This window comes from Pleurodeles waltl, chromosome 4_2, assembly GCF_031143425.1.
Source record: "Pleurodeles waltl isolate 20211129_DDA chromosome 4_2, aPleWal1.hap1.20221129, whole genome shotgun sequence".
NCBI lineage: Eukaryota > Metazoa > Chordata > Amphibia > Caudata > Salamandridae > Pleurodeles > Pleurodeles waltl.
In genome coordinates this window covers 53,475,879-53,724,081 of record NC_090443.1, presented here as the reverse complement: position 1 = coordinate 53,724,081, position 248,203 = coordinate 53,475,879, and the positions used below count along the sequence as shown (strand labels likewise).

General features: G+C 44.2%; 1 protein-coding gene across 1 annotated transcript; it reads left to right on the top strand.

Annotated features, from left to right (window-relative positions):
- The first annotated feature begins 31,088 nt into the window (after positions 1 to 31,088).
- On the top strand, positions 31,089 to 189,857 carry LOC138292186 (uncharacterized). The gene is made up of 9 exons (XM_069230624.1): positions 31,089 to 31,857; positions 46,041 to 46,101; positions 55,911 to 56,006; positions 69,533 to 69,697; positions 107,607 to 107,723; positions 129,168 to 129,388; positions 130,270 to 130,319; positions 149,311 to 149,384; positions 186,638 to 189,857. The coding sequence occupies exons 1-9, from the start codon at positions 31,250 to 31,252 to the stop codon at positions 188,102 to 188,104; spliced, it is 2,859 nt and encodes a 952-aa protein (XP_069086725.1). The 5' UTR covers positions 31,089 to 31,249; the 3' UTR covers positions 188,105 to 189,857.
- The last annotated feature ends 58,346 nt before the right edge of the window (positions 189,858 to 248,203 follow it).

Below are 248,203 nucleotides of genomic sequence, written 5' to 3'. Positions count from 1 at the left end.
AGCCCCCACCAGAACCAGTGGAGAAAGGCATCCACTACCTCAGTCTTTGGCAGGATCAAGCACTCTGGGCACAAAGCCCCCTCCAGAACCAGTGGAGTATCACATCCACTACCTCAGTCCTTGGCAGGATGAAGCACTCTGGGAACAAACCCCCTCCTGAACCAGTGGAGAAAGGCATCCACTTGAGAGACTGTAGTTTGGCACTCCCCAGGATAGAGCAGTGGGCAAACCACCCACTGTAAAGACTTGTGAGACTGTGGCTTTGCACACCCCAGGATAGAGCAGTAGGCAAACCACCCACTGTAAAGACTTTTGAGACTGTGGCTTTGCACTCCCCAGGATACAGCAGTGGGCATGGAGCCCCCTCATGGAGCGGGCATCGTGCACTCATCTGGCTGAGGTTCCCCCCCCTTCCCTTCCCCCTGAGGTGCCTGTTTCATTTCCATCTGATGCTCCTGCAGTGTTCACTCCGTTTGATGTCTGGTATTGAGTGTGGGCCTCGCCGATGCTTTTTGGGGCCAGTGGTCCACGGACTATGAATGGTGCACTATCCGGACTTGTGTAGTTGGTGTACATAATTGTATATGCTGTATTTAAAGTTTTGACTAATGGATTTTTATTTTTTACACTCATTCAACTCATTACCTTTTGTCCTTGCGTTCTTTCAGGGGGTGTGGGGGGTGTAAATGTACTGTTGGAGAATGTACTTGTGTGTATGTTGTTGTGGGTGAGGGTGGGGGTGGGGGTTTTGTGTGTTGCGTATGTGTGTCACTGTCTTTTCCCTCCCCCCTCCCCTGTGTTGTAGGTGCAGTACTTACCGTGGTCGTCGCCACCGTCTTTCGGGAACCTGGTAGAGGAGCAGGAATACCATCGCAGGGAGTATTTGGAGTTCTGGCTCCATGGCATCCTGGTTCCTCGTGGGGTATGGAGAGGTGAGTGTTTTCCCTTCCAAGTTCTGTTTCCGCCGTGTTTTTGTTCGCGTTGGTTCCGCACCGGAAAAGGTGCTGGATTGGCCTCTCATAATAGTGTGGGTGGTACATTGTCTTCCGCCTGTCTGTTGGCAGTGACCGCTGCAGTGTTTGTTTCTATCGCTGTGGCGGTTGGAGTGTTAAAGTGGCTGTCTATGTTGGTGGTTTCCGCCATGGTTGTGATTCCATTTTTTTTACCGCCGGCCTGTTGGCAGTCTTACCGCCGCTTTAACACCGACCCCCAGGGTTGTAATGAGGGCCACAGTGTTTTAATGGATTCAAGTATCATCTCATAGAGAAAGCCAACTATCTAAATGTCTTTGAATGTGATAAGACAAGCAAAACAAATAATCAATACTGAGAAATCTAGGAATGTCTGTCATTGTTTTCATACTCCTCATATCCCAAGACCTCTTTTGCCTTCGACGTTTGCTTACTCACTACTACACTCTACGCTACGGACACCATGCATGAGAATGTATGAGAATAAGTCTGTGAAAATAAAATGGCCATATAGGAAATTTTAAATCATCAATATCTCACAAAACATTTATGTGTTTCATGTTACACTAATTAATTGATCACAAAACAAACGTTCATCTGGAAAATTATCTGATTAAACAACAGACAAGCAAAGGCATATTGGGAACGAACAAATAACTAAACTGACATTCTAAAGGACAATTCAAATGTTCCCCTTTGTATGATCTCTCAGTGGTCAAGCGCTCATTAATTCACTTGAAACAAGTCAATGTTTTGACCCTAGTGGCTGCACATTCAGGGGTCATAGTCAGGGCAAACCATATTTGAATGAGCACAACTGCTGCAGTGGCACTAGAATTTCCCTGCAGTAAAATGCCTCACTCCGGTTCAATCATGCTGTTTCAGTAGAGCACTTTATGTGAAAATTCCCCACCAGAGCAGTGACAAACTCTAATTTTGACAGTGGGCCACCGCAGGGCTGGTGGGTGGAGGCGCAGCTTCTGTCCGCCCTAGATGAATGGCAATCTGGCCATCTAATTCTGGTTAAAGTAGTAGCCGTGCAGTAGATACACCTAAAAATACAATCTCCCTTGTATTCAGTTACACTTGCACTAAGAGTTGCAATTTCAGAAATACAGCTCAGATTGCGGATCCTTTAGTGAGTAGAGTAAGATTCATCATCCTGTTTACCAGGGAAGCTCAATTGTTTTATGCTTAGCAAGTATTATAGGAAGTAAAGGAACACTTAGATCAACAGTGTGGGCAAAACCAGACTTGGGAAGAAGAAGAATGGCAGAGTTGTTGTGTTCGTGATAATAATATAATGTCCCAAATGTAATGAAATACACATGCCAATAAAAGGGAAAGGAGTTAGGAGCTGATTTGTAGAGTTAAAGGAACAACACAAGATCTAACTTCTGCTAACCGGCAGAATACTTGTCATAGCTTACCCAACACCTCTAATCTATTGCTTAGAAACATTACACCATACTGACTTGACAAAGCAAACAAGAATGTGAGTTACAGGGGTGAAAGAAAGACAGAACGAGTAGGATTACGTGAATGAGAGGGAGCTAAAGGGCTAAGGCAATTCCTGGACCTGGGGCTCACCTTCTGCTTCAGGTCTGCACTGTTTTGGGTTTCTATCCGAATGCGAACTTCGTCCTCAAGTCTAAGAAACAAAAGAGAGTGACGGCAGAGTAAGGTCACATCAATACACTTTTTAGCCACACTTCACCTCTCATTTATCAGCTACATAAAAGTCAAGCCTACTAGTTATTCTGCTAATCATGTTCTTCCTTTAACAACACCATACAAAGTCTCAGTACATCCCATAAACCTAGGGCCATTGAGGAGGTTTGGGGGAGGGCATCCTACTGCTTGAAACAAAGGTCACAGCATCTGTCAAAAGCACATAAGGCCCTTCTGTGCAAAGGCAGAGCCTGACTTTGTGGATCTTGTTTGATTTACACTGTATTGTATTGTACCATTTACATAGTGCTTACAACCCCATGTGAGGTGCTTAATGGCATGCAGCGCTGTAACATGAAGGTTATGTGGTTGGAACAGTGTTGTCTTAGTTTAGATCCTATGTGGGAAGTGTTTCCATGTCATGTGTGATGACCACTGGGATGCGGTTATCGTTTCATGGGACACAATGCTTACCACTGTGAGGGATGAAGAAGTGTGGGAGAAGCACCCAGTTTATGGATTTGAGTCAGCTGGCAACTTTCAGCATGGTATTTTATATGATCATAGTTCTTTTGGCTGATTAATCCACTGTATTGTCCATTCCAAAATACTTTGTTTAAAGCATTTGATGCTGAGCAGACATAAATTGGAGTGAATAATGGTGGACAGTTTTGCTGGGACTGACTTTGTTATTATCGTCCCGTAACTGACTGTCATTGTCAGAGGTCAAGAAGTGGTACCACTATGTAGTTAATTTGGTTCAGCGAGTTTACAATGTAGGCTTAAACGTTCCCCATTTAGTCAAAGACAGAAAGTATTAAAGTGGATGCTCATGCCCTTTTGTATTTTGGGTACGCAAGTAGCATGTATTTTGTCATTATTCCGTAATATTGAACCATTTTCTTTACAAAGACAGGTGTGTGCATGTACACCACTGGGTGAATGTGTGTGAGTATATTCGTGAGGGGAGTGCACAGTATGTGTTTGTGGAGAGAGCCTAACTGTCACGACTTGAGTGCTTCTTACCACTATAATCAGCCAGTCGCTGGGCACCACTTGGTTTCTTGCTTGTTCTGGATTGACCAAGGTAGGGGCGACTCTTTCCAGTAGCCACGGTTCTGCCGGGAATAAAACACCAAGCAGGCCGTAACTTCCAGAAGGAGTCCCAGGGGAAAAATAAAGGACTCCTGAAAAAAGAAAAACAAAAGCACAAAAAAGAACTGGAGCAAGCTGCAGGCGGAAAAAGAACAGGAGAAATCCAAAATCACAGGACATGGGAGCAAGGAGCACAACCATGAAGGAAGTGTTTGCAACACAAGGAACAGAAGACCAACTGTGCTTATTTACTGACAAACAGGAAGTGACATGCAGGAAGTGACATGCAGGGAGTATTGAAGAACCATCTTGGTTTGGGAAAGACCACATTCAGGTGTCATGATCACACAAACTTGCCAAGTCAAATCAAAGAAGTGCATGAGAAAAGCAAAGAGATATCCTCAGTGGAGACAGCAAAGCCCAAACTGGAAGAAGGTTTGCAGAGTAATCTTGCGCTTATTTCAAAGGAAGAATCAAGAAGAGAAGATCCAAGATGGCCGCTGTGAGTCCTGAAGGTTAGTTACAGTTCTAGTCTTGCAATCGGTTGGTTGCTAGGTTACGAGCTCTCCAGCTGGAAGCCTTTCACTTCAACTGAGGTCTGGCAGGAATCAGCTGTGTGGAGAGAGAGCGCGCTTCAGAACAGAAACTCCTGTGAGGTAAAATTACATTTGAAGATTATATTACAGAAAACGGATAAATATTGTCAAGGTTTATTCGAAGAAGTCGGCAAGGCTACAGAGTTAATGTATGAATTAACCTTATGTTTACAAGGTTCTTGTTTAAGATATTAAAGTCAAAGAAAAAACGAACTTTAAAAGAGCAAGTATCTACAAATGTCAAGGTTATAAACAAAGGCCAAGTTTAAAGGAGAAACGAACTGTTAACAAATAAGCATTTACAAATTCAATGGTAATAAACCAAAATAGAGTTTAAAAGAGAATCGAACTTAAATAAACAAGCATTTACAACTACAAGTTATCGACAGATGTCGAAGTAAGGAAGGAGAAACTAACTGTAATAAACAAGCATTTACAAATACAAGTTATTAACAAATGTCGAAGTAAGAAAGGAGAAACGAACTTTAATAAACAAGCATTTACAAATACAAGTATTGACAGAAGTCACAATAAGACAGGAGAAATTAAATAACATCAGCTGATTTGAAGAACGCATTATCACCAACTATATATATATATATATATAGCAACATAAAACCAATCTCTAACAAAGGTTGAGAAGTTCTTCCAAAATCAGTAATAAGCATTTTTTTAAGAAGAGCTATCATTGATAGAGAGAAGCAAGGCTACAGAGAACTCAGGGTGAGTGAAGAAATAATAGAATTAAAGAGAATTAAGTGTTGAGAGTAGAAAGTGAAAAACTGATGTTGTATGTCCCTAGTAATTGCGACTGTGACTCTTGCAGGTGCTGTATCCAATCTTAGATGTGAAGAGGCAGACTGAGTACTGGCGTTCATCATCTCTGTGGCAGTCTCTCTACCATCCCATTCCTCTTTCCCCCTCCGGGGTACTCAGCACGAAGGATTAATATTCGTTGTGAGTAGCTCGGGTCGGGACTGAGGAGTTATCTTCTGAGGAAATCGAAGTGAAGTATCCTGACAGAGTGAAGTGCCGTCACCCTAATTGTAGGGAAAAAACAGATTTCCTCATGAGCAGAATGGCAGAAGGAATTGATATAAAAAGCATTAGCCACCGTTTTGGAAGGGTTACAGAAACAATTAAATAACACTATAGAAGAAACAGTCCAAATAAAACAGCGAATAAATGAGTTAGGGAACACCGCTAAATCAAATGAATCTGTGTTTTCACAAATCCCTAGCCCTTCACAGTCTGCAGGTATATCCACTCAAGTAATTCATGCGGTTTCCCCTATTATTCCTTTGGCTCAACCCGAGCGCTTCGGTGGGGATCCAAATAAGGTGCAGATTTTTCTGACCAATGCTCATTGCATTTTTTATGTAGACCAGTCATTTTTTCCGAAGACCAGTCCAAAGTGGCATTTATATTGTCTTATCTGACAGGAGATGCGGCCGCATGGTCCATGCCAATAATTTCCAGAAATGATCCTGTTTTATATAATTTCCAAAATTTCAAGGAAGAGTTCTTAAGAATATTTGATCGGCGAACTGCAGCTCAAGCCACTGACAATGAACTACTGGAAATCAGGCAAGGTAATAAAGATCTAGTAGCCTATCTGGCTCATTTCAATAAACTCATTGTAGAGACTGCCTGGCCGGAGTTAAAAAGAGCCGCCATATTTTATTGTGGACTGAGAGATGAATTGAAAGATGCCTTAGCACAAGTTCCAAATAGACCCACCGAAATTTCAGAGTTAATTGATCTTGTGTTACAGATTGACCACTGGTTAACTGAACGAAGAGCAGAAAAGAGAAGAGAGTATCGACCATTTCCCCTGAGAATTGATCGTGTAAGAAATGATCATACGAGAGCCGGAGAAGGGATAACGATAGAAGAACCAATGCAAATTGGTTCCATCCGAGGTCCTTTATCTAAGGAAGAAAAAGAGAAAAGAAGAGTGAATCAACTATGTTTATATTGTGGTGCATCTGGGCATTTTGTTAAAAACTGTCCCAAGAAACCCAAAGCTCTTCAGTCGGGAAAAGGCCAGCTTCATCAGTAGAGGGAGTTGCCCTGATGAAAGCAGAACCCAAGACAACACCTTTAGATCAACGAGTGGCGAATACCTTACAAACCGCAGCGCCACATTTGGTACAAACAGTATCAGTTAAGACCCTTGAGAAGGAAAATCAAGGGATCTCAGTTATGATAGACTCTGGAGCTACGGGCAACTTCTGTGATATCAAATACGCTCGTAAAATGGGTATTCGATTTATCAAGAAATCTACTTTGGAAGTAGTAAGAGCTGTGGATGGAACCAATCTTTCTTCAGGACCCATTTCCCATGAGACCGAACCAATTCAGATGCAAGGTTTTGGTGGACATCAGGAGCAGATAATCTTTAATTTGATAGATGCTCCACAATTTCAACTCATTTTGGGTCTGCCCTGGCTTACAGAATATAATCCACAAATTGATTGGAGCAAAAGAATGATCAAGATGAATTCCTCTTACTGCAAAGAGAATTGCTTTCATGATGGACTGGAAGTGTCCACCAAGTCCCAAGGGGCCTGTTTATCATCACACTCTTCAATGATCTGTGCACTAAAGACAGCAGAAATCCCAAAAGAATATGAGGATTTAGTCGCCGTTTTTGATGAAAAGGAGGCTGAGAAATTGCCACCACATCGACCCTATGACTGCAAAATTGAACTGGAGCCAGGTGCGATATTGCCATGTAGCAGAATATACGCATTGACCGAAGCAGAGAATCAACATTTAAAGGAGTATTTGGATCAATATCTTGCTAATGGTTTTATTCGTCCTTCTGAATCTCCAGTGTCATCCCCACTATTTTTCATACCAAAAAAGGATGGGAGTCTTCGAACTTGCATTGATTATCGAGCCCTCAATCAGGTTACCATCAAAAATCGATACCCACTGCCTTTAGTGTCAGTTTTATTAGATCAAGTAAAGAATGCTAGAATCTACACCAAATTGGACCTGCGAGGAGCATATCATTTGATTCGAGTGGCTTCAGGGGATGAATGGAAAACCACTTTTCGGGACTCGATACGGATTATTTGAATATCAAGTGATGCCTTATGGGTTATGCAATGCTCCCGCTGCCTTCCAGCATTTCGTTAATGATATATTACGAGAATTCCTCGACCGGATTGCCGTGGTTTATATAGATGACATTTTAATCTTTTCCGACAATCTACAGGAGCACATTTCCCATGTTCGATCCATCCTCACAAGGTTGCAAGAAAACCATCTCTATGTAAAATTGGAGAAGTGTGCATTTCATGTGGAATGAGTTGAGTTCTTAGGATTCATTTTGTCACCAGAAGGAGTTAGTATGGATCCTGCCAAGATAAAGACAGTGCAACATTGGCCGCCTCCTTGCAATGTCAAAGAGATCCAGAGTTTCTTGGGGTTCGCTAATTTTTATCGAACAGTTACACCCATTACTCGATTGTTGAAGAAAGGAGTGAAGTTTGAGTGGACAAAAGAAGCTGAAAATGCTTTTAATTTTTTGAAGAATTCCTTCGTCTCAGCTCCAATCTTGCTCCACCCCAATCCAGATGAGCCATATTATGTGGAGGCAGATGCTTCAGATGTTGCCATTAGAGGTATCCTTTCCCAGCGTCATAAAGATACAGGGCAATTACATCCAGTTGCCTAATTCTCTCGAAAATTAACACCACAAGAGATAAATTATTCAATTGCGGATAAGGAGCTATTGGCAGTCAAAGAAACTTTTCGTGAGTGGAGGCATTACATTTTGGGAGCTAAGCATAAAGTGACCGTTTACACGGACCACCGAAATTTACAGTTTTTAAAATCAGCTCGAACTCTAACAGCTAGACAACTGCGTTGGTCCCAGTGGCGTAGCGTGGGGGGTGCAGGGGGGGCCGGCCGCTCCGGGCGCAACATCTTGGAAGAGACTCGAGTGCTAAAATCCACGGATTAGGGGGCGCAAATTACTTACTTTGCCCCCGGTGCTGACAACCCACGCTACGCCACTGGTTGGTCCCTATATTTTGCAGACTTTGATTTTGTTATCACTTTCAGACCAGGAAAAGTAAATGGGAAGGCAGATGCTCTATCTCGAATTGATACCGGTGCAGTTAAAGAGCCTCCAGAAAAAGAATTGATTATTCCACAAGAGAAGTTCATATCTGCCATATTGTATGAAAATTTAACCAAAGAAATTCAAGAAAACTTAACATTCGAAGGAATGCTGAAGTGGTCCAAAGAGGGCCAAGGAAGAGAAATCAAAAAAGGTTTGCCATACTTTAAAGGTGCACTGTATGTTCCGACTGTGGAGCTGCAAGAAAAAATTCTTCAGGCTTATCATGACGATCAATTGGCTGGACACAAAGGAATTCAAAAGACTCAAAATCTAATACAACGAGAATTTTGGTGGCCAAAAATGAAAACTCAGATAAGACAATATGTGTCAACTTGTGACAAATGTCAAAGAGGGAAATCAAATAGAACAGCTTCACAAGGTCTGTTAAGACCTTTGCCCACTGCACCCCATGCCTGGCATACTGTTACTATGGATCTTATAGTGGACCTCCCTAGTAGCCAAGGTTTTAAAACTATCCTAGTTTTTGTAGACACTTTCACTAAAATGGCGCATTTCATTCCTTTGAAAGAAATCCCTCGAGCCCCACAGGTTGCACAGTTGTTTACACAACACATAGTACGCGCCCATGGTATCCCAAAAATTCTAGTTTCAGACAGGTGGTCCCAATTTGTTTCTCGCTTTTGGAAGGCCTTTAGTAAAAGATTAGGAATTGATTCTCGTTACTCTACCAGTTACCATCCTGAAACCGATGGGCAAACAGAGAGAGTGAATCAAGAGTTAGAACAGTATTTGAGACTCAATTTATTCAATAAAGAGAAGGAATGGCCCGAGTTGATGTGGGCAGCTGAATTTGCTTACAATAATGCTGTTCATTCCACCACTGGGTTCACCCCCTTTTATCTGAACCATGGTAGACATCCTAATGTAATGTTGGGTAAAGAAGATGATTCAGTGCCTGCAGTAGAAGAGATGGTGAGGGATTTGCAGACGACGTTAGTTAGGGCTAGAAAAAACATCATTCAAGCAAAAGACTCATATAAGACTCAGGCTGATAGAAAAAGAAGAGAGAGCCCCATTTACTCGAAAGGAGACAACGTTTGGTTATCCACTCGTCATTTACGTCTCAAAGGAAATCGCAAATTTCAGCCACGATTTATAGGCCCATTCAAAGTTGACAAGATGATCAATCCAGTGGCAGTTAAATTGAAGTTGCCAGCTCATCTAAAGATACATCCTGTTTTCCATGTCTCCTTGTTAAAGAACAGTCCTCCAAATTTACATCAAAACTCCCCTCCAATTCCTATCCAGATTAGCTCTGCAGAAGAGTATGAGGTCAATCAAATCTTAGATTCCAAAATCCGTAATGGCCAGCTTTATTATCTAATTGATTGGAAAGGTTATGGTCCAGAGGAACGATCCTGGGAGCCGCACGAGTATGTACATGCTTCAAGATTAGTGAGAAACTTTCATAGAACCTACCCAAGCAAACCTAAATTGGAGAACTGTTCCTTGAGGGGGAGTACTGTCATGATCACACAAACTTGCCAAGTCAAATCAAAGAAGTGCATGAGAAAAGCAAAGAGATATCCTCAGTGGAGACAGCAAAGCCCAAACTGGAAGAAGGTTTGCAGAGTAATCTTGCGCTTATTTCAAAGGAAGAATCAAGAAGAGAAGATCCAAGATGGCCGCTGTGAGTCCTGAAGGTTAGTTACAGTTCTAGTCTTGCAATCGGTTGGTTGCTAGGTTACGAGCTCTCCAGCTGGAAGCCTTGCACTTCAACTGAGGTCTGACAGGAATCAGCTGTGTGGAGAGAGAGCGCGCTTCAGAACAGAAACTCCTGTGAGGTCAAATTACATTTGAAGATTATATTACAGAAAACGGATAAATATTGTCAAGGTTTATTCGAAGAGTTTGATAGTAGACCGTTCCCGTGGAAGTCGGCAAGGCTACAGAGTTAATGTATGAATTAACCTTATGTTTACAAGGTTCTTGTTTAAGATATTAAAGTCAAAGAAAAAACTAACTTTAAAAGAGCTAGTATCTACAAATGTCAAGGTTATAAACAAAGGCCAAGTTTAAAGGAGAAACGAACTGTTAACAAATAAGCATTTACAAATTCAATGGTATTAAACCAAAATAGAATTTAAAAGAGAATCGAACTTAAATAAACAAGCATTTACAACTACAAGTTATCGACAGATGTCGAAGTAAGGAAGGAGAAACTAACTGTAATAAAAAAGCATTTACAAATACAAGTTATTAACAAATGTCGAAGTAAGAAAGGAGAAACGAACTTTAATAAACAAGCATTTACAAATACAAGTATTGACAGAAGTCACAATAAGACAGGAGAAATTAAATAACATCAGCTGATTTGAAGAACGCATTATCACCAACTATATATATATATATATATATATATAGAAACATAAAACCAATCTCTAACAAAGGTTGAGAAGTTCTTCCAGAATCAGTAATAAGCATTTTTTTAAGAAGAGCTATCATTTATAGAGAGAAGCAAGGCTACAGAGAACTCAGGGTGAGTGAAGAAATAATAGAATTAAAGAGAATTAAGTGTTGAGAGTAGAAAGTGAAAAACTGATGTTGTATGTCCCTAGTAATTGCGACTGTGACTCTTGCAGGTGCTGTATCCAATCTTAGATGTGAAGAGGCAGACTGAGTACTAGCGTTCATCATCTCTGTGGCAGTCTCTCTACCATCCCATTCCCCTTTCCCCCTCCGGGGTACTCAGCACGAAGGATTAATATTCGTTGTGAGTAACTCAGGTCGGGACTGAGGAGTTATCTTCTGCTTCTGAGGAAATCGAATTGAAGTATCCTGACATCAGGTGAATGGAAAAAAAGCCATATTACAGAAAGGTAGTGAGCAAAGCATGGAGGGAAAGGATCACAGACTCTTGGGAAGAAGAAACATGGCTAAGGCAAGGAAAGAAAAAAGGAAGAAAAAAGAAGAAAAGAGGAAAAATCAGCAAGAACAGGTAAGCAACTAAAGAGGGTAAAGAGCGAGGACAGCGTAAACAGTGCCCAAAGGGAAGGTTTAGCCAAAAAGCGGACTGCGTAAGAAACGGCCATCAGAGACGCAGACCACCGATGTGACCGCGGCCCGTAAGTGATGCGCTGGCAATCTTCGTGGCGTCACAGTAGGTCCGCTCTCCAAAGCCCCTGGTTTGTCCGGAAAATGTTGAAAAAATGAGGGGACCAAACGAGGAGCATGGACTGAAGAGGCATCTTCCCATGATCAGTCACTGATGGGATATCCTTTCCAGCAAATCAAGAACTGGAGACGATTCCGTAAAATGCGAGAATCGCATATCTCTTGTACCTCATATTCGGGATGACAATCAACTATAAGAGGAGGAGGGCAATGAGCATTTCTCTTGTAAGGATCAGGAACAAAAGGTTTAAGTTGGGAAACATGAAAAACAGGATGAACTTTCGAAGTCACTGGTATAGGAAGTCGGACAGAGACTTGATTGAGACATGCTGAACTCTAAAAGGACCATAGAAATGAATTATGAACTTATTTTGGGAGAGGCGAAAAGGCAAAAACCTAGAAGAGAGCCAGACCTTGTTTCTAGGCTGGTAAGATGGTGCAGAAATACGTCGAGTATCAGCTACCTTCTTCATGTAACGTTTGGTAACGAAGAGATTGGTACGCAGCAGGTCTTGAACCTGACGGACATTTCGGACAAATGAGTTAACTGCTGGAACAGGGGTGTCTTTATGAGTGACGGTAGGAAAAACAGTAGGTTGAAAACCGTAAGTACAAGAAAAGGGTGTAGACTTTGTTGCACTATGGACTGCATTGTCATAGGAAAATTCAGCTAATGGTAGATATGATGACCAAATATTTTGAGTTGCATTACAGAAACAACGTAGAAATTGTTGCAGTCCTTGATTTAAATGTTCTGTTTGACCATTGGTCTGGGGATGAAAACCGTATGATAGGGCCACCTCTATATGTAAAAACTTACAAAAGATTCTCCAAAAATGAGACATATATTGAGGTCCTCAATCAGAAATGATTACTTGCGGGAGGCCATGTAATCGGAAAATATCTTGTAGAAAGACTTGACTCATTTCCTTAGCGGTGGGTAACTTCTTTAGGGCTAAAAAATGAGCCATCTTAGTGAAAGAGTCTACTGTAACCATTATGAGGTGGTATCCTGCAGATGATGGTAATGAGCATATAAAATCTGTGGTCACCGTTTGTCATGGAACGGAAGGCACAGGCACGGGCATCAATAAATATAACTACAGTGTTCAACTCAGCACCACGGTTCACATTTCCATTTCCAACATGACCTCTACCTTTTGCCTGGGTCTGAAACCACGTTTCCCTGCTGCTGCTGTGGAAATCTCCCTTGCATTCCTGATTGTGCCACTTTAATCTGCATCACCATTGCTTTCTCTTTCAAAGTTGTCTGCTTCAATTCAATCTCATCACTACAGTACCTGGCATATTGCAATACTTCATCAATCGGCTTTGCTTGGCAACAAATCAAATTACTCTTAATCATCTGGCTAATTTCAGGTTTCAGTCCTTCAACAAATCTGAACACAAAGTGAATCATGTCTTTCGGTTCAATTGTTTCTGTAGCACTGTAATGTTTGAATGTTTGTAACAATCTCTCATAATACGCATGCATGGACTCCTTTCCTTCTTGAGCTGTCCTGTCTATTTTCTGCCAATTTAAATTCTTGGGGGAAATTCTCGTTTTCAAAAGTTCAATCACCTTGTAATAGTATTTCATTACATCCGGAGATGGTGCACCTGTAGCTGGATCTCATGGGGGCTCTATCGTCGGCCAATCTACACTTCTTCTGCATTCAACCCGTAAGTCTGCTGAAACCGCTGTTTCTAATAGGGTATTCAACTTTTCCCACAGGCATTTTGCAAGCTTCATGACCCTGTCTGTTTGTTGGTACCATTCCACTGGCTTCTCTCTCAGTCTCGGGTTGTCATTCGTAAATGACAAAATGTCACTTCTGCTCCAAGGGACATGTAAAAAATTCCCTCCTGGAATTTCTCTCATCTGTAATATTTGTACTGGATTGTCAGACTGCTGCACAGTAGCAATTAAGTTTGTAGACTCCTTTTAATTCTTGTCTCATTTCTTTACCCATCTTCCTTCCCATTTATCTAAGGCTCCCCATGTCTGAATGCTCTGGATCAGTTCCTTAATGTGAATTTTAATTCCCAGTATTCTCATGTTCCCAATATCCTTTGAGTCAAATTCTAACCTGTAATTTCTCCTCAAATGCTTCATTTTCTCAATCTCTATGTCATATTTCTCCGTCAAGTCTTCTAATTTCTAATGTGTATCAATCCTGCTTTGTTGGTAATTAGCTTCTACAAGAAGTGCAATTCCTCTTCACCGTATGAGTCAATTCTGTTTAATCCAATTGTTCTCTCAATTAATTCCTCTACTTCTAATGTAAGCCTGGTCAAATTTAATGGACTTCTCCATTTGAATCTCCTGGGGTGCTGTCAAACCTTGTAACAAAATATTATTATTACTTACATTGAGCACTTGTTGTAATTTTAGACATGGAGTCTCTGGAGTTTCCATAAATGGGTTAAGGCCTATGTCTGGTCTCCCGGGATTATTCGGTGGAGTCCTAAAATAACTCAAGTCAATTAATGGACCTGTCATGCCGAACGTCTGCTTTATCAGAGTTATGACTCCTGTATTTACATTGAATCTCTCCAGTTCTACACTTGAATTAAAAAGTTCCTGTTCTTTGCTTTTATTATTTCCCTGGGAAAACAATGGTATAACAGGACCAATAGTAACGGGTACTGACACAGCATCTGGGCTTGGTTGGACATTTTGATCTCCATGGTGCATTACTCCTGTATTCGGACTTGGCAATGCAGATGTAGTTCTCTGTGACACTGTCATGGGGGTGTATCTTGGGATTGTCTGGGCTTGCATTGAGGATATGAAATTGGGAGTAGACTCTATTTGGATCAGTGTCGGCTTCTGATAAACCTGTCTCATTTGGAAAACTTGTCCTGTTGGCACTATTAGGTTTGGCATTGAATTTACAATCGGGACATCTGGATAAATTCTGGGTGTGTCAAACTGCAGCATAGGTGTCTGAATTGCGGAGGTGTTCGGGACAATATGGCTAACCTGTCCCTGTCTTTGTTTCACTGGGTACCGGACCTGTAGGATCTGCACTAGTACTTAGACCTGTTGCATGTGCTGCTTAAGGTGGGGGACGATTTCTCAATAGATACCACATAAACTCATCATCATCTAAGTAGTCGTCATAGGTCAAAGACTTTCTAGACTGTTGATTTCTGCTCCTTGTCCTCAGAAGGGTACAAACACTTTTTCTTGGTATTCTGTTTGACATTGCTCTCATTTTCTTGTGTAATTGCAGGAAACATCTTAATTCCCTGTAAAGTCTCAGTTCTCCAAAATATCTGCTCACTATCCCATCTCGCCTCAGCTAAAGTTTTCTCAGCCGTTCTCATTCTTCTCTCAAATGTCTGTTGCTGTCTGGCCGTAGGAGGCTGGTCTGGTTTGTAGTGGGTACCAAAGGTACTTACACCTTATACCAGGTCCAGTTATCCCTTATTAGTGAAATTAAGTCACTGTCTAGCAGCTAGGCAGTCTAGAAGTAGCTTGTAGCAGAGCAGCCACGGCTAAACTAGAAGACATGCAAAGCTCTTGCAATATCACTGTAGCCACACAGTACTCACACACATGAAAGAAAATACTCAGTGTTACAAAAATAAAGGTACTTTATTTTGGTGACACAAATGCCGAAAATACCTTAGAGACTATACTCCCTTAGGAGGTAAGTAATGTACACAATATACACACTAGTAACCAAAAACAGGTAAGTAAACTGTCAGAAAACAGTGCAAATAGTGAAAATCACATAGGTTGCAATGGGCCCACCTAGGCAAGTGTGGTGTATACAGGGGCACTGGGAGTATAAGAAAACACCAAAGGTAAGTAATAGAACTCATCCCAGAGCCCAGGAAAGCAGGAGTAAATCACGGTAAGTTTCCTGAAACACACAAGAAGTCCTGATGGAAGATTATGCTAGAACCAGAAGAGACTGCAAGACACCAACGATGGATTCCTGGACCTGAAGATCTGTGGAAGAAGGAGATCAAGTCCAAGAAGCACTGAAGAGTCCAGGGAGAACAGGAGCCCCTGCTATCCCGGATGAAGCTGCAAAAGAAGAACCACTGGTGAGAAGACAAATTCAGTTATGCACCCAAGAAGACAGATACAGGTTCCTGGTTGGTGCAGAAGATGTCCCACGCCGGATGGATGATTGCAGTGTGGGTTGCATCGCTGGATTCTACCAACAAGCCTTGGCACATGCAAAGCTTGCGGTTGGAGGAAAATGGCGCTGCCCTTCACCAGTAGGGACCTGCTGGCTTCTACCAAGGAGGGGAAGACAGAGGGGGCTCTCAGCAACTCAGAGAGCCCTCAGAAGAACAGGCAGCATGAACAGGAGTCCCAAAGCCCCGGGACAAAGAAGGTGCTAATGGGGTCCTACACAGCACGACACAAAGGGATCCCATGCCGCCGGAGAACCACTCAGGAAGCTGTGCGTCACAGGATGGAGTGCTGGGGGCCTAAGCTGTGCTTTACATGAAGAACTTCTTGGAAGGTCACACACAAGCCTTGGCAACTGCAAGTGTGGTGCATGGGGGTACTGTCTTGCATGGGGAGGCAAGCTCTTCCCTCCACCACCACCCATGTTTCTGGATTCACGCTCATCGTCTGGAGAGGGGACCCACGCCACTGGTTGTCGCTGCAGATAGGTGCCTGCTGAAGCAGGGAAGTGACTCCGTCACTCTACGGGAGATTCCCTTGGTTCTTCTGGTGCAGGCTGAAGACAGGCAGTACTTGGAGGATGCACGACCTGGAAACTGTTGCAGTTGCTGGCAGGAGCTGAAGTTACTACGTTGCAGAAGTCGTCTTTGCTTCTTTGTTGCAGTTTGTAGAGTGCCTGGAGGGTTCAGCTGTGGTTCCGTCGGTAGGAGATGAAGTAAAGGATACAGAGGATTCCTGCTGGATTCTTGCAATCCAAATCTGAAGAAACACCCAGAGGAGAGACCCTAAATAGCCCTGAAAGGGGGATTGGTCACCTAAACAGGTAAGCACCTATCAGGAGATGTCTTTGATGTCACCTGCTGGCACTGGCCACTCAGATGCTCCCAGAGTGCCCCACCACCTTGGAATCCAAGATGGCAAAACCCAGGGACACTCTGGAGGAGCTCTGGGCACCACCACCCTTTCCTTTGTCCAGTTTCGTGCCAGAGCAGGGACTGGGGGACCCTGAACTGGTGCAGACTGGATTATGCAAGAAGGGCGCCATCTATGCCCTTCAAAGCATTTCCAGAGGCCCTGTGAGGCTACCCCGCCCATGCCTGTAACACCTATTTTCAAAGGGAGAGGGTGTAACTCCCCTCTCCCAAAGGAAATCCTTTGTTCTGCCTTCCTGGACTTGAGCTGCTGAAGCAACAGGAGAGCAGAAACCTGTCTGTGAGGTGGCAGCAGCTAGGGCTGACTGGAAAACCTCAGAAGGCTGGTATGGCAGTACTGGGAGTCCACTGTGGAGCCCCCAGAGTGCATGGGATTGTGCAACCAATACTGGAATCAGTATTGGGGTACAATTCCCAGTTGGTAGACACCTTACATATTCGGGGTTACCATTGTGAAGCTGGACATAGGTACTGACCTATGTCCAGTGCGCACGTAAAATGGCGTCCCTGCACTCACAAAGTCCTGGAAAATGGGCCTGGATGATGTGGAGGCACCTCTGCTAGTGCAGGGGTGCCCTCACACACAGGTACTTTGCACCCAGCCTTCAGGGTTGGAAGACCTGACATATAGGTGACTTATAAGTGACCTGGGACCAGATGTACGAAGCATTTTTCAAGTCGCAAACGGCGAATCTGGCTGTTTGCGACGTGAAAAATGCTATTTGGGATGTACAAAGCCCAAACTGCGATTTGGTAATTTGTTACTGAATCGCCGTTTGGGTTATGCGGTTCAGTATTAGGAAGGGGCATGATAAGGGCGTCCCTTCCTAATACTGAATCCAAATGGTATGATTGTTTTGTGACAGCGAATGCGGTCGCAAAACAATCGCAGTTTGCACCAGTTTCAAACTGGTGCTAACCCATTCGCAAACAGGAAAGGGTCCCCATGGGACCCCTTCCCCTTTGAGAATGGCAGTGAAAATATTTTTTCAGAGCAGGTAGTGGTCCCACGGACCACTGCCTGCTCTGAAAAAATGAAAAGAAAACTTTTTATTTTTGTTTTTGAAATGCATCTCGTTTTCCTTTAAGGAAAATGGGCTGCATTTTTTTAAAAATGCTTTATTTAAAAGCAGTCACAGACATGGTGGTCTGCTGTTCACAGCAGGCCACCATCCCTGTGAGGGCGGTTATTCCCAATGGGTTCACAAATTGCGACCTACCTCATGAATATTCATGAGGTAGGTCATTTGCAACCCCATTGGGAATCGCAAACAGTGTAAATGACACTGTTGTACATCAGGATTTGCAACTCGCAAATTGTGAGTCGCAAAACCTGAGTTTCGTACATGTGGCCCCTGGTATAGTGAAAATGGTTGTGAAATAGTGCATTACTATTTCATACGGGCTGCAATAGCAGTCCTGTAGAAGTATTTGCATGGGCTCCCTATGGGTGGCAAAAGTAATGCTGAAGCCCATAGGGATCCCCTGGAACCACAATGCCCTAGGTACCTAGGTACCATATACTAGGGACTTATAAGGGAGGACCAGTATGCCAATTTGGAGTGAAATACTGAGTTACCAGGATGTAAGGACAAATTTGGAAACAGAGAGAGCATGAGCCCTGGGGTCCTGATTAGCACGTCTCCAGTGACACCTTTAGAAAACAGTGAAACATACTGACAAGCAGGCCATAAACCATAAGCACTGGGGTTCTGACTAGCAGGATCCCAGTGACACAGTCAAAAACACACTGACATCAGGCAGAAATTGGGGCTAACATGCCAAAAGGAGGATACTTTCGTACACCGGCCCCAAAATCTAGCTAATGCTTTGAATTGTGCAGGTCTCTGAGGAGGTTTTGAATCGTACAATACTCTTCAAATTCTCTAAAATTCTCAAATTAAAGGTTCAGTGGGCAGGAAACGCTAAGCTCCCTTCCTTTTCTGTATCTTTACACCATTGTTTTACCCGAAGACATGGTGCAGCACCTTGTTCAGGTGTGCCTTCTGGTGGAGTAATTTCTCCTGTTCTAACTGGAATGAACGTATCTCCCTTTAGGGCACTTTTTAATGCTTTGAAATCTTCCTTTCTGTACTTTAAAAGATGCTTCAATCAAATCAGGAAGTGAATTTCAATCCCAAAATCCCTTTCGCTTGCCTTCTCAACCAATTACGCTTCACGGTTGTCCACCAATCCGTTCGTAGCTTTTCTCACCAACTAACCTATCCCAGCGCAGCTCTAGTGACGTCACACTCACAAGTAAAGCGGCCTACAAAGCCTTCCGGCTTGTCTTCCTCAACTCAGATACGTGCTAGAATTAATGCAAATATTGCGAGCACTAAGTAAAAACAATACACAAACTTGTCTGTTTACTACAGGTAGGAAACACAATACATTCGGAAACCTTACTGAATTTTCAACTGCAGCTTTTAGCTCTAACAGATACTCCTTCGATTTCAGTTTCCCTGACTCACAAGCAAAATTCGACCAGCAAATTTTACCCTCAACTGATCATCAGATCCTCCTGGTGCACTTAGGATTCATCAAATCTCTGTCTAAACTAACACCCACTTTAACACACACTCTGAGTTTGTCAGCCACACCCGATTGACCTATTAAACAGATAAATTATGACATAAACCAAGTGTGTAGAAGACACTTGTACAATAACCAATACTGCGGAGTCTTAGACAGTGCAGGGTCCATATACCAACAACCACGAGGGCAATTTTTGAGCACAAAGCCCCACACACATGTGAAGTCCAACGACTTCCCTACATACACTCTTTGGAGTACGCAAACTCCATAAACAACTTAATTGGAGTACGCAAACTCCATATTTACTCACAAACATCACAATTCACCTGCGATTTGCTTAAGCCGTGCAAGCACAAAACCTATTCCATTCACAATCTCACTAGGTACGCTGAGAACATCTTCAAACAAGTATTGACAAAATCCAAGGTTTTGGGAAAGTCATGATAGGGTCTTAGGGAGACATGACTCTTCTGTTTCTTATCTATAACTGGGAAATCATGGTGGCCTCCTAAGGAGACATAACCATCCGTTTCTGCTACCAATTTCTGTGAGCTCGTCTGACCTTATTTGGTCTTTGATAATTTATTTATAAGGGGGCGCGTTAGAGGTTCAATGGACCTTTTGACTCATGCAAAGAGTGATCTGCCATGGACACAAATTTTACTCATGATCTATCCAGCAACAATATGACATGTTTAACAATTCAACCATCAGAAACTTTGAGTCAGTAGTCTTTATCCACCATGATCCATGTGGCCATGAATACCCACACCTTTTAGTAAAGTTAGAAAGTGTATTTCCCTATACGTACAATGCTAATATCACATAGATTAATTTCAATACCAAATGATATGCACATACAAACAACACAGGCTGAACAAAGCAGTGGAAGAATCTCAATTTAACCAAAGCATTTATCATTAAGCATTCAAGAGTTACCGCACAAATTAATAGCAACAATACCTGAACAATAGAGATGGCATACACCTAGATGGGACAGATGAATAAAATCAATTATTTGTTAATAACATTTGTTAACATATGACACACTAACTAACCCTCAAATTTGAATGGCATGTTTGCGCTTCATGCAAAAGTAATTTAGTCAAAAGTTAATTTGGAAAACATCTAACTAGGGCTCTAACAAAAATAGAGGTTGATACTTAAAAGAAAAACAAAAATCTATAACAGAAACAATAGCATCTTGTTATACCTCAGTGAATGGATCAGCAAGCTGTGATTTCTTCATCAGTTAGACATCTGTCTGGTCAGGATTGGCAAGGGACAGTGAAAGGGATTGGTTCAGCCACAGTTAGGCTCTAAGTTAACTGAACCAACTTAGAAAGGGCATCAAGTTAAGAAACAGTATCAATAGCATTAAACACAATTAAGCAAAAAGACTAAAGCTAGGAAGAAAAAATATCAGGAGCTGCTCTGCTCCTCGAACGGGACTAGAACAAGAATCAATGCTCCGTCCAAATGCAGTCAGCTAACCTAAAAATCCGTAAAGTATGTTCTCAAGTCGCCATTGGTTAGAATATCTGGTCTTCACTGTAGAACCTATAAACATTAATTACCAAATCTACAATATAACTAGACAGTCTTTCACACAACGATTGGCTCCTCTTCTCCCGTTTCCATCATCAGTTTCTTCAAGTAACTTTTTAGTTGCAATCATAACTCCAGTCAGTGAAGCCATTGTTAAGTTCTGGGCACAGTTGCTTCTCACGCATTAAGGATACAATTGTGTCTATAGGTAGTACACTGCCTTACAGGCAGTTCTCACAAGAAAGTTTAAGACATCAACTTGATTAACATTGGAAGGTTACACATCTATTTGGTCAGTACTGTGAAAAATAAATAAGTGTTAATTCTCTACTTTCACAAACCATTTATGAACATTTATTTATGCCATAAAGCTTAACATGAGGCCTTGTCGGCTAGGCCCAAAATTTCACAGTTGCTCTATGCTTAGTATACTTAAGCATATACATTTTGTTAATACATTAGTATGATCCACTAATACATTTTATTCTGCATGTGCACATTATTTAAACTATAAATGTCAATTCTTTATTGAATGTCGTACATGTCATGATGGCCACTTCAGTGAGCACATTTTCCAAGACACTTGAGTTCTCAATGTTAGCATAATTCATGTAAATTCTTAGCTATTAATCAACACAAATTTATTAGTAATGAATTCCGCTTTCACAATAGTTAGAGGTATTTCAAGTAACTATAACTTGTGCCCTAGAGTAATTATAACTCAGGTGGTTGCCATGCACTGCTAATTACCCGAGATATTACATCACTCATGACATCTTTTTTTTCATCATTGATAATATCCACTGTAACATCTGAAGTACAATTATTGGTGATAAAACTGTGCATGGTGAGAGTTATAGTTACCTTAGGGAACGAGTTATATTTACTTGAAGTTAACCTAACTATAACAGCGGAATCTCTATGGTTTTGTGCGTGTAAAATCTAAACCTAACTATAGCATCCCTGCAACCTTTGTTTTTTTTTGTTTCTATACATATATCTAGGGACATGGTTCCTGGATGCTGAGGTATGATTAGCTGCCAGCACTTCATCCAGGAAGTGCTGGCAACCATCTTTGAACTTGGACTCAGCCAAGTCCCAAGTGAAAAGGAAAAACAAAAACAGAAGGGGGCAAGCTATGAATACCCTGACCCCCCAGATCTGGTGGTGGAAGTTGCAACGGATCCATGAATCTGATGGAATTTTTTTTTTAAAAATGACCAGCTCTTCTGTGCTGCTGCATCGCTCTTGCTCCTGTTTTTTCCTTGCTTTTCCCCTTGTTATTTGTGTGCTGTTTACTTGCTTTTCCCTCATTCTCACTGCTTTCTCCTTAATTTTGCACCCATTTTTGTGTACCCGCTTTTTGTTTTGCTGTCATTTTCACTGCTCTCTCCTTGCATTTCCCTCCTATTTTGTATACTTTTTCCTCATTTTCATTGCTTTTGCTTTGCTTTTTCCCCTTGTTTTTTGTGTCTGCTTCTTGCTTTTTCCTCGTTTTCACTGTCTTTCTCCTTGCTTTTTCCCCTGTATTTTCTGTGTCTTCTGCTTGCTTTTTCCTCATTGTCACTGCTTTCTCCTGGCTTTGTCCCCATTTTTTGAGTGACTTCTACTTGCTTTTCCCTCATTCTCATTGCTTTCTCCTAGCTTTTCCCCCTGTATTTTGAGTGCCTTCTCCTTGCTGTTCCCTTGTTCTCACTGCATTCACCTTGCTTTTTCCCACTTTTTGTGTGCCTTTTCCTTGTTTTCCCCTCATTTTCACTGCTTTCTCCTTGCTTTTCCCCCGTTTTTTGAGTGATTTCCCCTTGCTTTTGCCTCATTTTCACTGCTTTCTCCAAGCTCCCCCATTTTTGTATGCTTTATACTTGCTTTTCCCTCGTTTTTACTGCTTTTTCGTTTCTTTTTCCCTCATTCTTTATGTGCCTTCTCCTTGCTTTTCCCTCATTCTCACTACTTTCTCCTTGGTTTTTCCCAATTTTTAGTGTGGCTTCTCCTTGCTTTTGCCTAGTTTTCACTGTTTTCTCTTTACTTTCTCTCCCGTTTTATGTGTGTCTTCTCTTTGCTTTTCTCTTTCTGTGCGCGGCGTGGGGGTGGATGCACTCTTGGTGTTGGCGATCCCACCACTGTGTTAAAAAAAATAAAGAAATTCACAAAAAAATGCAAAGTTCACAGAAACAACATAGTTAGGAATTAGCATTTAAAAAACATTAGAAATGAATTTAAAAAATCAAAGGTTACGGGGACGTTATAGTTAGGATCAGAATTTAGAGGCACAAACCTCTACCTTCAACCTCTAACCAATTATCCTTTGAAAAAACAATATTCTCCTTCAGAAAACATAGGAGCATCAGAGATTGATTGGTTCACACGAGGCCCAGGAAACAGCTTACGCAGAGACCAAGCACTCTTAGGAATCTCCCTCTGCTCATGCTGCACTATCCATGTTGGCAGTGCACCATATGTCCCCTGATAAAACCATGTAGACACTTGGACTTGGGCCTACCCACCTTGTGAGAACAGCGTACACACACAAACTGTAATTCAGAAAATATGGTTTATCTAATAGAGTGCCAATGTAAGTTAAAGTACATAGTCAATGGCAACACGGAGGATCAAAATAAGGATTAGTGAGCACAGGAGCACTATTTGCTGTAAGAAAGCTTCCAGAAATCTGATGACTCATTTTCTTGACAAAGGACTCAGTGAAGATGATATGTTTTGGACTATAATTGAAAATTCATCCACACAATCAGGGTGTTCCAATCCCTCTTAGAAAGAGAGCAACAGTGGGTATACAGATTAAAGACACATATGACAGGCCTTAACAAGGAGATTCCTTGCAACCTTCTCAGCTCCACCCAATGAGGTTCTCCTTTAGTTTTCCTAAACATCCACCTGTATATCCTTCAGTTTTGAAGTCACAGTAAAGTAGGAAGATCCCTTTAAAATCATCCTTATGGATATGAGATCCTTTTGTGAAAATGAGATTATGGCATCTCACATGGACTCCAGAACCTTCCCACAGAGAGACTTCTTGGTTTTGAAGTCCCAGTAACTTTGAAAGTCCTCTTTTAAAAAAAATATATATTTGTGCCTATGATTAGGACATTCTATCCTGAACATGGTATAATAGCCTATTGCATGGACTTTTGAGCTTGGTATACCACCAGGCAACTGTCTGTGCGTGCGTCTGTGAGGCCGATTGATTGTATTTTTAGTTTTGTAAGGGAATATCTTCCAGTTTTTTGAGTTTTTTACACTCTGACTGGGACTAGTTTGAATGTTTCCGGACAAAACCTTCCCTGTCCCTTTTGCTTTCAATATTTTAATTATTATCATGCTTTGTCTTATTTTGAGACACATACTGCTTCAATCACGTCATGGCCTGCTTCTAATTTTCATTACTTTTTTGACCAAAGCTCACAATGTACATTACCAATGCCGTAAACATTGTTTCATGATTTTGTATCTCTTTTCCTCCTTTTTGAGGCCGAAGTCCGTCTCCCGTCTCCCTTCTTCCATTTTGATTGAAGTGACGGTATTGTATCGGACTGAAGCTACTGCGTCATGCCCGAACATGCCCCTTATGAGCCACCCCCTGGCCCTAAGCATGTCGGGGGTGCTGCGCTCATAGCCCGCTTTCACCCTATGGCTGACAGGACAAGCCGGGTGAGAGCAGGCGCACTAGTAGGTGAAACAGCGGTGTCTATCCCTTGCCGACGTGAGTAGTGAGTCTCCCTGAGCCCGTAGTTCTGAAACCTGCCTGCTGCCTTTTCTATTTTCATTTTGATGAAGCAGCACTTTGAAACACAGGCTATGCACAACCGCTGCATCACCTCACTTTTAAAGTGACTGCCTTGATCTGATTCAAGATAAACCACATGCCAAACTTCTGGATCAATTCCCTCAAGAGTAGTTTGGCCACAGCAGGACTGTCATATCACCTAGTCGGGTATACCTCTACTCACCTTGACACCAAACACATGATGACCAGGATAGACTGCAGTTGATTACAGTGGGGCTTCTCCAAGAATTTGATCTGGAGCCAATTGAGAGGCCCATCTGATTCTCTACATGGCTCATGGCCATATCGGTCTTCCTTCCTGCATTTATTCTCTGACACACTGTACATCATTGACATAAACTTTCAGCCATTACACAGAAGTGGGAATTACACCAACAGCGATTGAGGGTCTGCACTGTCCCATTTTGACTGATATGAGTCACACCATGTAAAGGTTGGGCAATAGAAGGCAACATGGAATCAAGCAGAACTAGTTTCCCATTGTTTGACACCCAAATGTCACTGGAATTTTTCACACATCTTACTTTCTCCCTTTGCTCTTTCTCCGTTTGTGGAGGCTCATAGTGCAGTCTCCATGCTCACTGAAAACCTGCACAATATTCAATAGCATGTTCGAGATAGTCCCACTTTCCTCACTGCATGGTTCGTCCAAGTAAAATGTGCTCGTCTCAAGAGTGTAGTAGTAGTGCAGTATGTAGAAATTTAGGGCCTGATTCTAACTTCGGCGGGCGGCGGAGGCCGCCCGCCGAAGTTCCCCCACCAAAATACCGCTCCGCGGTCTAAAGACCGCTGAGGGTATTTTGGGATTTGCCCTGGGCTGGCGGGCGGCCTCCAAAAGGCCGCCCGCCAGCCCAGGGCAAATCACCCTTCCCACGAGGACGCTGGCTCAGAATTGAGCCGGCGTAGTGGGAAGGTGCGACGGGTGCAGTGGCACCCGTCGCGTATTTCAGTGTCTGCATAGCAGACACTGAAATACTTTGTGGGGCCCTCTTACGGGGGCCCCTGCAGTGCCCATGCTATGGGCATGGGCACTGCAGGGGCCCCCAGGGGTGCCGCGGCACCCCCTACCGCCATCCTGTTCCTGGCGGGAGACCCGCCAGGAACAGGATGGCGGTAGGGGGTGTCAGAATCCCCATGGCTGCGGAGCGCGCTCCGCAGCCATGGAGGATTCTGTAGGGCAGCGGAAAACCGGCGGGAGACCGCCGGTTTTCCTTGTCTGACCGCGGCCGAACCGCCGCGGTCAGAATGCCCTGCGGGGCACCGCCGGTCTGTCAGCGGTGCTTCCGCCGACCCTGGCCCCGGCGGTCTGAGACCGCCGCGGTCAGAATGACCCCCTTAATCTGCATATCTGTTTTATGTGGTGACACAATCATTGCCACTTTTATGAGCAGCACACTTCACAGCTACTATTTCCTCAGGCAACTGAAGGGGCAATTAGCTGGTTCATTACATACTGGCTACTGTGTACTGGGGAACCAGAGGAGAAGGTCAGGACATCTCTTTGTGATCACAACTTCCCCTGTGATCAAATTCAAAATCATCAGTGTCATCCTCAGGAGTGGGCAGAAGGGTTGCAAGGTTTAATGTATTGCAGCTCTGCAATGAGATATCTTCTTTGGCCAAAATCACCTGCTCACCTCGAGTGAGGTAGCTATTGGTCATGTGTTGTGCTCAAGTGTGGGTCTTGAGGATTTTGATTAAACGCGCAACCATGATGATGAGGAGATATCCCATTATGATACCTTCTCTCTGCTGTATGATCAGACTGACAGCAGCAACCACTCTAAGGCACCCAGGAAGTGTGGCAGCCACTGGCTCAAGGTAGCAAATAAAATAAGCCACTGGCTGCATTTGTATCCTGTACATTTGTGTCAACACAGACCACACACATCCACCACATTTGTGACAATACGAGGCAAATTCCATTTTTATTCTGGCATTCCTAGCTGGTTTACTACAAAGTAAATTCTGTTTTTCTGGATGGCTTCCATGCTTTCTTCATCAAATGATACTGAGTCCTTGATGTGGGTAGGGGCTTAGCCACAAGAAAAAGCTGTAAATCCAATGACAATAGCCCACCGTGCCTAAAACCATTCTCACCTCTCTCCTTGTGTAAGGGCATTTTATTTTCAGGTCTGTGGACATGCGCTGATGAGACACTCTCCTGGCTCCTTTTTCATTTAGACTACCTAGGTATTGGACTTCCTTTTGACAATACTGCTGTTTATTGAGGGAGACCTGGAGCCTGTTTTTAGGAAAACGCTTGAGCATGACAATCGTATGCTGTTTACATGCTTCTTTGGTCACAGGAGCCACAAAGCAGATCATCAATGTACAGGACTAATGATGAACTGCAAGGCAACTGTAGGGTATCTAGGTTTTTCTTTAAAAAGTGATTGAAGTACGGAGGCTTGCTCTGTAACCCTGCGGAGCTCGAGGACACAAAAGTTATATTTTGAAATCTGAACCTGAAAAGATATTGGCTCTCCTCATGTAGAGAATTGGAAAAGAATTCCTGAAACCGATCAATGACTATAAACCACTCAGCCTCAGGAAATTTGGGAGAGAATTACTCCAGGGTTCAGTACCACTGGATAGCATGGGAACAACAATTTTGGCAATTTTTCTCAGGCCCGCACTATCCTCCATTTTGTGTTCTATTTCCGAAGAGCCATGATCGAAGAGTTACATAGATCTCCATTAACGTCTTTCAGAATGCCCTGTCCTAACATGCTTTTGATTATATACATTATGCCAGCTATTGCTTCTGGTGAGAGCTTGTACTGGGGTATATGTGGAAAGACTGTGCCCTAGATTTAAGAGGACCTAGCACCTCCTTGCGCAGAATTAGCATTTTTTTTTTACGCTAATGTGGCCCCAGGCCAAAATTGCTGCGCCAAAAAACCACAAAGTGGTGCAATGCATGCATCAATAGCATCAAAAATGTTGACGCTATTGCCCCCTACTCTGCGCCATGGTGCACTGTATTTTAGATACAGCACACACATGGTGGCAGTAGAGGGGCACAAGAAAAATGGTGCTGCACTGGGTGCAGTGACACTTTTCTTAAATCTGCCCCTGAGTCTTACCTCAAAGTAATCTTTAAGGGTATTGTATTTTTGATCAGCTCAATTTCCTTTCCAGTGAAATCCGACACCTCTCCCTTTACTGTTTCCCATAGGAAACAGGAACTTACGTCTGATGGGACTCTCAAACATCATGGGGACCTGGGACCCATGGTCACTGATTGCAAATGGGTTTCTGCTGGATTCTGGGACAGAGCTTGACGTTTGGACCTCAACTCTCCATTTTTGGTTGGATCATAGCGGCCTAAGATACGTTTGGTCTCATATATCTCTGATTCTGCATATAATGCATCAGAGCCTTTGCATTTATGGTTCTCACCTGCATCACCCCCTCTTGTGACATTAGATTCTGCAATTGAGCATCAAATTGCACTCTGTCAGGATTGCATCCAAATTCCCTCTTTCAGTGGCCAACCTATTTATGGACGTGATAAGGTGTCACTTTGTTCAAAGCACTAATATTCATACCAACAATAGTTCCTCTTCCTCTCCCTTGAGGAACCACATTTCCTTGTGCATACTCAAAGGCAACTTTCTGTTTGTTTACGCTCACACTAAAAGGAGAGTCCAAAATTTAGGCTAACTCAACCGAACCTTTAGGACCACAATTCTGTGCCAACTTTGTCTGTCCAATCATTTGTCTCTCCTCCAATCTCCTCTGCTTATTACCTTGAGTTGTACTCCAATATTTCCAACTGTAGGATCTCATCAAGGGACTTTGTCAACAAGTCAAGTTCTACTATATCTGCTAGCTAATCTCCAGCGTAAACCAAGAACAATTGTCAAAACAAATCCAGTTACATTCTCAGCAATTGGATCATTTATTCCATGGCTCTCTATGTAAACCTGCATTAACCTTTTGAACATAGGGTATTGCACAAATTTCAAGAAGTAAAACGTAATGAACTTATTTAAACAGCCAATGTCTGCCTCCTCTAAATGGAAAGAAAATCACAGTTGAAAGATACAGAATGTGCCTGTATATTTACTCCTGTGCACCAAAGGATAAATGAATACCAATCTAGTTTAAAACATTCACATACAGTTGATATTGCATCCCTATTTTGATGTGACTAATAGCACTTCACAGTACACACCTCAACCTTAGCAGATAATATGTCAAAACAACTAGATCCTGAGATCACGGACTTCGACGAGTCTACCAACTCAAACCATAGCTTTGTATCACAATTACATCAAGCATAAACAAACACACATAGATCAAACCATGAAACCTCAAAGAAAAACATCAAGATAACAATAATCACAATCCCTATGACTCTGCAACTTAAAGTCACATAGTACATAGATTCAAAATCTGACACATTCATGCCACCACACTCTCTCTCAAACTATATGTCCCAACATGCACAACTCAGTTAACTTCTCTCAAACATGAACATAATGGCTTTCCCTACAGATAGTTACAAAACCAATTTAGGAACCCCTGAGTATCGACACATCTCCATACAGCCTTCGGGAACTGGGAATGTGGATTGGATTGGGGTGAATTTGAATCTTGGGGCAAGGCCAGCTGAAACATGAAGGAACCAGTCTCAGGGGCTGATTCTAATTCTGGCGGGGGGCGGAGGCCGCCTGCCAGAATTCCGCCCCCATAATACCGCTCCGCGGTCAGAAGACCGCGGAGGGTATTATGAGTTTTTCCCTGGGCTGGCGGGCGGTCTCCAAAAGACCGCCCGCCAGCCCAGGGAAAAACTCCCTTCCCACGAGGATGCCGGCTCGTAATCGAGCCGGCGGAGTGGGAAGGTGCGACGGGTGCAGTAGCACCCGTCGCGAATTTCAGTGTCTGCAAGGCAGACACTGAAATACCTTGCGGGGCCCTCTTACGGGGGCCCCTGCCGTGCCCATGCTATTGGCATGGGCACGGCAGGGGCCCCCAGGGGCCCCGCGACCCCCCCCTACCGCCATCCTGTTCATGGCGGCTTTCCCGCCATGAACAGGATGGCGGTAGGGGGGGTCAGAATCCTCATGGCTGCGGAGCGCGCTCCGCAGCCATGGAGGATTCAAACGAGCAGCGGAAAGTCGGCGGGAGACCGCTGACTTTCCGCTTCTAACCGCGGCTGAACCGCCGCGGTCAGAATGCTCGTTGGAGCACCGCCAGCCTGTTGGCGGTGCTCCCGTGGTCGGTGGCCCTGGCGGCCACTGGCCGCCAGGGTCAGAATGACCCCCACAGTCTCTAAAACCAATTTACCTAGTTAGGCCCAACCTGTACCGGACAGGTCCAGTTGCAACCTCTTCTGCTACCAGGTTTTGACATTGCGCTACAGCTCTTACCTTCTGTGCGACTGGTGGACCAAAAGCAGTGTAATCCATATATGGGTTTTGGTGTGCCGTGCTACACCTGTTTCTCTATAGGAATATTTAAAATGACAATTTTAAATCAGTATGTAGAACATATTTGGTTTGCCCAAAATAACAGAGGAAGCCCGAAACTGTAAAGGTTTTATCTGCTGAATTTAGCTGGACAGAAATTGATGGAATAGTCAGAATCAGGTAACCAATAAAACAGAATGCAAAGAACAGAACTCAGTCAAAGAACTCAATAAAGTTCAGGTCAGCAAAATAAAGTGTACAAAATGGGAGAGCAATCCAGCATGGATTCGCCTCCTGGGTCAGTGAAGAGGGAGCTCTTCATACATACATCCAAGAAGGGCATACTTTATTAGGCTTCTCAGCAAAGGATTTCAAACATTTACTACAGTGGACATGGTTAATGTGGGCTAAACAACTTTGTAGAAAGAGAAACAGAAACAGTTGCAGAAAAACTCTGATAATTATACAATATGAAGCTTCTCACAGACACCACCTGTGCTGGAATAAATATTGTTACCTTGTGTGTGATTCTGCAAGTACAACCTTGAATTAGTATAAATGTCATTCAAAACAGTGTGTGAAGGTCACTGACCTTGTTCATGAAGCGCGGTCAAGCTTTATTGCAATGAGACATGAAAACTGCGAGGTTATTCATGTGGTGCAGAGTCTGAGGCCTAACATTTCTAGGTTAGTCAGAGTTTGTGTTGTCATTTATGCAAAGCATTACATTTCAGAAAAGGAGCTACATCAGCTACAAGGCTTAATGTGTTTAGTCTACAATTGTGAGTTAGGAATGTGTTTTCCCCATCAGGTTTGTGCTGAGATGTACGTGAAATTTTGATGAATACCATGTTTACTGCCTGCAGCTAGGGCTGGTTTGGTCTACTTCATGCAGAAGAACGAGGATGCTGATAGGAAGGAATAGGATACATTGCCATAGGCGCTGGGTGGAGTAGCTCTGCTGTTGTATGAAAGAACAAGGTAGTCCTGTGAACAAATAAATTATGGTTTTGCAATGGTGCCTGAAGCCGGGCGTCACTGCATAAAAGATCTCACTTTCTCCAGAAGAGCAAACATTTGTGGTTCTTCGGCAGTGTATAGCATTACCCCTCTCCAAAAAACAAACTAAGTCAATCACCTGGCATCTCTGTGTGAGCTTCACCTCCATACAACTGAGCTGCTCCTGGGTGGTACACTTAAGGTTACTTGACTATAAAGGAGACCTGTCAGATTGACCATCAAGTACCATGTCTATTCTTCAGACTGTCCGTTCATTCCTGCATCACAGTTCAGTGCCCTCTGAGCAAGAGGTTACTACCTCCGTTCGCGGGAGCAGCATGAGCTCTACGGAGGTTACTACTTCCGTTTGCGAGAGCAACATGAGTTCTACGGAGGCCCACATGGGCAAGTCTAGCTTCTCTCGCTCAGAATTTGAGGAGTCCTCTGAGATGCTGAACAAGCCTTTGCAGGTCGAGTCATCCAGAATATCCGCCAACTGGTCTGCCGGCAGCTCAGAGCTGTTGCTGCCGTCCTACCATGAAATTAGGTTTTCCAGCCCTCAGGAGGAAAACTGGAAGTTCTGGAACCGCTGCTCCAGCGAGAAGGCCGAGCTGCAAGGGCTCAACCAGCGCTTTGCCACCTTCATTGACAAGGTGCGCAGCCTGGAGCAGCAGAAGGCGCAGCTCACGGTGGAGCTGAACATTCTGAAGTCCAGGGAGTCCCAGGGAGGTGGCGGCGTGTACCAGCAGCGGTTCAAAAAGACGCGGGACCAGCTGGACCAGCTGACCAGTGATTACAACCGCCTCAAGCTGGAGAGGGACAGGCTGAAGGAGCAACAGGACTTTCTGGAGCAGAGGTAAGCTCATTGGGCAACATATGGGGTGGATGGAAGATGGGGGTCAAGAGGGGTGGTGGAATCCTGGGGTGAGGGTTAAACCTCTCGGCTTTCTCAGTTTTATGTAGGGTTCGAGGCGGATTCGGACTGGCCTATCAGGCTATAACCAGGCAGTGCCAACGTCCAATATCTAATAGCTAATAGGTTCGAGAGGTCCGTGTGGGCTTTTTGTGGCTGTTTGTGGGCCTCATTTATGGGCAGTTTGGCCGGTTTTTAAAGTTGCTTTTCCTGATATTAAGACAAACATTGCCTTCAGAATGCACAAACGTCTTCCATACTTTGCAAAACGCCTATCCAGTGTGTCTTTACAAGTTCAGAACTGCCCAATTTGCAAACATGGTTCGCGTTTTTTAAGCTATCTAATTCACTTATGAGGGCTACGTTTATTTTGGTGCCCAGCCTATTTTCTGCCCTAGTCTGACACTGGTTCAAGGGAGATGAAGGACAAAGCATTTTGCAGAATCTAAAAAAGTACCATTCCAGATGTCTTTCTGCTTTCGTTTCAAGAAACCTTAATCCTCTGCCGGTTTGTTTTAAGTATGCCAACACAACGAAGAGTAAATCGCAGTAGAACGCGAAAAGGTTGTATGTATGGAAAGCCCAGAGGTTCTAAATGTATGTAATTATGAACCGTTCATATTTTATTTTGAAGACATATTCTGGAGAGCAGACAGGCTCATTGTCTTCTTCAGTACACACCACACATATACATAGAGCTTTCGGCATTTGAATCACCCCTCCAAGATTTATAATGCCACGTGAAGTGGCGAAGTCCACTGCTTCTGGGTAGGTTACACTTTTCAGTTCTGTGAGGATAATGTTGCTTATCATTTACTCAGTTTTCAGAAATACATTTATTACGTCAAGGTATTTTCCTGACTGAACATTTTGCTTGAAGAAATCTAATCCTCTTATTCAGAAAAATGCATCAAAAACATGGATTACCAAAAAAGTATGCTTTGCTACATCTCAAAATTCTGCTACTTTGCCAGCTTTCCAACCTTTTAAATGTCACTGCATTACCAAGTTCAGTCATCTACTAGTGGCACGAAATGTGTACTACTTGAGCTGCACATGGGGGTATTGTACCTGCCCGGGTCTGTGCCTTGCAGTGTCCTGCATTAGCTGCACGTGGGGATATTGAACCTGGCCAGGTCTGGCATTACCCAACTCAGTCATCTACGAGTGGCATGACATGTGTCTTAAATTACCTGCACGTGGGGATATTGAACCTGCCAGGGTCTGTCCCCTGCAATGTCCTGCATGAGCTGCACATGGGGATATTGAATCTCTCTGGGTCTGAGCCCTAAAATATCCTACATGATCTGCACATGGGGATATTGAACCTGCCCAAGTCTGTGGCCTACAATGTCCTGAATGACCTGCGTGTTAGTACCACGAGTCACCTGCTAAACAAAGGCAAAGACAACCTAAAACTCCCAGATTGGTGGGTTAAGTGCTTCTGGTATCTTTTGGAGATTGGGGTGTAATGACTGTGATAGGTCTTGAAGGTCAATTTTCAGACCGTATAAGACATCCAGTGTAGATTAGTATGTTAGACAACCACAGTATTTCTTGAAAATGGCTACTTTAGACATCAATCTTTTGGAGATTGGTGTGATAGGTGGTTATTGACATATCTTGAATATGTGTGTGTTTTAAACGATTTTGAGCATCTCTCAGAGAATTTTTTTTTATATATCATTGGTCATCTCTTTTGATGGCTAAGACTGCCTGCAATATCTCTTGGAATTAATTTGATAGACAGCCAATGGATAATATTGGGTGATGAAATGTATCTTGGGATGGTTGTGTTGGGTGATCTTGGACATCTCTTGAAGAACGGTGTGATAGGTGATCAAGTCATTTGGAGATGGATGTGTTACACAGATGTGTAAGGCTGTTACTGACATCTTGAGATGGGGGTGTTAGATGACTGAGAGAATCGCCAATAAAATAGCATTAGCAGATATTATACTCCTGGGGGAGTTCTTCAAGAGGATTTAACAGTGTTTCTGTTGCCTTCTGCTTTTCAGTAAGTCTTACCACATTACATATTGGACAAGAAACTAGCTGTGAAAGCCCCAGAAGTAGCCACAGTGAAAGGAGGTTTTCACAATTGTGTTGCATAAAAGTAAAAAATTCCTATTTTATAATTCCTAACTTAAAATCGCTGGATTAATGTAATGTCTTAAACGCAGATTTGCCTGTTACATTGCTTAACCATCCAATGGTGGCACAAAGTGTGGTAGTAATATTAAGGGAATTTTATATGATAAATAAGCAAAAGTTTACTCTTTTCAGTATTCACAAAACTGGAAATTATTAGTTACTTTATGCCTGCAGAATCTCTGCAGTTAGGGGTGGAGAACTCCATACATAAAAAGATGGGACTGTCCTATATTTTTATGTGGGGGGTTTTCCCCCCGCCCACCACCCGCCACCACTGCAGGCTCTCTATGGTTTTAAGGTACTATTAATTTGCAGTTTTAGGAATGCCAAAAAAGAGTGGACTTACACAAACGTGTAAGTTTACCTTTGTGAATCAGGCCCAGTGTCTTTATTTTGAAAGAGCATTAGAGCCTTAGATTAGATTCCTATCTGTGCCTGGGCCCTTTTTTAACATTGTATTTTTTAAATGATTAAGTCTCATATACTAGCTATCTCATGAAGTTATGAATTCTGAAAAACCTCCTTTGGTTTTGGAGTCCTGGGTGTTTCGAAAGACCAAAAATGTGTCTACATGGGAAGGTGACACTTTGACGGACAATACGATATGGAACGTGGATCCAGATGTACGACGTTTTCTTACATTCGCAAATAGCCCAATTTACAGAATGGTGCCTTTTGCGAATGAAAAAAGGCATTTTTACTCGAAGTTGGTGGTAGCCCAATCGTAAATGAGTAGGGGTCCCATGCCTCTGTGGGCATCCTGATTCACTCAAGTGCATCATCGACTGACTCTGATGGTTTCGTTTATCTCCTCTTATCTTCTATGCTGAGAGATGTAGCCTCTAGCCAGGTCACATAGCTACAACTGAGGAAGACCCTTTGAAATTCTTACTTATAGGGTTGAAGCGTTGACTTTATATGAACCACATGTACATTTATTAGAAGTACCATTAGTATTGTGTGACTACGTGATGTTACATTTTTGTAGACACAATTTATGTCCCGCTGGTTGATTGTTCTCTGCTCTTTTATTTCTGTGTTTCTGTGTGTTGTGTACTATATATGTATATATATATATCGGAGAGCAAAGTGGTTCAATGAAAGGCGCCGCACTCGAAGAATACCGGTGCAACCGCTCTGGGTGAACCAACCCAAAAGTAACTATTTCATCAAAGATTTAGCAGTGCACTCCACCAAGGTAAAATGATTCTTGAGTTTATTTGAAACAAAAAAGCAGAACAACGCGTTTCGACCGAATGGTCTTTGTCAAGTTCAAACATCCAGTTTAACTTACAAGTTCTTTTTATAGTGGAAAATATTATACCCACATGATGCATGCTGGGAATTGTAGTTTAAACATACATTTAAATTTAAATACAAAATTTCAGAATTTCACAATCAATCTTTCTCAGGGAAAGTACAATCATAATAAGATTTCAACATTCTGTAAAGAGGTAATCAAATAGAAAATTCACTTCATTTGTTATTTACAACTCAAATTCCGTTATTCTCACCATTAATTTAGTTAACTTTAATCTAGTATTTTTAGCTTACTTTTCCCTAGTAATACTGTAATAATAACTTAAATTTTAAATTTTATAGTTACAAATTTTTTCTTATTTGTTACAAATTTTAATTTCGTGTGAATCCGGACTTGCTTAGAAAAAAGGAAGAAAAATAAAAATCAAAATTGTAATTTTTATCAAACTTTTCTATCCAATGCTCACAATATTTAATTGAAGCAATTGTTAATTGAAGATCTCAACCGATCAAAAGTTTTTTTCTCTTAACTATTCAAAGTTATGTGCTGTTTGAGTTATGCACTCATAAATGAACATAAAGTTCTTCATCATTGTTCATCCCAAAAGGGGCCTTCGTTTTCATTCGAATTATAAATTTCAATTCTAATTGCCTCAACTTTCTCACTCGATCCCCTCCTCTTTCATGATCTGGGATATGATCTATACCATAATATCTCAGTGTCTTCCAATCATTTGATGTATGTGTTTGTAGATGTCTGGCTGTCGCATATGGATAATCTCTGTGAATGATGGCTCTAATGTGTTCAAGGATTCTTTTCTTAAGTGCACAAATTGTACTCCCAATATACTTTAGGCCACAATGACATTCTATAATATAGATTACATATTTTGTATCACATGTAATTTTATGTTTAATGAGCCATTCCTGTCCATTTGGTAAATTAATTTTTTTCATTGATTGCCCTATTTTACATGCTTTGCAGGAATTACATTTGACGAAACCCTTGTTCTCCACCTCTAGCCAATTGCTGTCTTTTTCTAACACAAGGTGACTTTTAACGAATATATCCTTAATGCTGGGTGCCTTTTTTTATGAGAACAAAGGTTTCGAACCTATTATGGGTCCCAAATCTGGATCTCTGCTTATTATTCTCCAGTGTTTGCACAACATGTTTTTAATTAGTGTGCTTTCTTTGGTATATTGCATAATCATTTGCACTCTATCTTCAGATTCTCTTTCTCTTTTGTTAAACAAAAACTCCTCATGTTTTTTGGACTGAATAATATTCAAATTACTCTTAAGGATCTTTTCATTATATCCTCGAATTTTAAATCTCTCATATGTTTCATCCAGTTTTAGTAATAAGTCCTTTTCATGAGAACAATTTCTCCTCATTCTAATAAATTCCCCCAAGGGGATGCTATTTACCAAATGTTTGGGATGGAAACTTTTCCCGTGTAGTACACTGTTACAAGCAGTATCCTTACGGTACACTGTAGTTTCAATTTTATTGTTCTCAATGTAGATGGTAATATCTAAAAATTTTATTGATGTATTGATCTTTCTCCAGGCAACAAAATAGACTTATATTCGGAACTAGTTTTAGAAGATTTGGAACGTCTACAAAATAAAAGACTAATTAGTAAAACAGAAAATTTAACTAAAAAAGAGCGGCTGGCATTGAACAGTCTGAAGGCTAATAATAAAATTATAATAAAGCCAGCAGATAAAGGAGGTAATGTTGTCATCTTAAATATGTCTGATTATATGATGGAAGCCCACAGACAATTGAGGAATCCAGCTGAATATAAGAAATTGACAAAAAATCCTATAAAGAATATGACCTATATGTTACATACAAAATTAGGTATTTGGCATCAACAACTGCTACTTGATCGTGAAGAATACATGTATTTGAAAAAGGAGAATCCAACAATACCTACGATTTATTTCTTGCCAAAAATTCATAAATCATTGACATCGCCACCGGGAAGACCAATAGTATCGGCATGTGATTCTTTGTTTGAAAGAGTTTCTAATTATGTAGATGTTTACTTAGCCCCAATTGTTAAGACACTCAGTTCATATATCAAGGATTCTGGAGATCTTTTAAAGATATTATTAGATTTGGATTGGCATGAAAATTATCTACTAGTGACAATTGATGTGATCTCACTTTATACTTCTATTAATCATACAATTGGTTTAAATGCCTGTGAATATTTGTTCAAACAGCGTAATATTTCAGAATTAGAACATTCAAAAATGTTACTTGATATGATTGATATGTGTTTGAAAAATAACGTCTTCATATTTAACCATGAGATATATCATCAACTATGTGGTACAGCCATGGGCATCTCCTTTTCTCCAAATTATGCCAACCTAGTGATGGGCTGGCGGGAAAGAGAGATAGCATGGAATAAAAGAAATGAGGGATATGCTGAAAAAGCATTATTGTGGGTTCGTTTCATAGATGACCTTTTTATAATCTGGAATGGATCAAAGGACGAATTTTTGAAATATTTTAATATTTTAAATGATAATGAGGTTGGTCTGAAATTCACCTGTGAAACCAGTAAAACATCAATAAATTTTTTAGATATTACCATCTACATTGAGAACAATAAAATTGAAACTACAGTGTACCGTAAGGATACTGCTTGTAACAGTGTACTACACGGGAAAGGTTTCCATCCCAAACATTTGGTAAATAGCATCCCCTTGGGGGAATTTATTAGAATGAGGAGAAATTGTTCTCATGAAAAGGACTTATTACTAAAACTGGATGAAACATATGAGAGATTTAAAATTCGAGGATATAATGAAAAGATCCTTAAGAGTAATTTGAATATTATTCAGTCCAAAAAACTTGAGGAGTTTTTGTTTAACAAAAGAGAAAGAGAATATGAAGATAGAGTGCAAATGATTATGCAATATACCAAAGAAAGCACACTAATTAAAAACATTTTGTGCAAACACTGGAGAATAATAAGCAGAGATCCAGATTTGGGACCCATAATAGGTTCAAAACCTTTGTTCTCATACAAAAAGGCACCCAGCATTAAGGATATATTGGTTAAAAGTCACCTTGTGTTAGAAAAAGACAGCAATTGGCTAGAGGTGGAGAACAAGGGTTTCGTCAAATGTAATTCCTGCAAAGCATGTAAAATAGGGCAATCAATGAAAAAAATTAATTTACCAAATGGACAGGAATGGCTCATTAAACATAAAATTACATGTGATACAAAATATGTAATCTATATTATAGAATGTCATTGTGGCCTAAAGTATATTGGGAGTACAATTTGTGCACTTAAGAAAAGAATCCTTGAACACATTAGAGCCATCATTCACAGAGATTATACATATGCGACAGCCAGACATCTACAAACACCTACATCAAATGATTGGAAGACACTGAGATATTATGGTATAGATCATATCCCAGATCATGAAAGAGGAGGGGATCGAGTGAGAAAGTTGAGGCAATTAGAATTGAAATTTATAATTTGAATGAAAACGAAGGCCCCTTTTGGGATGAACAATGATGAAGAACTTTATGTTCATTTATGAGTGCATAATTCAAACAGCACATAACTTTGAATAGTTAAGAGTAAAAAACTTTTGATCGGTTGAGATCTTCAATTAACAATTGTTTCAATTAAATATTGTGAGCATTGGCTAGAAAATGTTGATAAAAATTAAAAAATTTATTTTCATTTTTCTTCCTTTTTTTCTAAGCAAGTCCGGATTCACACGAAGTTAAAATTTGTGACAAATAACAAAAAATTTGTAACTATAAAATTTAAAATTTAAGTTATTATTACAGTATTACTAGGGAAAAGTAAGCTAAAACTACTAGATTAAAGTTAACTAAATTAATGGTGAGAATAACGGAATTTGAGTTGTAAATAACAAATGAAGTGAATTTGCTATTTAATTACCTCTTTACAGAATGTTGAAATCTTATTATGATTGTACTTTCCCTGAGAAAGATTGATTGTGAAATTCTGAAATTTTGTATTTAAATTTAAATTTATGTTTAAACTACAATTCCCAGCATGCATCATGTGGGTATAATATTTTCCACTATAAAAGGAACTTGTAAGTTAAACTTGATGTTTGAACTTGACAAAGACCATTCGGTCGAAACACGTTGTTTTGCTTTTTGTTTCAAATAAACTTGGTGGAGTGCACTGCTAAATCTTTGATGAAATATATATATATATATATATATATATATATATATATATATATATATATATATATATATAAATATATACACACACACACTCACACACATACATACATACATTTTTTATTCATTCATGTGATCTCACTTGATCACCTGTGCATTGTTTCATCACATGTAGCACCTTGATATTTTTTGTAATTGTCATTTGAGGAGCTTTGACTATGATTAATATAATCACTAAATCTGGAATTTGTTTGCATTTCTTTCTTGTCTTTTTTTGTGAGTAGGAATTAGCTTTTGTACTGATCCAATATTTTTTTCTTAATGATTGCCTTTGGGACAGTTTATATTATACTGATTGTCCAGTCGGGGGCAGGTAGCGGAAGTGCGAGGTGCAACCCCAAAGCCTAGCTTCACCCCTCCGGACACAGGTGGTCTGCAGGGGTGGTTGAATTGAAGAGCGAGGAGAGATGGCAGATAATGCATGATACACCCCACTTCAAGAAGGGATGCAGCACAAGAAAGGTATTCGAGGGACTCAGAGGATTGCATTTGGACAGTGAGGGCACCAACATGGAGGTGGAGCGCAGTACTGCTCACAGATTGATGGTTGTGGTGGTACACAGCACAGGCCACGGGCCTGGGGAAGGGACATGGGGTCCAGCAGTAGAGGAACAGCGATTGGGAGAAGGAAAGGTTGTCTGTCAAGGAAGGAAGATGAAGATGGAGAGAAAGTAGAAGAGAATTTAAATGACAAGGGAATGATTGACAGGGAGTTTGAGAGGTAAAATAGTGAGAGGGGACCCAAAGGGAGAGCAACGACAGCAATAGACATAGCAGGAGAGGTGCAGCAGTGGTTATCCTCAGATCTGATGAGGAGCAGGAACTTGCATGGCCAAGGAGGATCACAACTGCAAGCCCAAAGAGGAGCCGAGCAGGACCAGACTGGGACAAGAGACAATTGTCTAGAGGGAGAGCAGAGGTGTGTAGAGCAACCAGGGACAAGAGGGCTTGGAGATTGGAAAGTGAGAGGAGGAGAGGTGTGGGGCTGACTGAGTATAAAAGAGGTTGGTGGAATTCTTGGGACAAACAAAGGAGACAGTGTAAATGGATGAGAGGGAATATGATGCAAGGAATATGGAGGGGTAGAAGGCAATGGAAGAGATTGGGGTTTGAGAGGTTCAAGAGAGCATGGTGGGATATATGGGAGAAGGTCCTTTAAATGAGACTTAGGGAACAGACAAGGCCATGATAAAGAGGACAGGGTTGACAAGGAGACTAACAAGATGGAACTCGAAGGGCTTGAGACAGTAGGGGATGGAGTGAGTCTCATAGTTAGATGTAAAAACTTTTGGAATTGGGAGTAATAAAACAAGGGAAGAGTGTGGAGGAGAAAAGGGTTGGGATGGATTCAGAGAAATGTGTAAAAAGCTGTCGTACTTGTGGGTGGCATACCTATTGGGGGGGGGGGCATTTACTAAAGAGCACAAAAAACAAAATCTGGGCAAATGAATACATGACTATAGTTTGAACTATTGCATTGCAAGACAAAGTGTAAAGGGTGGGACCAAGGAGGAAAGGGCACTATCTTGACCTTCTAGAGAACAAATTAAGAGTGATAGTTGGACATTGTGCAGCACACTTAGAAAGAGGAGACACCTCTAAGGATTGTTTTAGCGCAGGAAGGTGTCCCTTCCTGCATTACAAAGGACCCTGCCTAAAATGCAGACTCCCTTGTGCAGGGGTGCTTGCATTGGTACTAGACAGCAGATTGTGTACCAGCAGAGAGAGCAGGAATGCACCATATATCAATACATATGGCGCAATCCTGCCTTCTCCCTTCCACACAGCGCAGTGCAGAGGTTGTCTTGCTGCATTGTGTTAAATATTGATAAATCGGGCACTTGCACTTCCAAATGCAGACAGCCCTAACATACCCCTTGCAGGTGATTTTCCTCTTCCAGAAACTCATGCTGAGCTGACCAATCAGCCTTAGTAGTTGGTGAAAAATATACCTCTGCAATTTGAACAGTGCAAATATATTTATAAAAGTATTAACAAAAAAACAATCTTCTCAATCTGTTCTACCATTTATCATATAACCTACTAGGGAGACGCCTCAATCCATTCCAGATTTCTCTAGTGAAGCAACTAGGAAATGTAGACCAGCATCTACTGATCTATCTTTTTTTTACTTCATATACCGTCCAGGAAAGTGTTGGAGTTTAAGCCTCAACCGTGACAGAATACATTCTGAATAACTCCTGTGCTGGAATGGAATCTTCTAGACTTGCATGTGGAAAAGTGTTTGCTTCTGAGGTCTAGTGCTCAGGGGCCCAGATTTATCATTGCATTGCATTTCCCTTGCATCACACCTGGTGTTGCAGGGCAACACAATACTTAAGTCAGATTTACCAAGCCAGGCAAGGCCATCGTGCTTAGCCCTGCGTGGCTTGATAAATCTAGAGTAATGCAAGGCAGCGCAAGTTGCTGCATTGTGTTCATCTATGTCGGGAATGCGTGATATGTGTTGAGAGTGGATGTTTCTTCTCATCCACCCATGTATTTTGGCACATTCCCAGATTTACAAAGACAAGTAAATCTGGGTATGCGTCAAAATGGTACACCTTCCTGATAGAGTCACAACGAGGAGCAATATGTTTATTTGTACTAGTTTTTTCCTCTTTCTAAGTGTGCTGCACTCAGCAGTGAAGGTAGGAAGAGGAAAATGCTTCTAAGGATTGTTTTTGTGCAAAAAGGTGTCCCTTTCTACACTAAAACAATCCTGCCTGCAATGCAGGCACCCTTGCACAGTGGCACAAGAGTGACTGCATTGGTGCTAGGCAGCATACAGTGAGAGCAGAAATGTGCCATATACTAGTGAATATGGTGCATTCCTGCCCTCGTTTTTTTGATGCAGTGCAGCAAGTTGTCTTGCTGCGTTTTACTGCTTCAAATATCAATAAATCTGAGCCAGGGTTTGCAGCGGCACATGCTTTATGTCTAGGTATTCCTATTCCTCCCAGGGATGAAAGCAATAGTAGTGCCCAGTCTCTCAGATAAGATATGTAACCCTTTTTAGGTCTGGCGTTAGCAAAGACCTTTTGATTGATTTTTTCCTAAATGTATCTGTATAATGTACTTAAAGTGGCCACCCCGCCTCTTCTGCAGCTCTGCCATTGTGTCCTTTATCTTCTGCTTATTGCATTTACTGCAATGGAATAGTCACTTCAGTCATTGGCCTTCTTCACTCTGAGTAATGCCATTCTGCCCATTCACAAGGAGCACATCCTCACATAAAGGAATTTGCTGGGTCTAACTGAGCGGAATTCCGCAGAGGTACAAAAAAGCTCCACAAGTTTCCATGGAATTCCGTGAATGGGCGGAAATAGGCACCTTGCACTGCTCATGCTGTGATTTAGCATCAGGAACTCATTCCGCGCTGAAAAATCAGAGCGAATGACGCCATGCAGCATCCCAACCAAAGAGTGCAACTTTTTTAGATGATTTTGCTGCCACTCGAGTAGATTTTCTACTCAAGTGGCAGGTTTCTGACCACGAATGGCTGCAACTGAAATCTCACAGGGTGCCCTCCTAGCGACTGGAAATTGTGCTAGGTGACACCAAATCTCACGTTTGCTTGCCAACTTACCATTCGCAAGTGGTGCACAAGAAAAAACGTGACAGTTGGTGAAACTTGTCTGGGTCTCTGCTTTACAATTTTGACATGGAGTGGCCAAAACTCTGGCAGCAGAGCGGAATCTATCGTCCGCCTCTAACATAAAGTAGTTCACTTACATGCGAGGGACTACTGTGGCAATGTGTGCTTTTTGACACCAAAAAAATGTTTTCTTTTAGTCAGTGTTTTTTTTTTAGATTGATGTAGGCCCTGCAGCATCCCGAATAACTAATAATAAAAAATAAAAAAAACATTGGTAAAGTCAAATGCCTGGTAGAAAATACTAATATTATCTTTGCTAATGCTTGCTTTGGCTATGAAGATTTTCTTAGACTCTATCGTAGAAGGTGCACATTGGTGGGGATTTTCAATTGTACTGAACAGGCATGTATAGATGAGGCTTCCCTAAAGGTGTTTAGGGCAATTATGGGTATGTCTTTCAATGGTATGGGTTGTTTTTAGAGAAGTGTGTTTGCTCTTTGAAAACGTTTAAATGGATCACGACTACTACTCGTGGTCTGGTTTTATCTTTTAAGAAAGACAAAATTCTATCAAAGTGCAGGAAGTCCCGTATATTCCACCAACAGTTCGTGAGGCTGGCACAACAAAAGCAGCTTACTCTGCCCCTGTTTTTCCCCTGTTTTTCATCCTTGCAGAGGCATGGGTGCAGGCATAGGGAGACTATAACCTCTTTTTCCTCTGCTCCTAGACATCTTCAAAATCTCACAGCAGAAAACTCGCAACTATCCGGTCAGATTCCGAGTAGCATAATGTTTTTTCTCAAATTGAAGAAAATTACTTTTGACCACTTCCTCCTACAAAATGTTAAAATGGGCACCCCCCTTCCCTTTTCGACAACACTGTTAGGCTCTCTCCACAAACACATACTGTGCCCTCCCCATTCGAATACACTCACACACATTCACCCAATGGTGTACTCCCACACACGTGTCTTTGTAAAGAAAATGGTTCAATATTACAGAATGATGGCAAAATACATGCTACTTGCGTCCCCAAAATACAAAAGGGCATGAGCATCCACTTTAATACCTTCTGACTTCGACTAGATGGGGAACGTTTAAGCCTACATTGTAAACTCACTGAACCCAACTAACTATATAGTGTTACCACTTCTTGACCGCTGCCAATGACAGTCAGATAGGGGACGATAATAACAAAGTCAGTCCCAGCAAAACTGTCCACCATTTCTCACTCCAACTTATGTCTGCTCAGCATCTGAAACTTTAAACAAAGGGGCATATTTATACTCTGTTTCCGCCGAATGTGCTTCAAAAACTTGGACGCACATTCGGCGCAAACCGTGCACCATATTTAAACTTTGACGCCCGAGCCCGCGGACGTCAAAATTACTCAGTGTGCGTCATTTTTGGGATGCGGGAAACTGCCTTGCGTTAATGACATGCAAGGTAGGCGTTCCCGCCCAAAAAATGACTTTAAGGCCTGTGCGCCTTATTTATACTTCAGCGTCATTTTGACGCACAGGAAGGGGTGGCCTTAAAAAACGGCGCACAGCTGATGTGCGCCGTTTTTTAATGCCTGGGTGAGGGCAGGCGTTAAGGGGCCTGTGGGCTCACTTCCATGGTCTCTGACCATGGAAGGAGCCCAGGGGTGCCCTTCCCTGCCCCCAGGGACACCCCCTGCCACCCTCACCCACCCCTGGAGGACACCCATGGATGGGGGGACCCATCCCAGGTAAGTACAGGTAAGTTGAGGTAAGCATTTTTTAAAGTGGCATAGGGGGGCCTAATTTGGGCCCCCCTACATGCCACTGTGCCCAATGACCATGCCCAGGGGATAGAAGTCCCCTGGGCATGGCCATTGGGCATGGCCATTAGGCATGGGGGCATGACTCCTGTCTTTTCTAAGACAGGAGTCATTTCAATTGGGGTTGTGCATCAAAAAATGGCGCAAGTCCGGTTTAAGGCATGATTTTTGCCTCAAACCTGACTTGCGCCATTTTTTGACGCACAATCCCCATTTTCCCCTACGCTGGCGCTGTCTGGTTTGAGTCATTTTTTTTCCCTCTGACCAGTCCGCAGTGCCGGCTAATGTCATTCCTTAAATAAGGCGCCCGCATGGCGCGTAGGAATGGCGCAAGCCGGCGGTAAAATTTTTGACGCAATCCAGCGCCGGTGCTGGTTTGCATCAAAAAGTATAAATATGGGCCAAAGTATTTCAGAATGGACAATACATAGGAGTAATCAGCCAAAAGAACTATGATCATATAAAATACCATAGAGACCTGCTGAAAGTTGCCCGCTGACTGAAATCCATAAACTGTGTGCTTCTCCCACACTTCTTCATCCCTCACACTGGTAAGCATTGTGTCCCATGAAACGATAACCGCATCCCAGTGGTCTTCACACATGACATGGAAACATTTCCCACATAGGATCTAAACTAAGACAACACTCTTCCAACCACATAACCTTCATGTTACAGCGCGGCATGCCATTAAGCACCTCACATGGGGGTAGTAACCACTATATAAGTGGTACAATACAATACAGTGTAAATCAAACAAGCTCCACAAAGCCAGGCTCTGCCTTTGCACAGAAGGGCCTTATTTGCTTTTGACAGATGCTGTGACCTTTGTTTCATAGCAGTAGGATGCCCTCCCCCAAACTTCCTCAAGGGCCCTAGGTTTATGGGATGTACTGAGACTTTGTATGGTGTTGTTAAAGGAAGAAAATGATTAGCAGAATAACTAGTAGGCTTAACTTTTATGTAGCTGATAAATGAGAGGCTAAGCGTGGCTAAAAAGTGTATTGATGTGACCTTACTCTGCCGTCACTCTCTTTTCTTTCTTAGACTTGAGGACGAAGTTCGCATTCGGATAGAAACCCAAAACAGTTCAGACCTGAAGCAGAAGGTGAGCCCCAGGTCCAGGAATTGCCTTTGCCCTTTAGCTCCCTCTCATTCACGTAATCCTACTCTTTCTGTCTTTCTCTATACCCCTGTAACTCACATTCTTGTTTGCTTTGTCAACTCAGTATGTTGTCATGTTTCTAAGCAATAGATTATGGGTGTTGGGAAAGCTATGACAAGTATTCTGCCGGTTAGCAGAAGTTAGATCTTGTGTTATTCCTTTAACTCCACAAATCAGCTCCTAACTCCCTTCCCCTTTATTGGCACGTGTGTGTTTCATTACATTTGGGACATTATATTATTATCACGAACACAACAACTCTGCCATTCTTCTTCTTCCCAAGTCTGGTTTTGCCCACAATGTTGATCTAAGTGTTCCTTTACTTCCTATAATACTTGCTAAGCATAAAACAATTGAGCTTCCCTGGTAAACATGATGAGGAATCTTACTCTACTCACTAAAGGATCCGCAATCTGAGCTGTATTTCTAAAATTACAACTCTTAGTGCAAGTGTAACAGAATACAAGGGAGATTGTATTTGTAGGTGTATCTACCGCACGGCTACTACTTTAACCAGAATTAGATGGCCAGATTGCCATTCATCTAGGGCGGACAGAAGCTGCGCCTCCACCCACCAGCCCTGCGGTGGCCCACTGTCAAAATTAGAGTTTGTCACTGCTCTGGTGGGGAATTTTCACATAAAGTGCTCTACTGAAACAGCATGATTGAACCGGAGTGAAACATTTTACGGCAGGGAAATTCTAGTGGCACTGCAGCAGTTGTGCTCATTCAAATATGGTTTGCCCTGACTATGACCCCTGAATGTACAGCCACTAGGGTCAAAACATTGACTTGTTTCAAGTGAATTAATGAGCGCTTGACCACTGAGCGATCATACAAAGGGGAACATTTGAATTGTCCTTTAGAATGTCAGTTTAGTTATTTGTTCGTTTCCAATATGCCTTTGCTTGTCTGTTGTTTAGTCAGATAATTTTCCAGATGAACGTTTGTTTTGTGATCAATTAATTAGTGTAACATGAAACACATAAATGGTTTGTGAGATATTGATGATTTAAAATTTCCTATATGGCCATTTTATTTTCACAGACTTATTCTCATACAAAATCATACATGGTGTCCGTAGCGTAGAGTGTAGTAGTGAGTAAGCGAACGTCAAAGGTAAAAGAGGTCTTGGGATATCAGGAGTATGAAAACAATTACAGCCATTCCTAGATTTCTTAGTATTGAATATTTGTTCTGCTTGTCTTATCGCATTCAAAGACATTTAGATATTTGGCTTTCCCTATGAGATGACACTTGAATCCATTAAAGCACTGTGAGGGTCATGGGTCGACGACCACGGAAGCACCGCCAACAGGCTGGCGGTGCTTCCCAGCCCATTTGGGAATCCGGCGGTTTCCTGCCGGATTTCCCCTGCATGGGCTGAATCTCCATGGCGGCGCTGCAAGCAGCGCCGCCATGGAGATTCTGACCCCCTTCCCGCCACCCTGTTTCTGGCGGTTTTTACCACCAGGAACAGGATGGCGGGAACGGGTGTCGTGGGGCCCCTGGGGGCCCCTGCACTGTCCATGCCACTGGCATGGGCAGTGCAGGGGCCCCCTAACAGGGCCCCATAAAGATTTTCACTGTCTGCATTGCAGACAGTGAAAATCGCGACGGGTGCAACTGCACCCGTCGCAACCCTGCAACTCCGCCGGCTCCATTCGGAGCCGGCTTCATTGTTGCAGGGCCTTTCCCGCTGGGCCGGCAGGTGCTCCCTTGGCGGGCGCCCGCCGGCCCAGCGGGAAAGTCAGAATGGCCCTGCGGTCTTCTGACCACGGAGCGGCCATTTGGCGGTTCCCACCAGGCGGGTGGCGTCCGCCGCCCGCCAGGGTCAGAATGACCCTCTGTGTCTAGTTCATAAAACACTGCATGGGGATGCTCCCACTTACTTTAAGCAAAATATCATCTTGTAATCCCCAGCAGAGCTTCTACTCTAAAACAATCACGGTCTGTAACATCAGAAGATCTAGGTGGGGGAGGAGATTTATGTATCTAGCAGCCCATTTGTGGAATAATTTGCCAGATCACCTGAAAGGCCAACTCAATGTTATGTGTTTTAGGAAACAGCTTAAAACCTGGTTGTTCTCTGGTCCAGTTGGGGAAATATATAATCTATGTCTGGTGGATGCACTTAGTATGTGTTGCAATTATATGAGTTAGTGGTAGTTTTTAGCACCAAGACGCCTCTGGCATTCGAGCGCTCTATAAACATGATCAATATCAGTATTAAATATTGATTAACATTGCTTTATGAATTCAAGTTTTGAAAACATTTATAGTTCCGTTGGTTGAGACACTTGTGGCCTTGATCAAAAAAAGATTCAGACTTCAACAAGAATAAATACGAATCTGAATGTGAAAATGTTATAAGACAACCTGGGTGGTAATTTAGAGATTGGTGGGTTGGGAGTACTGCCATAAGTTGGCAGTGCTTCCTCCTCACCAAACTTGCAGCTCCCCACCTCCAATTGGAGGTGAGGGAAACAGCAGAGGCTGCCGCAGATATCAAGGGGGCAAGGTGATGGGGGGAATAAATTAAATTAAAAACAAAAAAAGTATTGTTTGTCGTCACCGTCCTCTCCTGCCGCCTTGCTCGTTCTCCGTTGACACCAGAAGAGGCTCCACAGCAATCATGGTGCTGCTTACATGCTAAAAATAGCATGTAAGCAGCGACAGGATTGGTCTGCCAGACTGCCACTCAGACACAACCCTGAGGCCTGTACACACAGCCGGGCTGGAGAAGTGCACATGTGTGTTTGGATGGACGTCTTAGGCCATCCAAACACTCATGTGCACTTAGTGCACAAAATCCGTCCTCCCTGCCACTTTCGGTGGCCCAGTCCCACGCCTCCCTGCCCTGCACCTGCTGGTTCTTAGCCAGTGGGGCGACACTCCTTTGCCATTGCGGAGGAGCCACCCTCAGAGGGAACTCAACCACATGGCCCCTCTGCCAGGCCACAGGAAATGTTTCCTTTTTACTCTCATTCATTCTTCCCACCCAAGTCCCCAGGCTTTTGCAGCTTTTTGGGGTGAGAAGCAGGCAGCCGTTCAGTTTGCAAGTGATTATCCAGATAAATAATCTTGAGTCTTTGTTCATTGTTTTTTGAAGATGAGATTAATGGAAGATTATGTTTCCTCTATATTTCCTTTTTGAAATCCCAGGCAATTTGTTCCAAAAAGGAATCAGACAGAAGTTTAGCCACACATGTCTGTGAGTTAACAACCTTCTCCCTCTCCAGAATTCCAAACCACTTTAAGTTCAGGAGGGCGATCTTCTGAACATGCTCGTCTTCGGATGAAACCTTTTCAGTAGGCCCTTCACTGCCAGTAGATCTATTTTTGAGGCTGACTGCATGACCTGCTTCCCTTAAACACTCAGTTGTTAAATTTCCTCCCTCTAAATCTTAAAACAAAGCGTTGAAGAGGAGCGCTCAATTATAGAGAAATGCATTCCCAAGGGGGAGTGGTAGTCCAAAACGAGAAACAAAATCCACTTATATAAGGAAAATTCCTTCTTATCCAGTTCATCAAATTCATCAGCCAAGTATCAGCAAGGAGCCGTGTTGTAATGCTACATTCATATTTTGTTAGATTCTCTTTGTAACATACAGCAGCCCAGTCAATGCAGGTTACACATCTTCAGGCAAAGTAGGTCCAGATCTTAGCAGACAATAGCAGTACGGTTCAAGATCTGATCAATCAGGAAGGAGTATGGTCGCTTCTCGTGAGTAAGGAAGCCGTAGGCTGTGTGCATTGGGCTGGGCCTCAAGCCGGAATTGATCTATCAGCAACTTATCCGGTGAGAAAGGACAGCCTGACACCTGATTATCCTGGCAGACTCTTCTGCAACTCACAAAGAGGAGGTTCTGCTTGAGGACATACACTGCATCTTCCTGCAAGGTGCTTTCTGGAAATAGGTCTGCTTGTAAAAACATCCACCAAAACATTCCCATTGTACATCTTTAGACAGCATCCTCTACTGGATTATTTGTGCAATGCTTTCTTGATTCCTTGACTCTTTCCCCTGCATTATGCTGTTCCCCATGTACCCTTTCTGCAGAGGGCCATTGAAAAGATCTGATTTAATTGTGCTATTGTGATCGTAATTGCACCTGCTTAGGCAAAGAAAATCTACATTTGAGTCTTTTTCCCCTTTGTAGCCTTCTGCTCCAAGAGGATCTTCTTTCTTCCAGTCTGGAGACTTTGAATTTGTCTTCTAGGAACTAGCTCTAGCCTCCTTGGTCTTAAACATCCCCCTTTCAGCCAGACAGTTTTCCACTAAGGCAGTGTACACTAATAAATGAGTGATATTTGCTTCCTGCAGTCACAATAGATCTTTGGATCCGTTCTGTGTGGTGGGACCACGTTCTACAGTTTGCTATTTTTCTAGCTAATAGAGTTTGAATTTTTGGCACAATGAAGGATTGTCTCTTAGCCTGCTTGTCTCCCTTAATTAGGGCTCTCTTTTCAAACTACTTGTCTTCAGTTTCTTTCTCAATGGGCTTCAGAATAAGTTTTGCTTGAGGCTTTTTCTGTGTTGCTCTATGGGGCTTGAATTTGATGCTTACATTGCTGATCGAGCTGCCATTCAAGCAATTTCATTGCTGCCCTCTAAAATATCTTAGCCCACAAATTTCTTTCCTTCTTGTACACTCTTCAGCTTTCAGTGTAGTGGGCAAACTTCAAGATTTCATCATCTGCACCCTTCACCCCATTTTTGAAAGATAAAGAGCCTTCTGATGAGGTCCCCAATTTGGCTTATCAAATTGACCACCCCTCCATTGGCCATTCTCAAACTTAGTGTACGAGTAACCCCGCAGGTGGGGTTAAAAGAGATTACAGGTGAAACCATGAGATTCCTCTGAGAAATAAGAATTTACTTGCAATTGGGATTTCTTGGTATTATTACTCTGGTAATTTCTCACTTTCCCTGTAATTTCAACCAAAGATGTACCAGGTCCCTGGTAAATCCTTGAAGCCAGTAAACTATTTGAGGAGCGATCCTTTCCAAGCCATTTGTAAGTCAGCCGTTTTGTCCTCTGGCAACTCCTTCGCAAACTATATTTGTCTTGTTTTGACAGAGAAAGAAAAATCTCTTTTCAGTAGAGAGGTGTTGCAGTCTTTCTTACTATACTTTTCTCTGAGTATCATGAACTTTCCTCCTTCAAGAATACAAATGGAGTAACTCACTTAAGAATTCTCCAGGATCGCTTATTCATTAGAAGAACAAGTTACTTATCATCAGCAGCATTCTATCTGATGGGTAGAATAGCTCCTCGGATTGCTTAAGACCCTCCCACCTCCCCTCTTGAGGAAGTTTTGTATTGTGATTATTATTGGTTTCTATTGGTTGTGCACTCTATGGGGGTCATTCCGACCCCGGCAGGTGGCGGTCGCCGCCCGCCTGGCGGGAACCGCCATATGGCCGCTCCGCGGTCGGAAGACCGCTGTGGCCATTCTGACTTTCCCGCTGGGCCGGCGGGCGCTAGCCAATATAGCGCCGTCGGCCCAGCGGGAAAGAGGCCTGCAACACTGAAGCCGGCTCCGAATGGTGCTGGCGGTGTTGCAGGTGTGCGACCCGCAGTTGCACCCGTCGCGCTTTTCACTGTCTGCTAAGCAGACAGTGAAAAGCTTCATGGGTCCCTGTTAGGGGGCCCCTGCACTGCCCATGCCAGTGGCATGGGCAGTGCAGGGGCCGCAGGACACCCATTCCCGCCATCCTGTTCCTGGCGGTGAAAACCGCCAGAAACAGGCTGGCGGGAAGGGGCTCAGAATCTCCATGGCGGCGCTGCTTGCAGCGCCACCATGGAGGATTCTCCCAGCCGGGGTTAATCCGGCGGGAAACCGCCGGACCCGGCTGGGCGACCGCGGCTGTACCGCCGCGGTCGGAATGACGATTGAAGCACCGCCAGCCTGTTGGCGGTGCTTACGTCATCAGCCACCGTCTCTTATCCTTAATAGGGATGAAATGGAAGAAGAAGGGAACTGACATCACCAATGGCAGAGCGCCTTTCTATACTGTACATGATTCCGAGTTGTGAGGCTCTGTTGCTAGTGTCGACAAGGGCCATCTGATGTCAGTGATGGAGTATTGCCACTGAAAATTTTCTGGATTTGGTCTGTTTCCTATGAAGGGATCATTTAAGGAATCTACCAGAGCTATCCTATCCATTAAATAGAATGCATGGAAGGTTAGTAATTAATTCATTCTTTTAGACTTAAGAGGGGCCTTAGTGGTATGTGTGTACCTCGTAGAGCACTAAGCACATGGTATGCTTTATGTAGGAAATCCATCTTTTTTGCGTGGTGACCTCAGTTTGCCTTTTGCTTGACCCTGTATTTTGACTGGCTTTAGAACTTGTTTACTTTAACCCTGCTAACCAGTAGTAAAGTGCCCGTGCCGCCCCTCCTCTTTTAACAATGTTACTTTGGCATGTTCCTAATTGATATATTTACCCTACCTATAAGTCCCTAGTATATGGTACAAAATGTATCCAGGGCCTGGAAGTGAAAAGCCACTAATGGGTTGCAACATCTATTGTGCCATCCACTAAAGTGGCAGCACAGACGTGGCTTTAGGATTATCAATGTGGCCTGACTGCAACAGTGCAAAACATGCAATGCGACCTGTCAAAGTAAACCCCTTAGTCAGGTATAAACCTTCCTTTTCATTAATATTAAGTCACCCCTATGGAGACCATGTAGCCCACAATCGAGGGTGCATGGTATTTGAAAGTAAGAAATTAGAAGTTAACATGTCCTTACAGTGACTAGTCCCCAAAAGCTATTTTCACTGTAGGAAGGCTGGATTGCTCATAAAGAAACACTGGGAAGCAATATTAGATATACTGTATCTTGGTAAAGGGACCAACTAGAAAAATAATGAAGCCACAATTATTAATAGTTGTTAAAAATCCAATTCAATAGTGAAGGTGGGCTTTTAATAAATATTAAGGAAAAGTAGCCTTTAGAAAGTTGTCCTTTTTCTACTTGAAGTGTCAGAAGGCTAACTAGCATAATCCTCTGCCAGCTCTCAGCCTGTGCTCAAGCCCTGGACAGGTGTGAAAAAGGTGTGAGATGCTTCCCAGGAAGCACCTCACACCTTTTTCCTGAATGGGCATAGGGGACTCTTCTAATTATGCACAGTGGGGACTTTTTCTGATTTACTTCAGACCGAGGGAACGAAGTGAAAGGAATGCAAAGAATGCAGCACTCTTAGTCTCAGTGATTAATTTGTTAAGGCACTTCCCAAGTTTCATAAATGAAAAAAATAAGGTGAGCTTTTATTTCAAATGCAGTAACACACGTTCAATTCTCAAAATAATCACAGCAGCAGGTTAATAATGATCAAAGAAACAAAGAAAATGCAATACTTCAACAATGAATATAATATATATATATAGTGACTATGTATTCATGCATACACACCACAAAGCTAAAAATAAGAATTAAAAATGCATCACCATCCTCCCTTGTCTGCCAACTTCAGGTTGTGGAACTGTGGACAACTGAAACAAGAGGGAGACCAACCTCAAAGGGATTATTTTCTGGGCAATGCGTCCATTCCCAGATGAGTTCCTTCTTATCCCAGTTGTCAAGCTTCCCCACCTTATATCCTTTAAACAAATATAAGAGGAAGGTTCTAGAAACCCACCTCCCGTCAAGTAAGTTGGTGTTCAAACGCTGGCTTTACCAGGTTAGTGTTAAAAGAACATGCTAGAGACTGGCCAGATCCCAAGGTGTATCTCCAAGACCGAGCAGTTACCTGCTCTAGCATAAACATTCTCAGCCTGGTACATCCTTATTTCTACTACCTCCCCATGTTATGTTCCCATCCTTGGTGAGAAAAAGCAAAAACAAGTTAATAAGCTGTGCGCAGAATAATACCTGCACCACCAATGTGACGGCATTTGAAGCTGAGCTAAGCTAAGCACAAAATAAAGTCAGTGATTGATCAAGATGAAGCCGGTTTAAATACAGATAGCATTACAGGTTTCTGTGTCTCCTTTGGGCAGCACAGTGTCAAATCCTGTGTGGCAGGTCTGCTGAGCACATGTAACACTTAGGGAAAACTTGGAAGGGGAGAGAACAGAATGCCAAGGCAACTATTGTGGATCTCCTGTCTGGTAGCTGGAGGACCCTGGTTTCGTCCTACCACACGTCTGGCTCTAAGTTTGTTGAGGGTACAGTGTCTGATTTACATTGGATTTTTTTGTTGGTTGTGGGAGGATGCTAGGATTACCATAGTACACTCCCCACTCCTCGCCCCAGATCTAAGAGCCCAAGTTTAGTTTGGCTCATGACTTTCACCATTTGAAAATGCCATGACACATAGCATTTCTGGCCGGCCTGTTTGCAGTGAGGCAAACAGGAACTACTGAAAAAGTGGGTCAAATTAGCCCAGAAACTCTTAAAACCATTGGTTAGGTCTTGCCCAGGAGTCTCCGCAAATCCCTAGCTGGTTCCAAGCATAAATGTGACACCGCCAGACACCCAATTCAGAACACTTTTTGGACCTGTGGAAGATCGGAAAATGACTGGATCTGCTGTCTGTAACACGAGAGGAGCTGTGAAGGGCTGAACCTGTTCCCTCTTGTACTTACGACAAAGAAGTGGACTCAAAGGGTCCGTTGGCTGAACTCCTGTGTGGCTACAGGGAGGCAACAAGCTGCAAAAGGCTTTTTCCTGGAAATACCCAGCTGACGAGTGGCAACTGGACTTTAACTGGACCCTGCTGTTGGCCTCTGTCTGACACACAGACACTGTGAGTCTCTGCGTGCCTTTAAGTGCCTCCCATGAGGCCCTGGATGGCTTTAGTACTTCAGTGGTGGAGCGGGATTTAAGGCTAACAGGCTGATTTAGAGTTTGGTGAATGGTGCTTTACTCCGTTAGGTTGACAGACTAAAGTGCCCTGACGGAGATCCCGTGTCAAAATTTTGAACTGTCTGTTGAAACGCAAAGTAGGAAATTGTTTTGGAAAAATAAAAAAACAATGCCCCCCTCACCATGGTAGTTTTCTCCCATAACGAGTGTGGCATTTTGCAGTTTTCAATGTCACTTACTACCAGGTTTTACCTGGCTGTGATGAACAATGAAAACTGGCCATGTGTTTGCCCTCTCTAAATTAGGTGGGTGGACACATGGCCAAACCTCAGAGAGCCCATACTCCATCTGGCCACCAAAGGTTTATTTTGGCTGCAGGGACAGATTACTCTCAGCCTATCGACAGCCTTTAACATAATGACAGCCCCTTCATTATGCAACTACTGGCAATCGTGTCCTAATTGCTGCTCCCAGCTTGAACAAATGAAACCAAAGTCATTTAGATATATAAACATAATTCACCTGTTTCTCTAGCCTCTCAAACATATCCGTTACATATTAGAGGTAGAAATGCCCCACCTAAACTGGATGTGATCCTCTGTGGGGGAGAATACGAACCTCTCGTTGACATCATTTAACACCATTTTTCTGCTGGTAGCCAATGGTGACATGAAGGCTGCTTACATACTGGGCCACTTCAGTTTGCCCACAAACTCACAACGCCCTGCTTCCTTCCTCTCTCCATATATCTCCATTTCCCTACATCTCTCCCCCTCTGTCTTCTTCTCTTATTCTCTCTTCCCTCTTTGCTCTTCGTTTCCCTTTCTCATTTCCTCCTCCACCCTTCTACCCTTGGTTGTCTCAAACTCTGCACTTATGTGTTATTAACCTCTCACTTTTCTTCTTTTGACCCTACATCAATGCAGGAACTGGATAATGCCAAGCTGTATAACTCGGAGTTGGAGCGAAAGGTTGAGTCTCTGAAGGAAGAGATGGAGTATTTGAAGAATGGCCACGACAAGGTACGGTGACACTGAGAGCTTGTAACATTTTCTAGCACAGAGGAGCAGGCTCAGATATGTAAAACTGAATGATTGTCATGTGAGATAGACACACACCAACGCATTCATATATTTATTTACGAGGACCAGCTATTGACTGTAAAGGAATGAATTTACTATTCTAATTTTCTAATTCCACACACATCTTGATACTGGGCTAGATTGTTATACAGGAACCCAAAGCACATATAATTGCACTCGCTTGACAGTACCTGAACACACTAAATGGAAAAGTCCCCTTAGGTTAATGATCCTCACGGAAATTGCGTTTATGTGGTCTCGTCAGGAACTACCAACACTGTGAGTAGCAGTCCAGTAATCACAGTATGGGTTAAACACAGTGCTTAATTTGAGCCAGTGGTTGCCTGTGGGAACTACCACCATTCATTTTTCCTCATCAGACATTTTCCAAGAGCATGAGAGGAAAAACACACAAAAACGCACAAGAAGAAGGCAGAGAAACACAGAAAAAAGTTACCAAGGGAGAGGCAGGGAGTGCCTGGCAGTAAAGAGGCCTTCGGTATATTCAGGACTATGCAGCCTTGGTAGTCAAAGTGGTGACTTTTTAAATATACTTTTTTAATTACGTCAGCCGAGGACCTCTGAGCAGCACTTTAGTCTCTGGCACTCATTCAGTTGCAAACTAAACAGTAGTTAACACACGCACGCACATACACCTTTCTTCTCTTATTAGTCTTCCCATTCAGTCTATTTAACCAGAGACAATTTGTCTTATTTTCATACACAGTAAAATATCACTACACTTACCTGATACTGGAATATATTTTAATTTGGAAAATGTTTCTACCTTAAAGCATTTTTGTATATTTCACATGCTTATAAGTGACAGCATTCTTGGGGCCTCATTTACAAGAAACTGACGCATGGGCCCTGATGCGCCAGCTTTTTTGTGCTGCCTAACATTTCCCTAACGAGGCGATGGGTGCTCTTGTACTTACAATACAGAGGTCCATGGCACACGTTTTCACAGATGCGCCCGAAATTCTGACGTATCTGTTGACGCTAAACTGACGTATTGCTGGACTAGCATAAAAAATGATACTACTCCAGCAATGCGTGGAAGGGACCCATAGGAAAAAGCCCTTGCCTGTCATTGACGGGAGCTGGCGCCCAGCGGTGAAAAGTGACGCTAGAGGCCTCCAGTGTCACTTTGTAGATTTGGAGTTGTTTTTGCGCTGCTGCAGCATAAAGAAATGTCATTGTGGTGGCACAAGGGCCATGTAAATAAGCTCCTTAGTATTTTTAACATATTCATTCCGAATCTGTAAATCAAACAATAAATTAGAATTGGCTGAGGTCCCCCATCCACTTTTCCCATCTTCTTTTCCAAGAAAGACAAAGTGGAAAAGGTGCTATAGTTATTACTTTTAATAAGGACAGGAAACGTTTCCCCGTTCCTTTAAAGGTTTTCAGATATTGCACTGTCCCACCATGCCTTACAGCGCCTGTCAGACAGTTCAAATTACAGCATCATAGAGAAAGGATCTTGGAACATACTGTAGCTATGTTTTCTCTATTGTTTGACTAAAATTCCATTTTAGGTACAAACATATGCCTTTAATCTACGGTTTTGTTATAGTTTAGTAACTCTTTCTTTATTGCTGCTATAGAATGGGTTTTCTCTTTTATTTTCATTTTAAATGGGTTTAGTCTCACCTACACCTCGCCATCTGTTTTGCCAAATGCCTTACCTGTGTTGAAAATAAGTCCTAGCAGATTGTGTGATTTGTCCTCCGTATTGCAATTTTTGGGGGATTTGTAGTGTTAAACTGCAGATGCCTTGTAGGTCGCTGCAGGATAGAAGCAAGGTTGTCTAGCTAAGCTTTGTAATAAAATGGTCTCATCCTTTTACCATAATGCCCCAGGCAGCTCGAGCGCCAGGGGAAGAGTTTTTCCAATACCTTCAGAGGTCCGTCAGTGGTCCCTCACTGCCATTCTACACTATTTGCACTTCCCTGCTAGGAAGATACTATCAAGCCTTGTTTGAGTCCTTGATTAAGTTTCCAGACCTTCTGCTCAAGATTGGAAAGAGGATTTTCTACAAATATAAAAGAAGAGTTTATTACTCAGATCAGATCGTCAGTACTTCAAGGGACATGTAGGCCTTGGTATACATTTACTGGAATGACCTGATTTTGTGAAATGACCTACTTCTGAAGCTATGGCTGAGGTTGACGTCTCTCATAATATAGTTCCATAGACCCCTTGGCTGTTGGATTTTAGCTATTAGTTTTTCTTTATTTTGGACCAGGACCAGATTTAAATAAAGGGTTGGATACGAATGTCTACTTCTGGATGGCACAATGGATGGCCCAGATTTAGGAATTACTTATCTACTTACTTCTCTAGGTTTAATTCCTTCACCGTTAGCCGACTAGCACATGTTGTAAATGAGCACCAGCCACTAATCAAGGTGTCATGAGGAAAAGAAGAAACAATTACTCATTCCATCATTTTCCTTCTGTTGAAGGTGAAGTCCCTGTCAAGTGCTTCCTTCTCCCATAAATTCTAAATCAAAGTTACAAGTGAGTGACCCCACCACTTTCCAATCACTTTCAAGAAGCTACTGTTATTTCCCTGGGCAGTGACAAATAAGGATTCAGTGCCTTTCCACTAGAGAGCCAACATGATGCACATGTGTGATGTTCGTCTGGGTGTTTGTTTAAACTCCCTTTATATCTCTGTCCATTTATGCTCTTTTGCCAATTGCTCTTCTTCCAACTTTCTTCACTCTGTGTAGCCTTCCTTGGATTACCTCTGGATTATCACCGCCACCTCTTCATAGTTTAGTAACAATACAGTCAATTTGGATTGGTGCCTTTTTTTGCCTATGGACTATCTGCTATGAACCTTGATCTTCCTTTTGTCTTAGGTTCTCCATACACCAAAGGAAGCTGTTGGAAAGAGCCCTTCTTAGAGGACTTCCCTGACATTTTTTGCTTTTTCCTCCCATTTTTGTTTTGCTGACACTCTCTGTGTGGCGTTAGGACTCTGGGCACTTTTCCACTATACTGCAGTGGGAAAGTGTATGCGCCCTTCCTACACATGCCAGGAAGGGGTGCTTACATGATTGGTTGAGGTGCTGTACTCAGGAGTGCCCTATAAAAAGGTACACCACATACCCGGGCGGGTACGGCCCTGGCTACTGGTGAGATGTTGCACTGATTATGCCACCCATCAGAATAGCCTGTCGCACATGTGTTAGGCCTGGCAGTGCAGGCCTGTGGGGGTGCAGTTGCACTCAGGGTGGTATTTTTTACTCCGTGGCCAACTCCGAACAGGACTTATGCTATCCCTAGAATACCCCTTGAAGGGTGGAGCAGGTGAAAGGCAGAGGGCAGGGAAGCTGCACAAGGGTGTTTCATGCCCTGGTAAGGAAGAATCCCCACATGGGTTTTCTCTACCTAGGAGGTCAGTTCTCCCCGTAGGTTTTGCTCGTCCTCTCTTAATGGTCTTAGGGCCCTGGGCTCTTTCTCACTGTAAGTACAGTGGGAAAACATGCATGCCCTTCGTACATATGTTAGGAACTGGTGATAACCAGCGTGGGCGCACTTGCACAATGGTGTTTTAACATGTACTGAGCCTGCCACCATAGCCCAGTGTGTGCTCACCTGCCAATGGTGTTAACACGTACCGAGTCTGCCACTTCAGGCCAGTGTGTGCGCCCATGCACAATGATGTTGTAAAAGGTACTGATCCTGTCACTGTAGGCCAGTGTGTGCACACTTGCACAATGAGATTTTAATATGTCCTGAACCTGTCACAGCAGGCCTGTGTGGGCACACATGAACCCTAGTTCTTAAGCTTGTGTCCAGCCTGCCCCTGCAGGCTTGTGCGTGCTCCAGGGTGCATGTGCCCATGGAGTGAAGAATACCCATGTGTGTTTTCACTTCCAATGAGGATTGCTCTGCCCAGAGGTTAATATGGGGAACGTTTACCATTACTCATGTAATAGTGGATAGCAGTGGATCAGCCTCATAATGTTTCCTATCATTGAAATCGTCCTGACAAACTCCTTCTTATGGTAAAGGTGGTTTTGGCAATAATCACTAAATGCTACTTCTAAAAAGGGGACACTTTCTTGCTCTAGATCCCTTTGTGTGCCTTTTTAAATTCAACTCTATTCCACACTGGTGTCTGGGGTGCACACCTGTGAATTCCCCAGCAACAGTTATAAACTTTGGGTGCACACCTGGAATAACAGACCTCCACCATTTGAGTGCCTGGCTGGATAGACTGGAGGGAGAGGTTTTGACACTTGGGGCCATATGTAGCAAAGGTTTTTACCCATTCTGTGTCTATGGAAAAAAAGTGTTCGTACATATGGCCCTTGCCCTCTTAGGGCCAGATCATGGCCCCACTAAAGATTAAGATCTAGAGTCCACGGCCCCATGGGAGACAAGACTACAATTTAGGGGAGACATCTGTGGTTCAAAGGGGAACCCTCTGAACCACCCCCAACTTCAAAGGCACACTACAGTATAACTACTACTGGTGCCCCACTGCAGCTAACTAGAGATACATTTGCAGGGACATGGGACCGGAGACCCTGGACCATGTGGTGCACACTGCCATATGAATCTGTTGTGCACAGAAGTATTACTGTCCTTGGAAGGGACCACACACCCTTCCTTCATCAGGCTGGCCTGGGCAAACTTCCAGTTGCTGTGTGGCACACTTAAGAGTGCTCTCCAAGGGCTTGTTGGCTTGCCCCCCTGTTCTCAGAGCAGGTCTTATGGACATCAAAGACCTCCTGCGAGGGACCTACACCTTTTACTTGTGTCATCTGGAGAGCGGTACCATCCTAAGCGCATACATCTACTGCTGGATTCCACCTGGTAGCAGCAGTGTGAGTGTGGAACTAAGTAATGTGCCTGGAGAACGGATTGCCTGGTGTGGAGCCTTCAAATTACTGCCTGGATTCAAGGAGTGTGGCCCTTCATCGTGGGGCTACGACACGCATAACCATCCTGTTGGTTGTGAGCAAATTTACCGTGTGCGGGTTCCCACATGGCACACTTTCTCTATTGTACCACATTTCTATTGTGCAATACGCTGACTGCATGCTCATTGCTTGCGGTGTCTGATTCACAAGTTTCGACCCTTGGCGGTGGGGGCGTACCTGGACCAGTGCCCCATTCTACCTCGTGTGACACTGCTGAACTTGTGTCTTTTGTGTGTGGCCGGAATTGTCTGGTGCGACTCACGCCATCGCCCACCAGACATTGTGCCTTATTTAAGGGAGATACGGAAGTTGGTAACTCTTCATGTGTGTTTGAAATTGTCTGGTGCAACGCAAGTCATTGCACACCAGATGTTGTGCCTCATTCCGGGGAGTTACAGACATTGGTAACTTTCCGTGGATGATCAGAATTGTCTGGTGCGACTCAGGTCAACATGCCCCAGATGTTGTGCCTCATTCCAGGGAGGTACGGCATTGATCACTTTTCGTGGGCAATCTGAATTGTCTGGTGTGACGTAAGTCATCATGCACCAGATGTTGTGCCTCATTCCACGGAGGTACAGCATTGGTAACTGTCCGTGTGCAAGCAGAATTTTCTGGTGTGACCCAAGTCATCACGCACCAAATGTTGTGCCTCATTCCAGGGAGGTACCACATTGGTCACTTTATGTGTGCAATCCGACTTGTCCGGTGCAGCCCAAGTCATTGCGCACCAGTTGTTGTGCCTCATTCTAGGAGGGTACGACTTTTGATAACTTTTCATGGGTAATTAGAACTGTCTGGTGTGACTCAAGGCATTGCGCACCAGACATTGTGCCTCATTCCAGGGAGGCACAGAACTAGTGACACTTAGGCCCTCATTATGAATTTGGCGGTTCAGACCGCCATGCCGGCGGCGGCGGAAAAGACCGCCACCGGCATGGTGGTCTGAACCGCCATATTATTAACACAGGGAGGGCCGCCTGTGGAGGCCCTGTGCCACCGCCAGACTACCACCAACAGGCAGCCTGACGATGGCGGACTACATTATCTGACCGGGCTACGGATAATGTACCCTGTTTCCCCCAGCCTTACTCTGGCGGGTTCCCCCACCAGGGAAAGGCTGGCGGAAGGGGTTATCCGGGGCCCCCCTGGGAACCTCTGCCCTGCCCATGCATTTGGCATCGGCAGTGCAGGGGCCCCTGTGCAGTGCCCCGTCACGCAGGTCACTGCCCGATTTACGGGCAGTGATCTGCGTGACGGGTGCTGCTGCACCCGCCGCACAGCGGCATTGATGGCGGCTCCATGTGGAGCCGTCGGCAGGGTACCGGCTCTGCATGTTGCTGGGCCGGAGGGCAGAAACAATGTTTCCGCCCGCCGGCCCAGAAGAATGTTCTTTATGCGGCCGGCAGGGTCTCAGGGGGGCTGGCGGTCTATGGAAAGACCGCCAGCATGAACACGGCGGTATTTACCGCCGTGTTCATAATGACCCCCTTATTGTGCAACTCAATTGTCTGGTGTGACTCAAGTCATCAGCACCAAATATTGTGTCTCATTCCAGGGAGGTGCGGGATTGGTAACTATTTTTGTACTGGAGTGCCTACCCTGCGTAGGCACTATTGTGATCAGTGTGTGTCCTACAGTGGCCCTACCCCGTGCTTTGCAGACCTGGGCCTGCACCGGAAGGCATGATTTGGAGACCTTTGAGTGAACTTCATGATGGGTGGCCAAACCTATAATTGTCGACTGTTGCCTGATCAGTCTGACATCTAATCTTTCCCCCCACCTTCCCCTCAGGACCCTGAATAAGTGTGACTCCTACCGCAATCGGCCTAGTATCTGGGGAAAGGTTGCTTTCATCTCCAGCTTGTGGGGGGCAGTAGTAGGCATTGGTTCAAGGGTGGAGGGAGGTTTGGACCCACTGGGTCTGCAAGTACAGTGACAACTGTCCTGCTGGATATCAGTGGGGCGCATTAGGTTGCTGAGAATGAGTGTGTGCGAGTGCATGCAATTCAAGTCTGCCTGATATCTGTGTCACCCGAAGGGGTGTGGAATGAGCGTGTGGGAGTGACTGCCTGTGATTGACTACACCACGTGGTAGTTTTGAAATACACATTGTTTCCTAGCCAACAGACCATCACTGTTGATATTTGTTCTTACCATTGCAGCCTAATCCGCTGAGGTATTTAAAAGTGCTGCAATTATCTGTGTGTACACTTTGCTGCTAATGTTATGAACCGGGGTACACCCTAGAGCTGTGCGATACTCAATTGGGATACTTGCTTGGCTGGGTCTTGTGCAGACAATGTTTTGAACCACATGAGAGTGCTGGGAGGGACCATAGGATTCTTCCCAAGTGTACATATTGATAATATTGTTTTTAACTTGTTTGGGCCTATTACAGCTAGTGATATTTCTGAATGTGATTTTTGTCCATATTTACATGACGTTCGTGCTATGTTAACTAATGTGTGTGTTGAATACAAACTTTCTTTACATGCAACTCATGTGATGCTCAGTGTATTTATTGTGCAAGAGTGCTTTGCCAATGCTTTATACATTGCCCCTGTGATAAGCCTGACTGCTCAATGCCAAGCTACCCATGGATGAGTGCAGGTTATATAGTGAGTGTAATCACCCACCCCTGATGGGAGTGGTAGGCTCTGCCTGGCTAGGACCTTGCCTTAGCCAACCAGAACGTGCCACCTCCAACAGAAGTCATACCTAACTCCGATTTAGAGGCTGGTCTTCAGTGTGGCTGTCCTGGATGCAACCTGCATGGGAGACTTGCCTTTGTCTCAGGTAATCTTGAACATTTGGGTATGACCCCGATGTTTCACACTCCAGGGCTCATTCCCGTCATGACAGTCCTCCCGTATGGCTCTTGATGGCCTTCTGCATCCTCCTGGTGTAGCATGTCTAGTGAGAGATGAGGTCCCTCCACTGGTGCCTTATTTGGCAATGGGTTCTACATCAGGAAATCCTCCCTGCTGGTGCGGAGATCTGCCGATCAGTCCTTTTGAATCTCCCTTAGTGGACGTGCCCCTCCAAACCCTACCTCACCGTGGGTCACTTCCTATGCCCTCCACAAGTACAGGCTACTGTTGTAACTGATGCCTCTTCGGAGGGGCATGGACCTCACCTGGAGGAAATTACAGTGTTAGACTATTTGTTTCTGGAAAAACCATGTTTACACCTCAACTTACTGGATCTCCAGGCCATCTACCTAGCTCTAAAGGTGTTTATTCTTTCCATGTCTTGCTCTGCTGTCATTGTGAACAATAGTACTGCAGTCCCCCACCTGAACACAAAGGGGACAGAGTTCTGTTATCCTGTGCTAGGAGGCCCTGTGCTTGTGGCAAATGTTTCTGAAATAATTTTTCCAGTGGCAGTTTGTGTAGCAGGTATATGAATGTGAAGGTAGATGACTCAGTCACCTGACCCTCAAAGATCATGAATGAGAATTCCACCCTGATGTGACAAGAGAGAAACCTTTCTAAACGTGGACTTCCCTGCATCAACCTCTTAGCCAAGGTACTGTAAGCTGCTCTGCATTTTGGACATTTCAACATATTCTCCATAGGGCAGCTTCTACTTGAATTGATCTCAGGAAATATGTTAGGCAATTCCATCCAATTGCATTACCTCAACGGTTCTGCTTAAAGTGTGTAAGGATGGTATATAACTGAACCTTGTTGCCTCAGATCGGGTGATGAAGAATTGGTACTCCAATTAATTGGTCATCAGTATTCAGCCTCCTCTTTCAGGCAGGACTAATCTACTGTCACAGCAGAGTTGTTGGGTTCTCCACCCCAATTCTCCATGGTTATGCTGGCATGCATGGAAATAGAGCTGTGTTAGTTAAAGGTTTCCATCTCCTCCCAATAGTGGCAGTTGTCATTCTGGGTGCTAGGACATATTTGTCATTGGTCACATGCTTGAACTCCTTTGAGGCTTTCCTGTGAGATGTTCTGAGCTTTTCATTTTCACTAACTTGGAGGTCAGTACTGTGAAAGGGTACATGGTTGAATTTGTTTCCATCTTGTGTCTTCCTGACAAGTCTTACTTTTTCAGGTTGCCCCTGGTGGCATGCTTTATGAAAGGTTTATTGTATATTTTTCCTCCCACACCTTTTTTTGTTCCGCAGTAGGATTTAAACCTTGGTTTGAATTTCCTTATGGTATCACCAATTTTACCAATGTGCAGCTAATCTCGTCTTCTTTCAACACTGTAAACTGTCTGTCTGGTGTCAATTGCTGCTTCCAGCAGGGCAGAAGAGTTGCAGACCCTGTAGATCTGGCCACCATTTACAGAATTGTACCTAGACGAGTTGGTCCTACATACCTATGTCTCTTTTCTGCCTGCGGTGCTGTCCCACGTCTATATTGGCCAGTCCATAACTCCTCCATTTTTCTTTTTACCTCCTTCAGCTTCCAAAGAAGAGGAGCACTAGACAGATTGGGAATTAGGCACGCTGACTTCTATACATCAGTCATATAAGATAAGATTTGATAGTTAACTGATTCTTTTACTGGCAAAATGAAGAGAAAAGAAGTGACCAAGCACACTATATCTCATTGATCACACTTTGAATTAAGATCTGTTACTCCTGAGCCAAGAAAGAACCTTGTTTAACATTTGTGCCCAAGCTAAAGGGAAAAGGGATAATAGCATTTTTACTGTCCTTGCCTCAGGCGTCGTGGTGGCTGATATTTGTGGTGCGACCACTTGATTTTGTTGAATACCTTTGCCAGTCATTATTATCCAGTGGCTTAAACATGGAGTGACGGCTACTTTGTGAGGATTTGGATGTATTATTTTGTATGCATCTGAGGCCTTACCGTGGAATACGATAAAAAAGCTGTCTTGGGTCCAGTCAGGCTCATTTGAACAACCTTAAGCTCAACCCTGGGTAGCTATGTCTCCAAGCAGCAAGGCTTGCACAAAGGAAATAGTGTAAAGCATTTAACAGTACCAAACAACGAAATACGAAAGCCACACAACACGAAAGAAACACTTCACCAATTTATAAAAATAGATCATATTTTTATTAATTTTTAGAATCCATGATGAGCAAAATCCACAGGAGGGATCAGGAGATATGAATTTGCAAAGGAAGGTTCTATCAATTTTTAATTGAACTGCAAACAAGCATTGCTCAATCAAAAGTTTGTAAACTTTTTAAAAGTTTGTAAAAGTTAGTTTGGCTACTCAGGCCCGGCTTGGGTGATGAAATCTTGCAGGATAGAGGTCTAGGGGTGAGGGGATAGATGTGGACAGTTACCTGGCCCCTAGAGTGTTTTCCAGTCCAGTTTCAAACTTTACAGCATGACCGCCATAGACTTTAATGGAGTGGTCCTGATGCTGGGGATACATGATGAAAAGATGGTCTGGTTGTGGTGTGGTCAAGGGGTGTGCCTTTGTGGTGATTTCTCGGTCCACATGTGGTGTGGGTCAACTTTGGCCAAAGAGGTGGAGGTCCCACAAAGTCCTCTTCCAGACAGTAGATGGCCAGCTGTTGCTAACCTACTTTACTCTGAGCACAGCAGTTACAGTGAAATGTTTTGGTGGAGGCTAGTGTCCCTTTTTGGTGACCAATCTGTGATGACACTCTTGGATCCGGGTGATTTGGATGAAACTTTTGGCAATTGAGGATTGGTATCTTGGAGTGCCCAGCGTCAGTCAGCGGCGAGTTCTATGAATTGGCTACCAATTTGCTATTTTGGGATTCTTCAGCTCTTTTGTCCCCAGAGCTGGTTCCAGGGGATCAGCCAACTGATCCTTGCTGTCACTGCTTTGGGCTGGAGCTGTGGAATTACTTTTCTCCAAGCCAGGAGCCACCAGCACAGCCACAACTTTGCTAGCCCAAGGTGCAGCAGGTGCAGACCAGCAGATGGTGCAGCCTCTCTTTGTGTAGTCCAGGGGTCAGCAGGGCAGCACTTCTTCGGTCCTTGTTCTAGTTCTGACATGATATGAGATTCAGGGTGCCAGGGGTGCCATATTTATCCCTAAAAAGAGGCCTGAGGGGACCAAGTGGTTACTAGTCAATAGGTTACCAGGTCCCCTCCCTCTTGGTGACAACTTTCCGGCAATGTGTGGCACCTAACAATCTCAGAGTGCATTACTCTGCCACTTCCAAGATGTTGGCACCGTTCCTTGGCTGCTAGGAGCTTGGTAGCCCACCCTAGAGGTGTGACTACCCATGGGCTCCATGCCCAGAATAAAACTGGTTTGGGCACTGATCATCCCTCTGTGTCTCTATCACCATCCCTTCTACCTGAACAAAGGCAGCCCCTCAGGAGTGTAATCACCATTTGCCTACCAATGACAGCTTCCTCTTTGAAGCTTGCTTTTTGGGCTAACACCCTAAGTGGCTACCTGTGAAGGGGAGGTAACACATCACCCTGCAGCAGTCTGCTGTTGTTCCTAAGCATGGGAGTCATTCACAAGACTCCCCAGGTGAGCAGAAAGCTGTCTGTTGGCCAGTGTCTGTGTGAGGCCATTGGACCGGTTGGCTCACAGAGTGGCAACTTTCTAAAATTTGCATTACTTTAATTATGACAATAAATTCGACCTGGGCATCAGGTCAGGCTTAATGCCATGATTAATTTGATATCGTACAGTACCCAGGCGGGTAGCCTCATTCAGGAGTCAGCTAGGCTAGGGTGAAAGCAGGTAACCTTGAATTAGCCAATGTGGCTACTCACTTTTGCACAGCAAAACGACAATTTTGAGGTGTTGCTACTAAGACATTTATAAAAAGGTATGTCTTACTCAATAATACACAGCCCCTGCCATAGGCCTTCCTTAGGGGAGATTTACATATATTGTTAAGGAAAGTGGTTGCTTTACCGTTAGTTTGAATAGCAAAGATGAACCAGCAGCGTGACCACTTCTCTTCCAGTCTGCAGTGGCAAGCTGAGAGCCATTTTCTATGTTCTCACAACAGGGTGGCACAATCAGTGCTGCAGCCCTGTGTAATCACTCTATCTTACTTGCCCATGGCGCCCTGTGCCCCATATGCAAGAGACTTACAGGTAAGTCAGTATTTGCCAACTGGGGCTAGCCAATTCAACATACATTTTGTAAGGGGCTAGTACACTGACATTGAGGTCTGGTTATCAGGTTTCAGTGCATCAACCTATGGATATATATTATGTTATCTGTTTTTCTATATGATCATAAATCTTTAGAATGGCACTGAAGCACTTTCTTTACTTGAATGCCCTCTCATACATTCTGTTTGTGTGTTTTACAAAAGAAAGAAGAAAAGAGCGAACAATGGCATTAGTGTGTTTGTGCTTAGGTGTAATAAAGTCGTATTCTTAAAAGTTAAGAACTGGGCAGTGACCTGTTATTTGAAATGCCACAGATTGATTGTCTAATCTCCCACCTTTCTTTAAATGAGCCTTGCCTGCTTGGCTTTGCTAAACGGTGAGAGCCAAGTGCTAAAGGGGAGTACTTGGCCATTCAGTTGGAGAGCAACCATATTTGTGTCCAGAACACCAGTGGCAAAATACATCAATTGTTACAAACGATTCACAGTAATTTCAGACATGTGTGGGGCCCTAAGAAAAGTCAGCGCACAGAGTCCACACCAGACAGTGTCACTTTTAATGCTGACATTGTCTGCCCGTGCTCTGGCCAGCATGGCAGCTTTTCAAACTAGATTGTCCACTGGTCCTCTCTTGTCGTATTACAGGGTATGAAGGTCAGTCTTGTCATCATACAAGGTGTGAAGGTCAGCTGGGCATGCACATTAGCTACCAGTCCGCAGATGAGCTAGTTTCAGCTAATAGGTTCAACCTTCAGGGAGATATCCAAACTTGTTCAAGCCTCAAGAGAAAGAGCAACAGAGTGCTGAAATGCGCATCTGTCTGCAGCTGATCACAAGGGTCCACATCTCGAACTCACAAGGTGAATCACACCACTGGGCTAATATTTTTGCCTTGGTCCAGGGAGTTCTACAGGTTCCAGTTTCCAATCAGAAGTAGACCAATACTTGAAAAGATCAGCCTTGCTGGGGAGTTTCATCACATGGGTTAGGGTCCGACTTAAACATTTAGAGCAAAACTAGGAGGGATGCGAGGTGATGGTTAAACATAAAATAGCCAAGTGAATGCAAATACAATTATATCACATACTCAAATGCATAATAATGAAGATGCATCTTTTAAGGCCCATGATCCTTTCAAAGACACCATCAGCTTTCAACTCTCCCTTTCCTTCTCACATATTACTTGTTCTACGTGTGAAAGAGAGGCCTAAAATGCTGATGCATGTATGGTGTATTCCTTACTTGAAGCTTGAGAAAACCTTTTAACTTTAGAGAGCCAAGAAGATTTGCTTTGCTTGTTTTTATCGTCACTCGATCTCTTTGGGTAATGTTGACCAGTGACGGACATCCCGTATGTAGGGGTGAAGAGGTGACAGATAAAAACCAGCAGATACCCACATCCTACATATATTAATCAAAGCTGATTCAAAGAGTAACCTGTGCTGTATTTTTCCTATTGGTTCGCAGGAGTTGAATGACATACGGATGACCATCCAGACCAATGTTCTTGGACAGAAAGCCAGTGTTAAAACACAGCCGGATTTGACTAGTGTCCTCCAGGACGTCCACAGCCAGTACGATACTATCAGGATGAAGATCCAGAATGAGTATTCAAAGTGGTTCAAGACACAGGTAAGCCAACCACCAAGGCCACTGCAAGTGTTTCAGGGTGAATGTTGCTTGCAGGATGCTGAGCAGGCTAAATGTAAAGAGATGAAGATATTTTGGGGGTCATTATGAACACGTCGGGAAACCCCGCCGTGTTCATGCTGGTGGTCTTATCACAGACCGCCAACCCCCTTGAGACCCCGCCGGCCGAATAATATCCATTTTGCTGGGCCGGCCCAGCAGAATGCAGGGCCGGGACATTGCCGACGGCTCCACATGGAGCTGTTGTCAATGCCGATGTGCGGCGGGTGCAGCAGCACCCGTCGCGCCGGGCAGTGACCTGCGAGGCAGGGCACTGCACAGGGGCCCCTGCACTACCTATGCCAAGTGCATGGGCAGTGCAGGGGCCCCAAGGGAAGCCCCAGAGAACCCCTTCCGCCAGCCTAAGTGGCTGGCGGGGGAACCCGCTAGGGAAAGGCTGGAGGAACAAGGGTTGTTTATCCAGAGGGCAGCACTGCTTGCAGCGCTGCCCTGTCGGATTAAGTAATCTGCCATTGTCAGGCTGCCTGTCGGTGGTAGCCTGGCAGTGGCGGAGGGCCGCCTGTGGCGCCCTCCCTTGTTCATAATATGGCTGTTCAGACCGCCATGCCAGTGGCGGTATTTTCTGCCACCACCGGCATGGCAGTCTGAACTGCCATGTTCGTAATGAGGGCCTTTGTCTTTGTGTCTTGATGTGGCAGGTAATAATGCTTAAAGTAGTGCTACCAATACAGGAAGAGAGGGGCATTTCTGTGGTACAAACGAGCATGTCTCTGCAACAGTATGGAATCTTTGGCACGTGTGTGTGTGTGTGTGTATGTGTCATGCCCAGACAAACACTATCCTTGTGAGGACCTGTTCATTATGAGGACTAGTCCCTGTACTGTGTTGTGTGTTTAGGTAGTTTTGAGCAAGTGTATAAAAAAAACTAAAGTGCAGGTATATTTGCATCGGTCCGCTCTATAACCTTTCCTACTATCAAAGTGCTTGTGGAGTTAGAATAGTAAATACACACTTTATTACAGTCAATGGCCAGTCCTCATAATGATAGGTATGTTATGTTATGTGTGTTTGTGTGTGTGTGTGTGTGTGGGTGTGTGTGCGTGCGTGGGTGTGTGTGTGTGTAAATATGTTAAAATAATGCCAATTAAGCCACGCTGGTCAGCTTAAGTGAATTTCAATGAAATCACAACGTTGTCAAAATACTGAAAAGGTGAATAAAAATGAAGACTCAAATGTGCTCCCTACGTAGGATAATATTTGAAGAAGATTACCTTTCTCCTTCAAGAATTGCAAAAGCCCTACCTGTCCAGTCATCCACAGCAGGTCTGTGGAGAGGTTTTTTCAACTCAAACAGCCTTTTCAACTCACCAAGGAAGGAATCCATTAATTCTGCTGACTTTTAATTGTGTTTTGCCTGCAATCCAATTTTTGTACTTATTTGTTGGTCTCTCTTAAGCCATTTTGTTTTTTTTCAAACATGTTTTACAGTTAGAAAAATGTTCTTGATTTTTTCTTCGAGAAGTTCTTAACATTTCTTGTTTTTCCAGTCAGGATGCAATTTTTTTCAACAAGTGTCCACCTGGTGGTGGGAAAATGTTCATTTGTCAGAACACGTCCTACAGAAGCCTGAAGGAAAGAGAGGATTTTGCTTTCTATGAGGAGGTTGGATAGTGCAGACCTCCTGCTCCATCGGTGTCTGTTTCCTCTGACAGGTGATAGGGCTCTTTTTGCCTCCTCCAATGCCCTTAAAAGAGCTCAGTGTCACACCCCATCATTGTTTTGACCTCTTTGCTGCTCTGCTTACAGACAAAATCAAGACACTCAATGTGGCATTGTTCTAGACACTTGACAGCAAGGACTTTGGTACACTCTTGTTCGACTTTGAATTATCCTTTGACATCAAAGATGTTTTCTATAAATTATGGGGTTTCTTTTTTTCTTTGAGACAACAAACATTTACAAGATGGGGTGACAGACCGAAGGAACATGCTTATCTCCCCTACATTTGGAGACACCAGCCTAAAGAGTCTCTATGGATTTTGGCTTCATTGAATGGGATTTATGTGCTTAGTCCTCCAAAGATCCCTCCAAAGTCCCAGCTTGAGGTGCATGTTACTCTGCTTGCTCAGCCTTAACATCATCTTCCTTGCCCCCGCTAAAGATAAGCAAGAAACTATAGCATAAAAGATTAGGGATATAAGGCTCCTCCTATTGACATGTTAAGAGATACGTGGATGAGGCTTAGGAAAGGCTATCACAAAAATGATTGTCCAGCAGAAGGAAAACCTAGAAATGTGATTTAGAGAACCCACGTTCTCAGGATGAAGGGGATCCAGAGGAAAAGTGATGCCTAGGGACAACTATACAGGAGAACATGTAAGTAATGTCACCACTTCTACAAAGTCAAAAAAGATGTGATATCCCTCAGCTCCCGGCTGGATTTGATGGTTCTCTCTTCTCAGCTACCAGATTTCATCAGTTCTAGGACTCACCCGTGAACAATCTCGTACCATTTCATTATTTTGTCAACAGGGCAGCAAAGATGTTGAACATCTATACATTCACTCCAATTGTTCAGAACTCTAGCATTTTCTAAGGCCTTCAACATAAACAGTCCACCAGGCTAATAAGTCCTTTGTCCCCGGCCATATCTAAATAATTATGTCAGAAAGGTCCTGCGTTGAAATCCCATAAGAGCCCCTATCCTGACGTTTGTGCTAGATTTATATCCTTTTTTAGCTCTCCTATTTCAAAGTCCAGGGTTTCATCCCTGACAGTTTTTAAATAAGACTTTGGAAACCATATCTACAATGTGTAAAGATAGGGTCTGTATGTATTAGGTGGCCAGATACACAGAGGAACCTTAATGCTACTCCCTCTTCCTCCAATTAAGACACATGAAGAGGTTAGTTTCTTCTAATTTATTAGTAACACCACAAAGCAGTGCAGGGTAGCTTATTTCTCTAACTGTCGCTCAGTGCAATTTTACACTAAGACTTCCAAGTGACATCCATAACCTTCTAGCATTGAGATGACATTCTGAACATTCCATGAAGCACTAACCTTAACAAGTAGTTTGAAGTAACCTACTTCTACTGTCTATATCTGAAGCATTGAAACAAAGTATTTGGAGGAGGGGCAGGCTTTAATTTATTCATATACTATTTAATCAGTCAGGGTTCAAATCATTTACAGCTTTGCGATTAAAGCCAGAGACTAAAACAGGACTTTTATAAATATCTGTAGAGCAGATATTTTCTAGCATTCAATTTCTCATATATTTCCCAAGTGATTTTAAATAACAGTACACAGTTGTTAGAGCGGTCAGCTCTTGCCTTGGTTTACCCTGTCTTTTCGCTTCTGACCTCCTGTTTTTGATCCAATGCTGAATTTCGTTTTTGCTGGCTTTAGGACTCTGGCCCCTTTACCACTACTGACCAGTGCTAAAGTGCTCACTGTCTAAATTGTATTGGTGATTGGTTTATCCATGATTCGCAAATTTGATTTACTAGTAAGACCCTAGTATGGTGCACGATGTATGCCCAGCACCCGTGAATCAAGTGCTACTAGTGGGCCTGCAGCACTGACCCACATGAGTAGCTCTGTAAACATGTATCAGACCTGCCACTGCACTATCTGTGTGAGCAGTTTTAAACTACCATGTAAATCTGGCATGTGCACCCACTTGCCAGGCCCAAAACTTCCCTTTTACTACATATTCGTCACCCCTTAGCTAGGTACAAGACTGTCCCATGGGCAGGGTGTGGTGTATTTAAATAATTGGACATGTACTGGTGTGTTTTACATGTACTGGTGTGTTTTACATGTCCTGATAGTGAAACACTGCTAAATTCATTTTTCACTGTCGTTTTTCACTATTACAGGGTCTGTCTCTCCCATTGAGTAACATCAGGATTACCTGGAAATATCTTTTAAGTGTAGTTTCCCATTGGGAGCAAATGGAGATTTGGAGTTTGGGGTCTCTGAACTCACAATTTAAAAATACATATTTTGGTGAAGCTGGTTTTTGAATTGTAGGTTTGAAAATTCTACTTTTAGAAAGTGGGTATTTTCTTGCTTAACCATTCTGTGTCTCTGCCTGTCAGTGAAATACACGTCTGGGTCAGGATGACAGTTGGTCTGTTGTGCATTCACTCTAGACAGTCATACAAATGGAGCCGAGGTGTGCCCTGCATATCCTGCTGGCCCATCACCAGGCTGATGAGACTTTCTGAGCTAGCGTGGAGAGAAGAGCTGTCACCTGCGCCTGAATCGGGCTGTGCCTGTCCACACTCATAGCAGTCTTCAGCCCCATAGGGTGTGTCTGGGGCCAATGCACCAAAAGGCAGGGTCTTGTACACCATAAAGACTTTTCTTTGAAGTTTGCCTACTTCAAAGACAGAAATGGGCTAGAACACTTCTGGACTGAGGACATTCTGCCAGGAAGAAGAGCTGAATGCTGTAGGAGGGACTGTCACTCTGCCTGTTGCTTTGTTGTGCTGGCCTGCTGCTTGCTGCTTCGGTTCTGGGAGTGAAAGGACTGGACTTTGCTTTCTACATCCTGCTTTCTAAGATTCTCCAAGGGCTTGAAATGAGCTGGCTGTCTGTTAATAAATCTCAGGGACATAAAAGACTTAGGGGGTCATTATGAACACGGCGGAAACAACCGCTGTGTTCATGCTGGCGGTCAAAACACTGACCGTCAGCGACCCCGGATCCCCGCCGGCCAGATTATGAACCTTTCTGAGAGCCGGCGGGCGGAAACATTGTTTCTGCCCGCTGGCTCACAGAAAGGCTCGGCCGGGACATTGACAGCGGCTCCACATTGAGCTGCCGTCAATGCCTCTGTGCGGCAGGTGCAGTTGCACCCGTCGCGCATATCACTGCCTGAACATCGGGCAGTGACCTGCGCGACGGGGCTCTGCACCGGGGCCCCTGCACTGTCCATGCAGAGTGCATGGGCAGTGCAGAGGCACCCCCTCCGCCAGCCTTTTCCTGGCGTGATATCCCACCAGGAAAAGGCTGTTGGGAAATAAAACATTATCCGAAGGGTTGCAGGAGCCTGGTGGTGGGTGACGGCTGCAGCCGGCGGCCGTCACCATGTTCATTATATGGTGGTTCAGCCCGCCATGCCGGCTGCCGGCTTGAGCCGCCACTGCCGGCATGGCGGGCTGAACCGCCATGTTCAAAATGAGGGCCTTAATCTGACAGTGCCTGGGCTCTTCTGCTGAGAGTCCTGACTTGCCAAGTGGTGCCAACCCTAGTACCTGGGCCCTTGGAAGTGTAAGCTGGTGACCTGAAGGAGAACATCCATGCACTGACATGCTGTGGCTGAAATATCGATGGAGCACCTGCAGAATCGATGCAGCCACTGTTTCGTGGTTGAGAAACCAATGCAACGCCAGCAGAAATAACGCAGCACCTGTTTCACTGAGGTTCCAACATCTCAGCGCATCTGGATTTTCCATGCATCATCCCTGGCCATCAATATCTCATAGACCCAGCCCCGCAGTAAAAGACCGAGGCTGCACGTCTGGAAATCAATTTATTGCCTTTCCTGCGAGGAAAGAATTGATGCATCACCTCCCCTGTGCAGTAAGGAACTGACACCTCACTTTGCTGTTTTGGCACCTCACCTTCCCTGCAGCCGCTGTCATCGTCTTTGTTTTTGACGCATCCCATGTACTTTGTACTAAAAAGATACAACTATTGATTCCTATGGACTAAGACTCATTTAAACCTTTAAAAAGTGATGTATTTACTTGTGTATGTTTGACTTTTATCATTTGGTCTTATTTCACTCAGATAAATATTAGCTATTTCTCTTAACTGGTGCGGAGTACATTTGTGGTGTTTTCACTGCGTTACTGTGTGTGTACAAATACTTTACACATTTCCTCTGAGATAAGCCAAGCTACTAAGGGGATGAGCAGGGGTCATCTTAGCTGTATGGCTCCCTTACCCTGGCTAGAGTGAGGGTCTCTACATGGGCAGAGTGCAAATCACTGCTAACTAGAGACTCAATTTCTAACATTGGTGATCAGCGGTGAGGATAGGACTTACATACAGTGATTGGTGTACACTACTTCCATATTGCAGACCATTACACAACCACATACTGTTGTTTCCTTTTTGGCGTTCTCTTTTTTGCCTTTTGTAATTCTTGGGCAACTTCTGAGTTTCATCCACAATCATGTCCCAGTTTGGTGAGCCATCGGCAATTATTGCAGATTTGGTGTTTGAGCAGGAGAGGTTGGAGACCTATACGGTGCCTCAGCTCAAAATGTTCTGCAAGGAATTTAGGTGTCCTTTTAAAGGCATCACTAGAAAGGAGGAGCTGGTAAAGGCACTGAGGGTCTGGTTGGAAGCCAGGGAGGCTGGGGAACATGCAGAGCTGGACAGTGTGGAACTGGAGGAGTAGAGCACACATGGTGATTTTTGTGGCACAACAGGTTCTGTCTGGGGGTAAGGCACTCTCCAGGGCAGGCAGTAGTGTTTCTTCAAAGGGTCTGACCCATTAGGAGCTAAAGGACCGGTGGGAAGCTGGATAGCACACTTTGTAACTTGAAAGGCTCGAGCTGGAAATGGAGGCAAAGAAACTGGCCATAGAAGAAAATAAATTATTTTGGTTCATGAGCTGAGCTTAAAGGAGCTGGACTTGAAATGCAAGGCCAGCATAGATGGTGACAGCATTTCATCAGTGCAGTCTGAGAGAAGGGTGCACCTAGTCAAGAGTCTAGGGAAAGAGTACACTAAGGAAGATGATATACACAGGTGGCTTCAGGGCTATGAATCAGCTCTCTATATGCACCAGATCCCTGAGAAAGATTGGGGGCATATCTGTGGAACTACTTCACAGTGGAAGGAAGGTACACCACTAGGGGCAGCAAGCAAACTCACCTACACTGCCATGAAGGGTGCCCTTATCGCTAGGTATGGCCGGACACCAGAGATAAACAGAAGGAAGTTTAGGGAGAGTAGGAATCTTGATTCCCAGACCTGGCTTGAGTGTGTGGTTCTTTTTGCAGAGTTTTTCTAAACTGGTTTGGAGTACTTGTGTGGCATTTTTACTGTGTTACTATTGAGCCAAGCTACCAAGGGGTGAACAGGGGTTATCTTAGCTATGTGGCTTTCTTACCCTGACTAGCGTGAGGGTCCCTACTTGGACAGAGTGCAAACCACAGTCACCTAGAGACCCCATTTCCAATGACAGTGTTAAAATGGCAATAGGCCTCAACAACAGTGTTTGTTTAGCATGACATCCACTTCATTGGAAGCATTCCAGACTTCAGCCAATGAGGTGGATAAACTCTTCTGCTCTCCCCAAAGGCCACCATAGCTCAGATTTCTACTGCACGTCATATGTGAGTAAGGGCCACATGTATCAAGCTCCCGGTTTGCATTTCCTAAATAGCGAATTTTAAGAAATCACTATTTAAGAAATGCAAAATGGGATGTATGAAGTTTGTGATTCGGTAATAGCGATTTCTTAAAATTCGCAATCACCATTACCGAATCGCAATTAGGGAATGGGACTCCATTGATCCCTATAGGCCTGTAAGCCCATAGGTGCAAATCTTTTTGCATTTCCCAATTTGCGAATTCCCGTTAGGAATTCGCAAATTAGGTAATGCAAACCCCAGGGTGCTGGGGGCCTAAGGCCCCCGCTGATGCAACCCAAAAAAAGATTTGCGGACATGTGAAGCACATGTAATTTTTAAAAATGCATTTATAAAATTTGCACATGCTTACCACCAAATTGGATTTGGTGGTAATTGCATTTCCTAAATGTGCTTTGGAAATTGCAAATAGGAATTCCCTATTTCTGATTTCCTATTTAGAGAATCACAATGTGCAATTCTCTAAATGGGGTCACACTTTAAAGGAATCACTATTTTTACGATTCCTTAAAATTGCACAGCGAATGCCTTTCATACATCTTGAAAGGCATTTTTGCATTTGCAAACGGCTGAATTTTGCGATTTGCGCCGTTTGCGAATGCAAAATTGCTTGATACATCTGGCCCTAAGTTCCCAGGAGAAGTTCTGTTCTACCCTTTCAGTGACCTTATACTATTGCTTTTCAGGTCTCCCCTGGGACAGACTTTACTTATTTAGTATATGGTACCTGGTGTCCTACCAGGGATCTTACATTTATTGTGCTACCATGGATATGAGAAAGTGAAAACATGCCACTCAACCTGTCACTGCAGACTGGTAGAGCAGTTTTAAATTGTTAACTTACCTTTGCCATTTAAACTGGTGACACAGTCCATACCTCCCTTTTTTAATATATATGTCGCCCCTATAGCAGACCTATCAAGTCCTAAAGCAGGGTACTGTATATTATTAATTAAAAAAGGACATATATTTTCACATGTCCTAACAGTAAAAAATAAAAACTTGTTTTTTTTACTGTGGATAGGCTAGTAGCCCATTGTCAGATACAGGGCTACAAGCTGACAGCTCACCTGTGCTAATTCCATAATGAGACTACTAAAGATGGTACTTCAAAGTATCAAATTAATCGTCATGTTAAACTTGACTTGATGCCTAAGTCGAATTTAATGTAACTTTTCATTGAAAGGCAACTTTAGGAAGATGAAACACACAGAAGGTGATAGGAGGCTGCTTGCAAAAAGTGTAACCACTAGCAATATCTTGGGTAGCAGTCCAACCCATCGTTCTTTTGGCCGCCATGTCACCTCAGTTTGGACCCCGCTATGTGCAAATCAGTCTTGACCCTGCTCCTCATGGGAACAGTGTAGCTTGAACTGCTGAGCCAGGTCCTTCCTGAACTGGAACACAAGCAACCCAACACCGGGTTTGGCCTAGTTATGGGCTCATCAGCCAGATACAACTTGGTTCCAGTGACACAGTGAACACAGGACCCAAGTTACTTATTGCAAGCAGCCTCCCATCACATTTTGTGTGTTTCAGCTTTAGAAAGTCGCCACTCTGATCCCAAGTTATCAGTGGCCATTCACAAACACTGGCACAAGACAGCCTTCTGCCCTCCTGGGGAGAAATGTGAATGACTCGCAGGAGAGGAAAAAATAGAGGAATTACATTCCTGGGAGGAAGCCACAAATGATGTGAGCCCAAAAGGCAACCTTTAAAGGAAAAGACACTTCTAAAGGGCAAATGGTGAGCACACTTAAACAGTGGTTGCTCTTTTGTCCTGGTAGATAGGTTGGCATCAGGGACAGAGAAGGGAAAGCAGTTGTCAAACTGGTTGTCTTGTGGGCGTGTAACCCTAAGGTAGCCCTACCTCTAGGAGGGGCTACCAAGCTCAACAGACTGAGAGCGGTGTACTCCCATTCTGGGAGTGGGCAGAATATTGCTTTCTGGGATAGCTAGATGCCCCACATTGCCGAAATTCATCATCAGGCGGGAAGGGACCTGGTAACCCATTGCCCACTGCATCCCAGGGGGTACTTTCTGGGCATAAATATGGCACCACTGCCACCCAGTCCTCAGATCACATCTGGACTGGAGAGAAGACCAAAGAAGTTCCCTGGGCCTGGCGACAGAGGCTGCACTAACCGCTGGACTGCTGATCCTTGGAATAGAAAAGAGTAGATTGTGCCTGTGGCGCCTGGCTCATGGAAAAATCCACTCCCGAGCCCCACATAGAACAGGTGAATTCAAAGAGTCAGTTCTGGTTACAGCACTGGGGCAACTGAAGCTGAAGAAGCCCGTTTGGGCAAGAGAGTAGCCAAAATCACTTGATCGCTATTGTCTGCCAACATGTAGCCTTGGAGACCGAGTCCCGATGATCAAAACTTGCAACCAAGATTGCTGGACTTGGGGAAGTCATCAGAGTGCAGTTTGGTCACCCAAGAGGGACACTGGCCCACTGCTGGTTTTGGAGTGCCCGGAAATCAGCAGTCCAGTGGCAACTGGATTTTGTTGGACCAAACAGGTCTTCAAGGGACATTGACTTCTGTGGCTAAAGGTGCCCCATGAAGCCCATGGGCCAAGGACTAATCCTAGGGAACCCCCCCATTAAACGCAAAGCATTCCCAACATATTCAGCATCCTGTATCCCTTGCATCAGGACCACACCATTAAAGTCTATTGTGGTTCACCCATGGGGCCTGGAACTGGACTTGAGACTGCGCTGGTTGCAAAGTAACTCTTCTACTACTCCTTATTGGCCCCTCCGGCCTTCCACTTGTCACAGTTGGTCGCCCAACGCGGTCTGGAGTAGCCAAACACAAGTTTCCAAACTTTGCAGTTGCCAATGATTGTTAGAAGCTTGCAGTAATTTACAATTTACTCAACAATCTATATCTCTGGAATCCTCTGGTGAATTTTGTTTTGGTTTCCAAAAATTCATAAAAATAAGATTTATTTTTATAAATTGGTGTCAGATTGCTTTCATTTTATGTGACTTACTTATTCCACTGTTTTAGTGCTTCTAAGTGTTTTACACTTGTTTCTTTGTTTACACTTGTCTTTGCTTGAAGCCACATCTACCCAAGCTTGAGCTAAAGGTTTTACAAATGGGGCTGACTGGATCCAAGGCATGTTGTGAGTTTATTACACAGTGAGGTTGCAAAACCACACCATATAATAAACCACGTTTCTTCACAGTCCTGCACTACCATTGGCCAGCAAAAGATGTATTGTGATGTCCCTCTTGATAAATGTCTTTATTGCCTTCATCCTAAACACAAGCCTTCATTCTGTGACATTTATAATACTTTTCCGCCAGTAACTCTGAAAGACAGAGAGAGGAAATTGGCCCTTTATTTGTTGGGAAAGAAGAAATACCATTCTTCTAAAAAGGGGGATGCCCCTTTGTCAGGGGATGATTCAGTGAAAATCACTCCTCCAGGTACTTCCACGAAGGCTGGGCAAAAAAGGAAATGTGGATGTTCCTCAGCTGGATCTGCAACTAAAAGTGCCAGCTACCTTCTCCTCACATAAATGCAATTGTGTTTCCTTAGAGAAATGCCTAAAACATCATAAACAAAGTCTGCACAAACTTCTGAACAAACAATGACCTCTCTAAGCCTTCATGCTGATTTTCTGTCTCCACCAGTGACCTCAACGTCATCAGCGATGGGGAAAGTTTCACCGTCAATGATGTTTCCATTGTCACCTATGACACTGTTGACAATGACGAGGCCATCAAAGACACCAGTGTTGACATCATCAAAGTCAACACCATTGATGACACCATCATAGAACAGATCATCTTTGACAGCACCAGCTTTGACGTTGAGGACACCGGCGAAGGGCGAACCATTGTTGAGGATGACAGACCCATCAACATTGAGGGCATCGTTGACAAAGACACTGTCCGCAACAACATCCAGGACGACCCAGTTGTTGACCTATCACCAGTGCAAGTGACACCTAGGCCCTCATTACGAATTTGGAGGTATCCATGCAAGACCACTGTGCAGAATACCGCCACCATACTGTCAGTGCTGGTGGTACAGTGACCGCCGTATTACGAGTCACAAAGTGAAAACCGCCCCAAAACAGCCATAAATGCAATACTGCCAGGCCGACCGACAGCAAAAGAATGACTGTCTGACCACCAGCCCGCCACACCAATATTATTCAGTTTGCCCTATCACATGTCAGATCCGTGTCCAGTGGACCATGCACGGCCACCATACCATCAGTGCCGGTGGTACAGTGACCGCCGTATTACGAGTCACAAAGTGAAAACCACCCTAAAACAGCCATAAATGCAACACCACCAGGCCGACCAATAGCAAAAGAATGACTGTCTGACCACCAGCCCCACCACGCCAACATTATTTTGTTTGCCCTATTACGTGTCAGATCCCTTCCCAGTGGACCATGCACGGCAGAACATGATCGGTGGCGCACACCGCCACAGTTAAAAGAAGGTACCCCCAATAGTAGGCAACACCACATTGGACAGTTTGACCACCCTACACCTGAGACACAAACACAAACCACACACCTGCTCACGGCACTAAAAATCAGTCCCTCACACACCCACCATCCCTTGTGAACCCACCAAACAGCACACATAGCGATAACCCAGTTACAAAGAACCCATACACCACAGGCATATTCACACTGAACACTCGGCACACACCACACAACTGCACATTTTGCATTAGGCACACATCACACACACATACCAATACCACAACCCACCTGCATCCACAACCAAACACCCCCACCCCACCAAAATGGCACCTCAAAAGCAGCCACGTTTCACTGACAATGAGTTGAGGGTCATTGTAGATGAAATCGTAAGGGTAGAGCCACAACTTTTCGGAGCCCAGTTCCAGCAAACACAGATGGCAAGGAAAACTGAATTATGGCAGAGGATCGTTGAAAGGGGCAACTCAGTGGGCACACATCCACGCACAAGGGAGGACAACAGGAAGAGGTGGAATGACTTATAGGAGAGGGTGCGTTCGATGGCATCCAGGCACCAGATCACCCTGAACAAGACTAGCAATAGGCCCCATCTCCACCCCTTGAGCTGACATCCTGGAAGAAAAAGGTCATGGACATCATGCATCCTGAGGGCCTGACTGGAATCATAGGAGGGATCGACTCTGGTAAGTCAACAACCTCCCCCAGCCATCAGCCACTCCTGCCTAGAATGCGTCCCCACCGCCATCACTCCCCAATCAATCCCATACCTCTGTACCCCCCAGGCACCCACACCCCTCCCCTGCATGCCACACCACCACACTGCCACCATCCCCACACAGTCACCCCCAAATGCATGGATACCAAGCAAAATGTCAAGCACCACAATTCCCACAATGCAACCGTCCCTACACATCAGAGGAAGACAGTCACACTTCACAGTGGAACACCTGCATGGAAAACCAATGCACATGCCACACCAACTCGCAGCCTTGACTGCGTTCCAACACATGGCAATGACAGCAATCTCATCCACTATCCTTAACCCTCATTGGCATATGGAAACAATGGCACAATCCGCATCCCCCAAACAATATCTGCATCACTGCAGCTGTCATTGCTATCACTGGGAAGCACGTCAGGCTACACCAAGCATCACACGATATGGTCAACAAAGACATCTACAAAATTGAACTCACTCCCTTCCCATCCACAGGTCCCGCTGCCACACGTCAGCAGATGCCAGGGCCAGACAGCTGTCCCCAGGATGAAGGCCCAGTGGATGTCCGGACAGTGATGACTTGCCTGGCCCATCAGGGACGACTGGTCAGTCCATACCCAGCAGCCCCACCCTGGAAACACCGGACTCCCCCTCCCATGTGGTAGCCACACCTCAGCCAGGCTTACCTCCCCAAACCAGTGCCCCACAGATGGGTCAATCAGAAGTGTGCACCACAGTACAGGGGCCAGAGTCAAGGGCACACACTCAAAACAATGAAGGTCCAGTTGCTGATGGGAGTGGGCACACTGTGCCAGGGGCATAGGGTCAGGGGGCCAGGGGTAGTGGGAGGGGACTTGTGGTCCAAGGGACAGGGCAGGCACAACAAAAGACTGCTCAGGTGGCCCTTTCTCAAGTCCTAGGTGCATACCACCAAACCCAGGACACACAATGGGCCAGATACTCACCACCGTTCAGGAGAACCAGAAGCTGCAGGGGGAACATCATCAGCAGGCCATGCAGCAGTGGCAGGCACTTAAAGCCACCATGGCCACCATTGCAGGGGTGCTCAAAGAACTAATCACCATCCTGCCTGAGTCCTCCCTGACCAGCAAACCCCTTCCGGTAGCCACAACCCAACAGAGCCCTCCACTACAGCGTCAGCTAGTGGAATGGAGGTCATGGCTGAGGACCCGCAGATCACAAGCACACCTACCCCTGTAGCTGAGTGTCCCCCACTCAAGCGAGGATGTCCAACCAAGAATCCTGCAGGAACTGATGCCAAGACCAACACCACCACCAGGAAGTGACCCTCTCCTGAACATTCTCCCTTGTGTGCGACAGAGACACCTGCTGACTGTCCACTGTCATCCCTCCGTTCTCCCATGGCCCCCTATACTTGACCCAGACTACACACAGCTGGCCAGACTACTCTGATGAGTCCACCTACCATGACCCTACAAATCCCCCTTGCACCTGTCAGTCACAAATAAACACTATTGAGCACAGCTACTGTCTACGTGCTTTATTGCAAGAGTACAATTTATTGTGGCATTGCATGTTTAACTGCCAACCCACTGTCCTGCCAAAGTATGTGTAAGTGACAAAAGAGGGGACCAATATGCAGCATGAATGATAGTGGAGGAGGCAGGGACTGGACACGTGTCAAGGGAGGTAACAGGTGATGCAGGAACCAGAGTGCACCACACAAATGCCCTGCAAGTAGAACAAGACCGGAACAACGTTTACATAGGAGTTAAAAATGTCCACACAACACACATGCACCACAATAACAAAGTCCCAAGGGTGATTTGGCAAGTGCCAGCTCTGGCCATGTGTCCATTTGAGACCCACATTTCCTCGGCAACCATCCCCAATGCTCCCTCCATCACAGCAGACAAAGCTAAACTCAAGGCATGTCCCACAGTCAATACAGTCATGTTGCACTGCCTCCCAGTGTGTACTCCTATGAGGGCCAGCAATACTGTTGACTCCACAATGTGTAGCACACATATTTCAGTTGAAGTGGCAGTACAGGGAACGATGGTAAAGCACAAACATGTAACATGTGAAGCAACACAACAGCAGGGAGATGACTGAAATGTGTACAGTAACAACACTTCTGATGGAGAAATGTGCCCCCCAACCTACCCAGAGGCAGGGCTGAAGCCAATTACACCAGTGCTAACAGACTCCAGGAGGATCAATGTCACAAGGCAGCCAGAAGTACTTGTCACATAACATACCTCTAACACATACCTGTAGCTCAGTGGAAGTATTTTTGTATCAACTCAGCTCTGGAGTCAGCTGCATCCTCTTCCCTCCCCATGTCCCCTTCATCAGCCACTTGTCCAGCTGCCACCTCCTCTGCATGCAGCAATGGGATGTGACGTATCAGGGCCAGATTCTGTAGCATGCAGCAGGCAACCACGATCTGTCACACTTTCTGTGGTTTATAGAGTAGGGCACCTCCGGAGATGTGTAGACACCGGAATCTGGCCTTCAGTAGCCCGAAGGTTCTTTCTATGCCTTGTCCTACCGTGGGCCTCATTAAAATGTTTTTCAGCATCTGTAGGCGGATGTCTCACAGGTGTCAGTAGCCAGGGGAGGTTGGGATAGCCAGAGTCACCTGTGTGCACAGAGGTAGGAACCATGTCACGACTGGAAGAGAGATAGGCCAGGTTGTGAAGAGAGTTGAGTGTAGGGGTACGCATACAATTAGATACATACCGATGATCCAGGCCCGGTCCCTCTATAGTGGTGCCATCATGTGTGGGACGTTGCTGTTCCACAGAATGGAGTCATGCAAAGAACCAGGGAACTTGGCAGTCACTTGTGAGATACTTTGGTCAGAAAGACACACCACCCGCACATTTATAGAATAGAACTTTTTACGGGCCTGGACACTTGTTCATTTCCCCTGGGTGGCACCAAGGCAATGTATGTGCCATCTATGGCCCCTATCACATGAGGGACATGTGCAAAATCATAGAAGGCAGTTTTTACAGTGGCTAAATCAGCACGTTGGGGGAACCTGACGTACATCCCTCAAAATGTTACTCAACATCAGCTGTGACATCCTTGCTGCCAAGCCCACTGTCATCTGGAACGACTCTGTGGCAAGAAAGTGGAGGACTGACATCACCTATACTGTGGAAGGGATGGCATTGGGATGACGGGTGACAGGCAACAGATCAGGCTCTGACTGGGTCACCAACTCCATGATGGTCTGGCGATTCAGGCTATACGTCTGAATGACGTGTCGCTCTTCCAGGGTGGCAAGTCGACTAGGGCCTGGTAAACAGGAGCATGTCTCATCCTGAACATTACACTGTATCTGGGAATAGGAGGGGGAGAAGTCAGAAAAAGCTGAATTGACTGTGTGGACACAGTGAAGCTGTGTAAAAATTACGATTTTCACCCATGACCCATCTAACATTCAGGCCCTAATCACAATATACACGTAAATTGGCAGTCCCCTGTCCTGCAGGCACAGGACGGATGGAAGTGACCTAATCCCACCCGCATTAGACACCATAGTGGTAGGCAGTCCCAACCGCCATGCAACTCATCATTGGATAACATGGTTGTCTATGGGAGACTGGAGCCAATGTGATCGCCACCGGCGGTGATGTCCGCGGCAGACATGAGTGCCATTTCATGTGTCAATGCTCACTGTACTCCTTACACTCCTGTAAACACGACCTCCACTCTGTGTGCTGCTGTGTTCTGACTCTGGTAGCCAAGATACAACGTCCTGCAGGTGATAGGGCCCCAGCACTCTCCCAGGAGGAACTAGAGAAGCTTGTGGATGGGGTCTTACCCCTGTATGGACAGTTGTATGGAGCACCAGATCAGCAGGTGAGTCTATTGTCACCTTCCTGTCTGATAGCGATATGTAGGTGGATGTAAGGCATTGGGACTTGGCAGATGGGTGAGAAGTCTGACCGTCAGTGGCGTGCAGACATGTGTGTTTCCATGAGATGTGTGAGATGTGTGCTGTCCACTACTGTCCCTGTGACGCCACTCTACATGACTTTGTCCTTCTGTCTCTGTCACCCATGCATGTCAGCGCCCATCAGAAGAAGGGGATTTGACGGGCCATCGCCAAGCAAGATTGGATCCTGGGGGTCCATGCATGGTGGAGCACCCACTGCAGAAAGAGGTGGGAGGACCTGTGACACTGGGCCCGGAAGACCACGGAGACTCAGCTGGGGGCTTCTTCCCAAGGAGGGGGGGTGCCCGTCCGACCCTGATCCCCCCTAATTGCACACATTTTGGCGGTGGCCAACCCTAAGGTGGATGGGCGCTTGAGGGCAGCACAGCAGCCACAATGGGGTAAGTACACACTCTCACCTTGTGTTTCTTAGGTGCTTTTGGGTTGTGGACTAGTGGGAAGCTGTAGCATAGGTACTAGGTAGATGCCTGTCCACTGTGGGTCTCAGTCACCCTGCCAGAATTTGTATCACAGTTGTGTGCCCCTTCCATTCAGTTAGTGATTTATGAGGCCAAGTACTTCCAACGTCTAATGAGTGTCGTCACCCTCAACCAAGTTTTGGTAGCCAGCTCCTGCCAACGTCATCAGTTCACCTGAGGTGTCAGGGCATTGTTATCCGTGTTTTCCCAACACTGTGCCAGGGGAGATGAGTGAGTCCTCATTCTGCTGCCTTGTACTGTATGTGTAGTCAGGCAGAGTTGGGCAAGATGTCACTGTTGTAGATGTCACTGGCTTAGTGGGAATGCAACCTACTCACACAGTATTCAGTTGATACAGTTGTACAGGTTTTGTTTCCCTAAACGGCAATGTGGAGTTGGCAAGTACTGGGCATGTGTGACTAGTGTGACTCATATCAAGTACATGTGTACAATTGTAGCACCATCAGCAGTACAGATCAGCATAGCTTTAGTTTGCCCCATGGTGTCCCGCTGTTGTAGCATGTGTAGGTGAGGGCATGGCAGCAGATGATGTTGTTACACTGTGTGACTGTTGTGCTGGCATTGACCCATTGCGCTGTTTGTCTCTTCCGTCCTCCCTCCCTCCCTATCCTCGTCTGTCTTTGTGTGCATCAGCATCATCTGGTGAAGGAGAAGGGGCACTGGTGAGTGGGGAAGCTTCAGCCCATGAGAACCAGGAGGCTGACACCTGCGGAGCCGAGGGGACTAGTGGGACAGAGGGCGAGGGGAATGCCACGGGGAGACAGGATCGACCACGCCATCTTCAGATTCCTCCTCCGATGGCGGCTCCCTGGTGGTGGCGGACCCATCTGGGACCACTCCAGTTACATCCTTGCCCACCACCCCCCTTTCCAGCATCTCTCTCCTTGTAGCTACCCACCCAGTTGCCCGTGCCCGCTCACCCAGGAAGCTGGGCATCTTCTTCACCGCAGGCACCTCTGCTCCCACCCCAGTCAGCCCTTCTGCCCTCAATGAGGAGGCTACTGACCACCTGAGGTCCATCTCCGTGGGACAGTCAACCATCATGAATGCCATCCAGGGACTGGCATCACAGATGCAGCAGTCAAATGCGCTCCTTGAAGGCATTCACGGTGCCATGGCTGGCCTACAGAGATCATTTCAGGCTCTGGCCTCCACATTGACGGCAGCCAGTCTCCCTGCTTCTTCCGTCCCCCCTCCAGCTACCTGTTCCCATTCCCACATCCTTCTCTCCTTACCTATCCAAGGCACATTTTCTGACCCACATGCATCCACATCAACAGACACAGTACACAAGGAAAGACGTAAGCACTACAAACGCCAACACCGCCATGCACACACACAACATTCCGATGCAGACATGAGAACATCCACTCCCTTCACTGACTCCCTGACCACCACTCCCCTCAACGGCACTACACTGCTCACACCTGCAGTCACCACCTCATCAGTCTCAGATACTGCCACATTTGCACTCATTGTCACCGTCACCACAACATCAGACCCAAACATATGCACCCCATACACCACCTCTGCTCCCACCCCAGTCAGCCCTGCTGCCCTCAATGAGGAGGCTACTGACCTCCTGAGGTCCATCTCCGTGGGACAGTCAACCATCATAAATGCCATCCAGGGACTGGCATCGCAGATGCAGCAGTCGAATGCGTTCCTGGAAGGCATTCACTGTGCCATGGCTGGCCTGTAGAGATCATTTCAGGCTCTAGCCTCCTCATTGACGGCAGCCAGTCTCCCTGCTTCTTCCTTCCACCCTCCAGCTACCTGTTCCCATTCCCACATCCCTCTCCCCTCACCTATCCAAGGCATATTTTCTGACCCACATGCATCCACATCAACAGACACAGCACACAAGGAAAGACGTAAACACTACAAACGCCACCACCGCCATGCACACACACAACATTCCGATGCAGACATGACAACATCCACTCCCTTTACCGACTCCCTGACCACCACTCCCCTCAACGGCACTACACTACTCAAACCTGCAGTCACCACCTCATCAGTCTCAGATACTGCCACATTTGCACTCACTGTCACCGTCACCACAACAGCAGACCCAAACATATGCACCCCATACACCACATGTGCACTCAGCATGACTGTCAACACCCCCACATGCAGCACACCCACCCTTCCTGCAGAGACCACCACAACATACATTCACACATCTACCCTGCCATCTCCCTGCATCTCCTCCCCCCTCCTCCCACTACATCTAACCCCCCCAGTCATGCAGCACTCACATGGCATCCAAGCACGCACCTGCACCCAAATCACCTCCACATACTCACCTCTCACACACTCCCTCTACCTCCACTCCCATTCCTTACTCCCATGATCGTCCCTGTACCCCTAAGAAATGTTTCCTAGGAGAATTTTCCCTGTTCCCCACCAGTGAAATTGTCCCTGCCCCCCGAGAGCCCTGTTGCCTTCCCCACAACTCTGCCTTCTACCTTCCAGTCCTCCCCTGGTCGTCACCCTGCCCCCCCGCCTGAGACTTCCACCTCCACCAAGTCAATAGTCACACCTCCCTTGCCCCCTCCTCCAATCCTAAAGACCCCTCCTCCAAGCCCGTACCTAAGGACCCCCCCTCCAAACCACCACCCCCGGCCGCCCTCGCCCCTGAGGGGCCTGCATGCCTCATTGTTGCCTCTGCCCAGTGGAGGCCAGCAGTTTGCATTCAGAAGTCAAGTTGGGCACTAATTCTGTGCCCAGTGTGCAAGGGACACAATGGACTTGATGGACTGGGCTTTGGGCACCATTGTACATAGTTCATAATGTTGCTTGTTATGTTTTCATATATATAAATATATATATGTATGACCATGCCTTGGATAAAGACAATTCCTATCATGACTATGATTATCAATCACATGATTTTGAGCCATGCCATTCTCTCCAACCTTGTAACAGACCTCATGCTTTTTCTCATACAGAAATGTTTCAAGTGCCTGCTACATTTTTTACTACAATGCAACAGATGATGGACACTTTTTAAAAGCTACTACCACCGCAGGCTCAGATGATGCCCTCTCCACCTCCACTACCACCAAAACCATTGCATCTACCACTTCCTCCTCCACTTGCATCTCCCATGTCACCTCTACACCTCCAAGATATCCTTTTCCAAATGTAGGAACACCTGTCTTGGTAACCACCAACCCCAGGCTATATTGGAGAAGGAAATTCTTCATAGACACTTTATTCTGACATGGAAGACAAAAGCAAATTGCCTGATAATGACAGTACAGAAGATTCTGATGATTATGTGGCACATTAAGAGTGTGACTAGTACCCCATTCATCCACCTCATTCATCGAGATGATCCTCTGGGTGATAAAGCCAGATTACATGAATTAATGGAGATAGATGCCTTAAAATTCAACTTGACTATATCACTGTGTAGTAACAGTGCTTCTTGTATGATTTTAAAGAGCAAGCATATAAGGCTATAAAATCTAATCCTATTATGGTTTTTATGAGGTCAGGGGACCTGAAGGAAGGTTCCATCAGTACGGGGGACAAAACTGCCCATAATATCCCTCAAGACAACCTGGGTATGACCAGGGTTATATATCCAACAGAATTACCAGGCAAAGCTATGGTAGATCTTCAGGACAAAAAAGGAGCTCATCACAGTCATGCTCCCAAGAAAATTAAAAACATGCTTGACTTTTCACAGCTTCCCCCCAGTTCCCACACCCCTGGCACTCTCACAACCAAAGATTGGGGAGATAATTTCCCTTTTTGCTCCTACATGGAAGTCTGTAACAATGAACCAGTGATTGAGACAGCCTTTACGCTTAGGTCACACCACGGACATCATTGAGGAGTCGCCACGAGTTGCAGCTGCAACCACTGGCTTGCCCTTTTGTGACCCACAGCACTGCCGTTGCGACCCCTGGCTTCAGAGGTGGCAAATTCAGTGCCAGGAACACAGTGACTGCTCGACCTCATGGACATCAGGTGGGGCTCCGCTCTCTTTGTTTTTTGTCAATTTTTTATTCCACTAATAGTAAATAATTAAATATTATTCACTATTAGTATAATAAAAATGTGAAGATGCCCTCCCATAGCAGCTTACACAAATAAAAATGCTTTTAAATGTATTTTGTATGCATGCTTGTGGGTGAGAGTGTGTTTATATGAGAGAGTGTGTGTGTATGTGTAAGTATGTGTCTGTGAGTGAAAGTGGAGGTCAAAGAGCGCAAGATGTCACTTCCTCTACCCCTGGCATTTTGGTGAATTGACACCCATGGGTCACACCTTAGTTTCTTTAAAAAAATAACATGTACGCTCACCCAGGAAGGAGCATCATCTTCACTGGCAGGACCAGCAACAGAAGATTCTCCTCCTCCTCAAAGAAGCAGTAAAAACGGTCCCAAAGTCCCAGCAAAATCAGAGGTTCTATTCCAGATTCTTCCCGGTAAAGAAGAAGACAGTCTAAAGAAGAGATCTCATGGACCACAGACAACTCAACAAGTTACTCAGAAACAGACCTTCTGCATGATAACGTTCCAGGAAGTGCTCCTTATGCTCCAGGAGAACGACTACATGACAGCCCTGTATCTTCAGTATGCATATTTCCACATCTCAATACATTGAAAGAACAGGAAATGCATCCACTTTGCAGTGGCAAGACCGCATTATAAATTCAAAGCACTAACCTTTGACTTCAAAATCATCACCGCAGATTTTCACCAAGTGCTGTGCACAAGTTGCTGCTTACCTTAGGTGTCAGGGTCCCAAAGTATACCCTTACTTGGATGACTGGCATGTCAAAGATCACACGAAAGAAGAAACCCACACTTAGACATTTTCATGCCATACTCTTTTTCAAAAGTTAGGATTAACACTAAACATCAACAAATCATACGCAAGAACCTCAGCGTGATACTAGACACCCAACCTGGGAATGCTTTCCCTCTGCAGAAAGATTAACAAAGCTTCAATCCATGGCAAAAAAACCTCTAGGCCAACCAGTCCAACACAGTAAGGCAAAAAAATATCTGCTTGGTCTAATGTCTTCATGCATAGGCCTAATACTCAATTTCAGGCTCCAGATTAGACCCATCCAACAAGAACTAGACGGCCAATGGAAGCAAATTTATAGCTCATGGAGCATGTTAGTCCAAGTTACAAGGCATTTGAAACAAGCGCTCATGTGGTGGAGGATCCCAATGAATCTCAATGCGGGACTTTCATTCTATTCAACACCAGACAGAGTAATTCGAACAACAGATGCTTTCATGGAAAGCTGAGGTGTTCATATGCAATACCCTGTAACTGGAGAAATATAGGAGAAAATAAGCTTCTCATCAATATCTTGGAGCTATAGGCCATTTATATGGGGACTCAAGGCTTTCTATACAAGACTCACAGGGCAGGCTGTTCTCAATAACAGACACCACGACACCAATGTTTTACATTACAAAACAGGGAGGAAAATGATCCACTCTCCGAAAAGGCAAAGTTACTGTGGGACTGGACCATCACTCATCACATGTACCTTAATGTGAAACAGTTTCTTGGTTGACAAAACAATGAAGCTGATGCACTCAGTGAAACACTACTGGACTATCATGAGTGGGAGCTTCACCAAGACCAAGAGGACTATTTCTTCCACAAGTGGAGTTGTCCCACATTGTACTTGTTTGCCATCTAGATCGACAAAAAATGGTGGCATTATGCCAGCCAGTTTTGTCAACCAGGGTCCAAGGGTAATGCCCTTTTGATCAAATGGTCCAACGTCTTTATGTACACCTTTCCACTATTTCCCAGAGACCAGAGGAATGTGGACTCAGACCATTTTACCCTCATTGCCATTGCCCCAGCATGATCTTACCAATTCTGGTTCACAGAACTCTTGAATCTCTCAGTATGCCCTTCAGTTATATTTAAGATACACCTCAAGCTTGTCTCTAGACACAGCAGAGACGTCCTGCCCCACAATCTTTGGTCACTGAGCCTGATCGCATGGTACCTGATGTCCAAGAATATGGTCACCATACAATGCCAAATGGAAATGTTTTTGTTTCTGGTGCACGATCAAAGGATTTCATCCAATTGCAATAACGACCCTACTCAATACATCCTCATTTACTGAGTCTAGAAAAGGATGCTTAAAATACTTGTCAATCTGGTAGCAGTTTCACAGTTCCAAAGAACGGAGGATAACTCGACCACACTTTTCCCACAAAGAATCATAAAACAGTATGTAAAGGAACTTTTTAGAGGTTTCCCTCCAGTATGGCATCCACCAGTACCATAGTAACTTAATATTGTGCTGAGCCAACTTATGTTGCCTCCCTCTGATCCAATTCATAAAGCGTATCTCAAATTTCTTTAAAGGAAAACATCAATTCTGTTGGTGCTCACTTCAGCATTGGGTGGAAGAGAAATCCATGCATTTACTGTGAAAGAACCGTACCTTCATTCCACGAAAGCCAAAGACATCTTACGGACCAATCCAAAGTATAGTCTCATAGTCCCTACTAATTTTCATCTCAATTAGCCCATCATTCTGCAATCCTTCCTTCCAAGTCCCACAACATTTGGCTGGGAAAGCCTTATAGTTGCTTGATGTATGCAGATGAAAAAACTGAAAGTAATTGCTACACCAAAAAAGAAAAAACTGAAAACATCTGCATTACTGACCAACAGTTTGCATCATTCCGTCACCCAAGAATAGACTAGCCCCTGCCCAAGCAGGGCATTCCATGTTGTTTATCAACCCAAATCACTTTCTATCATAACAATGCAAGGCATCGGCTCCAAGTACAAGTGAGGGCACATTCCACCATGAACATGGCTATGTCAGCACTCTACAGGGATGTGCTTTTGTGATACATCTGCCATGCGTTCACCTGGAAGAGCAGGCACACGTTCAGGAAGCAATTTTGACTTGATGTGATTGCAGTAGCCAACTCAACAGTGGGACAGGCTGTTCTTTGTAACCTGTTTCAGTAAAGGTGAACCTGGTTCCCACTTTTATTGTATTTATTATGATTTTCATGCACTGCATAGTAATCTGATTCAAGCATGTGAATATTTGAAAAAGCTAATGTTAGAGAAGAAACTAGTTACTTACCTGTAACTCCGTTTCTCAAGCAATGACATCTTCCATATATTCACATGCGACCCTCCCTTCTCCCTGTTCAAAGAAACACTTATTATATACTCCTCGCTGCTATGAAATCTGAACTATGGTGGTCTTAAGGGAGAGAAGGGGCAGTTCTGAATTTGAGCCAGTGGTTTCCGGTGCTAGGCACTGGCTCTTAATTGTCAACATAAGAGCTTTTGACACCCTGCTACAAGGTGGCACTGTCTGGCTAATTTAGAGATGACCACAACAACAGTAAATTATTAATTCAAAATACAATAAAATTGACCGTTACCTGCTGACAAAGTCGATCTTATAGCTTTGGGGGGCCTGAAATAGTCCCAGTTGTCACACTTGTATACTTGTAGGAGTGTGATGGTTAGTAGTTGTGTTCTTGTTATCATTGGCAGCATGGCAGGATCAAAGGGTTGTACAAGCTGCAGTGGTCTCCTGACAAGAGCCCTGACACTTCATTTTTTGCAAATTAAGCCCTGAGAAGGAGACTGACATGCCCACCTCATTGACTGAAGTTTGGGCTGCTTCAAAGAGGTGGATGTGCTACTAAACAAACACTGTTGTTATGGTCTATGTCCATATTAACAGTTTAATTTTAAGATTAGCGAGGATTCCGAGCCTGTCTACTGATAATGAGTCAGACATGTAAATATTTGAAATATGCCAATGTTAGAGAACTGGTGTTACAGGCGAGTAGCTACTTCAATGCGCTGAAACCTTAGTGGCTGGAAAACTGACACTGTTCCTTTATTGAAGCACAATTCATTAGAATTCCATCATGACCTGTCAAAGACAGTTGCTCCAGTTGTTTTTTTAGACTCCTAGAAACAGTGTTCTAGAGCACTGACTACAGTTTTTCTGGATATTTTCTTGTAAAATCTTTTCCAATCCATCCACAAATGCTATCAGTTGATTTCTTATGAGTCAAGGAGTATTTCTTTTCCGATTTCTGACAGAAAATTATTTATTTGTCACAGAATGGCCATTTCTCTTAAATGCCTTCACTTCTAGTAGAAAAAAGACACATAAAGACCCCCATGACATCTGTAATGTTTGTTTCCCTGAATCTCATCTCATGATGTCCTTACTGCTAGAAGATGGTAGAACAATACGTAAGGATAGACAGAAGATTTGTCTCCATGGATGGCAGGAAGATCAGTGTAGGCATCATGAGTGAATGTCAGGGAGATATGAGGACCATGGAGAGGAGCTCCCTATACTAGTGTTCAATACATTTTTTCAAAAGGCTCCTTGACAAGGAGATCCAAATCATGGAAAAAAAGGTTTTTCCTATTTGATGATGAGGATAGACACATTCAAAGACACTGACTCTTGATGTCAAAAAATGTTTCGAACTTGAGGCATACTTCACCACCTAAAGCCTCGACATTAAGCAGCTCATTACAGCCGCCAGTTGACTGAATCAGGAGGTTAAAGAAGAGGAGTATTCTAGAGGTTTGTGAAATTTGCTTAATTTTGTTTCATCCAATTATTAAACATTTCAGGAACATTGCAAGAAATTCATGATTAAAGAATAGCACAAAACAAAATTACTGCAAACAGCCAATCGCTTTTTGGTTGTTTGAGTTGTTCACACATTCTCACCCATAATTTTGCCACAAACAGCAACGTGATTACATGACGTGGCATAGTAGCAAAATTCCAGGAATATCACATGACAAGAATAACTCACAATTTCCAAAATGTTGGGAATTAAGCTGGAATAATTTATATTTCGCCCAGATCTGGGGGGTTCCTGATTTCCAGTATTCCTGGGCATACTTGCCTTACCATAAAGAAAAATCTCTTGTTCAACTTTCTTCATCTCTGTTTCCTCCTAGATCCTCAAAACCAAAATGCACATCATCGCAGGTCATTATGCCTCTAGCTCTGACATTAGCTTAATCAATTTTACCTCAAAATCTGATATATCCAGCAATGCTTCTAACTCAAACTCTGGCACCTTCTCCACTAGCCAGTTTCACAAGAGATATGATTTCTAGAAGAAAGCCACATACACCAAAGCATTATCACAGGTATTATTTGAGTAATTCCAGATACCCCATGCAGAGGTCAATTTCCCAATGAAGACACCACACACTGAAACTGAAACCTACCTATTCTAGGAAATGGCAAGTTATAGGAGATATCCACAAATGCTACTGGAGTCTCTTCAATCCCCGGGCATCCTATTGTTGGCATCAATACCTCCAATGACGGTTTGATCAGAGGTGCTGTGAACCTCAAAATACCAATATCTACTGCAACTGCCTCCTATATTGGTGATTATTGAGACACTAAGGTCCTGATTTAGAGTTTGGTGGATGGGTTACCCTATCACAAACATGGCAAATATCCCATCCACCATGTTGCCATCACTAATGTTACCAGTGATGGTACAGAACATGTGATGAGTGTTGTAATATGTGAGGTTATAAGCAGTGCAGGGCAAGGATGTGAGTTACAGTTACTTGACATAACTATAACTGTTGAATTTCATTGCTTTAAAAAAAAAAAGTTTAAAGTAACATTTTCATCTATCTGTAATGTTTCTTTAACCTTTGCATTTTCAGTGGATTTCTAGGGGCGTCCAGCTAGGACCTGCATCCAACCCCTTCAAAGCCAGCCAAGCCCCTGCTTCACATGCCCTTTGGCCGTACATGGTGTGGGATTGGCTACAAATCCCCACAGGCAGCCAACCCACGTCCCCCCACACCCATCCAGCAAGCCTTGGCCTTTGGACGTGCATTGAAGGGGGTTAGCCACAAGGTCTGGTCTGTGACCCTGCATCCAACCCCCTGCCGTGCATGCCCTTTGTCCTTACGTGGCGTGGGATTAGCTGCAGGTCCTGGCTGCAAATCTCTACAGGCAGCCAACTCCCGTGCTGAGTATTGGCGTTTAGCAGTACACGGCAAGGGGTTGGGTGCAGGGCCTGGTCTGCGGCCTGGCCTATGTCCAACCCTGTGCAGACAGCCAACCCTCCCACCATTGATTGCCAAAGGCCCTGTGTGGTATGGGACTGGCCGCAGAGACTGGCCTTCGGCTGTGCGCAGCAAGTGGGTGGCCGCAGAGCCAACAACCAGTATGCTGTCAACGAGCCACACACACTCAGCCCCCCTTTTTTAAATTGTTTTCAGACACTGCAGGCCTCTCGTTGGAGCCAGTTTAGCACCTACTCTCCTGTGAAATTCTCATGGTAGCAGGCCCCCACAAGAGTGCTGCATTATTGTGACAACCCAATTTCCTTTTTAAAATATGCCTCCGGGAAGGTCCCTCTGGGCCCTCCTCCTCAAACAAGGTCCACGTTGTCAGGGTAACCCTAACTTGCCCCCTAATACCATATTTCTTTTTAATTTTCAGGTCCCAGGTACCAAGTCCCTATGTCCTGAAATGGCAGCAGCAACCTTTCTCGTTATGTTGCGGCCAGCCAAGCAGAGTGCGAGCTCCCAATCAATCAGATTGCTTTATTATTTAAAGTTGCATGGTCACAGGAGTCCCGAGAGAGTTCCATGGACATAACTGTCTAGATGTACATAAATTGTGAAGCTTAATTTCTCAAAAACTACTGAAAGGATTTACGTCACTCACAAACAGCACTCTTTTTTGGGTAAAGAAATAGCTTTCCGCCAAATTTGGTATAATTCCATTCAGCCGTTTGGGCTACAGCTCTGTTCAAAGCCCCTCAGCCCCTGCTTAACAGAACACCCTGAAATATTCAGGAATGAGGTGAGGTGGGCGGAAAACATTTTTTGAGAAAGTTTTGTGAAGATTTGTCAAACAGTACTAAAACTATTTGCAAACCAAAAAATGCTATTCTTGCTATGGTTAGTAGGATATATATATATATATATATATATATATATATATATATATATATATATATATATATAGATATAAAATACTTAAACTTGCTATGGTAAGTAATATATATATATATACACAAAATATTTAAACTTGCTATGGTAAGTAGGATATATATATATATATTTATGATAATTACTATAACTACACAGTTGCGACCACCACTGTGTAAAACTGTGGCGTTTTTCCTTGCTGATTAATGTATATTTGTACCTGGAAAGTTTCATGGTGATCTGTCAAATGGGAGAAGGGGGGCGAGAAAAAGGGGGTCCCATAATGCAAAATTCCGATGCATTTTCCATAGACGACTTTAAGAAGCACAACAGCAAAAACTGCTGAACGGAATTACACCAAATTTGGCACAAAGCTAGATGGTCCGCAGATTGTGCTTTTTGTGATTTTGTGATTTGGTGTGAATCCGTTCAGTAGTTATTGAGAAATGAAGGTTCAAAAATATTTGTATATCTGGACAGTTGGGTTTGAGGGTGCTTTTTTCCCCTTGGGCGAATTCGTTCCCCCAGGAGTCAGACTTCTGCGGGAAAGAGCGGTCTGATTGGCTGCCAGCAATATGAGAAAATTATTGCTGGCAGCCGTTCAGGACTCGAGGACTTAGGGCCTGATTTACATATTGGCGGACGAGTTATTCCATCACAATTTTGACAGATATTCCATCCACCAAAATCGAAATCCCATTATATTCTGTGGAATTTAGATTTCATCAAACAGGATATTCGTCACCTTTGTGATGGAGACACTGATTTGCCAATATCTAAATCAGACCCTCGGTCCCATGTTCTGAGGTTTAAAAATATATATATATGACGGGCAGGGAAGGGATACCCCTAAGCCCTCTGTGAACCTCCAGGAGCCAAAATAAAGTACAATTGGCAGCTTTTACTATCATCCCGCGGGATTGCAGCAAAAACAAAAAATATTTTTTATATAAATATTTCTGGAGAGGACTTGAGTAGAGACCCTTCCCTCACCCAGCTCATTTTTGGGCCCCCGGGACCTCATCCCCTGTGGCTGCGTATAGTAATGAATGAGAGAGGGGTGCACAGCCTACCTACCAGAACCAGTGGTGTACTCAGAGACCCCATTTCCTTGGGACAAATTCGTAAAAAAGGGGATGTTGTATGGCCATTCCTAACTTGCAGCGTGGTAAGAACAGTAAGTATAATAATAATAATTGTTTTTATATAGCTCTAAATGTCATGTCATACTTATACATTTTGTAAGTGCTGTAAAAATAACTGAATATACTAGTACCTAATTTAAAGACAGAAGTCTGAGTCTGCCTACACAAACAATTAACAAAATAAATGTTTGCTTCTTAACATTGGGGTAAAGAATACTATTCTATGGGTCATGCTGGATAATTCAAATGATATTCATGGTTAACAGGGTATATATTCTGCACAAATTAACATATAACCAGGAGGTCACTGGTTTAATTCCCAGCAAGGAATGTCAGAATTTCATCATCAGACTGATAAAATAGAAATGACTGAGTCAACTAGTAAGAACCATTTTCATTACTTACTTAATGAAAACATGACAAACAGTTTCAATGTAGCATCAGTGTGCCAGTTAGCAGATTGCTCCCTTAGATTAAGTCTCAGGAGCTCTCTATCAAATTTCCTGTTTCCCTTTTGTGTTCTTATGACCTGTGTTTCTTTATAACAAGTTAATTAGGGTCAGTGTTACATTACTGACTTATTTGCTGCTAGATATCTAGGGCCATATGTACGAACACATTTCACCATAGACACAGAATGAGTAAAACCCTATGATACATCTGGCCCTTACTGTTCTATTTTGGATCTACTTGATAAATCTCCTGTAATTATTATGGTCCTGAGGATGGTCTCACGTATGGCTAACATTAGAGACCGCAACGTCAATGCCACATCCACTGCTTCCATATAGAGTCTTGGATCTCCATCCTGTTGTCGTTTGACATAAGCAATGGACTGATAATATGAGGCTATAGAGCGGAGTTTGTATGCATTGATCTATAGTTTTATGAGTTTAACCTTATACAGACATATACATGATCAATGTATCAAAGGTTTATTTGTTGATGTATCCTGTGTTTTTTTGAGATTCATAAAATCTTCCTTCATATTATACGCCTGTTCTTTCTCCTGAACTATGTGTATGAAAATATGAGTTTATCTGTTTTAATTATGTTTGATTATTTCAGATTGACACCCCTCAGGGTCTAAACAGTTCGGTTTATTAATTGTACTCTTATGCAAATGATTCCCGTGTTAGCAAAGTACCTTTTGGAACTGATTTTTTTTTTAGCCATCTTGAAACACATGACATAGCACCGAGTCACGAGTTTCGTTATGTATAAAAAAAAAGTTCACAACCATAGGGGCCAGTCTCAAAGGTAACCGACCCCAGGGCAATGGTGTGGACTACATAGGCGATGGAAAATAAAAGTCACCCCTGGAAAAAAAAAAAAACACCATCTTCAGCAGGAACTGTCAAGCACATAAGTGGCCATTTAACATGTTGAGTTCAAGCCCTATTTTGTCCCTCACTCTTGAGTCGGAGTTGTTTCAGGTAGTGTTAAAAAAAGCACAAGCAAAGCCAAACAATAAAAGGAAAGTTTGGCTTGCTTGGAAGGCAGAAGGTAGGTCCAACTTACAATATGCAGCTTCGCCCACAGGTTAGACAAGGGTCAGGCTTATGGTGACCACCTGACATGGAGGCAAATTCTTGACAGGACTGTAAAAAATTCAGGACAAAGGGCCAAAATTCAGGATAAAAATTCAGGACAGAGTGCCAAAATTCAAGACAAAAACATAGGTCAAAAGGTCAATTTTATGGATACATCCAAGGAGAGGCCATACCCCACTACTTCATGAGTGCATTTATTTACTATTTTCTACATAGCGCTATTTATTCTATATGGTCTTTATGTGGTTTTCTCTAGGTATGCTACATTCAGGTGGCACATTATGTCCTTGTTAAATTGTAAATTCATGCCTTTGGGCACGGTGTCAAGGGCATCACCCGATCCAAATTTACCCAAAATTTCCTAGACAGAAAGCAACAGCAAAATTTTTATTACATTTCAAAAACGTTTTAAAACCTATGGCAAACAGTTTGGGAAACATTAAGGTAAGTAAAATCTGCTAGTTTAGACAAGCGGAACCAAAACATCTGGATCATCTCAACCTCCAGTTAACTTTAAATCTAAAAAAACATTAATGAGTAAGAGATACGGTGTGGGTGACAGTCTTTAACCTGATGTCAGGATGTGCGGTACCCACAACTTGTCTGTAGCCTCACAGCAGTAGAGTGTACTTCTGGAACTCTACACTTACCTCAGAACTGGGAGCCCAGAATACCAACAAATAGAATTAAATAGGAGGATGAAATTGAGATCAGATGGGAGATCCACAGCAACTGATTCAAAGGGTCGATGCTAAGAACTGGACAAATAAGGATGCAAAGAACAAGGTGTGACATCTGCTAAAATCAGACAAGATGGGCCTGCCATTAGCATCGGAAAAGTATAGTGTACTTGGGGATTTGTCTCAGCAGAGAGGAGAGAAGCAGAAGAGGCATTGTCAAGTGGTTGAACAAGCATCACCCATCCACCCTCGCAAACTCTTCTGGTACAAATGTCTGCTGGTCGTGCGGTGAAGGGTGAGCAACCGCCAGACCCTTTGGAAGGTTGTGCTGGGCAATTGCCCACTCTGTGCATGTCTTAAAATTGTCCTGCGGCTGAGCCAAGGTCGAACCAGTGATCTGGCTCATCCCTAAGTGACAAAGTACATGCAGATTATGCAGAATCATCAAAATATTTGGGACGTAAATTACACAAGCAAAATGTAAGGACATGATAAAGATTTTATAATGCAAAAAGTGTTTCTATAACATATGGTTGTGTTTTCCCCTTTGTTAGAAATGGGGTCTCTAGATGGCAGTCGGTTAGCACCCTGTCCAAGTAGGGAGCCTCAGTCTAGCCAGGATTAGGGAGATACCCGCTCAGATAACCCCTGCTTACTCCCTTGGTAGCTTGGCATAAGTAGTCAGGCTTATCTCAGAAGCAATGTGTAAAGTACTTGCACATAACACACAGTAATAAGTCAAAACACTACAAAAGGACACCACACCAGTTTTAGAAAAATAGCCAATATTTATCTATATAAAACAAGACCAAATATGATAACAATCCAACATACAGTAATAAAAATATGAATTCTGCAAGATTTACTCAAAAATACTGTTCCTTGAAGTCAATAGCTCCACCTGGGGCTATCATGGCGTTGTGATGAACAAAACCAACAGTTCAGGCCGGCCGTGGCGTTGCGGGCCAGCTACGGTGCCGGAAATACCCACAAACATACCTTGGATTTGCAGGGCGCCGTGATCCTCATGGTGAGCTCTGGAGAGTGGCGTCGCTGACGTCGTAGTGTCAGTTCCGGAGTCGGTGCAGAAGTCGTCGAGCCCTTGAGGTCACACGCATTGAGAATCGAACTCCAGGCTGATGAAGTCAGGTGCGCTGGCGTGGATGGCGTCGAGGCTGCAGTGCGAAGCGGGACAATGTGACGTGCGGTGCCCACAGGTCACGGTGCAGGCAGCGGCTCGGTGATAGAGTCCAGTGGCGTCGGTGAGTCGAGGGCTGCGGTGTGAAGTGGGGCGGTGCAACATGCGGTGTCCATGGGTCACGGCGCAGGCAGCGGTGTCATCGTTGCTGAAGTACTGTCGTCGGTGGGCCCAAGCCAGCGGTGCGGGATGGTGCTTTGTGACCCTCACGAGCGGTGTCCACAGGCCACAGTGCAGGCAGGATGCCTGGTGACGACACAGGAGTCAATGGTGCTGGCGTCTGTGGACCGGGGCTGCGGTGCGGGGCGGTCCTTCGTGTACCTCTCGAGCGGTGTCCACAGGCCACAGTGTAGGTGGCAGTGCTGGTGTCAGCAACAGCGGTGTTGTCGGGGATGCCCAGGCTTTGGTGTGAGCAGGCGATGCCGGAGTGCCGGGCCCACAGGTCGCGGTGCGAGCAGCGTCTCGGTGAAGTCATCTGATGACGGCATCAGGGAGACCAGGGTCGCGGAGCGAAGCGGGCAGTGCGACTCCATGTGGCGTCGGCAGGTCACGGTGCAGGCCACCGGCGTCGTTGGCAGCGTTGCAGTGGTTTCTCCTCTTGAACAGCACAAAACACACAGTTCCTAGTGCCGCAGGTCAAGGAAACTGAAGTCTTTGGTGTCCCTGAGACTTCCAACAGGAGGCAAGCTCTACTCCAAGCCCTTGGATAATTTTCTCAAGCAGGACACACAGCAAAGTTCACTCTTTGCACTCTTTTCAGACAAAAACAGCAACTGCAGGCCAGTCCAGCAAAGCAACACAGCAAAGGGACACTACTCCTCCTTCAGTTCTTTCTTTCTTCTCCTGGGCAGAGGCTCCTCTTGGTTCCACAAATATTCTAAAAGTCCAGGGTGTTGGGTCTTCTTCTTATACCCAGTTCTGCCTTTGAAGTTGGCAAACTTCAAAGCAAAGTCTCAAGTGATTTCAAGATCCTTCCTTGTCCAGGCCAGGCCCCAGACACTCACCAGGGGGTTGGAGACGGCATTGTGTGAGGGCAGTCCTTTCAGGTGTGAGTGACCACTCCTCCCCTCCCCTCCAGCACAGATAACTAATCAAGATATGCAGGCTACACCCGATCCCCCTTTGTGTCGCTGTCTAGAGGAGAGGTGTGAACAGCCCAACTGTTAAACTGACCCAGACGGGGAATCCACAAACAGGCAGATTCACAGAATGGATTAAGCAAAAAAATGCCTACTTTCTAAAAGTGGCATTCTCAAACTAACAATCTTAAAACCAACTTCACTAAAAGATGTATTTTTAAATTGTGAGCTCAGAGACCCTAAACTCCACATTTTCATCTGCTCTCAAAGAGAACCTGCACTTTAAGGATATTTAGAGGCAGCCCCCATGTTAACCCATGAGAGAGATAGGCCTTGCACAGTGAAAACCGAATTTGGCAGTATTTCACTGTTAGTAAATATAAAACACACTAGTATATGTCCTACCTTAAACATACACTGCACTCTGCCCCTGGGGCTACCTGGGGCTACCTGGGGCCTACCTTAGGGGTTCCTGACATGTAGTAGAAGGGAATGTTTAGGCCTGGCAAGTGGGTACACTTGCCAAGTCGAATTGGCAGGTTAAACCTGCACACACAAACACTGCATTGGCAGGTCTGATCCATGTTTACAGGGCTACTAATGTGGGTGACACATCCAGTGCTGCAGACCCACTAGTAGCATTTGATTTACAGGCCCTGGGCACCTCTAGTGCACTTTACTAGGGACTTACCAGTAAATCAAATATGCCAATCGTGGCTAAACCAATCAACAGGACACTTTACACAGAGAGCATATGCACTTTAGCACTGGTTAGGAGTGGTAAAGTGCCCAGAGTCCTAAAGCCAATAAAAACAGGTCAGAAAAAATAGGAGGAAGGAGGCAAAAAGACTGGGGATGACCCTGCAAAAAGGGCCATTTCCAACACCCTTTATATACAATTAGAGCCCAGATTTAACTGGGAATCAGATACCTTTTGAAACCATGCGACTAATATCTACCATTAACCCACTGATTTGCAGGATGGAAATCTTGGGAGAGCGATTCAGTCCCTCCAAGCCCAGTTTGCTTTTTGGGCTCCTTTTCTAATTTCAGTAATGGGCCACACAGCAGGGTCATCTTAAGGATTTTGGGGGCCCTGGGCCAAACGTACTTTGGTGGCCCCTATTCGGAAGAGCTTTAAATTTAGGATCCATTTTCAGCTTGTTCTGTTCACTGACAGCTCACAGACTCGCTTGTCCAAATTCTAAATCTATTTACATCTAATATTTGTTGATTTTGACGTGTGTTTTCAGTATTGTAATATAACAGCTGCTCAGTAATGTAAATGAAAATAATCTCTGTGATACCCTCCCCTTCTCAGGACATGTAGAGAACAGCTTATTTACCTGGGGAGTAAAAAGCTGAAACAAACAAAATGCTTTAGGACTGTGTTCATCTGCTTGGGCACCAATCAACAGTAGGGAACCAAGATGCTAATACCCAGATTACAGGGGCCCAGATGTCAGGCACCTCATAGTCTTAAACTATAATGTAAATAAATGTTTTATTAGATATCAAGCCTGCTGTAACTTTTTTTTTGGAAAGGTTCATGAAGGTTCATTAAACAGTGCAAAAGTTATTAGCAAGACAAAAAAGTATTTTTCTTCAGAAAACCTGATCCTAATTATTATATATATATATGTATATAATAGAAATTCAACAGTTATAGTTATACTTATGTCAAGACACACTATGCCAGATGTACAAAGCTTTTTAGTGGTCACAGATAGTCCGAATCGGCCATTTGCGACGGCTAAACCGCTTTCTGGCATGTACCAATGCATAATTGAGATTTAGCAACCTGTTATCGAATTGCAGTTTGGATTTGCTATTAGTTATTAGGAAGGGGCCCGTTTAGGGTGTCCCTTCCTAATACAAAATTGCACTGGTATTGAAATGCTACCAATTTCAAATTAGTGGCAACCCATTTGCAAATGGGAACGGGTCCCCGAGGGACCCCTTCCCCTTTGTGAATGTCTGTAAAAGCATTTTTTAAGAGCAGGCTGTGGTCCTATGACCACTGCCACTCTTAAAAAATGAAAAGGAAGCTTTACATTTTCTTTTCTAAAAACTTCCCGTTTACCTGTGAGGAACATGGGTTGCATTAAAAAAATATTGCTTAATTCAAAAGCAATCCCAGACATGGTGGTCTGCTGACCCCAGCAGGCCATCATCCCTGTAATTTTTGCGATTCCCAGTGGGTCGCAAAGCAAAACCTGCCTGGGAATCACAAATGAAACTCAATCGAATTTCCTACATTACAAATTGTAATTTCCTAATTGCAATTGCATGGAATTGTAATAAGGAACTTGCAATTTCTAACACACGTACATGTGGCCCCAAAATTCGTGCTCTAAGGTAACTAAACTTGCGCCCTCGCCATGCACTGCTAATTACCCCACATATTTAATCAGTAATGACATCTTCTATGACATCATTGATAACATCACTGCAACATTTGCAATAACATTATTCATGGGAAAAGTGCATGGCAAGGGCACAATTTATAGCTACCTTAGAGTATGAGTTTTACGTGTCTTGAGATAAGTTTAACTATAACTGCTGAATTTCTATGGTGTTGTGCGTGTAAAATCTGAACCTAACTATAACGTCCCTTTAAATAGAATTTTTAAAAAACGGAGAAATTCAATTTAAAAAAAACAACGGTTACAGGGACATTATAGATAGTTAGGTGAAGATCATATGGTTTTATAAATGTTGCCAGAAACCGGAGATGGCAATATAGGACAATATAGTACGTTATCATTATGTACATGTTTATTTTTGGGTACTTAGCTTGAAAAGGGTGTTTTCCAACAGAGACATGTTTCTTGACGATAGTAAGTTAGTAAGTGAAATATTGACTATACCTTTTGGTTACCTGCAGTGAAAAAAGAAAGTAACACTTGATTGTGTAATTAAGAATATAGAATTAAAAACACTCTTTGCACTGTTATAAAACACATTCGGTCTGAGAAGGGAGAACTTGTTGAAACTGTTGTTTTAACGGTGCAGGTCACAAAGTGCAGTGAATGGAATTAGAAAGGTTTAGGTTTTGTTTACCTTTAGTTGATAGATTGTTGGTAAAACAAAGGACAAGGTCAGGGACAAGTGTAACTGAGTGATTCAGTGGCTGTATCGTTAAACACATGATTATGGATTTCCCATATAATTTGCAGCATAAACTGCAGATGTTTTTTCACAACTATCTAGTTCAAATGAGTCAAAATAATGCTGGCTGAGAATGGGCCACATAATTTACCATTATGACCCTGGAGGTCACTAGACCGCCACGGTCGCGGTCGGACCGCAGCCAAAGTGGTGAACCGACCGCAAGATTACAACAGTGGCGAAAGCACAACGGTCGGACCACCGGCACCACCAGGTTGCCACCAGTCGACAGCCTGGTGGCCTCTGGGGATTACAAGTCCCCTTTCTGCCAGCGTAGCCCCGCCACGCATAAGCTGGCGGAAAGGGGGTGCCGGGAGCCTCTGCACTGCCCATGCACTTGGCATGTCTAGTGCAGGGGCGCCCATGGACCCATGGAAAGCCCCGTCACGCTTTCCACTGCCTGAATTATGGGCAGCAGAACGCCACACCGCCACATTGGTGCTGGCTCGATTATGAGCTGGTGTCAATGTTAAGGCCCTGTTCACCGCAGGGCTGGTGGGCAGAAACATTGTTTCCGTCCGCTGGCCTTGCGGTGAACTCCTAATAGGGCTGGCGGTGTTCTGGCTGCAAAGGCAGCCTGATGGCAGTACGAGTTTGGCTGGCGGCGGACTCGTAATGAGGGCCATAATTTGTATAACTCAGCTGCTTAATTTGGTGCTCCATTGCTGCATATTCCTGTTGACCCTGGCAAAGGAAACACATAGGGACCCGTGAAACATGGGTTTTGATACCACTCCATGTGTTTGTGTATATAAAGAGACATATAATTGTACGAATGGCTTTGAAGAGAGAAAATGCTACCTTGTAATAACTAGGCCTACGTTTCACACAGGCTTGTGTTGTATACTAAATTTGCTCCAAATTTGATGTGTGTGTAGTTGAAAAGTGTGTTCTGCTTTCCTGTACATGTGTGATATATTCTGCTGGTATCGAATTAAGAGAAAATTCCTGTGTCGCAAGACAACGATTAGCAGTAACGTTTCATTACATGTCGCCCTGTGTAGCATGCTAACTATACAGCTCCTATTCTTCATTTATTTTCCAGTTTCCTTACCACTCACCTAGTTCAGATATCGAGAAGGAGACTCTGGAGCAGGAGCTGAAAAAATCCCAGACTAAGATCACGATCTTGGAACGCAAAATTGACACCTTAGAGGCAACGGTGAGTGCACAAAGTGACGAGTGAGCAAAATCCTAACACGGTCCACTCAATTCATAGTTAATACAATTTAAATACAGCACGTGAAAACGTAATTTTCACATAGTGCACCAAACAGTATATTACTCTCAGATCTGTGGTACTTAATGTAGTGGCCTTCAAAAGACGAAGAGCTGAATCAAAGGACGAAGAGCTGAATCGACCCTGACAAAATCGAACCAATGGCCTGCAGGTTACACGCACATTTCTTTAGCTGATGTTCCACCCACTGACCTTTTTTCCTCCATGTATGGCAATCCCAAAAATTCTAAGCAATCCCTCATTAAATTATTGTTGTGAATGTGTATTTTGCAGATTGGCTTTTAAGGAAAGAGGTTGAAGGAGATAGTGTGGGGGTGATGCTTTTTGGGGTTGTGACCACGAAAATCAGGCAATATTCACTCTTGACATCAAATTACTTTGTGTGCTGCTATTCTGTTATTAGGTCTGGCCTAAAGACAGCTTTTGCTGTCTTGCCAGTTTTATGTTTTCCAAAATTAATATGGTATAAATAATTCATACATTTATAAGGTCTCCCAATGAACACTCTTATGCTATTGACTCATTAGCATGTCACTCAAAATATACCCCCTGCCACCCCTGCAAAAGGGACAGAGCAGCAGACCAGACCACTCAAGCCACTGAAGGATTTCACTTTGAGTGACTGCATTTTGCGCTTGCATATGTACCCATACACTTTAAAAAAAGAGTTCCCCAAAATAGAAATTGTTAGATGCTTGTGCTTCCCCATGACGGATAGTTCCTATGAATAGTATGGTTACATCCAACGGCGGCTCTTCCGCTATGGCGGAGATCTAAGAAGGATACCTAGTAGCCACTGTTCGAAATGCAGCTCTGGGAAAGATTTTTGATGATTTAACATTTGGCTCGAGAGGGACTTCAAATAATGACTTGAGGATTTAAAGGTTTGAGCTTTTGGGTATATCCATATACATATAGTCAAACCTGACATACATATGTATTCACTGGAAAAACCAAAGGTTACAGGAACGTTGTAGTTAGGGTCACGTTTTGCACACACAAAACCATAGAATTTCAGCAGTTATAGTTATACTCATAGTTATAATAATATGTTAAGAAACTATGGCCCTCATTACAACTCTGGCGGGCAGCGGTAATTTGGGGAAAGGTACTGCCAACAGGCTGGCGGTACCTTTTCCCAAATTATGACATTGGCGGTTTGGCTGAAAGCAAACCGCCAATGTACCACTCTGTCCGCCATGGTGGTAACAGCCGCTGGGCTGGAGACCTCGGTCTCCAGCCCAGCGGCCGTCACAATCTCACCCTCGGGATTATTACTCCGCCTACCGCCATGGTTTTTGTGGCAATTCCTTCCCTGGCACTGATAGGGGTCTCCATCGCCCTCTTCCCCTCCCCAGAGCCCTCCCCCGCCCTCCTCCTCCCAACCCAGCGACATCCACACACCCACACCCGCACACATACACACTCATACACACACGCATACCCACATCCATCCATGCACGCACACATACATACCCATACCCCGCAACACACACCAACATACATTGTAGCACACACGCATGCACAACACACAACATACACGTACACTCACATTCATTCATTCACACCGTCATGTACGCATACCAAAACAGACACACCCCCACACCACAACACCCCCACACACCACACAACACCACCCACCCCCTCTCCTGTCGGAGAACCGAAGGGTGTCCTCCGGTAGGAGACAGGATGCGGTGCTGCTGCTAGCAGCGCCACCTTACCGCCGTCCACCGCCATGACCGTCGACGGAATAATGCCAGCTTTCTGGCGGTATTCCATCTACGGTCATAATGCGGTTAGTGGCTGGTAGCTACGGCGACAGTATGTTGGTGACAATCGCCGTGGCCGTAGGCGAAATTTACCACCAATGTTGTAATGAGGGCTTATAACTTGTGGCCTTAAGTTACTTAACCACATGAGTTATAGTTTCTTCAGATAAGTTCTAACTGCTGAATTTCTGTGGTTTTGTGTGTGGTACACATGACCCTAACTATAACATGCCTGTAAAGTTTGTTTTTTTCCAGTGAATTTCTATGGGGTTTTTTAAATGTAAAGTAGTATATAACTACCATACATTAATACAACCACCACCGTGCATAGACAAAGTGCTAGGTGAGTTAGTGCTGTTATATATATAATTATCATGCGTGGGAGCCCATGCTTGTTTTTTGTTTTGAATTTTCGGCGGAACCGCTGCAACTTCTGCCAAAATTTTATAAAACATGTTTTTTGCCCTCGGATGGGAGGGGCTTCTGGGACCCCAGCACCAGAGCTAAGGGGTCACGGTGTCCCTATCCTGGTCCTTTTTCTTTTTAAAAAACTTTTTATCCCGTGTCTCAGCAGAAGCTGAGTCCAAAGGTGGCTGCCAACACTCCCTTGTTGAAGTGTTGGCAGACAATCCAATCTCAGCATGAGATCAGGAGGTTTTGCAAAGCATTTCTGTCCCTATACAAATTTGGATTTTCTTTAATTTCTCTAGAACTACTGAACAGATTTACACCAAATAACAAAAAATTGACTTTCTGGACCAAGAGCTACCTTTCTGCCAAATTTGGTGTAACTCTGTCCAGTGGTTTGGGCACTATTGCTGTTCAATAAATCCCTATACAAAAATGAATGGGGAAAAAGCATTTTGGGCCCCCCTCTTTCTCAGCCCCGATTGATGGATCACCCCAAAATGTTCTAGACAGCAGCTCACATGAGTGTTTAATTTTTTGGGAAAATCTTGTGTCAACCGGCGCCAAAGATATAGGCAAGTAAAAAAAATGCTTTTTCTATAGAAACTAGCTCCTAACTATAACTACCTACTGGTGGTATATATATATATATATATATATATATATATATATATATACATATGCCATGTCCAATTCCTGCCTTTCTTCCTGGCCTCACCAAATGGGATCGGTGCACAGCTCCGGGCGAAGGACCCGTCAATATTTATCAAAATCCAAAACCAAACCAAAGATTTGGGCTAAGAAGAAAACCACAATGGTTGAAACGCGTAGCCTATGTAAGCTGATACATTGTTACTATAGAAGGATTTAAAAGCTATTAAATAAACACTGGAGTTGTCTGGAGTGCCGGCGTTCTATCTTCTAGATTGTTATAAATATATATATATATATATATATATATATATATATATATATATATATATATATATATATATATATATATATATAACAACCACAAAGGCTCCACTACAGAGCCAAAAGGAGCACTCGTGACTTCACAGCTGCAATTACTTCATCCAGCATGACGCATTTCGGCTGCTTGCCTTTTTCAAATGCTGGTAAGTAAAAAAAAAATATATATATATATATATATATATATATATATATATATATATATATATATATATATATAAACTACTGGCAGTCGCCAGTAGTTATAGTTAGGACCTAACAAAATACAGCGAAATTCACTGAAAAAAACAAAGGTTACAGGGTTGTTATAGTTAGAAAATAGAATGAAAAAAACATATAAATTCACTTAAAAAAACAAAGGTTACAGGGACGTAATCAGAGAAATTCAGCAGTTATAGTTATTTCAAGTAACTATAACTCTAAGCTTAAGGTAACTATAACTTGCGACCTTGCCATGTACTGCTAATAACCCCAGATATAATAGCACTCATGACAACTTTTATAACTTCAATAAAAGTATCAATGAAACATTAGCAGTCAAATTATTGCCTGAGGACACAAGTTGTAGTTGCTTGAAATAGCTATAACTGCTAAGTTTCTCTGGTATTGTGTGAGTAAATTTAGAACTTAACTATAACGTCCCTGTAACCTTTGTTTTCGGGGCCCTCATGCACAGCCCTGTTGCGCACTCCACTGCCCGAATTACGGGCAATGGAATGGGCGACGGGTGCTGCTGCTGCACCCGCTGCACCACCACATTGCCACCGGCTTGATTACAAGCCAGCTGTAATAGTAAGCCTCTGTTCACCTCAGGGCCAGTGGGCAGGAACGCTGTTTCCGCCCGCCGGCCCTGCAGTGAACTCCAAATAGGGCAGGCGGGGCTTGGACCGCACTGGTGATCTCTCAGCGGTTTGAGTTTGGTGGACAGGATTTGCCGCCTGCCAAACTCATAATGAGGGCCTTAGTTACAGCATGAGTTATTGCATCATTGTGGTAGACGTGTCAAGCAATTACTTCTGACTTGAGAGGTACATCTACTAAAGTTCTGAAGACCTTCAGGCATGTTAAAGACTTCACACAGTTTTTTTCAGACAATTCTTCTTTCTGATAGTAGCTGTCTCCCTTTCTATTAAGGTGCCCATAAATACATTAGCAGGACGGGGATGGTAAAAGTTTTACAATGCATCAGTTGTCACAATGCCGGGATTCAGTGGCTGGCAGTCTGGGTTAAATCAGGCGACTGCTTTGAGATATCCTTTGATTCACAACTGGGACAAAAAAGGAGATATTTGGTCCTGCCATTGCGGTGATGAGAGACGCGTAAGAAATCTTACATACCTCCGTCCCCCTTGCCCATTCGTGGATGGTTGGTTTTTTAAAGGCTTTATGAAATGTGTTTGGAGTTTGGAGTATATGTTGCTGATGATTTCCACCCCTGATGGCATCTACATTGGGTCAGGTTTGGTCAGTGCAGGTAGCTCTGATTTGTTGGATTTATTTCCAGAATGGACACATCCAGACGTCAGTACTTCACTACTGATTAGATTGTATGAAACATTCCCACTAATAATCATGCATCTGACCCATCTGTCTTACTTGTCTAATTTCATAGCAGTAATGATGGCATTCAGGTTCTTGTGATTCAAAATGGTGACTCTGTTATTTTTCTTATTGGTTAGTGAGATGGCAAGTTCACAAATCAATATCCTTTTGAGCTTTAAGTTTTCTTTCTCATCTAAATGGATTTCCTGGGTTAAAGTAGCATTAGACCCCAGTTTAGAAAATGTGAAATGAATTTATGTCTCTTGGTAGGATTGTTTATCCTTTTGAATGTACATGAGCCACCTTTATTGTACATTTTTGTAGTTAACTGATGGCTGCTGATTGTGAACTGTGAAAGCCAATGAGTTATCATTGTAAATAAACATTGTTAGTGGTAGATATTGTAGTGCTTCATTTCAGGTCTATTTCTAGGTACATTTTCTGCCTTGCTGCTGCTACTTTCACTATATAATGATAAAGATACACCAGGTTAGTTATTCAGTTTTTTAGCAGCTTGTAGGATCATGCTGACTTGAGTATATTCAAGGAAGTATATTGTTATGATTTGGGGTTTTGAGTTGTTTGCAGGTAGAGACAGAGGGCCTTGTCAGTGGACATGATAGACATTCAAAGGTTCCTCTATTGATGTGTAAAGAAGTTTAGGCAAGGTACTTGTTAAGAAGGATAAATTCCCTTTGAGTGTGGCTGAGTCTCTGATTGTTACTCCTACTTTATTTTTTCAAACCTTCTAACCGTCTGTATACGTTGAAGACTGTTGACTTGGAATCTTGGAGGGAAACATTCAAGCTCGGCTCTTCTGCCATTGTTTTCAATTATACTTTTCTTGATGCTGTCAACCCTACCTTCTATGTGTTGCAGCTTGTCACACGTTGAGGCCAGGAAGAATTTAAGCGATTTCACCGCTCATGATAAATGCTAGTATGGGTTTGGCGGGTTGTTTTGTGGGGGAAGAGGATATCATTCCACCCTCTTATCAATGGACTTCTTAGTGGATTGATTGTTAGTGCTTTTGTCAATTTCAGCTTAGTTTGGTGTGGCTTTCTACTACTTCATGAAGTAGCTTGGTTTAGTAAACATACTAGTCTATTCTTTATTTTGGTCTTTTGTTTCTTTGTCTCTGACATTTACTCTCAGATATCCAAGTGTAAAGTTTTGATTTCCTTCAGTGCCGATTAATATGTCCCCTTTCGTGTAGATTATTATGTTCTTCCTTGTCTTTGACTAATTCATTGTGGCTTCACTGGTTTTGCTGCTTGGTTTACTGAACCAGTGGTTCATTTTGTTAGCTTGATTTACTGTTTTGCTGGTTTACTGGTTCGTTGGTGTCACTGTGTTGGTTAGGCTGTGTTTCATTTTGATCCAATTAATTCACCTGGTATACTGGTTTGCTCGCCCCCCTGCATTTCTTGTGTCTTCAGATAGCTATCAATCAGTGTTACATTCACCCTGTTTGAAGTCCTTATCATGGCTACTGTCCCATTCTTATGTGGACACAGTTTGAAGTTTATAGCAAAATTGAGATGTAATCTTGTTGCCTCTGCTCTACTCACAGCTGCTACTTTAGTGTTCAAATTGTTTCCCCTATTCCAAAACAAAATGGATACATCTATTGACCAGAGACCAAGAAAATGGCAACACAGTCGATATCGTTGGGCATGGCAGAGAAGGTTGTTCGGAGAGCTGATTGTGTGTGTGACAGAGAAGGAGCGAGTAATGGAGCTCTCTGTATTCACACTCAGTGCTAGTGAATGGTTCAAGAGTAGGGGGAATGAGGCTATGTAGCCAGATTACACACTGAACTTTGGTGTTAAACCTGTGTTCCGATACAGCTTGGCACCACATGCTGTGCAGTGCGTGCATTGTATTAAGTTGGCAGAGAGGCGCCATCTTTGGAGCTGTCACTATATCGATAGGAGTCCACAGGACAGAATTAGAGGCTCCAAAGCCACACAGAAGAAATCAGAGCCTAACAGTGAACCGATGGAGGGAGATGAGCAGTGTCTTCATGATGTTTGGTGGTGTCGCAAAGACACGCAGAATTAGGCCTTAGTGGTTGAGATCCCTCAAGTGGCAGCCCCACCCTTCTCTTGCACGAAGGCTTGCAATCTAAAGAACTTCAGGTGTATGATCGTGCCTCAAGAGTGTTTTTGTTTACATCTAGTAAAAAGGTGCTTTTTTACCCTGACAGTGATGAGCCCTACTCAAAGACAGACATTTTGCAGGCAGACCTATCATGCCCCCTAAATATATTTTTGTATTCTTTCTTTCTGATCCTTTCTTCCATCAGATTAGGTAGCTTATGCCACAACACTCCAACTACTAGTCTTATGCTTCATGTTATCACATATTTACAGTTGCTGGTCCACATAACCTCGGAGCACTGTGCATTACTGTTGGTTCAAGGACCCTCAAGAAATGTCTGACGTCATTCAGAGTATTGAGGCACAAGGTAATGTTGATTTCATCACCAGATGAAAAGAGTCAGGTGTTAAGTACAGGACTCAGCCAACGAGTTGGTACCCAGTACCCCTCCTGCTATGGGGAAGCAAGGCTTACCTTCTCACTCCTTGTCTAAGTTCCTGGCTCATGTTCTGCTCTATGTCATGCAGCTCTAAATGCCTGCTGTTCATCTCCTGCACTCTCTTGTACAACTCCCGGTTCAGAGGACCGGAACTATCCCAGTGGCTCAACCCAGTTATTGACCCCAACCTTTGTTTCTGCTGAAATTCCTGTCCCCTCAGGATTGAAGTATCTTTCTGTAGATCCACCCTGGAGGCCTTCTTTCCTCAAAGGGGCTTGTCTTTGAGAACCAGAGTCTATTTTGGGTGACTACAAGGACATGCACCCAACCAGATGATACCTTGCTGTCATAGCCATGACTTTGTAGGTACTGATCAATACCACTCCAACATTTCTACTGCTGAACTAGGGCATCTGTGCCTCGGTGGCTAAACAGCACCTCCACTAGGCCAGCCTTGATATTACATACCAAACTCGTCAAGTGAGCCTAGCAGATTAGAAGAAAGCCTTTCTGTGAACCTGTCATTTCAAAGTCATTACACAATATGAATGAGGTCCCCAAGGACCAAAGATGGCTGGAGAAATATAAAAAGATGATTTTCCAGTCCAGTGGTCTTTCCCTTTGGCAGGCCAATACAAAGACTATCATTGTGAGCTTATGTTTTCAACTCTAGTCGAGCCTCTTTACACCTGCATTGTATCCATGAAGATTAGGTTTATGCTCAGTCTAGGCAAGGAGGCAGAGAAAAGAAAGCTGCTAATGTCCTCGGACCTCCTCGCCTGACCTGATTCATTTGTTACTGAAATCTCTGTAACTGAAGAAGGAGACTTAGGAAAATCTAATCAGACTCCCTTTTAATAGTAAAAATGTGCTTGACTCCTCAATGAATGAACTCCTCCAGTCATGAGGACAAGCACTGTCTCTGTGTGTTTATATGTAGCATTACCTAGCTGCGAACTAACAGAGCATCAGCTGTTGAGAGATTGAAGACTGTTACAGGCAAGTTCCTGTCATGTAGGGAGGAGAGGCTCTTAGAACAGATGTGTCTTCAGTTTATTTCTGAACAGCAGGATGATCAAAGCAAATCCAATGTCGATGCAAATGTTGTTTCAGTTCCTAAGTGTGTAAGTGGAGAAGGTTTTTTTTTTTTAAATCACTTTTTTGGAGCTCATTGTGAACCCAGCTGTAACCCTGCATCTCAGTCTAGATCTCATGAGTTATTTTTCCCATTATGGAGAATTATATGCTGAACTTGGAAACTGAGTTCAGATTTACTTGTTTTTTCCCCTAGCTGAGGAAATAGAAAGCCCAAATCAGTGTTATGGGAAGAGACAAAAAGGCAGAGTGGATGAGGAGAGAGTTGGTGGAGCATCTGCAGCCCCCCGTTGTACATGAATAGGGCGAACGAGAGCCAACTGCTCTCATATGTCGCATCACCACAAATGGATCTGATGCCTACAGGCCTAGAGTTTGCGGGTCTGTGATTTCCAGGCTTTTATTTGCAAACATGTCATGTTGGGGCTGAGACAAGGGAAAGTTGAAATAGCCTAAACAATTATCCCCTCTTGGGTTGCTCTGAAATTGACTTCTGAAAGGAAGGGTTTTGTGTTTTTTTAAGATGGGAGGTACGGTACCATGAAGTCTTGTTTTTCTAAGCGATGTGTTCTTTGAAGATGAGGATGTAATGAAGTGTAATTCTATTTTATTTAGTCTTGCCTGTCAGCTGTGGGGACAGGGGTTGAGGCCATCTTGGTTCTTATAGGATAGACAGGCCTAAATCTGAGGTTGGTTGCGGATGTTCGAGAATAGTATTTTTTGGATTGAGTTTGAGATAGGTTCTTAGGCCCTCATTCTGACCCTGGCGGTTTGAAACCGCCAGGGCAGAGGGCCGCGGAAGCACCGCCAACAGGCTGGCGGTGCTTCATGGGCAATTCTGACTGTGGTGGTAAAGCCGCGGTCAGAAAAGGGCAACCGGCGGTTTCCTGCCGGTTTACCCCTGGCCCAGGGAATCCTCCATGGCGGCGCTGCTTGCAGCGCCGCCATGGGGATTCCGACCCCCTTCCCGCCAGCCTGTTCCTGGCGGTTTACACCGCCAGGAAGAGGCTGGCGGGAACGGGTGTCGTGGGGCCCCTGGGGGCCCCTGCACTGCCCATGCCACTGGCATGGGCAGTGCAGGGGCCCCCTAACAGGGCCCCATAATGATTTTCAGTGTCTGCTTTGCAGACACTGAAAATCGCGACGGGTGCAACCGTCGCACCCCTGCAAATCCGCCGGCTCCATTCGGAGCCGGCTTTCTCTTTGCAGGGGCTTTCCCGCTGGGCCGGCGGGCGATCTTCTGGAGATCGCCCGCAAGCCCAGCGGGAAAGTTAGAATCACCGCGGAGGTCATTTGACCCCCTTAATGTCCAGTGCTGGATTTGCTGAAGGCATGCTTCTAGTTACCAAACTCCATTAGCTGAAACGCTTTTGAGGTAGAGTTGTAAAAGCTCTTAATGTTGTCAGTGTGTATGGAATGGAGCCCAGGGATATCATGTAGAGGTTGGAGGAGTTGCTAGAGAGGACAGAGTGCTGGGGGGGCTTAGCAGTAAAATAGGTTTTAGGAGTCTTGTGGTTACTAGCTGTATGAGGTGATGGCATTTAGCGAACCAGCAGTTAAACCACTGAAGTGCTGCTTCAGAGAAATCCATGCTTGTTTCCTGGGTTTTAAACAGTGCTTTATAGTCCAATATGTCAGATGCTACAGAGAGGGTGAGCAGTTTTGGGAAGCAGGGTTTGTTAATATTGAGTAGGAATATATTGTCAACCGTTTGAAGAGCTCCTACTTATGTGCTGTAGCATGGTCTGAAGCTCAACTTGCTGACCTGTAGATGACTGTTATTTCTGATTTGCTTTCCATAAGCTTTTTCTGATGAAACTGTGACAATTTTATGACTTGGGAAGACGGCAATCAGTGTGTCAAAAATCATCTACCTAATGTAAGAAACCTGCACAATGTGTCTTGATCCAACAAAGGAAGACAATACTTCCATGGATGATCACCCAGTACAATGAGGCCACCAACCTCAAATCTGTGAGTACTTCTCATTGGGTATCTACTCCAGCCCTGTCTTTATCAAAGGACCAATAACTATTGTTCCTCTTCATTCTTTTTTTCGCATTATGGAGTGTGTATTATCTGAGTCTTTGTTGCACCATGGTGCTGAAGTTGCAAGTTCATATTTCAGTGGAGCTGTGAGTTTTTCATTTTTCTTCAGGAATATGTTGTTCAAGTCAAGAAGTGTGTTGATATCACTTGTGGAATTGGTGCTCTATTTGTGGAACAGAAGCTCTATTTATAGGGCTTCCATGAGGATGTCTTTATAGGCCTGGAATGATAGTTTGTCTCTTTTTGGTTGACTTGATGCCAAGATGCTGTATGAAGAATGGTGAATGGGATGGTAAAGGGGTCAGTCCAATCCAGGGGTTTTTGTCAGTTGCAGTGAATTTTGGGTCAGATCAACAAGATAAGGTTTAAGGTTTTGCCTTTAGAGTGGTTGGGGTGGGTGACGAGCTGCTAAATTCTGGCATTGTTTTTGTGCTGAAGTCCTTGTTTAGGTTGAACACTTCAAAGAATTTTGGTGGGTGCCCTAAATTGAGACAGAGGAGAGAAACTCTGAGATTGTGTCTATATTTTTGTTGGGTCCTGGCAGTCTGTAGACCATGCTGTTTCTGAGGTGCTCATACTGGGAAGTGGCAGCTGAGGAACTTAAAAAACCCAGGCATTACAATATATCTAAGGGTGCTCGCCATGAAGACTTGTGGATAAGTATGAGTCCTCTGTCTTTTCTGTGTTTGCTGTCTACACGTTGGAGGCTTTAACCTTTGAGGATGGGGAAGTGTGGGATGTGTTGAACCGTGTGTGGTTACATGTTTTTATTGATAAAGAGTCCTTCTAGGTTATGTTGTGTTATGATGTCAGCCATGTCAGAGCCATTGATGTCTGCATCGTATGCATTTATAAACATTTGCTGGATGGTTCTTGTTGCTAGTGTGTGTGCGCTGGTGATTGATATGTGTATGAGGTTATTGGTGTTTCTTGTAAGGAAGTGATATGTGTGTTTGCAAGGATTGATGTGCATGTGAGTATGGAGCAAGCTAAGGAGTATATGAAGTACATGAAGCAGATGCTTTAGCAAATGGACAAAGGTTCTGATCTTTAACGAGGAAACATCCTTGTTTTTGTCCGGCTCTTGCTGAACATGCTCAGGTTATAGGACGCCTTGAATGGGTGTCATCAGAAGAATGGAGTTAGCACAGATTGACTTAGTCAGAAGAGTGCTCAGGCTACTGGTGCATTTTGAGGGACTTAGCAACTTACTTGGCAGCTGATAGGTCTTTTGCATCCAGTTTATGGCAAAATGTTCTGGCGTGTGTTGACTGACTTATCGGGTGTTATGCGGGATCAGGTGCATGACACTTAAGTGTGTCAGCTATCATGCCACCGACAATTTTTGGGTGGGTTAGCCTCTTTTAGGGGGCTTATTAGCCTAGTGCATCAAGCTTATGATGGGAAGACTTGGCTGGGTGGTCACAGTTAAAATACCAGGCACCATTTAAAGGGTACCACAAAGATCATCTACTCTCTTTCAGACATGCAGAACCTTGCAGACTTTAAAGGCTAGGATTCTTTTTATGTTTGTGATCACGCCAGAGCTTTCTCTGGGTTCCTTCAAAGGAGGTAGATGTGTTATTAAATAGGTAAAGTAGTTTCATGCCTAAAGCCATTTTAACACTGTGACCAGCTATTTTAAGGTACCAAGGTTTCCCTGCCTGACGATGGGAATGATTCAAGCATGTGAATATATAAAAGATAAAAGACACCAACGTTGGAGAACTGGAGTGACAGGTAAGTAACTAATTCCTTCTTCATCTGCCTGAGCCACCACTTTCCAGTCCCACTCTACCTCCTCACTCAACATCTTATGCAATTCTGCAACATGTAGAAAGCTCCTGTGTTTGGTAACAAGCTAATTTGCCACTAGTATGGGGGCATGGAGCCCACTTCTCACTACTTCCATGTAAGCAAAAAGGTGGGGGCTCTGGCCCTTATTTGACCTTTATGATCGAAATCAGTTCCTCTCAGTGAAGAATATAAAAATGTTGAATTGGCTCAGAAATTGACAGCTTTCCCTAGCAATAACTCAACGTGCTGAGTGAACCTCCAAGGTATTAAGAAACACAGGGAGTATTTTCCAATTCACAGAGAAACCCATTCTGTCAACACAGAACACTGTAATTTGGTCTCAGTGCCCTCCCTCTGATATCTACCAAGGACCTGACCCTGTTGGTGGTCTTCCTTCAGCATCAGAAATTTTACTTCTATGCATAACTGCAGAATATTATCCTTCCAGGAGTTCCAAGGGAAGACCGAGAGTTGATTTGATCCCTGATACTCTACAGACTTGGAAACTCAGTGAACTGCCTCTGAATCTGAGGGTCGTTTAGAAACTCAGAGAGAGCCCAATATGCTCTGCAGTACTGGTGGTTCTACCCTAGCCTTATCAGATTTGCCAGTCACACCAACTCCAGCTACTGCAAAAGGACCATTCCCAGCACTGACTAAGCAGGGGGCTTCTGTCCATGTGTCAAGGAAGAGTGATGTAAATTTCCCTCCTTTCCATTGTTCAGCTTGAGCAGCTAGATTCTGAGGAGGTAACCTTTCAACACCTGACCTGAATGAGTGAATGAATGAACCAGCACTTGTAAAGTGTGGCGTTCACCAGTTACAGTTACCTTGGCACTGTGACCTAGCCTCAGAGAAATTGGTGGTCTTGGTGGCTGCCTGGAATTCCTCCCCTAGAATCCTGCATAACCTCAAATGGCAAATATGTGGTTACTGGGCATTAGTGAAGAAAACAAATCCAATTATGTAAAGAAATGTCCTTTTGCATGATCATCCTCCAAGGTTTGGACTGGTGCTGCTGGTGTTTCGACTCTGAGAGTGCACTGAGGTCTGCTAATAACTAGACCTCGGTGCCATTGTTCTAACCCATCACAAAATGTATGGTGAATTGGCTACACCCAATTGGCATAAGCTGGCTTACTTAAAAACCCCTAATATATGGTGCCAAGGGTACACAAGGCGTGTAAGACAGAGTATCATTCGAGGTATGCATCACTGATTGTGCCACCATGTGTGTGACCAAGTACAAAATGGCTCCCACCCTGCCACTGCAGCCTGGAAGAGCAGTTTTAAAACTGCTAGTTTGAATTTGCTATCAAAGCCAATGGTAAAGCCCCCACTTCCCTTAACAATATGTATAAGTCTCCCCTAAGTAAGGCCTATGGAGCCCTAAAGCAGGGAGCTGTATTTTATTACATAGCACATATCCTTTCAATACATGTTTTAACAGCAAAACTTGCAAATTGTTGTTTTTGCTGTGGAAAAGTTAGTAACCCCATTGGCTAAGACAGAGTTACTGGTGGACCTCTCAGTCCGGCTACCTTCTAAATGGGACTACTAAAATGGGCATTTTGAGGTATGGAATTACTCGTGGCATTAAACCCAACTTGATTCCCAAGTCGAATTTAATGTCACTTTAAGGGAAGGGAAGTCTTAGAAAGTTGCCACCCTGTTGCCCAGTTTGTTCAGTGGCCTTGTCTAGTTGTTGGCCACTAGACAGACTTCTGCACTCCTGGGGAGTCATGTGAATGACTCCCAGGCTCAGGAACAATAGTAGTCTGCTACAGAGGAAGGTGTCACCTCCCCTTTGCAGAAAGCCACTCAGGCTGTTGGTCAAAAAGGCAATCTTTAAAGGCAGAGCCGCTTTTGGTGGGCAAATGGCTATCACACTCCTGAATGGCTGCCCCTTTGTTCAAGTAGACAGGCTGGTGGTGGGAAAAAAGAGGGGATACTAGTGCCCAAACAGGTTTTCGTGTGGGCCCAAACTGGTTTTCCCATCGGCGTGTAGCATGTGTGTAGCCACATCTCTAGAGCGGGCTACCGAGCCCCTGACATCCAAGGAAGGGCTCAGACATCTTGAGAGAGGGAAGAATAGTGGAGTCTGGGATTGCTAGATGCTACACATAGCCAGAAGTCTTCAAAAGCTTGGAGGGATCCTGGTAGACCATTGGTTAGTGACCACATCTTCTCCCCAGGACACTTTCTGGGCATAAATATTGCACTCATGACACCTTGAACCTGAGATCATGACAGAACTGGCAAAATAACTCACAAAGGACTGCTCTGCTGACCCCTGGGCCATGCAAGAAAGGCTGTATCGACTCCTTGACTGCACCTGCCGCACCTTGGGCTAGCAAAGGGAGAACTGTGGCTGTGGTTCCTGGCTTGTGAAAAAGTTTCTCCAGAGCCCCAGACCAAAGAAGTGACTGCAAGGGTGAGTCGGCTAACCCTCTGGGCCCTGCAGCAGGTACATAAAAGCTGAAGAAGCCCAATCCAGCAAGTCAGTAGCCAAATTTTATTGAATCACAACTGACCGCTGCTGGGTGACACAAAAAACCAATCCTCGATGACCAAAAGTTGCACCTGAGTCTGTTTGGATCCTGGAGTGTCGTCTGAGTCCAGACTCCAAAGGCAGACACCAGCCCTTAATAGATGATACCACTAGACCCGCTGTGAACGGGCAATGGTAGCCCAGCCTCAGCTGGCCATCTACTTTCTCAAAAAGGACTTTGCGGGACACCAACCCCAGTGGCCAAATTCACCCCCCACCATAACCTTGGACTGAGGAAAAACCGCAAGGACACCCTTGTCGACTGCACAGCACTCAGAGCATCTTTGAGCATCCTGCAACCTCAGCATAAGGACCACTTCATTAAAGTCCATGGCGGTCTTGATGTAAAGTGTGGAATTAGACTTGAGCCTGCTTTGGTGATCGGGTAAGTGTCCAAGTACTCCTGAGCCCCCTGACCTCCTCCCTGTCAGATCTGGTCACATCACTGGGACTGAAATAGCCAAACACGGCTCTCAAACTTTTCATACGTTTTTTAACTTTGTGGTTACCAATGTTTGGACTAAAAAGCTGAGTTAGGTTTTACTTACAAATCTATATCTCTAGAACCCTCTGTTGGATTTTGCTCACCTTGGTGTCTAAAATTCATAAAAATATAATCTATTTTTATAAATTGGTGTCAGATTTCTTTCGTGTTGCATTGTTTGGTGCTTCTAAATGCATTACACTAGTTCCTTTGTTTAAGCCATGCTGCTCAAAGCCACAGTTACCCAGTTGGGCTAAAGGTTTTACAAATGAGTCTGTCTGGACCCACAACAGTTTTGCAAGTGTATAACACAATATGATTGCACAACCATGCCATTTAATACATTGCAGTCCTCACAACGTACTTGCCCAGTTGATGTAGTACATCTTTTTTTACCCACCTGGCTGAAACAGGTGAGCAGGTGTAAAAGTGAAAAACCTACATCACTGTCATTGGAGTCTGGTGAATCATTCTTCACAGCTATCAACATCATCAAGAGTCGTGATAGGTCAAATGCACTCTTTGGACCTCAGGTGGTTCTCACCAGGGAGATGTGCAGGATTTTAAATTTGTTATGTCCTGCTTCATGGAATAGCTTCCATGGAAGTTAGCCTTCTGAGCATCCACATCATCAGCCTAGCACATAAGAGAGCAACAAGTCCTTTGTGTTTGTGGGCCCTTCAGGATGTTCCAGTGGGAAAAGTGATTCTCTTGAGCTGTCCTTTGTTCATTCCAAGTGGGTTTGGGGTTCAATCTCTTCTGACATTTTTTTACAGTGTCCCAACCTTGTCAATTGAGAAGATCTAGTATAATCTGGCCTTTAAATGGCCCTTGTGTAATTATTTAGACTGAGGAACCTACCTGCATTCGCCAGGTCAACTGGTTATGGCCTGTGTGTACATTGATGTGGCCGACCAAATACTAGGGCTACCCCTGTCAGAGGTTTAATGCAATGAATTGCCACTGCTACACTCCCGCTTGTGTCCCAAACTCTATCTAGTGTCGTGTCACACTCCAGTATTGCCTTGGCAGTGATGCAGGATAACTGTACTAAGGTGACTAATCTCATAGATGAAGGAAAAATGACTGGAAAGAGGGAGAGCAGAGCCAGGGATTGTATGGAGCTACTCTGTCTCAGGCGTCAAGTGTAGGCCTTATAACTCTTAAAGTGATGTGGGTCAACTTTGTAGTACACTTGCTTGCACATTCTCTTCATCACTGGAGAGAATAAAGTACTTTCAATACACAACCTACTGCTGTGACTAGGCTATTCCATTTCTACCCTCTGAGGGCACATATACCCTCTAGGCATACTCTATCCCTATGACTTTACCTGGGATGTATCCCCTTTGTCAGGTGGACTGAACCAGCATCACATTGTCCTGAGACTTCCACATGGCTTATAGGGGAAAGGGGTGTGACTTGATCAGCCACTTCTCACTCTGCCCAGTATCCAACTGGACCTTTTCAGTCATGAGATAAGTCTGATAAAGGCAGGTCTCATGCCCTAAAATGGCAGTCATGGTCACAGAATAGGCATTAAAAAATGTCCGAAGAGGGCATGGGAACAGGTTCACAGTGTGAAAGGCACATTAGTCAAAGAGCCGCTGGCTCACAGCAGCAATGCCCACTATAGAAGGAGCTACCAGTTGTGATTTCTGTGCACAGCTTTGGAAAAGCTGGTTCCCTGCTCCCCAGTCACCTAAACATTTGAAACTCACTGGACCCTTGTCTAGATATTCCTGCAAGAACAGTCAACAGCTGGCACATTGCCAAAGCCAAACTGTGTGAATAGCACTGAATTACCATTATATTTCAAACACTAGAATCTCTGTGAGTCTTTCACTTGTCCCACGTATTCTGACCATGGTGTCTGATTCGTGCTAATCCCCCAGCACACCCAGGTAGCCCTCTGGCTTTCAGATGTCACATCAAAGAAGAGGGTGGAGAGGACAGCCAATCGGGCAGAGCCAGCATTTGGCCCTCGTTGCACAACTGGTGTGGTAGTAAACGTTACCAAGCCCATCCAGATGCCAAGTTTTATTTTACATACTAGGGGCGGAATGTGGTATGGAAGACCAGACATGTAAAAATCGGAGTGAAAACACCCTCTTTTGCATATTGTGCTTGAAATTGTCATTCTTGTTATTTCCACACCCAGAATTATCGGAACACCCAGTAATGGTAACTCCGAGGTGAGGAAATAACAGGATGTCAGAAACCCTTTCAGAGGGCAACAGGGCATGCAGAGGATATTGGGAACAGCCATGGTGGTTGAGGCCTTTTACGCCTGATGTCCCAAGACCCGATCTACTGTGGGTCCTGAGCAACTCGACCAAGTGCCCATTCTGCACTTGACTCTCATTGGTATCTGTGGTTGAGACTCCCTTGAGGGGAGGATGTAGATACAAATCAGTGAACACAACTCAAAACTTAAAATGAAAAACAGAGCACACAGTAAATCAATGTCCAGTCCAATACTTGTGTTTTTTTAAAAAAAGAAGTATTTTAATTCTAACTTTATACATGTAAAGGTACATGAAATTGAGAAGCAATAGTAGAATTGTGCTGCAGCACTGTTAGCAGCAAGTCCCCTGGGACCAAAGACCCCATTCAGTATTACCTGCTCCGGTGGTATCGCAGGGTCCAGCAGTGCAGCAAGTGCCCTTTCCTCGTGCTGTCTCAAGTCCAGGTCCTGTACAGCAAAGTCGGGGCACTTGCAATGGATGTGGCAGCACCCAGCAGTGCAGGTTCTTCCTGTCATGCAGCGTTACTGGTCGGTTTCCAGTGATCGGAGCTGCTCCCACTCACTGAACACAAAAGTCAAGTTGCTCTTCCCCCTAGCACAGGGCAGGGGGTGCTGGTGTGTTCCTCCAGCTCCTAACTGGAGCTTCAACAAGGGTGCAAGGCCCTCAGCGGTGTCTCAGTGAACTTCGGGGACTTTGTCAGGTGCAGATCACAGCGTGTGAGCTCTACCCGCTGATCAAAGCAGTTTTCCTTTAGTCCGGGGGATGACCCAAACCCTGGGCTAAAGTGATACAGCAGGCCCTCCTGGCATACGGAGTTGCCGCAGCAGTCACAATCAGGGTGCAGAATCTCCATATGCATTCACCTTCACTACGATCACCCTTACTGGGATATGGTGTTGGCAATTTCAGCAGTCACAAGTCCTGTGCACCTGGCCCAAACTCAATTTATCAGTGACCCCTTTACCGGTTCACCACAGCATAGCGGAGTGGTGGTGCCTGGTTCTTCCAGCCCAGTGCTTCCTATACATCTCATAAAAATGTGGCCCTCTCCTGGTATACAAGTGTCACAGAGCAACAGTCTGATCGGTGCACAGCCTCACGCCTCGTTCAGGGAATCCTCATGCAGGGTTCCCCACTGGGGCTCGCTCTCTCCAACGTTCTCCTCTCCCTCACAGGGCACACTGGTCTTGGCAAGCAGGCAGGTGATGGTGCTCTAGGCTTCAGGGCAGGTACTCTTGGTGTCCCTGGGTGATGTCCCCTCACCCAGCAGGGAGCCTAGCAGGAATTTGCCCCAAGTCCCAGACACAGATAGAAATTTTGCAGAACTTCCCCTTCTCATATAGGCCGTCTGGCTGCTTGGTAGATGACAAATGTCTGGGGACTCAACCTCCCTTTCTTATAGTACTTTTCTGACACCAAATGTAATGTGATTCAAGGTCTGAGTCTTTAAAGTTTTATGTTGGGGTTCTGCTTCTTTTTAATTGGACAATTCTCTCTTTCGTCTTCCCTCATTAAAGACGTCTGTTACATCAGGCATGGCTCCCAAGCTGGTCGAACTACAGCGCAGTCCTTGGAAGTGACCAGAGTTGTTATCTGAATATCAGCCACAGCATTATGTGCATCAAATGTTTAATCCCAAGTTCTTGGATCTACCCTTTATGATTTCCTTATCAACCCCATCTTCCTTCTTAAGATGTATCCAGGCCCCTTTCTCATGATCTATCACTGTATCAAAGATCTTTTTGAATTGCAAAGGGAGTCTCTTCCTTTTTTCTTTCAGAGTGTCTCCACCCAGCTCAAAGGAATATAGCAATACTCATATCTGTCTGGTGGGATTCCTCTCCTCTCCATGTGTTCACCAGTTTGGCCTGGGTTTTCCAAAATGGAACCCAGGGTCTGCCATATAATGCACCCTCACAGGCACATTTACTGAGTGAACACTCACTGCACACTTATTGCCCAGCACTAATATGTCTATGCGTTGTACGCTTGCATGCAAATATGCATTCACCACATACATTCAGCCTGCACGCTTTGCTCAGTACTGAAGTTTTCTTATATTCAACCATGGTGCACTTATTTAAAAACACACACACTGCCAGCATACACACTGAATATGTGCGCTGCGCAACACATTCACTCTTCATGTAGTGTACTTCAAACTAGCATGCATACACCCAGCACATGGTTTTACTGTGCACGCACTGCACAGCACTACATTTCTCATGTAATATATTCCTCTCATGCATACATATACCCAGCACATGTACTAATCACACATTCACTCCACAGTACTGCCCCATCCCTGTACAGTACCCTTCCCAGGCACACATGTATCCAGCGCAGTCACTATACTACTCATGTGTTGCCCAGCACTCCTCATCCATCTGATGTACCCAAGGGTGATTTAAGCACACTGCAGTGGAACTTTTTGAAAGGTGAGTGAGCCTGTAGGCCTCACTCTAATGACACAGGGTACAAAAGTCCTATTTACTGCTACTGATCACTACACAGTAATCTGCCACCATCACTACTTGTGTTGCTTAACTATTGGAGAAGGCGGTAGCCTTCCACCACTATGAGGGTAGCACTTTAGGTGCACGGTCTAACAAGACCGCATTCCGTGAGCCACACACATGATCCATGTTCACCTATGACAAAAAGGTCAGCATTAGGGATCCAGACAACAGTACAGTGGGGCACTCAAGGAAGAGGTATGCGCCGTCACCATGCAGAGGACTTCTTCATCGCAACACAAGAATTTTAGTAGGACACTCGTGATGAAGGCCTAAGAGTACACCACTAACTTTCAGAATCCTCTGTGCGGGACTTTCGTCACCATTTAACAGATGTAAGGAAGAATGATAATAAACACCAAGTCATACAAAGAGAAGTGCTGCTCTTAGCAGTAAGTACATAAGAAATAAGGGGACTCACACTCAAAATTATTTTTCTGTCTTGAAGGCTTCTATTCACATAACAGAGCCTTTCCAATCACAAAATAGCTTTTGGGTATGTTCAAAATTCAAATTGTGATTTGGTATATTTTTATTGCATCGTAAACTAGGTTTGCAACTACATACTGAATTGCAAATTGAAATAGGCATGTTGAGCGTATCCCTTCCAATATGTGATTTCTTATGGTATATATCAATGCTTCGAGACCCCAAGTTCCACAGCAAATTATTGGTAGATTACCAACACATCAAAGTAGGCAGTAACTTACTTGCAAATGGAAAAGGTTCTTTTTGGGACTCCTTATTTTTTGTCAATGTTGAAAAAAAACATTTTGTAAGAGTAGGCACTGGTCCATGGGACCACTGCTTTCTGGTAAAAAAGCGTTTTAGAAAATATTTTTAAAAAAAACACATCCCATTTTCCTTTAAGCAAAACAGCCTGTGTTTAAAATAAAAATGGACTTATTTAAAAGCAATCACAATGTGGTCTGCTGAACTCAGCAGGCCACCATCACTCTAATGGAAGCGATTCATAGTGGGTCGCTATTTACAACCTACTGCATGAATATTAATTAGGTAGATAAGACGATTGCAACCCCCTACGAATAGTAATTATGTGAACCAACATGTTTGAACGTTTGTCGGTTTGCAAAAAAAAGCAATGCAATTGTTAAAAATCACAATGTAATCTATAAACGTTGTTTCACAATTTGCAACCACTTTTACTGAATGCATTGTACGAATCTAAGGCCCTCAACAATGTATCCTGATAGAGCCACAAAGAAGATACAGACAGACAGAAATGGATAGAAACTCAGGCATGTCTGGAATTCATTCTCACTTGTGGTTCAGGACTGTGAACACTTGTAGTATGAACATGACTGTTTCCAGGGTCTCTATAAGCAGTATACTCCTCTTACTTTAGATTATATCTTTGATTTCCTTTGACAGAATGAGGATCAACAGCGTCGAATGAAGGAGATGGAAGACCAGTTTTGCAAAGACATCAGTATCTATCAGCAAACCATAGAACAGCAGGAGCATGCTGTTCGTCTCCTGAAAGAAGATGTGGCCTGCCGCCTCCAAGAGTACCAAGATCTGCTCAATGTTAAAATGGCTCTAGACATCGAGATTGCAACATATCGCAAGCTCCTGGAGGGCGAGGAGATCAGGTGAACCTGTTTATTCGTAGCCAGTGAGCGCGGTGGAGATGTGAATGCTGGTAGAAGGAGGCATTGTTGCTTTTGGTGTGATATGATGTGCAGGATTTTGCTATCCTCCTCATGCCTTAGAGGGTGCTTCCTACTATTAATGAATTCTCTCTGTAGTTGTATCCCTTTGATTGTACAATGAGTGAGAACATAAAGGTCACTGATGCACAAGTGCATTTTCTGGTGTCCATTAGGGACTTCGGTGTCGGCAGGGAAGTGGAACTTGGCTAGAGTAAGAAAAGGTTATTGCTGCAAAATGAAAGCCATCGGGTAGGGTGCTTATGCAACTGGTCTGTTGGATTCCCAGCACTGGTGCAACAGGACTCAGATTCTAGGGCAGCACAACACTGTCAGTAGTGCAGCAGAAGGTGGCGCTGTTATTAGCCAGAAATTGCCGGTTCTGGTTTAGCATCATGTTACCGAAAGCCAGTTTGGTTGGTGGTGGCAGTCATCTTGAGATAAAATGAGTTCTGATTCACTTACTAGTGAATTTATGCAAGGGAGAGCCTAAGGGAGTGCAAATTCTCAGGGATGATAGTAAATGAACACATGTTGGTGAAGATGGCCTGTGGGCGTGGAAGTGAGCATAAGCTCACATTGGTGTAAGTGGGTTAATCAGTCCTTGTGACAGACTTCCAGTAGGTGATGTGAAATATGTATGAGTATAAGATCTGATGAGTGTCACTGGGTGAAACTATGACAGTTAAGCTCACGTGGAGGGCCAAGAATGAGAGCGTGTCAGGTCACCTGGGTGCAGATTTCCTTACTCAGATAGCAGTATGCTTTATAGGTATTATCTGCCACCGGCTCTACCATTTATGTCCAGTTATTCTTTCCTGTAGATTTCTCAACTCCTCACCGCCATCTACCTTCATTCAAATCAAGAGCACAGGTGAGTTCACACTTATGTAAATGCAAAAGATCTTCACTTTTTAATCTGCATTTATGTCCCAAACTCCATTGGTCGAGAATCATGAAAGGTCTGCCCATCGCAGGAGACCAGAGCACTTTCCCATGGAGACATTGTCTGACTTGAGGCTTGAGTTAGAGATTGGCATTCAGGGTACTCCACTACTAACCCTGTGCATCAACTGACTGTGCACCCATCTTACTTAAGTTGGGTGTATTGTTATGTATAAAATGGCAGTGCCTCACTGACTCTGCAGTGAAAAACCTTACACCCATGGCTTGACAAAAATGTTTTTTCGGGTGTAAGTACATCAGACAAACATCACACCAATTAAACTATTTATGAGAGACAGTCTGATGTACTTTCTTGCTAGTTGGGAGCGCCAGGGAAAGCCTGGTGGTCCAGTGAAGAAAAATAAATAATGACCCAAACTCTCATGGTATCAAAAGTTTATAAAAAAAACCTCCTGCTTTAGGAGTTTGTTTTTGAAAAATAAAAAAGTTTGCTGATCAGCTTCATGAAACATTGTGACTGTTCAGCAAAGTTTCAGTGGCTTCAGAGGAGCGGCAGTGGGGGCATCTCCTTTGGAGGCTTAGAGATCTCCACTAGGCCAGCAGGGACTTCTAAATGGGGTAAATGGTAATGACCTCTGCCCCTCAGAAGGAGTGCAGGAGTCCCACAAACTCTAAATCAGGCCCTTGGTTGGCTTTTGGAGCATTCTTCTCTTCCTCAAATGGTAATGAGGACAAACAGCAAGGTCTCATGAATGTGCAAGTGGGCTATCTTATATTTAGCACATGCACACATTGAGATTCAAATGTGAATAAAGAAACAATACCTAGAACTACAGTGTTAGGATAAAGCAATACATTTAGTGCTTTTTAACATATCTAAACAAGATTGAAATGGGTTCATATATGTCTGTTGAAAATTAGTGCTCAAATGAAGTGCAAACATTGACAAGTTAAAATCTCAGAGCAATGGGGGCTACCTATTAGGACAACATAAAGGTAATGAATCATTTTCAACATTTCTGTGGAGATTTGTCTGGGAAGTTGTAGAATGTAGAAACCTCTCCTGTCAGGTTCTGCCTTGTGGGCTTTAGCTATTGCTCTCCAATGCAGACTCCACTCCCACACTTAGAGAATGCATAACTACAGTGGTCATGGTGTTAAAAAAGCTTTATTCATGGATGACCCAATTCCACCTCAAATTAAACCCACAGAAAATTGAATTCCTTTTGATCTCACCTTTCCACAATAATACACCTGTTCAAACCTGCCATGACTCTTCAAATATTCTCAACCGTGATCCATCAATTGGCCAGACCAAAAAATCCCTGGTTTCACTCTGGTCAAGAATCTAAATCTTCAGCCTCACATCAATGCCGTAGCAAGAGCTGCACAACACCAACTCAGACTCTTTTGAAAAGTCAAACCTTTCTTTCTGACCAATGACTTCAAGACTGCAGTGCAATCACTAGTGCTCTCCTAAGTTGACCATGGAATCAGTCTTTTAACGAGCATGCCAAAAACTCACATAGACCATTTAAAAGCAGCACTTAATTCAATGATGCGCCTGGTATCAATTACCACTAGATGAGCTCACACTACTCCCATGCTGATCAACCTCAGTTTGCTTCTGATTGAAGCAAGAAATCGTTTCACACTAGCCTGCAATATTTAAAAACCCATACACAATGGAACTTCAACCTATCTCCCCTGCAAACTCATATTCTCGAAGGATATTGATAGAATTCCATCCCACCAGCCATAAGAACCAACCCTTCATGACGCATTCAACAAAGAACTCAAACACTTCCTCTCTATTCAGTTACTCCATTCTTAAACCACCTAAATTATGATCATCCCATATGACAGAATTAGACCACTGAAGCATCTTCAGAAGAGCTGTTTTCCATCTTTCTCCGATCAACATTACTATATTGAATCTTGTGCCTAAACACACACCTTAACATTTGTAAAATGCTCTGATACCTTATTCTGTCCAGTTCACGATATATGAAAATGCAAATAAATAAATGCAAATCTAAGGTGTAGGAACATTATATGACACAGAACATTAGCAATTATGGGTCACGCCTCGGGTCAGTGAGCAGCATTAATCTGAGACACAACTATGAATTATCAATTTAGAGGTGGCAGAATGGGAATGGTGATCCCACAAGGGATTCTTACGTAACCCATGATACAGCCCTAGAGGGTTATAGATGAAAGGCTGGCAGAACAGGATGCCAGATCAGCTTCTGTCAAGCTTCTGCTTGTGATCGAAGATGAACACATTCTGTTCTTATCGCTGAATCATGGGTCTTCTCCTACATAAACAGATCAAAACAATCAGAAGAGCTCTTCTCTGTGCTATGGATATTGTGCTGAATGTAGATGGAAAACCACAAGATTCAGATTGAAAGTGTTGCGGGTGTTGTAGGTTGCTCCTATTGTAGCTGCTCCCCACCTAAACCTTAGGAACTAACCAGAGTTCCCTGGCAAGTTTTTTATGTGTGTGTAAGTATTCTCTTGTCTTGTTTTAAAATGAGTGAAAAAACTTTGGAAAATTGTACTACGTTTGTAAGAAACTATAACTTTTGTTGCCTAAAGTTGCTTTCTGGTACAAGTTACTTTTTCTTCAGATAAGTATAACTATTAGTATTACTATAACTGCTGAATTTCTATGGTTTTGTATGGGTAAAACATAAACCTAACTATAATGTTCCATAACCTTTGTTTTTTTAGTGCATTTCTATGTTTTTTTTAACGTGAAGTAATATTTACTTACCACACGCTAATACAACCACCGCTGCGCACGCCCTATGGCCATCCACTGTGCCGATCTGAGAAACAAAATGGTAACCACAACTTTCCTTTCAGATTGTGGCCAGCCAATCAGGGCCTTGCTTTCCCTCTTGGATGCGGGAATCCTTCCCGAGTCGCGAAGGATCCGCGTTCTTATATATCTAGGTTTTCAACCTTAAATGACTCAAAAACTACTGAAGTTATATACATCGAATTATAAAAGGCATGCTTTCTGGACCAAGATCTATCTTCCTGCCAAATTTGCTGTTAATTCATTCAGCGGCTCAGGCTGTTGTCATGTTCAAAAATTCAAAAAATCCCATGGGCATAGATTGGGGACAAAGTGTTTTGGGACCCCCCTTTTACTCAGCCCCTTCTTAATACAACACAGCAGCTGAACTGACTGTCATATTAGTTTTGAAAATGTCTTGAAGATTTGTCAAATGGCGCCAAAGTTATTGAAATAACAAAAAACATTCTTTCCATAGAAACTCTTTTGGTCATAGCTATCGCCAAGAGGTAATACAGATAAATATATATATATACACATATATATATATTTATCTGTACCATAAGGTAACTATAGCTTGTGCCTTCACCATGCACAGTTTTTTTGTCAAAAATTTTACTGCAAATGCTACATTGATATTATCAAAGATGTCATGGGTTCCATAATTTGTGAGGTAATTAGCAGTGCATGGCAAGGACACGAGTTATAGGTACCTTAGGGCGTGAGTTGTAGTTACTTGAGATAATTCTAACTACAACAGGTGAATTTCTTTGGCCGTGCAATGAGGCGGTTGACCACAGGGCCTTCGGCCAACCGCTATAACAATCCAACCCCATGCTGAGTGTGGCCTTCGGCCGTGCGCCGCAGGGGTTGGCCGCAGGACCTATAACCACCCAAACCTGCACTTCACATGCGCTTTGGCCGTGCGCCGCAGGAGTTGGCCACAGGGCCTGGCCTGCGGCCATATGCTATGGCCAACTTCTCTCAGCATCCAACCCCACACTGCACACGACCTTTGGCTCTGCAAGGTGGGAGTTGGCCGCAGCCTGTCTCTCTAGGTGTGAGAATAGGTGTGATAGAGTGTATCTGGGAGTGAGGGTGCCTATGAGAGTGTCTCTCTGGGTGTGAGAATGTGTGCATCAGTGTCTTATCGGGTCTATGATTGGGTGCATCAGAGTCTGTTTGGGTCTGTGAGTTGGTGTGTGAGGGTTTCAGTGGGTATGTGAGAAGGTGTGTGAGAGGCTGAGTAGGTCTGTGAGTGGGTGCTTGAGGGTCTGAGTGCAGCTGTAAGTGGGTACACGAGGGGATGAGTGGTTCTGTGAGTGGGTGCGTGAGTGTCTGAGTGGGTCTGTGAGTGGGCGTGTAAGGGTCTGAGTGGGTGTGTGAGAGGGAGAAAGAGATTGAAGGAGAGAGAGAGTGAGAGGGAGAGAGATAGGGAGTTTTTAGGCTTTGACGAATGGTATATTTAGAATGAAATATTTCTGGACAAATTGAAAAGAAAAATGGATTTGTCAATTAAAAAGAGTGAGATCATCTTTCAGTATGAACCTCATACTTTTGAAGTTTAAAAGCAATTAAGAAGGAAAATGACCATGGGCACACCTGGAGTTGAACTCTCAATTTTCAGAGTGGGTATGTGACCTTAACCTTTAGGCCATAGGTGACTGCTTACTATGGTGCTTCCAGACATACCTATGACAGTCAACCCACGCCTGTGACTGGAAAGAAACACGAAAGTTCCATCACTAGGAAGGTTTAACAGTCAAAACTCTTTGTAAATAAACAACTACACAGCCAAGCCATACTATGGTTTGAAAGTTCAGCCTACTGAGTGATAGCACAAGACCTTAACCATTAGTACCCAGAAGTGACTCTGTTCTGCTCTGCAGCCAAACTTATCCATAACATTAGTTTCAAACATCTTGCTAGTCTTAGTCTTTGAAGTCATTGCGCGGAGAGACCATTGCAATGATAATCTCTCTCTCTCGCTCTCTCTTCCATCCCATGATGAGATGGAAGAGAGAGAGAGAGAGAGAGAGAGAGAGAAAGAGAGAGAGTGACAGGACCGTGGAGGAGCCTCAAGGTCCCCTCAGTCCTAGATGGCTCCCTGAGTCCTGCAGGAGCCGGCATTGCTCCCTCGCAGAAAGTGTTTGAACTGACTTGATGGGAGCTGTCAAAGCTCCCGCCAAGTGAGGGCAAACAGCTATGTCCCAGGGGTGCTTATAAACCACAAAGGGTAACCCATTAACCCTAAGGGCTGGGTGGGAACTAAATATTAAATACAACACTGCCCTACAGGGGAATCCAACATACATTCACATATCATAGAACAACATAGGTGAAAATCCAACAATTTTTTATTCATATACATCTACATTAAAAAAACATCTTCCTATAAACATCACATAGGAACAACCCATCTCATAAACTTAGAAACCAGAAGGACAAACCAGTGTAGGAAAAAGTGCTCGTGATAGATAATAGAAAAAAGAATAATAAATATCCCAACAAATCCAATAACTGTATAAAAATTAAAAAAGTCGGTTGGTTCTTGTTTACTGCATTGAGTGCATTCCAAATCATTGAGGAGTGTAAATCTCTTTTTCTGTCCTTCTTTAATATCCTATGCAGTAACTAAAACATGTACGTCGACGTTTCGACCCCTTAACATCCTGGGCCAAATCAATGCTCCACAATGGGTCTTCTTCAGGACTATCTGATGGGAGTCCCTTGTTGAATCCTCTGACACCGTCACTTGTTACATATTACTACCTGCCAAGCAATTGAATCTGTTTCTGTTTTTTTCAAAATGTCTCCCAAATACACCATCTCAAACCTTACTTCCACGCAATCTTCATACTAATGTATGCCCTCATATCATCGATCACTGATCACCCCCATCACATAGTCCTGAAGAAGACCCATTGTGGAGCATTGATTTGGCCCAGGATGTTTAGGGGTCGAAAAGTCGACGTACATGTTTTAGTTCGGATTGGTTACTGCATTGCTGGGAGTGGAGGTTGCATTTGTTTCCCTGCCTGCTGGCATGCGGACAGGGAACAGATGAAAGATTGCTCCCGCATGCAGGGAGCTGCATATTTAGCAGCTCCCTGTGTGTGGGAGCAATACTAGCTCCTGCAGGAAGCTGGGAGCTGCCTAGGACTGTGGGGGCCTTGAGGCTTCCCCCGCGGTCCCCAACATGGTAAAGTAGGGGTCCTGGGTGGGGACAGGGCTGACAGCAGGATGTTACAGCTCTCTAGGAGATAGGGCCCCCTTTCCAATTTAATTTCAGAGTTTGCCCCTTGGAGGTGGTAGTGTTTGTGGCCTGGGGGAGTCCATGATATCCCCCGCTAGTGTTTATTTTACCTTCAGGAGGTGGCGGTTCTCAGGGCATCTTTAAGGCCTAGAGGGGGGGTCCACATGGCCCCCTCCCTTTATCCAGTAAAGTCCTGTGAAGGTGGTGACCCCAGGGCTCACTAAGGAGGGGTCCGTGGGGTCTTACTCCCTTTGTTTTAAAAAGGCCATGGGGAAGTAGTGATCCTCAGGGCAAAAAAAGGCCTTGTAAGGGCGCCCAATGCACCCTCTCCAGTTTTATTACAATCACCCAGGTAACCCCAGGTATACAAGCGCAGAAACCGTGCTTTTTTTTTCAAAAAAACATTTTTGCTGCACTTTCGTGAATCCGCTGTGAATTTATTTATTTAAAAAAAAAAAGCTTTTGTGCCCTGACAGGATCCCAGGAGGCCCTCAGGACCAAGGCTGGGGGTCAGGGTATTCCTACCTTAACCCCTTTTCTTTTTTTCCCAAGACTGAGTGTGGTGGAAGGGTGACTGCTTAATGGGGTTATGGCTGCAGGGTCTGGCCGCAGGCCAGGCCCTGTGGCCAACCTCTGCCATGCACAGCCAAAGGCCGTGCAGGGTTGGGTGCTTATAGGGGGTTGGACACCGACCAACCCTCCTGACTTCGGCCATGCATGGCGGTGGTTGGTTTAATGTAAAGTAATTAAAATTACTTGACGTTATAGAGTCCATGGTTCTCCATTTAAATTGCTACAAGCATGCAAATGTGCAAATCACCTGGAAGCTGTGCCTGCTTGGCCCTAAACTCTCAATCTTAGTAGTATGCATATGTCTTCCTGTCCTTTTGCCAGGATGATGAACAGCTTACCAAAGGCTCCCCCTTGCGTTTCCCACCACTTTTGGTGACACGTTCTTGATGTCGAGGAATATGAGGACATCTCCATAAAACAAAGAAGCACTTAGTCATATAGATAAGTGGAAGGACCCTGGTTTGGTGGAGATTTACATGTTTGTGGTCTTGTTGGCCTCTCTATAGGAGATTCATTTTGTCACAGAATTCTAGAGAAATACGCAGCAGGAACAAACATGTTGCCAAAATGCACACAAGGTCACTGGTGACATTCTCATGTTCTACATTACACAGCTGTAGTGTAGGATACATACTAGATATTTACCCAAGGGGCAGAAAGAACTCCACTTTGGGAGATAATTTATGCAATGCTGTGGACTCCTGTTGGATAAAAGGGCAGGTGAGGTTTGTTTGTGGCCGAAATCACATAACTACTGACACACCCACACAGACACTCACACATCCACTGACAGATGCATTCAGACACTCACTGAGACATTCATGCACCCACTCACAGACCCACTCAGAGATTCAAGCACCCAATCACAGACCCACTCACATAATCATGCACCCACTTACAGACCCACTTAGACAGTCATGCACCAACTCACAGTGGTTTTATTCTTGTCTATGTCTTTGGTCCCGGTTGATGAATCTTCACGAAATTGTCCCAAAAAACACAATGCTCACATCAGTTGCTGTCTGGGAAATTTTAGGGTGATCTGTCAAGTGGGTGTTGAGTAAAAGTGGGGGTTCTTTTCTTCATGTTAATTTCCACAGGGATTTTGAACAGGAATAGAAGCTGGACAGTTGGCCAGAATTACATCAAATTTGGCAGAAAGCTACCTCTTGGTCCAGAAAGAAGCCCTTTTGTTATTTGGAGTAAATCTGTTCTGTAGTTTTTAAATAATAAAGATCTGAGATCTCATTGGCTGGCAAAACATCAACAAGGAAGTTGAAGCCGAAGAATTAATTAATTTGGGGGGACAGCACGTCCCCCGCAGCCGCGGGGACCTCCACCTCCCCGGGGGTAAAATAAAAGAATAAAGGGGGTCCGTTGCAGAATCCCGGCCCTAGGGACCACCTCCTTCCTGGGGCAAATACAATGTTAAAGGGGGGCCACACAGCCCCCCCCCCCTCCTGGAGTCTTGGTTGGCCCAGGGGACCACCAGCCCCCAGGACCAGCTCCTGCTATGTCCCAGAGTGTCCACCCATGGGAAATATCTGTTTACTTTGACTTGATGGGAGCTTTGACAGCTCCCGCCAAGTCAGAACAAACACTCTGGTTCCAGCAAGTGAGAGCTGACAAACAGTTGCTCGAAGCAGAGGTTTCCTCTATTTTCCTGCCTGCAGAGATGCGGGCAGGGAAACAGAGGAATCAATTGCTCTCACAGAGAGGGAGCTCCCTGTCTGTGACAGCAGTGTTGGCTCCAGCAAGAGCCGGGGAGCTGGTTGAGACCGTGGGGGCCTTCAGGATTCCCCTGCGGTCTCATTGCACACTGGCACCCAGGAGAGATGGTCAGGCCCTAGGGGATGCGTGACCTGGTGCTGAGATTGGCCCAGGGAGGGTGGCCATGCAGCCCCCCCTCACTCCAAAATAAATATCTTAAGGCTGGGCACGAGTTATAGTTACCTTAGGCCGTAAGTTACATTTACTTTAAATAACTCTAACTATAACTTCTGATTTTCTATGTTTTTGTGCGAGTAAATTCAGAACCTAACTATAAGGGGAGTCAGTAGGGTCACTCTCCCCAGCCCATTTAGGGCCCCAGAGGGGAGGTGTGCAGCAGCCCCCTCCTTGAGCTATTTTTGGCCCCCAGGAACCTATTTCCTGGGGCCCAATCTTTATATTGGGAAGAGGGGGTACTCGGAGCTATTTCAGCCCTGGGTCCCAATCTATTTGTAAAGGAGAGGGGTATGCGCAACCCCTCCCGAGCCATTTTTGGTTCTGGGGATAAGATTCTGGGGCCCAATTTAAATATTTAAGTAAGAGAGCACATGGCCCTCCTCCCAAAGTCGTGTTCAGCCCCCAGGCCCAGTGTAATTATTAAGGGGAGGGAGGCCACATGACCCTCCCTTCCTGTGCCTTCAAATGTCCCCTGGGATGCTGTCTCCCAGAGCTGTGACTTTAATCTAAAGAGAGGGCCACATGGCATCTTCCCTGAGCCTTTAATGGACCTGGGGTCCCCATCCCCTGGGGCTGGCTCACTTGCTGTGTACTAGGATAAAGTAGTTTTCTTGCCCGCACAGGGCAGGGAAAAATGTGTGTGCTTATCTCTGAAGGGAGCATTTTCAAATCTCCCGGCCAACGGGAGCATACACAAAGTCTGCTCCCAGCTAACGGGAGCTTTAAAAATGCTCCTGCTAGCTGAGAGCAGACTTGAGATCTGTTTCCCTGCATTCACTAAGGCAGGCAGGAAAACATATTCCTCCCACCCAGAGGGAGGATAGAAATAGCTGCTCCCTCTGGGCGGGAGCAATGTCGGCTCCCGCACCATGCTGAGAGCCGGCAAGGGCTGAGGGACCCTGGAGCTCCCCCGTGGCCCCCAACATGTGCTTGGTGGGTGTCCTGGGTGCGAACCTGGGGAGCTACCTTTAAATAGGCAGGGGGAGGGAGCCCCCTTCTCTTTTAAAAATTAAAATAGACGTCCCCAGCACGATGGGGGTCCCCTCAGCCTGAAAAGACTCAATGAAAGGGGCCATGCACCCCCTCCTTTTTTATTTACATTTTGGCCCTGGGGGATGGGGTCCCCAGAGGATAACTAGGCTCAAAAAGGGGGCTGTGTGCCTTCCCATCCCTGTCTTAATTATTAAGCCCCAGGGGATGGGCCCTCGGGACCTAATAAGGCTCAGGGAGGGGGGGGGGCGCAAGCCCCCTCCCCTATTTTACTAATCTAGGCCCCAGGGTAGGGGGTACCCCGGGCTAATAAGGCTCAGGGATAGGGCTTCATGGTCCTCCTCCCCTTTTAAATAAGTCACAGCCCTGGGGATTGGGGTCCCCAGGCTCAGGATAGGGCATCTCCCATTTCATTTACATTTCAGCCCCAGACAAATGGGTCCTAGGGGGGGCAAAAAGGCTCAGGAAGGAGAACCAACTGCCCCATTCTCCTTTTTAATTGGTTTGGCCCCCGGAAACCTTTCAGCTTCCCTCCCCTTTTATACTAAAAATGGACCCGGGGATGGGGTTGCTGGGGCCTATGAAGGCTCGAGGAGGTGGTGGTGCACATCGCCCCCTTCCCCTTTTTCATTGAGTTGGCCCCCATTGATGGGAACCCTGGGGCTCAATAAGGCTTGGGGAGGAGGGCTACATGCCATCCGACCCCATTTAATTGTATTTAGCCCATAGGAATAGGGTCCGAGGGCTCTTTGAGGCTTAGGGAGGGAGACCACATGCAGGTCCCCTCCCCTTTTTATTGGAGCTTGCCATGGGGTAGGTGGTCCCCAAAGCCAATTAAGGGTCAGGGAGGAGGCTGCACGCCCCTCCCCTTAATATATGTTTTGGCACCAGGGAATTGGGTCCTCGGAACCGGAAGACCAACTCTACACGCCAAAGACTGTGCAAAGCATGGGGTTGGCACCCTGATGGGTGTTTGGTCAAGGGCCTGGCGGCAGTCCTAGCCCTTTGACCCACCCCCGGTGCGCACGGCCAAAAGCTGTGTACAGCGTGGGGTTGGCTGCTTGTAGGAAGTTGGGAGCATGCCTTGGTGCAAGACAGGCCCTGTGGGCCAACCCCACACTGTCTGTGATGAAAGGCCAGGCGCAGTGTGGATTTGGCTGTCTCTGAGTGGGTTGGCCTGTTGCCAATCCCCTGTTGTGCCTAGGGCGCAGGGTGCATCAGGGGTTTGGCAGCCATGGGGGGTTTGCTGCAGGACCCGTGGACCACCCGTGTGTCAGGAAGTTGGCTTTACGTATGGTATTAAAATATGACTTTACATTCAAAAAAAACTTTGAGATTCACTCAAAAAAACAAAGGTTAAAGTAATGTTATAGTTAGGTCTGATAAAAAGATCTGTTTTGTTTTAGAAGAAAAAACTTGGAAAACGATATAGTTAGGTGAATGTCAATGACAACGTTAACGTTTTGAACTAAAAGAAGCACAGAAACCCAATAGTTCTAGTTAGCAGAGCTAACTAGAACTTGCACCCCTGCCATGCACTACTTTGGACCTCACATACTACATTACTCATAACATGTTCTATGGCATCATTTATGACATTGTTGATGGCATCCCAAATGACATCATGGATGACATCACTGATGACATCATCAAGTGAGTGTGCTAGTTTGTTTTATAGTTTACACAGTGGTGAGTAGATACCATTTTCTGCTTTGATTTTTACAGATTGTGTTCATCTAATGTGTGTAAGTAATACAAAACACATGCTTCTAATACATCATAGGTGTGTAGAGATATTGAATGTTATAAATCTTTGTACTGAAGAGTAACTCTGTGTGCAGATGACAGTTGATGACTTGTGTCCAATATGTTCCACACACATTTTGTGATTCTGCAGAACAAAATTCCAACAGGGCAGAGATTTGGCATAGTAGACTGTAAGCAGGCTTGAGTTATTAGACAGAAACATCTCAGCATAACAATTTCTACATAACATAAGGGACTGTGTGCCCCAGGTATTAATCTATGTACAGATGCTTCTTTTTCTTCAGAAGATGGGCTATCTGTAAAGTTTTCACCACAGTATGAAGGCTGCAGGTAGTATGATCTTTAGCACCCTCAGACCTTGGTTATTTTAAGCCAATGGTGTCTTTTTTGACAAGTGTTCCATAGAGTGTACATTGTCTTTGATAGATTCTTTCTTAATATTCAGTGGTGTATTTTTCTTGACAGCTTCACTGTCTGCAAAGAGTGTGGTACAGAGTAAGATCTCTTCATAGAGGGGGGCGTGGCCAAGGCGTCAAGATGGCGGTCGCACTTTAATAGTGCTCCGGACCCCTCCGTCATCTGCCTAAAGTAAAGACAGGCCATCCATTCCCATCGCACTATGATCGACCCCTGGGGGTCCCACAGTTTCCCCCCCCCACACCGGCAGCGGGGTTTCCGATCCTTCTTGGCCCCGATTTTGAGCGATCCGGTCAGAAACAGCACGGGCCAAGATGGCGGCCGGAGAGTGAGGCCAGAAGACGGGGAGCCCGGGGCGAGCGAGCAGTACCGGCTTGCGGTGCCTGGACGCCTGACGAATGACCCCGGCATTGAGAGGTGAGCTCTGGGAACCGGGAAACGGCACGCGGAGCCGGCCCTGAGGGGCCCTGGCCGAAGACATACGGCTGCGCGGCCTGCGGTCGCATCTCCATCCCCCTCCCTCCCGTTGACATCGCTCTGCTGCCGGCAGAAACTGAAGAAACGACCGGGGGGGGGAAAATTCCCCCCCTAACCTTGGACTGGCGCTGAGACGAGGAAACGCCTCGGCGGCAAGAAAATCCACAATCGGGCTGCGAGGCGGCGCCCAGTGAAGGTGCGGTCCCCGGCCCAGGATCGTGGTCGGGATCCTGTGGCAACGCAAAGGTAATAAACGAAGGTGGAACATAGAAGGAGCCTAACGAACCGGTTCAATTCTGCAAAACCCTTGAGAGGTGAGCCGCGGCTGGGCACTGAAGAAAGCAGGGATACTACGGGGTACGCAGGAAGCGGCGCGAAACCGAACCTCCTCCAGAGCACACGGTTTCCTCTCTCCCCCCCCTTACCAAAAGTAATTAAAGAGCAGAAAACCCACCAACAAAGAGCGATGGAGTCATCGTGATGAACCATCTCGAAGAGAGATACGCAACAAGAGGAAGGTCAGTAATATGCCATAAACGCCCGCTGCGACCTCACGGTTCCCCCTAAATACGAGGTGCCGCTAAATGGAAGGTTGAACCTGGACACTAACACACCACAACTCTGAACCTGAAAATACCGCTGAACCTCCAAATACGACAGGACAACCTCAACAAAACACACGACAAACTGAACACGGCGGCCCAAGTAAGCTCAAGACCAACAGCGAACGCCATGGGTAAAGACAAATCTGCCAAACAGGCAACAGCACAAACTCGCATGGACCAATTCACCACAGGGGCGACGGGCCCTCGGTCGGAGGACCCAAATCCGGGCTGGGTGGGTGAGCAGCGGACAACATCTGGCGACTTGGCGGCAATCCTTCAGGCAATCCAGGCCTCCCAGGTGGCGGTAGAATCCAAAATCGGAGAAGTTAGGGTGGATGTCGTCCTGGTCTGACAAGACCTGCGCAATGCCACGGCTCGAATCACGGAAGCTGAATCCAGGATCTCCACAGCAGAGGATGAAATAGCTGCACTCAAAACCCAAGTCTCGTTGTTAACTAAACGCACATCAGAACTGCATAAGAGAGCAGAAGATGCCAAAAACAGATCGAGACGCAATAACCTTCGCCTGGTGGGGCTCCCCGAAACCACTGCAGAATCATCCTTGGCCGCCCACCTGGAGGAATGGATCAAAACCTGGGTACCCGTGGACCATCTCACATCCATGGTTTATGATTGAAAGGGCCCATAGATCGCTGCTAGCTAGACCTCCCCTGGATCCCCGCCCCGACCGGTAATAATCCGCCTCTTTAATTTCAAAGACAGAGACATGGTGTTGCAAGAGGCACGCTCCCAAGGAGATCTTCTCTACGAGGGAACCAAAGTCCTCCTTTTCCCAGACTACACATATGAGGTCCAACAACAATGCCGGTCATTTATCGAAGTAAAACAAAAACTAAGATCTATGGATATCCAATACCGCCTCTTATTCCCAGCAAGACTTTGTGGTGATCTATAAAAATAAGACACACTTCTTTGAAAAGCCATACACAGCCTGGATGTGGTTGACAGAGGAGATCCCGCTAAACACTGACAAACCGGGACGAAGACCAACACTCAAAACAATACCAACCCACTCAAAAGGAGAACCGCCCGGTCGCCGCGGATGCACTCGTTCACAGCGAGGGAAAGACAGACAAAGATCTCGCTCGAGCTCCCCTGCCGGGGCTCACCGACCGGGACTGAGAAAATCACGGTCTCCCGAAGACTTTGTTAAAACCCCCGAAAACCAAAGTCCACGGAATGACATCCAGACACCAAAGGACACACCTGAAGACACTGATCTATCCCGCAGCCCGACCTCATGAGGCCACAGGCCAAGAACACCCCAAAGGGGGAAACTGTAACTAAACTGAAACTGAAATTTAACTAATGGATGAAAGCAAGACTGAGCTTGAACAACCTAAATATCTACTATTTATTCGCTAAGCAGTCTTCAATGATCTGACACAATGGAGGGGTCCACCGCCATTCATACCACAACCCACCAGTTGAAAGCCACCTCACAAGTTACGGAAGTGAGGTGTCACATATTTATGGGTGACATGGGTGCTTCTGGGGGGAAGAATGGGGAGGGGAGGGAGTTGGGGGGCAAAGGGGTTCAGGCCTAGTTCTCAAGGCCATTGTTCAATCGGTTCTATTACTGCAATGTTCATGTTCTAATTTATTAACTCACACACAGGGCAAGGGATTTAAAAACATTATTGACACAACTGAGGCACCAAATAAGTTAGAGATACAGAGGAAACACAACGTAAACCCCTCACAAACACAAATCTCCTTAATCCAAAACGAGGTCAGCCAATGTGACAAGCTACCCAAAACCACCCATCCACCATGAACCAGACACAAGTTATTTCGTGGAATGTCAATGGTCTCCTTGATAAAATCAAACGCACTGCAATATTCTCGTATATACAAAGATATCGACCAGAAATACTTATGCTGCAGGAGACACACTTGCTGGGGGATAGCTGTCCATTCCTGGCCCGTCGTGGGTTTGACAGAGTATATCATGCTGGGTTCACACGCGGATCACGAGGAGTAGATATAATACTACGCCGGACATTCCCCATGACACACATCCAGATAAGAAGAGATAAAGAAGGTCGATACATAGCCCTCACCGGCAAAATCGAGGGAGCCACAATTAATTTAATCAGTGTCTACACTCCCCCGCCCCTGGTCAACAAAACGCTCCAAGCACTCACCACACTCCTCTCTGACTTACCCCCGGGACGTACTATACTAGGTGGGGACTTCAACGCAACTCCAAATCCAACCTTTGACGTAACCGGACCAATTTCAACGTATAGGACTACACTAGCGACAGAAATTAACGGCTGGCTCTCAGCGACAGGGCTATGCGACGCCTGGAGAATATGGCATCCTAGAAAGCGACAATTCACTCACACCTCGGCAACCCATGGTTCTCAATCTCGAATAGACCTGATACTCCTCCCAAGCACAGAATGCGCAGCCCTTACACACGTTTAAATTCTGACGAGGGGAATCTCAGATCACGCTCCACTCCGGCTCACTCTGGGACAACCCCAAGCCCAGCCTCGCCCGATATGGCGACTAAACGCGTGGTACCTCCAAGACAAACAATATAGGGAACAAATACAGCAAGCACTAACAGAATATTTTCACCTTAATGATAAATCAGTGTCCAAATCAAGCACCCTATGGGCAGCGGGTAAAGCAGTACTGCGAGGGGTAGCAAAACACCTGATACGCAATCAAGAACGTGCCAGAACCCAACAAATTACACAATTAGAATTCCAGGCGATTGCCCTTGAAAATCAAAACGTAACAAGCCCAAGCGAAAAGCTTAGGAGACAACTCTTTTTGATCCGAGAAGAAATCCGAAAGAAATCTAGAAACGGCAAAATATATATGGAGGGCAAGCACCGGGAAACTGTACGGGTGGGGAGATAAGACCGGGAAAATGCTTTACTCACTAATTTCCAACCAACATGCCTCCAGAATTGTCCCCGAAGTCTATGATAAGGGAAACACCCTGGTCACAGGACAGACAGAAATTGCAAATGCCTTCGCCACATACTACACCACTTTATATCAAGCATCCACACAAGTAGACCTATGACAGGCCCGTCAAACACTAAAAGGGATCCCCGTCCCACAGCTCCCCAGGGTGGAGGTACAATAATTGGAAGAACCCATTGGGATAGAGGAGATCGGTGGAGCAATTTCTACTCTAGGCACGGGCAAGACGCCAGGCCCTGATGGGTTCCCCTCGGAATACTACAAAACATATAAAGAAGAACTAACCCCACACCTGCTGCGTCTCTACACGGAAGTCAGCGAAAAAGGATCCTTCCCTCAAGAACTAGACACTGCCACGATCGTGGTACTTCCCAAAACCCAACCCCCTTCACTTCATTGCGCAGACTATAGGCCAATATCACTAATAAACACAGAGGTTAAAATCTTTGCATCCATCCTAGCCATTCGTCTCAAGAGAGTCCTACCGCAATTAATACACCCAGACCAATGTGGGTTTATGGCAACCCGTAGTACACGGCACTGCATCCGCAGATTACATGTGGCCTTAGCAGAAAGACACCGAATTCCCCGAAACATTGCCCTCCTGCTCATTGATTTCGAAAAAGCATTCGATTCGGTTTATTGGGGCGTCCTTCTCCTGGTGCTCCAACGCGCAGGGTTCGGAGCACAATTCTGTCGATGGGTCCAAGCACTGTACACTAATCCTACGGCTCGGTGCTAGTCAATGGGATATTGTCCCCTGCATTTGATATCCGCAGGGGCACGCGACAGGGATGCCCCCTGTCCCCCCTCTTATTTACCCTGGCCATCGAGCCCCTGGCCCAGATGATCAGGACCGACACAATCTACAGCGGGTGGAAATGGGGCCCCTCCCACGAGGACAGAATAGCGCTGTACGCAGACAATTTCTTGCCATACATGCAAGAGCCCAGCATAACCGGTCCAAGAAGTCTCCACCTCCTACGACAGTATGAACAAATATCAGGACTCAAAATGAACTCTGCCAAATCAGTTCTAATCCCGCTGACAATTTCGCGGGATTGCTTTGATTGGCAGAGCACAATACCCCTGCGTATGCTCAGCTTCAAATATTTGGGTATCTGGGTGGCCCTTCTGTCTGAGATGACATGGGCCAAAAACCTATGTCCCTTGTTAGCACGAATTAAAACAGATTTACAGAAATGGCAAACCCTGCCACTAAACGTGATGGGCCGAGTGGCATTATATAAAATGATGATCCTACCAAGGCTCCTACACATATTTCAGAATTTTCCCCTCCCTATCCCCCATTCCTGGTTCCAGAACCTCGAAGGCATCACAGGAAAATGTATTTGGCGAGGAGCCAGACATAGAGTGGCAATGCACCACTGTCGAAAGGATGTTTTCGATGGGGGCCCAGGCGCAACGAATCCCTACCTGTATTACCTGGCCACCCAACTAATCGTGATCCACGATTGGTTTAATGGAGGATGGGATGACCCGGCCTACAAAACAGAACTGACAATCCTAGGCTTCCCCGGGGTTCTTGACATGCTCTACGGATCACCGCTCCCCCGAGATATGGAAGACATAACTAAGGCAATCTTCCTGGCTTGGCGAGCGGCTCTGAGGTACACCAACTGGAACACCATTATCACCCTCCAGACCCCGTTGTGGAGGGGGAAGTGGCTGAGCGCCCCAGCTGCGCTAAAGGGATTTACAGAATGGGACCGAATAGGTATCTCAATGGTGGGGGACGTGTGGAGGGGGAAAACCATGAAAACATTTCAGGAGCTCCAGACAGAATTTCAACTAAACACGACACAATTCTTCCGATACCTCCAACTACGACATGCACTAAAAACACACTTACCCACCACAGGCCACATGCCAGAGTTTAACCCGCTTGAAGCCAAGTTGCTCATGGGAAACCTAGAAGGGAAAGGCATCTCGCAAATATACAAGACACTAATTAACAACACTCCAGACAAACTAGTCCCAATTAGGGCCAAGTGGGAAACCTGGGTGGGAACCCTGGAGGAAGCGGAGTGGAGAGAGGCTCTAATGGCACCCAAGACACTGGCGGTGTCAACTAGATTCCGAGTAATACAATTTTATTACCTGTATGAAGCATACCTGACAAGATCCAGGCTTCACAAAATAGGAGCCTGCCCCTCTTCCAGGTGCCCAAGATGCACGTGAGACCCAGCAGATTTCTTCCACATGGTATGGACCTGCCCAACAATACAAAAATACTGGGATGGGGTATTTCGGGAGCTGGAAAGAACACTGGGGCAAGAACTACAAAAATCTGCAAAATTAACTTTATTAGGGATAATGGAGGAGATGGAGGGAACACGTGCAAAACGTGCCCTAGTAGCCACAGCATTACTAGTTGCCAAAAGAGACATCGCAGCAGCATGGAGCCTCCCGGGGGGCCCCTCGCTCCAAAAATGGAAGAGAGGAGTGGACTGGTGTGCCAATCAGGAGAAGATAGTCTTCGAATCCAGAGGGTGCCCACAAAAATTTCAAAAGATATGGGGATGATGGTTGGAACTATTGACATAAACCAGACTGGTCACGGGGGGAAAAATCACTGAAAATATTGTATTGACACATGATTATAAAAAGGCTCAAAAGGAGGGAAAGGCTGCTACAGTAATTGTCAACCTCTCTAACAACAAAAATGCTATCTAACTATTACTATGAAGACAGAAATGAAAAATTTTGTAAGATGTTTATCTCCCTTGCCTTGTACCCTTCCCCCCCCCCTTTGTTCGGTTTTCTTTTGCTTTCCCTTCCTTTTGAAAAATAATAAAATATGTTTATAAAAAAAAAAAGATCTCTTCATAGAGTAAACACTTTTTATAGTACCCATATAATAAGAGAAGTGTTCTTGGTCATGTATGGGCTGGGTGGAATTTCTAATGGTAATGACTTTAATGAAGATGTCACTGATAAAGAACTATGCTTCCAAGTAAGTAATTTTCCCTTGCCTAGCAACTCAAAAGGAACTACACTTTTCTTATTTCAAAATGTACTTGCAATATGCAATCTCAAAGAATGCACAATTTATTTTCAGATATACCAGTGCTCTCTTTTGTGTTGGTCTCCTTACCCCCTTTTTGTCACTTTTATTCACGTGCCTCAGCTCCTGACATTAATCGCAGCTCCTACAAAATGAAGACCATCTCTACTGAGACCAGAGGACCGTCAGATCGAGAGGTGAGGCAAGCATATAGTATCATGGTCTGAGTTGCAATAAATCTGAAGGTGTGGGAGAGATAATCCATGCCTGCATGCTTTGGCATGAGAGGAACGTTTAATGGGAATAAGATATGGCAATTCTCTATATATAAGTGACCTGAGGCTCCTTGGATGTATCTAGAGATGGCCAATGTCAGTGTACCGAAGCACCGACAATGGAAAGGTAGATACCCTACATGGTGTTTTCAGTACTCCATTGATGTGTGGATGGATGGATATATTGATAAAAGATTCAATTGATGGAATGATTTATCTACATTTCAGTGACCAGGGATCCTAGGATGAATCAATGGAAAGATACTCTATGTTTTAGAATCTGAGGCCCTTAGGATGATGGACAGATCTCATACATGTTTGTGTCCAGAGCCCTTAAGGCTTATTGAGAAATACCATGCACCCCTCTGTGAAGAAGAGACACTTTTAAAAGAAGATTGTTGCATGCCACACCTATACACCACTTCAAAAGGAGGTGGAAAAAGGGGAAGAAATTATTTTTTATAAGAGCTCTCACCCACTCGAATAGTGGCATGCTTCATCATCGGGTTCACCCTGACCCCTAAAAGTCAGGGTGAGCTCGACTATATTCAAGGGAGCATTTTTGATACTATTGTCTAGGGGGCATAACAATTTCCCACCTCCTTTTGAAGTGGTGTATAGGTGTGGCATATGACAACACCTTTCTAAGTGTCTCTTATTTACAGAAGGATACCTTGATGTTGATTGCGTATTTTACTAGGGACGATGTATCCCTTCATCCTTTGACACAATAAAGGATCTCCCCTTCCCCACCCACCAAGTTTGGCAGGTTTCACAACCTCCCTTACTGCAGTCCTTAGGCGATATCATGTATGCCATTATATTAAGGGGAACAAATGTTCTATGCCTCTGTCAAGGGTTCTTAAATGAATAGAGATACACTCCCCACATCAGTGTCAAAGACGTTTTAGGAGGACAAAGAGCCCTTGGAATAAGTGGAGAGATGCCCTACATGTCAGCTTCCAGAGTCCTAAGATGAAAGTATGGAGAGATACCTTAAATGTTTCTGTTCAGGCCTACATAACAGATGGAGGTCGTATATGTTAGTGCATTAAATACCTCTGCCTGCCTGCGTGCTTCAAAAACTCATAAAACTTGAGAAAATTAACTTTTATGAAATTATTTTTTACAGAGACCAAAAACGTACATAAATTGCCCATTTTTGTTTATTAAAACCATGGACATTCCTATCTTAGCCTTTGTAGTCTTCAATCTGCCTCATCACTGATGGTCCTCAACATTTTGAACAGGTGCTGCACATGACTGGAATTGCACAGATCCTTGTGCTGACAGAGTCAAAACCTTTTTTTCAAGAGGTTAGCACCTGTGTGCCTGTCAAGAACATAGTTAACTAGGTTTGTGGTGAAGCCAGTCCAAATAGCAATGCCTTACTAGGTAATGGGTACTTTTCAATACATGGGTCACCAAACAGTCAATACAAACAGTAAGTCTCCAAATGACGGCAACAGGACTTTCAGGCTACTGACTTTGAATATTACCTAAGTGAGAATTATAACAGAACTTACATATTCACTCACTTATCCACCTACACATTCCTCAGTGAATTAAGTACTGGCCTCAAAGATCTACCTGTAACTTACATGTGACTCATCCCTGAACTGTACATGTTCTATGAGCGATGAAAGCTTGGACTAGTTTTCCTTGCTGAGCCTGTTCTGACAGATATGGAAGAATAAGCTCTTTTCCCTCTGTAAAAGAGAGAGGCTTGATTTGCTACTGCCATACTGTCCCAGTTCATTGAGGAAGGAAAGCTTGCACTACTGCTGTCTGATTTGCACCTGTCCTGTGATGGGAAAAGCTTGTGCTCATTCTACCCTATACCTGTCCTGAAATTTAAGGTAGTGGTGCAGGATCACTGCATGGGTAAGACAGTAGGTATTAGAAAAGCGTTAGATACTGGATTGATCAAACTTGACAAAACCTTGCATATTTTGGAATTAGAGTCACCCCAAAATCCTGTTTTGAAGACGAGGCTTTGGACTTTAGGAAACATTATACATAAATTGTTGAGAAGCTACAGTGTCAATTATAAAGAATATATCTCCAGGTTACATTAGGAGGAGGGAAAAGTGGAGAAACCTCTGGCATGATTGATAAGCCCTGAGGGTAGTGGCGCCCTGATTCCATAAATACTGACACTTGAGGGACAGTTTGTCACTCTCTATGAGAGATTAACCATACCTTAATGGAGGATCATGTACACCTTTATGGTACTTCCATGGAAGCACTGATCAGGAAGGTAAAGGCCTTTCTGGACAGAGCTCCTCTGCTAGCTCTGAGTCCTATGGAGGTGAAGAGGTTAGGTGATCCCATTTCTAAAGCTGAGCTAAGGGGGACTATTAAGGACTTAGCCAGAGGGAAAAAGTTGGAATCCTCCTACAAGCCACTCTTCATCCTCAATATTGATTTTAAAATCGTTGGCAAAGTGCTGGCCACCAGATTGTATCCCTATCTTAGGACCCTGGCCCATGCATATCAAAATGGGCACAGCACACCTCTTGTCCTTCAAACATTATTTAAGGTGTTACATGTGCTTGAGGCTGAATCATACTCTGGGGTGATGGTAATTTTCATCAACCTGGGGAAAGTCTTAGGACTGGTCAGTACATTTCCCAGCAGTACTATATTTTGTGCACATAACAAGAGTGCTCTCACTCTCTCCTCCTCTTCCTACTTGTGATTGAACCATTAGCAACGGTGTATAGGGCTGAGGTGGGGGAGAGGGGTATGCCACTGTCAGAGGATGTTCATGTCATATCCTTATATGCTGATGACCTACTCCTATACATCAAAAATGGGGAGATCGATCTGCCACCGATGATGCAACTATTGTCGGAATTTGGGTTAATCGCTGGGTTTAAGAACAATAAATCTAAAACATCTGTTTTTCCGGTGTAAACAATGGGAAGGTCACCAGGAGCTGGTGAACTGTGAATTGTTAGGGACCCTCATACCTTTAAATATGTCGGGTACAAATGTATCATGACATTGCTGACCTCAGAGAAGTAAATTGGGGAGTGGGAGGGTGAGTTTAGATCACTACAGGGAAGCATGGCCTGCTGGTGTTCTCTTCGCCTGCTGATCATGGCTTGTCTGACCTTGACTGAAATGGTCATGCTGCTGAGATATTATTTTACTAATTTACAGGTGTAGCCCCGGTTTCATGGTTCACACAGTTAGGCTCAGTGAGCAAAGACAAAGGGCCAGATTTAGAGTTTGGCGGATGGGGTTCCTCCCTCACAAACATAACGGATATCCCATCCGCCGTATTACGATTCAATTATATCCTACGGCGGCCGGATATCAATCACGTTTGTGACAGAGTAACCCATCCACCTAGCTCTAAACCAGGCCCGTCATCTGGGTTGGTGGCCATACGCATTTTTTCTTAGAAGCATTTAGGAGACCCTTCTGGAGGGTGAACTGGGAATGCTAGATTATAAAGTGTACTAATTTTACTTACCTGGGGGTCCCAATTGATGTTGATTTTAATTGGAAATTTTTAACTAGTGTTCGTGTCTTGCAATTTCAAAGAGCCATAGATGCTCTTTTTAGACTTTCAAAAAAGCTGGGGCATAAACCAGTGAAAGAAATGCAGACTGTTTTTAAAAGTAAATGTTCTTCTATTGCATCGTTCGGAGCCTGGGTATGGGGCTACACTGATTGTACGAGTCTTCAGGTAGTTAAAAATAAGTTCTTAAGAAGGCTATTAGCAGTCCTGCAGTCTATCCCGGCAGTGTTTTTTATCATGACGAAGCAGGCCTCAGGGGCGTAGCCGACCATATAAGACTGCAACCTGAATTGCTTTGGATAAAAGTCTGGCTAAATCTTGAAGCCCAACTGTTTAGATCAGTGATTATAGACTGTTTGACACTGACTCGATCGATTGATATACCTTGGCTTAGATATTTCAATCCTCCACTCTCTCGTCTTGGGGCAGGAGGATTTGGGGAGGCTGCTGCCACAGCCATCACATTCCCATGTTATAGCTTAATATTATTACCTCTGAGCGGCATAGGTTTTTACTTACTAGACTACGCTTGAAAGCTATACACTATTTAGTAGCATTTCCTACTCAAGGTACCTGGTTTAAGAAACTTCTGCCATGTTATTGCAATGGTAAATCGCCCCAAAGCACTTTGTCCTTTTCTGCAACTTATACATTGTGCCCAGGAGAAGGTTTTTACGTCCAGTACTCTTGCCTACGGACACTAGGGCTAGCCACCTTGCCTATTCTTATTTACATGACCTGGGAAGTGAAGGGATAATACAGGCTGTGTTAAACTTAATATATGCTGCTTTTCGTATTCAAAATAGTTATTAATCTCTGTAATATGCTTTCTATACTGTTATTCATTGTATTTATGAGAATTATGTATGTAATTGATTATGTATTTTATGGTTCTTTTGAACCGAATAAAGTATTTAAATGCATGAAGAAAAACAATTAATGAAGTGTACTATGTAGCTGTGCAGCTACAATGGGCTGTGACATGGCAGGATGAGGAAAATCAAGATATCTCCCATACGCCCCTGCACTGTCATTAGTTGGATTCACTCACTTTCTTCACTGCACACCAGTTTACACACTAGACTGAAGTGGGGATCATGACTGTTGGGGAATGTTATTGGGCAGGGACCATTATCTCTTTAAATACCTTCATTAAAGAATATGAATTGCCACCTAGACAATTCTTGACTAATAGGGCCTGACCCAGACGTTCAAGAACTTATGGAGAGGGGGCACGGAAGAGCCCCATCGACATGATGTTTGCAATTATTAGTAAAGACTGGAGATGGACCTCATCTGGTGACCTAGTTTTATAAGGTATTAAATAAGAAGGTACATAAAGACTTGGATATAATTAAGGCAAGGTGGGAGACAAATCTAGGATATGTGATTAAAGAGAGCGAATGGGATATGATGCTAGCATATCTCCAGAAGGTATCTAGGAATACCAGACTAAAGTTTATTCAGTTCAGTCATACACACGAGACAAACCTCACACCCTGTAAGATAACTGAGACATATGGAGGAGGACCAAGAACCTGTCCTAGATATAATGTTTCTACTGAAGATATTTTTGCACTTGGTCTGGACATGTCCTCTGAGATGGACTTATTCGTCACAGATAACACTACAATAGTGATGATTTCTGAACAGAGAGGTGGCATGTACCCCAGAGGTGTGCCTCTTAGGAGGCTTCTCTAGACCTGAAGCCACAAATTTGTACTGATGAAAGCTTATGATCCAGAGACGGTATCTTCAAAAGCTGAAACACATCAACACCATCTAGGCTGCAAGGGCAAATATTTCCATTCTCACCCATTCTCATATGTTAATCATACCTAGGTCGCCCAGCATTAAAGTAAAACTGGGGTGTCTCTAAAGGTATTTTTGTATGAGGATCCCTGTCCAACAATCTCATAAGTGATCCCTAGAATATCGACCTCATCCTGGTTTATAGGAGCCTGAAGAGACCTGATGCTGAAGCATGCCACTAATGTGGGTGAGGGCTTTTAAAAACAATAAAATGTTTGTCCGTGCACGGGCCACTCTAATTTCCTGAATATTTGATAGCAGAGGCAATATACAGGTACAGGATATTGCTGTGTGTGTTTGTGCTGTACTAGAACATAGTGTACTATCATTCCCATAAGGAATCACTCTCTCCCTCCCAGACCAGAATTGGTATATCTGGGACAATATAAGGTGTATATTCATCCTTTTCCATGATCATTGCATTTGAGAGCACCTTTAAATAATTCAGTTTAGGATTCACATTGTACACAATCTCCTTTGTATATGGTTCAATAGAAGATAATGTTTCTCTACCTATAAAAAATATAGGCATATACAGGAGAAACAAGACATCCGGCTTGCCTCTTGAGTCATTAATACAATGATCACAGCAAAAATAGTGTAGTTCACTAATTGTAATAAAGGTCACTCATTTCAGTGATATAATCTAAGGTGCTAAACTGAAACAATTAAAAAAACACTTTTTTGTGAAAGTTTGTAGCTCAGTGATAAATAAAGTTTCAGTCAGCAACACTGACCAGGCTCCAGGCTGAGCTATGAGCTGTTGTCATCACCCACAGCAGTGCTCACAGGATGCAACATAGGTGGGGTCACATCACCACCTCTGTCCTATTGGCTCTGGTAACGAGTCAGGAGATCCTTTGGTGTTCATGGTCTCAAAGCACATGCACTCCCACTGCCCATGCCCGTTTAGCTGGGAGTGTGGCTTTGCTGCATGGGCATGGCCTGCTTCCTGGCACAGTTACAGTGACTTGCCGTGTGAAGCATGCTGCACATATTGACAGCTTCATTAATAGCATGTGGTGAGGCCTCTTCAAGGCCTATATACCATTTGAGATACCTGTGTTCCTTGGGAGACGCCTGACTTAACAAGGGCAATATGTGAGCACCAAATCATGTCGATGGAAAAGAGAGGTAGGAACTGTTGTTCAGCTCTCATGTGTATAATCTTGTGGTAGGCAAACACCAGTAAAAACATACATTTTTAACACACCCACATATGATTTTAACATAGGTCTGACCCTTTAACAAAGAAAGAACATAAATTAAATGTTGACGTAGGTGACATAACCGCACCCAAAATAGGGAATTTATAACTAGGAGATTATACAACTAGTGAACCGTAGTACTCTTTAAATATGGAACTCACTGAAGTATACTACACTACGGAGGTGAACCTCCATCCTATATGAGTACATGAATGTATGGTGATTCCATAAGAGGTTTGGCTTTTTCTTACAAGACTTTGTATGTCTGTGTATGGAAATCATACAACAGTTCTTCAATGCATCTCACACTTTAGTGTTTTAGCTACCTGTGTTGTGCCTGCCCTGTATGTGTGAGATGTTGCTTCTGTCACCTATCAGTATTATTTCTGTTATGGAAGCTTGTGCTGCTGTGGTTCAGGTTGTGCAAGGAAAACACAGAGGGCCTGATTTTGGTATTGGCGGACAAGTTAGTCTGTCACAACTGTGGCAGATATCCCTTCCTCCGAAAGCTAAATCCCGTAGGACATAATGGGATTTAGATAATGTCAGATGAGGAAACTGTCACCTTTGTGATGGAGTAACTCGTCTGCCAGTATCGAAATCAGGCCCAGAGATTGCAAATACGGAAGAAGAGACCAGTGGCAAAACCGGCAAACGGGAGAAAGCAGGAACCTGCAAGAATGAGAAAAAGGGCAGGGACTATCTGGTAGTGGATTAAGGACTACTGGCCTTGATACTTGGCATGCTGTTGCTTAATTGCAGTGGCCACTGGCTTCTGAGTAGAGCTTCCTGTACTTGTATTCTTTCTTTCAGAAACTAAGCACTGGCAATCACCGCTTAGACAGTCCAGTGAGTGAGAGGGCAGGAATAGCCTTTCAGGTGAAAATGCATTTCACTGCTAATGGGCCATCATTAACACTCAGAGCAGAATAATCAAAAGACATAGGGCCTTATTTACAAGAAACTGGTGCATCAGCATTGATGCACCAGTTTTCTAATGCCTGCCCTTGACCCCTTAACAACACCATGGCAGTGCTGTATTTATGATACAGCGCTTCATGGCTTGCGATTCCACCCATGCACCAGAAATTCTGCTGCATCGGGTGGTGCAAAAGTGGCGCATTGCTGGCACAGCGTCAGTAATCTGACACTACTCCAGCAATGCGAGGAAGGCCCATGTTAAAAAGCCCAGCGTTTCTTTAATGCCTGCTCTGAGCTGTGAAGGTGCAGAATGGCGCAGTGAAATGTAGTAAATTTCATTGCGCCAGTTCTGCATGGCTTTTAACGAGGAAACGTCCATGCTGCATACATTATACCTGGCATAGGCATAATGTGTTGCAGGGCTTTACAAACTAGTGCAAATGTCCCAATGCGCCAGTTTGTAAATGTGATGCAGTGTAGAGGATTGCTTGTGCTGTTGCAGCATCATAAAAAAGTGATGCTAGGGCAGCGCCAGGGGCTTGTAAATATGTCCCATTGTTTACAAGAAGGAGCAGATAGTCTGGCTAAAAATATAGAGAAAGGAAAAATGTACTGTTGCCCCTCATTCTGAGCACGTGCTGGGCCTAAAGGTTTGTGCAATTTCGGTGGCACACCTTGACCACTAGGACACACCTTGCATTGAACATGTGCAGTAAATGCGGCAGGGTCTGCTTCACAAGAGCTGTCAGCGCAGATAGGGCCAGATGTATGACATTTTGTTTTGCGACTCATAATTTGCAATAGTTTTGGAAATCGCAAATTGCAAGTTGCAAAACAAGTACACAGTTTGCGATTCCCAAAGGGGTCGCAAATGACCTACCTCATCAATATTCATGAAATAGGTCGCAATTTGTGATCCCATTGCAGCAGCGGCTGCCGCAAATCTCAAAGGGAAGGGTTTGCGGGCAGAAGGACGGTAATTAATTTTTTTTCAAAAATTACCTTTTGCTGTCACCTCCTACCTCGTTGCTCCTCTTCCCTTGATGTGAATGCTGGGACACCAGCAAAGGCTCCCCAGCAATCATGGTGCTGCTTTCATGCTATACCTAGCATGAAAACAGAGTCCGGATTGGTCTGAGCTGCTTGTTCTGCCACCCGGACACAACCCTGGGGTCTGTGCAGTTTCTCTAGCCTGGCTATTCAACACAGTCTGGCTGGAGAAACCTAATTATGCATGTGTGCTTGGCCGGCCTGAGAAGGGCGGCCAAGCACACATGCAAACTTAGGTGCACTGTCTCCTCCTGCCTCCTCCCACCTCTGGTGGCCCAGCCCGCCCCTCCCTTCACATGCTGCTGGCAGAGCCAGCAGGTGAAAGATAAAACAATAATGACATAGGCCCTCATTACAACCCTGGCGGTCAAAAAGCGCCAGGGTTGTATTGGCGATCATACCGCCAACAGGCTGGCGGTAAAATTCACCATATTTTGACTGCAGCGGTAGCGCCACGGTCACACCGCCAGGACCGGCGGTTTTCCGCCATCATTGTCCCGGCGGCTATAATCCGCCAGGGCAGCGATGCTTGCAGCGCTGCCCTGGGCATTATGACTCTGCTTCCCGCCAGCCTGTCCATGGCGTTCGCTATGGAAAGGCTGGCGGGAAGGAGAGTCGTGGGGCCCCCAGGCACAGCCCCAGCCTGCTTTTCGCTGTCTGCATAGCGGGGATGTTGAAATGTGGGCGGTGGGTTTGTGGCCGCATAGGCGGCCGTTTGGCGGTTCAACCTTGGCGGACGGCCTCCGCTGCACGCCAAGGTTGTAATGAGGGCCATATTGTTTTATCTTTCATCTCCTGGCTTATCCAGAGGGAAGAAGCTCCTTTGCCATGTGAAGGAGCCGCATACGTCCCATTGGGAGTGGCCTCAATCACAGAGATGGTGCCCTGCTCTTAAAAAATGTTTGCACCCCCTTTCGCAAAGGGAAAGGGGTCACTTGGGGACCGCTTTCCGTTTGGGAATGGGTAACTGCGATTGTTTTGTGACCGCATTCACGGTCGCAAAACAATCATGCATTTCACTGCGACTCGGAATTGGGAAGGAACGGCCTTGGCACGCTCCTTCTTAATTGCGACTCGCAAACCTGTTTTGTGATTCGGTAAATAGATCACTGGATTGCAAAATAACATTTGTACATACCAAAATGCTTTTTTCTGTGTGCAAAGGCCCAATTCTGTGAATCGGTCCATTTGTGCACAGAAAAAAGCTTTGTACATCTGGCCCATAAGTCACATGTTCAATTTCTCAGTACATGATCTAGGAGAAGATGAAATTGGCTTTATAAGTTTGTAACTGCAATCGTTACAGCTTGATGAAAACACATGAATCCCATTCTGGGACAGTGCAACTCCTTGGAGCCTTAAAGTAGAAGGATACTTAAGAAATAAAAGTGCTTAATTTGAGTTCATGGTTGCCGCTGGTTGTCATTGGCGCTCATTCTTGGGGCCTGATATGTATTTTTTTTCTTGAGGCTTTTACCGAGAGCAAGAGAGAGAAAAACTCCCAAAGTGGAAAGACAGAGGATAGAAAAAAAGGAAAAACCATCACATTGGGAGAAAGCAGTAACCTACATTAGTGAAATAAATATTCAGGGAATGTCTGGTATTAAATAGGAATTATGGACCAGATGTACAAACCATTTTACTGGTAGCAAACGGCCCATTGAGTTGCAATACCAAATGGTCGTACATCATCTGGCCCGTACATTTCCATTTTAGGGCCAGATATACAAAATTCATAATTTGCGACTCTCCAATACCAACAGTATAGAAATCAGTATTTACGAGTCGCATTTGGCGATGTACATATTGAGTGATTTCTTATTTGTGATCTCTAAATGGAAGAAATCGCAAACAAGAAGTCGGTAATTAAGAAATCACAAAATTTCAATTTCTTTATATGAAATCTTAATCTACGAAATCCAGGCACAAATGCAGCTGGAGGCCCAGGTGGAAGTGATTAACATGGTGCAGCCACACCTGGAGCTCTGACTCAGCAACAGGGAGCCGAGAGAGGCCCAGACACACTGCTGCAGAATCAAGGAAGGAGGAGAACACCACACCATGGCTGGAAAGGAGACCAGGGATTCTGGAGGCACCAGGAAGCGAAAAATGAAATCTTCTGAGAGGGAGATGGAGGTCCTCACTGAGGAATATGTGTCTAACATTGACAGGCTTTTTGGAAAGGCTTCTTTCGGTGTCCTTGAAGCCCAGAAAAAAATAATCTGGAAGGACATACAGTAGAAAGTGAATGCCTTGGGAGAGACACAGAGAATCATCCCTGAGCTGCGCAAGATGTGGTATGACCTGCACTCCAGGGCAAAAGGGAGGCTGGCCAGCAGGATGGCTGAGGGATGTGCGACCAGAGGGGGACCATCCACTCAACCCCCACCGACTGCTGTGGAGCGGCTCATAGAGGGCACACTAGAAGCTGCCAGTGTTACTGGAGTTGGAGAGATAGACACCTCACTCCCAGCAGCCACCAGCCAGGGTAAGTGACATACCTTTATGTTGTTTGTAGTCTACACTGTTAGGCAAACCACAGCAGACAACTCAAAGCAAGGACTACTCCAGTCAGTTGTTCCAACCACTCATCCAATGCATCTTGGGAGTTGTAGTGCACTCCATTCCCATGCTGTGTAGTGTGCCAAGGGCCACATCTAACAATCAGTCACAACTCTTGCAGCACTAACACACAAATCACAATGTCACAATATTGTTGTGTCCAAAACAGTATCATTTATTCAAACTAAATGTGTGCTGCATATATGTCCAACAGATCCCAACCCTGTTGTCACAGACCCTGCTGCAGCTACTGATCCAGAGATGAAGCCGACATTAGCACTGTCACCTGGCCCATCCATTGCCACACCAACAACAATGAGATGTAATACCACAGCACTGCCAAGCTTCCAGGACAGTGAGGGAGAGCACTCCTCCACAGCTGATAATACAAGAGCTCACCCAAGTCCGGTCGGCATGGCCTCTGTGTCCACTCCATCAGCTGCAGAATGTTCAGCCACATATGGTGGTCTGGAGAGGGCAGTCATGATAACTCAGCGTCTGCAAAACAGGAAAATCAGTGGTGTGATCAGGGAGCTGCAGCGCCTCACCAAAACAGTTGAGAAGGGGCATGAGCGCTGGAATAGTGCTATAAAGAGAGAGCACAGGCAGCAGCACCTGCGTCATACACAATTAGTGTCCAGATTTGATGCCCACACCCGTGCAATGAACCGGCTGCCCAATGCCACCTCCAGCCTGGCGAGACAAGCTACAAATATAAAGACAGAAATGTCACATTGCTGCAAGGATGTTGCCAGGGGCCTTTTGCAGGTGACAATGGCTCTTGAAAGTCTCCAGATCCACATTTTCACTCTGCCAGCAAACCCACAACAACCTGGGAGCGAGGATGGCTCAATCATAAGAGAGGTGTCTGCCCTGGACACCTGTGCCACTATGAATGATCCCCAACAACGTTCTGAAAGTGATACATCTGCAGAACCTGGGTGCATTGTGTCTGGGAAGAGGAGTACAGGAAGATTATGTCAAAAATAGGCAGACATGGCACATTCCATGTTGTTATTTTTTTGCATGCATGCAATTCTTTCTCTTTGTACAGTTTTTTTTTTTAATGACAATGTTGATCCTTGAATTAAAGGTGGTGTATACTTTGTGCACCAAGCACTAAGCCAAGTGTGAGTTCCCTCATTGATACCATGACATGTCATGCCTTACCTCAGAAGTAGTTGTTGGTGATATCTGTGTGTTTAGCCGTCCCTCAGCTGCATGTCTGCCATCCTGTTGTCCCTGTAGAGGCTGTTGTTCATCATCAGAATCTTCATCTGATTCTGGTTCAATGATGACATCTTGTAGTCCCCTCTGCATTGCTATGTTGTGCAACATGACACAGGTAGCTGTTATCTTACAGCATGTTTATGGCCTGTATAGTAGTGCACCTCCTGCCTTAAGGCAGCACACATGCCAAATGTCCTCTTTATAACTAAGTGTGTTGCTTTGTGTGCCTGGTTGTATCATCACTCACTTGGTGTCCGGGCAGTCAGGTAAGGTGTAAGGATCCATGGATGTAAGGCATATGCACTGTCACCTTTGGGGCATGTTTGGGTAAACCATTAGACAAGTTCACACATACATGGAATGAGTATGTGGTAAACTTACCAAGCAGGAATCCATCATCCAATTTCCTCTTGGGGCAGTCGGTACTAAATTCCACTGTGGAGGAACATGAATGAATCATGTGTGCTACTGGGTACCTGGACACAAGGTCTGTGATGAAACATAAGAACTCACACACCACTTGCGCATTCATGTGTGTCAATATGTGTTCCGTCCACGCAGCCAATTACATTGGGGAGCTGTGCCATCCTATAGAAATTCAATTTTGTCTGCTGCAATATTTGTTGGGTGTTACGGAAAAAGATATATTGACGCAGTTTAGCAACTATTACATCAAGAAATCTTTGGAGGAACCTAGATTATGCGTTTTGTGACACTTCCCCCGCCACTGGTATGACTGACTGGTTGCCCCTGTCACAAGTAGCTTTTAGGCAACATATTACCTACATGTGTGGTGGTATGGGATTGCTACGCATTGTAGGGAATTGTATCTGGGGCTGTATATCAGCTAACAGGTCAAGTATGACCTGAACAGTCTATATCTGTCTATTATCTCTTCCTCTGTCATATTAAATAGGGTGACCCTCACCCTAAAAATCCTCACCCATCTCCTCCTCCTCCTGTCCCTCAGGGCCTGGATCCTCATCTGCCTTGCTAGGATGTGTAATGCTGCCATTTTGGATGAGCTTGATGCATTTTGGGGCACTTTTTATAGTTTGCACATGGTTACCACCTGCTTCAGGTTGGTGGTAATTGCATTTCTTAAATGGGCTTTACTGCTCAATCGCTCAAATGCATTTTTTTCATTCCTTAGCGATTCACAAATAAGAAATCAGTAAAATACCGATTTCCTATTTTAGCAATTTCTTAAATGTGATTCCTACAACTTAGGAATCGCATTTAGCAACTAGTTTTTTAGCCTTCGTACATACCGAGTGCTGATTTTGCACTTATTAACAGACAAATATAGCAATTTGGTCCGTTAAGAAGTGCAAAATCTGTTCGTACATCTGGCCCTTACACTATAATACACTCATCGTGTTGTATGCAATGTTAACCAAATATTGCCTTCCCCTTTAATCAATCTAATCAATCTAATGTGACATTTTACAATTTAAAGTGGCAAATATTATCATGCTTTAACCTTAGTTTTACAAAACACATTCTGTGCTAACATTGGGAAAATACTCCATGAAATAGACTGCGTTTTACCATACATTTACCATTTTCCCCAGACAAGTTGCTCCAACAAAATTCTGGTGGAATCAACCTTCATGGAAAATGATTTGAAAAGGGCAAAACATGCTGTGATCTGAAGCACAAACGCCAATACTGTATTTAGAGGTGCGGAACTCAGAATGTTGTGGTAATACTCCGCCTGTTTATTAGTATAAACCTGCTGCACTTTTTTAACACTTGAAATATCACAGACCTGGGGTTAGAGTTTAAGGATCAAATTCCAACTGCCCTGCAAATCCTGATCTCAGAATTCTGTATTGTGCAGTTATAACTGCACCTTCAGACCCCCAATCTACACCGCACTATTTATGTCAAGTGAACCTGGCGGTAGTTGCAGGGGAAAAATTAAACTCACATTGAAGCTGGTCGCTTACACGACACAGGACTGTGCACAAAAACTCAAGGAACCAGGCGGGGAGTGGAGGGGGGGGCTTTAGAATTGCTTTCCTGATCGATCAGATCCAGACTGTGAGAATGACTGTCTCCTTTTCCACTAAGAGGTCACTGACTTTTTATTGGAAAGGGGTTTTCAATCAGAACTAATCTTTTATGTAGGCTTTCTGATTTAGCACCGTGACACTCAGCTGGGCAGTTGCTGTGCTTTACAAAATAATTTCACCATCATCCTTATGCCATTATGTCACATCACATAATTACACCGCCTTTCGTGGCAATATTATAGCGCAGGAGCACGGGAGCAACACAAACAACCAGAACATGAGCAGCTGGTGTTTGAGACAATTTAGTTTTTGCGTTTTTTTTTTTTAGCACAAAATGCGTCTTTGTGTCGAATTATTCAAAGAATCTTTATTTGTATAATAATTAATATCCATAAAAGAGTTGCAGCAATAAAACAAAATACGATAATAGTATAAAATCAATATCACTAAAAGCATCACAAAGTTAAAAAGATAAAAACAAATAAAACGACCTCCAGCTGTGCATACCGCTCAGAAAAATCTCCTTAGAAACAGACTATTCAAATACAATTTATAGAAGCAAAGTACATCAAGGTTCATATTAATCAATATAAATTACATTGGCAGCAATGTCAAAGGTCACAAGAGAAAACCTCTAATTTGAAACAAATATAGTGCACTATCATACAAATATTTCTATCAGACCAATTGTCATGTCTCGATCTCGTATGTTAGCGCTTTCAGATGTAAAATACATTTCCTTCTCTTGATGGCTATTGCAACAAATGTGGATACAGTATTACAAATGACCATGTTCTCCAGGGAGTGAATATACTCGAACGCTTCCTGATAATACATAAACTTTCCATTTATGAACAATGGTCATAATATTTGCTTTCTAATGTCCTTATAAAATTTGCAAAACAGAATAAAGTGCACTTTTGACTGAGGATTTACAGTCACAAGAACATCTAGGAAGCATCTGGGACTAGACCCTCGCTTAAGGAAATGGAGCCAAGAAATGCAGGGTGCCCTAACGTAATCTTGCCATATAAAATCTATGTTGAGTAATAAGTACATTTAACAAATAATATTCAAACCCTTCCTTTACAGGGCCTGAGTATTAGCTGCATTCAGTGGTCTTATTAATCTCTTGCTTGTCCCTGTTAGCCTCTCACTTCCCTGAAAGAACAGCTTTTAATTCCTTCTGACTATAGCATAATATATTAGCAGGTTCCATGGTACTCAAGCTTTTGTCCACCATCTGTTGGAGGTTGTTAATGTAGGCCAGCCATGCAATCTTCTCTCTGTACCCAAGATGCAAACAAACTGATATGAACTCTTCTGTAAATTGTGTATCAACCATACTCCATATGCAGCACCAAAATAAAACTAGACTTATCTGAATTGGGACCTCTAGGAACATCATTCCCAGTTCCTTATGCAGAGTATAAGAGGAAGATATCCTTGGAACAACCAGAAGTCTGATTAGAAAGGAGTTTTCCTGCCGCTGCAGGAAGTTGCAACTGACCCATTCCACACAACGGGGCCCCTTAACTAATGCTGTGTAAACATTTGCTTTTTAATGGGTGGGTAGTTCTCTAATTGGTTTGTTTCCTATTTTGGCATAGAATCTGAAACTGGCTTCCGTAGATCTTAGAAATTTCAGATTCCTGACCTTCAACTGTGATCCCCAATGATCATTACTAGAGAATTGTATACCAAGATAGGAAAACTTTTGTTTTGAGTCTCAGCTAAACCCTCCCCATGCATATGATGAATCCTCTATTTAGCCATCCCTTTTCCACAAACCATGGTGAATGTTTTCTTTGAATGTATTTTCTCATCTTTATCCGCCATATAAGAAGTTAAAGGGTCAATCAAAAGCTGGAGCCCATTAGCAGTTCTAGAAATCAACACTGCGTCATTGGCATACAGGAGAATGGGTGTGGGGTGTTTATTGACCATAGGAGCATCAGCTTTTACTGTTCCCAGCATGTCATCCACCCCCTTAATGTACAGCAAAAATAAAAGGAGGGCAGGGACACAGCCTTGCGGTATCCCGTCTGTGACCATCAAACGGGACGTGCATTCTTCCCTAGAACCAAATCATACAAGGGCAGTTAAACAATCATAACATTTGATAGAAATGTAACAGTTTCAATCAGAACTCCCATCTTAGCCAAAGCCTGCCACAGCATGATTCACTAAATTGAAGGCGCTGGAAAAGTTTGCAAAGCATAAGTGAATGTGTCCCTCTTTTGCTACTGTATATTTACTAATGAAGAGATGCAGATTGACACATTGTTCCATCGTACCTATGTCCCACTAGAACCCATGTTGTGAGTCCATAAGAATGTGATTATCCAACACTGAGGTTTCCATCCTCTCCAGGAGGATCCTACCCATTAGTTTGACTGCAGAGTCCAGAAGGCATATTGGCCGATAGCACTGTGCAACTCCCCTGTCTAAAAATTAGTACTATGATGCTGTCTGTCCCAGAGACAGTCACATGGCCTCTAACTGCAGCATTGCAAACTCATGTTAATATAAGGGCCCACAAGATGACATTAGATTTATGCAATCTATTGGGACCCATCAGGACCAAAAGCCTTTGAATTGCCAAACTTATCTATGGCACTAGTTATCTCTTCTAAACGTATTGTTGTTAGATGTACAGGTCCTGTTGAATATATTGCGATAGACGAAAGATCTACTCTGTAGTCGTCAGGGTTAAAAACCCCACCATAATGTTTTACCCAGTCCTCCTGTTGTACAACGGCCTCTACCCTAGGAGCAGATGAGTCTTTAAGAAACAGCTGGTTAATGGTCTTCCCGGAAAAAATATCAGCTGACTGCTGTAGATTAGCCCATGCCCTCTCTTGCATCTTTCTTTTCCTCTTTGCCAGGGCTTATTTATAGATAACTCTCAGGGCAGAGATATCACCCCTACTTCTGGGGGGAGCTTGCAGCACTTTTTTCAAATTATGGTTTGCACGAGAACATTTACGGGCAAACCAACCATTAGACATTATTTCAGTGGCCCTCTAAGTCGGTTTCAATTTACAGGCAATTTCTGACGTTAATCTACAGAAGGCTGTTATGATTATGTGTGGGAGGGCATTCCAAGTGTTCAAGTCAAAATGCCTATGATTGTTTTTTATTACATTGATTAAAAGGGCGGTGCTGTCAATCCTCGTCCACCTAAAACCAATACCATTATTCCCCAAGACATCAATATGATCTGCAAGTTGTGGACCTTGTGAGCTGGAGGACTTAATGTTAAGGACCAGCATCAAAGGATGATGGTCACTAAAAGGTCTCGAATCAACCACAAGGGATTCAATCAATTCTAAGACAATTACAGAAACCAAAACATGATCAATAGTAGAGGAGTGGCCAATCTCTTGAAAGGTAGGGGTTGGAGCCCCGTCTAGATCTTGAATATGTTCTAGTAATTCTAGATTAAATTTTAAGATGACTGTTGATCTCCTCCCCATATGGATTATGAGGAAAACTGGGGAACTCGTCCCCATTTTCTCTTACATATCTGCAATTTTTGGCCAAGGAAACCTTACATTTACTGATGTTAAAATCTCCATCCCAGATAACTATGTAATTTCCTTTGATATGCCTTGTAAAGGATCCTATGTCCTTTTTGAGATCGACAATCACCCTAGTTTTAGTGCTATCAAAGATGTTATTATAACAGTTATCAGGATGATATTCGTATATTCAGCAGTTTGGAAATGGAAAACCTGAAAATAAGGTTAGTCAGAGTGTTACTTTTTCAACTTAAGGGGGGCAGTTGTAGAAATTAGCATTGCTAGCCCACCCTTGGCTCTTCTGGTGCTTTAGCGAATGGCAGGGTCAAAATGGAAGAATAACCTTCTAAATAAAAATACCCTACCACCCATGTTTCCTGTAGGCAAAGTAGGTGGGTTGATTTTATAGTATTTAGCCATTCTGAGTTCCCCAATTTGTTTTTATTACCCACAATGTTCCAGGACCTAATAACAAGCTTGGCTCTCTTATTAATAATATTAGGTATCACTGATCTTTCCCCTGATGCATGATTTTAAGCAATATTGGGGGAAACAGACAGTTCAAGCACAACAGACCCCTGATGTCTGTCCTGTTGATCGCAGCTTGTAAGAGGTGCAAATTTATTAGAGACTGGAACAGAAATATACATATTCTGATTAGAAACAGGGTGAATGTTAGCAAAGCTGTTATGACCATTATTGAACAATGTAGAATTATAAAATAAATCTAGTGGTTCAGCCATAATTTCCCCCCACATGTTTCGTGCATTGTATTGCATATGATGAAGATCAAATAGAAGGGATTTGGCCACCTTAGGAGACCGAAAATTTAGCACAATACAATCACCATGGCCCGATTTCCCAAAGGCCCCAACCTAATCAACTTTTCTCACTGTCAATACTATGTGATAAAGAGAGTACCTATTGCAAATTTTTTTGACATTCAATGTGTCCCTTTGTTTTTTAAAGCTGTCTATGGCTCAAGTGAGTTGGAAGATGATTTAGGTACATCTTTTAGGACAATAACATACAAGATTGCCTGTGGTGGAAGTTGCAAAGTATGTCGTACAGGGGCTCTGGGTGTCAGTTTAGAAGCTGTTTCAGACAGAACGGGAGATTTGTTCTGGGGCATAAGGCAGGGGGTGTGTAACTTTTGAGAGCTATCAGAAGTACAAGCGCCTTCAGTTGTAACAAGAGGTAGGCCCCAATTTAATCTATTAGTTTGCTCTTTAGGTCTGCAGAAAAAGAATTATGCAGTGCGTTGGTCGAGGACATGCCATGCTTTTGGGCTGTTGTCTTGAATAGGGCCATGGTTTTATTCACAGCTTCCTCTAATGTGTTAATCTTTTCCTTACTCTGCTTCAGCTCCGCCATGAGCTTCACATCCATGCTCTCCAACCTGTCGCTAACTTTATTTAGTAGTGTCTCCAGATTTTCAATAGAAGCCAGGTCCTTCTCCAAACCCCCTCTTACTGCCCCCAACTTGCCCTGATAGAAGTACTTCCTTTCTTCACTTTGTGAGCTTGAGGGACCAGTGGTGGCAGACCTTTCTTCGCAGGAGGTGAAGATGACTCGATGTTATAGGACAGCTCAGTTATCTGCAGGGGACATTAGAAACACAGCTGGTCTGGTTATATTTGGATAAATTACTCATTGGTGGATTATTGCAAGTGGGCAAGGTTCCCCATCTAGCCAAGCAGTCTCTTCACTGGCGTCGTCCATAGCACCACAGAATGCAGACTTTGTTGCAGCCAGCATTTCCTCAGCATTTACTATTTCGCTGTTTAAAATACCAATTGCATTAGTGAGTTAATTAGTAATGGTATTAGAGGATTCTGCTGGCTTCATACCATTCCTTCCAGAGGGTTGTACAAGTTTGCCCATATTTTACCTTATCACAAGCTAATATTAGGAACGATCATCCACAGGTCCAACAGGTGGAGGGGACATTCTTACCAATTTCTGACTTCAGACCCATTCTTCAAATCTTTCATGAACCGAGAGAGTGGGCCCACTCCGGCCTCATCCGCCTGCCTGCTCTTGGCCCAGTCTTTGCTCTGGCATGCCCCGAGTGCATTCCACACACATTCCGTGCTGTGGGAGCGCCAAGCAAAAGTTATCCTTGCACCTCTGGGTGCGGTGTGTCAATGGGTGGACTTCTTGGGTCCAAGACCAAGCTGGTTCCCATAGTCATTGCAGCTCCTGCTGCCTCTATTGCTCTGGCGCAGTGACCAGCCCACGCTGCGAGAACACCAAGTGAAAGTTATCCTCGCGTCTCCGGGTGCAGTGTGTCAATGGGTGGGCTTCCCTGGGCTATGGCAAGCTGGGTCCCGTAGTCTTTGCAGCTCCTGCTGCCTCTATCGCTCCGGCGCAGGGACCATCCCCATCTTTGTGTCGAAAACTGACAAGAGGATGCATTTGGCACTAAAATATAACACCAAATTACAAATGTGCATTTCACGTGATTACTCATCAATTCAGGATATTTTACCAAAAGTTTACAGAAACATGCAAAAGCAAATTACACGAATTTTGCTAATCTCTAGTCAGAAAATCATAAACAAAAATATACCTGACATAAAAATTGTTCCCCAAGTATAGTTACAAAACTATTGTCCTATTGGTTATAGATTTTTTATTATTAACTCCAATATGGCACCTTTTTTGTAAACGGTATTTAGGACACAATATTTATGATGGATGCTATTCTGACAATGGTGTTCTGATATTGAGCCGAAATGAATTAATTAAAGAAGCGTTCAGAAATTTTCCTCCACTTCACCACCTTCATATTCTATTAGAGGCGAATACGGTGTTCCAACCACTGATGTCTGCTCATTGTAAGCCGATCCTGAAGCAAGTTTGAAGTAAATTTACTGAAAAATTGAACTGCTATTAGTTAACAAATCTTCCGCACGTTTTGGAGAGATTCAGGCTTTTACCACTGCATAGATGTTTTTTGTTTTTCCAAAAAAATGTTGTACTCCATGCTAAACCAAAATTCAAGCTTAAAGTACCATCATAGTTTAATGTTAATAAATCTGTCATTCTGCAGTTGTTCTTCAGATATTGCACAAACGCTCCACTCTGTAGATGTTTGCAGATAGCCAAGTTCTGTTTTCAGAGATCCAAGGATTTTGATGACCAGATCAAATCACCATTTCCTTTGCCACGCCATCAGAAAGCATCGTCTTGCAAGGAATGTTTTGGTAGATAGATTTCCATACAAAAGACAGTCACTCACTCAGGCAAAAGATGACAGCCCATCCAAGGAAAGTATGTACACCACAACAGTAACGTATGTTCCATGATTTCAGCAAAGCAGGCAAGTGGAAGAAAAACAAAAGTTTACCAAATGCTACTGCCTTATTACGAATGTGCCTAATGATTTCGTAGTGGATGAGTCAGTTCTATGCAACCTTTTTCTTTTATCAAAGTGGGCATACTGCACACCTACAAGTACATACATATGTATCTAATTGCAATGTTTGCTATTCTGTTTTAAGCTTGTGAAACCTTAAAAAAGCCATTGTTGGAGAAGAAAAAGATAACGTAATCTAATCTAATCTTTCATTGTGCATTTACCATCCCCTTCATCATTGATCAGGACTCTGACTTCATTAAGAGGTGTAAAGTATGTCTGGGATATGCCCTCCAGAAGTTTGAGGACTATACTAGGAATAAGGCTGTGAGTAGTGCAGGGGGTACCATAATTAGTATCTTCTCTGTCCACAAGCTCCAGAAGGGCGAAGGAGCCTTCACACAGCTCATTCAGCCTGTGTGGTAATATAATATCTGCAGCCCCAGCCAGAGAACCTACCTCATGTAACCAGTATTCCAGTCTAGGCTGACATCAAGACATTCAGCACTGAGGCATTCGACCACTAGACACTCAGGCCCATATTTATACTTTTTTTGCGCCGCATTTGTGTCGTTTTTTGACGCAAAATCGGCGCAAACTTATTGTATTTTGTAAGTTTGCGCCGATTTTGCGTAAAAAAAACGCAAATGCGGCGCTAAAAAAGTATAAATATGGGCCTCAATGTCAAGATTTTCGGCCTCAGGGGGTGGTCTCGGAACCTTCAACATCATAAGGCCGCACTCTGAAGTCCATTGGGAAGGTCAGGACATGGAAGAAGCTAATAACCAGAACCATCTTCTGAAGATCTACAGTTAGTCCCAATGGCAGAGGAAGACTCCCAATTACCGATTCTGGAAGGTCCACTCATTCCTGCAGCACCAGTGATTCCTTGCGATATCAACAGACTTCAAGTTACTGGTGTAGCTGATCCTATTCCTTCACCTCATCTACCTGGTCATGAGAAGAAAGATGATTCAAGGAAAACATAAGATGAATTAAAACAAAAAATGAGATAAACGTCAAAGCAAGAATTAGAAGGAAGAAAGTTGCTCTAGTCATTTGAATGAGAGGAGGTCACAGAGATACCAGAAATCCAAGACAGCGTGTGCACCACTTTTATTAGATTTTTTACCTCATAGAGATGTCCCCTCCACACTTAAACTGTTTCTCTCAAACTGGGTTTGAGAATGCTCCACCAGCAAAGGCACTAGTAAACAAGCATTAGCGAAGGCACTAGGGGCCAGATGTAGGTAGCATTTTGCATGGTGCAAACTGCGAAAATCACAGTTTGCGCCATGCAAAATGCGCATCGCAATGCTCATTCACATTTTGCGAGTCGGTACCGACTCGCAAAATGTGAATGCGACTCGCAAATAGGAAGGGGTGTCCCCTTCCTATTTGCGACTCGCACTGCAATGCTAAATTGCTTTGTGACCGCGAACGTGGTCGCAAAGCAATTCGCAGTTACCACCAGTATCACACTGGTGGTAACCCATTCGCAAAAGGGAAGGGGTCCCCATGGGAGCCCTTCCCCTTTCTGAATGTTGCCAAAAATGTATTTTCAGAGCAGGCAGTGGTCCATTGGACCACTGCCTACTCTGAAAAAACGAAACCAAATTATTTGTTTGGTATTGCAACTCGTTTTCCTTTGAGGAGAACGGGCTGCTATACAAAAAAAAAACTGCTTTATTTAAAAAGCAGTCACAGACATGGAGGTCTGCTGTCTCCAGAAGGCCACCATCCCTGTGAGTGCAGGGAATCGCTATGGGGTCGCAAAATGTGACCCACCTCATTAATATTAATGAGGTGGGTCTTTGCGACCCCATAGCGATTCGCAGACGGTGTCTGAGACACTGTTCTGCATCAGAATTTGCGATTCGGATATTTCGAGTCACACCGAATCTCAAATTCGGAAATTGATACATCTGGCCCTTGGTTCGGTGATTGGCTACCATTCTTTTGGCTTCGTCAATGCTTATTTTGTTTTGTCAGGGTTTTTGTAAAACGTTATGGTTAGAGGAGCAGCCAGGCCCTCACAAATGTAAAAAAAATAAAACATCAGGTAAAGGTAAAAAAAGAAATTGTCTCAAAAACCCACACTGCCATAGTAGTCCTTATCACAGAAGGGAACTACTTTGTGTGAGGATGTGCACCTTGTGAAAGGGCAGAATGCCGTCACTCACAGTTCAGTAAGCTAATGGATGAATGGGCTGTCTCCTACTGTCCCATGATGTATGCTTCAGTGTGTGGAACAAATTGTGAATGACACAACAGAAGACCAGTGGATGAAGAGGGCATACTGAAAGCACTCTATGCAAATGTGAATAGTATAAATATGTTTATTAAAAACAAAAGGTCTTGACTAATTCTATATTCTTCCCGAAGTTCAATGCCTGGTTTCAAGAAGCACGCCTGATGAGGTCGATCCTCGGACAGCACAGGCTATTGGTATATTTTGCCTAGCAGGTACTGTTTCATTTTTTTCAACTGTGTCCCCAGGATTACCTAATGGATTACTTTAAATATTATCTGTTCATGGCAGGAGAGTTAGGTTAAGTTCCTCTCTAGACTGCGTAGTAGGTATTAGAATTATCTCTTCTGACCTATTCTTTGCAACTATGTGTACAGTAACACATCACAACACAAATGAAATGGTTTCTTAGAGTGAGACAACAACTATTAATCGTCTGATCACTGGAGAATGAGATCCAGATTGGCACAGAGTCTCCATTTCCCATAAAAAGGCACCTTTGTTAACTTATCCTTGGGCGATCTCTTTGGAGTTTTGCACTACATATGAGAAGAATCTGCATTTGTTATTTAGAATGAGAGTTGGTTCTTATGATCTTTTGATCTTGTGGGTTATTTCTTTTAGATGCCACTAGTGTCCAATTGATCTACAAGTGCCTGATTTTTGAAGTCATCATGTCAATTTTTAGATCTCGCCTGCAACAAAGCATGTGCCGTTTGCGCTCTTGCTTGCAAGACATATGGTATACAACCAAGGCTTTGCAGCCCGCCCATTTCTTAACATTTATTCATTTGATCGTCACTCTTATTTGCTGCCTTAAAATTGGCCAGCATGTGCTGGCTTCACTTCCTTTTCTTTCGGCTGGAGCATGGACCAAGTACTGACCGTTTCAGCTTGATTGATGTCCTTCCGCTGATCATGCTGTGAATGGGGTACTATTTTTATTTTTTCTTCTTCTCCATTGTCCTTGTTGAACCTCTTGCCATTTGTAGCTATGTTTAATTATGCTACACACACTTCACATAAGCCATTTTCTCCTTTGGAATGGATGTTTATTATGACAACAGATGATATCTGCTTCTATTGTGAAAAGAGATTTTATCTGTTTTTCAAAAGTATTTTCACTGAAACTCGGACGTGAGTGCAGTTGCTGTGTGGTTAGACTTTTTAGCCATTTTTTTCACACATGGGTAGAGTAACAGATTTTCTCAGAATCACAGGGTGGTTTTGCCGAGACCTAACAAGCATTGGCAAAGCCAATAGGTCTGGCCTTTGAGCATATTGGCTTTGCCATTGCCTTTTGTTCATGCTGTATCGCATGGGTATGGCAGGGTCGCCGCTGTGAAGCATGGATAATAATAACAATAAAAGTAATAATAATAATAATGATAATAGGAGATTGATGCATCCAGTGCTAATGCACTTAAACAAAAAAAAGAACAATGCCCTCGCTGCATCATAGCACTTTTTAGGGTGGAGCGCAAAGCGCTCCGTTCCTGCTGTAATCTCTCTTTGGGCTTCTAACCACACCCATATTACATCAGCCACTCTCACTGGTTCGTGGGCTTGCCTTTTAAAATCCACTTGCTTTCATTATTAGTGAAAGGCATGCATATGTCATGTCTTTTCTGGTGTTTAGCCCTCCTGGGGGGCACAGGCCAACTACTGAAAACATATCGGGCTCAGTGTTTTCCATATGGTTTCTGGACTACTTTTTCTCTTTATTTTGCAGCGTGATGGCGTTGGGTTTTACACAGCGCGATCGCGCTCGTTTTTTGTTTTTTTTTCAATTAATGTAGCAAGAAAAGTCTGGTTAGGAGTTTACAACGCTAATAGCTCTAACTCAACGAAATGCGAGACCCACTGCATTGTAAATGCTTGTTACAATTAGTTTTACCTTCACAGCAAAGCACCCATACTGCTGTACTGCATGACTACACAACATTTCCAAAGCCAGTCACTCTCAAAGACGAGACCTGTTGGCTTTGCCAATGCTTGCTAAGTTAATTTCAGAGTTCACAGTTTGTACAGTCTAAGTCTATAGTTAGAATCTGCAAATATAATTTTTATCTCAGCTTTATAGGCTTCCTTGCTCTCCAGAAGATTATCCGCTGCTTCCAGTTAAGAGTCAACTTAGGTGTCTGTTTCTGGAGAGTGCACAGAATAAGCAGTCGCTCAGTCGGTTGTACTTTCTGTTGTCTTGTGTGATTTCGGGCACTGATAGGCTTTCTTCTACTTTCTCAAACCTACTTGATCATTACTATTTCGTCATCAAGACATGATTATGGGGTGGGGCGCTACCTGAAAACTGTGTTCATTAGGGTTAAATGATGTTTAATTAAATAGCTAACTTTGTCCTAAACATGTTAATGCAGCAGCACAAGCGGGCGAAACAGTTCTGCCCCTTGCTTGGCTGGTTCAAGTCTTCCCTGACCTCACATGCCCCTCACCTAAGCAGACCTCCCACTGACACTTTCTGCCTGATGTGAGCAGTTGGACGATGTCAGCTTTCTCAACACCAGCATACTTGTAATGAGGACCTTAGGTGTAATATATTGTAATTGTATTTATATAGCGTTTACTAGTCCTGACTAGGCGTTGAATCGATTTTTGGAAGATAGCACCGTACTCTGTAGTCCGACGTTAGTGGTTGTTCCAGAGGATATTAGTTATTGACTTTTTTGGTTATTGGTTAGTCTTGAGCTCTGGGGAGACAGAAGAATCTTATCCATTTTCAAATGTTGATGTTTTACGTTCATAGTAGTTAGTTGTGAATACTAGAGGGAGTTATTGTAAGCTCGGAAAGGAGAGATGATGAAATAGGGAGAGGTAGTCAACACTGTGAGACAGGAAGGAGAGGTTAAAGAGAATGAAAATTGATTGATGGAAGTGGGATGAGTAGATTTGTTAGAAGCGAATGTTATGCTTTGCAAGGAGGGGTATGATTATTTTACTGTGATTTAGTAGAGAATAAGGCAGCAGGCATGTGCAAGGATAGTGGATAGGGTAAATCCAGAGACACTAAGGCATGCAGTGGACAGAGTCTTAGATTTTTATTGAAATATGAAAGCAAGAGAGAGAATACATCTTGGCTACAAATCAGGCTGTTTTCGTGAAGTGGTTTTGGAACATTGAAGTAGAATGCAATCTGTGAAATAAGAGTAAGAAAAAAGGGTGAAAGTTGAGTACCTATGTGCAGGTAACCTAAGTTGTTCCATCTTCGGCTTCTCTACCTAATCCCCAATGGCGCAGATGCTGTTCGTTCTTCTCTACATAGATAATGAACAGTGCCAACTGTCAGATTTTGTACTTTTTTATAGAGAGTATGTCAGGATAGTGGGTTGTTATGTATGTCTCTTGAGATCTGGACGAGTTGACAATCCATGGGGTTTGCATTGATCATACAGTTATGTGTTTGTTTGAGAAAGTTGCATGGATGTTTCTAGTGCAACGTGGTTCTCTCTGAAATTAGGGTTTTTTGATAAGGGCATCTGCTGATTTAGTCCTTCCTTGATCATAGAGGGTCATTGAGAGTACCTGTCTGTAGGCAGAAAGTGAGGATATGTGGATTATTTGTTGCATCATATTGGGAATAAGCATGTCCTAGCCATCCTTCTGAACTGTAAATGCTTCTCAGTGGCTCTGATCTTTGCTGGTACAGAATCCCAAAGGTTCTGAATAGAAAATAGCTGTGTGAGTATGGTACAATATTTTGTTTAGGTAAGAGCAAATCCAGTAGGAGGTGATGCCTTCTATGCCAACTTCTTTCAGTCTAAAAAATATTGTATTATGGTGCACTGTGTCAAAAGCTGTTGAAAGGTCCAAGAGTAGTAATGCAGCAACACCATTTTCGTTGACTATGTTTTTGAGGTCGTCCCAAATTGTGATTAGGGCAGATTTAATCCCTCCCCCTGGGTGGAATTCTGTTTGCCAGTAAAAGAGGAGTTTGCTTTCTTCTGTGAATTCTGATGAGTGGCAAAAGGCTACTCTTTCTATAGGTTTTGCTCAGGAGAGGCACATCGGAGGTGGGTCTCTAGCTATTGAATTCTTGAGGGCATAAGTTGTTCTTCTTATGTGGTGGACATATGTATGCTTTCTTTAATTTCTCTGGGAAAGTTCCTGTTTAAGTAGCTGTTTATAATATTTCTGACAGGGATAAATGTTGGTGCAGTCCATTCCAAACAGTGTGTTGCCTGCTATCACCCGTGGACAGCTGCGTGGCCAGACTGCCCAGCCTGGTACCCAGGCTTACTTTGACCCCTGGTGGCTGTGTGTTCTTCCCATGCACCCACAGTTATTCTGCAACAGAAATTAGCAACAACAGTAGAATGTGACACCTAGCTGTCAATTGAGGCAATTCAATCACTACTTACTGTAACAGGGGTTGAGTCTGAGGTCCAGGGCACTTCCCTAAGAGTGATGAAGGAGCAGCACCATTAGACTATTCCGGCACTAATTCATTACCCCTGAGAAATGGCTGCTTTTTCACCACTTGCTTGTCACTGACTAAGGCCCTCATTCTGACCTTGGCGGGCGGCGGAGGCCGCCCGCCAAAGTCCCGCCGTCAGGTTACCGTTCCGCGGTCGAAAGACCGCGGCGGTAATTCTGACTTTCCCGCTGGGCTGGCGGGCGGTCGCCTTCAGACCGCCAGCCAGCCCAGCGGGAAAGAGGCTTCCACGATGAAGCCGGCTCGGAATCGAGCCGGCGGAGTGGAAGCTGTGCGACGGGTGCAGTTGCACCCGTCGCGTATTTCACTGTCTGCGCAGCAGACAGTGAAATACATGTAGGGGCCCTCTTACGGGGGCCCCTGCAATGCCCATGCCAGTGGCATGGGCACTGCAGGGGCCCCCAGGGGCCCCGCGACCCCCCCTACCGCCATCCGGATCTCGGCGGTCCGACCGCCAGGATCTGGATGGCGGTAGGGGGGGTCGGAATCCCCGCGGCGGTGCAGCAAGCTGCGCCGCCGCGGAGGATTCAATGGGGCCGCGGTACACTGGCGGGACCCCGCCAGTGGTGCCGGTCCGACCGCGGCTTTACCGCCGCGGTCGGAATCCCCATTGGAGCACCGCCGGCCTGTCGGCGGTGCTCCCGCGGTCCTCCGCCCTGGCGGTCAAAGACCGCCAGGGTCAGAATGACCACCTAAGTCTCTCAAGGCTGTAGCCTGAACCTAGCAGCTACTCATTACCACTGACCAATAGTTCCATTTCCATCACTTGCATTTGTGTTGCTAACTAATTATGCCAATGCCTAAAGCTGGGCATAGTTGCTAAGGCACTAATATGCCTTAAGTGCTAAGAAGCAGACAATAGTAAAAAAGCACTGAGCCCTCTTTGGGAAACATAAAACACCATGATTTGCCCAGTCATTTGTTTCCCCGTACACAGACTACATCAAGCTAATTATTTAATTGTAAGTTGTGCCAAAAAGCTACTTAGTATACATGCTTGTACACAGATGCTAATGCACTGTAAGTGTCTGTAGATTATTGTACAGAAGATTGCATATGTTATACTTTTTGTAAACATTGCTTACTGCAAATGATCCTGTTTCCTAGATGTGTAGGGTTGCCTCTTAGCTATTCAGTTAAACCTTTACTAGACTAAACTTGTAGATTCAGACACACAAGTGACGGAGATGCCAATGCAAATTCTCGTTGGTTACAGTGTATTGATCCTCTCTGGAATAGTCCTCTCATTATTTACTATCTCTTCTTTCAAGGATAAGCTTGCAATCTTATTCAGCTTTTATGACGATCCCATAATGGAGAAGGGAAAGTTACCTATTTGTGGTTATGTCCATCGTTGGGATCTTCATTGAAACCATAAGCACGCTTCCACCTCCGTGACAGGAACAATGGGATACATATTTGTAAGACATCAGTATTCGAATGGCATATTGGGGGAAAACAGCAGTTGTCTTCCTTAAAGGTACAGAGTAACATTTTCAGTTGTGTGAGGCTTCTGCCCGGTTAGCCCCATTGGATATCATTTCTGTTGTATTCCTTAACAAAGGAGATCAATAACTACAGTAAATGGGATGATGCCAGCAAAATGGAAATTTTCTAATTAGAAATGCATTTTCTTCTAAAAACAAGTCTAAATTCAATTCTGTAAATGTGGCCATTAGATAAATGCCATCTCATAAATTAACTTAATAACTTTGTGAGACGAAATTATATTACAAAAAGTGCTTTGGGAGCCTGTTTAGGGTGGAAGAATCCCATGTTGCACACCAAAGAGCACAAGTAACTTTTCGTTCTTCACCAACCTACAGTAACCAAGTGTCTTAGCTGAGGGTCACCTCTGATTCTAAGTAGAAGAAGTTGGTTTACATGGGTCCACCACCCTTAAAACTGCCAGCTGCACCGTTTCAGTGGTACCAGGCAGGAGCTGGAAAGGGGGGTTGGTGGAAGAGGTACCTAGTTGGTTCCATGGTATCTGGCCAAGAAGCAGAAAAACAAGAGACAAAATGGAGCGTGTCACAGTCCTGTTACATTGTGGTGTTCTTATAACACTTTTTCGCTGCTGGGATGGTCTGTTTGTCACAAAAGCGTTCTGCACTAATGACTTTACACATGAAGCAGGGTTGAAAAGAGCAAAGGGATTGGGTGTAACAGCACAAGGTGAACATGGAAGGGTGATGGTGGCCTTATGTACTTATTGAAATCGAAGAGGTATTTTTCATGGATTTTGAAGGGAAGCTCTCTGCTAAATGATGTGTCGGCTTTCGAGGTGATGGATGCTCCAAAAACTCCTTTCAGCTCTTAGTCTCAGTGCCGACAGCAGAATAGAAATTGCTGTCTGCAATAGGAATATGGGAAAACATGGAACTGGAAAGAGAGAGATGTAAACACCAGTCTGGATGCTCTTTCAGAACCTTGGGTATTCTCTCAGGGGACAGTACCTCACTGACCGCTGTGGATGGAGTTTGAAGGGTTGACACATCTGTACGACAGGAACGGATCAGTAGATATAATGCAGTAGATATGAAAGCGACATAAAATAAATGTTAAGTGGGTTTCGTTCTAATGAGCATGAACCAACCTGGAAACCAGCTGACCCCTCCAGGATGCAGCTGATACCACATCTATCCAACAGGGAGGAGCAAATTAGTAGAAACAAGGCACAGCACAACAGATCAATGGACTGATAAGAGACAAAGGACTAGCAACACCGAGGGAACGAACAGGAAGAAAACAACAACGATGGGGAAACAAAGTACATGTGCCAACTAAGCATAACCGAAGAACCACAGTAACTAACAACTTGTTACCAGGCAAAGTGTACAGGTTCTCATAGGTCTTATTTTGGTCTTATTTTGGGCTCTGGTACCAGTGACACAGAACTGACATCAGACCCCTGAAGTGAGTAATGTTAGGGTCTGCAGTTAGCGGTCTAATGTTCCAAATCCTTTTAGTTTCCACTAACCCGTCTTCCATCTCCTTTAGCCGCCACAAACGAGCTTGAGTGGTGTTTCAGTCCCTTAATTCTGACATAATGCCAACTAACGGAGCATCAAGATGAGTGTCAGTCAAACTATTATTAAGAGCAAAGCGACATAAAAATGCAGTGTTTCTTAGGCAGTGGTCGAAGTGCAAAATAAAGTGTAGGTACTGTGCCCTTCGGTACAATGGGGTGTAAGTCACTTAGAGAAAAGCCCACAGGTGAGGGGCCAGAGGTGTCATCAAAAAGAGCAAGTATTCTTTAAGTATAGGAAATATTTCTATAAACTAAAACAAAAATTTAAGAGATAATGGGCCATATGTACGACCACATTTTCCCAGCGACACAGAATGGGTAAAACCCTTTGCTACATCTGGCCCAATATTCTCGATATTTCTTCCCCACTTCAAACTCCAGCAGTAAGTTTCAAATGACCACTTTTCCCATTATGAAAATCGTCTTAGCCCTGATGGGCTTCTGCATGCACTAGATGCTGAATCATCTCAATTTGAAAAAACATAACCTTCTGGTAAATGGACATTTGGCTTCCTTCTGCAGGTCCACGCAATCTTCAGGCAATTTCAAATGTCCATATCAGATGAGTACAGAGGCACACGGGCAAACTTAGGTTGGTAGACAGGGGTGGAGGTGCCTTGGAATATGAGAGCTTATCTGATCTCTATGTCATCTATATATATATATTGTCCTTCTAACATCTGGAGGAGTGGGAAGAGGCCAGCAGGCCGCTGTGCTTCCTCTGCTGCAAACGTACCTTGCAGCGGCCGGCCTACTGGTACCATCTCCCAGGCATCCATTCTTCTACTTGGGAGGGCAAATTGGGAGATTGCTGCCAGGATCTCCATGTTCTTCCTGGTTCTTCTTTCCAGAATCCCCTAGTGAAGAATTCTGGGTTATTCAATAGCCCAATCCAAAATGGCAGCTCCACATACTACCCAATGTATCATGGCACGTGTACCTTCCTTTAATGTATTTCCTGCATTAACAGTATAAAAGGGCCTTTCCTTTCTGCTCTGTGCGTCACAACACTTCTTTGTTCTTGTGGGTGTATTTCCTTGCGCCTGTTGCCTCGAACTGTTCTGCAGTGATTTCCTTCAGTTTGTTTCCTACTTCTTCTGTCTTCTGAGGCCTTTTGGGGTCCTCCCTCTGGGTGCCATTTGTTCAGGAACTGTTACATTTCTGCCTTCAAGACTTTTTTGCCCTATGGCGTTTTCCTCCTTGGGACTCCTTCTGGAAGGCACTATCTGCTTAGGTGATTTCAGGTGTTGGTGGCATGGTGGCTACTGGAAAGGGTCGCTTTTACCTCTGGCAAACCAAGGCTTTTAAAACCTAGGCTACTCAGGCAACCGGGACTCTAAGGTTGCTCAATGAGCCTCCATTTTCTGAAAAGCCATATGATCGGAAAATCTTCGTCTGTTGAGGACTATTGGAATTAGAGAAATTACGAGAAAGACATAGAGAAATACATTTCTGCAACCTGCTACTCTAAAGGACGTGGCATGAATGATGATTAGTAACAATAACTAGGGCTGCCATTTTGTCACAATACTGTTCAATTTATCTGATTTTATGATGCATTGTTTTTAAAGTCTTCATCATTTTTGTTGCTCGAGTTTGTGAACCAGAGCATTAAAGAATAACTCAAGTACTGGATGATGTTGTTCAGTGCTTTTTGTTCAGAATCCGCTCATAGTTCCCTTAGAAATCTATTTGATGTATTTGCTTCACATGGCTGTGATCGTCAGTCTCATGGTTAAAAGGCAATGTCATATGAGTTCAGCTGACAGTGATAAGTGTATATGCTTGTAGTATTATCTGGATGTAGCAAGAATGAGAACATTGTGAACGATGTAAGAAATTATTTCAAGACTACACGTACCACCCTAATCCTCAGGAGACTAATGTGAGATGCAGATTCTTCTGAAGACCAACTTTCCTGAATTTGGAGAGGTTCCACGTGTGCCCTCAAGAGAGATGTGTCTGTCATCATTGCTTAAGATGGGATTTACTGATGAAATGCACATGTTACTACATTATTTGGGGACAGCACCATGGGAGTGGTTGCGTTGCTGGTTGTGGTATTTGCAGCTTGTCCTCTCAGGAGGACCCACTAATCTTCCAGACACAGTTACAAAGTTCTCTGTTGAAGTCTTGCATTTGGAACTATAGAGATACATTATTCCATGCATCCCAGCAAGGTGACATCGGGCACGATTTAAGATCAAAGATTTCTCTTCATATCGGCATATGGCTGATAGCCTCCACATCTTTCTGATGCCTGCAATAGCAGTCAGCTCCGTGCAAACAACAAAAGATGCAGCTTTCCTCAAGAAAAGTAATAAAAAGGTATCAGACATCCCTGGACGATAAGTATAGCAGAGACATGTTTAAACACTTAATGAGATGAAAAACAGGCAAATAAGTGTTGAGGAATCCTTGCTACATGAAACAGAAACATAATTAAAAATTACATACTTCTACCCTTACTTCTCTTTCTTTGATATTCTTTCTGAGTCTATAAACAGCAAAATATTTCGGAACAGGTGTATGATTCTCAAATCACTTTTTCCACAATATTTTTCATAGGAAAGGGATTACATAAATGAAAACATACCTATAGCATGCACGCAATATTTTTTCCACTGTTTTATTTTATATTTCCGATAGTTAAATCAGTACATTTGATCTAAAACATAACTGTAATTAACATTTTTAAACTGAAAAATTAGATGACATTGGGACTCCAAAGAGCCTGTCTTTCCAAAATACAGTGCAAAGTGAACCAGGGAGGTCTTTTAAGGTAACCCTCTGAAAAGTTAGTGACACATCAATGAGAGTAATCATCTGATCTTTTGGAATCACAGGATGGTTGGCAGTGCTTAATTTGTGCTTGTTGTTTCCGATGCTGAGCACCGGCACTTATTTATGAGGGCCGGTGCTTATTCTTCTGCCCCAAGCATTTGCTGCAAGTAAAAGACACATAAGGGAAAGACGGAGGAAGAGAAAAACGAAAAAGCGTCACAATGGGGGAAGCGGAAAGCTGCAAAAGTGAGCTGAAGGGGCAAGGAGTGGCTTGAAATGGATTGAAGAGGCCCGAGATGGTTTCGGGATTATGCTGCCTCACATTTAATTGCAGCAGCCGCATGTGTAGGAGGAGGACTTTGAGCACCGGTACGTTTTTATTTACAAATTAAGCACTGGTGGTTAGCCATTGATTATTACGACTACAGGTAAGCAATTATCCTTCTCTCTTACGGGATTCTACTCAGTACCTATAAACAGTAGAACAGAGTAGCAAGTTTAATAAAATCTTGTCATTGAGGTAGAATAAAAACACATAAGACGAAAGAGAAGATAAAGGCAACCGGATAGGTTACAGATAAAAGCCTGGCCCATTAGGTCATCTGCCCTGGAATCAGATTCAGTACAATATAGCTTAGCAGATGCATGAACCAATTTCCATTTTGCAACCTACAAATACCTAAATGGATATATACCTCATGAGATCCACAGAAGCTGCCTTGCCTCTGGTTGAGTGTACATTAACACTAAAACGGCAAATGTCTGCTCACTTCATCATGGTATGTAGTGATGCAGCACACTATCAGTCTTTCTATGGCCCTTTTTGTAGAAGGGATACCAATGTTGACAGGTCCATGACGGACAAATAGTACTTTAAAATATGATAAATCATTTAACTTGTCTAAGTGTTATCCCAAGCTATTTTCATATGCTACATGTGAAGAAACCTTTTTGCTGTAGAGGAAAGATCCAGATAAAAGGTCAGAAGGGAGAATTATTGATATGAAAATATTTTGAAAGGAGTTCTTAGAAATATTGTTCTGAGATGTCACACCCATGGAACGCTTTCATGGAGAATGTTTGAAGCTCACTCATGCCTTTGGCCGAAGTAAAAACTACAAGGAAAGCAGATATTGTAAATCTGATTTGTACAGTTTCTAACGAGGGTGCCGATTAGTTCTGGAAGACAGTGTTTAGCTACCTACCGAGCAATCATCACAGGGAGAAAAGTATTTCGAAAACTTTTCTGAAAATGTTTTGTCACAGAAAAGTGATAAAAGATGCTAGAGATAGCCTATTCCTATAAACAGTGATGCAAGCCCGAATGCACTTTTATCGAAAAAAAAACTCACCAATGAAGAAGACACAACAATACTATTTCTTCTTGACGTGTTCTTGGGTCCACCTGTTTCTGGCCCCACAAGATTCACAACTTCTTTCATTTAAAGGCATATGAAGAATGCCAGGAGGGACACTTGGACTTCCTCAAAACATCCAAACACTCATATGGAAGATTCAGGTAATGACTTTACTGCAGGTGATCAGGGTGCAAGCGATCAAATTTAGCAATGGCTTTGAAATGGAAGATCTTGTCTGGCATCCTTGTGAGAAAGATGGGCTTCCACGAATTTCTGCTGTGTGACTCCAGTGACAGGTGAAGCAGGCCCAGATACTTCTGGTGCCTGGTCATCTCATAGCAATCAGGATTGAAGTCATGAATGACTGTCTCAACTTAGTGATGACCGTGGTTATAAGGGGAGGTGGGAAAGAGTAAGTGAATGCCCCTGTCCAGTCTATGAAAAGGGCATTCCCTACAGTCTGATAGTATAGGATCCTCATTTGAATACTTAGGAATTTAGGGCTGCATTTAGATATTGGTGGATAAGTTATTCTGTCACAACAATGATGGATATCCTGTCTGCCGAAATCTAAATCCCATCATATCCTATGGGATTTAGATTTTGGCCGACAGGATATCCAACACCGTTGGGATGTAGTAACTAATCCACCTACATGTAAATCAGGCCTTTAGTGTGATCCTTGCATTTTTATTAGAAACATATCATCTGACATAATTATCATCCATTAAATATCTTTTACAAAAATATAATCTCACTGGGTATAAACTTTCTATCATTAACTTAAATTAAATGGAGTGATGTTTTTAGAAACAATATTTAAGCCAAACAATTATGTTTGGTGATATTCTAGCTATGATGTTCTTGTACCACACCTCCTGAAGGTCTATGGACAACATCTAATCTCCTTGGTGAAGAAGCAGGACAATTTGGTGCACACCCAATAACTCTAACTTATCTCTCCTCAACCACTTGTTGATGGGCTTGGAGACTACATTTGACTGTTTTCTATTGCGTTTTTCTGACAATACGTCCATACATACCCTTGGTGGCATGTTCAGTGTAGAAAAATGTAATATGATTTTGACATTATTTTGAAAAGCACCATAGACTTAATGCTCTTTTATTTTCCTCTACTAGGACGTGAGATTGTTGGATATGGTGTTAGAATGGAGTAATCATTACTGGGATAAATGGTGTTATGGTTGAAGAAAAGAGCTCTGAATGATCACCTTGTGGAGCAAGTCATCAACCTCCTTATCTACAAATCTTTCTTCTGCTAAAAAAAACAGTCAGTCACAGGTGGACAAGTGCACAGGGACTTCTTTCATAATGGCCAACATTTGATGACAACAAAGTAGAAGATTTTAAAACGAAATTAGAGAAGCTCGAATTTTAGCTAAAAAGCATGAGTGTTGGCATGTATTGTCTTAGAGCTCTAACATAACTTCCAGAAAAAACAGTAAAAAACAGATCTCCCTCTAATTTGGAAACTATCTGACAACCCTCCCTCCTACGTTTACTAGGGAACATTGGAAAAGCCTCACTTGTGCCATTTCCAGCACTTTGCCTACCTCCTGACAGCAGGTCATGTTGGCAGGATGACAAATTGAGTAAAGAAATCAACACATTCTCACAACAGGCCAACCTGTGAGGTTACTGCAAGGTACTAGAGAAAATCATTTAAAGTAACAAAGCACCAGATCTGGTACACTGCAAAGTCCAAAACTACATATACAAAAGATTGCATAGATAATAACAGTAAAAGCACAATATCTAAAGACTATAAGAAGGCTCTAAAAAGACTGGTGGGATGTACTATGACAAGGCATTTTGTAATACTGTGAGAGGCCGTATTTGTTAAAAAGGTGGAATGTGATATATAGTTAATTCTGAGGTGTTGTATAATGTGTTGATGTTAATATCAGGGCTGTTTTTGAGTTGTCAAGAAAGAAAATGCTAAATGTTCTCCTCCTATCTTGCTGAGGATAGATGTAGAGAAGTGAGAGAGGTATTGTGCTGCCTTAAAAATATATGGATTCCAGGATTTCCTCTTCACAACACACTTTGAATTTTTGTCTTACAGGTTGTGGTCAAGATCTTAGAGGAGGATAGAGAGGAAGAGGATGAAGAGTCTTCAGACTTCAAGGTGTATGAATTCAGGGAGGAACAGAGCTCATGTATCATGGAAAGACTGCCCTCAGCCAACTTAGTAGAATCATCATGGCAGGAGGAGAAAGAGAACAAAATCTCATGCCAAACAGAGGTGGTGGATCTCTCCTGTCAGACGGAGATACCCACAGTTGAAGTTGTGAAGATTTCATGTCAGGTTGAAGAGACCTCAATTAATCTAGAGGAGGTCACAAAAGAGGTTGTGGAGTGCACGCTTGAGCAAAAGGAGATCACAGTCCAGGTTCAAAGTCCAGCAGTCAATGAAGTGGACATCTCCTACCAGATAGAGAGACCCATAGAGGAAAAAGTGGAGATCTCATACACAGTGGGGGAGTCTTCAGTTGAGGGGGTGGACATCTCCAATCAGGTAGAGTCGTCGACAATAGACAGCGTGGATATCTCATTCCAAGAGGGGGAGTATACCACAGATGGGGTGGAATTATCATACAAGGTGGTTGAATCTATAGTAGGAGGGGATGACACCTCATACCAAAAGGGGACATATACAGTGGAAGGGGCAGACATCTCCTACCAGGTGGTGGAGACTATAGCAGAGGGAGTGGATATTTCATGTCAGTTAAGTGAATCTACACTAGAAGAAGCAGTCGTCTCATGCCAGGTGGAGACATGCACCGTTGATGGAGAGGATAGCTCATATGTGGTGGTAGTGTCTGCAATGGAGGGGGAGAACAACTCTTACCAAGGTGGGAAATCTACAGTAGAGGAAGTAGATATTTCATATCAGGTGGGAGAGTCTACCATAGAGGGAACAGATATTTCATACAAAGTGGAGGAGTCCATAGTTGAGAATGTGGCCATCTCACGTGAGGTTGAGGAATCCACAGTTAAGGAGGTGGACCTCTCATTTCAGGAGGAGGGACCTACAACAGAGGAGGTGATTATTTCATACCAGGTGGAAATGCCCACAGCAAATGAGGCAGATATCTCATACCAGGTGGGGGAGTCCACTGTGGAGGCAGTTGATATCTCATATGAGGTAAGGCAGGACAAAGAGGTGGAAATATCTTATCAAGTTGGTGAGTCTGCAGTAGGGGAGATGGGCATTTCATATCAGGCAGGAGGGTACACAGTTGAAGGAGCAGACATCGCTGCTCCGATGGGGGAGACCACATTAGAGGGAGTGGACATTTCATACCAGGTGGTGGAGTCCATAACGGAGGGGCAGGATATCACATACTGTGTGGGGGAGTCTATAGTTGAAAGAGTGGATATTTCAGACCAGGTGGAGGAGTCAGTAGCTAATGAGGTGAACGTCTCTTATCAGGCGGAGATTCCAACTGTTGAAAAGGTTGAGATCACATATCAGGTGGTGGGGTCTGCTGCTGAGTTGGAGATTAGCACTGATGCGTTGTTGGAATAGCTCATTTTCTGCTGTCCAAATTTCCCACACATCCTCTGAAAGCTCAGTTAGGAATATCCAGTATTCTTCAACCAATAGGAACTCCGCAGACCATTCTCCCTCTCATTCAATGAAGGTCAGGCTCGGATGACCATCCCCTAAACCCTACTTGCCCAAAAGAGTGTCATCTTGAAACTTCCCAGTACTACCGACCATAAGTGGGTTATCCGTATGACACACTCTATCACTGAAATATTTGCCTGAAACCTACCACCCCCACATACCCAATGGGAAACCAGCTGAGATCCTCGAGCGCTCACTGGGTTCCCTGCATTCAGTCATAAAAGAGGAACATAGGCTATGTTCCATACTCTCCCCTGCCTAATTGAAGTATTCAAGAAAAGCTAGACCTGGGTAGCTTCTACTTCTACTAACTCATTGGTATCTTAACCTGAGACCTGTTTCTCTCACCCAATAAAAGCACATGCTTAGCCCTCTAGTTCCTCTCACACAGAGGCTCAGTCTATTTCCTTCTAACTTCTTTGTACCCAATTGATATAGTACCAGCTACCAACTATTTTTTTCCCATTCAGGAAATCTCTGTCTTTGACGCTTACTAACCAATGCAAGCTTAGCATGAGACACATATTCGTCTTCAACCCATTGGTACTCAGCCGGAGTTCAACCTACCACCACTCGCTTATCCTGGTACTCTGTCCCATCCAGTGAGAGTGAAGCCTGTGAACCATACTTCCATTCACCCAATTGGTGCGCATCTAGACCACCTACTCCAACTCATACAACAGAAGTTAAGCTTTAGTGTCCTACCTCCTATGCATTCTTTACATATTTAAAAACCCATTCTGCTTGCCGCCTATTACTCCCATTCGCTCATTCTTAACTTAGCCGGCCAACGGATAGGGAGCGGGAGCACAGCCTTTACTCTCTGCTACTCTGATAGTGAAGTCTATAACCCCTACAAACATTTACCTGATTGAAGCTCAGCATGAGCCACCACTGTTTCTCACCCAGTGAGAGCACAACCTGGAACCTCCTAGATCCACTCACCCAGTGAAAATCAGGTCTGATACCTCTTCCTTCTCCTTCCTTTGTGAGAGCTGAGATAGGGTCTCTAACTCCCATTCACTTAATTGGTACATAGCATAGGACACTTGCTCATCTAATGGGAGCTCAAGCTAGGAGCTGTACTTCTTATTACCCAGTGCAAACATTGACCCCATCAACCATTGGGAACTCAACCTACACCTCTTCTTTCTATAGAGCAAATTTATAGCCTAATTTTTAGTCACATCTTTCTCTCCACACACCATCCTCCTGCTATTCTCTAAGTAAGTATTGATTGGTTAACCATTTCTTTTTATGTCTATCTCAAGAGGTTTCATAAATCAATTATCTACAGATGTTCAAATTTGGTATTCCTCTAAAATGTTTACAAATTTCAAGGTTCACTTTACATCATCTATGAGCCATTTCAGTACCCACTTCACATCAAATATCCACCAACATGTCTTTTGTGAATACGTCCCTTTTACAAGGCCTATTCTTCTCTGGGCACTGTTCATCACCTGAAAGGTGGTATATAGTGTCCCAAGGTTAACAAATAGCATCAGGACACTATGAAGTTTACAGATGCCCATTGACTGACAATGCTCCTCGACTCTGCTGCACTATTGTTGTGTCACTTATCTGCTTCAGCTAGCAAATAAAGATCATACCCACTAATCTGAGATTGGGTATATGTGTGTGCATCAAGCATGTGTGTGTGTGTGCATTTCATGTTTCAAGGCATGTAGAAACTGGTGATTCGCCTTACATAAATGTACTCCGATGACCAATACAATAGAGGTCCAACACCTACTATAGCTTAACAAACTGTGTTGCTAAGAGACGGATATTATGGTAAAAATATTAAATAACTGGATCAAGACATTGAGCCTAAAAACTATGGTCCTGATTTTTATACTGAAGGTTGGCCTGTTGTTCTGCCAGGGTGACGGAGTAAATTACTCCATCACCCTGCTGGGGTGACCACCCACCAGACTTGTAAATGACCTCCATGCTGGTGGTCATTTATAAAGCAGCTGCACAAACTGCCTTCACAGCAGTTCCAGTTAATACATGTTGCTGTTTGGTGCAGGCTTCCGTCAGCAGGGTGGAGCCCTGCACCAAACAGTTTTCTTTTTTTATTTTCAAAAACAAAATCCCGAAACAGGATTTTGTTTTTGAAAAAAAAAAGAAAATGCATTTAGCAGTTTTTTTTATCTGCCCCATACTGCCAAGATTTCCCTGGCAGTTATAGGCAGTGAGAACTGACCTCTTATTCTGCTCATCTAAATTAGGTGGGCAGAATAACAGGTCTGCCTCCTATGGCCCTTACTCAACGGCACCTTCGGAGGGCTTTAATCACAGCAGAGATGGATTAGCCTCCACATTGATTAAACCTACGTCCCTCCCACACATATAAATTTGACACCCAGACATTTATCTTGGCAATATATATATACTCTGTTGCGATGGAATATACATACCATCAAGATAAAAATCAGTCCCTAAGTCTGCTGAAAAAAGGCTTTTCACCTCAAAAGAGTGGTCATGCTTAAGGTTAGGTTTTTAAAAATGTTTCAGACTCCTCCATTCTACGGCAGGACTCAAGGTCATTGTCATGACTGTCTAAGGCCTACTTAACACCAAGGTGCTTACTTATACTTGCCTTGCGCCGTTTTCACGTCAAAACATTTGATGCTAAAACGGTGCATAGCTAACTCTATATTTATATTTTGATGCTAGATCTGTTTAGCGTCAAAATATTGGAGTTAGTGCCATGTTTAGGATGAATGAAACCACCCACCGTCAATGACATGCAAGGTAGGTGTACCCATCCTAAACACAACGCTAATCCCCTAGTGCAATATTTATAATCTGACACAAAAACAACGCTAACAAAAGAAATATACTCAAAAAATGGCACAGAGTCCGATTAGCGCCACATTTTAAAACCTGGTCTGACCAGGCGTTAAAAAGAGGCAAACACACCTCCACTCAAGTAAAAAACACAGAAGGAGCTTTGGAAACTGCCAGGACAACATGGAAGTGCAACTGCTCCAGCTTGGCACACGCCGCAGATGTCTGCGAAGACAGCAGATCCACCCAACACCACCGCAGCAACCTCAAACCCCACCACATCAGCTACAGAGGCAGCACAGAAGGAGGGAGAGGATCTTTAGGCAGCGCATAACCATCTTTGGAATGAGGGAACAAGATGTGGTCTGGATGTACAGACTCAACCAGGAGTCCATTGTACGCCTGCTGCACCAGATTGAGCCATACATCACGGTAAGACTACAAACTCCCCATAACATTCCAACCATGCCAAAACTCCTCGCTGTCCTCCACATGATGGCGTCTGGATCATTCCAGACAACGGGTGCACTAGTGGCTGGTATCTCCCCGTCATCCTTCTCCGTCTGCCTACCAAAGGTCCTAGACGCAATCCTACGCCTCACGCCCCAACACATATGCTTCCCAAACAGCCAGCAGCTGCATCAGGAGACCAAGCGAGGTTTCTATCAGATTGCTGGGTTTCCGCACTTGCTGGGTGCAATGGACTGTACCCATATCCAACTGGTGCCACCTGCAGCAACAGAACACCTCTATAGGAACCGCTAGCACACACATTCCTTCAATGTGCAGGCCATCGTGGACCACCATGGACACTTCACTAACATCCTTGCGAAATATCCTGGCAGCGTCTATGATGCATACATCTTTCGCCATGTGTCAGGGAAACCAGATCCTCGGGGCCTGCGTACGCTCCTACCACTATACAGCTCCAAAACTCTGATAGAAATATCACAGAGCCTGAGAGGGTCCAAGCGGGGGAAAAAGGGATTAGGAAGGGAACAGCTGGGAAGGAGACCTGTAGGAAGCAAAAGGTTAAACAACATAATATCAAGTTATTATCACATTGATTTTCACTAGACTATGATTCTAAGCTTTGTCATACTGGAACCATGGATAACTTAAGAAAGGACTATAACTAGATTTCAAGAAGTCTGGGTACCTGGAAAGGAAACAAGAATGGTTAATACAATGGTTTATATGAACTTTTCATGAAATGTCACATAGGCCCTCATTCTGACCTTGGCGGGCGGCGGAGGCTGCCCGCCAAAGTCCCGCCGTCAGGTTACCGTTCCGCGGTCGAAAGACCGCGGCGGTAATTCTGACTTTCCCGCTGGGCTGGCGGGCGGTCGCCTTCAGACCGCCAGCCAGCCCAGCGGGAAAGAGGCTTCCACGATGAAGCCGGCTCGGAATCGAGCCGGCGGAGTGGAAGCTGTGCGACGGGTGCAGTTGCACCCGTCGCGTATTTCACTGTCTGCGCAGCAGACAGTGAAATACATGTAGGGGCCCTCTTACGGGGGCCCCTGCAATGCCCATGCCAGTGGCATGGGCACTGCAGGGGCCCCCAGGGGCCCCGCGACCCCCCCTACCGCCATCCGGATCTCGGCGGTCCGACCGCCGGGATCTGGATGGCGGTAGGGGGGGTCGGAATCCCCGCGGCGGTGCAGCAAGCTGCGCCGCCGCGGAGGATTCAATGGGGCCGCGGTACACTGGCGGGACCCCGCCAGTGGTGCCGGTCCGACCGCGGCTTTACCGCCGCGGTCGGAATCCCCATTGGAGCACCGCCGGCCTGTCGGCGGTGCTCCCGCGGTCCTCCGCCCTGGCGGTCAAAGACCGCCAGGGTCAGAATGACCACCATACTGTCTAGGAATATAAGAACCTTCTAGAATAATGTTTCAGAACAAACATTGCATCTTTACATGAGGACAAAAGGTAATCTGAAACATTCCCTGGAAAACAATAGGAATTGTACTAAAGACTTAATACTCACAAAGAATGGAACATCTTGAATTTAGCATCTTTGCAGAAAATTCAAAGGCCCTGGATAATTGTGTGCACTTCAGGAAACACTACACATCAAAGTTTTAATTGCCATGAAATGATTGCGCACACTGTAAGCGATCTAAACACCAAGGTTTAAATGCGGGAAATTAATCGCGCACACTGCCGATTCCAACAAGAATATGCAAATGCCATGAAATAGTCGCGCCCTCTGTAAGTGATCTGAACATCAAGGTTTAAATGCAGGAATGAATCGCGCACACTGCCGATCCCAACAAGAATATGCAAATGCCATGAAATGATCGCGCACTCTGTAAGCGATCAGAACATCAAGGTTTAAATGCGGAAATGAATCGCGCACACTGTCGATTCCATCAAGAATGTGCAAATGCCATGAAATGATCGCGCTAGCCTTTGCCGATCTGAACACCAAGATTTACATGCAGTAAATGAATCGCGCACACTGCCGATTCAAACAAGAGTATGCAAATGCCATGAAATGATCGCGCAAGCCTTTGCCGATCTGAACACCAAGATTTACATGCGGTAAATGAATCGCGCACACTGCCGATTCAAACAAGAATATGCAAATGCCATGAAATGATCGCGCAAGCCTTTTTCCGATCTGAACACCAAGATTTGCATCAGAGCAATGATTTCGCGTACTCTGAAAGTTTCACGAGTAGGCCCCAAAACTCAAGAGTCTCTTAGAACGGGGTCGGGAGCCCAGCCCGACCTCCGTCTTACCACCCTGCTCAAGGATCACCAAAAGAATGCAGGGCAGGCCTGGAACGTCAAGGTAGGCCTCTGGAACAGGAGCTCAGGAAAATGCTGCTGCTCTGCACTGGGACGTCTGAATAGTGAGCACGTGGAGCTGGGGTGGCTCCTTTATATAGAGTCTGGCTCAATCCACAACCACACCCAGTCATGCTGCAGAGAAAGCTTCTGGAAGGACCTAGAAAGGGACCACACCCTGACACACTCAGTAAGTCTGCAGCAGTACCGTGCAAAAGAACAGTTATTGCAAACATCCTTTATAGTGTTTTTCAAGGTTAAAGTCTGCAATGCAAAAGGTTAACATACTGCATATAAACACAATGCATGAATTAAGCTCTTGCATAAAGGCTGGGTTTTTGCATTTTAGTCGCCCGTAGAGTGCGCACTGCCCTGATGTTGACACCATGGCACCATCAACCAGCGGTTCCAGGATGGTGAATATGGCAGTGGGCTACTCATAGGTAAGCCATCACACCAGTCATACCATACAACACACAAACCATCGAGGACAAACAAGACAAACACCACAATAAATACACATGGGCAGGTCCATAGAAATGTACAGGCAACAACACAAGCTACATGCCACACTACACTGCACACATTGCATGTCACAAAACACATACACCAAAATCTACATGCCACAGCAACACCCTGACTGGCAAACCACATGTGGACAGGTGGAGCCAAGTCTCCTTTGCATACAGAAGCTGTTCACAAACCACTACAAGTGTTCACAGGTTGACAACTAAATACAGATCACACGCACACATTACACTAAACAAAGAAGCACGCAGGCATGTAAATGGCATAGGCTCTGGTCATGTTGAGGAATTCACACATAGGCACAGTCCCACATAAACCATGGTGTGCAAACCTCGGGCAGAACCTAAATCCAATGCCACCCAAGTGGTGCCATAAACAATTATATATCAGCTACATATACCTGAGCACCTGTAGTGTGCCCATACACCTGTCTGCTGCATTGTGTCCCACACATACGTATGCAAAAATATCTGCCACTGAAGACCATGGGGCTGAATCATGAGAAATCGGGCAGCATGTACTCCAGTGCCACCTGACATGCACCCCTAGTGCCCCCTAAGAATACCTGGTCTTTTCTAACTACCTGAAATGATCCACCATGGTGGTGAGTCTGTGAAGAAACACTAACATTCATGGATGACATGGTAGGATGCGGTAGGAGTATAGTGGAGATACCTGACCTTACATGCACCGTACTAAGGGACCAATGTGAAAAAGAGCTGTGCCCCCCTTCCAAAGCATGCACTGTGCATGTGTAGAAAGTGTCTGTCAGAAATCAGGTAATAGAAGCTAGGAGATACTACTGCACCAAATTATATAATCCTACCAATGTGGGACACATACTCCCGTACACTTGATGACTGGCACAACCATCATCTGCCAAAAAGGGTCATTAAGTGTCACTGCATGCGTAGTGCCACATGGTAATATGGACGGCACGGTCCGGCTTTGTAGGGCAACTATGGTGTATCAAGATCTGACACCATTGTGCTGCTAGGAAGTGGTATGTGCCATATAAGCATAGAACACTGCTTCTAATATGGACTACACAACACGTACCTAATTCATAACCAACACTTTTGGGAACAACATAAATACTTCCCAGGCCCTTGAACCACTACCCAAGTTTGTAATGTCCATCAACACAGTCCAAAGAAACCATTTCACAAGAACAGGAACATACACTACACCACAAGCAAGTCTATGTCACCACTCCAACTAAAAAGTACAACTGCCATGGGATGTTCCAAACCACTATTAACTCTTACCAACACATCTCCTCTCTATCCTTTGCAGCAAACCAAGGGTACGGCATACAGCCAAGGGTGATGACCCCATTTGCCAATCCCACAACTATGGAACAGCAGGCCTACAACGAGGGACACAGCAAAACTCACAATGTGGTGGAGTGGACATTTTTACCTCCTGAAATCCAGGTTGAGGTGCCTGGCCCTGACAGGAAGAAGACTCCTGTATGCTCCACCACTTGTTTGCAAAATCATCCTGGCATGTGCAATCCTGCACAACAGCATTTGTGCCCGGACAAATATCCCCTGGGATGGACAGGATGATGTACCCAGCGGGTACGAGGATGACGATGGAGCAGATAATGTAGAGGGGGAACAAATGAACACTGCTGCAGTAGTTCGCAGGAGACTTCACATTGTGGAGAACTTCTACACATAATCACTATATTTTAAACATCACATTGTAAATAGCACAAATAAGTCACTTTGCACCTGAATCTCCTTGGTCTACTCATTCTGTATTACATACACCATTGGACTGTGACTCAAACCTCAGTGAGCAGGTAGGTAACACAAAGGTGACCATTATGGTAGCAACAACATTTTTGACATAAGTGGGTCTACTGACACCATCTCAAATATCAGTGACACGCATGTGACACCAGAAGGTCTAGATCCATGCACCACCACATATATTGTCCTGTCAAGTGGGCAAGGTATTAATACCTAGCCAATCCACCACAACAACACCATGCATACCAGGATGAATGCAAGGGGGACACACGTGAGGTAGGGGCTGTCAACAAATGGATATCAAGTTATGTAGGAACCGAACACTGTCACAACTCATGGTGACAATAGCATTGCATGCATGGTACATGTGTGACAAGGGTGGAACATCAGTGTGAACTGTGGTCCCTCAGTAAATGCCCAGATATTGTAACCAATGTCCGATACTAAGCCTACACAGTGTATCCATGGGATTGTGTCCCAGCACTGCCAATGTGCATAACCCTGGCACATGGTGGACTGTATCTCACGTATGGCACACACCTGTTGGCTGTGGAGTGCGCAATGAGTGCAGAATCACTATCCAAACACATGACCCATAGTCACCATCCATGGGTTTTTTGGGACAATGCACCACCACATATTAAACTGGGTTGAATGTAGGCAGAGTTGAAAATATTCACTATGCATATAAAGTGCACAGTTGTCACACAAATCTGCCATCGTGACACATGGCTAGAGCAAATCTAGGCAAACATGTGCAGACTGATGTATGGGAGTATGTTCTAGGTAGCAACTGGTTTGTCAGGATCAACAATGCTTGACGTGTCAGCCTGCATATTTAGTATGCTGTGTACAGCTACCTCACACAGCACAAAGCAATACACACCAACCTTTGTCACCCACATGACAGAACAAGTGCATGATAGCAACATTAACAAATAGTCCCATACATGTCGTGGCCTCCAACATCGCAATCAAGTGTGGGATATGCTACTCTGTCCAGCATTGTTGAAATATGTCTGAGACACAATGCCAAACTGAGTGGGAGTAGACCTACCCATATATGTTGCAATTGGCAAATTAACTCTCCAGCACTGAGATGATGTGACACCTCAATATCAGTTAGTCATGGTAAGAGTTGCCTAGGTTGTGCTATGCCGGAAGAAATGCAAACACATGTACAATGAACGTTCTGGATGGACTACTTCAGACACCCATAGATACTTGCAAATACAACACAGGAGGTGAAATGGAGACAACACAAGTGGTGTGGCAGGAGTGATGTCATGTGTGTGTGGAACTCATGGCATCTCATCAATACCACCAATGGAACCGTACCTATCAAGTAGGCAGGAGAAGGAGATGTAAACATCTTCCATGTACCCAAGTAATATGTTTCATTATGTCCATGTATGAATACACAATGTTGCAATAGAAGATGTGCACTAAGTGCAAACAAACTAAAGAATGGAAGCAATGTAGGTGACAATACATGCCTCACCAGTAGTGCAGGAATACATGGAAAAGGGACACACATAGACCAACACTGACTGTACAACACATCAATGTCTACATATCAACATTTCACATATGTACAAAGAGGGTGGCCAGGTCAGTTCATCACCCAGTCATGTTGGCCACTAGCATACTATGGTAATGGCCCATCGCATGTCACCATGATAGGAGGCAGTGACAGACAACACCATCTGTAACCTGGCATGTTCCCAATATTGAAGTCACAACATATATACAAGCCCAATAAGATACCCACGGAAACTGCAAAGGACATCAAAGCATGTCACATGTCCCAAATGTGCAAGACCCGAGTGTTGCACGTGACAGGGGAAAGCTGACATCAAGTACAGCAGAGGTAAATGTGAGACCCTGGACTGAATGACCACAATTGTGCATGCGTCTGTCTGCTGGGAAGTGTGCATAATACTGCTGAGTAGCAAACATGAAAATGCTAGGTCCCTGCTCAATGAACCCACACACCACTGCTCTAGCTACATGAATGTATTACATCGTCAGGGGCCTGATGGATGTGCACAGGGGGGTGATTAAACTGGGGCTCTATTGACTTTGCCCTTCACATGAAACCATGGGATTGTGTTGCTATAGAAACTCACACTGTTGTGATGATGAGTAGGCAGCCAGCTATGCCAGACTGCAACACTGTAACACAGTGGAATGCCATTGTTTGTGACAGTCAATACAGACATGATGTGGACAAATATGGGTGCCTAGTTGATGGCAAGCACACATATGTCAGCACACATACCACTGCATTGGCTCAGGCATGGAAATGTGTAAGGATTGAGAGCAAAAGGCAACCTAGAGCAAATGTAAGGGCATAGGTATCACTAGATCAGTGACTGTCAGAAATGAGCTTCACATGTGTTCCGACATACAGAAACATAGGTGTCACTGATGTGACAACACATACATTTGTCAAATGGCAACATGTGTCCATGCAGGAAGATAGTAATGTGAGGTCTCACATCCCATGAACACACCACTGTTGTCATATGTGACAGAAATCACAAAACACATGTCCATACACACACACACATGGCAGACACCAATCTTCCCCAACACATGAGTACATGACATCTCCTGCAACTACGGTGCATGGGGGCACAAATTGCACACATGTAGCAGTGCAACATGAAGGGAAATCCAATGACACACCGCAGAGTGGGCATACATACACAGGCAAATTGGCAGGGTTGACGTGATGTCAATGCAATCCAAGTGCTGTCACATGCATTACCATGTGTTGGACATATGCCATCAAACACATTTGGTGTTGTAGGTATGTGTACATCTGTATCTCAGACATAACAATGTAGTCCACCCCCAATTTAGTTTACGTATACATGTATACACACATAGCACACATGTGCCAACATGTCAGTGGACACAGCGTAGCTACACATGCACATGTGCATGAGGTATTGAGTAATCACATGCAGCAGACTCACAAACAAACCCATAGGTCCAACATACTATTATCACCGTAATGACAGTACTGGACATTCACCCACATGTTGCCATATCACTTATACACCATTGTTGCACACTCCATGTAACATGTGAAGTTACTCAGAGTTCACTCATGGCACACAATGCAAAAATCCACTCAATGTCGTCATGCATGAAAAAAATTTCATGCATACACATATGCCATACAATACCACTAAGTTAATAGATGCAGAGTCCTTGTGCGTCTACCGTATGTCCACAGGCCTTTTCACACTAATGGTGAGAAAATACGACGCATCACCATAATGGGTCAAAAAACGTGACACACAGGCCCAGGAAGTGATGTACCAGGACATCCTGCTTCCAAACAGTGTACAGTGAGTTAACTTTCGCTTTGCAGTCTATTTGTCTGTGACTGTAGGAGGGTGTGTGGTGCTGTGTGGTGGTTGGATTGCTGATTTTTGGAGTGTTAGTAGAGTTTTTTGTGCTATTTCTTGTAGTTTTTGTCTTTGCTTGTCTTTAAAAGTGTCTTTTGTAGTGTTTTAGTATTGTTTCTGTCTCTGTATTGTGGGGTGTTTGTTTAGGGTAGAATAGTTGTTGGGGTATTTGGGAGTGGTTAGGTTGGGGTTAGGTGTTTTCAAAATAGTTAATTGGGTGAACTGCACTAGCAGTATGAGTGGTAAAGGGAGGATGCCCTGTATGTCTGCAGATGAGCTGGGGGGGGGGGGTTCATCTGGTTGGTGCCACACTACCTCCCATTGATGCTGGAACTGGGTGGCCGTGTGATCATCGGCTACCCCACAGAGGCACGGCGGCTGTGGTGCTCCACCACTTCAACAGAATTTTCGACAGTGGCAGGAACGACCACCAGCTTAAATACCAATGGGCAGATCTGGTGACAAGGGAGCAGGATCTGCTGGATCATCTGGGAATTCAGACTGGTGGACCAGTTGGTAAGTCTCACATTACCATGCAAAGTTCGTAGTTTTGCATGTGCATGACAGTTGCAGATGCGGTTGAGTGCTGAATGTAATTCTTGTGGATGTGGACATGTCGTATGCTACCTGTATGATGAGTCCCAGCACCACCTTAGGCCTGCAAGTGAGGTGTACAAAAATATGGCTGATGCTAGGCAGATGTACCTTTTTCCCAGCACAACCTTTAGAAAGTGTTGTGATGCATGCATAGGGCAACTTGGTACAACTATCTCCACATTGGTATTCTCCCGTTGCATTACTGCTTATGTGTGTGCCTTGTGATAGCACAAACACATTACTTAGGTCACTGAAGGATGTATGACATCACTCCTCAACACCCGTAAATGCCCAAACAACCCCTGGGTAGTAGTTTGTCAGTGTGCTATGACAATGAGGTAGATTACAACAACATCTGAGGCAGGCGCAAATGCTATGGGTGTCACAATTGGACAGCCACTGCAACAACCATTGCTTGCCCCTCAGATGCAATATACAGTGTCAAGCAGTCCCATATGGCCATGGAGGAGTTGAGATAACAGACACCAGCATGACGATGCCATGTAGTGATGGAGCACTGAGAAGCACCACAGGAGAGTCAGGGACGGTGAAGGTTTGTAGGTGTGTGGGTCTACATAATCTGAGAGTAAGTGTGAGTGACTGATCACAGGTGTTTGTTAGTTGCTCTGCTCTACCACTAGGATGACTATGTTGATCATTAACAGAAATGTACAAATTACACTAACCAATGTTTTCAATCCATGTTTTGCAGGTGGGCCTGTACCCTATACTGTCAGAGAGGTTGCCCAATTTCAATACTCTGATGTAGCCAGTAAGTGTCATATTGTGCATTAATGGTGCAAACCCTGGGTTTGGTGTGAGTCAGTCTGAAGTGTGGAATACAATGTAAGATGGTTTTGGCTGACCAATGACCTAATATCATTAGAGAATGGATGGTGACATCATGTATGTTGGAATGTTGTGCAATGAGAATGGCTTGCATGTAGTTCAAGGGGCAACGTGTGCTAGCATGGAACTTGACATGGGAATTGATATGGGTGACCAGTAATCTATTGGTGTCTACTATGACAGGTGTCAAGACAGCATAGCATGCCTGTTTACAAGGAATAAATGTTGGAACCACACATCCTGGAACCATGCATGCCTTAATGATTTTACATTACAAAAGCATGGCTAGTGAAGGCATGGGTGGGAACGGCATTTGATGTTCTATCATACCACCCCTCCAACCACCCCAAGCCCTCATACCACCCAACCACTTAAACCTGAAAAATAAAAATAGCGCAAGCCATTACTCTAAAATACCCAAGGCCCCCCACCCCGGCCATAAAAAAATAACATTCAACCCAATTCCCCACCCATCCCAAACCTTACTCCACCCCCACCCCTGAAACCTAAAACAAGAATAGCGCAACCCCTTACCCAAATATGCCTAATCATCCACCTAACCCAAGCTCTCAATCCACCTCCACCCCAAACAACTAACCCCAAGCATACCCCAGCCCACTTACCTCACCACTTCCATTCCCAATCCGCTCTGCCATTTTTGGTGCCTTCACCAAACATTTGGGTAGGCCAGCTCATGCATGGTTAAGGCACAAATAAAGGCACTTGCTGCTCCGGCAAGCGTGGTTACGGTTGCATGGGGAACGTCCACTCTGTTCCTAACCGGTTGTTTGTGAGGTTTCACATTTATAAAAACTGTGTCACAACACCATTGTCACCACAGTGTGCTACACATAGCTTACACTTACTGACAAGATGGTACAGAAGTGGGTGACATCTGCAGAGGTCTCTAGGGGGCTTATGTAGGAGGCACATACACCACAGGTGACTCAGTACCCTTCAGATATCATTGGGTATAAATGTGAGCCCCTAGCGGCACTGAAGCAGCACTTTTCCTAACGGTCCCGTGGCTCTATGCCCTGCGATGTATTTACAAGGTGACATTAAGACACTATGGGGGTCATTCCGCAGGGACCATTCTAACTTCAAAAGATCGCCCGCCGGCCCAGCGGGAAAGCCCCAGAAAAGATGAAGCCGGCTCCGAATGGAGCCGGCGGATTTGCTGGGGTGCGACGGTTGCACCCGTCGCGATTTTCAGTGTCTGCCAAGCAGACACTGAAAATCTTAATGGGGCCCTGTTAGGGGGCCCCTGCACTGCCCATGCCAGTGGCATGGGCAGTGCAGGGGCCCCCAGGGGCCCCACGACACCCGTTCCCGCTAGCCTCTTCCTGGCGGTGTAAACCGCCAGGAACAGGCTGGCGGGAAGGGGGTCGGAATCCATGGAGGATTCCTTTGGCCAGGGGAAAAACCGGCGGGTTCCTTTTCTGACTGCGGCTTTACCGCCGCAGTCAGAATTGGCCAGGAAGCACCGCCAGCCTGTTGGCGGTGCTTCCGTGGTCGTTGGCCCTGGCGGGCAATCACCGTCAGGGTCAGAATGACCCCCTATTTGTGGCTCAACGCCACCTTGTGCATAGGACCCCTTCACATGCAGACCTTTGTGTGGAAGGGGCGTACAATGGCTGTTGTTTTGGGTGTGCCACAGCAAGATCCATTGCAGCTTGACACTGCCTCAGATCTACGAGTTTCGGTAAACCTGAGGCATCATCAAGATCTAACGCCACTCCAGGGGTGGCATTAGCAGGCAGCAACGAGGAGGAATACTTTTATTCCTCTTCGTTTTCATCTTTTTCTATGTGTGCTGCAATCTGAAGCACACAAAGAAAGATCAAAATACCAGAAATGATTGTTTATGTGCGGGAATGTGTCCACTCCTGTACATAAACAATAATTTGTCAAATATGCTTTGGCACATTTATGTGTGCTGAATTATGCTGCACTCACAGAAGTGCCAAATCTCCATTAGTAATTATTTATGTGCAGGAAGGGACGCCTTCCCACCCGTAAACAATCACACCCATCAACGCGATATCCTTGCACAATGGTTCAAGCATTGCTGTGTTGGTGCTGGCAGCAAAATTTTGCAGCAGCGCAGGGGACAACACAGGGCTATCCCTTATTTAATTGATTATGGGGCAACTCTACATTGTGATCATGATAGAGTGTGGCACTGCTAATTTTGCCGCAGCAACACGCTCCATCATTTTCCTATCAATATGGGCCCATGTGTCTCTAGCACTGCAAGGAGCCATATTGTGCTGCACAACAATCAGTAGTGTACACATGTAGTCCTCAACTAACCTCCAGATGGTTGTGTGAAGTCAATGAATCTCCAACACCAGCTGTTAGGCAGTTTTCACAACATGGTCCTGCCACCATGTTATTTGTGAGTGATGTAGGTCACAACACATATGCATATTATGTGAATGGCGTGTGTGTATCTGATGCTGTGATTATATCTGACATGCATGTGCAAATTATGTATGATGTATCTGGTTACTGTTGCAGCACTCACTGCAGTGCCAAACTCACTGTGGGCCTAAGGGCACCCATACAGTCACCATGTGTGTGCCGTTTAACACATGTAGCACTACATGGCAGGGGGCTTCAGTTCAGTCATGTGTTGACAACTCTGATGTGCAGCACAGGCTTCATGCCTAACTTGCTGGGAAGTTTCAATCAGTTGTACATGTGTGCACATCATGGGCAATGGCATGCCCCCTTGTTATGTATGCTCAGGGCAGGTCTTACAACAGGACACAACAATGTTGATTTTTCTAATCTTAGAAAAGCAGGTGTGAGGTTACCTGACCCCCTATCATATGGGCCACATCTGGCCTCCTTGCTGACTGGGAAAGCCGTAATGTTCGACCAGGTGCGTCGAACTGTTGGATTGCATGCACAGCCCCCCTCATGCACAGAAACACAGGAAATCCAGACTTGTTGGGGCACATGAGACTCACAAGTTAGATGACACAAATGTTGATCATGGACAGCTTTGTCCACTCAGCTCCGGTACCTGTTGTATCTAAACACATTTCCTTCATCCCAGTGACATTTACATGATACTGATGATGAGTGGTAGGAAATAGTCTTAGATGGGGAGTGAGTTATTTTGGAGGAATGTGTGTTGGACTGTATGTGTTATCTGCAGTTGTAGTGTACAATATATGTCTGTACAATCTCAACCCATTGTTGTTACTGATGCTTGCTTCTCCTCATGTTTCAGCTGCCAACATGACTAGGGCACAGAAGCAAGACTTCCACAAGATGGCTGAATGCTACCACCTCATACTGGAAGTTGATGATGCCTACCGCCGAATGGGCAGGAGGTTCCGAAAGGAAAAAACATCAGGAAAATGGCATGCCTTTCCACATGGGGAACCTCAAAAACAGCCACAGCAGGACACTGGCAACAAGCCATCAGGGATGCGGGGAACCACTTGTGGAGCAAGGCCATAAATGTCAGCTGCACCACTATCAACGTGGCCACCAGTGCAGCCACCTGCAGCAGTGGGCCCAAGTCAATTTGAGATGGACATGAGGAGGGGCATTGGCTGATATTGTCAAGACTGACAAAATTGGGGGAGGAAGTTGCAGCAAATCGCAAGATGTTGCGCTACATGAAGAAAAAGTTGAAGAAAACACACAAGTGAACTACTGTAGCATCCTGCAACCTCTCAGTTCTCACTCCTCCCTTTTACCATTTTGTATTGTTTTAATGAGGGTATTAGCTATGTAGTGTTAGGTTAGTGTAGGGTAGGCTTAAATTAGGTTAAGCATAGCGGGGTGGGATTTACTACATCATTTTATTGTTGGGGGGGGGTTGGGTGGGTTTTAATGTTGGGATATTTGTGTATCAAAAATAAGTAATTAAAAAAAATAAAGAAAGTACAAAACAATATATTTGTTTAGGCCATAGGTTAGGTAGTACATATGTAGTTATAATTCATGTTGTCCTACTTGTTTCTCGTCTCATAAGGGGGTGGGGGGCCAGTGTTTAGAGTGTGGTGTTACATGTACAAAATAAGTTTAGTATAGTTTCGATAGGTGAGGTTTAGATTTTAGGATAGTTACTTTAGGTTAGTTTAGAATAGGGTAGGTTTTAGATTTTCATATGCTTGATGGTTTTAAATAAATCCTGTTCATATTTGCCTCATTACAGTTTTTTTAATGATTTTGTCTGTGGCTTATCATGAGTACACTAGGCAAGTTAGGAGAATGGCCTAGGGTTGCTTACTGTCACGATTTACCAGGTTTCCCATATGCATCCTCATGACCAAGGCGCTGTCAAAATGGCTGCTACATTCTGTCTCCCTGTGCACACATTTGACATCCTGTGTTCCAGCCAGTCACAGTGTGTTTTTAATTTTGATCTTGGAGAGGTGAATATGGTACTTCACCTGTCATTAGTGGGGTCCTGGTAGTTCATTGTTGGCAAGTGCGGTACATCTGACAACTTCCAATGTTGGAACTATGTCCTGCAACACTGACAGGTGACCACCACAGATTAGGTTAGGTTTTCCTGTTCCACACATATCAGGTGTACTTGTACTCCCATCTGGGAAACTCAAATTCCATTGGTTAATTATCCATACCTGCCGTATGTCTACTTTAAAGGCTAGGTTTTCAGGAGCATTTTATCTACACAGTGAATTGGTTATAGCCAACAACACCATCATTCAGCTTCCTGTTGTTTGGAACCTAGTGTGTGGCTTAGTGTCTGACAGTCATGCACTCATGTACTGATATCCTGTACACATTGACATTTATTGACACAATGGTAACTTATCGCTGAGTAGACGGATCACAGTAAACGTAGACATGCTACATGTGTACAAGGTGCTTTATTTACAGGTGCAAATGTTATTGTGATTACTATACAATGTCCATTTCACTGGTCCTCTGAGTGAACGTTTGCAAAATATAGGTAATTCGGAGTCCAGTGTTGAGGGACATGTCGTCAGACATGGTTAGGAGTAGTGTGCATAAGTGAGGAGTGCATGACATTGCCAATTAGTATGGTAGAGACATTGACAGCAAATAGCAGACATTTCAACAGTGGTTAGGTGAAGAGGGCACATTTCCTACTTTCACAACACTGGCATGATCTTAAGCCTAGAACTAAGGAGAAACTGCCCATGTGGCACAGATTGGTGCTATTGGGTGCTTTTCCTTGTGAATGTTATTCCTTCCACATCATCTTCTGATGTTTGTGGTGCCTCCTGTGCCATGGCTTATTCTGTTGTAGAGGTAGAGGGGGCCACACACACTTCAGGGGATAGAGATGTGGAGTCAAGGGACCCAGCAGCTGCCATTTGTGGCAACACATAAGGCATCACTGCTGCAAGGAGGAACTGCTGATTCTTCAAGACCGCAACAAAGCCACAGTGGTAGGCAGACATGTTTTCCCTGAGAGAGGCCACTTCCCGCTGTAAGGACTGCAGGATATTCTGCATGCTGCTGGCATTTTGGGAGGCCATCTGTTGTAGCATCTGGTTCATCACAACAGCTATATCTGCCAGGGACTGTTGGAGTCCACGTAGCGGGGAGTGGGTGCCTCTAATAGCAGCTGAGTTGTCCTTATTTGGACTGGGGCACCTCTTCACTCCCTCTAGGCTGCCTGCCATAGTCTCCATCCCCACCCGAACCTGCTTTGCCAGCTCACGCTGGACTCCTACCACTGTCCTCTGAAAGCTGATCTCTGGGTCCTTGGAGTCCAAGGCTGTGTGTGGAGTGGCTGATGGTGTCTGTTGGTGGCTGGGTGGTTCACGTGGAGACCCCGCAACACTGTCTATCCCCCCTGCAACTGGAGGTGGTGTCTGGAGGGATCCTAGGACATCCTGGAGAGCCTGTTGACTGATGGTTGCCAGCTGGTCATCTATAAAGTCCAGGACAGGCAGGTCAGCAGGAGGTAAGCCATCATCCTCTGCAATGAGATAGTGTAATATCAATTTTGGATTGCATTGGCTGTTGACATGGTACATCATGTATTTGCAACTGGAGGCTCAGTGGCATGCCACTGCCCCAAGGTTGTGGTTGTACTTATGTGTAGCACTGTGCAGCTCACATGGGTCAAGCTCCCTAGTTATTGGGAATGATGGAGCGCAATGCTGTGCTGAGAGTGGCAGCGTTCCACTGCGTCATTTTCACAGCACAGGGATGCACTGTGTTCATTTGCATATTGGGCACCCCTGTGTTGTCCCCTGCCATGTGACGAACTGGAGGTACCTAGCGCAAACGCAAGCATCCTTACACCATCCCACAAGGATGTCTGCGTTGTTAGGTTTGATTGTTAAGGTGTAGGGAGGTGTCCCTTCCTGCACATGTACAAACTATTTTTGCAAAGATGACATTTCAGTGTGTGCTGCAAGATGCAGCACACATGAGTACAGGTAATGCGACATTGAGGAAGGGAAGCATTTTAGCCAGTGATACCACCCTGATACCACCACTGGGGTAGTATTGACTTCCATCCTTGTCTCTGATGTGTACGTTGTGTTGGTACTGGAGCTTTGACTATATGCAACAGCTGTTGTAATGGCACAGCCACACTATTTGCATGTGTCTACCAGGCAATGTGGTGCTTATTTGCATGGTGAAGTTTAGCCATAGTGAGTGGCCTATGTCAACGTTGTGTACATGTTGATTTGCATAGCACAATCAAAGTGTCAGTACATGTGTGGCTTGGGTGAGGATGGCGCATCTTGATTCAGGGCCTATGTGTCTTGATACAACCCTTAAGCATGCATTGGGTGTGTCCTATATATCTCCCCTTCTACCATTGGTGGTGTTCCAGACATCACCCCATGCAACTTACCCTGCATTAGTGGTGTTTCCTGGTAGTCTGCGCTGTCCTATGCTGCGACTCCAGTGACCAGCTCCTCTGGAATGACCGCTGCCACCATCTCCTCCAGCTCATCCAGGTCCTACTGTGGTGCAGGACTTCCACCTCCAGTCTGCAGTGCTGCCTTACGGTTCCTGGCAAGTTTCTCCTTTGTCCTGTGCTTCCAATCATGCCAGCGCTTCTTGCACACAGTGACAGTCCTCCTCACCTCCGCCACACTGTTGATTTTGTCCACTATTTGCACCATATTGTGTATCCCTTCCCAACTGGCAACTGGGAGGTGACAAATAGCTGATGTTGGTGCTCCGTCACTTCTCTGATGATTATATCATACTCCTCAGTGAAGCAACACTTGCACTTTCTCTTCTGCTTCTACTGTACTTGTTCTGTACCCTCCTGGCTGCTACATGGGTGTATGGGGTCTCCCTGGGGTCTCTCCTGGCCTGATGCTTCCATTTTCGGTTGCAATTGCACTCTTTTCTGCGTTTTACTTTTGATGCTAATGCGGTATAAATATAGTGCTAACCCTTTTTGCGATATGTTCATGTGCCGCAAAACGGCGTTGCGCCATTTTTGCAGCCTTAACGTCATTTTTACTTATGGCATTGCGCAGCTGTTAGCGTCTTTTTTACGCTACCCATTCCTTAGTGCCGCTGTGCGTCATACCTTAAATATGGCGCATGGCTGGCACTATGAAATGGCGCTAGCTTGCGCTAAATAAAATAACGCAAAACTGCGTTAGCAAAGTTTTGCATTCAAGACCGCAAAGTCAGAGGCTAACTTAAAATAAAACATTTCAAACACTGGTTCTGCAGACCAGACCCTAATCTTCAAAATCTAAAGTAAACATTTCAAAAACCTAAGCTCCCTTGGACGAATGTACTCCAAAACAAAAAAGATCAATGACAACCTCTTTCATGAGTCACCTGAACCAACAGCCCAAACTGGGGGAGAATACAGCTGAAAAAAACTTCTGAAAGGAGACCAATAATTGCTTCAACTCTGTACATCTCTTGATACTCAAAAGATTCTTCTAATCATGCAAGCACAATACTCCACACATCTTAGGGTTTTCAGGGAAGGCTGATAATGAACAACCCAAGTATTAGACTTAGTTCACCTGGAGTTCGTGAAGGGACATTGCTTAGTCAGTGGGATTCAGGGAAAGTAAGTCTCAGTTTCCCTAACAAGCATTGTGGTGTATCAACACAAATAAGCATTGGAAAAGCCGATAGGTCCGGCTTTCACATCCAACCTTTTCTCTATGTCAATGTTTGCTTAGTTTTGTAAAGTTTTTGTAAAACATTATTCTCCAACATTGGATCTTTTATATATTCACATGCTCGAATCATTCCCTGTCGTCAGACTAGGAATCCCCAGTATATTACAATAGCACTATACAGTATAATAAATACAGTATACAGTGTTAAAAAGCCATAATACTGAAACAATATTGTACACTAAGTAGCACATCCACCTCATTTGGTTGCACTCAGACTTCAGCCAATGAGGTGGAAGCTTGACCTTTCTTACTCCCCCTAGATGTCACCACAGCTCAGATTTCTATGCACGTCGTGTGAAGGGGAGTCCCTTGACAAAAATCTGACTTCTTCTGCCATACTGTGAGTTGTTTTTAGGGAATTATCTAATAATTACTGAACCAAGGAGGTTGTTTATATCTGACAGTCAAGTGTCACTAACTGTCACCATGTCTGAGAGAAGAAATCTCTATTCAACTGCTGTCCATTTTGTGGGCATAGAAAGATTAAAGATAGAGAAAGGAGGTTGGCATTAGTTCTGATTGATAAAGAGAATTTACCTTCGTCTAAAGTGGATGCCCCATCATCAGCAGGCGATTCTGTGAAAAGTGCCCAACCAACCACTTCCACGAACGCAGCGCAAAAGAGAAAGTTTATAGAGTTTCCAGAACTGGACTTGTTTGGTACAGCGCTTGCAGCCACCTCATGAAGGACCGAGAAGAGGGTGGCTGAGCCATAAGTATCAACCAATAATGAAAAAGAGGAAACCAGCAAAAAACATACCTTTAAAGGTATCTTCATAGATGGCTTTGTAAATGGTGCCATGGACAACGACACTATTTGCAACATCTACAACCCTGCCATTGATGCATCCATGCCATCCACAGCAAGCCTACAGTCTACAACCCAGTCGACGATAATCCTGCCCTTGATGTCGAACACTGTCTATGACTCCAGCGATGACACCACTGCCATCAACGACATCACTGCTGTTGACAATACTGTCAAAGACTACCTTACAATCAACTGCAAAATCACCCTCAACGACTACACCGTGGATGGCAAGCTTTATGAAACCTGAATCTTCACCTTTGAAAGTGACAAATTTACCCTGAGTCCAACTTTTACAGTCTGACCAGAAAGAGGAAGCAAGTGACTATGCTTCTGGTGCTGCTCATAGTCTGACACAATTAGACATAAGGTATGTCCCAGATTTTAAAGAACAAATAGAGGATAATGAATCCTACAAAGAGTATGATTTTCAAGGTTATAAGTCTCAAGTTCTTCAATATTCTGAGGAGAGAGACCCCCTACACAGTGCAGAACCGGACGTCGTTCAAGTGCTTATGGTGTTTTTGACTATGCTGCAGCAGATGATGGAAACTTTTAATAAGTTGGTACCACAACATCAGAATCATACTCCTCAGATGGGGTTATCTACTGCACCAACTGTACCATCTCTTCCTCCTTTACCAGTTTCACTTCCTAATCAACCTTTCCCACCACCTCCGCCTTCACTGCCAAAGAAACCTTCTGATGAACCTAGAAGTAGGGATGAGGATTCCATTAAATCCGTTTAATCAGATATGGATGAAGAGAAAGATTGGCTTCCTCAGGACAATGGAGGCCAAGATGATCATGGTTTGAACTTTAATCTCCCAAGTGGAATGGATGAGAAGTCAAATACATAGATTCATCAGATGATATTTTTGAATTCCACTCTTTAATGGAAAGAGCTACCAAGAAGTTCAACCAATGGTGTCTGTGGACCAAATCTATTGTCCATACAACTTCAAAGAACAGCCATGGGAATCTGCAAAGTCTATACCAGTTTTAGATTTTGTTTGGTCAGAAGGGCTAAAATTGATGAAGATACCAGCGTGGTTCCAGACATATTACCTCATGTGGAGAAGCAATAAAAAGCTTTGGATTTAGCTCTGGCTTACCCTACTGGTAGCACTAAACAAGATTTGGGTATTTCATAAGCGGCGCAAAGAAGAGATAAGACCCCTGTCACACAATCCTCTGGGCGGCAGACAAGGACAGTAGAAAAATTGATAATTTGGGTAGGAGAATTTAATCTATGGCAGCAACCCCAATTAAAATAGCTAATGCCCTAGCAATTCTGGGCCTTTATGATTGGCAGACATGGCAAGACATTGTTCCTTTATTAGAGCTTCTACCCTACCCGAAGATAAGAAGGAAATCGTGGGTGCTATAACCTCCTACATTCTTCTGTCCTAAGAAGTCAAGGTTAGGTAAATTACATAGCCTTTTGTCCTGAGGTTCAGCCTAAGATTTTGGGCATGCCCTTTGATGGCCTTACTCTTTCTGATAAGCATGTTGATGAGGCCCTGCAAGGTCCTAAGACTGACAATGATACTGCAAAAGCATTGGGATTTTTGCAATGCTGTTGGTGGTTTCGAACATCTATTTTTCACTGCTCTTAAAGAGCTCAAAAGTTTAGAGGTGTATTTAACCAATATGGAGGGCAAGTACGCACATACTATCCTCAAAGACAATCTGCATATGATCAGGGATACTCCTCTAATTGGAATCAAAGACAGCCCTATTGGAGATCTTCAGGAAGAAATAGAAATTCCTCACAAACACATACCAAACACAATCAGAAAAGAGCTTGACTCACCGATTTTACCTTCACTTCCACCTAGCACTCAGAATTTTGGAGGGATAATTTCTGTTTTTGCTCCATCATGGGAAATTGTTCTTACAGGTCAGATCTTGGAATTTGTATAGAGACCGCAGCATGTCCACCCAAAAAGGAACATTACCTTAATTTAAAGGAGCTTCAAGAGGAAACTTTCATACTTCTGCAGAAGGGTGCCATAGACATTGTCCCTAAATCAGAAAGAAATCTGGTGTTTTATTCTGGATGTTTCCTAGTCTTAAATAAGACAAGTAAAGGGAGACCAGTTCTGGATCTCAGACAACTAAACACATTTCTGAAGAAGCAGTCATTCCAAATGATTACTCTTCAACAAGACCTCCTAATGATGCAGGAAGGAGCTTTTATGACTTCTGTTGACCCCTCTAGAATTTCAGGATGCATATTTCCATTTCCCAATCCACCTTAGAAACAGAAAGTACATTTGATTCTTAGTAAAGGGACAACATTACCATTATGAGGCATTATCTTTCAGCATCAAATCAGCGCCTCAAATATTGACCAAATGTCATCGAGTGACTGCCTTCCTCAGGCAAGAAGGTCATCAGCTTTCCCCCACCTCGACGACTGGCTCATCAGGGTGCCATCAGAGGAAGACGCAGGAGGTTCTATAGCAGCTTGCATGAATCTCTTCCAGAAAGTGGCCTTTATCAATTGAACAAGGAAAAATACTTCTTAGAACCCCTGACAAAAATACAGTTCCTCAGTACATTACTTCATAAGCTGTTGGGAAAGGCTTTAACGTCACAGGAAAGGGCAAAGACGTTTTAGATTATGGCAAGGAGTGGTTCAACCAGACACTCAGTCACAGTGAGACAGTACAAATCCCTGGTGGGCCTAATGGCATCTTGTATAGGCCCTGTGCCATTTTGAAGACTTTGTCTGAGACCTGTCCAATAAGAGCAAAACTCACAATGGAAGCAAGCCTGAGGTCACAAGGCAGTGTGGTGGATCCTATTTAGTTTTAATGGGAATCAGGAGTTAGCTTAGCCCTCTGGCTTACAGGCCTGTGCCCCTATCACCTAGTGACTTTTAACCTACTTAGCTTGCTCTGTTTTAGCACATTTATTTAATTAATTCTTCCAAGATGGCTGCCATGTTTATAGTTAGGAAGATGTTTTAGTTTCACGTTATCAGTGCCATTCTGTAAAGGAGTCGCTATCCGCGTCAAACATAAATGAGATAAGTACGTTGTCACCCTATGTACTTTCCCACTTTCGTGTGCCAGTAACCTAATGTACATTTTCAGGGAATTGTTTATATAATTGCCGCCTCAAGCATGCTTTCTTATCTATTGTTTGGGAACATACCTGTGTCAGGGGTCTCACCAGATCTGTATAAATACATCCTACACAGATGAGATAATCAGAGGGATTCCTACCAGATGCCATTGACACTATCTATGCTACACGTTGCCTTGATGCTGACCCAGTCTTCGTGTCCCCACAGAGTCTGATCTAGATACCTCAATCCAAGGTAATGGGGGTTGGGGGGCTCTTCTCATGGACATGGGACTGCCAGATTAGGTTTAACACACCTAGCTCTCAATAGGTTAAAGATTAGGTGCATCATGCTCGGGTATTAGGGCCTATTTCACATATATTTCACATTTCATGTTAATGCAAGATGGTGGGAGTCTTTGTATTCATGACTTGTTTTTACCATTCTGTTTCTTGCATTGTTCATTATCCTAATCATTGTAACCCATGCAACGTATCGTAGATTGCAGTCTTGTTAATAAAACCTATTGAAAACTTCACTGCATCTCCTTCTTTGCCTGTGTTTTACTGAGACATGTTGTTCATGTGAGAAAGGGGTAATATCCGTTTAACCACAACCTCCCTGAGATGTCGCACTCTTGAGCCCATGCGTAAAGGCTGCCACAAATCACCTTTTACTGTTTGGGGTTTTGGCGAGGTACTGCTTGTGAGTCAGGAGGGTTGGGACAGCAGTTGCAATTTGTTGTAGGATTGGCCTAATTGCCTACAAACATAAGTGCTGTCATCCATAAACCAGCATTCTTGCCTAGAGCAAGAGTCAAACTACGACAACAGCTCAAATAAGCATTGCTGTGGTAGATGTTTCCAAAAAATCTGATTGGAGGACTTTCTTTCCTTTCAGTATCAGAAAAGATGATCATTACTGCAGATGTATCCATAGATGAATGGGGAGTGTAAGTGCTCTTTTTGCATGTTCACCCCCACAATTTTGGACTGATACTGCTGGGTTTCGACTCTGTGAGTACACTGAGGCCTGCTAGCTAGACCTCAAAGGCAGCGTTCTAACACAATACAAAGTGTATGTTGAATTGGCTATACCCAATTGGCAGAGACTGACTTACTTATAAGTCCCTAGTATATGGTACCAAGGTCATGTACGGCATCGTCCTCACAGTGCTGCAGCACTGATTATGCCACCCAGTGTGTGGCCACTGCAGTCTGGAAGGAAAGTTTTAAAACTCCTAGTTCTACTTTGCTATTTAAACCAATGGCAAATACCCCACTTACCCTAATAATATATGTAAGCTGTATATTATTAGGTGGTCATATATTTTTTTTATGTTCTAAAAGGAAACCTTCCAAATTGTTGCTTTTTGGTGTGGAAGAGTTAGTGGCCCCATTGGCTAACACAGAGTTACCGGCTGACCACTCAGCCCGGCTAACGTCTGAATGGGACTTACAAATGGGTACTTCAAGGTATCAAATGAACTGTGCCATTAAACTTGACTTGATGTCCAAGACGAATTCAATGTCATTTTTATGGAAACACAACTTTGAGAAAGTTGCCAATTTGTGGCCGAGTTTATCCAGTGGCTACACACAGTCGCTGCCCATCTGAAAGCTTTCTGTAATCCTGGGGAGTAGTGTGAGTGACTCCCAGGCTCAGGAGCAATAGTAGGCTGCTACAGGGAATGCTGTTACCTCCCCCTTGCAGTAAGCCACTCAGGGTGTTGGCTCAAAAAGTGAGCTTCAAAGGCAAAGCTACCTTTGGTGGGGAAAAGGCGATCGAACACCTGAAATGTTGTCTCTTTGTTCTGGTAGACAGGTTGGGTGTGACAACAGAGAGGGGAGACCAGTGCCTGAACCGGTTTTCCCATGAGTGTGTAGCTCACAGGTAGTCATATCTCCAGGGTAGGCTACCAAGCTCGCAACAACCAAGGAAAGGTTCTGACTTCCTGAGAGTGGGCCGAACACTGCAGTCTGGGATTGCTAGATGCCACACATAGCCAGAAGTTGTCACAGGGCGGGAAAGATCCTGAAAGCCTATTTGCTAGAGACCGCATCATCCCCCCAGGGCACTTTATGGGCATAAACATGGTAACCCTGGCATCCTGAACCTCAGATCATGAGAGAACTAGAGAAAGGACTGAAGAAGGACTATCCTGCTGTCCCATGAACTTCGCAAAGAGAGGCTGCACCATCTGCTGGACTGCACCTGCAGTACGGTGGGCTAGCAAAGAGAAGACTGTGCATGTGGCTTCTGGACTGAGGACAAGATGCTCCCAAGCCCCAGACCAAAGAAGTGACTCCAACAGTCAATCAGCTGACCCCCTGCAATCATCAGAAATCACAACAGAGTGTGATGGCTAATTGAATAGAGCTACATTAGTCCATTCCAGAATATCTGCCATGTTGAATATTGGATATTTTCCTATGGAGATGCCAATTTTATTGGAAGAGATGGCCTCACCCACTATTTTTCACTAAGCAAAATCAAGAACAACCCAGAATGTCCAGGTGAACCTGGGTATAATTATGACAAAACACATTTCCACATGAAACTCATTTACAATAAATTTAAATATAGTAGCAGAAATATCTTGCTACTGGTTTAATCATGTCAAAATTCTTGGATGAAGATGAAAATCATCTATCTCGGATATTTAAAACTTGCTCCACTGAAGCCAGTACCAACAAATATGTAACCACATGTGTTTATTAGTATGAGAAAGGCATTGCAATGTCATAACGTATCCTTTCTATAATCAAACTCTAATAAAATAATCAAAAAGTGATAATCAAAAAGTGCAACCCAAGTGAACAAGAGACACCACACCATAAAACAGTAAAGTAATAACTTGTAGTTCTGTAGTCCTTGGTGTATCTCAGAAAGACAGCCTCTTGTTTAGTTAAAGAGTATACTTGGCAGCACATTGGTAAATCAGTCACAACATAACAAAAGAGGTCTTGTCTAATTAAAATGTCAGCGGCATTTCAACCCTCACGCTGGGTACCAGGACTGACAAGGAAAGGGCATCATATAAAAGTGTACTATAATGTAAAAACAATGAAAGAAAAGGGGTATATCTATACTAGTATACGTACTGATGGTTGGTGCAAGTTGGGAATAGTAAAGACCTCGGCTAAAATATTGGTAACTGCAAAGAAAGGGCTAGATTCAGTGAATTGAAATCTATAAATGGTACTGAGAATATGATATTTATAAATGGGAACATGTCTTAGTGAGACATAACTCACCAATGTCTGGCCCTGAACAATACTATCGGCATCTACAAGAACAAAAAGCATTCGTAAGCCTAATGGTAAATGATTAAATGAAAGGCTAAGGGAAACAAATATATTTATATCTTGATTAATCGTCTGGGCCGACTAGCAGCATCTTCCCAGAATGAGGAACGCTGTGCATACGAAATCTGAATACCAGGGAAAGTCAAACCTGACTTCCCCTCCATAAATAGGACCGAGGGCGAATAGCAATTACATACAGCTGAAGTGAAAATAGCTGAAAGGATTTAAGATATACGCATATTTTAGCCCTTGAGGTCGTTTAAAAATAAAAAGCAGCCAAATGAATGGTAATCATCGGAAAGCAGAAAATTCCCAATATTAAAAGCTTTGTCTGAAATGTATAGCAACTTGTGGGGATTCGAACCCTGCACTTTAACTATTCAAGGTAAAAGAGTCACCTCACTGCTCACATCGTTGTAACAAAGGAACAACAAGTGGAACCTGTGTTCAAATTGGAAAGGCATATTGTCGGCCAAAGTAATGTGCTCTACAGAGTAGGGAATTCGAACATTCAATATGGAAGTATGCCTTGCAGAATACAGATATATAAGTAAAATTAAAATATTTTAAAAAAATCTCTTGATTCAAAATCAAGAGATTCTTTAAAAAAATGTTCATTTAACTTATAAATCCGTATTCCATATAGATAGAATACTCTATGCTATGGCAATGCCTTTCTCATACTAATAAGAACATGCGGCTACATATTTGTTGGTTCTGGCTTCAGTGGAGCAAGTTTTAAATATCTGAGATAGATGATTTTGGTCTTTATCCAAGAATGTTGACATGATTAAAGCAGTAGCAAGATATTTCTGCTACTATAATTAAATTGATTGTAAATGAGTTTCCCAAGGATATGTGTTTTGTGATCACCCAGTATTTGTGGCATGCTTCATCATTGACAACCTCTCCCCACTCTGGTAAGATGATACCATCAGGGCTGACTCAACCTCAAGTGAAAGGGAGTTGTTAAATAAAGCTTAGTGGATAACAAGGAACACAGATCACTTAAAAATATCTAGAGTTAGGCCAAGGTTATCAGAACACAATAAAGGGGGACTGGGAGCTCATCTAGGTCCCTAAATATACATGTATACAAGTGGAGTATACAGTTCCTGAAAGTATTGGACAAAATGGACAGTAGGTCGGGATGGGTCTGGGTAAGCAGACTGGGGGAGCTGATTGCTCCATAGTAAGAGATTTCACACAACCAGATGGGTGTCATCAGATGGGTGTCATGCTTCATCATTGGGCAGCTCCTCACTGGCTTGCACTTAAATGCTCAATGGGCCCTTTGAAGGGGCTCTTTGCCGGAAGTCTTCTACAATAAGACGCCATGATGAAGTGTAAGTGGAGTGCTGTGAGTGTAGATTGGTGTAAGTGTGGTATAAAATAACTGAGAGACCCTGACAGTTTAAATATGTGGGATCTCTTGTTATAAATAAAAACAAAGGTTGGCTGTGTTGGAAACAATGATCCGGTACAGCTCACAGGAAAGTGGGAACATCGAAAAACATGTGTCGAGCCACGTAAAGGTGTCTGACCAATCAGATCCCCCCGATCTGCTTGACCAGACCAATCCCGACCTACTCCCTGTTTAGTTTCCTTTTTCTGATTCTTTTAGGAACTACAGACCCATATTATCACCTTTATTCAAGGGTACATCTGGGATAGCTAAAAACAATAGTGGGATGAAGTGTAGCATAATAGCTCCACCATCGGCTAAAAGCAAACATGTTTCTGCCCTATCACTTGCCAATACTGGTCATGGGCATTCTTGGCAACCAAAGGGATCCCTAACAATGCATCCCATGCTATGTCAGTGAGTGTAGAGAGAAACAAAGGGTCAACGTCAAGACTACCTTGACATCGGGGTTTATTTCCCTAACTTAGTAGATACCAGGCATCAAGCGCTGGTACCTTCTGGCTTAGCAGCTTCATCAAGAAACATACCATGCTGCATTCTTACTAGTGCTCCATTCCCCAGATGCTGGAACCAGCACAAGGGTCATCTAAACTGAAGAAGCTCAAGTCGGCAAGTCAGTAGCCACATTTGGAGAATCGCCGCTGACCACTGCTGGGTGCCCCAAGAGACCAATTCTCAATAGCCAAAATTGCATCCGAGCATGCCGGACCCGGTAGTATCAACTGAGTCCAGATTAGTCTCAAGAGGGGCACCAGCCTCTACCAAGGGATACTGCTGGGATTGTTGTGGGCCATTTCTCACAAAAATGATATAGCTGTGGAACATCTACAAGACTATCAGAATGATCAGGTGGATGCATTCAGTTAACAGCTTTTAGACAGGCATGAATAAAAACTAGACCAGGACCAAATGGACTAAACATTAAATTAATTGGGTCACCCCACAACTGGTCCGTTAGCCACTCCGGACAATAGCAATTGCCAGTGCTTCAGTAGTAGGATTTGGCATACAGAAACAATGGGTATTGCCCTTTTAATCAGTAGGTCCAAGATCTTTGCTTACGCTTTTCCTTAATTTCCCTGATACCCAGCTTATGAAGAAGGCGATGATAGATCATTGCACTCTGATTCTCATTGCTCCAGCGTGGCCATGCCAATATTGATACAGCAAACTACTGCATTTATCAGAACGTTCTGAAACCCTTCTCACAGTACATTCTCCATCAGAGTCAAAAGTCACTGAACTTGACAGCATGGTACCTGAACACCTAGAGTTTGGCTATTAGGATCTACTGCAAAAAATAGAAATATTTTGGTGCAGGCTGGACTGGAGCTCTAGTGGCCACAAAGACCTACAATGCCAAGTGGAAGCATTTCTGCATATGCTGCAGTGATAATGAGAATCATCCATTATGAAGAAAAACTCATCTGATCCTTCCATATTTGTTGAGTCCAGCAAACACTGGGCTTAACTATTCTTTAGTTAGAGTCCATTTGCCTGCAATTTTCAGAACTGAGCAGCCAGCATCTTCTATATTCCCCCAAAGAGTCATGAAACAATTTATTAGAGGGCTCTTCAGAGCATTTCCACCACGTCATCCACCAGTTCCATGCGAGCTTAATACTGTCCTCAGTCAGTTGATGCTCCCTCCTTTTCAACCAATACACAAGGCACATTTGAAATATGTCCCAAAGGAGACAGCTCTTCTTCTAGGTTTCACATCAGCGAGAAGAGTGGAAGGGAAATCAATAATTCAACATTAAGGAACCTTTCCTTAGGTTGGCAAAGGACAAAGGGGGTCATTATGACCCTGGTGGTCCTACCTGGCCACACCGGCAGTGGCAGCCAGACCGTCGACAGCGTGGCGGTGCAGGACTGCCAAATTTTGACAATGGTAGTGAACTGGCTGTACTGCAGCCAGTTCACCACCTGTACCGCCAGGGTGGTAGGTCCGCCTGGCCGAAGGTAGACCACCTTCGACCCGGTGGTCCACCTAACACTGCCCGTGGTGTTTTGTGCATCCTTACTGCCAGGGATTCCGTTATGGCAGCCCTGCCACAGAATCCCTGCCGGTAACGATACTGGCGACAGGAATGCTCCTCCATGTAGCACCCTCCCCCCCACCCCTGACCCCGTCTGAAGCCCCCCAAGCCGTGACACCCCCCACCCCGATCCCCACTCCAACATCCCCAACCCCGATCCCCATTTTAACACCCCCTCCGCTCCCCGCACTCACGCATTGACACACTCACACATCTTGCATACACACGCACACAAACACACACAACACCCCCCTCCATTCACACAAACAGCTCCCCCATTCACGCACACAACACTCAACACCCACCCTCCCCCACCCTGTTGGTCCATCACCTTACCTGGTGGTCGCAGTAGTCGTCCGGGAGGGAACGGGGTCCATGGAGCTTGCTCTGCCACCAGCACCCAGCCAACACAACACCACCACTCCTACTACTAAGTCATAAAAGGTGTGGCGGTGTTGTGTTGGTGTGGCGGTGCCTGCAGAGCAACCTCCACTGCACCGCCAACCCACAGTATGGCTTCTCGTGCCTCTTTACCCAAATTATAGCAGAGAGCCGCCAGCAGTCATAATATGGCAGTCAGATGACCACCATCACTGGTGGTCTTGTGGCTGGCGGGACTTCAGCAGTCTACGTTGTAGACTGCCGAAGTCAAAATGAGGGCTAGAGTAATCTTGAGAACCAATCCCACGTTTATGCCTAAGGTCCCTACCGACTTTCATTTGGATGAACCTGTCATTCTTCAATCTCAGCCAAGATCAGGTCACCCCCTTTCCAAGCAGGGGATAGCTTGTTGTCTCGCTACATGTATTTCTTTCTGTCATGACAAGGTAATTCGGACACTCCAGGGAAGAGTAAGGACACATTCTACCAGGATCATGGCAATGATTGTGGCACTCTATGCTGGGTTGTCACTGAAAGACATCTGCTATGCAGTTCCCTGGAAGAGCTGGCACATGTTAACAAAACACCACTACCTAGACATGGACATAGAAGCTGACGCAGCAGTCGCACTGGCAGTCCTGATGTAGGAAGCTGGCCTGGAGTGTGGTTGGTACCTAAGGTGCTTACACTTTATACCAGGACTAGGGGGCATATTTATACTCAGTTTGCGCCGAATGTGCGTCAAATATTTTGACGCACATTTGGCGCAGACAGTGCACCATATTTAAACTTTGACGCCCGCCGAAGTCAAAATTCCTCTGTGTGCCTCATTTTTTGGATGCGGGAAACTGCCTTGCGTTAATGACATGCAAGGTAGGCGTTCCCGCCCCAAAAATGACTTTAAGGCATGTGCGCCTTATTTATACTCCTGCGTCATTTTGACGCACAGGAGGGGGCGGGCCTTAAAAAACGGCACACAGCCTGATGTGTGCCGTTTTTTAATGCCTGGGTCATGGCAGGCGTTAAGGGACCTGTGGGCTCACTTCCATGGTCTCTGAACATGGAAGGAGTCCAGAGGTGCCCATCCCTGCCCTCAGGGACACCCCCTGCCACCCTCGCCCACCCCTGGAGGACACCCATGGATGGGGAGACCCATCCCGGGTAAGTACAGGTAAGTTGAGGTAAGTATTTTTTATTTTATTTTTTTAAGTGGCATAGGGGGGCCTAATTTGGGTCCCCTACATGCCACTGTGCCCAGTGACCATGCCCAGGGGACAGAAGTCCCCTAGGCATGGCCATTGGGCAAGGGGGCATGACTCCTGTCTTTGCTAAGACAGGAGTCATTTCAATGGGGGTTGTGCTTCAGAAAATGGCGCAAGTCCGGTTTGAGGCATGATTTTTGCCTCAAACCTGACTTGCACCATTTTTTGACGCACAACCCCCATTTTCCCCTATGCCGGCGCTGCCTGGTTTGAGTCTTTTTTTTTTTACTCTGACCAGTCCGCAGCGCCGGCTAACGTCATTCCTTAAATAAGGTGCCCGCATGGTACGTAGGAATGGCGTTAGCTGGCGGTAAAAATTTTGACGCAAACCAGCGCTGGCGCTGGTTTGCGTAAAAAGTATATATATGGGCCTAGGTATCCCTTATTAGTGTAATATAGGCAGTGTCTAGAAGCCAGGCTCTCTAGAGATAGCTGTGGATGAGCAGCCAAGGCTTATCTAGGAGACATGCAAAGCTCATGCAGTACCACAGCACTCACACATGAAAGAAAACACTCAGTGATACACAAATACCAAAAAGTACTAGAGAGGCAACCCTCCAATAGGAGGTAAGTAACATGCTAGATATGTACGCTAGTAATCAGCAATAGGCATAGAAAGTGATAGAAAACAGTGCAAATGCAAATAGACAATAGTGACCCTAGGGGAGCTCAAACCATATACTAAAACAATAGAATGCGAACAGAGGGCCCCCACCTAAGTAAGTGGAGTGTGTAGAGGTTAAATGGGGGTACTAGGAAACCCTAAATGTAAGTACCACAGTACCCCCTAGCGACCAGGAGGAAAGGAGTAAATTACTAGATTTTTCCCAAACCACCCAAAAGGAAGAAAATGCAACACCCAGACAGGACTGCAAGAAACCAGCGGTGGATTCCTGAAGAGGAAGACCTGTGGGAGAAGTGGACCATGTCCAGAATTCACAGAAGAGTCCAGGGTGAGCAGGAACTACAACCCACCCAGCTGTTAATGCAGGAGTTGGTCGACAGTAGGACGAAGACGGTCAGGAATGCAGCCCTGGAGCAGGTGAAGAGTTCCTGGAGGATGCAGTTAATGTCCCACGCCGGATGGATGATTGCAGTTGGTCAGTGGCGTGGGAGAGCCACCAACAAGCCCTGGCAAAGGCAGAAGTTGCGGTGAAGCAAAAGTGGAGCTGCTGGGGACCAGCAAGGTCCAGGAGGACTCAACCCACAGGGGGAGTCCTAGGGGGACCCTCAGCAAGGCAGAGAGTCCAAAGAAAAAGAGGCAGCCCCCACAGGAGACCCACTGGATGAGGAACCAGGAGTCTCAGAGGAGCCCACACAGCACAACTGGAGAAGGGTCCCACACCGCAGGAGAAGCATGGAGACGCTGTGCGTCACAGGAAGGAGTGCTGGGGTCTAGGGCCACATGGAGCCTGAAGATCCCTTGGAGGAGATGCAAACAAGCCTTGGTAGCTGCAAGAGACGTGGTGCACAGCGGTACTGTCCTGCATTGAAAGCCAAGGGCTTACCTCCACCAAAGTTGAACAGCTGGCAGACAAAATCAAGAGGACTACTCTGGAACACCACCCATGATGCAGAATGCAGGCAGCTCAGGATGAGAGGAGATCCATGTAGGTGGTTGTCGGTGCAGTTGATGTCTGCAGATGCAGGGGAGTGACGCCTTCACTCCAAGGGAGATTCCTTCTTCCTTCTTGAGCAGACTAAAGACTTGCCACCCTCAGAGGATTGTCCGTTGTGGATGCAGATTGTCAATTCCTGGAGGGTCCAGTCATGGTTTCAGTGGCTAGAAGTTGAAGTAGAGGGTGCAGAGGAGTCCTGCTGGAATCTTGCAAGCCAAACCTGAAGGATCCACCCAAGAGAGAGACTCTAAATAGCCCTGAAAGGGGGATTGATCACCTAGCCTGGAGACCAGCTATCAGGAGGGGGCCCTGATGTCACCTGCCTGACCAAGCCACTCAGATGCTCCCAGAGGTCCCTGCCAACCTCAGATTCAAGATGGTAGAACCTAGAGACCTTCTGGAGGAGCTCTGGGCACCACCCCTGTGGTGGTGATGGACAGGGGATTGGTCACTCCCCTTTCCATTGTCCAGTTTCACGTCAGAGCAGGGGCTGGAGGTCCCTGAACTGATGTAGACTAGTTTATTGCACAGAGGGCACAAATTGTGCCCTTCAAAGCATACCAGTGGCTAGGGGAGGCTACCTCTCCCAAGCCATGTAACACCTATTTCCAAAGGGAGAGGGTGTTACCCCCCTCTCCCAAAGGAAATCCTTTGTTCTGCCTTCCTGGGCTTGAGCTGTTCAAGCAGCAGGAGGGCAGAAACCTGTCTGAGGGCTGGCAGCAGCTTGGGCTGCCCGGAAAACTCCAGACGACTGGTAGGAGCAATGCTGGGGTCTTCTAGGGAGCCCCCAGAGAACATGGAATCATGCTTCCAATACTGGCAACAGTATTGGGGTATGATTCTGACATGTTTGATGCCAAACATGCCTAGTTATGGAGTTACCGTTATGTTGCTGTACATAGGTAGTGACCTATGTCCAGTACATGCATAAAATGGTGTCCCTGTTCTCACTAAGTCCAGAAGAATGGAACTGGAGTTTGTGGGGGCATCAGAGTTTGTGGGGGCCCCTCTGCTAGTGCAGGGGTGCCCTCACACAGAGGTACTTGCATTCTGCCCTCTGGGCTAGGAGGGCCGGCCATAGGGGTGACTTTCAGTGTCCTGGTGCAGTGCCTGTAGTGAAAAGGGTGTGTGCACCCTTTCACGCAGGCTGCAATGGCAAGCCTGCAGATAGACTTTGAATGGGCCCCCCAAGGGTGGCATAATACATGCTACTGCTCATGGAGATCCCCTGGTATCCTCAATGCCCTGGGTACCTCAGTACCATATACTAGGGACTTACATGGGGGCACCAGTATGCCAAATGTGGGGGTGTAAGCGAGCATAATTACTGGGTCCTGGGGGTTAACCATGCCAAGAAAGAGGGTACTTTCCAACACCTTAGAAATCTGATTCTGTAAAGGAGAGCCTGCATCCCACTTTTATTATGTACTCTAATGTGTACTACTTGTTATTCTGTTTGAAGCATGTGAATATAGAAAAAATCGAATGCTGGAGAAAAAAATTGGTACTTACCTGTAACTCCAGTTCTCTCAACATTGATGTATTTTATCTATTCACATGTAACTCTCCATACTCTCCGATCAAAGGCTCATATATTATTTTCTCACACTTGTGCTTTGAAATCTGAGCTATGGTGGCCTGTAAGGTAAGTAGGAGAGCTCAAGCTTCAACCTCATTTGCTGGAATTTGAGTGTTTCCAAATGATGTGGATGTGCTACTAAATGTACAATATTGTTTCAGGCCAAATGCCTTCTTTTTACACTGTCTATTGTATGCTGTATATTCTACACTGCATACTACTATTTTAATGTACTTGGGATTCCCAGTCTGATGATGGAGAATGATTTAAGCATGTGAATATATTTTTTAAAAAAATTGGGAAGAACTGGAGTTACAGGTAAGCAGCTAATTTCTTTTGGGGGATCAGGCAGACCTCGCCAACATTTTTAAAAAAACATTTGGAGTAATGAAAGGGTAGAAGGCTTATAGCGCCCGGGTCAGGTGGGGTAAGGTGAGGCAGTTGAGAGCTGCAAGAAGGTCCAGCACATTTGCCACACTAGGACCATTTTTCCACCTAATAGACGCTCTCCTACATAATCATTGCATTTACTCTCATTACTTGAAAAGTGTTATGGCAACAGCACAACTCAAGAAGCTGTTTCTGCATCATAAATGAAGTAGGAACATGCATCACGTTCACAATGTAATTTAGAGTATATGCATAGGGAAATCAAGGAAGAATGTAATACCATTAAAATAGTCTACATCATAGAAGGGAAATTAGATTTGGGTGAAGTTCTAGGCCAAAAATAGTTTTTTCCATCACTATTTTGCCCTCATCCTTTCAGTTATCTCCATAACTTGAGCCAGTGGCCTTGATCAGGATGTCCATATTTTCAAAGTACTTTAGGATTTTCTCTGCAGAACTCCAGACTATGTTAATAGAGACAAGATCAAACGTAATTTTATGAGTTTTGCATCCTTAGGTTAATGTTCAATAGTGATCAATACCAGCACCAGGTCCTGCAACGTCTTGAGGTCTCCGTACAAAAACACTAATAACATGTTCTTTTTAATCTCAATAACTGATTAGATTAATTTTGTGTGGTATAACGCTGTGGATGATCATAGCAGATTGCAAACCATTAGTCCACTGTAACTACCAACAGGAGTCTTTTTCAAAGTGACAGAGTTAGTATGTACCGTCATTCTCTTTATTTCTCTGTTTGACACATTGTCTTATCTACAAAGCTAAGCTCCTTGCCTTCCCCTCGTGTGGAATTTAGAGGTCATGCAGCAAATCATGTTTCCTCTTTTCGCTGCAGGACCTAGAGCCATGCTTAAACTTCAGTGTAGGCATCCCAGCAACTCTGCCTCTGAGCTCCTCAGCTGGTATTAGCAGGCACAAACTAAATACACACAGCAGATCTACAAACCAAAATCGAGCATCATGTTTCATTTTTTAGTGTCTCCAGGTTTGGACAACATTTTGTGCATACACTACTGATAGGATATGACCCATGTGAAAGCGGACAGACGCTTTCAGACCCGACATTGCCTCCCAGAACCCGACTTTCAGCATTTATTAGGGGTTGTGACACCCAACAAACCTTGACCTTTTATACCAAAGAACTACCCAGGCCAGTCTAGCCCACAGCCATGAGACATCCTATGACAGGTGAGAATGTATAACAGCAAGTTTAATTTGGTAAAAAGCTGCCTTTGACATAATGTCTGAAATGACCAATTGTGAAAAAGATTCAAAGCCTGTTCATGTCCTAGAGTTGTGAATATCTGCATCCCGGTCAATCTAATGTAGTTTTGCTAGTAAAATATGAAGAAACTTCTTAATTTTATTAAAGACACAGATGTGAGTATTTTCAATTCTTGCTGAATTGTAAATAGCAGCAGTCAAGATAAAGTGAAACAGCTACAAATTCCATCAAGCAAAGGATACATAACCAATAGGATTGAAAATGTAGTATATATGAATGACTAATCATAACATAGCAACACCTATAATACCTAACTTGACTGTGAACAGCCCCCTTTGCTTGTGCGAGAAGTTAATAAGTCTTGAACAATAGTAAAGTAGAGAACACAATAGCAATTGCCATAAGGAGAGACAACATTTTTGAGAAAAGTTCATAAATCCAGAACCCAAGTAAACAAAAGAAGATGAAGGAGTCACAGGAACACCATGGATATCGAAAGGTAGAGATGAGTGCCACAAAAAAACGGGTGGCGATGGTAGATTGTTACGAGGTAGATGGTGTAGATGTTGTGGTTGCTGTCAGTGAGGGAAAGAAAACATGAAGTTAAGTAATGTTAAGGAGGGATAATACTTGCCTCCATGTCTTTAATAAAATGAAGACTTTCCTTCATAATTTACTAGGAACATCTACATTTTATTGTAAGACCGGAGGCTCCTATTATGCTTGTTTAAAGAGAATTAATAACAGAAGAAGAAGCCCTATGTACAGGTTTACAGTAGAACATTCTGAATACATTATCATTAGACCAATCACCTCATCTGAGAATGTCCTCAAGACAGGAGCTGGCCCAAAAAGGCACCAAAAATGGAAGTATCAGTACCTGCCAAGACATAACCCATTTGACCCAAGAGGCAAGAATACTGAAATACCAGAAACTGGTTTGTGGGGTTTCTTGAAAGAAATAAGGAGCTGGGAATCTGAAAACGTTCCTAGAACATTTTAGGCGTTGTCCAACACATAGTTTATGGTGATCAGGGAAATATGGGTAAAACCGGGAGGTCAGATTAGTCTTAGTATGTCCATGCACTGTAAACAGGACATCTGTTGGAGTAAACTGATGAGATGAAATGTCTAGAACTCTAATATCAGATAGCCCTTTGATGGAAGTCAGACATAATAACATGGTAAGTTTAGCTGATAAAAGTTTTAGTAAAAGAAGAGCAATGTCAGGCCATGAAAGAAACATATTTAAAACAATGTTTACATCCCATAAAGAGCTGTACTACAGAACAGGAGGGTTACAATATTTTACTCCCTTTAACAGTCGATGAATGAGCATATGTTCACCCACTGGTTTTCCAGGGATGTAAGGATGTTAGGTTGAGACAGCTGATCTTCACAAATTTATGGTGCAGTAAGTTTTTCACTGCTAGCCTCCACTGCTAGAAAATTGACAATATACATTATATTTGCTGAAAACTGATCAATATCTTTTCCCATACACCAGCTGTCCAAAAAGACCAAGTTGATTTGAAGGCACTTGTAGTTCCTGGAGTCCAGGACTGGTTGATATAGTTTGAAGCTTCTGGTGGAATAAGAGGGAAAGATTAGGAGTTCCTGTTATTTTCCAAGCTGAGAGAATGAGAGTATTGTCTATAATCAGATTGTGAGGAAGGCCTGGTGGGTCCAGGAGAAGATTGGGAAAAGTGGGAAGAAGAACAGGAAAGTCCATTATCAGTTCTAGAAGTGGGGTGAACTACACCTGAGAATGCCAGACTGGAACTATCAAGACGAGAATAGCTTGTTGGCGTCTTACCTGTGCTAGAACTCTGTTTATAATGATGAAAGGTGGAAAGGCGTAATTTCTTGAAACAGACCAGTACTGCAAGAAAGCCTTTGATGCTAATGCCAAGGAATCTGGACGTCAACTGAAGAATTGAGAAAGTTGAGAATTTAGACTGGCAATTAAAAAGTCTATCTGAAAAGGATCTCATGTGTGTTGTAGGGCAACGATCACTTAGGGATGAAGTTTTGAATCACTGGAATCGTGAAGGTGACAGGAATGCCAGTATGTTATAGAGTTTATATTTCCTGGCAAATATTCTGTATGTACAGATATTTTGTTTAGAAGGCAGAAATCCCAAAATACTTTCACTAATTTCACTAGGGGTCTGGATTTGGTGCTGTCTAGATGGTTGATGTGGCGAATGGCCGAAATGTTGACCATGTGGAGTAGGATCGAGCAGCGAACCCTGTTCTTTCCTAGGCTTCTGATTGCAAAGGAGCCTGCAAGCATCTCTAAACAATTGATGTGCAGTTTGGACTCCTCTAGAAACCATGTACCCCAAGTTGAGATTGGGCCACCACAGGCACCCCATCCGGTTCGACTTGCATCTAATTCTAACACAATATCGGGGGCTGATGTGAAGATAGTCCTGCTATTCCTGGCGTCTAAATGGCCTATGCACCAATGAAGCTCTAGACGGGACTCTTCATCTAGGGAGATTCTGTTGGAATAGTCAGGGCCTCTTTGCAAATGGCATATTTTCAACCTTTGAAGGGCCTGATAGTGAAGGGGGCCTACAGATATGGCGTGTATAGAGGAAGAAAGGAGACCTACTATTCTTGCTTGAGATCTGAGGGAGATTACTGAACTGCATATGGTCTGAAAGATCTCAGATTTTTTTTTTAGATTTCACCTTTGATGAAGGAAGATGTAAAGTGGCAGTGGAAAAGTTTATTAGGAAACTTAGGTATTCTTTCTGTTGAGTGGGTGTTAGTAGTGATTTTTCCTTGTTGATGAGGAAACCTAGGTCTGACAAAAGAGAGCATGTTAGGTGAACTTGAGTCTGTAAAGAGGGTAGACTGACTCATGAGGAGGATATTGTCTAGATAAATTATTAGCTTGACACCCTTTACTCTGAACAATGCTACAACTGGTTTCATGAGATTGGTAAAGCACCATGGTGCAGATGAAACACCGAAAGGTAGTGAGGAGAAGTGAACGGTTTGACCTAACCATTGAAACTGTAGAAACTTCCTGTAATTCGGATGGATGGGAACAGTGAGCTAGGCATCCTGTAGATCCAAATGAACCATCCAGTCATACTGGAGAAGAGAATCTCTGAGATGAATAATGCTTTCCATTTTGAAGTGTTGATAAACCACAAAATGTTTGAAATGCTTGAGGCTAAAGACTGGTCTAATCTTCTTGTTTTCCTCCTTCACTAGAAAGATAGCACTGAAGAAACTAGATTGGTCAGAAGGGGACTGGATTACTGCTAGTTTTTGTAATAGTTATTGAATCTCTAGAGATATAAGGGTGGACATTTTGGAAGAAAAATGAGGAGGGTGAGGAAACGCAGATTGAAAAGGTTTGGAGTAAAGCTCCATAACATAGCCTTGGACAGTGTTTAGCACCCATAGGTCTGATGTTATGGTGCACCTCTTTGGGAGGAACAAACAAAGATGGCCTCCTATGGAAGGATGGCCAGAAGACAGACTCACTTGTTTGGTAAGTGGGTCTGGAGCTCTTGCTTCCTCTGTCGCAGAAACCTTAACTTCTTTGAGGGTACAATTGAGGTCTGTATTCCTGAGGAATTAAAGGAGCCTCTGGAACTTGCAGCCGGTAAAGCAGCTCCTGCCTCCACCGATCCTGGGGAAAACCCACTGAAAGAGCACTTTTTTTAAAGACTACTGAGCCTTGTCCAATGTAGCGAAAGTAGAAACATACTCGCTCAGTTCTTTTATAAATGAATCTCCAAATTGAAGATCTCCCGCTTTTAGGCCTGGATCCACAACCGCTAGATTAACAAGTTTAGGGTCCAATTTTAACAGCAGGCCCTTACTGCGTTCATGGGTGAGTGCAGAATTTGAGTTTGCGAGTAAGCAAAATGCTCGTTGAACCCATGAAGAGAGGTCTTCAGGATCAATAGAAGTATTGTCCAGTCTTACAGATTCTGCTAGGTCGAAAATGCCAACCACATCTAGTAATTTGTCCTGGCAAATGGACCAGGCCTTGTCTACTCCTTTGCGTGAATCATTTCCAAACTTGGAAAAGAAAGTTAAAAGAGATGGGCCAGTGGAAGGAGTTACAGTGATCTTGGAAGGGACGGATAGATGTGGACACTCAGACTTGAGTTTTACTCTTGTTTGTTTGTCCAGGGGTAATTGTAACCTAGATGGTACATATTCTCCCACATGAGCCGCGTGAAACCATTCTGTAGAGTTAGGGTGATGGGTACTATTGGGATCGAACATTGGCACACCCTCTAAGTCTGCGACAATCTTGGGTTTAAACAAATCTTGAGATGAAATCTTTTGCCTCTTAGGGAGAAAGGGAGCAAAAGGGTCCACATCCCCATCCCCAACTTTGTCATTATCAGAATCAACATCACCTATATCATCATCAGTGTAGGGGATATGAGAAATTAAGATAGTGGATGAAATATGCTACAATTTTGCATTGCATTTGATAGAAATCAATTTATTATTAACCTTATCTAGTTTATTGCCCTACTGCATAAGAGGTCTGGGAGGAACCACGTTCTCTGCCTTGTGTGAGGAAACCTCATTAGTCAACAGGGCCGTGTTATAAGTCTTTTTGGCTCGAAAACCAACAGCAGTGTCAAGTCCCATCACCTTGCTCTTTCTACTATCCCTCGCAGAATGGGCCAAAATCATCTTGGACATTAAAATAATTCCTGAACTTTCTACAGATTATTTTTGTCTTTATTTAAGAATTTTTTGTATGAGTGAACCAGTAGCAAGATGTTTCTGCTATAATATTTAAATTGATTGAAAATTAGTTTCACATGGACGTGTGTTTTGTGATGATTATACCCAGGTTCACGTGGACATTGTGGATTGCTCTTGCATTTGTTTAGTGTCTATAAGAGCGGCTAGTTCTGTGAGGTCCTTCTAAACCATAGCCAGTCCACTACTTGGCATTATATATTTTTTCTGTGTCATGTCACACAGAGAGGAGCCACTGTACACAGAAGAATATATAGCAAAAGTAGTATGTGGGCCCTTGCTTTTTTCTCCCAATACATCTTTCCCCACTATCAGTTCCAGTCAAATACTTCTGAAAAAACTTGAAAAAGCTAAGAAAAAACATGTACATACTGAATTACATTCCCATATGTTAACAGAATACCTCAAAGCACATATAATTCCAGTGTCTTGTAGGCTCTCATTATTTTAATGAGACTACTGGATTTGAGCGGCAGAATTGCCTGTGGTGTGGGGGACTGAGTCTAACCCACTACAGGTGACACCTGTTGGCCTAATCCAGGTTTTACTCCGGCTAACTAGCAGTGCCTCATCTCTACCCAAGAGCAAGGATGATTGGGCAGCCGAGCGCATGACACTTGACTCCTCAGGGAAATCGTGGTCTCTCAGATCGCATCCGTTTCTATCATTTACATTAGTCTCACGTATACAAGGACAAGCAGAGGCAATATATGTTTCAATAAGGTATAATGAAGCAACTGCATCTTAGATAATAAAGCATGTACTGCAATAACTAGGACGATAAAGCATGACAGGATTAAAATTGTGACAAGGACAGTGAAACATAAAAATAACACTACCATATTGTCACTAGAGTCAGTAGACTAATTCCTACCTAGACTATATTAGAGCACAGCATGTTAAGCTCTAGTTCTGCCCTTCAGGTTCTCCTGGAAAGACATCATCCCCCATACCTGAGCAAGAGGCCTGAAGTCTGCATAATCAGCTGTAGCGAACCGTTCATCAATCAGCAAACAGTCCTGGTTATCTGGCTGGAATCTCCCTCTAACATGTACAGGACAGTGAAACATTTTTATAATAAAACAGCTGATGTTCTGAGAGAATGTCCCTACGTAAGGATGTATATGTTTCTATGAATATCAGAGACAAAGCGTTACCACGTTTACCGGCAGGTTATCTTACTGCAGCCTTGAGAGAAGCACAGAGTGAAAGAAATGTCTTGTTTAAGAATGCAGTGCTGGACTAGGCAAAGAAAAGCTAGACAGAGAGAAATAAAACAAGACCGCAAATGTGGCTATTGTTAAAGTAATAAACAAAGCTGAATAAAATATATCTAGGTTAAAGTGCACAGCTGCAGGCCTGGTTTTGCTAAAATAACGTGCATGGAGCTATAACTAAAATGGCTACACAACACCCTTCTTTTGCCAGTTTAAAGGTGGTTCAAGGCCTAATTACACATAAAAGCTGTTAAAATTCAACCTAAGAAGGATGTCAAAAATGGCAAGTTAAAAGACACTTGAGCATATATAAAAGGACAATTTAAAAATGTTAACTTGTGGTATAAAAAAAGGGACGAAATTCAAGAGTTAGAGTCACTTTGGAAGTTGCCAGTTGAATCTGGGATAATTGAAGACAGGAAATCTTCCACTTCGGCAGGTGGTAAAGTAGGAAACTCATCGCCAAGAAGAACCAAGGAGCATTTGTGTTCCAAAGGCTGCGTGTGAGCCAAGGCAGCAGCAGTTTGTGGTGTGCCCAATAATGAGTTCAGAGCTGCATTCTCCATAAAGGTCAACTCATAAGCAGCTTCCCGTAGCAAATGCACCCTCAACGCACATGTCTGGTAATGAACCCTCAGCGAGGACATCAACAGATCAACGTCCAATGAAAGCAAGCACTGCGTAGAAAGACAAACTTTCAGTGCATGTTCGAATGAGCACCAGAGGCACTGAAACACAGGCTGCACACAATGCAAAACCAGTCTGAATGACAGAGACCAATCACACTCCAATTGCTCCCGGAGTGTTGCTCCGAAGTACTGCATCATGCGTTAATGACACAGCTGCGCTAGTGGGAGTGCTTTCATTCCTCCTTGTTGCCGCGGGACAGCCACTGCGCAGAAAAAGTAGCAATAGCAAAATGGCACCTATTTTAGCCAAAGTTATTGGAAATGCCCCAAAAATACTAGAGAATATTGAGTGGATGGCATATGGTATTAAACCGAATATAGAGGAGAAGGTGTGCATGAAACCAGAACCAACAGCCTTAAAGAAATTTGCGATTCCAGTAGTACTGGACGCATTAAATATTCGTCTCCCGAGCTCACCACAGTGTCTCAGAAAGTTAGTACTTAAAAGGGACTGTATCTCTGCTGATGACCTTGCCACCTGAAGTGCGTAGGTCTCGCGTGCAGATGTGAGCGCCACATGTTTTTGGAACAATAAAGGCTTGAGTCTGCTCAACCTGTAATAATTCACATTAGAAGTAGCAATATGGGGCCAAATCTCAGCTACTTCTCTTTGTCTTGTGGGAGGAAAAGGTATGTTCCCACAGCATGTAACGATTTTAGAGACCGAAACAACATAAACTATTCCGGCTCGCATACCACAACAGTTTTCACTATTGAGGAGGACATAGCTGCCATTTGAAAGCACCTGGAATGCAGTTCCAATTTAGGGGACTGTAACTCCCTTCAGATGACAAGCCAAGTTCGCTGCTGAAGCGTTACATGCCCCGTGCAAGGATAGCTGTTTACAAACCATCGAATGGCTGATAGAAGTCTCGCATTCACTACCGCTAAGGAAGACCTCTTTCATGCCACTGAAACATTTGTACGAGAAGGGCAGTTCCCACACCTCATGGATGTAACTAACTCCCAGCCTTTCATATCTGCCTACTGGAATGTGTTTTAAACAGGGCATGATATGGAGTGTTGAAATAGGCAGATTAATGACCCTGTTTATTAACCACTCAGCACATGGTACTTCAGCCACAGTAAAAAGCAACTTTTCTAACTTTTCGATATTTAACATGACATAAGTTGCTTCTTTCTTAGCCATTAGTTGTTGTTGTTGCATTAAATTAATAGTAGAAAATATGTCCCTTGCGCTAACGTGTTGCCAGGGAACGCGATCTGCCTTCAATGTCTGAAGTGTCCAACCCAACTGCATAATGGACCTTAGTTGACTCTGTCCATGGTGTAACAAAGACATATCACTTTGTATTATGTCTATTGCACAAGAAACAATGTTGTTTAAGGTGTATATCCGGGCGGACAGGGTACTAATCCCATTATCTACAACAGCTAATGCCTTCTCTAAGTTTTCCTGGTCTACTTGCCTTAACCAGGCAGCAGCTTCTTGTTGCGAAACCTTCCAAATTTCATTATATACTGCATATAAGAAGCGCTTTCTGCGTTGTTCTCTGGGGCCTAACAGGAAGTCCTGTAAATCAGTGTTATTAGACAGGAGACTGAGGTGTTCTCTAACAGCATCTAGTGAGGAACTCTTTAACCATTGCTGGCATAGTTTCCCTACACTGTATGTTGTTACTATACCCGCATTTTCGGATGACACATAGCAAGGGTCCGGCCTACTAGTTATAAAACCCCCGTGGAGTTTATAAAATGTTTATGACAACCATTGGTATCCATTGGCCTCAATAACCACCCACCAGGACGTGACAGTGAAGCACTAAAGGTGCCAATCTGGACCCATTCATCGAGCTGATCTTCAGTTGCATTTATATATTTTTGCCATTTGTAAAATGTTGCAGGGGCAGGGATACTGGGCGCATTCAATTCCTTAATCTTTGCTAAGCCTAAACAACTAGTTTGTTGTACAATTTTATTCAAAAATATAATTTGAACAGGTATCAGGAATGCTTTGAATAAAGCTTCTTTCCCCTTATTTGCCAATTTCTAGTTCCACACACACTTTTTAAGTCAATCGACTTTAGCCAATATTAATAGTCTTCTATAGCCAACCGGGAAACAAAGGAATCCGAATAAATGAATTTTGTGTCTGTCAATAATATATGTACATTTTCTATTAATGAAAATTTGAAATAATATGACTCAGCATTTTTAACATTGTGCCCAGAAAAATATGCAAACTTTCAGAATACGTTTTAGAACTCCCTTGTGGTGGAGTTGGACAATGTTCCCATTGCGTGTAATTAAAAATAGTCTTTGGGGTACTTGCTCTGTGAATGAAATGGTGTCCATAATAATTATAGCAAAACATATCACCATAATTCTCTTTAGATTGTTAAACATCTTCACTCTCAAATACAGTAAAATACTGCAATTCAGCCATCATGGAATAAAGTGTTTTCACATCCTAGTCATCAGAAAAAACTCCGGGTATTATTACATCGTTCATTGAAAGTTTAAACACATATGGTATTGGAATTACCTCTGTCAGGCCGTATATATCAAATGTTACTTTATCCCAAATGATCCCTTCAGGAATTGGTATAGTGGAAATGTTCATGAAAGACAAGTCTCTGTGGACCTTGTGAGAAGAAAAATTGGGTTTTAGGACCTCATCCACCAGTTCAACTGTTGATCTTTCAGGAAGAAAATTACCATGTATCAATAGAAAGAATGTTACGACAAAGCAAATCCAAAGGAGGAAAGATAACACAGTCAAGGAAAGCCACAGATAGTTCCATGGAAAAATAAAGTAATTTGTTTTAAGCCAGTTTATCAGTTTACGCGTTTTTGACAGTTCAGATGTAGAAGATTCAAATGAGTCCGTAAAAGTGTTGTTGATGTCAGCGAAGTATACAGAAGCAGTTTGTGCAAAAGCTGGAGCCATATTTGTAGGAGGAGAACTGGTAGGGGTCTCCCACGCTGGTTCATAATAAATGGCACCATTCGTCTGTGTTGAAGTTGTGTCAAATCGATCAGTACTTTCAGTATTGTTTGTTGTAACAGATGTTATTGGAACTAATACAAGATCATTTTCCACCCTCCCCAAGCTCGGAGAGGTGTCAGCGTTGCTGCTAAAAACATGTAGAGGGACGTCTTGACCAGTAGTGAGAGGGATTTGGGAACTACTGGCTGCTCCTCTTGGTCTGCTGTGCAGGATTGGCCACATGTTGTAACTTGACATTGTTGATAGATACAAAGCGGTTTTCTTTTACACCAGCCAACTGTGGTTGAATGACAGTTCTGGTACTGTGTATTCCCAAGACTGGGACCGATGCACGATAAGAAGGACCAAACTCTTTTTTCACAGCAACCTTTTCATGTACTAGAACCCCAACCTTAGGAATCCAGCCGGTGGGTGTTATTGGTACATCCTTAATTCCTGTCGCGACAGCATTGGCAGAAGCATTGTCGTCATGGAACTGTTGTAATTCCTGCAAGACAGTGACACGTTCATTTATGTCAAAAGGTGTTTCTGCCGCCTCCACGCCAGGACCATCAAGATCTGGAACATACAGTACGATCCCCAAGGGACCTTCTAGGCAGATTGTTAAGTGCTCTCTGGACTCCATGCAAGTGGTTAAGCCAACTACGACCCTTACCTAAGACTCTGGCTTTTAATGACTGCTTCAAATCTCGGTTTTGTCGCTCCCCAACACTATTTCCCTCGGGGTGAAATGGCGACGAGTAATGGATATGACCCATAACTAAGCCATGGCGTCCCTGAATGCCCTTGAGGCAAAAGCAGGGTCCTGGTCCGAGTGCAAAGCTGCAACTGCATATGTACTGATAAAGAATCACATATCTTTAATTCACAAATCTTTAATAACAGTCCGAACGTCAGCTGAGTGTTGTGGCCACACCCATAGAAATCTGGAGTAGGAGTTAACAGCGACTAAAATGTATTTGTGTGCACTATCCGGTAATAGGGGACCACAGTGGTCCAAGTACACACATTGTAATGGTTTGTAGGACATTAGGAGGGGTGTCTGCGGTGGGCGTTTGACAGTGGAACCCTTAATTTGTTGGCAGATGTCACAACAAAGGACATACTGCTTGGCCTGTTTGTATAGACCTGGCCACAAATAATGTGCTTGCAATAATGATATTGTAGCCGCCACACCAGCATGGGCAGATGCTACCCCCTCATACGCTGCTTTAATCAACTCTGATCTTATATCTTTGTTGGGAATTACTTGAACCCCCACGCCTGGTATCTTTACTTCGATGTCTAGGCAGCCTCCCATTCGGTAGGAATATTTAGCAGGAAATGCTTTTGGATAGGGCGTGCCTGCAGCCGTGGCTTTCACGGCAGCCCATTTGTCATTGTCCGGTTTCGTTCCAGAACGGGTTACTGCAGCAAGAGCAGCAGTAGCTACTGCTGATTTGGCGGCTTCATCAGCCAGTGTATTTCCAACAACTTGTATTCCAATGCACTGGTGTCCAAGTGTATGTACAACATGGACATTTGGTAGCGTTTCCTTCAGAACCGCTACTTTCCCCAAAAGAAGTCTGTGTTTGATGGTGTTGCCTTTAGAATCTCTGAACCCATTCTGGTGCCAGTAATGCAGGTATTCATTGAAGGACTGCACACAGTAATACGAATCACAAACAATCAGTGTTAACTGTGCAGGATCCGTTTGTTCCAGTGCCACCACCAGAGCCTTTAGCTCTGCTAATTGCGCTGTGCAATCCCCCAGGGTTTGCGTGTATGTATGTTGGGGACAAAATATATTATCCTCCATATAGCCACTTACGACTGCGCAAGCAGCAGAGTATTGATGTTTTGTGCCAATTGTAGGTTGCACTGAGCCATCGGTGTACATGACTCTTTGATATTGATCAATTGGCAGTGTATTTGCTGGAACTGGGTATTCTAGTTCATATTGCAAAAATTCTTGAGTTTGTAATTTTGGGTCACAAATGTAGTCTACATCAGTGGCTGTCAAAGAAGTTGCCCATTGAATCCAAAGTGGATGTAATGCTTTAGCGTTTGGAATGCTGGCTTTGGTAACAGCCTCAAGGGCTGGAATTGAAAAGACGACAATAATGCATATGCCTTGGGCTGGTGGTCTTTCTTTAATGACAGCCATCTGAACAGCAGTGAGAATTTTCTCAGTGGGAGCAAAGCGTTGTTCTGCTGCTGAATACAAACGTGATTTGTATGCAATCAGGACTGTCTCACCCTCATTGAAAGTTACATAGGTGAAACCAATGGCACCAGCAATTACTCTGATAACCAGATGTTTATTGTTGTCCCTCGTGTGTAAGTGTTGTGCTGCAAGCATGTCTGTTTGCAAAGCTCTGACAATACGTGTGTGTTCGACTGTCCAAAATGTACTTGAAAAGTCAGGATGTATTAAGTCATATAATGGTTTTATGCGTGATGCATAATCAGGAATGTAACTTCTGCCAAAATTTAGGAAACCCCATAGAGAGTGGAGTTTTTTAATTGTAATTGGAGTTTGTAATTGTGCGCATTTTTCCAAGAATTGTGGCACTAGGCTCTTTCCTTCACTTGATAGCTCAGATCCCAGAATCAGGGTGCCAAGGAAGGCTATTTTTGTTTTTTTATATTGAATTTGTATCAAATTCGGCAAATCACACAAGAATGCGGCCTACCTGTGTTAAATGTTGCAGCAATTCATCATCCATGAGATAAATATCATCTAAATAGGACAATGCTTCAAGGTCTATGTTGTGCAATATTAAAGTCACACCAGCCGCGAACAGTCGTGGACTGTTCTTGTACCCCTGGAGTAAACAACTGATTTTTTTCTGGGAGCCCAGTGCGCTGAAACTTGTTAAGTCTCTACTCTCAGGCGCTATATTTTGGCAGAAGAAACCATTGGAAATGTCCAGTGCTGTTTTGTATTTTTTGGGCACCATGTTGTTCATGAGTGCTGTGCTATGTGAGTTTTGTATAGCGTATGTGCGAGTATGACTGTTTAAATGTCTGTAGTCTTAAGACTATTCTGTATGAATGGTCCGGTTTAGCTACTGGAAATAAGGGATTATTCATTGGTGAGACACAGGGTTTGATTACGCCCTGGTACTCCAGTTGTGTGAGGATTTCCCTCACGGGTGCTTTTGCATCATGTTTTATTGGATATTGGAGTTGATTTTTAATAGGGATTACATGATAGGGGGGAATCTTTGTCCCATCCTATGTGGTTGTGATATAACGCGGGTGCCTACGCCAATGCCCAATCGATGGTGTAGGATTCTGCGATCTCCTCGGGAACAAGAGGTGAGAAAGAAGGTTTAATAACATCTTCCCCATATGTGCAGGTACGGACAAATTCAGGTGGCCAATCCCTTTTGGCCAATAGAATATCACATATGTTTATGACACAGTCCCAAAAGATTGCGTTGATTGTGAGTTCTATGTCTCCTTCTAACTGTAACGTTACTTTGTACACCCTATCATGCGTGGAGACACGCATGTCCGCAGTATCTACTTGTAGGAAGTCATCAGTTGCTCTCACCTCCAGATGTTCTAGAAGATTCCGGCGAACTAGTGTGACCTCTGCTGCACTGTCTAACAGCGCCAACGGCCACTTCTTGTTCTTCAATAGAGCGCTCTTCTTGAGTGGCATGTCGAACTGCAACTGCTGCCACTTTTTTTCTTTTTGAATTGATGTTTTTGTTGGGGAAGTTTCTCTTCTTTTTTAACAGAATCTTCTGTTGAGCATTGAGATTCCTGTCTCGGTTTCACATACTCAGTTCTGCGCTCTGACCGCCCACCTCTCTCACTGCGTTTTTCCAGTGAGTCCTAAAAGGAACAAGATTGGTATGTATCAGTATATTGATATCTGTCAGGCGTTTTTATATTATCTTTATTTCTGAGTTTATATCTATTCTGTGGGGTCTCCGTATGCAGAGTTCCCCCCTTTTCTTTTTTAGGTGTTTGTTGTTTTTCATCCCAGCGTTTTTTAGTACCCTCAGGAGGTTGCTTGGTAGAATCTTTATTAGATTTACCCTGAAGTTGTGTTTTTGTGGGTCTGGCCCCCAGACTATCTCGACTAATGCTAGAGTAGGTCTCCGTGATAATCTTTGGCAGCTCATGTTCTTGATCCTGTGGAGGAACATCCTGGAGCTGCATGCGCACTGCTAGAGCGACCGCTTCCCCTTTAAAGTTACTTAATATAATTCAGGATACTGTGGCAAAATTGCCCATTAATTGCATCCCTAAGTCCAGGGCCAGGCCAGCTCTGTATTCATCTTGAAATTGTTTCAGCACTTCAGGTAAATTGGCAAGTGCCAGTGTACCGTGAACGGTAGTATAGAGTGTGGCAAATACCGTGCCCCATGTATTATGGTTATCTACAGTGGGAACCATCCCAAATGTCAAGCACATAGTTAATATTCTATGTTTATCTTCAGGTCCCGAATGGGGAAATACTGCTTCCAGCGCGTTTATTTCTTTAACTAACCAAAACAGAATTTCTTTTCATTTGGTGAGTACTTTACCCATGATCGAATGTACAGGATTAATGCCTGGCGTTACTTCAGGTGGTTGCGCCGGATCAGCACGTGCTGGGTTTGTGTTTAATGTTTTCATTACGAACTGTACTAATTGTCTATATGTTGCTGCCAGCTTAGCGTATAAGCGACGGACCTCAGCTGCAGTTAAATTCGCTGCTGCAGGGTGAGGTGTATGCGGGGCCAATAAAGGCCACTTAAGACCATCATTACTTAGAGAACCTAACCTAACATGTACAATTGTGTAGGGTAGGACGCCATCAAGCCAATTATTATGTTCTTGATAAGATAGAGGTATTTCTAGATATGCATATGCTCTGTATTGTGCAGGTATGTTTGCAGGTGTATAGTGATGAAATATATTTGTGTTCCTGTCAACTGCTAGAAATGAGACCCACGAATGAAAAAGTTCTGATCTATAGGCTGGGTGAGCCTCAATGACAAATGTGACTGGACCCCCCTGGGCCGTTAGGCCACGTGCCAGTAAATGTGCAGTAAGGGGTGGTCGCATATTCACTGCAATTGCTACTTGTAGTGGATTTGTCATAATGAATGGGAAATTTGTTCAGAGATAAGCACACCAAATGGGGATTATCCTTTTAATGGTTCAAGCTTGAACAACCTACAGGGTTAGTTAGGTATTCCCTACATAGCTGAGGAGGAAATCCTCAATACAACTGACGTCTCGGAATATAGTACTGAGGTGGCTTTGTATGTAGTGACACAGAGATACTCAAGAGGACCCGAATATTAGTGCCTGACCAAACGTTGGGGGCCCCATGTCGCGTAGGCTCTCATTATTCTAATGAGAACACTGGATTTGTGGCAGAATCGCCTGTGGCATGGGGGACTGAGTCTAACCCACTACAGGTGACACCTGACGGCCTAATCCAGGTTTTGCTCCAGTTCACTAGCAGTGCCTCTTCTCTACCCAAGAGCAGGGATGATTGGGCAGCTGAGTAGATGACACTATTGACTCCTCAGGGAAATCGTGGTCACTCAGATTGTATCCGTTTCTCTCATTTACATTAATCCCACATATACAAGGACAAGCAGAGGCAGTATATGTTTCAATAAGGTTTTAATGAAGCAACTGCATCTTAGATAATAAAGCATGTACTGCAATAACCAGGACAATAAAGCATGACAGAATTTAAATTGTGACAAGGAGAGTAAAACATAAAAATAACGCTTCCATATTGTCACTAGAGTCAATAGACTAATATATACCTCGGCTATATTAAAGCACAGCATGTTAAGCTCTAGTTCTGTCCTACAGGTTCCCCTGGGAGGAATTCATCCCCCATACCTGAGCAAGAGGCCTGAAGTCTGCATAAGCAGCTGTAGCGAAGCGTTCAGCAATCAGCAGACAGTTGTAGTCATCTGTCTGGAATCTCCCTCTAATGTGTATGGGACAGTGAAGTGTTTTTATAATAAAACAGCTGATGTTCTGAGAAAATGTCCCTACGTAACAATTAGCATACAGTCATGGTCATCTGGCTGCAATCTCCCTCTAACTTGTACGGGACAGAGAAGTGGTTTTATAATAAAACAGCTGATGTTCTGAGAAAATGTCCCTACCTAAGGATGTGTATGTTTCTATGAATACCAGAGACAAAGCTTTACCACGTTTACCGGCAACCTATCTTACTGCAGCCTTGAGAGAAGCACAGAGTGAAAGAAATGTCTTGTTTAAGAATGCAGTGTTGACCTAGGCAAAAGACAGCTAGAGAGAGAGAAATAAAACAAAGATGCAAATGTGGCTATTGTTAAAATAATAAACAAAGTTTAATAAAATATATCTAGGTTAAAGTGCACAGCTGCAGGCCTGGTTTTGCTAAAATAACGTGCATGGAGCTATAACTAAAACGACTACACAACACCAGTATGACTACAAGTCTGTAACGTCCAGGGAATTTTCAGAGAGGACAAAAAATTTTAAAGTGGCTTTAGTCATATTGCCACAACTTGTTGCAGACATTAGATGGTTTTAGGTATAGAGACAGCTCCTGAACACAGCAAGGAAGAATTAAAAGAAATAGCATAACTAGAAGAATAATTACTTGCCTGTGACAGTATTGATGAAGAAAAACAAGCTCTAGATAAGCCCAATAAATCTATACAAGAATTTAATTTGTTTGAACTTACAAAAAAAAAGGGAGATAAGGTACAGAATGATATAATTAAATGTCAGCAAACAGAAAGCTTACCCTTACCTCGCAGACGAATACTACACCCAAGCCCAGGGGCCATCCAAAAACGTAACCTGGGGGAGATACAAAGATCAAAGGTTAGTCACCTTCTCTGAATCTTCAGAAGGCTCTGATAGCTCAGAGGATCCTGGGAAAGGAACCAGTAGCCGCAATTCCAGTCTGAATCCTTTCTTAGGGCACACTTTAAGGGGCAGAGGGAACAGGAGCAACAGAGGGAGAACATGGAATCAGTTTCCAGGAGACAGGCAGAGTCGCAGGGGGTACTACATATGGGGTACAGATGGCAATTGAAGAACCCCTGTTTGGCTCCAACTAACAACTTCTTCACTATTTTTGATCATTCCAGTTGAGAGGCCCAATAATCCATCCCAATCTTTAACCTTTCACAGCATGAATTAACTCTCTTTACTGAGCAAATATTTGTCCTTTGTTATAAGTGAATGCACCGATTTTTTCAAACTTAATTCGGAGCTGTACCGTTTCTTTGGAAAGCTCTGATTGCGCCACTTTCTCCAAGATAAGGACTCCCTAGATGTCCCACAACAGATGCAATTCAGACCTCCTTCATTTTTTATAACCCGAACGCACTAATGCCACCAGAAATATTAGCATTCAAGAAAGTGGTTCCTGAAGATATTGGTCACCTTCGTAATAAAAGATCCTTTGTTCCATATAATATAACCAGACCTGAAAGACAGTTGCTTCAAACTCTGAAATCTAACACTTCAATCATAATTAAACCAGCCGACAAAGGAGGAGGCATAGTAATCCTAGACAGAGATTCATATGAGGTGGAAATTATGTGCCCGTTAATAATACTAGACGTTATAGGAGACTAACTACAAATCCTTTAGCAGAAATTAAACAGATTATACTAGACATTACATCTTGTGGCCTACAACAAGGAATTCTTTCCCAACAGGAATTTGCATTCCTTAATAAACAATTTCCCAGGAACCCTGTCCTTTACATAGTTCCCAAAATTCACAAAGATGTTAGGAGCCCTCCAGGGCACCCCATGCTCTCTGGATGTTACTCTGTACTGGACCCATTGAGTGAATGTGTTAATAACTTCATTAAAGACTGTGTTCTTATTTTGGATACCTACGTAAGGGTCAGTATGTATATGTTTAATTTAATTGAAGGAATGAGATATGGCCCCTCCAAGGAAATTCTGGGGACACTTGATATTATACACCAACATTCCTCAAATAGACAGCATTTAGGTGATCAGAAAGACTTTAAATACCTGCCCCATATAGGGTTTCAACAGATTTTATAATTTAACTACTTGAGGTTGCCCTATCCAGAAATAATTTTCTTTTTGGAACAGATTTTTATGAACAATGCTCTGGTACATCTATGGGAGCTATTTTTGCTCCAAATCTGGCCAGTCTGTATGTTGGCGATTTTGAACGCAAGTTCGTTACTTTGGATAACAATCCTTTCTTTAGGAACATAAACTGTTGGAAAAGATACATTGATGATATCTTCATGATTTGGGAAAGGAATGATGAACACTCAAATTATTTGTTCATTGTTTAAACAGCTGTCAACCCTAGCTTAAACTTACCCATAAGGCAAATCAACACAGTATTCCTTTTCTGGACCTTCTGATCAAAAACGACGATAATCAACTCATTGTTTCACTCTTCCGCAAACCAACAGAACGCAACACTCTAATACAGTGTAATAGCTTTCACCCTAGGGCATTGAAAGACAGATTGCCATTTGGCCAATTCCTTCGACTTCGTGGGAACTGCACCAAGAACATTGACTACTTCAGAGAAGGAGCTATACTCAGTCACAAATTACTTGAGGGAGGCTACCCCAAGCGATTAATTAAGAATTCCTTCAAAGAGGCATGGTACAATCCAAGGGAGACAATTCTACAAACTCGGGAAAGGCCCCCTATGAATAAGATTGTCTGTGTCACTACATTCTGTTCCCAAACCAACAGGATTGTCAAAATTATCAAAAAAACATTGGTCAATACTGAAAACCCTGGCCCCTTTTCAAGATACCCCTCTTTTCTATTTCAATAAAGGTAAAAACCTTAGGGACCAGTTAGTTTGTGCTGATATGAGAATTTACAAAGATTCGCTACCATTGCCTCTTCTTTTTGGTTTAGAACCAATTAAAGCTCATTACAAATGTGGCAATTGTTTTGCCTATCAATATGGGTCTAATACGAAACATTTTGTATATGGTGATGTTCAATACACTTTGAGACAGCACACTAACTGTGCCTCAACCAATGTTGTTTATGTGTTTAGTGCCCCTGTGATTTGAGTTATATTGGACAAACGACCCAACAAGGGCGAACAAGGATCAGCCAGCAACAGACACCGCATCAGATGCTGCATTGAAACAGCACGTATGGTCCAACACTACCAGGAGCGACAACATACCCTTAAAGACTTTCGATGGCAAGTCTTTGAAAAGGTTATTCCTTCATCCAGAAGAGAAGATATTGCATTGAACTTACAGACACTGAAATGTAAATGGATTGATAAATGTGATTCCATAAGAAAAGGACTGAACTCCATGGAAGAATGGAGGAAGTATATTACACTACTGAACTGATGTGTCATATTTTATGGTGTAATTGTATATTACAGTCAACATTTTTATGTACCAACTGTTAATTAATGTGACAGTCCATTTCAGGTTTCAATTACCCCTCCCCACATGTTTCTCTGATCTCCAAATATGCAAGCCCTCTGCCCTTCATATACATAAGTCCATTAGCCACTCCTAACCATGCATTTCTGAGATTATTATTCCCCTCAGTCCTTATGTCCTTTTCCTCATTAATTTCCTACCTGAACCTGGTTTCCTCCCCTCATTGTTTATGCCCCATATCTAGCACTTTGCAGACAATCTATTAGATTCATATTGACTGAGTGAACATATCCACAAATCCCTATCCCACAAATACACAACATATTGGTTAAGTGAATAATATCCACTCCAACAATGTCTGTGATTCTTCTGAATCAGTGGTAAAGCAACTCCTTCGCCTTTCTAATTTTTCACCATTTATTGGGATGCTGTTTCAACTGCCTCCTTGGTGGCTGTGTGTCACTTCCATTACCTGCCAAGGAGCTAGGTTCAATCCATATTTCGACCTAGCACGTCCCTTTTTATTTATTTTGTATTTTTCATACTTTTTTTTATTATTAATTCTTTGTCCACAATGTATTTAAATTCAATATAATTCACTTGCAGTTCCTGGATTTCGACAATATCGCGGAATCTAAAATGCATGCCATTATGTGTGATACCCCTGATGAAGTGTCTATGGTGGTCATTACAACCCTGATGGACGGTGTTAAAGCGGCGGTAAGACCGCCAACAGGCCGGCGGTAAACAATTTGCAATTACAACCGTGGCAGAAACCGCCAACAAAGACAGCCACTTTAACACTCAGACCGCCACGGCGGTACGAACAAACATCGCGGCGGTCACCGCCAACAGACAGGCAGGAGACAATGTACCGCCCACACTATTATGACAGGCCAATCCGCCACCTTTTCCGGGGCGGATTCACCGCGGATAAAAACACAGCAGAAACAGGAATTCCGAAGGGAAAACGCTCACCTCTACACACCCCACGAGGAACGAGGACACCATGGACCCGGAACTCCAAATTCTACCTGCGATAGTCTTCCTGCTCCTCTACCAGGAGCACAAACGCTAGCGGTGAAGACGACGGTGAGTACTGCATCTACGACACAGGGGAGGGGGAGGCAAAAAACAGGGACACACACACGCGACACGCAACACCCCCACTCTCACCCACTACAACACACACACTAATGCATATTAATACATCACAGTTACACCCCCCAAACCCTCCGGAAGAATGCAAAGACAATAAAAAATGAGTGTAACCATTGTAATATATTAAAATCAAGTAGGCATAAATATATATATATACCATTTACAAAATATATACCAAGCATAGTAGTCCAGGTAGTGCTCCAATTAAGTCAGTGGAACACTGGGCCCACATTGTATGGGCGAGGCCCACACAAGATCCCCGACCATGACGGAGAGAACACTGCAGGGGCATCAGAGAGCAACTAAACAGGCACCTCAGGGGGAGGGAAAGGGGGGGCACCTCAGTCGGTTGAGTGCACAGAGCCAAATCCACGAGGGGGCCACATGCCCACTGTTCAATCCTGGGGAGTACAAAGCCACAGTCTCTCAAGTCTCTACATTGGGTGGCTTGCCCACTGTTCGATCCTGGGGAGTGCAAAGCCACAGTCTCTCAAGTCTCTACAGTGGGTGGCTTGCCCACTGTTCCATCCTGGGGAGTGCAAAGCCACAATTTCTCAAGTCTCTACAGTGGGTGGCTTGCCCACTGTTCCATCCTGGGGAGTGCAAAGCCACAGTCTCTAAAGTGGATAACAGTCTCCACTGGTTCTGGAGTGGGCATGGTGCCCAGAGTGCTTCATCCTGCTAAGGACAGAGGTAGTGGATGTGATTCTCCACTGGTTCTGGAGGGGGCCTTGTGCCCCGAGTGCTTCATTCTCCTCGTGACGGACTCAGTAGCATCAGTGCCCTTGGCGCTCATGGGCCAGCAGTGCTTCAGACGGCGGTGCCCTGTTCAGCGGTGCTTGAGACGGCGGTGCCCTGTTTAGAGGTGCTTGAGACGGCGGTGCCCTGTTCAGCGGTACTTGAGACGGCGGTCTCCATTGCAGGGACTCAGCTGCTGGCGGACCTTCATGGCCCAGCGTGGCTTTGGCTGGCGGTACTTCATGGCCCAGCGGGGCTTGTGCTGGCGGTCCTTCATGGCCCAGCGGGGCTGGTGCTGGCGGTGGCCTCCTGGGCAGCTGGGCTTGTACTGGGCAGCTGGGCTTGTGCTGGCGGTGGCCTCCTGGGCAGCTGGCCTGGTGCTGGCGGTGGCCTCCTGGACAGCTGGGCTGGTGCTGGCGGTGGCCTCCTGGGCAGCGGGGATGATGGCGGTCCTCTCCGCCGTGCTGCTCTTCCCAGACGTGCTGGGTTTCTTGTGGCCCTTCCCCACCTTGGAAGGTGTCACTGCTGACTCCACACTCCTACCGGGACCCCTGGGAGCGGCTTTGGTGGCTGGAGTCTTCCCCCTCTCCCGCCGGGCACTGGCCAACTTCTGATGCTTCACAGGAGGGGGACTGTCTGTGCTGTGACTCCGTGCCACACTGGCTGCACTGGTGGCCGGTGCACTCCAGATTCCGGTGACTACAGGCACAACTGGTCCCGGAGATGTTGTGGCTGAGGTGCTAGTTCGGGACCTATGAGACGGATGGGGTGGGGGAGGTGTGGGAAAGAGGTCAAGGTTGGACAGGAAAAGTTTTTTTGACACACTGGGATGGGTAGTTGGAGGGGGTCTGGGAGTGGAGGAAGAGGTTGTGGTTGTAGGATGTGTTCATTTGCTGACTTTGGGTGAAGGTTCATGCGCTGGAGGCTGTCATGACGTGGATGGCTGTTGGGTGGGTGTGTGCCTGCGTTTGTGTATCTTGGGAGGGGGCATCACAGACACACTGGGAGAGGACACAGGGGACGTGTGAATGGTAGTGGGGGTGGTGATTGCACGTGAGCGG

Bases quoted from the DNA above. Each gene is read 5' to 3' on its own strand.
- LOC138292186 (XM_069230624.1), top strand. From the start codon at position 31,250: ATGTCTATTCTTCAGACTGTCCGTTCATTCCTGCATCACAGTTCAGTG. The intron at 31,858-46,040 runs GTAAGCTCATTG...TTTCTTTCTTAG, and splicing joins CAGGACTTTCTGGAGCAGAG to ACTTGAGGACGAAGTTCGCA. The intron at 46,102-55,910 runs GTGAGCCCCAGG...ACATCAATGCAG, and splicing joins GTTCAGACCTGAAGCAGAAG to GAACTGGATAATGCCAAGCT.